General features: G+C 40.2%; 10 protein-coding genes across 13 annotated transcripts; 5 read left to right on the plus strand and 5 right to left on the minus strand.

Moving 5' to 3' along the window:
- Window positions 1-12,615: 12,615 nt before the first annotated feature.
- On the plus strand, window positions 12,616-22,413 carry sigirr (single immunoglobulin and toll-interleukin 1 receptor (TIR) domain). The gene is made up of 10 exons (XM_033634302.2): window positions 12,616-12,887; window positions 14,622-14,885; window positions 15,148-15,355; window positions 15,444-15,571; window positions 17,371-17,541; window positions 17,637-17,780; window positions 18,081-18,183; window positions 18,336-18,486; window positions 20,499-20,676; window positions 22,101-22,413. The coding sequence occupies exons 1-10, from the start codon at window positions 12,818-12,820 to the stop codon at window positions 22,271-22,273; spliced, it is 1,590 nt and encodes a 529-aa protein (XP_033490193.1). The 5' UTR covers window positions 12,616-12,817; the 3' UTR covers window positions 22,274-22,413.
- Window positions 22,414-23,483: 1,070 nt separating this feature from the next.
- Window positions 23,484-44,136, minus strand: pkp3a (plakophilin 3a). Its single transcript, XM_033634286.2, has 13 exons — window positions 43,784-44,136; window positions 36,933-37,024; window positions 35,588-36,333; window positions 34,349-34,472; window positions 32,785-32,989; window positions 30,853-31,027; window positions 29,869-29,986; window positions 29,611-29,775; window positions 29,329-29,511; window positions 29,090-29,243; window positions 27,340-27,535; window positions 27,100-27,187; window positions 23,484-25,115 (listed from the first exon to the last, which is right to left on the minus strand). The coding sequence occupies exons 1-13, from the start codon at window positions 44,004-44,006 to the stop codon at window positions 25,074-25,076; spliced, it is 2,511 nt and encodes an 836-aa protein (XP_033490177.2). The 5' UTR covers window positions 44,007-44,136; the 3' UTR covers window positions 23,484-25,073.
- Window positions 44,137-55,598: 11,462 nt separating this feature from the next.
- On the minus strand, window positions 55,599-71,851 carry LOC117261808 (CD81 antigen-like). Its single transcript, XM_033634322.2, has 8 exons — window positions 71,480-71,851; window positions 69,716-69,830; window positions 61,105-61,202; window positions 60,921-60,995; window positions 60,701-60,814; window positions 60,478-60,576; window positions 57,379-57,462; window positions 55,599-57,269 (listed from the first exon to the last, which is right to left on the minus strand). Exons 1-8 carry the CDS (start codon window positions 71,543-71,545, stop codon window positions 57,204-57,206), a joined length of 717 nt encoding a protein of 238 aa, XP_033490213.1. The 5' UTR covers window positions 71,546-71,851; the 3' UTR covers window positions 55,599-57,203.
- Window positions 71,852-72,351: 500 nt separating this feature from the next.
- Window positions 72,352-91,729, plus strand: kcnc1b (potassium voltage-gated channel, Shaw-related subfamily, member 1b). Of its 4 annotated transcripts, none has more exons than XM_078167840.1 (4): window positions 72,369-74,175; window positions 78,876-79,791; window positions 82,323-82,496; window positions 90,186-91,729. In XM_078167840.1, exons 1-4 carry the CDS (start codon window positions 73,609-73,611, stop codon window positions 90,257-90,259), a joined length of 1,731 nt encoding a protein of 576 aa, XP_078023966.1. In that variant the 5' UTR covers window positions 72,369-73,608; the 3' UTR covers window positions 90,260-91,729. The 4 variants fall into 4 exon arrangements, with proteins under 4 accessions (XP_033490189.1, XP_078023966.1, XP_033490188.1 ...); XM_033634297.2 differs by lacking the exon at window positions 90,186-91,729 and adding an exon at window positions 86,184-87,891 and having other exon boundaries at window positions 72,372-74,175; XM_033634296.2 differs by lacking the exon at window positions 90,186-91,729 and adding an exon at window positions 83,562-85,698 and having other exon boundaries at window positions 72,372-74,175.
- On the minus strand, window positions 85,208-98,918 carry sergef (secretion regulating guanine nucleotide exchange factor). The gene is made up of 11 exons (XM_033635566.2): window positions 98,829-98,918; window positions 98,444-98,582; window positions 96,109-96,261; window positions 95,496-95,590; window positions 95,259-95,319; window positions 95,063-95,176; window positions 94,886-94,948; window positions 94,141-94,299; window positions 93,881-94,047; window positions 91,536-91,572; window positions 85,208-89,046 (listed from the first exon to the last, which is right to left on the minus strand). Exons 1-11 carry the CDS (start codon window positions 98,877-98,879, stop codon window positions 88,799-88,801), a joined length of 1,287 nt encoding a protein of 428 aa, XP_033491457.2. The 5' UTR covers window positions 98,880-98,918; the 3' UTR covers window positions 85,208-88,798.
- A 1,459-nt stretch (window positions 98,919-100,377) lies between these two features.
- Window positions 100,378-107,380, minus strand: tph1a (tryptophan hydroxylase 1 (tryptophan 5-monooxygenase) a). The gene is made up of 11 exons (XM_033634308.2): window positions 107,236-107,380; window positions 104,881-105,018; window positions 104,532-104,715; window positions 104,343-104,443; window positions 104,181-104,248; window positions 103,897-104,093; window positions 103,647-103,782; window positions 103,428-103,554; window positions 103,236-103,331; window positions 101,466-101,599; window positions 100,378-101,345 (listed from the first exon to the last, which is right to left on the minus strand). Exons 1-11 carry the CDS (start codon window positions 107,323-107,325, stop codon window positions 101,171-101,173), a joined length of 1,446 nt encoding a protein of 481 aa, XP_033490199.1. The 5' UTR covers window positions 107,326-107,380; the 3' UTR covers window positions 100,378-101,170.
- Window positions 107,381-120,406: 13,026 nt separating this feature from the next.
- On the minus strand, window positions 120,407-128,097 carry saal1 (serum amyloid A-like 1). Its single transcript, XM_033634309.2, has 13 exons — window positions 127,958-128,097; window positions 127,051-127,250; window positions 126,750-126,851; window positions 125,463-125,546; window positions 125,255-125,334; window positions 125,101-125,160; window positions 124,905-125,020; window positions 124,180-124,351; window positions 123,722-123,804; window positions 123,393-123,578; window positions 122,861-123,018; window positions 122,080-122,172; window positions 120,407-120,787 (listed from the first exon to the last, which is right to left on the minus strand). Exons 1-13 carry the CDS (start codon window positions 127,959-127,961, stop codon window positions 120,710-120,712), a joined length of 1,416 nt encoding a protein of 471 aa, XP_033490200.2. The 5' UTR covers window positions 127,962-128,097; the 3' UTR covers window positions 120,407-120,709.
- Window positions 128,098-135,417: 7,320 nt separating this feature from the next.
- Window positions 135,418-168,306, plus strand: muc5fl (mucin 5f-like). The gene is made up of 44 exons (XM_078167842.1): window positions 135,418-135,550; window positions 135,693-135,948; window positions 136,046-136,160; window positions 136,512-136,602; window positions 136,694-136,821; window positions 136,909-137,125; window positions 137,894-138,019; window positions 138,108-138,222; window positions 138,320-138,470; window positions 138,583-138,696; window positions 138,789-138,858; window positions 138,971-139,108; window positions 140,550-140,714; window positions 140,895-140,989; window positions 141,077-141,203; window positions 141,313-141,568; window positions 145,141-145,193; window positions 145,299-145,402; window positions 145,583-145,734; window positions 145,853-145,991; window positions 146,463-146,573; window positions 146,708-146,887; window positions 147,864-148,103; window positions 148,213-148,369; window positions 149,976-150,104; window positions 158,221-163,689; window positions 163,789-163,958; window positions 164,061-164,235; window positions 164,339-164,586; window positions 164,762-164,948; window positions 165,041-165,251; window positions 165,353-165,528; window positions 165,703-165,772; window positions 165,973-166,073; window positions 166,156-166,187; window positions 166,279-166,456; window positions 166,557-166,661; window positions 166,753-166,793; window positions 166,898-167,020; window positions 167,140-167,238; window positions 167,353-167,481; window positions 167,586-167,625; window positions 167,707-167,830; window positions 167,961-168,306. Exons 1-44 carry the CDS (start codon window positions 135,475-135,477, stop codon window positions 168,169-168,171), a joined length of 11,394 nt encoding a protein of 3,797 aa, XP_078023968.1. The 5' UTR covers window positions 135,418-135,474; the 3' UTR covers window positions 168,172-168,306.
- A 6,048-nt stretch (window positions 168,307-174,354) lies between these two features.
- LOC117262560 (mucin-5B) lies at window positions 174,355-199,034 on the plus strand. Its single transcript, XM_078167843.1, has 47 exons — window positions 174,355-174,444; window positions 174,587-174,842; window positions 174,940-175,054; window positions 175,391-175,481; window positions 175,573-175,700; window positions 175,788-176,004; window positions 176,759-176,884; window positions 176,973-177,087; window positions 177,186-177,336; window positions 177,449-177,562; window positions 177,655-177,724; window positions 177,837-177,974; window positions 180,127-180,291; window positions 181,189-181,283; window positions 181,371-181,497; window positions 181,607-181,862; window positions 182,696-182,748; window positions 182,854-182,957; window positions 183,138-183,289; window positions 183,408-183,546; window positions 183,914-184,024; window positions 184,159-184,338; window positions 185,317-185,556; window positions 185,667-185,823; window positions 187,735-187,863; window positions 190,070-190,144; window positions 190,730-192,329; window positions 192,696-193,445; window positions 193,530-194,198; window positions 194,647-194,683; window positions 194,786-194,960; window positions 195,064-195,311; window positions 195,487-195,673; window positions 195,766-195,976; window positions 196,078-196,253; window positions 196,428-196,497; window positions 196,695-196,795; window positions 196,878-196,909; window positions 197,001-197,178; window positions 197,277-197,381; window positions 197,473-197,513; window positions 197,618-197,740; window positions 197,860-197,958; window positions 198,073-198,201; window positions 198,306-198,345; window positions 198,427-198,550; window positions 198,681-199,034. The coding sequence occupies exons 1-47, from the start codon at window positions 174,369-174,371 to the stop codon at window positions 198,889-198,891; spliced, it is 8,886 nt and encodes a 2,961-aa protein (XP_078023969.1). The 5' UTR covers window positions 174,355-174,368; the 3' UTR covers window positions 198,892-199,034.
- A 12,421-nt stretch (window positions 199,035-211,455) lies between these two features.
- LOC117261776 (uncharacterized) lies at window positions 211,456-250,337 on the plus strand. The gene is made up of 48 exons (XM_078167841.1): window positions 211,456-211,563; window positions 211,739-211,777; window positions 211,870-212,131; window positions 212,215-212,329; window positions 213,150-213,240; window positions 213,319-213,431; window positions 213,515-213,725; window positions 213,822-213,947; window positions 214,560-214,677; window positions 214,767-214,905; window positions 215,020-215,124; window positions 216,382-216,451; window positions 216,569-216,706; window positions 216,791-216,955; window positions 217,039-217,133; window positions 217,248-217,374; window positions 217,466-217,721; window positions 219,142-219,191; window positions 219,303-219,403; window positions 220,241-220,392; window positions 220,487-220,625; window positions 220,707-220,814; window positions 220,912-221,091; window positions 221,176-221,415; window positions 221,531-221,687; window positions 221,869-221,997; window positions 222,213-222,360; window positions 227,313-227,356; window positions 227,481-227,672; window positions 227,811-237,290; window positions 238,179-238,417; window positions 239,367-239,538; window positions 239,684-239,928; window positions 240,036-240,219; window positions 240,380-240,575; window positions 240,673-240,851; window positions 240,957-241,026; window positions 242,206-242,345; window positions 242,433-242,464; window positions 242,553-242,715; window positions 246,045-246,149; window positions 246,648-246,688; window positions 246,904-247,026; window positions 247,739-247,840; window positions 248,224-248,352; window positions 248,865-248,904; window positions 249,124-249,250; window positions 249,389-250,337. The coding sequence occupies exons 1-48, from the start codon at window positions 211,485-211,487 to the stop codon at window positions 249,555-249,557; spliced, it is 15,825 nt and encodes a 5,274-aa protein (XP_078023967.1). The 5' UTR covers window positions 211,456-211,484; the 3' UTR covers window positions 249,558-250,337.
- The last annotated feature ends 1,412 nt before the right edge of the window (window positions 250,338-251,749 follow it).

The following is a 251,749-nucleotide window of genomic DNA, read 5'->3' on the forward strand; positions in this document are numbered from 1 at the left end:
AAATGTCTGCCAATTAGCACATATTCAATAAGATAAAGCATCATGTTATAACAAAAAATAATTGTCTTTAGTAAGTAATCACCTGAGGAGGTTTCATGGTGATATCAGTTAGTTAGAGATTGTATTCACCTGTAGTACCTCCCCTTACATACACACTTTATTTCAGTAATAGCGACATTTATGTCAGTGTTGCTTTAATACCCTCCCTCTAATATTGTTTGATTATGTTTATGATTTAGAATTTGGGGGATTTCATGGCCTGAGGAGGAGTTTACATTCTATAATCACACATAGTGTAGGTGCCAGTTATTGTTATTGTAGTATTTTGTATTAAGTTTCTTTGCATGCCGTATTTGGTCACTTACGAGGATGTGTCACGTGGTGTTGGTGGTACGTCAGCAGCGATAGTAGTAAAATCAGCCATTCTTCACCGGGCGGCTTTTATGAATGAACTGAGAGGGTGAGGGGGGAAGTCTCACTTTTGCTGACCGCTTTGATCGCTTTGATGCCTTTGATCGCTCAACACTAGCAAAAGGAATTGTTTTTAGACTTTGGGAAGTTGTTTCACATTTATTTTATCAGCAATAAATATGTAAAACGCAACATCTTTGGAGCGAAGATTTATTGACATGCCAGCGCGTCCGGCAAGTAAAGTTTTTCCCCTACTTAGCCTCTTGGCGACTATATTTTTGCTTTTGGATAGTCGCTCAACATACATAGTGTCTGCTAAGGGTTAATCTAGTAGTTCTTAATCTTGATATCTTAATTGCCCAAGGATCGATTTATGCAGATAAATCACTTTTTTGAGAGTCTTAATGTTAATTTGCTGCAACTGGCCACCTCACATTGCTTTCTTAAATTATCGTTAGCACATCTAATTGTAATCATATAAATACATTTAACAAATGGTGTACTGCAGTTCTGGCATTGCCGTAAACCAGCAGAAGCTGTTGCTCGACTGCTTTGAGTAGAAAAGTAATGCACTCAAATTTGTTAGGTAATATGGTGAAAGATGCCCCCTTAAGAACAAAGTCAGTTTACTGTAAAATTACAAAATATTTTGATATGATTTTAGCATGTACAGGATGATGGTGCAAACCAACACACTGCTGGGGGAAATAAATTAGTACAGTAACCACTTTTGTTGTTTAAACACAAAAATGAAAATCTTGTAAAGGGCCCTGCCCCGGGCAAGATGCCCCCAAGCTACAAAACAAGCTATCTGACTAAACTAAAATCCCAACCCTGATCCATTAATGGATTATCTAGAAGCCTTTTAGCCTTTCCTTTAGGCTAGTTGTTTTTATTTCATGATGTCTTTCTGCAGCAAGTTCCATATGCTATATACTAGTCTAACTAAATCATATTTTGAGGCAGGGGTCCCTTTGGGTTTGGGAATGTCTTGCCCCAAAAGGTCTAACTATATGTTTTTATTTTATAAGTGAAAAAAATGTTTTCCTTTAAAATAAACTGAATGACTTTCCCCACAGATCCCCCATCATCACATATACAGTACAGGCCAAAAGTTTGGACACACCTTCTCTTTCAACGCATTTTCTTTATTTTCATGACTATTTACATTGTAGATTCTCACTGAAGGCATCAAAACTATGAATGAACACATGTGGAGTTATGTACTTCACAAAAAAAGGTGAAATAACTGAAAACATGTTTTATATTCTAGTTTCTTCAAAATAGCCACCCTTTGCTCTGATTACTGCTTTGCACACTCTTGGCATTCTCTCCATGAGCTTCAAGAGGTAGTCACCTGAAATGGTTTTCCAACAGTCTTGAAGGAGTTCCCAGAGGTGTTTAGCACTTGTTGGCCCCTTTGCCTTCACTCTGCGGTCCAGCTCACCCCAAACCATCTCGATTGGGTTCAGGTCCGGTGACTGTGGAGGCCAGGTCATCTGCTGCAGCACTCCATCACTCTCCTTCTTGGTCAAATAGCCCTTACACAGCCTGGAGGTGTGTTTGGGGTCATTGTCCTGTTGAAAAATAAATGATCGTCCAACTAAACGCAAACCGGATGGGATGGCATGTCGCTGCAGGATGCTGTGGTAGCCATGCTGGTTCAGTGTGCCTTCAATTTTGAATAAATCCCCAACAGTGTCACCAGCAAAACACCCCCACACCATCACACCTCCTCCTCCATGCTTCACAGTGGGAACCAGGCATGTGGAATCCACCCGTTCACCTTTTCTGCGTCTCACAAAGACACGGCGGTTGGAACCAAAGATCTCAAATTTGGACTCATCAGACCAAAGCACAGATTTCCACTGGTCTAATGTCCATTCCTTGTGTTTCTTGGCCCAAACAAATCTCTTCTGCTTGTTGCCTCTCCTTAGCAGTGGTTTCCTAGCAGCTATTTGACCATGAAGGCCTGATTCGCGCAGTCTCCTCTTAACAGTTGTTCTAGAGATGGGTCTGCTGCTAGAACTCTGTGTGGCACACAAGACTTGTTATCCTCCGAATTTAGCGTCTTGGAATCCATCAACAAGAAGCTAGAAGTGCTCGGTATGCTTCACCAGGAGATAAAAGACCTGAAGGTAAGCTTGGAGTTCACTTACCAGCAGATTAGCGACCTGCAGCAAAACAACGCTGAACTCCGCTCCACCTTAGCGGCGGTCACGTCAGATGTAGATCTTCTCAAAAAGGAAAATAAACTCCTTAAGGAAACTGTCCTCGACGTGCAGTCCAGAAGTATGAGAGACAATTTAATCATTTCTGGCATCCCGGAGAGCACACCAGACAACCCAGAAGTCCAGGTAAAAAAGTTCATGGTGACGGCCCTCAAGATCCCGACGGAGACTGTCAACAACATCACCTTTCACCGCGTCCACAGGCTCGGACCCCGAGGAGGCCAGCGTCCTCGTCCGATCATCGCCAAATTCGAACATTATCAGCAGAAAATGCTCGTTAAGAGTAAAGGACGAGAGCTAAAAGGCACTTCGTTCGGTATGAACGATCAGTTCCCCAGGGAAATCAACGAGAGGCGTAAAGTGTTATATCCCATTTTAAAAGAGCACAGGCAGAAGGGAAATAGGACCTTTCTTGTGGTCGACAAATTATACATAGATGGGCAGCTGTTCCGCTCTACCACCACCCCATGGCTCTTCTAAATGAGATAAGTGCCCCTAAAACCACAAAACAAAGTAGAACCATAGCTTAATTGTATCATAAAAGGAATAAAAATAAATAAATAAATAAATAAATAAAAAAAAAGATGCGTGTATACATGTATATATATATTGGGGTTCCACTATTCTTGAAATAAATAAATAAATAAATATATGTATGTATATTTCATTCAAAATGGTACTCTGACACATTTCTCCTGCAACAGATAATTAAGCATTCCTGCGACTGCAATGCAATTAATCATGCGGCCCTGGTATATATGTATGTATGTATATATGCAGATGTATATGTATGTACATGTGGTTGTGTGGATATATATATTATATATATATATATATATATATATATATGTATGTATGTGTATGTGTGTGTATGTATATATGTATGTGTGTATGTGTGTATGTATATATATGTATATATGTGTGTATATATATATATATATATATATATATATATATATGTATATATAATGAATACAACACTGACTTATTGAAAAGGAAAAAAAGGAAGAAAAAAAATCTCACAGGGTGTGAATGTACCCCCCCCCCCCCCCCATCCCTCTCACTCACTCCCCCTCCCTAACCTCACACACAAATACACTCCATGTAACCCCTTTGTTTTTTCAGGTTTGTAAATACCTCAAGGCACAGGCGCTTCTGGTTGTTGAACATGCTTGTATATTCTAATGCTCTGCTCCATAACCCTGCGATGCTTCACCATGACACATCGGTTGACTGTAATACATACACTTAACAATTACATATACTCATGCAAAATCCACGCAGATAGAAACTCACATAGAAACACACACAGATCATTCTCCATACCCACACACAGTATGATAAAACCCCCACTTTGTCAATGTCACACCTAAACTTGGTTTCCTGGAATGTACATGGCATCCGCTCACAGGCGAAAAAAATTAAAGTGATGGACTTTGTCACAAGATTGAAAACAGATATTTTTCTCCTACAAGCAACCCACTTGCTAAAGTCAGAAGAAAAATCTCTTAAAGATCCAAATTTTAATCAAATTTTTTCATCCTGCTATAACAACAGACAAAGAGGTGTCTCTATCATGGTCCACAAGAGACTACCATTTACTTTAAACAGCACGGTAACAGACCCAGAAGGCCGCTACATCATTGTTCAGGCAACAATCTTTAACAAATTATATACAATTGTTAATCTGTATGCCCCTAATAATGATGATCCAGCCTTCTTTCACACAATCTTCTCTTTACTATCTAACCTATCAGACAGCTCGACAACTATAATTGGAGGAGACTTTAACACAGTCCTAAATGCTTCATTAGACCGATCTAGCAACTCAGTACACACAAAGCAATCACAATCGGCTAAGGTAATACAGGAATACATGGATGATTTTGGGCTTGGCGATGGCTGGAGACTCAAATACCCATCGAAGAGGGAATATACTTTCTTCTCTCCTGTGCATCGCTCATTTTCAAGAATTGACTTTTTTCTCTTAAATAACTCCATCTCACAAAAAATTACCACAAAAATACACCCGATCATTATCAGCGACCATGCACCAATATCACTCAATCTGCAAATAGAAACCATCCATAAACGGCCCCCAACATGGCGCTTTAATATCTCTTTACTCAAAGACCCAGACTTTGACAAAATGGTGAGACGGGAGTGGGCAAACTTTCTTGAAGACAATGACTCTCCAACTTTATCTCCATCTTTAATATGGGAAACTGGGAAGGCAGTAATCAGAGGAAAAATTATATCATACTCCTCCTACAAGAAGAAAAAGGAATTGCAAGCAGAAAAAAACATTGAGGAAAAAATTAAACAACTAACACAGGAATATGCAAACAATCCAAGTGATCAAGTATGGACCCAATTACAGTGTACAAAATCGCAACTGGACAATATTCTATCAAAGAAAACTGAATTTATCATACAGCAACTAAGATATAATAATTTTGAACACAGTAACAAATCAGGAAAATTTTTGGCTAATCAGCTCCAATGCAATAAAGAAAAATCTCTGATACCAACAATCCAGGGGCCGTCCGGAAATTATACACAATCTCCTCAGGAGATCAATCAGATTTTCTATTCTTTCTACCATAACTTATATTCAACAGTAAACAATCCAAACCCAGAAGATATTCAGGCTTTTCTCGATAACCTAAATTTACCTCAGTTATCCACGGAACACAGAAATATGTTAGACGCCCCCCTGACTATTAATGACCTGCAGAGCGCATTAGACAAAATGCCAACAGGTAAGGCTCCAGGTCCAGACGGCTTTCCTGCCGAATTTATAAAACATTTCTGGACAATATTAGCACCACTTTTCATCAGGACAGTGACAGAGATCAAAAAGAACGGAGGTATAAGACCTCACATGAATACAGCAGCAATCAAATTATTACTAAAGCCAGACAAAGACCCCACGCTTCCTTCTAGCTACCGTCCTCTATCACTAATTAACAGTGATATCAAAATTATCTCAAAGGCACTTGCTTCTAGACTGGGGAAAATAATCGCATCAATAATTCATAATGATCAAACGGGCTTCATTAATGGCAGACACTCAAGCAATAATGTCAGAAGAGTTCTTAATCTGATAAGTAAAGCACAACGCGTTAATACAAAAGCAATTATTTTGTCACTTGATGCAGAAAAAGCCTTCGACAAGGTCAACTGGTCCTTCCTATTTGCCACCCTGAGTGGATTTGGCTTTGGAGAGTCATTTATCCAGTGGGTATCAGCCTTATACAATTCCCCTAAGGCCACAGTCACCACCAACGGGATCACATCTAAAAGCTTCATTTTGCAGAGAGGAATCAGACAAGGGTGCCCACTCTCGCCTCTACTGTTTGCAATATTCATCGAACCACTGGCTATGGCAGTCCGTCAGAACAGCAAGATCATAGGTATCCATTCCGCCAATTCAGAGCATAAAATTAATCTATATGCCGACGACATTTTACTTTATCTACAAGAACCGAAATCGTCTTTACATGAAGTATTTAATCTCATAACACATTTTTCTAAACTTTCGGACTACTCCATCAACTGGTCCAAATCGACAATAATGCCAATAACGGAGAACTCTTGGAATCCTGCAGACCAAAAATTTTCTCTCCCTGCGGGCAACATAAGATATCTTGGCATAAATATTTCACCCAAACTATCAGACCTGGTCCACCTGAACTTTAGCCTGCTGCTAGATAAGATCCGTGGTGACCTGAAGCGCTGGAATAATCTTCCCATCTCCCTCCTGGGACGAATAGCCACAGTTAAGATGAAAATTCTACCCCAAATTAACTATTTTTTTTCCATGATTCCATTCACACCCACATCAAAATGGTTCCTGTCATTAGATTCTGCAATTATAAAATTCTACTTAAAGAACAAAACAGCTAAAATTAGCCTAAGCACCCTTCAGAAAAACAAATTGGAAGGGGGATTGGACGCTCCAAACTTTAAACATTACTATTTAGCTAACCAGCTACAATACCTATTGAAATGGTTATATCCTAACGAAGACTACAACTCCTGGCTCGAACTAGAACAGGCAGACTGCAACAATATAAAACTCTCTGACCTCCCGTTTATCACCACTACACTCAGACGTCATAACTGTTTTAAGAACCCAATGATTGCTTCCACCTTATCAGCCTGGTGGAAAACACTAGAAATCACAAACTCTCCGATAGAACCTTGCTTGCTCTCTCCAATTTGGCACAACCCGGATTTTGAAATTAACAAAAGACCTCTCCATTTTATCACATGGGAGATGAAGGGAGTAACTCATCTCCATCACCTTTTCCAAGACAATATACTTATGACATACACAAACTTATTTCAAACTTTTGAAATAAGAAATGGCAATTTTCTACAATATTTACAATTGATAAAAACAATCAAGAGGAGAATTCCAGCGCCTCAGGACACTTTGCAGCCACCAGAATTTGCCAAACATATTACAAAGCTTTCTCCGAGTAATAAGAAGAACCTTTCTAAGATTTATAAATTACTGTCAAAGACCAGTTCTATACATTTACCAACTTTAAAATGGGTAAAAGAACTGGGTGTATCACCGGACCCTGACTTCTGGACTCAGATATGCAAAAATACATTTAAGATGACAAGACACACTAATATACAACTTATCCAATTTAAAGTACTCCACAGAATACACATCACCCAACAAAAGATGAATAGAATGGGCTTTAGTCAATCTGACACATGCACTCAGTGTACTCAGAACACTGCAGACACCTACTTTCATGCACTCTGGTTATGTTCACCCGTCCAGCACTTCTGGTCTACAGTCACCCAAAAACTCTCCTCCATTTTGGACTGCAGGATCCCATTATCTCCCAACCTGTGCTTAATTGGTGACCTGATGACAATTGACCTCCCAAACAGCCACTGCAACTCTCTTCTTGTAGCTCTCGCCATCGCCAAGAAAACAATCCTAGTCAACTGGAAAGATAAACAGACCCTCAACATCAACCATTGGCTGAATCTCCTTGTAGAACATATTTCGCTGGAGAAAATATCTGCTGGCCACAGAAACCAATTAACATACTTTACAGAAAAATGGTCACCATTTATTCACTCACTAAACGTGTCTGTATAGTGCCACTCAGCCTGTGAGCATATGCCACCTGTACATATAAATATTACAACTCAAGAAAGACTGTTGTGTAATATGTAACGTGTTTCTGTTAATGATGTAACCCCTAATCCCTCTATCTCTCTCACCACAATACACCACAGCGGTTCATCAGAACTCAAGGTCTTAAGCATGTGTTAGGTGGACCTTCTTCCCCTTGAATCCGGGCCTGCTCCCTGGCTCTGTGGGGGATTGCGGGGCCGGGCGGTTTCCCCTGGGGGCGGGTGCGTCTGGACTGCTCGCCCTGTGTGCCTGGGGGGGGCGGGGTCTCCTCGTGCTCCCTGGGCCTGGGGCGGCGTGGCCGGTCCCCCCTGGGGGGCTGTTTCCGCCCCTGGTGGTGCAGGGTGGGTGGGCTCCTCCCCCCCCCCCCCACCCCCCCCCCCCCTTCGGTCCGCTCCTGCCCTTCCCCCTCCCTCCTCCCTCCCCCCTCTCCCCGTCCCTCCCTGCTCCTCTCTCCCGGCTTTGGGGAGCCGGTCCGGCTTTGGGTCTGTGGCGGTCTGGGGGGGTACTGGCGGGGTTGCGGGTTGGTCTGTGCTTCTGCGCGTCGGGGTTCGGGGGGGCTGGGTGGGGCCCGTCGTCCGTGCACTCTGGTGGTGCGCCTTGTCCTTCTGCTGGGGGCCGATTTGCTGCGGGCGGTGTGGCCCAGGTCGGGACCACTGCGGGGGCCCGACGCTGCAGTTGCCAGGGGGGCGGGGTCAGGTGGGGGCCTGTTGGGTTTCCTTGGGGCCCGCCTGGCCCGCTGTCCATGGGCGCTGGGGGCCTCGCGGCGCCGGGGTCTGGTTGGCGCCACCTCCTGGCCCCTCCCATCCATCCTTCCAGCTCTCGGGCCAGGCCTACACTGGCCTGGCCTCCTAAACCACATTTAGTTCACTCACCACACATTGCACAGTTTTAATGCACCACATACACTCACTCTTCGAGGTGCAGACCACGGATGGATTGGGGGTCCGCGTCGGGCGGTGGGTGGGTGGGCCCTCCTGCCCCGCCTGTCTGGGGTGTGTCTCTGGCTCTCTGGGGGTGCCGGCCTTCGCCGCCCTGGGTCCTTGGGCCTGCGTGGTGTCCTGCGGCCTCTGCGGCTCCCTGGTCTTGGGGTCTGGGCGCTCCTGCGGTCTTGGGGTGCCATACCGCCCCCCTTCCCCCGCAGGGCTGGCCCTGGACCCTGGTGATGGTTTTCATAAACACATTGGGAGGGTTCAAATACACGCGTGCATGTTCGATACTTCAGCTCCATGACGCATCGCAAAGAACCGATGGGATCACTCCAAAGGGGCCCACTTGCTTCTCAAACCTACCACACCGCGCTGGCAACTCTTCTCTGCAATTGGGCTTTCCCTCTCCACCAAGACTCTCACATTTTTGGTGTTCAGTATAGACTTCTCTTTTGTTTTTGTTTTTCAGTACAGTATAGTAGACATGTATATGTTTATTTTCGATAATCTGCATGGAGCACAACCACCTCAAGGCCACAATACATCAGCTACACTGCCTGTTTCTCCCCTGTTTTTTTTTCTTCGTATGTTTGTTTATTTGTTTGTTTTTCCTCCTTCTTCTCCGCATGCACTGTCACTATATAACTCAGGACTTAAGCACCTGCCCCCTCCCCCTTGCTTGTTTCCTTACTTTCCCCCTGACACACTTTGGTGTATCATGGCCCTCTCTGACTCATATTAGGAAGTTTTTCCAATAAAGGCTGATAGGCTAGTCTCCAGGGAGGGTGGGTGACGGTCACAACCACGCATTATGGGTATAAAATACTTGACTGCAAGATTAACAGTGCATCAATCTTCACAAGAAGCTTACACCCTTTAGTGGCGCTAAGCTATGAAGACCAATGCAGACAAGTATAAAAAAAAAAAAAAAAATAGAACTGTGTGTGGCATTCATCTGGTCTCTGATCTGAGCTGCTGTTAACTTGCGATTTCTGAGGCTGGTGACTCGGATGAACTTATCCTCAGAAGCAGAGGTGACTCTTGGTCTTCCTTTCCTGGGTCGGTCCTCATGTGTGCCAGTTTCGTTGTAGCGCTTGATGGTTTTTGCGACTCCACTTGGGGACACATTTAAAGTTTTTGCAATTTTCCGGACTGACTGACCTTCATTTCTTAAAGTAATGATGGCCGCTCATTTTTCTTTAGTTAGCTGATTGGTTCTTGCCATAATATGAATTTTAACAATTGTCCAATAGGGCTGTCGGCTGTGTTTTAACCTGACTTCTGCACAACACAACTGATGGTCCCAACCCCATTGATAAAGCAAGAAATTCCACTAATTAACCCTGATAAGGCACACCTGTGAAGTGGAAACCATTTCAGGTGACTACCTCTTGAAGCTCATCGAGAGAATGCCAAGAGTGTGCAAAGCATTAATCAGAGCAAAGGGTGGCTATTTTGAAGAAACTAGAATATAAAACATGTTTTCAGTTATTTCACCATTTTTTGTTAAGTACATAACTCCACATGTGTTCATTCATAGTTTTGATGCCTTCAGTGAGAATCTACAATGTAAATAGTCATGAAAATAAAGAAAACGCATTGAATGAGAAGGTGTGTCCAAACTTTTGGCCTGTACTGTATGTCAAAACCTTTTATGTGCAACTTAATATAAATACATAGATCACTATTTTCCAGTGACAAAAAAATCAGATCAGTTTAGTCTTAAACAGTTTAGGTAGATTTATCTTTATTTAAACACAGTGTGAAAAGGACTCAGTGTACAGTTGAGAGTATACAAACACAACAGTAAATAAAAACACAATAACAGAAACAGAAAGCCAGGGGGATAACATACTACACAAAGATATTATAAGACCTAGCTACAGATGCCAAGTGTCTTTATGGCCTTTTTGTTGGTCGAATCAAAAAGCAGTTTCATATTGTGTTCAACATCCCTCACAAAAAAAAACAATATAAAGTGGAATAAATTTTAATAATGCAGCAATTCAGATGATATGCCATCACTTACTGCAGCATATCAATTTCATACATGTGCTGAGAGCAGACTTGGTGCCATGTACTTGTTAGGCAGAAGAATTAAGGGGGTGGAGGCACCCTACCTCTTCTTAACCCATATCCCATATGTTTTGAAAGACAGCGATCACGTGACCAATGGGAGTAAACAAGGAAGTAGTCTCAAGCAATCTTGTAGGAAGTAAGGGAGGGTGGATGACTTTCCCTTTGGTTTTTCCCCTGGAGTCACGTGCTCAGAGCCGAGTGAACTTTTAGTCATTTTAAGGTACGTCTTCGCCATGTTTCTCATCCTTAACCTAACCTCAGTGACTTTACTTGCCTGAACCTAAGTTCCGTAACATTACGCTAATTACGTAACTGTACGTTAAGGACGTAACGTCACACGAAGTGCTGTGAATGCATTTTTCCGCAGGATATCATACGGACCGTTTTATGAGAATACTGATTAAAAAGAGGAAATTTAGGATGCAGTATAAGTGTAGTAAGACTATACTACACTGTCCAAGTGTAGAAGTTTTCGTAAAGTGTTAGTGCGTTATAAGTTTATATACAGTTTGCCTAAAAACTCCTATTGTGTGCATTTGTCCCGTGCAGCACTCAATCAGCTGGCTTCCTAATCCATGACAAACCCCTGGTCTAAGATTTTTGTTTCAGCATGCTCTGAAATGGCCAGTTGAGCTGTGAAGTTTCTAAAAAATTATCCTGCAGGGAGTATCCCTCAGATCCACCGCGTTGCAGAAGGTGTAGATTGAAAACTGCGCCCCTTATTGACTCATTATCATCTGTACTTGCAATATTAATGTGTTTTAGAAAGTGAGAAACTTGTGAACATTTGTTAATGTTTCTGAAGCATTTATGGACCTAACTGCAAATAATAAACACCAGTTAATCAGGATATTTAACAACCTGGCAACCCAGATTTTGTAACTGGTTTGTAAGTGATTAAGTAACTATTAATAATGTTTTCTTATTTAACCTTTATTTAACCAGGAAGTCACATTGGGATTGAAAATATCTTTAACAAGAGAAACCAGGCCAAGGTAGCAGCCAATTAAAACACATTAAACTGCAACAAATACAGCATATAATACAAAAATCCACAATAAAACAAGCACATGTCTCTGTCACCACATTCTTTATGATCAGTTGATGTAAGTGTTTCCAATTTTAGATCTTTTTGAAGATGTACCATGCCCATGGTGCATTGTAAGAAAATACAGTTAAACCTAAAAAATTTAAAAGCAACCACCTGGAGGAGTGTAACTGAAACTACCAAAGCTAGCACACAGAAGGGTGCAGAAGTAGGCTAGAAGTTTGCCCAGTATTGCTTTATAAATAAAGATATACCAGTGCTGCTGTCTGGGAGTGGTCAATGATGTCCAACCCATCAAAATATGAAGAATGCAGTGATGAGTAAGGGACTTTGCATTTATAAAAATATAATAAAGCCAACACTACAACTGGAACAACGCACTTACATATTAAAAAAGTATTTTGTATTTATTTTATTATTTCTTTTTTGTAAATTATTATTATTATTATTATTATTATTATTATTATTTTATATTATTTTCTCCTCATTAGTTATTACTATTATAATTTAATCTTGTCTTTACTGCCAATGTACTTGCTCGGAGGTGTTTGTAAAACTTTAAAAACTAATAAATAAATAATTGAAAAATAAATAAATAAAATGAAGCCAATAGTTAGAACTCACACATCCTTTTATAAAGATGTATTTTAGGTATTTCAGTGACTTAAATTTCACTGCGCAGGTGAAAGCCAGAGCAGACGTCACGTGACCCCGGGGAGCCAATGGCCAGCAGAGTTTCCGGTATCTCCAGGTGCAGTTGATGAACCAGAAGGCTGATGTCTGCGTAGTCGCGTCACGGCTCCGGATAATGTAACCAAACTGTAATAAACTAACAGGTTATCTTACAGGAAGTGATGTAGGTAAACAAAAAACAAACAGCAGTAGTAGAAAACAGTCTTCACACGATTTATTTGTCACCTGAGGAAGAGGAGGAAGACGAAGACTGCGGCTCATGGCTCTGATTCTGGTCGCTATCATACTGGTGTTCAGCGGGAAATGGGACAGGACTTTCCTGGCAGACGGTAAGAGACACAAAATAAACTTTATTCACTTAAATTCACTCAGTTATGATACTTTATTTGGAATATTAAAAAAACGTGCTAATAGCTGCAGTGTTCACCTTATTATTTTGGTATATGTATCAGTCGCAGTGAGGTGTAGGGGATGCTGGGTGGGTAAATACAGGTCAATACACATGTGGTCACTAGGTACAGGGTCACTGTCACGCAGTCACATGCTGTTGCCTGGCAACCTGAGGACCAGACCCGGACTTCGGACCCGGATGTGTGCCCCTTTGTTTGATAAATAGTTAAAAAAAACAGAAGAAGAGGAAAGCAAAGTGACGTCAGAGAGGAACCAGAGAATGCAGTCGTGCGGGTTATTTGCTGGCCGCAGCCTCGATGAGCGCATGCGCAAAACATGTTGAAGAACAGGTCCAGATTCAACAGGGCAGAGCTCATTAATTAGATTGTTTGAGATGTGTTTTTAGATTTGTCCTGACACAGGAGCAGTGGGGTGTTGCTGTTTACATTGAACATGTCATCCTCAGACAGAAAAGAAGTGTGTTTTTATCTTTTCATCCATGTCAGCATAACAGCCATTAGCTCAGAGTCAGCCAGGGTGAAAGAGTAAACAGGTTCACCATCATGCACTATTAGACACTCACTCTTTGCCAAAAGCTAAAAACTGAACAAAGTCTTTTTTATACGCAGACAGTGGGCAAAGAAGAAAAGCTGCACACAACATAAAATAGAGATGCACCATTTAGTAGACTATGACTTGGCTTTGACGTGATCGGGGTTAAATACAGTTTCTTCATTTATCAGGCCAAAACAGCACCAGTTTCTTTTCACTGGCCATCACTAAGATAAACAGTTTGACAAGTTATACACTGTCAGTTACACCAAACATCCACTGCTCCCATTATAATTTCACAATAGTTACAAGAGGTGACTGAAAGTGCTTCTATTTTTCAACATAATCCCCCCTCAAGGGCAACACATTCGCTTCAGCAGTGCTGGAGCTCCTTTATCTGGGACCCTGTGACCCATCTTCAACACTCTCCATGTCACGCTTGAATTCTTGCACCCAGTGTTTGACTGTGGCACATGAAGGGGCATTGTCATGTTTAGTATTTAGCATATCTTGGTGGATTTCAGATGGTGAGATGAGATGAAGATATGTGATCACAGCGCGATAATCCAATTTCTCCATCTTCAACAAATCACTGACCACTGTTCACTTCAAGAATCTGCAAAAATAGAACAAAAAGAGTTCAGACATTCATTTTTCATTAATTAATTTTCTGTAACCGCTTATCCTGTTGCGGGTCACAAGGGGGCTGGAGCCTATCTCGGCTGACATTGGGCGAGAGGCGGGATACACCCTGGACAGGTCACCAGACTATCACAGGGCTGACACATACAGACAGACAGACAGAGAGCCAGTCACGTTCACACCTACGGCCAATTTAGGGTCACCGGTTAACCTGCATGTCTTTGGACTGTGGGAGGAAGCCAGAGTACCTGGAGAAAATCCATGCTGACACGGGGAGAACATGCAAACTCTGCACAGAAGGGCTACCCCACCCTGGGTTTAAACCAGAACCCTCTTGCTGTGAGGCGACAGTGCGAGAGCCCTGGTATAGGATCATTACGAGTTAAGAGACTATAATCAGTTTTAGGATGAATAAAGTTGGTTTAATACATCCCTGCTGTAAAGATGACTGTGTAAACTCCCTGTGTCTCTATTTGCAGCTCAGACTTGTGTGGATGGGAGCGAGTTAAAGGAGCAGGTGCTCTATGTGAAGCAGCTTCCATATCGTCTGAACTGCCCTCTGGAGCTCCAGAGCTCCCCTCAGCCCAAACTGACCTGGCAGAGAAACTGCCAGCAGCTGCCCACCCAGGAAAACAAGACCTACCTGGAGTTTAGCAGCCTCAGCTTGGAGGACCAAGGGAATTACACCTGCACGCAGCAGGGCAACAGCACAGCCTCGTTCACTGTGCGTCTCGTAGTTAAAGGTAAGTATTATTTCCGTGTTTAAGTGTAATGAAGTCATCTTAAACCTGATACTGTAATTATGTGTCTGCCTACGGTTAGCTATGATTTGTCCCTGCAGTGCAGTTTGCACGGGGGTTGAACAGCTGCACCTGCAAAGAGGCATTTAGTTTCAGTGTGCCTTCCAGCAGTAGTCTCAGACTGTACCTGGCATTGCGCATGAAGGCGTCTATTGTCTCCAGCTCCTGCAGTGAACACAGATAACAGTGGAATGTCTTTCCACAGAGTCCCTGTGCTCCGGAGCCCCTGAATTTAAACATGATGGGCACCATGATGGAGTCTACGGGATTATGGGATCCACTGTGACACTGAACTGCACTGTTGTCCTCCCCTGGGACCCAACAGACGAGCACTGTGACACCACGCTGCAGTGGAGTAAAGATGGCCAACCTCTCACTAATCAATCATATGGCGTGCAGAACACCTCCTCATGGTGACTTGAAGCTTTTTAGAATATCACTTACATGTACCCGCTTAAAAACATATTTGAGTAAGACGGTGTTTTCTGTTCTGATGATCAGGTCTCCTGCTGCTGGTCAGCTGATGGTAAACAGTCTGCTGGTGATCAACCTCACAGACCTAACACATTTTGGGCCCTACAGCTGCACAGTGAGGAACATTTCATCTGATTTCATCGTGATACATTCAGGTATGACAACTAAAGATACCTACACATATATATACTGGGTTTCTCAGATTCTTCCTGCATGTTGTGTCATATTTCTAAAGAGATCGGCAACCCAAACATGAAAGAGACACGCAAATGTGATCATGTATTATAGAGAAAACTGCTTTTTTTGTCCCCAATCCCAATCCAGATCATTTAGATCAGAGTCTCCACCCGATACTTTACTAAATAAATTAAATAGCTCTGCAGTGTATCAAGGAAAAAATAACCTGCTTCCAAGCCGTTCCTTAATGTTTTTTATTTGTATTTTTTACAAAATAACATGAAGTCTGGTATAGCGAGCCCTCTGTTTAATCTTTTTGGCCTTGTTGCTGAAGGAATTTCTCTTTTGCTTTTAGAGAGTATTCTCCAGTGTTTGTTGCTTTGGTGTAGCCTGTTTCTGAGTTACCTGAATGAACTGTGTTCCATCAAGCCTTTATTTTTGTCATCTGTACACGTTTAGCATGAATTACATTAATGAATTTCTCTTATTGGCTTTGTGCTTGTGGGGCTTGGAGAGTTGAGGACACTTGTTGTGTTGCTGTACATACAAAACACCTGTGTGACAGCTGACGTGAAACAATGAATGGGATCAGGCTCAATCTAACTCAATATAGCCGATCCAGATCAGTTACAAAATGCCTTGACCAGCCCTGGTACTGATCTTAGTGATCGGTTCAGGACATTCCCAGAAAAGAGTGAAAGACAAGACAAGAGGGGACAAGAGGAGGAGCAGTTATAACCTGCATCTATATCAAAAGTCATATCAATCGTAGACATGGTCTGCTCTCTCACACCTGTTAATACCACACACACACAGATACCTCCAGTCTGTATCACTTCACAGTGTCTTGGCAGGTAGCTGGGCTTGGCAGTGTAGGCAGCAGAGGTCCATCTGGTTCACAACATGAATTGATTCTGACTAATGTTACTGAAATGTGTACAGTACTTAAAGAAAAGCAACATAAGCTATTTCTTTCTAAACACATTATACATGTTGGAAAATACTTTCTGGGTCCACAATTTTTTGAGTGCGCCCGAAATTATTGCACGATGACGCACAGGAGCTGTCCTTAACATAACTCCTCCCCTACTATATAAAACTAGGTGTTAGATTGCATAGCATCAGTGTCATTATGTTCACCCCGTGTGTGAGTGGAGAGCTCACTACGTTAAACAAGCTCTCTTAGCTCTTTCAGTCTAATAATTACATGACCAAACACTTTGTTAAATGCCACAATCATATAAACTCATTCAAAACAGCCGTCGCTAATGCACCTTTCAGGCGTTCGGCCCAAATCAGTTTCCCGGGCTGCCTGCTGTGTGCTTTGTGCTAACATTAGCTGCTGAATGAGAGTCAGTTGCTGTGTTGCCGCACTTGCTCTTTAGCTCAGGGTGTGTGTGTGCTGTGTGCCTCTGGGTTAGCTGCTAACCAGAGTCAGTCAATGTGCAGCTCTTCGTTCTTTGTCTAGGTGCCTTCAGCGGACACCCCTCCAGCATCTTAGAGCGGCCAATGCTGCTTTTTAAAACACAATTTTATATTCTTGTCGATTTTTTAATTATTCAAATTTGGCTAAGTGGTTTGTGACACATTTGTCTGTGTTATGACAAACTCAAAACACAAATTTCATTTGTTTTACTCAGACTTTAAGTCCTTTAGTTAGAACAACCCAGTTATACAGACTCACTCTACTGACAGAAACCATATTCCATAAAGTTTGTGACGATCAATTTGAATTACAGTATTGGTTGATTGCTTTTCTTTTTCTTTTTTTCCTCAGAAATAATTGGGTGCCCCCGTGACCTCCCTCGCCCCCCCAACCACACAGCTGCTGTTATCGCAGCCATCGTCCTCCTCCTCCTCCTGGCTGTGGCTGCTGTTGTGTACTCCAGGTGTCACCTCAACATCAAACTCTGGTACAAGAACTCGTACGGAGACTACGAACTCAATGGTGAGGCTTCTGTTGAGGTGCTGTCAGGTTTTTATAATCATGAATAAGACTGTTTTATTAACACCATGGGTGTGTCTGTGTGTCCATGTCTTCAGATGGCAAATTATACGATGCCTACATCTCGTATGTCAACAACGATCATGACAGGAAGTTTGTCAACTTTATTCTCAAACCTCACCTGGAGAGTAAAAATGCATACAAGGTGCACCTCAATGAAAACGACATCCTACCAGGCTCAGGTAAGATTTATTAATAATATTAAATTGAAATTAATATTTAATCCATTGTTTATGCAGTTTTTGATTGTTTTAATCTTCACAATACATCTGTTAGCTGTTATTTCACCCAATTTATACATACTTTATTTAATCAGGAAGTCACACTGAGAACATGATCTAATTTATAAGTGAGACCTACAGAGTAAAAAATAGAAATAAATAATAGTGATAAGAGTTTTAGGGAAAGAGGCTCCTGGGTTACAAATTGTAATGTAAAGCTGGCGGTTTTTAACAATGCACAACGATATTTTGTGTCTCCAGAACCTTCTGCAGAGCTTCTGATGAACATGAGTCGCTCTCGGCGTCTGATCATGTTGCTCTCTTATGCTTACCTTGAGCAGGACTGGTGCTGCAATAACTTCAGGTCAGACGAATTTGATGTAGAAACAAAGTGTGAAACTGAGTGTAAATACTGTGGCATCATCACAATACACCACTTGAGGTCAGTGTTGCTGCTGTACACTGCAGTATCTCCAGTATGTCATATCATGACACACTGTATCTGTGTGTTTTCAGACAGGGCCTTCTGCACTTGTTGGAGTTGAATCAGCAGCCCATCCTCATCATGTTGGAGGGTCAGTCCAAACGCATGAGACCTGAGATCAAGCAGGTGCTCAGTGAGAACCAGCACTGCCTCACCGTGCTCACCTGGAGGCACAACTCTGTGGTAAGATCCACAATAACACCTGTTAGTGCTCTATGAGCAAACAAACGAAATACGATATGACTCCTCATTTTAAACACCATTGTCTCCTCTGACTAAAAACCCTGACGGTAAATTGGATTTAAGCCGAATCACATGGAGTGAATATATCATTATGTAAACTATACATGTACATATGTGCAAAGTATCTTTAACATTTATATCTTGTGTCTGTCTCTGTCTTCGCTGTCCCACTGAGAGTATGTGTTTCCCTTGAAGCCACATTACATATTGACATTATAGTGAAAGAGTTTAGGTTTAAAAAAAGGCATCATAAAATACGGTAGTAGTTTTTTAATCTGTAAGTGTTTAAAGGTAAAGGTATATTATGTAGGATGGTCGGTTACTGTTTTTAAACATACTAGATTCATTCTCGTTAGACATTTTGCCTACCTATAGTTGCTTTTTTTTTTTTTTTTTTTTTTTTTTTTTTTTTTTTTTTTTTTTTTTTTTTTTTGGTGCTGTGTTTCTTAAATGCCAGCTGATTACAGTCTGGCATCTGGTCACTACCTTTTTTTTTTTTAAATCTGATCTCACCTGAGCACTGTGGGGGTACACGCCCATAAACACCCCAAACACAGAACAGAAAAAGAAAATAAAAAAATACATGCAGAGAGCAGAGTCTCTGTAGAGGAACACACCACCACACACTGAGAGTGGATCATAAGTGAGGATGAGAGGGATTACTTTTGTGTGAGTCTATGCATTGTTCTTTTTGTAAGAAAATCCTGTATAATATATCTTTAACACTGCAAAATGTATGACTGTGTGGGTGCTGGGTGTGACATCATCTTTCTCCAAGTGAACCCAGTCCACTGCGAACTTGTGTGAGACATCACAGACAGAAATCTGCCATGTGAAATAATTATTATAATCTAAATAAATCCAAATGTCAGCACTCACAAATATCATATATATCAGTCTTTTAATAACGCGCAGCAGTATCAAACGGACGTGTTTCAGCAGGAAAGCCAAGTGCTGAAACGCGTCCGTTTGTGATACTGCTGTGCGTTATTAAAAGACTGATATATATGATATTTGTGAGTGCTGACATTTGTATTTATTTAGTTTGTGAATTTTGGGTCGGCACCCTGTGATTTTTCAAACGGCGAGTCGAGCACGTCAGTTCTTTTGCTTTTGTAAATAATTATTATCACATGTTGCTGTGACAGAAAAGAAGCAATGCTGATTTTTGTAGCAATGTAAATAGTCTATTTAACTGACAACTACACAACTGTAGAAATTTGTCAGTGTAGAATGGTGTTTCAATGGAATTAAAAAAATGTACATATGAATTCAGATTATAAATGTACAGTTTATATCATATGATGATACATGCATCTTATGCTTACACTTATTCTATTCTTGTTTTATTTTATAGATGTATATATTATAGGGTAGTTTCACACTAACAGCCTTAGCACAGTGACGATATATATTTTATTTTTAACATTTTTAATATCTTAGGAACTACTGTTAAATACTGTAGCATAATGCACATTCTATTTTTATTTTATTTTTATTTTTAATGCACATTTTCATTTCTATTATATTTTATTTTATTGCTTTATATTTACATCCTTCTATTTCCTACTCTTATTCTTATATGGCTCCTGTCCATCTAGCCACACAGATTCTCTATTTACACAGAATTTCATTTCTTTAAACTGGTTTTGCTGAATATTTATTTGTTATGTTAATATTATTATTTTTTACTTAATTCCTTATCTTGTTCTCTGTATCTGTTTTTTAATCTGCTGTTATTTTCTCTATCTTTGTCTGCAAGGTGAGTGTCGTGAAAGATGCCCATAAATAAAATGTATTATTATTATTACTTCTATTCCTTCTTCTATACCTCGATTCTTTACCAGAGTGACTGTGACGAATCACAGTTTCCCCTCGGGGATCAGTGAAGTATTTCTGATTCTGATTCTGATTAACAGCCTGGTGTAATATGTTGTGTTCGGTTTCCACAGACTCCGTCCTCAGTCTTCTGGAAGGAGCTGGCCTTAGTGATGCCTCGCAAAGTCGTCTTCCGCAGCGAGTCTGCAGGCGACCCTCAGACTGTCCTACAAGATGACAAGGACCCCATGCTGACCCTTGAGTCTGACTACCTGGACTGCCGCTCGGACACCGATCCTGCCGGAGATCTGGGTAAGAACAGCTGTCACGGGACTAGAAAAGTCCTCACGCAGTAATGTTTGGTTTACCTGTCACTCTATTTGCACATGCAAGAGATATAAACGCCTGCCTGCCAATGGTTTGGCATTTCTTGTACTTTTTGTGTCATGAGAATTAGAATATAAAAAATTATGGCCTATATGCAAGTCCCGACCTGATAGAGACGCTTTTCTCTTTTCCACCATGCACTGTGCATTATTGAAACTGGCCCAGTTTGACTCAACAAACACAGATTCAGCTTCAGTTAATCTTCAATACCGGGAAATCATTTCACATGCTGAGCTTGCACATATTTTGTCTGTGGTGTTTTGAATAAAGATAGATTTGAGAGGCAAATGAGTGTTCATGTCACAGGAATAGCTCAGCATTTGCTTCCTTGTATAGTTGATACATCTTTTTTTATTCTTCACTGAAACTTGAAGCTGCAGCTGGTTATCTTAGCGTAGCACAAAGACTGGGAACAGGATCTCAATATTCTCCTCAAACTCTCAGCAAGAAAGCAAATAAATATTTCACAAAATGTCACACTGCTCCTTTAATGAGTCCAGCTTTGCATATAGGTGCAACATCTTGTAACTGTAAAAATGTGTTGTAGCCTGAGGCCTGATGAGTGTATGCGCCTCATCAACAAGGCCCAGGACCCCACTGCCATGGTCTCTCACCCCCCCACCCCAGTAGACACTGTATATACGTGTTACATTAACCCACATCTTGAACTGTTATCTCTGCACATGCACTTATTCACTATACTGTGAACCTTTGTACATCCACTGATAAATACTTTTCAGGGCTTCACAATTAATTAAAATATTATCCAAATCGCAATTCGTTTTTTTCTCTCCCTCCCACACACACCCTTTTTATATTACTAATGCCATTGTTTCTTAGTTGCTTACTTATTAATTTATAAATAATGATAATAAATAAAATGATAATAAATAACCCACACAAGAGCTGTCAGGGTTTTTTGTGCCCAACAGTAACAACAGTAACTTGGTTTATCCTCCCGGACTCTCCTTGCCGACCCTTTCTGGAGTTTTCCGATGGTGCCTTGGCACTGCTTTGCTGCCGGCGGACGGGAGGACACTCCCCCTGACTTTATTATTATTAATTATTTTTTAATTATTGGTGGTAACAGGGTAAAGGTAGGATTAGTTTAATATACTTTCTTCCCTTTTTCTTTCTTCCCCCTTCCCCCATCCTTTCACCTGTTAAACCTGTAGAGTATAGACACACACACGCCAGCCAACACAACCTTGTCCCCTTATCCTCTGACAACACTGGCCTGTATTTACTTTTGTAGTCACTGTCCTTGTTTTGTTAGTGTTTTGTATTGTCTTGCAATTAAAAAAAATCACAATGTGGCCAAGTGAAAAATCTTTCTCTTTCTGCTGCAGGGCTTCGCCTCCCTGTGTACAAGGCTCTGGCCTGTAAAGCTCCAGTCCTCCCTCCTGCTCCCATCACCACAGCCGAGCCCAAGCCCTCCGACATCGACGTGTCCGACCTGGGATCACGCAACTACGGAGCTCGCTCAGACTTCTATTGCCTGGTCACAGAGGAGGACATGTGATCCACACTCCCCTCACTTACAGTTAACACTAAGGATATCCTCATAAATATCGCTTCACAGTTATCTGTCTCAATAATATGTTTTTTATAGTGTGTTGTTAAAATCAAATTGTTATCTGTTTCCTCTTACCAAAGACTTGTTTTTAATGTTTTTGTATTTTTTACTGTGGTGTAAAATATTTTATGAGAGAAATTATTTGAAATTTTTATGTCAATCGGAAAAACAGGGACATTTTATTGTCATTTCACAGCCAAGATCAGGGTTCCCACGTGTTTTCATGGAAAAAAAAATTAAAACTTTTCCATGACTTTTCAAGGACATATTAATTTTCTATTCTTGCACTACTTGCCTGGAGTTTTTCAAACAGATTCAAACTCTTTTCATACATGACTTCAGCTAGCGGTCATACAAGAAGGGAGAGACAGAACGTGGGGAGAAAAATGATGAACGTATTTGACTGTAAACAAAAAGTGGTCACATATTGGAGCATGTTAGAGATACATAACATCGTCAGCTCCAGAAAATAAATTTGCTGCTATGTTACATTACATGGACGGTTACTGTAACAGTTTAATCTAAAACGACATGACTTTTCCAGGCCTGGAATATTTGATTGTGAATTCCATGACTTGACCATGGGAACCCTGTAACATCTCTCATGAAGTCCCCAGCAGAGGGCAGAGTGATGTCAGATAATAAGCAGAAGGAATTAAAACATTTGTCACAAGACAGCTGACAGTATGCAGAGGTTTGGGACAGTTGGAGCAAAGACAGCGTCTTAAAGTCAGATTTAAACCCAGAACACTCGTATCTGTTTGCAGAGCAGTCAACTGAAGCATGACAACACTCATGACCGAAGGACTCACAGTTCTTGACATTTCTGTACAGGGGAGGGTTTTGTGTGTGATGTACACACACTCTCATAACAACTCAGCAATCACACTAATAAAGCAGTTTTAACTAAATACCTGGCTGTGTCTCTCTGTAGGGGGTGTTGATATCTGTCCTCATGGAATAATGATTACCAGCAGTGAAACAGGAGCCTAAATAAAGGTGCAGCAGGGAAGGTCGGTATCGTTCCTGTCTGAGCAGGAGAAAATATGTAAACAGGGAGTGGCCAACATTTTACCATGATTGTGTCAGTATAAGACCGTCACAGCAAACGCTGCAGCACACACACACACACGTGAGAAAGGCTTACAACGTGACATTTCACTTCCAAATTTGTCTCTTTATTAACTGAAAAATATCCACATCTGCCTGTACACAACACAACATTACAACATTCAGAAGCCACACAGAAACAGAGGGTCACCGTTTATGACACAGTGCAGAAATAATCCAAAGATTTAATCTGAGTTTTTAACTTTTTCTAAGAATTCGTTCAAGTTACACAAATATAATTAAAATATACTTGATAAGTTTTAATGCGGTCCAAATGTTACAAAAATAATATTTTTTCTTTTAAAATCAAAGTTAAGACTGTATCCTGTTTACCTGTTTCACACTCACATCAACTTAATTAAAATAAACTTTAGGTATAATCAAGGCTATTCAAGAGAAGGCTGAGACATGGGGTCAAACATGGGGGGATTGCACATGCGCAGTGTAACTTGAGCTGCGATGCTGGAGGGTGACAGCAGGGGCGCTAGATAAAAAGCGCAGGATCTGCTCAGGCGATCAAGGAGTGCGCTTGGTGCGGTCTGCTTGGACTTTTGGACGGCAGCTGCCTGAAGTTGTCGGAATTGCATCTCTGTCATGCTCACCCAAAACGCAGGCCACCAGTGACAGTCCAATAATAAGCTGTGAAAATGACATGCATGCACATCCCCTTTATTCCGCGGTCTCACGCCATCTACTGAGCCTTTGAAGAAGTGCAGACCAGATTTTACTGCGCATGTGCAATCCCCCCATGTTTGACCCCGTGTCTCAGCCTTCTCTTGAATAGCCTTGGGTATAATGACAATAAACAGACATTGTAGTACTCCATGTTTGACAAAGTGATTACGAACGCCACACATCAGCATTTTGTATGGCAAGACTGAGATTTCGCAAATGTAAAAAAGCACTTAACTACATAAAAAAGTCAACATCGGAGGCACAATCATTATCCCCACATTTCTCAATCTAATTAAGCACTCCAACTCTCTATAAATCTCCTGTGGTTTACATTCAATTATAACTGTGGGTTATAATTTTAAACTCATTTATCCATCCATCCATCCATCCAAAAACTACAAATATAAAGTACAATATATAAAACATTTGATTTCTGTGTAAAAGAAGAAGCAATATTTACAAAATACCACGTTAGTGCCGCACCCGTTTGCATTCATGCCGTGACTGAGGTGCAGCGGTGTGAAGATAAGGCACAAGCGTCCACCATATTGTCCTTTAACAGTCGTGAACTGTTTCCAAACAGCAGAAACACAAACAGCTGCAGGTTCATCTAAGTACATGTTGCTGTGACAGAAAAGAAATCCCTGATTCCACACTAAGACATACAGTGTTCAAACAAAGAGAATAAATGCTTAAGGTGCACACATTTGTATCAGAGTCCATCAATAGTCTGCCACACCGGATCCACGTTCCTTGAACTGTCCGTCGAGTTTTAAGAATACACAGGAAGTCCTTTTCCATCGGGTAGATCCTCCATCACTTGTGTGTCCATGTTCTCCTCACAAAGTATGGCTGATAAAAACTTAACCTACGTTATCTTTGAATAGTATTAACAGTCTATTTACTCCATATGGGGCTGGTGGAGTACAGGCCGGGAAACTTGTGCTGCGTCGCTCTTGTTTTACATCGTCATGTCTGCAAAATCCGATCTAATGAACCCTTTCTGTAACACAAAGAAACAAACGAGACAGTGTTAGGATGTTGCATGAGCATGAAACAGAAAAAAATGCTGTGTTTATTAATTTAAAGGAGCAGAGTGTAAGATTTAGTGGCATCTAGTGGTGAGGATTGCAGACTGCAACCGGCTGAAACTTTTCCCATGTGCCAAGTGTGAACTCCTGTTTAGAATTCCTTTAGTGTTCATTGTTCAGGAGGTTTTTAATGGGAGCCGAATTATCTGCAGAGGTCTCTTTCTCTCTAAAACAAACAGACCCGGCGATTAAAACCAGAAAAAACACTGAATAAAGCAGCATCAGTTAAAAAATCTGTTTTTCCAATGCTGTTCTGCTGTGGTCAGTGTGAAAATGTGAATGGCCCCATTGAGTGTTTGTTTTGTCTGGTTTGGGCTTCTGTAGAAACATGGCGGTGCAACATGGGGGACTCTGTGAATGAGGGCACGCACCCTATGTAGATATAAACGGCTCATTCTAAGGTAACGAAAACACAATGATGCTCAATTTCAGGAGATCATACACTAAAGAAAACATACTCATTTGATTATTTTCATTTCTGCCAACATTTCCCCCTAAATCCTACATACTGGAACTATTTCTTCAAATGTGAAATACGCTGCGCACCACAGAGGTGCAAACAGCATCCTTGATTTTAATATTTGACCTGGAGTGACATCTGAACTCAACACAATGCATGTCAGAGTTACACAACTCGGTTGTTTAAAGCCGCAGTCAGCGATTCTAATCTGATAAACTTTTTGTGAAATTCAGCGAATATCTCCTGCTCTGTGTGCGCGCTGAGAAAAAATCTGTCTGTCAATGGGAAACAAACAAAGTGGCTCAGACTAAGCCACACAACACTTTTCCAGCCAAAGGAAAAGGCCACGGAAGTATGAAGACAAAGGCAGTGGGAGCTGGAGGGACGGTAAAACTGACAGGAGGAGCGTATTTGTTTGGGTGCTGAGTTAAATTATCAACTATCTCTCCCCAGAATCACTGACTGTAGCTTTAGATATTTTTTACAACATGTGGTGGTGCAGGTATCCAGGGATAAACTTTCAAACTGCATATAAGACAAGCATAAAAGCATTTTTTGTTCTGCTGGGACTTGTTGGTTAGGAAATAAGCTTAACACCGCACCCTTGGGAGGGGCAAGCCGTGATCTGCAGAAGGCAGCAAGCGAACACTACCTGGTCCTGCCCAGAGACGTGGACACGCCTCAGTGTGTGAGTGTGTGTTGAAAGAGCAACAGCGTGAACAGTGAGAGATATATGAGTTTTGAACATGCGCCACCCAACAGACGAGGGAATTGCTGGGAAGAGAGGAATGTCATCCGTCACACACACATGCACATGCACATGCACACACACACACACACACACACACACACACTCACAGACAAATACACAAAATCTCTGTCATTCTCACTCTTTTTCACACTCAGGCACACACACGCAGATATAAGAATGAGGGTGGGGCCCCTTGAGAAGAGGTTTTTCACAGACGCTTGACTTTTGTGCAACAGTCGACAAACAGTCTAACTTGTTCTCCATATTAGAGGTCAGGAGACTCTTAAGAAAGAGATATTGAAAGTGTCATCAAAAAATATGCACAAATTAAGCTGATCTTTTTTTTTACTTTGATGCATCTTTTATATCTTTTTTTTTAACTATAATGCATGAGAAGAAAACCTTAAAGTCCTGTAATAAGAAGTCCTGAAGTGCAGTATAGCTATACATTAATACGAGTTGGTAATGCTTAATGATATTTTTATTTAGCAAGTGTTTCTATAACATTGCTATCTGTGGTTTCAGAAAGTTTTTAAAGAGTTTCAACATGTTTAAATTCTGTTACAGTGTGATTTGATAGTTCAAAATTATAATTTGACCCCTTTAAAGGCATCTAAATGTGATTAACATTTAAAAACTCTGCAGAAACGTGCAATGGATGATTAAAAAAACATTTTTCTCTTACCTGTTTGTAGTTTTTGTGCAGTTTCTTGTACTGGAACATGTTGCTAAGAACCGTGGCTGCTGCTTTGGCTGCTTTCATCTTCCCAGAGCTAGAAAAGAAAGAGGCATCCAAGGTTAACAGTGTTTGAGAAGACAGGTTGTTGACCATTCATCAAATGTCCCGCTAATGTCTCAACCACTAAGTACACATTTAATTATTACACTATGTTTAATCAATGCCATAATACAAACAGTGACTCACCTGCTGTCATGGGAGTTCTTGATGCCAATCAGTTTTGGGATGCCATCAAAGAAGGTGATGTCTCTGGCAGCTAAACTGCTGCTGGTCACCAGGTTATTGAGGACACCACAGATGTTGACCACCACCTCGCTGGATGGCTCCTTCTTGTGTCCATCGTCGGGCAGCTTGGTCACCAGGTTGTTCACCACCTTTGTGGCTGGATGAACCAATAAGTATTGTTAGAATTAATATGTTTAAAACCTAAAAAAGGAAATCTCCCACATATGCTTTGGATTGTCCAGTGAAGGTTGAAAACACAGTATTGTATTAATATCAAAGACAAAATTATTTCAAGGACCCAAAACTATGGATTTTCGGAGACATCAGCTTAATGTTAATGTGAACCAACACAATAAATAAATTTATTTTGTTTGCTGGCACTGCAGTGAAAAAACACATTCTAACTATCTGGAAATCTTAAAATTCACCATCACCAAGACATCGGCCAAATGAGCACTCCAGAAAATATAACCTGTAACCTTTCAGAAAATGTACAGGCCTTTGAAATTAAATGACCCCAAATGTATGACTCTTCCTGGACCAACTCCAACTTTACCGTCTTACTTAACCTCAGTTTAGTTAGTTGATGTGTACGTATGTGGAGATGTATTTAAGTGGAAAAAAAATAATTATTATCAATTAATATGCATTTGTTTCTTTGGTTTGTTTTAGCTTTTTTTCTTTATACCAATGTTTGATTTTGTAAAAAAAAAAACAAAACAAAACTTTTGAATATATTTTTTAATATTAATTATTATACATTTTATTTTTTTGTATTTTACCTCTATGTTGAAGTATGTTTTCCCTTTTCCTCTTTTTTATTTTTTTTAATGCACAAATGGAAAACTTTGTTCCATAAAACAAATGTTCTCCAAAAAAAGAGTTTAAAACCAATTTTCACAAACAGCTAATTCCTCTTAACAATGAGATCCTGCATTAACACACACATTTCTGGCACAGTTCAAACAGTTTGGTTATTTCACAAGAACTTTCTGTATGTTTTTGTTTTGCACTCTTAACAATTAATATTTAATGTTATAGACAGATGATTGATTGATTTCGTTCAGGTTTTGTTTGATTATCTTGGGTATACTGGATGATACTGTTGATACTGGATTTGACTGAGTCTGAGCAGCCTGATCCTTTTTTTTACTTTATTCAAATTACTCTGTCAGAATTTGACTGATGTGAATTTGTGAATCCTTGTTTTTGAATTTGCACTTTAACTTAACATAACCTGAAAGAAGGGGTTCAATTTTCCATCCTTAATCTTGAGCATTCTTTGACCTACCTAGTTCTTGTTTTCATGGACTCTATTTCTGACACTCAGTCCACCTGTGGACATTTCAGTCACTGTACATACTGACATGCACACGTGCACTTTATTGTTGTAAAAAAGAAAGGAATTGAATAAAAATTGAACAAATCATAATAACCCGGAAGAAGATTTCAAAGTGAATTCAAACCACTTAAATTCAGAAAAAATGTTTTTTAAAGTAAAACATTTGAACACTATAAGTTCAGTGATATTTACATTTCAACAGTTACATTGTGATGCAACACTGGTTAGAAATGTTTCTGCTCACAGTTTGTCTCAAATGCGATTTAAAAACACATTTTCATTTAAGTGAATAGGTGACAGGTTTACTCAGTTAACAGGCATTACGTTATTTATACTGAACAAGGATTTTTAAAAAAAATTAGTACTGACCCATGTCATTCTTATCCCTGGAATGGCGGGACAGATTTCGGAGGAGGCCTGTTAGAGAACGCAGCTCCAGGTCATTGTTGGAACGCAGGAGGTCAAGCAGCACTGGCAGCATGCGCTCCTGCTCCAGAGCCACCCGGCTCAGCACAGATGCCCACTGTGGGACAAATATGTTTAAGTATTTGGACAAACCTATAGATTGTTGCATCCGAATGGTTTTTACTGATGAATATGATGCTTACCCTCTTGTCTCCAGCTGTGATGTTCTGCAGCGCTCCAGCAGCTGCCTCACGGGTGGTGGTGTTGATCTCACACTGATGCAGCACACGGTTGTACAGCCCCACTATCTGTGGGTGCCACAGCCACTCCACGCCCTTTGGCACCCGAGCGACCTCGGTGAAGGTGGAGAGATCCTGGTTCTTGCTCTGTCAGTGGAAGAAGTATACAAGAGTACATTGTTAACACGGGCTGAGTCTGGTCCGCACACAGTAAAAGTTGAGGGGGTAAATCTCATGCAAGCGTACATTTTTGGCTTTCCTGCTCTGAGGTGTAAAGCAACCAATGGCGTCGCCTTTCCCTGAGGCCTGATCTCTGGTTGGTCCTTCCAGGCGCATCATAGCAGATGGAGGCATCTCGCTGTAGAGCTGGTAGGAGAGGTTCCTCAAGACACACACTGCATTTTCCACCCCCTACGAATACACACACACAGACACATGAATACACAAGCCTTGAGCTCAGCATAAACAGCAGCTTAAATTCAGATCCTTCTCGTCTGGTCTCACCTTGTCTTCTGCCTTGTTTTCTTCAAGGGAGGCCTTGATGTAGCCCACCAAAGAGTCCACCAGTCCGTGTGTTTCTCTCATCTGCTGACGGGTCTTCTCGTTCACCGAGCTCATATTCCTGAGCACACACAGAACCAACGAGGGGTCAGAGAGATATTTCAGTAAAAATTCAGTCAGGAATCATACATGTGGGCCTATATTAAGCTCATTTTCAGGGTCGCACTTCTATTCTGGGTTTATACTACAACACGTTTACATGCTTTAATGTACAAAAAACTGTCATTAAGCCCCTCTCCCCTAAATAGTAAAGTCTGCTTTGATCGGTCAGTGTTTCCGTGTCTTTCACATGTGCACTCTCAGCGTCTCTACCCCGTTATTGGAGCTAGATATGACTATAACGACACTGTAGCAGCAGTTTCTACCTTTATATAGTATAGTTGTGACATCACAACTTCACGGCGGTCTTAACGGCTTGTTTAAAGGCAGCGTTTTTGAATATTGACTGTGCCTTTCTCTGTCGATTGAGCGTTTTGATACTTGATATAGCTGTTATTGATACCTGCTTTATAATAGAAAAGACATGGAAATCTGGGACCTTTAACCAGACAGTGCAAATATAGATGTCAGCACAGTTTGTAGCACTGTGCTACATGATAATTATCATGCAGGGAGCACAGCAAATATCCCCCCAAATAGCAATTAATTTGCTGATAAAAACTCTCCAGGGTGCACATTAACAGAGCAGAGCCAAAGGCAACTGAAGGCTGGAGTGACGCACGCTTTTGCAAACAACAGTGAAAAGCGATGGGTGTGGTAAAATCCCCAGTGGCTGTGAGCTGCCACGCGAGTTTGAGTCTCCTGCTAGAACAAGTTCCCGAAATGCAAATGTGGTCATGGGAGAAAAGGTTAAACAGGAAGACAAATATTTTTAACGAAGCAGCGTGCTGCAGCCACAGAGAGACGACACAGATAGTAGAGGTGCACCTGAGGCATCCTGTAGTGTTGTAAAAGATGTCTGCCTCAGAGGGCGACTGCTGGATGATCTCAGAGTCTCCACCACCTGACAGAGGGATGAGGATCTTCTCGGTCAGGTCAGGAAGTGTCTCCCTGGCCAGTTTCTCCTTCAGATTGTCTTTGGATGAAAGGTTCCATAGGATACCTGCACACATACACACACCAGGGGAGAGTCAGTGAATCTGACATTTACAGTGTGTTTGATTTTGCATATCCCTGTAGTGTCTTTAATGTTTCATGTCCCAACCTGGGTGTCAGGAATTTTGGACATTTTAACCTCATTCTTGGAGATTTTCATGTTTCCCCAGTTTAGAGAAATATTTTGAAAATAGACAGTGTCGCTTTTTTGCCTAGAATTAGATGAGAAGATTGATACCACTCTCATGTTTGTCCGTTCAGTATGAAACCAGCAGCTTGTTAGCTTAGCTTAGCATAAAGACTGGAAACAGGGAGACAGCTAGCCTGGCTCAGTCTGAAGTCAACAAAAAGTGTCTACCAACACCCCTAAAGCTCACTAATTAACACATTATATCATGTTTGCATAATCTATACAAAAACCAATCGACCAATAACAAGTCTATTTCTTGGCCGGGTGCAGTAACTTCCTGGAGTTTAGGAGGTGCTGGGAGGCGGAGTTGGTACTGCTGGACAGAGACAGGCTAACTGTTTTCCGGGTCCATGTCATTGGTTCGACATCCCATTAGCCCGACTGTCCGTGGTGCTGAACGGCTCGTGGCGGGCGTATGGTGTGCCGCGACCAGCTCTGGGTCAGCTGGGAAAGGCTTGAGGCAGAGCAGGCTCAGGGCTTATGTGTTTGTCACTTTCTTTTTCATTTTAACCCACACCATGATCTTTTCCTGACCTTAACCAAGTGGTTTTTGTGCCTAAACCTAACCAGACCTTAACCACAAACATGCAGATGGTATCAACCTTCTCATTTAACTCTGAGCAAGAAAGCAAATGATTTTCCAAAATGTTGAACTTGGACGATGAATTCTTTTCAAAACCTATGTGAGGAAACTATGGCAGTGAAGCTGACACAGTTGGCATTCACTGTGAGTAAGATAAGACCTCTGTGTCACATCCTAGCAATCCAACCAGAAAAAAATGTGCACACATGCAATTACCCTGTTATTCATCACTCTCCCAACAACAGATACAAATCAAGGTGTAACAGCTCAAAGGAAAGAGTGACAAGGCCATCACTCATAAAAGGGAGCGGCAGATATACTGTAAGTCCACAGGCCCAGACAACTCCCACACATGCCTTCATCCCCCCACCTTCACACACCCTATAGAAAAGTCTGCAGCTCCACCTCCCCCACCTTGTGGGCTCAGACACACTAAGACTATGAAGTTGGAGTCGCAACATCGTTTTCCTTAAATTCCAGTCAGCGTTCATTTTCTTAGAAAGTATGACTGACAGTTTTGCTGATAACACATAATTGTGACACCAGATGAACTTTTAAGAATGTAGTGTGTAATGAGTGCTGAGGGGTGAGAAGACAGAGTAAACTGAAAACACAACTCATTTAAACTTGAACTGTGAATGGCTCACAGACATTAATAAAACAACAAGACTCCACCATGAGAAAGAATCATGTTTCTCACATCTCAGACTGTAATTTAGTTCCAGTAAATGCTCTGTGGATTCCTGTTAGGCTACAGCTTGCCACTGTCCTCCTATTTGTTTCGTGCAGAATAATATCAATTTCAAAGGTTACTGTTTCCTCAAAGAATTTCAAGGGCACCATGGCTTAGATCATGTTGCATCCAAATATTGTGACTGACTAATTTGCACTCATTTCTGCTGGAGGTAAAAGTCCAAAACAAGCAGTCTGAGACCAGCTCTGCTTGTTGTGTCATGTTCTTATTTTAATGAAGCCATCAGGTTTTTCTTACCGGTGATATTTTTGTGGAGCTCTTCGTCTGGCTCCTTAAGTGCCTCGACCAGTTGTGGGATGCCACCCTCCTCGATCAGGGTCACCTTGTTATCCATGTTCTCGTAGATGAGGTTGCGAGTGGCGCCAGTGGCGTAACGTTGCACCTCCTGGTTGTCGCAGTTGAACAGCTTCACCAGCTCACTAATGCCCTTCAGGCGACGCACCTAGAGACAGGGTGGCAGGAAAAAAGCTCTGTTTAGGATATTAATTCGCTTGGAAACTTTATTTTCTCCAGTGATTATGTGATTTATGGTTCTTTGTTAGCTTAGGAACTAAACTTCTTCAGGGATTAACATGACGCACCCATTGCTTTGTGGACTCTTGCCTTGAGTTTGGCATTTTGGACGTTGCCATCTCAAATTTTTGGAGCCAGAAGTGATTACATTTGGATGAGCTTGGGAGGAGCGAGAGGTGGATCTAACTCACAGACTGTGGTGATGCCTTGCAGACAGGCTGTCACTCACAGCGGTCTTGCCCTTAATTATGCATAACTTTAATACCTAATAAAATGTGAATGGTTGAGTTATATAATAATTCAACCCCCATACAGCTGTTATGAATGTGAAATTTGGATAGAGACCGAAACCATTTTGTGCACCAGGCTGTAAACATGTTTATTTCTGCTGTAAATTTTAACATGGGTGTCTATGGGGATTGATTGACTCTTGACACCAGCCTCTAGCGGCCTGCAGTTTTTGGCACTCATGCATTGGCTTCATTTTTCAGCCCTGGAGGTTGCCGCTTGGTCAGTGTCCTTGGGTTGGATCCATTGTGCACTGTTGTCAGCCACAGCATTTTTGTCATATCACTGATAGAAGCTGACATAGAGGCTTTAAAGGAATAGTTCAACCTTTTGGGAAATGCACAATATCACTCTCCTGTCTGTATTTAAATATTAAATGAGGTGCTGAAATGATTTTGTTACCTTGGCACAGAGCCAGACCAGCTGTTTGCCTCCGTTTACAGTCTTTATGGTCAGCTGAGCTAACCGACTGCTGGCTATAACTTCAAATTTACCGTACAAATATGGGAGTGGTATCAATCTTCTCATCTACCTCTGAGCATGAAAACCACTCTGTCTTTTTTCCCAAAATGTCAAACTATTCCTATTAATATAAAATCATCTGGATCTTTTCATAAAGCTCACAGGAGACTGTATCCTCAAAGCTGAAAATAACCTCTACGAGCTAAAAGCACAGGGCCGACTGAGCCATCTGCCACATAAGATAAGAGTTTTAAGCCCTACTGTAAGTCATGCCATTCAACACCTATACAGGGCAAAGTCCAAGTACGTTTAGAGGGATGATAAAAACTGACATCATGTGTAACAACTGGAGCACACCAGAACAGAAGCAAAACTGCGGCTACTTTATGTCACCAGAAATGGAGAAACATCCATCAATGGACGCCTACGCCTGAAGGGAAAACAATTTTCATGACTGAGTGTCTCAATACAGGATTGCACAGACAGAGAGGAAGGACCCAGAGGATTTTAAACCACAAGTTTAATCAGTTTGAAGTACCTCGTTTTTGGCATCGCTGTTGTTGTAACACTCATGTTGAATGTAGGCAGCACCCAGGACCTGCAGGTCATGGTCGGGCTCCCTCAGGTTCTGCACTGCAGTGGGCATGTCCAAGGAGGCGATCCTAGTGAAGGAGTAAACAAACAAATTCAGCCAAAGAATCTAAAACATTTAATTATGTAATCACCCTACTGTTATGTATGGTAGCACAAAATATGTCTCTTGGATGTTTAAATGTGAAGCCACAGTAATTATTCATAGATGATTTGTTTCTTGTCTCCAGGAATTTCAGCTCGTTGAATTTCTTCCAAATCACACAGCGGTCTGCAAATCCGCTCAACTAACCACATGCTGTGGGATGTGTGAAATGCGAGGCCTGAAACTGAGCTGCCACACCCAAAACCAGTCCTGCCACTGCGGAGCCACCTCCCAATCCACAGCTCTTAGGAAATACACAGTTCACATCACACACTCCCTCGCTAAAAGCCCCTGACACATGAAAGTTGTGACTCCATCATGCTGGTGTATCACAATCACTTGAATATCACTGATGTTCAGGAGGAACACGACACTCTGAGTCACCAGTTTTACGAGAGCTGTCATCTCTGTCACTGTGTATTACAGTCTGGTTAGAGGATAAGGCTTGCGTCATTACGTATTTCTCCCATTGTCAGAAAATCCCATGAAAAGACCAACAATTGTGTAAGTCTGTCTTTCAATACTGTCTGACCTCCCTATACTGTGTTACGTTCCCAGCCCCAAGCTCATTTGTTTCGATTAAAGACATAAAGCTTAAAAAGTGGTCACAGATATCACGCTAATTTTTTTTAAAAGGCTCAATGATTTCTTAAACAACTGGGCACTCAAACTGAAGTAAATAAGAACATTTTTTGGGGACTATTTTCAGCAACGGATTAATACAGATTTGGTTTTGTGAGTATATAACAGCAGCAGGACAGTGCATGTGGCATCAACTCAAGATAAAGAGCAGTGACCATGTTCATTGTAACAAACTGACTTGTCACTCAGTGCAAAAGTGTGGCTCACTGATGTGATTTTAGTAGTTTGTGTACAAAGGAGGGTCTTTAGCGCAGAGGATTAACCTACTATCAGGCTTTACATACACGAACAAAACATGTTAGTGGGATCAGTTCATTCTTGGTCCTCTTTCCTGAGGATTTGTTGACAACAGGAAGTCAGTGATGCAAATGAAACATTGTTGTCATGTGAACTTCTTACCCGCTGAGGTTGCCCATGCTGGCTCCCATCTCCATATTCCCGAAGACGTCCACGCCCCTGCCAACACTCTGCATGCTTTTGACAGACATGGCACGGGACAGGGTGTTCTGACGCAACAGGTTCCCCTGGGAACCAGAGGACACTCCGGCTGTGATGAAACCTCTGTCCACCACGTCCATCCCTCCGCGATACATGCTCCCACCTGAGGATACCTGCTGCCCAGACACGGAGCCCATGCTCATCCGGTTTCGGCTTGTAATCCTGTTGATGGTGCGCTGGGCCGGGCCTTTGTAGGAATGCTGCTGGACCATCTCCACCTCTCCCCCTGACATCCCTCCGCCACGGGAGAGAGTGCCACTGAGAGATCTGCGCATTGGAGATGTAAAGGACATGGTGCCTCCTCCTTGCCTCACCTGGCTGGTGTAGCCGTTGATTGCGCTCTGAGCGTACTGGCGGTTTAAGGTGGCGTCACGGTCGGAGACCAAGCTGCCAGCATCGCTGCCGTCCATCGCCCAGGAATTCACCAGCGCTGTGTGCTGCCGCACTGCGCCCTGGGAGAGAACCTCCTGCTCCATTCGGCTGTGTGGCCTGGGGGTTGTATGGTAGCTGCCAATGCGCATGTCTTCTCGGTAATAACTGCTGCCACCACCACTACCACCACCTCCAACACTGATCTTGTGCATCTGGGCCATGTCTGGGCCAGCAGACTGGCAGCTGAAGCCTGACCTATGGGACATGCGTGGACCCTGAGGATGAGGAGAGGAGTGACTGTTACAATCAAAGGTGTGACCACAGTTACTCATCATGCTCCAGAAGTGAACTGTGAATGTGTGGGTGGATTTGTTAAGAGTCACAGTATATCAACAAAAATGGTTTCTAAATTTGATCAGAGGAATGTGACGAACTTTTGGGAAACAAGGGTCAGGCCCTTGACATACTGATTTCCATTCCTCATACTGGGCACAGTAATTTAGGCGCAGAGGTCAGTGTTATTAGTGACTCAAATATAAAATGACTGAAAAGTATGATGAAGCCTAAAATGCAACTTCAGGCCTCTCTAAAAGCTCAGAGCTCAAACATCTGTGGCACAAAGCCAGTGTTGCTGTTGAATTACTGAAATTGAGGAATCTAGAGGGTGGACTTGAAAACCCTGAGCTGATCTCATCACAGCGTACTGTGAAATACCACACATCCTGTGTCCTGGGTGACCCCCTGTGGCACCAGCAGAGGGTCAGACTGGTTTATTAGAACATCCAGTTAAATGAAACATGACATGATCAGTGTAATATTTCCATGATATGTGTGAATACACACTGAAACAGTGAGATACTGCTGCAGTACTTACCAGTGTTTTGGCGCCGGAGTACATATAAGATGATTTAGAGCTGTAGCTTGGGGTATAGGTGCTATATTTCATTGTTGAAGAACCACCGTAGTCTGAAAGGAAGCAGAGACAGAAAATAAGATAAGTGCCACGTAGAAGATCATATTGATACAACTGTAATAAAGTCAAATGTTACAAGAAGAATAAAAACTGGTTTACACCTTTTCTTTGATGCAGTAAACTATTAATTAAAACATACATCTCTTCTATAGTGGAATTAACATTATATTATGCATGCATACTGTTATCATGATGGCCCACCAGAGGACGGAGACAGGAAACAGAATGCTTTTTAATCTATGTAATATTTATTCATTGTGCAAAATAAGAAAAAGCACATTGGCCGATTCTCATAGTTCATTTTAAAGCCGATACTGGCCGATACCAATATTATTGTGCATCCCTATTATATAAATATCATGATGATACTATTTAGTGTGACCACAAGCTCACTTAATAGAGTTTGTTCATGTTCTCACGGCAGAATTTATAAGTGGACCAGACAATGTGCCTGGCGAGAAAGCTGCTCTTGATTGGTCAGAATTTCCATGTGGGAAGAATCCAGGAAGTAAACAAAACGCTGAAGAAGAGTACACTTGCAAGATAAATGTGACACTTTCTAATGTCACAATGGAGGGACAACTACGCAGGTTGATATTAGCGCTGCTCATCATGGACTATATTGCTGTCATTGTTCATTTTAGTCAAACCATACAGTTTGAAAACGAGGCGCGGCTCCAACTAGAAAACAATGTTTTGATGCATTGGATGTGCTGAATGTGCATATTAAGGCAGTACAGGAGGAGGTGCACATTAATAATCCTCCAGGACTGTAACATGCTCATGTTTAACCCAAACAATGTGTCACGTGACTGCAGTTGGTTCAGATCTCACCACAAACAAACTGCACCAGAGTTCATTTGTAACCTGATTGAGACCACCTCTTCAAGAAGGTCTGGGTCTGCTTGTTTTGATGCACACCCGAGTGCGATTGCTGTGTTAACACCTGCCCAAACGAACTGCACTTAGGGGGCAAATGAAGTGAGTTCGATTGAACAGAACCAAACAGGGCAGGTGTGAAAGCACCCTTAGATTTTGGATATTGTAATATCGTAAGCCTTGTCTTTTCCTGGTTTTAAAGGCTGCATTATAGTAGGGTTCTAACTAACGATTATTTATATTATTATCTGTTGATTTTCTCGATTGATCAATTATGTCACAAACCAGCTCAGTAAATGTGACAAGAAGGGAGTCCACACAAATGATTTACTTATAACAAGACAGAATTTATTAAACTAAAATTAACTTAAATAATAAATGGAGTGTGCAGGTCAGCAAAGTCAGTTATGAAAGCCATGCATGGGTGAGTGTGGAGGCGTTGAAGGTGCAAACCAAAAGCAATGATACTCGGTGGATGTCAGCTGAAGGAAGGGAGAGGCCAAGTGAACACATGAGGCAGCTTTTATAGCCTGGAAGCCCAGGTGAGCCTAATCAAGGTAACAATCCTCCCATGTCAGCCAACTGCCTGGTGAGGCTGGCTGGAAAAGTGGGAGGGGCGTCACAATTAGTTTAAAATGTCAGAAACTCCTCTTCTTAAAACAGTATCAACAAGAGGTTTTTTAAGATGACAAAAAAATCATAACAGAATGTATGTGTTGATCTTATAAGAAGCAGCAGTGTCACTGTCAAATACAGGTCCAGGCAGAAACAAGACAAAGACAACTGGAAGCGCTTTCAATGCAAAAAGTGTCGTCTACTTGTGCTTGAAATGTGTTGTCCACAAATCTGCATGTTAAGCTGTTCATCTTTCGTTCTGTGTGCACTTCTGTTAAAAAGTAGTTTCACTTTTTTGCAAGCAAGGAGTTTGTTTTTCCTCAGCTGACAAATCTCTTTTTTGGTTTTATTCTTGTTTCACATTCAGTAGAATGTGGGGACTTTTTTTAATTTTGTAATCTTGTAGAAGCAGAACAAAGTAAGCTATAGTGGCGAAAGGAAAACTTTAAATGGTGTTTGGTGTGTCAACTGATCACTGGGCTCTGCCACAGATAAATAATACAGCATCAAGTCAAGCCCGACCTTTAGTGGTATGACTGCATGTAAGGATACAGTCAAGGAATTGATTAAATTGTTTCTAAATTAAAACACACTTTTCTTTGAGCTATTGTTTTAATTCAGCGTTACCCAATTAAGTTCATCTGAATATAACTGTACAAGACTTCAAAGCACAAAATAAAGTGTCTTTATCGAACACATGGCTCAGTGGAGGTAGATTTAATCACAATTGCAGCTGTTACAAGGTGTTACGCCTCTTTTATTTACAACAATGATTTGCAAGAAAGACAAACATTTTGAATAGCGGGTATCCTGTTGCACTAATGACGGAAGTTTCGATTGCACACACAGTCTATAACAGCAAGACCCGACCGGTCCCAAGGTCTGACGTCTCTGGTTACCCTTCACACAGAGTGAACAGTTCACATCTGACATACTAAGACGCTCTCGGCTCTCTCGGCTCTCTCGGCTCAGAGACAGTGTGAATGCTTTGCTGTAAAACCAGAACGCAGAGTTACCTGACAGGTGAGTAATGAATGTGACAGCAGGCTTGTAAAGTAGCCACCGTTTATCCACTCAAATGTCTGCATCAACTGAAGCAGAAAACCTCCAAAAAGTGTCAAAACTCTCTTTGCAGATGTGTCATTTTGTTCCTATAGTTTCTCATCACCAGGAATCGACTGTACATTCTGTCATTTACTATCAGAAAACTGACACAGACTTTCAGAGAAGCAATTTGTTGTTGCAGGGAGGCAGACTAACACCAAAAAAGACTACAGCCATGCTAGCAGCTTTTAACTAAATGTTGGAGGCCCTTATAAACCAAGCCGATGGTCGGTCGTTGGTCAATTTCATGCTGTCGGTGAGCATCTGTCACCCTAGTTTCTGCGGCGTGTCTCGAACCGTTGGCACTAGTCAAGTCAAACTTTTAATATGAGGAAAGCTCAGTTTTGCAGCAGGTGAGCTCTTTAGCAAAAATGGTTTGTAATCGTTTTATTGTTTGCTAGCGGACAGTAATACCCTTTCTTCCTTTAATATCAGGTTGTGCAAATTGGATAACTAGTGTCATGAATCGGTCCTGCCAGTCTTGCGCATTCCCTTGCTGGTATGGAGATTTATTTCCTCTCATGCAGACATAGAACGTACATGCCAATTGGCCGTTGGCTGTCGTCTTTGCGGTGTGTATAGGTGCAACGTTTTGGCAGAGACACAGGTAACGTGAGGTTATGCAACAGTCTGCCTTTGTTGCCAATACTTCTTTGATGTCAGTTTGGTGTGTCAGGGCCTTAACATCTCTTAGTTTATCTAAGTAGCATTAAAGACAAAGTTGAGTTGAGGCTGATAGGAGTATCTTCAGTTTTGTGGGTAAATGGTGAAATTATTGGACCAAATAAAATGACCTGAGCTGATGATATCACCAGATGAAAAGTTGAGGGATTGCCAAAGTTATTACAAATCATCCTCAAGGGAACGAAAACTAAAATGTCTGCTTCATTGGTGGCAAAAAAACAGGAAAAAAAACGGGGGATCATGAAGACTGCAGCAGTCAGCATCTGGGGACCATAAACAAAATTTCATTGCAATCCATTCAATAGTTGCTGAGGTCATTCAGTATGGATCAAAGTGGCAGATTGATTGACACTGTCGTACATAGAGCCACACAGGCAGCATGACTGAAAAGGTAGCCAGCAGTCAGTGTTTGAAGATCAGTTACATGTTCTGACACAAGGCTCGAGCCGATGATTGGTATAAAATTCAGGCCGCACTGATCATGATTCAAAATTGCTTTTGCCTTGAGGGAACCCAGACACTTAAATAACAAAAATAACACAATAATCTGAGGAAACATTAAAAATCAAAGACAGGTTTATCGGTGCGATTGCACCTATGATTATGTGTGAGCATTCTGTACATGTGCGTCTGCGTGCTGTGGGTTTTACATTTCCCATGTGTAGCAGAGGGGAGGGGCGAGCTGTCGTCACGCTTCATTTCTACAGAGCGCACACACCAAACCAGTTGGTATAGAGATTGACTGACACGTCCCTTGGCCCCAGCCCAACCTCGGCTACGCCCAACACACCTTTGCACCACAGGGAAAACACACCCTGACAACTGAACTTTTTGTTTTCCTCTGTTGTCTTTTGAAAAATTCACTTTGGTCATAAAGTCAATACTTAAACACACACAGTTTTTTTTTCCTTTCTCTCGCCCACTGCTGAGACTTGCCTTCCTGTAAACACCAATAAGCCCATACATGCATAGTTGTTGCAGTATTTAAATACAAAAAAAGGAGGCGTTCCTCGCAGAGTGTTTTCCTCATGTTTGAACACTCGTGCATTCATTATGAGCTCCTTCAAAGCCACAAGCCACTGAAATTGCAGCATTCCCCGTTGTGTCGTTAGGAATCCTTCTCTCCCTCTTGTACAGGTTTGAAAAGACGATGATTATGACATGGCGACATTTTATGACTGCGTGTTTTCCTCCCAGCAAAGCCCAGGGCAAAGGACGGGCAGAGATAACACTGTGAAACATCACGCTCAGCCTAGTTCTGACAGAGCGTTTGACAATTGTAATGGACGTAAAAACAGAAACTGAATCATTTTTCAAACTCGTGTGTCTGTTTGCATCCCTGCAGTTAAAAAAAACACGATCAGCATGTTTTTTCTCTCAAGGCAGGTATGTTAGTGCCTCAGGGAAATGCTCAAACTAGACGAGTGAGAAACAGGTTCTTCTTTACAACCAGAATTTTAAAGGTTATTAGACAAGATCCAACATCATGCTGCTCACTGCAGTTTGGGGGGAACACACTGAATTATGGGACATGAAGGAATGTCCTCATGCATCAAGCAGGTGCACAAGTTTTAGTCAGCAGATTTAAAAAAAAAAATGTGTCTAAGTGTAGCTCAACACCAACTGAGCTCCTTAACCGCATCAAGTCGTCACATAAGTTGTAACAATCGAGTAAACTAATTTACAGCTCTCCTGGAATCCTTTAATTTCTCCTGTGAGAGTCTCACTGCGGCTTACACAACAACCCCATCTTGAGTGACGGTGTCTGAGCGCCAAGACGACTCAAAGAGACACCGACTAAAACTGCGACGTCTTTAAACAGACAACACAACAGCTGGTTCTCACGACACCATCATCTCCCAGGTATCTCATCAGCCCTCTTCTCTTAAAGCTGAGTAAGACCTGAAACTCAGTCTCACAGAGAGAGGCTTTCACCTTGATCTGCTATCAGGGAAGTTCATGAAAGCAGCTCTTGTTTGAGCCTGTTACACATTAACCCTTTCTCATGGGCAGGTAGATGGCATACAGAGCTGCTGCTGTGAGATCACAGCTCAGGCCTTAGGTTCATCTGAACCTGCAGAGCAGCTGAATGGACAAATTCCCCCCATGAGCTGACAAGAAACAAGTTCACAGGAATGCAACAGGGTCACACACACACACACATATATCAGACATACTAATGCACACACACTCTTGAAAGTAAAAGCTTCCTCACTGATCTGAGTCAGGGGGATTATGACATTGGTTCCAGTAAAATAAACTAAAGATAAAGTAACTAACTCTAAACCTGTAATGATTAATCGAATAATTAATCTGTCGGGCAACAACAAATTTATCATCCACTCTTTTGAAACCGAACAAATTGTTGAAGTAAATTTTAAAGCACAACCTCACTGGTTCCAGCCTCTTAAATGTGAATATTTTCTGGTTTTCTTTGTCCTCTGTACACTGGCATAAGGAAATTACAACAGGCCCCAGTTCATGCTAATATGACGGGCCCCCCAAAGCTACCATTTATCATATCCTCTTGCCAAATGATCAAATAGCGATGACACTGGACAACATCAATGTACATATTATCCAGCAATCATCAGAGCATAAAACCCCAAAGAATATAAAAAATTATTCATTCAATTGAAATCTTTGTCAGTTTTGTAAAGTTTGCGTAGTTTAAAGATTGCTACTCACTATTTTACCAAAACTAATAAAATCCCTGACAGAGATGGCCTTGCCTTTTCGACAGAATATACAACAAATGGCACCATTTTTCATTTCACGTGCGGCGTATTTCTGAGGGCCAACACTCCACCCAACATATTGCTGCTCCGCCCCACAGGCCCCAATGCAACTGCACTGTCTATATTTACAGCCCTGCCCCTTATACTAAATATCTTTGGGTTTTAAACTGATTTATCTAATAAAAAAAGATACTGAAGACATCACTATGAGCTCTGGGAACTCTGGAGCAACTGATTATTGGATAAAGTATTCAGTAGATTGATCAAAAAATAAAGTACTTAAAATACTTGTTAGTTCACAATCTTTTAAAATGCATGTGTGGTGTGACTTAAAAACCAAGAGTGAACCTTGGGGAGGGGGGGTTTCTAAAGTTTACAAATGTAAAGAGGAACATAGCAGTTTTGCAATTTGGAATGTCCCATGCAACTGAAAAGCCCAACCCAAATGATTTTATTTCACTTATCTTGGACTGAGGCCAAAGGAAACAAGATTGACTGGTCAGATAAGAGCTTTAATTACTTGTTTAAGTGCTGGGTTATTAGGCCATACACAGCACTGTTGTCAACACCTGTACCTGCACCTGTACCTATGGGGGGCTCTAAGTGGCTGCAGCTTTAGCAGTCACTGACCCCAAATCTTTCTTCAGCTCACTGAACTCCACACGGAAATACTGTCACAAAGAAGAACATAAAGCCGCTGCAGTTCTTTGTGAGTTAAATAGATGTGTTTACCTGACATGGCGTATTGTGTGGCCGATCCATTCTGACGCGGAAGTGTGGACTTCTGCGCCATTCTCATCTGGACCTGCTCCTTGACGCGCCGCGCTCTGGCCATCTCGTCCGACATGGTGCTTCCGTTCCCGAGGTGGATCTCAGACGGGAGTCCATAGGTGGTGACCGTGGTGTTGGGCTGTAAAGCGGTCAGAAACACATTCTCAGAGGCCATGACACTCATAGTGACAAGTTAAAGAAGAGGAGACGCGAGAGAAGCGTCCGAACAGAGTGGTGCGGGCAGGTTGTTTGCGCAGCCGAAAGTATGTGAGGCGCACTGAGAAGCGCACACAGAGCGAGCAGAGCTGCACACCAGCAGGAGGTGGAGCCTCACTGAACCCAGATCAGTACCTGACTCACACATGTGCTCCTCTCCTTATCTGATTCTTTCAGGTTTTGGTGCAGTTGGCTACTTTAACGTTGCGTTACTGCCTCCCTCTGGAGTCACTCATGTCTATTTTTAATATCATATAATTAGTCCAGCTGCTCTCATAAAACCAAATAGCCATTTCTGTCCACCGTACAGTCTCTAATGTACTTTTTACTGGCCTCTACTTGCCCTGTTTTCTCCAGGTGACTCACCGGTGAGCTGCTCCTCTTTACGCACTGCTGCTGTTGCTTTAGTCAAATATTTGTTAGTTAAACCTTTAAAAACCAATTTAGTTTAGTACTTAAGATTTAATCTCCAACAGAGTGCTCAATTAGAGATTGAGATTGAGATTTAGGTTTAACTGGATTTCAAAATGTTTATGAGGTTTTATTTGCTCTGAAAATACCTGAAATCGCATAAATTTAAGTTTAAATCTGTGAAAATCTGAATTAAGTGGATTTTTTTTAAAAGGTTAAAATAAACTTTAATGTATTTTTTAAATTTAATATAACATAATTTAAGATGTAAGGTAAAACCATGACAATTATGTATTATTAACATTAAAATGAAAAAATAAAAAATAAAAAAAATAAATAAAGATCCATGTTGAATCAGAGTTTAACATGAGGTGAGAGTGTGGAGAAACCAGGTCAATTAACTGTCAGTGATTCAGCACTCTCTCACAGCTCTGTGGCCAGTGGAGTCATACCCAAATTAATAACCAGGTTAAATGTGACAGAGCCAATTCATTAACACCATGATGTCACATGTCATGCAGTGTTACTACACTGTTGTTCACAGGATGGAATAAACTACTGCAAGTACTGCAATGACGTTCAATTCTGAGGTACTTTATTTCAGCATTTCCATTTTATTCCTCCACATTTCAGGAGCTAGTGTAGTACAACAGTAGTCTTTAGTTGCTTTTCAAATGCTGATTATTAATACAAAATATAAGTCAACAAACAAATTATGATGTATTATTATAGGAGCTACCCAGAGGTTTATGAAATAGTTGTAATTCATTCCAGTTTTATCAGCTGTAACACTGAATTCACATGATTAAACTTGAATCTAAAATTTTAATAAAATAAAATATGCACAAAAAAATCAAACGGAACAGCAATAAGCAGCAGATAACAGAGGACTTATCTTACAGACTTTAAATAAGCAACTTAAATTAACATTTTATGTCCAAAAAGCAGTAGAAAGAAGCAACATGCTTGTCTAGTCTTACTCCTGTTCTATACTAATCCATCAATACTCAATCACATAAACAGACCAGCCGCTCCAGCGTCCGTCCCCACAACTAAACCACTAATAATCAACAACACTACCCAGACAAGAATGTGAAAAAGAATTTTTTTGTACATCTTTTTAAATTGTCTGATTTTTTTTTTTTTTACTTTGTTTAACTATTACTGTACCTCCTGCCTGTTTGCTTTTAGTGCAAACACAACATTGTTTTTGAATTAAACCAAACCAGATCTGTACTCACTCTTAGCTAAATGCGCTCAAACCTTTAAAGGGTATTAGTTTAAGTGTATTTATGTGTACTTTAGTATATGTGTTGTGGTACATCTCTTGTAGTAGATGTATTGTGGGATATGTTGCGACGAATGTATTGTGGTATGTGGCTTGTGGTTTATGTATGTTATGTATGATTTATGTGCCTTCCATGTTTGCGAGAGTTGAAAATTAGCAATAGCTATAAACTCAGCAACACATCGGTCCCAAACTCTGTATTTGAACTATGCTAGATTGCATGGTCCCTATCAAATAAAATAAGAAAATGAATAAATAAATCTTAATATATAACTCCCCTCTCTGTCCAACAACTGTCTTTTATATTGATTACAAATTATTTATTGCTTTGTACATTGTGCAATTTTAAATGTCACTAGATCTCTTAATTTCAGTGCGTGGGAGAGGAGTGTAAGTGTGTCCCTGATATCCAACATTAGTGATGCTTACACATTAATGCTTTGTTAGTTATAATCCATCAATACACAGTAATGTGTTTTAATCTGAAATGGACCGTTCTGCATTTTGAGTACTCTGACTTTTGATCCTTAAAGAATATTTTGATGCTAATATGTACTTTTAATAGAACTTTTAGTAGAGTATTTTACACTATGGTGTTGGTACTGTAACCCTCTTTTCTTGATTGTATGTGTTCCTCAGTTCTTCCGGGCTGCTGGTAATAAGCGGGCTAAAGCATTTGTTTCCTCCTCTCTGTTTAATTCTTACCAACACGGCAAGATAGTACTAACACATCCCACCTTAGAGGTATAGAAACTTCTCTTCACTGTTAATCACGAGGCACTCACGCTCTCTTACTGTATGTATCACTTGTACCTGTCCCTACAAAACAAGTGCAGGTAGGAACCAATGACCTCATAACCAAGAGCACATGAAAATACAACATACAAAGTACTATAAATGACAATGAAATAATAATTTACCAGTGTCTCAAAAATGCTGAATCTATTTCTGCTCACCATTGTTTGTTAGTTTTGCAACAAACAGTTTTATTTATGGTTTTATTTAACAGATAAATTGCTGTTCCTTTTGAATCTGTAATGATTATGTTAACTCATGTATATCCTTTATACATTATGCCTCAGTGTGCTGCAGTAAAGGCGTTTGGGCTCTGGAGAGCTTTGTCTCTGATGTCTTCACAAATTGGCTTCATATTAAGTTCAGTCTTTATAATGACGTTGAGTTTGAATGGAGGACTGTTGGTGTGCCAGGTGTGGCACAGCCGTACTCTATTATTAAGGTGGCACCACACCTTAGTTTTTATCTGGTTTGTTTTATTTGAGCTTAGCAACAGTGAGTCACTGCAGACAACTTGAAAGCGATATGAAGCATGGGAGTCATACATGATACATGCTGCATGTCTGCACTATACTGTCTACCTGTCTGGATGAAGGCTATACAGTTAGAAAAGTCTCTGTTGGAGCAGAATAGATAAACATCTCTCATTGGATAAACATGTCTGCTCTAATTGCTTTGTTCCCCGACTGCCTTGCTTTGTTTCAGTGCATCTGAGCTGAAAAAGATAAAGCACAGCCTGTCCAAAGGTTATTTAATCAGCCAATCATTTCCCTCGAGGACAGTGGAGGATCTCGTCTCCCTAAAGCAGATCAAGGTTGATGGGTTTACACTGAGTAAGATGCAGAGGGAGATATGTGGAGGCATCCTTCCTCTGCTTATCAGCTCATCATTTACCTGAAAAATCACCTTTCACCTGCACACATATTTGTTCACGCTCAATCACACAAGCTTTACGTCACGGCATGTTTGTACATAGAAACAATCACTCAAAGCTTCAGGCGTTTGATGTCTCAGTGAGGCTGAGACTGTGGCAATGCAAAATTAATTTAACTTCATTATTAAAACAGCAATAAAATAGATTAATCTGTATAAACAGCTCCAAAAAATCACAGATTTTGACTCACCATAACCATTAATGCTTTGTCGATAGTAGATGTTCTCCTCTCAGATGAAGTGTATCTGCTCCTCTAACCAAGTGATCTGATCTGATGGGATGTTAGAAAGTGTTAAAAGTTATAGTCACTGTCACCGCCCTGAAATTATGATTCCATCACCATAGCAGGTGAATGCAGAGCGAACGCAAAACAAAGAGATGAGTCAAGCACAGGGTGTGTGCAGAGGAGGGAGAGTCTGACTGTGTCGGGCACAACCAGTCAGAGATAAAGTTTATCTCTTTCAGTGTGTTTTCACTTTTCCTCTGTAAAACGAATGCTTTTCTGGAACAAAACTGTTCTCAGAAAGGGAGGCACATTTTTTCTGCTTTAAATTTGCACAATACTTTTTATTTAGGGCGTGTGATTCAACATCAGTGGTGTTTTTTGGAAGGATGTCGCAACATTTCATTGATGAGTCATTTAGTCAGAACAGTGGGGCATCATAGCAGCTGTGTCCATGAATTCCCAGCAGAGATCAGAAGTGCAGAGTGACAGACATCAGCCTCAAGGTTGACTCAGGTCAGCCTTGAGTGTGTGTGTGTGTGTGTGTGTGTGTGTGTGTGTGTGTGTGTGCGTCGGAGAAAGTGATTGCATCAGAGAGTGAGAGCGACACCCTTGCTCTGCCTCCTGTCTCATGCGTCAAGAGCCAACTGTCTGTCTGTCTGTGGTAATCCCTGAAACTGCATCAGTGCGAGGACACCCACATGTTAGGAAAACCTACAAATAATAAAATATAGGGAAAAAATAATTAAAAGTGTTCACCCAAAACACATGAAATAGATACAAAGATTTACAGACATTTCAGAAGAAATGAAGCAGCAGGTACGGACACATTATGAGACAATGGGACCAGACATGTAAATGACCCCCTCACGACTGACAGCACACAGGACTGACCATAAAGCATTGTCATTAAACCCAGTAAGGAAATATTTATGTTTTACACGTTATATGGGCTATACACATAGGCAAATAATGACAGAGAGGCCCCCTACCGGCCCCAGGCCAGGCACAACATTCTGTTGTTTCTCCCCACAGAATTCAGGGGTCCACACTGCAAAGAGTGCGCTTTGTATATGAAGTCCTAAAGTCCCTTTTTTGGACTTTTAGGGCTCTGCTACTGACGTGATGACTAAGCCCTTTGACAAGAAATGCATAGGACCCTGGGCCTGGACCAAGTAGGCCCAATGGGTGATACAGCTATGGCTATACATAAACAAGTGTTACTTCCTTTTGTGTGCCAGAAAGAAATCCATAGGTAAATTAATGCACTGTGTTGTTACTTATATTTGGAGTAAGTTATCTCAGTGGAGTCAGTCTGATCTCTAGATAGACTTATTTGGGTTTAAGGTAGTGCTTCATTAAAAGTGCTGTCAAAACCAATAACAGATCTCGAGCATAAAAATCCATCGTATTTGACCATTTTTAACAGCTGTAAATAAAGTAATGCTGCTTTTTCTGTGCCTAATTTCTTGTAAAACTAGAAAAATTCCAGTCTAGATTGTTTTGGTGCAAGTTGCTGAATGATGGAGATATCGGCTGTAGAGATGTCTGCCTTATCTCAAATATAATGGAACTAGATGGCACTCTGTTTGTGGTGCTCAAAGTGTCCAAAAATTAAATTTGAAAAACTCAACAGCAATGTCTCTTTCCAGAAATCATGACCTGGTTACTCAAGATAATCCACAGACCTTGTTGTGAGCGGTTTCATGTAGGAGCTATTTTCTTTCAAATTGTACATCTACTGCTCGCTTACCAAGCACCACTGTGCTAGCTAACGTTACAGCTCAGCTGAGGAGGACGCCATTAATGTTTACATCTTGTGCTGTCACACGCACAAGCCTTCGGACATGAGTAGATATATGCTTCTTTTGAGCTTTGAGCACCACAAGCTGAGTGCTACTGTATCTACTTCTGTTATATTTTTGATTTTGGGGGTGAACTGTCCCTTTAAGTCTGTTTTTGAGCTGTTTAAGAGCCTCTGCACCCTTAGCTCAGATGAGTAATGCAAAATATAAAGAGATACAGTAATCAAGGGAGTTGAAGGTGTGGACAGCTTTTTCCAGGTCAGAGGTTCAAAGAACTGAACAGAGTTTGACTCAGTCTTGTTCAGCAACCTAAATGTATTTGTTTGCGGACATGCAACGATGAAAGAAATACTTAACTTAAGTAAAGGTAGCAATACTGCAGTGTGAAAATACACGCAAAAGTCCTGCAGTCAAAATCTATGTCTATTGACATCAAAATATGCTCAAAGCACCAAAAATAAAAGTACTCATTGTGCTTAATGGCCCATTTCATGATCACATATTGCATTCTAATTATTAATGCACTAATGTGTAAACATCACATTAATGTTGGAGCTGGTAAACATGGACCTGATTTCAATTACTTAATATGTTGCTGGACAGCATGTGAATTTCCCTCTAGGATCAATAAAGTTTTATCTTAATCTATAATAATACATCATAATTCATTAATTAATTTAACTTAATTAACTTCAGTAAATGTACAGTTCACATGTGTGAGTGTTGAATGTCTCTTAACAAGGCCTTATGCTGCTATAACAGCCACCACTCCTCTGGGAAGTCTCTCCACCACATTTCTGAACTTGGCTGCTGGATTTTTATTCAGCCACAAGATCGTTAGTGAGGTCAGGCGCTGAGGTTGGGTGATAAGAGCTGGCTCTCAGGCGACATTCCAGTTTTTCCTCAAGGTGTTGGACGGAGTCGAGGTTGGGACACTGTGTTGGCCAGTCAAGTCCTTTCATATCCGTCTGAGAAAAACACTGTAATGTGGACCTGGCCTTGTTCATGGGGGCACTGTCATGTGGAAACAGGGGAGGGGTTTACCTAAACTGTTGAGTATTAAACATGAATGTCTAAATATCATTGTACACTGTAATGTATGTGTGTGTGATTAAATGAAGTAAAATAATGCAATAGAGCCAAATTTCATTCATATTTCAGATACAGTTTATCAACTCAAATGCACACTTTTTGGTACACCTGGATGTGTACAACGGAGCCAGACTTTGTAAACATATGGGTCCAGGTGTATGCTACTCCCCCAGGGAGGTTTCTTTCCCATTTATAGCAACTATATGCATTTGTCAAGCCACCTGAGATAAAATAATGCTTGAAAATCTGTACACCATTTGATAAAAACAATATCGCTGCCAAGAAAAAAGTCATCCTGTAGAGCATGGGTGTCAAACTCACTTTAGTTCAGGGGCCACATACTGCCCAGTTCAATCTCAAATGGGCAGGACCAGTAAAACCACTGCAGTGTAGCCTATAAATAGCAACCCCATTTTTTAATCATTCTTTTTAGTGTAAAGACATCCATTCATCCATTTACAAAACAAATGAGCAGCCTGTGAAAAGTATGTGCAAATTCCGCAGTATGTCTCAGTTGTTCCACATTCAGTCAGTCTACTACTCACTGTCATTACATGTGCATTTAGTCATGATTTTCCACTAAAGCTGAAACTACTGAAGAAACAGGTGAAGTCATCCCCTGCCTTACAAACCATTTACAGTCTTAAGTCATGTTAGTATCTACTGTGATGGCCTCGGCCATGTTGTATTTTGCTGGCCTCTCTGTGCTCCTCCCTTCCCAGGTTCTCCCTGCCTGTCTCCCTCCCATCTCGTCAGGGGATTCACCTCACCTGTGGCCTTGTCTATAAAGGCATGGCCATTCCAAGATGGCTCTCCCTCTCCTTCCTGGATGGCTGGGGCCTCCAGGCAACCCCAGCATTGTTTGGTTTGGTTTGGGTTGTGTTACGTTGGCTCTTTTGGTTCCTTATGATTACACACATACACCTCATACATCCAACACCTCTCACCACACCACTGATTACTGATCTGCACTTAAATCTTATTCTTTAAATAAATTTTTGGTTAATCTAACTGGTTGCTGTGTGGTTCTCCCTCTTTTGTTGTGCTCTTAAACGAGCTGGGCATAACAAGTGGGGGCTCATCCAATTTTGAACTTGGGAGTGAATCAGAGAATTGTGGCTTTAGGTTGCGCTGTGTGTGGCTGTGGGGAGGTTATGGCTGGAGCAGTTGTGTCCCTCATGTAGGCTGAAGTGGCAGTTCTCTCACAAGGAGGGGTTGCTCTGTTTTTTTTGTTTTGCAGGGCTGTTTGTTGTTTTTGTGTGTTGTCCGTGCGGTTAGTAGCAGTTGTCTCAGGAGCACCCTGGAGTATTGGCTGGGACAAGTTGTCTTCCCCAGTACAGATGGTTTACAGGTGCATAAATACCCACCGCCAGTACGCACATGAAGACTAGGGTGCAGTTAGCTAGTTTGACTTAGGTAGCTAGGAGGGGCGCTCCTTTGTCACTCAGTCTCTCTGTGGCTGTGTACTGTGTGACTTGTTGCTTTCTCTGTGAATGAGGTCTGATGTTTGCATTGGTTGTGATTTAGGTTGACAGTTAACATGGATAGTGAGCACAGTAATACACTAGTTTCTGAGTTCCTCCAGCGACCATCTCGTAGCACTTTAGCTCAGCTTGCCAAATCAGATCTGGTGGACTTGGCAATACATTTGGGTTGGTCTAAGGCCAAGGAGGTGCCAAAAAAGGCTGAGCTACGAGACATTGTTGAGGGGCTGGCTGTGTCTGCCAATCTTTTGGAGGTGGCTCAGGCTCCAGCAGCTCTGGTGGGTCCATGTGTTGGGGATGGGGCTTGGTCATTTGAGCGGTGTCTGCAGCTGGAGAGAGAAAAGGCGAAGCTGGAGAGGGAGAGATTTCAATTTGAGTTGGAGCAGGAGAAGCTGAGGGCTGCTACAGCATTAGAGAAGGAAAGGGTTAAAGTAGAGCGGCTGAGGTTGAAGCTAATGAATGAGAGTGGAGCTACAGGGCTGCATCGTGGCTTCGATGTTGCTGAAGGGTTGCGTTTGTTGCCAAAATTTGACAAAAAAGACCCTGACACATTTTTTGCTTTGTTTGAATGGGTAGCAGGCATTAGGGGCTGGTCAGATGCCCACCAGACTTTAATGCTACAGTGTATTTTCACAGGCAAGGCCCAGAGAGCTTTCTCTGCCCTCAGTTCTGTTGATAGTGCTAGTTATGGTAAAGTCAAAGCTGCAGTCCTTAAAGCATATGAACTGGTGCCAGAAGCTTATAGGCAGAAGTTTAGGAATTGGAAGAGAAGAGACCAGTAAACCCATGTTGAGTTTGTTCAAGACATTTTAACTCATTTCAATCGGTGGTGTTCGGCATCCAGTGTGGAGTCATATGATGATTTGTGTGACTTGATTGTGTTAGAACAGTTTAAAAGTTCATTGCCTGCCCAGTTGGCCACCTATATTACTGAAAAGAAGGTGAAAACAGCAGCCGCAGCAGCAGTATTGGCAGACGAATATGTTTTAACGCATGGCAGGGGCTCACCTGGTGGTCATGGCCAGAGAGAAGGGCAATGGAGGGAGAATTTTAGGCTTGGGCCTAATAGGCCTCCAGTAGCTCATGAAGTTTCTCATGCTGGCAGACATGTCCCAGGGACAGATGGGAAATTTGATCCAGGCAGGATTTGTCATGCCTGTAGGAACAAGGGACACTGGAAAGGGGAATGTCCACTTAGTAAAACTGGTCAAAAATCAGCAGATGCCAGTGTGTATGTGAAGCCAGCTGGCCTGGTGACCTCTGCACTTCACGCTAACATGTCTGAATCTGTTCATCCACCAGGGACTGTGCCACCTAAGCATGTGGATGAATTGTATAAACCTTTTGTATCAGATGGTTTTGTGTCTTTAGATGGACAGCGGAAGGTACCGGTTAAGGTTCTGAGGGACTCAGGAGCTAATCAGTCTTATTTTGGGAAGTGTGTTGCCTTTTTCAGCCCATACAGCTACTAGTGGGAAAGCTCCTGTACTGGGTGTTGGGATGGTTACGCTCTGGGTTCCTGTTCATCGTTTCCATTTTGATTCTGATTTGGTGTGTGGTGAAGTTGATATGGCCATCCGTCCTCAGTTGCCGGTACAAGGGGTTGATGTCATCCTGGGAAACCATTTGGCAGGGTCAAAGATTTGGAAAGAGGGTCCACCAGTTGTGTATGTGGGTTCAGTTCTGCAGGTACCTGAAGAGCCTGAAGGGTGTGCTAAAGAGAGCCCTACAGTGTTTCCATCCTGTGCTGTGACCCGGGCTAGGACTAAAGCTCTATCAGAACAGTCTGAGCTCTCTGGACAGGGTCAGTCTTCTCAGGCAGGTCTCTCTGAGGGACAGGAATCATGTAAGTTTTTTTCCATTCCTTTGTCTGCATTTTCTAGGGAGGAGTGGATTAAGGAGCAGGCTGTGGATCCTACACTGGGGCCTTTATTTGAGATGGTTGGTTCGGAGGGTGATCTCAAGAGTGTCTCTAGTGGTTATTTTCTCAGTGATGGGTTACTGTTGAGGAAGTGGGTTCGTGTGGTGAGTGGGGTACAGGTTGACAGTGTGATACAGGTCGTGGTTCCTTCCAAGTTCAGAGACGTGGTATTAAGCACTTCACATGATGGGGTGGCAGGCCATCTTGGCGTAAAGAAAACGATAAGGTGCTTTGCCATTTTTTCTGGCCTTGATTGAAGATTGATTGTTGTGCTCTTAAACGAGCTGGGCATGTTTAAATTGCTCTTCAAACCTCAGCCTTAACATGTGCATCAACATTAGGTGTGCAAATTCATCTAGAGGGCCGGATTGAACTGGCACCTAAAAAGAGGCAAAAAAATGTCTGTTTCTATTTATAAAAAACAAACACAATCCATTAAGTCTTAAAATGGTGCAGACAAGCATGAAAAAGAAAGAAAGAAAGAAAGAAAGAAAGAAAGAAAGAAAAAACACTTAACAAATAAACACAAAACCCTAAGGCACTCTGAATCAACTCTAGGTCTTCACCTTACTATGTTAAGTTACATAACATAGGTAGGTCAGGAAATTGGTGTAAACAGCATTACTTTTTTTGTTTGTTCTGGCTTTTGCCTTTATTTGATAGGACAGAGAGAGAGGGGTAAGAAGTAAAGGTGGTCCTGCTGACTCAGATTGACAGGCCAACAAAGCAATGTTTACTCAGTTAAGATAGATTTCTTTGAGGAAGTAGCACAGTAGGATAAACAACACGCACATATATTATTATGTGAATAACCCAAAGCTGAAAGAATTTTTAAAAACCTAAAATATTTGCCCCTTTTGGGAAAACAGTCCCAGCTGGAGCCCCAGACACCACCCCACTGCTCCGCCTCTGTCTACATGAATGTTAAAATGTTTAGCTGAAACTTTTCAGAGAGGTGTTGACACAGGTTTATGGTCATTTTGGCAGCTTGCATTGTTTTGTACATTAAAGTGTTACTAAGATTAAGCGAGTAAAAGGAAATGAGGTCTCCTTTCATGTATTGTCTGTCTCTTTTAGGATTCATTTAGGTTTGACTCTTCAAAAAAAACATAAGTCAGCATGTTTGACGTGAGAAAGTAAACCTGTTAGCAGAACAAACACTGAGTGTACTGGGTGTGTCCACTGTCACAGCACCAGAAATACAGGTCAGTTGAGTTTTTAATGTATTCAAATGAGTCGCAGGGGGACAGTATGTGCTGATTGAGCAACAGGGGCGTTGATATCACACCGCCCCCCTGTGGTGACACACGGCAAATACTGTAGGCCTGTGTGAAGGTGTGACAAATAGAGCTATCAGAGGGAAGAAGACAGAGATTGTTGTCGAGATTGAGCAGCTTAAACACTGAGCCAAATCCTACATTTAAACGTCACTGTAAAGAATGTCACTAAAAGATCACAAGACATTTTAATTGAGGAGTTGGATTAGTATGATGGATTTTATTAGACTTGGATCCCTAAATGATGCTGTGAAAAGGCTCCTTACAAGTAGTCACAAGATGAATTTAATGGGATAAAAGTAAGAAATAAGAAAAAACTCACTTCACTCATTAGGATACACAAAGTTTATTTATTTTCCTGACTTCTCTCTATTAGATGCTTCTTTCCCCCCCAGAATACTGTAGTTTAACCTCCTCAAGCCTCTAAAAACTAATCAAGTAAAATAATCTGGGAGGTGAAAACCCCTGATCACAATTTATAGACGTAGAACGAAAAAGAATTTGCTTCATCTTAAAGGGACAGTTCACCACAAAATCAAAACTACATATTTTTCCTCTTACCTGTAGTGCTATTCATTAAACTAGATTGTTTTGGTGTGAGTTGCCGAGTGTTGGAGATATCAGCCGTAGAGATATCGGCCTTCTCTCAAATGTAATGGGACAAGACGGCACTCGGTTTGTGGTGCTCAAAGTGCCAAAAAACACATTTGAAAAACTCAACAGTAATGTCTCTTTCCAGAAATCAAGACCCGGTTACTCAAGATAATCCACAGACCTTGTTGTGAGCAGTTTCATGTAGGAACTATTTTCTCTACCAAACTACACCTGCCAAACATGTGATGTCAACATTAATGGCGTCCTCCTCAGCGGAACTGTAACGTTAGCTAGCTCAGCAGTGCTAGGTGAGCTAGCAGTAGATGCACACTTCCTTCTGTGCGTGAAGAAAAAAAATAGTTCCTACATGAAACTGCTCACATGAAGGTCTGTGGATTATCTTGAGTAACCAGGTCATGATTTTGGTAAAGAGACATTGCTGTTGAGTTTTTCAAAATGTATCTTTTGGCACTTTGAGCACCACAAATCGAGCGCCATCTAGTTCCAGTATATTCGCGAGGAGGCAGACATCTCTACGGCCGATATCTCCAACACTCGGCAACTCACACCAAAACAATCTAGATTAATAAACAGCACTAGAGGTGAGAGGAAAAATATGCATTTTTGATTTTGGGGTGTCCCTTTAAGGAGTCACAAGCAAAATAAAAGGTTGAAAAACACCACATAATAAAAGGAAGGTGACATAATTTATTAGCATTATTAAAACAGATGGAGTAAAAGGTCACAACTGTTCATTTAAGGCCTGGCGATTCACAAGTTATTAAAGAAAAGACAGCATGAAGATGGTTCATTAGGCTCAAAGAAGAGACACACAGTCGACTATTAAAAAAAACACACAGGCCGACTCATCATCCTGATGATCATTAGAGTGAGACAGAACACCACCTCAGACCACTGACACCCTGCTGCTTAAATTATATTATAACACTGTAACACTGCAGTGACACATGCGTCACAAACAACCAGTCAGGGAATACATGCACTCTCCTAACTGTTATTAATATATGACAAGAATATATACAATTTATACATCCATAAAAACAGCATTAAGACCTCAGAGAAATATTTCACAACATACTGTTTGTATAAAAGATTCATATTAAGAGTGATAAATAAAAAAAGTCTGATTGAGAGAAGCTTAATTATTGTGTAAGAGAGATGAGTGCTGATGGATTAGCATTAAAACGAACTTTCTAATCTAAAATCAAACAAGAGATATCCATCTTGTCATGTAATAGTCATAAGGAAGAGGTGCAGATGCATAGAAACACATAATAAAATAATCCCATTAAAGGCTGAGGCTGCTTGTCGGCTGGACTCTTAGTATGCTCCAGGGCTGTTGCGGATCCCGCAGCAGAGCACCATGGTGAAGATCATCTCAAAGATCTAAATGGGGAAAGGGACAGACCGGCTTAATTCAATAAGTTTTATCAGCGCTGATAAAAGCAGTTCAGTTTCAGGGAAACATTCGGCCATGGCTCACTCTGACACTCACCATGATGACAGCAACCACCAAGGCAGCCAGACCAATCAGGTACAGCTTCTCCGAGAACAGCTCGATCAGTTTGTCGTGACAGCTCTGGGAGGGGGCAGAAATAAAGATGATGACCATGCTACTGTGATAAAGGAGAAGTTTTAAGCCCTCACACTGTACACACACTGGGCTGGGTTACATGAAATGGAGAGCTGTGTCTGCTGTCAGAACAAAGTGCTGATTATCAGCGGCTCCTGACCGCACAGTTCTAAATAATTAATTATGTAATATGTTATCTATTAGCAACACAAACACTAGAGAGGACTTGAAAAGGATAAAAGCTTGTGTAAGTAATTTCGGTCAATGTAGCACCAACACAATAGGTGGGTGGAAAACCACCCAAGACAATGTGTTGGTGTTATTTTTTATATTACAGCTGAATTATAAACCCAAAGCAAATATGATACAGCTGTGAAATGTTCTCTTTTTAAACACACATGTCACCATGTGTTACTTATTGTTAATGATGTGATTTTCTTTTTTTTTCTTTTTTTGCAGTTTTGCATGTCATAGCCTACGCCTGACAATACTTTTGTGATGTGAGTTAAAAATTTCAGCGTCTTGTGTCTAACACTGGATCAAAATATTTTAATATGAGTTAATAACCCAACAGTCATGTTAAAAAAAACCAATACTAGCACTGGATAAAATCAGCCCGTTGGTACAAGGTAAAGTTAACACAGCATTAGATCTTGATCCATCCAGTGTGTAGTGAATTTTCTGAGAGATGGATATGGCTAAACCAGTGAATTAAATATCTGGGGCCGGTTGCACAAACACCTTAAGTTAAGATTTTCCTTAAAATCCTTGTTAAGGTTTCTTCAAAATAAAAATGGTTACACAAAACACCCTTAAGTATTCTCCTTAAGGTTTCCTTAAAATGTTCACTTAAGTATTTATGGTTTTCTCCTTGTCCTAAAAAGACCTTAGCAACCAAAGAAAGGTTAAAAAAAAAAGCTTAAGGTACCTCTGACTCTATCTTAACTGCAATATGACAGAGTGGTGATAAACCATATTGATTTTACACTATGGATTTGACTGAATTAATTTTCGTTGCAATATTTCTTCCTAAAATTGTTTTCTGGTATTTGAGGATCAGATTTACTTTGTAGTTTGTATAATCCTTTCCTCCTCTGACCAATATGTTTTTTTTTTGTCTTCTTTTCTTCTGCCCATCTAATTATAAGCTAACTTTATGTGACAATCGCAGGCATCACAAGTGTGAGTCCAAGCAGACAAACAATCTCCATGGAAATCTTTGAAGCTGCAAAATCTCTTTCAGTGCAGTCCGTAATTAAGGAAACCTTTTAAGGGAATCTGTGCAACTGTGTAAGTCTATCAGCTAAGGAGAAATTAAGCCTTAAATGTCATACTAAAGGAAAAATATTACGGTGTTTGTACAACCGGTCCCTGACATACACCACATATAAAATTCTAATATTGCTACAAAGCATTGTACATTTCTACAAATCACGAATATGTTACATTTGTACATTATTTTGCAGCAGATAGGCTGAAACTTTAAGTTTTTCAACAACGCTGTGGTGAAGGTGAGGTTAGGTTTAGGCACAAAGACCACTTAGTTATTGTTAGGAGACTTTCATTTTTTGGCTTAAAACACTCATGTTTGGTGGCACAAAGGCCCCTAGGAAAGCAGAGACTGTTCAGTGAAAAACACCCAGATTTGTTGGCTCAAACACCTGTGGAAAAGCAGCAAAGGGTCGCCAAAAAACAACCAGTGTTGTTGTTTGGTTTCAAACAGTGGTCTGTAGTAGTTGACACAACATTCACCGTCCCCTCCACCCCCTAATGACGAAGTCAGCTTATTCACTGTGTCACTTTATAAACGTTGATATGACACGTATGAAAGGTGTGAATGTGACGTATTCCTGGTTTGCATAAAAACAATGCAATCATTTTTCTTCTGGCAGCTGGGCTGACTAATTTTCACTTCTTCCACCTAAAAACTGGCAAAATTCACTGATGTTACTATTTTGAAGCTACGTAACATCGGGTGGGTAGGAAATTGGCGTACAGTTAACAGCATTACTAATGTTGAAACCTGTTTTTCCTGCTCTCTGCTGAGGTAGAGTTCACAGAATAAATGTAGTTGTTAAATCTGCTACATTTGAATCCATCCCATAATAATCTGGGCTGCTGTAACTGCAAACGAAGGATCCCAAACAATGTCAAGTAAATGAAGTCTTCAATGCTTCAGTGTTAGGCCAACAGAAGAACATTCACTCAATTATATTAGATTTCTTCAGGGAATAGCACAGTAGGATCAACACCAAGAAAATATATTTTCATTTGAATGACACAAAGTTGAAGGTAATTTGAGGCTTTTGAGAAAACATTCTGGAACCCCAGAGATCTACCATCGCTCCACCTCCGCTAATAAACGGTGTTTATTCCTGTCTGTTTCTCAAGGAGGTTAAAAGGAGGAGAAGTCATGGCTTTATATCACTTCATATCCTTGGGGTATAACATTTGCGCAGTATAATCTTATCTGCATCTGCTGAAAGGCTTAATAGCTATCATAGAACATGGGGATGATTGATTCGCTTCACTGAGGCGTCCACAGTCGGCCCTGAGTCAGAATTTATATTGATATATATCAGAGAAATAAAGATATGGGTGAAAATTAACAACTCTGCAATCATTGAGGAGGTCATAAAGATCATAAATGAATGCTTTCTATATGAAAACGTTCTATTGTATATCAGCTGCTATCCAATTGAGGGACCCAAAAAGTTCTGTCAGGTTGAGTGCACCCAAAGAGGCTAAAAAGGGTGCACCCTGAGAGCACCTGAGTGGACATCATGCCTTTATTCCTAGCACAGTCTGCTGTAACCCTCCAACAACAGAGCCCCAGATACATTGTGCATGTGTCATGCACCATAGCTCCCATGGGGTCAGAGAGTGTGTCTTCACTGAATAGCCTTGTCTATTCTGCAGCCACGGAAATATATGTTAAGGATGCCAGACAACTGCCACTGAAAAACATTTCTGTCCCAGGTATTGGGTTAATAAAGAATTTAAGTCAAAATTTGAGTATACCTGAGATTTCAGAAAATCTTCTGGAGACTTTCTGGGACACAAGGTGCCAACGACTTGTTTGAAGAGAGCGGTGTCGTCTCCTTTGCCACAGCAGTCGAGCTGAAGGGGCGGCAAAGAAACAACAGGTCACTCACTCAACAAAACACATGATCAAAATAGATTCATATTACTTGTACACATAACAAAACAACTGTGCAGGGAAGATTTTTACATCATGACGTACCGTAGAGTGGAAAACGTCCAGCACCTTGATGGCAGAGTCTTTACTGGGAGACCCTGAGACGTCCACAGCTTTGATGTACGCGGAGTCGTAGAAGTTGATCAGTTCCTTGGAGATCTGTTTCAGAGATACAACAACAAACAAGAGCAGGTTCACTGGAGCAGAGGTGGAAAATCAATGCAAACGTTAAACACTCAGTGGCAGATGTGTGTGTGTTGCTTACTGTGTCCCTGTTCATGAAACCCCACATCGCTGCAGCCACTTCACAAGCAAAGAGGATCACCAAAAAGAAGAAGAACTAAAGAAAGAAAACAAGGAAAGTTATTCATGTACTCAGACTCAATGCACCTTAATTAAATGTATTAATTTAAATAGAAAAAATAAAAGTAAAAAAGAGAGCGACTCACTGTTCCCAACAGGCACTGAGATTCTTGAATGGCACCGTAACACCCAAGGAAGCCCACGAGCATCATCACAGCCCCGACAGCTATCAGTATGTACACACCTGTAAACACAGAGACAACAGGACTCTGTCATACATGTTCATCATGGCGGTGTTGTGTCCTCAGCACCACTGGGGGGCAGCAGTGTCAGAGCAGTGAGTTGATTGATTGATCCACACATTGTTTGGTAATGGACTTCCTGCATGTTGCTCTTGCCTTCCCTGTAGGATGACATGACATTATTGACATCCTGGAGAAAAACAGCCCCCAGATCCTGAGAGAGAGCTGACTGTGTTCATCTGTCAGGCCAGGAAATGCCTTCCAGGCACCCACAACCCCCCACAAAACCCCCTCTGCGCTGACCCCTGACCCCGAGCATTATCCTTCCCCAGGAAACAGCGGGAACCATGACACACAGACACCCACCCACAAACACACACATCTTTGTGTGATTAAAGTGTTATAAAGAGGAGTCCAAAGGAGCTTCAGCCATGTATTAATGTTTAAAAAAATCTATTTTTGGCCATTATCCACAGTGATGACATTAATACAGTTTCCATGACTGTTGATGGCAAACAGGAGTGTGCAACAGTGAGGTAGTGCTGCTGCAGAAATGAATAGTAATAAAGCTCCAGTTACAGCAGAGTCTGGCTTATGTTAAAACGTTCAGGACGCACAGTGAAGATGAAAAAATATCTATTGTTCTGGCTGTATGGTGAGTTTAATTTAGAGCACAAAGACACACTTGGTGGCACAAGGTCATTCATTACGGACTATTTTCCTGACCACTTTCTCGCCTTTATGCTCTGTCACAGATCGTGTGAAATGATTTAAACAGCTACTGAATGGTGAGTATTTTCATCAGCTGCTGTTTCCCAAGTAAAACTGAACTTTGGAACTGTGCAGCTTGTGTTATGAGGAATACAAATTCCTGTAATCAGATCCATTGTCTTCCCATCAGCGTGACTGCAGGAAGGGTTGGTGCAGTAGAGGTTAGAGGTTGTGTGGCTCCGCTCCAACGGGAATTAATTAAATCAATAACCTGCATGAATAAACTAAGTTTCAGAGGAGCTGCAGTTTGCTTCTGAATAATCTCATGACTTCAGTCTGTCTTCATAACCTCAGCAGATCCACAGTAACCTCTCAACTCTAACAATAAAAGAATCCTTTCAGTAAGTGGTGGAAAATAACCAATACATTTACTCAAGTACAAATTTAAAGTAGTTTAAGGTATTTCCATTTGATTCCACTTTGCATTTCATTTTACTAGTTACTTTTTAGATTTGGTTTTTACATTATGAAACATAAGCTTATGAAACACAACTACAAAATACATTGTTAAAGATTGATGCGTAGGATTGTTTCCTACTTGTGTGACAACTCTGTCTCCTAGAAATCACTTCTGTACATTACTAAACTGCTTTCTTAATCATGCTGTTGTGGCAACATAATCACTGCCTCGTCTATGTTCAGCGATAGGGTTTCTTTCAGGCAACAAGACACTACATTCATGTACCACGTAGACTTCACAAAGTAGGTGGATAATGTGTACAAAGTGCTTTGAAATCAGAACTCAGGGTTTGCCTTTACACTCCTGTAGGTTTAGGCAGCAAAAGCACTTTAGTTAAGGTCAGGGAAAGATCGTGATTTAGGTTAAATGTTAATAAAAATGTTTTAAATAATCATTGCTATAGTAACTACTGTGAATGTTGTATTGAAAGATTATCTATTTTGGCAGAAAACAGTTGAAATATGTTGTCAGTGAAGATTTTGCTTAGTGTCAACATTTTTGTGACTTGCCAGGTACGTTACTAAGCAACAGTTCCTCATATTGTTGGTAGACAACATAATTCTCTTAGCAGCAAGTTTCCCTCAAAACCTATTTGCTGTTTGAAATTAGTTGTATATAAACATAATTTCTGGGAGATAGGGCTGTATGAGCCAAACATTTCCAGTTCCTCTAGAGCGTTGTAAAGTCTAAAAGTCAGAATTTAATGTTTCAGTAAAAAAGATGTATCGATTTCCAAAATTCACAATATGTTCATCAAATAAAAACCTTAAATACCTTTGAGAACAGCATTTTCACCGGGGTCACAAAGAGGGGCACACACTTGCATTAACAGGATGGTCTAACGGCAATCTAATAAATACATTACAATTATTCATTAAAGAAAGTTGATTTAACAGAACAAACACTAACTTGTTAAATTACATGAATTATTTCATTTAAATTGAGGTTTTTATTCAAGGATTTTTAATGATTTGTTAGGATGACAGCCTTATTACATTGTGAAGATAGACATTTGAAAACCTCAGTAGAAGCTTCAACTGTGAAAAAAAAAATGACGTAATGTACAGCCCTATTGGTGCTTTTTTTTTTTACACCACTGCTCTCAGGAAGACAGACTGGGAGTAATCTGTTTTCTCTTCTTACTCACACGAGAACAAAACACACGCAGGCAGGCCACCTCTAATGTGCCCTGACAGAGAGTCTAAAAACGACACACAGATCCCGTACGAGACTCTCACTTGGTTGTGTCTGAAGGTCTCAAACACCTCACAACTGTACCTCACATATCATGCACAACCCTTCCCCATACTTACTTCTACACCCTCCCTTTCTCCATCTGTCTAAACTCAGTACCCTCCTCCTTCGTCACCCCCTCCTCTCTTTCTCTGTCAGGTTTTTGTTGTAGTGAGAAACGGCTACCAGGGCCAGTAACCCGGCAATGCGGCAAAGCAGGCATTATTTCCACTGCCTTCCATTACTATGACAACACCCTTTGAGGTTTGAAGGCTGTTGAGACTTTAAGGGAGACAGGCAATTTTATACCACCGGGGAAGTTCATTTATTTCTTGTCTCCCTGTGTAATCTCCAGAGGGGGAAAAAGAAGGGGGCTAAAAGCCCCATTTGGACTTTTCTCTTCTAGTAACATTAAAAAAAAGACCTGTGAAGTCATGTTCACACTGTCGGCGCATGATACCAATACACTGAGATGAACCCAATCATACAGTGTGTCAAAATGATGAATGATGAGATGAAGATGAATCATTAAAAGGCTCCATATAAACATTTTCTCCTGTCATCTTTTCAACAGACAGAGTGGAAACAAAAGGGGCAGAGCAGACATGCATTGTGTCTCTAACTGCTGACCTCCTCACTGATTATAAAGTTACACCATATGTTTGTAGCTTTAAATGTATTCACAATTCAGAAATGATTAATGTCTATGCGCTGTAAATAGTTGAAGTGGCACTTGGTCTGTAAGCAGTGACAGCAGATTAAAGGAATGTACAAATATTTTTTGGTTTGCTGACTACACACTCAAGAGCTTCCAACTTGTTGTTCAAAGGAATATTTCACGCAACAAATAACCATTCGTGTATCAGCTTCTCAGCCTGTGTTATTTTGATTTCGGGAAGAAAATGTAGTTTTTCTCACACACTTCCACGGTAAACGAAGAATCTTACCTGTGTCCACACCTTTGAATCTGCCCACTCCACTGAATTTGAGACTGATTCGTCTGGCATCGTAACATGAAACAGCGGTTTTCTTGGTTATAACATAAAACAACCAATGAGCGCTACCATGGGACTAATGCCGTTGTCTGGCTGTTGTCAAGTGGTGCACCAGAACCAATAAGGAGTCATAACAACAGTGCTGTTGGGGCTGTTCTTTATTCACGTCTTCTCAGTATTGCCCAACATTGTAGTTTATTTTACTTGTTTTTACAATATTGTCATGGCTACGCATCAGCGTGGACTTAAAATGACATTAGATTCAGGCAACCAGCAGGTCATAGTGATTGGTTGAGGTGTATAAACTCCCCCTCCCCCATGGAAAGCGGTTAAAGTGACCCAATGTCAGACTGAAGATGGAAACGGAGTGTATTTGTAAATGTGATGCATTTTTGCTAAAACTTTAGGCCTGCTATGTAAATCAGTTCAGCATGAACAGTCTCACACACAGACAAGTAGCGCACCTGTTTATGCAGAAGTGTTTTAAATATTATGGTTTAAGCAGAAATGCTTGTGTTTGTGAAATACTGAGCATACGACTGAATAAATGAGATTTGGATTTGGAGAGTTGTGCAGATGTTAAACACAGTCCCCTATCACTTTAATTCATTGAGAATTTTGTCTGTTTTTGGATTCTTCATTCACCTTGGAGGCATGCAAAGAAAAACTATTTTCTTTCCTAATTCAAGGTAACACAGGGCGTGTAACTGATACACAAATGATTATTCAGGGGTTGAAATATTCCTTTAAATAATGTTTTGATTAGTGATCTTCAGAGATGCTGGGAGGCAGATTTTGTTACCCTGGACAGAGCCAAGCTAGCTGTCTCCCCTGTTTCCAGTGTTTATGCTAAGCTAAACCAGGTTATGAACCTTCATATTTACCATACAGACATAATTTCATTTAACTCTTATCAAGAAAACAACTAAGCACATTTTCCCAAACATTCAACTAATCATTCAAATATCAGTTGTGTAACTCTTGAGAAAGACAGTTGATTGTTGAGTCTCATTCCGTGGTTGTCAAATACAGACGCTTACTGAAGGTTCCCAGCAACAACCGGAAGAAGATCAGGGATGCAGCCTTTGTCAATTACGCCCCAAAGCTATGGAACACACTACCGATAGATATCAGGGAGGCTAGCTCGCTACATATTTTTAAAAGAGAGGTAAATACACATCTGTTCACTTTAGCCTTTAACTAGCTCTGACTTCCTGATACAGGTCTGACACTCCTTCTTTTTGCACGTCACGCTGCTGCAACTGTTTTAGAATCTTGCTTGATTTTATGATTTATAGTTTTTACAACTGTGATTTTATGAATCAGTTAATCCATGTTTTAAACTGTTTTAAATGTCCTTTTATATTGAATTGCCTGTTTTATGTGCATTATGTCTATTTTTATGTGACGCACTTAGTGATTTTACTGCCTTTATTGTAAAGCACTTTGTGCTGCATTTCTTGCATGCTATATAAATGAAGTTTAGTATGTCTCCAGAGTTAGACACAACTCCTTTAAAGTAGTTAACCTGTCAGTTAAAGAGTAGTAATCAGTGTTAGTCGACAAGCAGAGAGTAAAAGCAGTTTAATTTTCTGTTAAAGTGGCAGCGAATCAGAGCTACTGGAGCCCCAGTGTACATCTTTGGTTTGATCTTTTATAAACAGCTTTATTACTGAAAAAAAATGGAGCAGACAGTTTTAATAAATGGGACCTTAAAACTCCCAAAGATCTTTGTTTATTGCCATTTTCATGAGGGAGATGTTAGAATTTCCTGTTTAGACAAAGTATCAACACAGCAGGTTTCAGTCGCTGTGAGGCTTCAGAGGAACAGCTTGTCTTTGTGGATAATGATACATATAATTTTATATCAAATCCTCCTTCGCAGCCTGCTTACCCACAATGCAACCTTCTTTCTTTTTTTTTTTTTCAGCTACGAAATAATGCAGAAAAGTTATTCAGGCTCTGCATTATGCATACAGTGTAAAGCAACGGAGACATCTTGTGCTACAAAACCTGTCACACTGACTGTATCTCCTACAGTACGAGAGGCTGGAGCCCTAACGGGACCAGACTTATGACAACTGCCACCAATTATGCCTTCAGGCACTGGTTAGGAGGCAGGAGAATGTGTATTTTCAGACTTACATAAATACCACTTTGGTGTGCCAGTATGCTAAAAACATCCACTCAAAACTCTAATTTGAAGGGTAATGTGCAGATGTACAAGGTTATTTGAATTATGCAAGGGCGTATGTTCAAGGGAGGGTAAATTTAAAAAAAAAAAAAAAAAAAGGCCCTTGATCTTGCCTGGGTGGGCCTCTCTTGCCGCCCTGCCTTTAAAATCACGAGTGTGCCTTCACTCTATAAAAAGCACGGGCTCGCATTCGCTCTGTATACTTACTGAGGGGTAAGTATGGGAGAGCAGCAGGAGCCCAAATGTAAATTAATGGGCTCACTAGAGTTCACGACCACAACAGACTGAGACGACGGACCTTTGAAATGTTTAAATCATATCATGTATTGTAGGTTTTAGAGCCAATCTGTGGATTGCTGCGGGCAGTGAAGGAAACATGATGATGATTTATGACTTTAGCTCATGCAGTGAGCATAACCTGTATCCCTGACTCTGTGCAGTACGTTTACAAAGACAGAGAACATGCTGTACTGCATTAATACAAAAAAATACTTAAAATTCCTGAGGATCGAATACTCTAAAATGGAAGCGACAGAGGCACATGATTGCTTTATTTGTGCACCATGCTCACAGACTGTTTTTAGAGCCCACATATGTCTCAACATCTGTCTGAAACATCTGGTCCCTCTCTTGAAAGACCCTCCAGGCTGGAGTTATAAACATGTATATTTATCCGACTCAGAATTACACCTATAGTATGTGGTCACCAGTGTCATAGTGACAGCTAGAGAGTAAAAACACTGAGGTGTAGACGCCGGCTGTGTCACTCTTAAGTCACGCTGCGGATGTACGCAGGTCCTGTTTCCTGATCTTTCTGTCAGAGGTCACGCAACTCCTACTATTTCTGGATTTTTGTGGGTCCAGCTGAGTGTAAAAGACAGGTACGTCTGTGAATTAGTAATTTTAGTCACTCTGTTAACAGTGAGCTTCCTGTCATGTGGAGGGTGAGCAATAAGGATAGAAATACCAAAGAATCCAAGAGAAAGAACAACTAGTGTCTCACAGAGGACATTCCCTTATGAGGAAATTGGTTGGAGGCATGATGATGATGATGATGATGAAGCAACTAACAGCAGGCTAAATTAAACACACATTATATTGTAGCCCTGAAATAAATACTATAAAATAAATAATAACAATAAACACAAATTCAACCAATCCCTGTAAGATCTGCGCGACCATCAGTTTTGTCCACAAATGTCACCAATTATTGTAGCTTCTCACGAGTTTCACAAATCATAGTAGTCCCCCGCACAACATCACCAAACTCATCTCTCTGTTTGTGGTAAAAATGTAAACCAAGGAGCAAACTGAAATAACACCGACGCAGAAATGCCAAAAACTGCAGTTCTTTGAACGGCCACTTGAGGCTGGCTCCAGAAGTGAGTCAATCCCTGTAGACCCCCATGTTAAAATGTCCAGCTTTACAGCAGAAGTAAACATGCTTGCAGTGGCTAAGGTTCTTTTATTTATTTTTAAAGCCATACTTGGGCTGGCACCACAGTATATTGCTGATCTTCTCTGGTCCTACTCCAACTCCCGACCTCTTAGATCCTCAGAACAATGTCTTTTAACTGTCCCGCAATCGAGGCGGGTGGGTAAGGGAGATTGTGCCTTTGCAGTAGCTGCTCCAAAGCTTTGGAATAGCCTTCTGCTCTCAATCACATCATCCTCCTCCGCTGACACTTTTACAATAAATCTTAAAACATTCATGTTTTCAGTGGCTTTGGTTGTTTGTAGTGGTTTTAATATTGTAGTATTTTCGAATGTTTTTTTTTTACATATGTAATTGTTTGTGTGCCATTCTTTTATTTTGTACAGCAAAAAGAGGTTTTGGTCTCTACAGCTAATTTCCCCCTTCATGACACCTGTCCAGGGGCTAAATTTTTATATAACTCAGACAATTATTATGGGCCTAAAGTCATGCATAATTAAGGGTAGGCTGCTTTGAGTGACAGGCTGTCTGGCGAGTGTCCTCAGTTTCTCAGTCAGATCCACCCTTCACTTCTCCATAGCTCCGCCCTCTTGCCCAAATATGGTCACTTCTGGCTCCAAAAACCAAAATGGCGATGGCCAAAATGCCAAAAGAACACAGCAGTCCATGAGCCAAAGGCTGACGTCACAGTAGCTACGTCTATCATTTTATACAGTCTAGGATGCAGACATGTGCAACATGAATGTCTCACATTTACCAACAAAATTTACTGCGAAAGGCCGCACAAGACAAGTGACTGATGTATTGCACAAAAGCATGGGTTAACTGTTGTGCACCATGTGTAATGCTGTGCTGGAACACAAACAACATCAACTGACCAACACATTTCTAACTTTACCGCAAAACCTCACCCAGAGAAAAGCTGAAACATGTGGATACCGAACAAGACAGATCACTATGACAGAGACAGAGACAGTTACTTCCAGATCTATCGCAAGAGCTGATAGAATCAAAGTGAGTTATATTAAATACAGAAGTTGTGATTTTAGTGTTTTATTGATGAATTATCCAAATAATCCAATTTTTTTTGCTATCTTCAAGAAAAGATAACGCCTAAAAACATTACAACAATTTTTTTTAGAAAAGCTGCTGTCAAATCAGGTATTTTGGGCCACAGCAATCCCAAACAAAGCCTGTGAAATCCTGGAGGGACTGCATATTGTAAGATGTATTTGTACACCCTGTGAGAGCCAAAAATGAGGCCACTGCGCTCAGTGGACATTCAGCATTGAAGCTTGAAATATTAACAGCTTTTCCATGAAAAATGAATTCAATGATGTAATGATGAAAATATGGAAAAAGCATTTTCAAGTCCATCTCAAACTAATGTATGGGGTGATTGTGAAGCTCTGCTGTTGAATACTCACTGATGTAGAAGGTGCCTGGCGCCTGTTGGCCATCAAACTGGAGTATGAGGAGGTTGCTGGTTTGACTGTCCTGGCGGAGCCAAAGGGCCACTCCTAATATCACACCTCCGGCCAGCTGTCCCAAAGAGAAATATGGTTTTAATTATTTCCCTTCATGTTTCTTTACTTTGGTGAAACCTTGGAGAGGATCAGGGCCATTAAAAATGTCTGATAATAAAGAGATGTAAGCTTGAATATTAGAACAAACCTGTAGTTATCCATTTTTAAGACTTTATTTTAAAAAGACCCATCAAGAGAGAGTGCACAAGGCTCGACTCTGCTAAGATCAAAGCAGTGTCCAAACCTTTCTGCTAACGTTTCTGTGTGTTCAGCTCCGCCATGAGGCTGTAAACTGTCCGATGCCCTTTCACAGAAGTAATGAAAGGACATCCTGACACCTCAGTGACCTGCGGCACAGACCACGTCCTCACTCCTTTGTTTAAAGCCAGCTCAAGAGCTTTGTTGTTCAACTTTACCTCTCCTCTTTTCTATATCTAAAAATGCAAAAATATCCTGGTAAAAGTGAAAGCGAAGTAAAAGCTGATGGAGCGTAACTATTGAAGGATCAGTGCATTTTATTTTCACAAGCTGACACTTTTTTTTCGTTATGCCAATGTTTATATGACATGACAGCACTCCATTGTTCTCCAAGAAACAGGAAACTCAATCCTCAATGTGAAAAATAGCAAAACGAGGAAGAGAGGGCTCAGAGTTTTCACAGTGACAGGCACAGCAGCAAAACCAACAGAGGAAACACTCCATCAAGTGTGACGGGTCCAGGATATGGTGAGTTATCTAAAAAAAGACGACTGCTCTGTACAGACAATCCACATGGAAATTAACAAACAAGTAGTGATCAATTCTGACTGTGTAAAGCCACCAGTGAACATCTGCAGGAAGTCTGATGGGATGTAATGATGTGTGAAACGCAGACAGCTGCATTAGTGACTACTGTGGCAAGTCCCTTATGACTGCAATAACTTTTTTGAGAAAACAAGATTGACTCGATTCAGTTTGAAGAGAGAATGAGAACTAATTAACAACAAAATAGCACAAAGGCAGCAAATGCTACAGACTGGTGACCAGGTAGGAACAAAGGAGGGGAAACAGCTTTCCCCTCCCCCAGAAAGTCTATTAGTCTTCCCCAAGCTCCCCTTTTATGGGTGTTTAATCTGAGGGGGACCAGACTCCTTGAAGTGGCAAGAAATCATCCAACACGGAAAGAAAATTTAAATAATTTTCCATCAGAAAACTTCAGAAATCAGGCCTTCCTGTCCGGAGTATCTGCCTATTATAAGCATACATTCAATACAATCAAATGATGGATCTAAAGCTGTAAGAGACATGCTGGAGAGAAAGCAGTATAATCCCAGTGAGAAGACTGAGGAGACAGAAGCCCACCCAGTGTGAAGTGCTCCTCTCAGCCACCTTGCACTGGTGCTCGACCAGGCAGAAAATACATGTTGATGGAGAGCATTTCAGCTCCTGCCTGGACTAAGTATTTGTGAGCTGTGCTTCGTCTCTCAAAGTCAAAGCAGCATAATCACTACAGCAGGGCGGGAAACTCTGCTGTATCTCCTCCAGGATCCCTATTACTTATTAACTTTAAGCCCTGAGCTTCACAGATGTGCAAACGTGCATGCGCATAATCAAACAAGAGAAAGTTTTAACAAAGCAAAAGTAACTCGAACATCAAAGAGTAAAAAAAAACAAACTTCAACTCACCCAGAAAATAAAATTAAAGAAAAATAACATGTATTTAATACACTTCGTGCAGCCCGCCACAGCCATGTTGCCAAGGTTTTCTTTATCAGCTCGTCCTTTTTACCCCCAAATCAGTCACTATGTGAGGTCAGTCTACTGTCCCGGATCACACTGTCTCTGCCAGACTTTATTCAGGCCAGTTGGGGTATAAGCGCCTCTGTGCTGCAAACTCCTCCTTTATAATCAAGAGTGAAAACCGAGACGGAGAACTGCCCCACCACCAAGTGAAGCAGACAGGAGGAAGAGTAGAAGAAGAAGAAGAAGAAGAAGAAGAAGAAGAAGAAGAAGAAGGCTGGGGGAGCTCCCCATCCGCAAGTGCGCACACAGAGAGCTCTACTTTGTTCTTCTGCAAGTTTAAAATTGGGTTATGGTCAGATGAAATGTAGGACAGAAAGTCCCATGTTTTTTTCTAGAGGAAAGGGAGGAGAAAAAAGGAAGGGAAAAAGTGCAATCCCTTGTGTTTTTTTTTTAATTAATGAAACACTTCAGCATCAGCATACACATAGTAATAATGGTGCAGGTTTACATGTGTGACATTGATTGATTTTTTTCTTATTCAAGTTTAATTCATGACAAAATGTGTCAAATGAGCTATGAAAATGTTGGGAAAAAAAATCATCAATCCACACTAAAAAGTAAGCACTTATCCTTTATATCATGGCCCAGTTTTCCATGTAGGCCTGTTTAATCTGTTGACACGTTTTTAAGATCTCGCGTTAATTAACAAACACAAAATGAAAGGGACCAAAGAGGCACCTCTTTGCAGTGAGCAATCGCGCCCTCTACTGGCACATGAAAACACAGGTGGAGGCTAATTATTATTACACACAAGTGCAGCACATAAGACTTGCGCAAAATAAGAAAAAAACCCTCTCAGCTCTTTGTTCTACAAATATCTCCACAGTCAGTGAGGGGACACACACATGCAGCCTGTCAACAACAGTCTGAGTCTCACATCAGTAAATCACGAGGCTATCAGAAGGTAATATGATCAGTCTCTCTTTGATGGCATGGGCGGATCTGCGCGTTCATGGCTCCAGGGTCACTCCTTCTCCAGCCAGCTGTGCATGAAGAGTCCCTCCTGACTGCTGCAGCAGCTGACCGACCATAAACCCTCCAAGTGACAAAATTTGGGCAGCGATGACAATTTCAACAGCTTTAATTAGAGGGCTTGACAGCGGGTTTTAACAGATGCAGGGTCCACTGGGCATGCTCCATGTGATCTGAGAGGAGAGCTGGGCACGGTGTGAATAACAGGCAGTTTGGGCGTTTTTTTGAGAGGAGGTTTGTCACCCTCTCATCTCTCATTTTTCTATTTTGCTTCACCACACAGCACAGAAATAAGAGCATTTTGTGGGTGTTTCTCCTTCTGAGCAATGCGTGAAGGAAAGTTCCCATGCAGGAGAGTATCTCTGCGCTGAGACAAAGAGCTGGTGTACAGCGGCGGTGTGTCGTTACACGCAGAGAGGGAGCGGGCTGAGCGTCGGTGTGAAGGAGGTGAGTCTGTAGGCAGCAACAGAGGAGGGACTGAAAACAGCGCCGAGTCTCCATCAGGAGCTGCCGGACAGGCGCTGTCCGCTCAGCACCACCGCAGTCACCTTGCTGTGAAAGTCATAAACCTGCTCAGGACTGATCCGATCAATCACCGCAACTTGGGGAGTCCAATGAGCTGGATTTGCTCTCCTGGCGGGGGGGAAATTTGTCAGCGTTTGTGTTTTTATCTCGACATCTTGGATTTACAGACGATGTGACGTCCATTCTTAATGTGATGCCATTGGCTGCAATCATTTTGGATTTCGATTCTATACCCTCCAGTGAGTCTGGCAGCTATAAGCGTTTATGATCCTCCAGTTGCATGACAGGTGCTCGTAGGAAACGCAGGGTTTATTTAGAGTGAATGTAGCCTGATGCGTGTCCAACAGCCCCGATTTCTTTCATAGTTGGTGAGAGACGACAGGTTGTTTTGCGCGCTGCTGCCTTTATGTAATTGTTTGCTTCAGTGTGATCAGTGCTGTGCATGGTTGCACAGGGGCGCCTAGACTTACCTTTGCGATGAAGGGAACTTATTGGAGAAATGCCTAAGGGACGCAATGGGCCTGAGCGACGACAAGGATCGCATTGTGATAAACGTGGGAGGGATCAGACATCAGACATACCGCAGCACCCTGCGCACTCTACCTGGCACCCGTTTGTCCTGGTTGGCCGAGCCTGATGCACCCAACCACTTTGACTATGATGCCAAGATCGAGGAATTTTTCTTCGACCGCCACCCTGGCGTGTTTGCACATATCCTTAATTACTACAGGACAGGTAAACTGCACTGCCCGGCTGATGTCTGCGGGCCCCTCTATGAGGAGGAACTGGCCTTCTGGGGCATTGATGAGACAGACGTGGAGCCATGCTGCTGGATGACCTATCGCCAGCACCGGGAGGCAGAGGAGGCCCTTGATAGTTTCGGCGGGGGGGGCCTGTTAGACCTGGGGAGCGATGATGCGGAGCCAGAGCTGGAGCATACTGCCGAGGATGATGTGGATGAAATGACAAGGAGGCTGGCGCAGGCAGACACTCATGATGCCAGGAGTGGAAGCCTGTGGAGCCGATGGCAGAAACATGTTTGGGCTCTGTTTGAGGACCCTTACTCCTCTAAATATGCAAGGGTGAGTTGCTTTTAAGTCTGAGATGTTTGTTCTCCTTAGTGAACTTAAGATCTGAAAACCACATCAGGAGTTATCACAGGCATATCCTGACTTAAAACAACACACAAAATGTTCAACAGCTGCATGCAGGAGCTCAGTTGTGAATGTGTTTGTCCCTTGGTGGTGAAACAAAGATTTATGGCCATGGGAGATTTAAAGAGGCTTTTGATGACCTTGAAATTGCCCTCCCAGGGGTCTCCACAGCAGGGATGTGACTGTCCAGAGAAGGAGGGGTGGAAAAATCAGCCAAAGACCTCATCTGTCAAAATCATTTACATGCAAATCATCACTCCCACCCTCCTCTATCTGGCAGGAGAAGATAAAGAGTGATTGTGGCTCTCGCTGGTCTTTGGATTGATATTTCCAGGGCACAAGAATCCCTGAGCAGCCTGGCTCTGAGTTTAAATAGGTCAGATGCACATTAGGAAAGCAGATCTTTGGCACCACCAGAACTTTAGTGGCAGACTTCCAGACAAAAAATTGGGTTGCTGTTTGAGGTGACATTTTTGGTCATCGTTATGGGCACTTTTCCATCTGGGCGTAAAGCCTCTTGATGGTGACAATGAAATGACATTACACCTTGTGATTTTTTTTGGACCACTGTCCCCTGCAAAGACTGCTGTGCTGCCCGCTGGTTTAACAGCTGTAGCACTGATTGGTCTAATTAGTTACCAGGCCCCATCCAGCAAGTGTAAACTGTATTGACATGTTCTCACTCTTACAGCAAGCATTAGTGGGAATGCTTTAACCAACACACACACAGACTTCTTTCAGATTTCACTTTCTGCACGTAGGGATATTTCCCAAAGCACAGAAATCCTTAGATGTGACCCACATTTAACAGTGAGCAAGACAAAGCAGAGCAAAGATTGACAGAACTCCACCAAGACTGGCAAGAAGATTAATTAGAAGAGATCCTCAGAGTTAATTACAGACTCTATTCACAGTGGATACATCAGTGGAAAACCCTTGTCACTGCGTATCACAGTAGGCCTGGGGTGCACCAGTAACAGTGAGAATCAGCCAATAAGGAACAAACAATCTTCGCCTGTCGCCCTCCCTTTCAGGCCACACTGTTCCCTAACTGCCACAAAGACACAATTTACTGTACGAAGCGGCAAGATCAGAGGCAGCGTTTGTTTAACCGTTTGAGGGGTGGGATGTTCAGAGGGCTGAGCGAGGCAGTGTGTCAGGAGGCATGAAAGTATAACAATGAGGCTTTATCACACTGAAGCGTGCTGGCAGTGATGGTGATGTTTATTTTACAGTTCTCTTGCTCACTGTTGTACACAGGCTGACAAAATGACAAGAGCACTGCAAATTAGAATTATTTTCATTATTGAGATATCGGATTATAATTTTTTAGTTCAAGTTCAAGTTCACTTTTATTTATATAGCACGTTTAAAAGACCTGTCACGGTCAGCCAAAGTGCTTGCTTTTGGATTAACTAAATAATCACGACTTTCTAAAGCCCATGTTGACATATTCAAACACCTTGTTTTGTCTGTCAACAAATCCAAAAACCAAAGAGATGCAGTCTGCAATCATAGAAAACTAAAAAACCCACAGTAATAACTCCATAAAAAATGACCCAAACTGTTTTTGCTGATTAATTTTCTGTTCAAGTAAGTGACTCATTATTTCAGCTCTACTGTCAGTGAACCTAAAATATTAAACATTTGTTCATACTGCATAATTGAGGTGTTGCAGCCCAGTCAACAGAACAAATCATTGGCATTATACGCTTGTGCAAAGCACGGATATGTTACATTTATACAGTTCATACATGTCACATCAATATTTCTAAAGTGACGTAGTTCAGATTACATGTGTATGAGCTGAGTTTCTCATCAGAAAAGGGATGGTGGATGGCGTGACACCTAGGTGAGACGGCTGCCTAGCAGCAAACAGCAGCAGACACTGTTAAAGACCAACAAATAACAAAAGTGGGTATTTTAATGACAACTTGGGACGTTTCCAGCCATATTTGAAATGACAATAGCAGGTATTTTTTAACGAGACATTTCCAGCAGTGTTTGTAGTGACAACAGCAAGTAATTTTATCCGAGGTTGGGACATTTCCAGCTGTGTTTGTAACGAAAAAAGAGTATTATTTAATGAGAGATTGTGACATGTCAAACCCTGTTTGCTGTTTGTGCCGATAAAAGCGGGACATCTCAAAAGCGTTTTTTTTTTTTTTTTTTTTTTTTTTGGGGGGGGGGGAGTGGACCCGCTGTGGCAAAGATATTGCCATTGTACATGGGGTGTCTGCTCTACCCACTGAACTACTGGGTGACCCAAAAATGGGTATTTTGATCAGCAGTCGGGACATTTCCAGCCATGTTTGTAGTGACAAAAGCTGATATTTTTCAACAAGAGGTCGGGACATGTCCAGCTGTGTTTGTAGCAACCAAACCCGGTATTTTAAGTCCAAACACGATGTTTTCCTAACCCTAACCAAGTAGTTTTTGTGCCTAAACCTAACCACATATTAACCACATCGCTGTCACAACATAACATTTTAACGCAAAGAAACACAACATTTCATATCCACTACACACGAAACATACAAATTTTACTTATCTAAAGTTTGCAGAAATGGACAATGCCAACACTCGGGTTAGGTGTTGACAGCTGACTCACAGATGCCCCCAGTGGTGTGTTATCTGTCTTAGGTAATTTCACTAAACTAATTCAGGAATACGCAACATATAAATTTAGATACAGGCAGACATGATGCTCCGAAACAATCAGCAATTAATTAAATCAGAACACATTTGCTGACAATCAGTCTGCGTCTCTTGGGACCCATAATGGTCCGGGGTCCCAGCCCCAGTTGTCCACTTTGCCCAGTTGGTAATTCAGCCTCTGCTGTTTATTCCAATCTGTTGTTATTTAAGGTCGTAGTTTTCAATGTGGTTGAATTGGATTGTATTATATTCTAGGTTGTACTTGTTATTTTGTACAGTACATACTGTAGAGGGGGTGGACAAAACAACAATATTATGCAATCCAATACAACAGCACCACATACACTGTGCTAATGCCTCAAAAACTGACACACAATCTCTCTCACAGTGTACCAACAAAGATGAGCATTATTAGCCTCCCAAAGGTACTTATTGTAGTAATTTTGAGTGTGACTGCATTAATATATCAAGTGTTCTTTTAGTCTTCACTCTATTAGTATTTTAAATATGGACATTGTTTTTATTTTAAAAATAATTTTAAAGAACACAAAGCTATTCACATGCCAGGTTAAAGTCTTAAAATTCAAATGCCATCTTAACCTTCATCATCTTCATAATCTGGTGTGTGTCCTCTTTGCGCAGAGTGAGTTGTCTCTCCGAACAAAGAGGACAGCCCTGCTGACAGCAAGAAGGTTGCCGTGCCGAAGTCTCTGCTAACGCACAGGTTCCCTCCGGACCGCTATAAAAACATAGATGGGAAACAGACATTCATAAGCAACAGTGATTTCCTCAGCACAATGCAATGAATTGCCAGTGATGAGATGCTGTGATGAGGGCCTGTTTTCCATCTTGTGCTGCGTGACAAACTGTGAATGGACCTGACTGACTAAGACGCAGTGTTTCCTTTGCTCAGTGGAATATATGTAAGACGCCCTCGTGCCCAGACATGCCCCACTCCAACTAACCTCCTGGCAGCTACTTAACAACGCTGTGCATTAGTTTAAGCAGCACTACAGAGACTCACTTACTCTTATAAAGACATCGTCATGCATGAACAAACTGCTATTGATCCAATTTTTGTGATTCATAGGATGATTAAGTAGCTATCCACTCTAACTGTCTGAATCTTTGTCCAGCAACTCTGATCTATTGACCTCCAATTCCCATTTAAGATACGGCAGTTTTTCCACTCCAGCTACAGCGTGTATACTCTAAACCAGTATAGCATGATCAGAGCAGGATAACATGAGGACAGCGTTGCAATCAATACCCAGGAGAGAATACTGTATCTGTTCCACCCATGTCGTATGCATCAGGAATATCAGAACCTAAATGTGAAGAAATCTGATCCTCTAATCAATATAGAATGAAGGCTAAAGTACACATTCACCATTAAGGGAAATATAGGTTCCTCATATAAGTCTGTCATCAGCTCAGCGAGCCTCTCAGCTCACTACGATTCCCAAGAGTTGATCATCTGGATAGTATGACCTTGTGTAGGGAAGACCTACTGTACCGTAGTGATAGTGCTGAAGGGAAGAGCCCCCGCTAATTTTAGTCATGTGGGTTAATGTCCCATCTCCTGCTGCTGCTGCTGGCTCTTAGTAATTCTAATGTAGCATGCCCTTGAAAATGCCATGACCTTGAGATACAGTGGAGGGGGGCAGAAGCGAGAGCGGCACGCTTGCATTGATTGTCCCTTTTACTGTGACACTTCTGAATCAAGACACATAGAGTGCAGGGAGAGGGAGGGGGGGAGCGAGAGAGTGTGTCAATGCCACTGTCACTGTCAAACCAGACGGCATTGTCTCTGATAATAGATTGAATTGCATTGTGACATGCTAAGAATGGCTGCTGGGCGTTGAGCTTGATTACATTGCATGAATTACTGTGCTTCTCTTTGTCCTTCTTCCCCCCTCCTCTCTCCCCTCTATTTCTTGTGCTGCACCCTGAATACATTTCCTGCCCAGTGGGTGGCTCTGGCCTCGCTGTTCTTTATTCTGGTGTCCATCACCACCTTCTGTCTGGAGACCCACGAGGCCTTCAACCCCATCATCAACCGTACTGAGGTGGAGGTGGTGGACAACATCACAGTGGAGCACACCTACCAGGAGACTGAGACTGCGCTCTACCTCACCTACATCGAAGGCGTTTGCGTGGTGTGGTTCACTTTTGAATTTCTAATGCGAATAACTTTCTGCCCGAATAAATGTGACTTCATTCGGAATGCCCTGAACATCATCGACTTTGTGGCCATCCTGCCCTTCTACCTAGAGGTCGGCCTAAGCGGGCTCTCCTCCAAGGCAGCTAAGGACGTGCTGGGCTTCCTGAGAGTCGTCCGCTTTGTGCGGATCCTGCGTATCTTCAAGCTGACGCGTCACTTTGTGGGACTGAGGGTGCTGGGTCACACGTTGAGGGCCAGCACCAACGAGTTCCTGCTCCTCATCATCTTCCTTGCCCTCGGTGTCCTCATCTTTGCTACTATGATCTACTACGCTGAACGGATTGGAGCTAACCCCAATGACCCTCGAGCCAGCGAGCACACACACTTCAAGAACATCCCGATTGGATTCTGGTGGGCTGTGGTGACCATGACGACCCTTGGCTATGGAGACATGTACCCGCAGACGACCTCCGGTATGCTGGTCGGAGCCCTGTGCGCTCTGGCAGGTGTGCTGACCATCGCCATGCCCGTCCCTGTGATTGTCAACAACTTTGGAATGTATTACTCTCTGGCCATGGCGAAACAGAAACTACCAAAGAAAAAGAACAGGCATATCCCTCGGGCACCCCAACCAGGTTCTCCAAACTTCTGTAAGTCAAGCATCAGCTCCCAACAGCCGAGCCCCATCCCCAATGACGACGTTTTCGAGATAAAGTTTCAAGGTAAGGAACAAAGATGATGTGTTCTCTGATATACTGTCGTCTCATCACTTCTCTGTCCTCCTGAAGCAGCCACATCGCTACTCAGCGGTTTCATTGTTTGTCTGTTCCCACACTTCAATCAGCTGATGATTCAGGCATGAGATTAAACAAATGAGTTTCCCGCCGAAAACAATCAATAAAATATGTGATGAAGAGCATCTTCTGCTCTGGATAGGAGAATAGAGAGATTGAGGCAGACCGTGAGTAATCTTGATATTGATTTTGCACTTCTTAATGCAGCGGTTCACTCCTCCTCTCTCTTAAGACTAACTGAGAGCCTGTAATCACCATGTATTCCTGATGTTAAAGGTATACTATGCAGGATTGTCCATTAATGTCTGTAAACAGGCTCACCAGCAAAAGTAACAGTAAAGGGCAGCCACAGATTCATTTGTTTGGTGTTTTGCCTCACTTTTTTCTGTTTTTTCAGCACTGTATCTCTTGGATGCCTGCTGCTTTAGGTCTGGAACCTGGTCTCTACCTTTTCACAAAGCCCCAACCTCACCTGAGCGCTGTGGGGGAAAACACTCATGAATGTCCTTAACATTTCTAGTGGCTCATAAGTGATGATTGTTTTTAAGGAAAATCCTGCATAGTATATCTTAAACAACATATAAATAGATGCTGGGCTCAGCTGATTTTCTCCTGAGTTCCTCTGGTGGCATTAATGCAAAGATAATCTGATGTTTGATACAGTTTGTGCTCAATAACATACAGAACAGAGTGCAAAGCAAACATTAGACAGCAGTGATACACTCAGTATTATTATACGAGGTAATCCCTGTGTGTATCCAGGTGGTAGAACGTGAAAACTGAAGATATATTAAAAAATGTGGTGCTTAATTCTGGAAAAAAAAAGAAAAAAAAACCTGCCTATATGAAAGGCAAGGCAAATTTATTTACACAGCACATTTCATACCCAAAGGCAACTCAATGTGCTTTACAGATTACACAGGTAAAAACACAAACAGTCAAAAGCACATAGAATAAAAACAATAAAGGATAACAGAAAAAAGCACACGGAGTAAAACAATAAAAACAACAGAAAAGAAGAACTTTACCCACAAAATGACCATTTGAATGTCAGTTAGTCATGTGGTGCTACCTTGAATTCGTGAAGAAAACTATTTTTATCAAATGCTTCCACAGAAAATGGCAAACATATTGATTTATTGAATGATTGGGGACCATGTTTAACAACAGCAAAACTACACTAAAACACCTGCTTACTGTCTCTCACACAGTTTGTGCAGATCTCATTTATCCAGTTGTACGCTCAGTACTTACCAAACACGCTGTTTCACTATTAAACTTAACAAATTAAAACTGAAATGAAAGTGAAACTTGACTGTGCTCTATTTAAACCAAGCAGCAACTTGCAGGACTGAAAAATGAGGCCAACATGCAAATGCCAAAAACTGATGATGCTTGTTAGTAACAGTTATTACTGATTGATAGCTGATGCAAGATGGATTGGGAGGCTACTGCAAAACAGTATAGTCTCCAACTAAATCTCAGCCTAGATCAATCTGTTGAATATTTACCAAGTGGCAACCTCTAGGGCTGAGAAGTGAAGCCACAATGGAGGTGCCAAAAACTGCAGTTCTTTGAACAGCTGCTTGAGGCTGGTTCCAGGCGCCAGTCAATCCCCAAAGACACTCATGTTACAATGCCAGAATTTACAGTAGAAATAAACATGTTTACAGCCTGCTACAAAAACAGATTCGGTGTCTATGTTTAATTTCGACATTCATGACAACTGTGTGGAGGGTGAATTTTTATATAATGCAGCCATTTTTCATGTAGGCCTACATGTATGCATAATTAAGGGCAGGCCGCTTTGAGTGACAGGCTGTCTGGCAACAGTGTTGTTGGCTTCTCAGTCAGATCCACCCCTCGCTCCTCCACAGAGCCAGCCTCTCACCCACATATGGTGACCTCTGGCTTCAAAAATCCAAGATGGCGATGGCCACAATGCCAGACTTGAGGCTTCAAACCAATGTGTGACATCACGATAGCTATGTCAGTTATTTTTTACAGTCTATGCTTTAAAGCCAGACTCTGATACTCATGGTTTTTAGTGAAGATATATGTGTTATGGAAATACCGAGCACACAACTGGAGAAATGAGACTTGGATTATTCTGTAGAAGTTGTGTAACTGTTTGTAAAAGAATGTTTTGATATAGTTTTACTGTTGTTAAACAAGGTCCCTAGTCAATAAATCAATACATTCGCTGTTTACAGATTTTTCTCCATGAATTTTTGGTAACACAGCATAATTAATTCATAAACAGATGGTCATTTGTGGGTAAAGTATTCCTTTAAAATTAATTCAAACAATGGTGCTTGGATTTGAAAGTGGTCAGCAGTGTTTCAGGTTTCAGCATCTGGCAATTTGTTCCACATTTAAGTTGCACAGAAGCCACTTCATTGCGTTTGAACCTCGTTTCCTTTGTTTGTTTTTTCTTTTCTTCATTGTTTTCTCCCAAGATTCCAAGCTAAACGGTGAGGCAGCTAATGCAGCGCTGGCCAACGAAGATTGCCCTCATATAGACCAGGCCATATCTCCGGAGGAAATCTTCAGCCCCAGCGACAGAGAGCGGCCCTGCTTCCTGGTCACCACTGCTGAACGCCCCAACCACACAGGGGGCAGAGTGAGGAGGGGTACGTACAGTAACAGCCAATCACAGGCCCCTGTAAGACACTGACACCCTGTAGACCGTAGACAGGACACGCTCCTTTTTTCCTTCTCTTTGCTGAGTGTTACGCCTCAGTGTTTCCACAGGCACACACACACACACACATACACACACATACACACACAAACACAACAACAAACCTCTTATTACACACTTTCACAGCAGCTGCTTCTCCTCAATCATCCCTTTTGGAATTGTAAATATATTTCAAGTCACACAAACATCTGTTAAGGCCAAGCACAATCACCACAAATGTCAATAATTGTCCACATCTACATAATATATTTTTTGATACCATGCATAATGTAATACCCCTATTTATTTACCAGTAAGAAAGCTATTTTCGATATGATCTAGAATGTGTTGTCTTACATGCCTAAGAAAGTATTTATGTGCTATGTGTGTACCATGTATGTATATGTGTTTTAATGATAAATACCATGCAGGATCCTGATTTATGAGTACATTGCTCTTGACCATAATGGTGCATGAAGTGTCTTGCTGATGGGTGCTATCAGTATGGTGAAGGAGCACAACACAAATGGAGGAAGGCTAAATATTATTATTAATGTTATTTAGAGCCAAATTATAATTTACTGATTTTTACACTTTAATACCAGGGTTAAAGCCTTTGTGTTTATTTAGTATTTATCCACCAAACATTCCTCTAAGTAAGTCACGTCGGTCTGTGAGTGCAGCCAGCACACTACCAGTAAATGGCCTACAGTATGAAATTCAACCTGTAGCTGAAAACACATTCCCTGCCTGAGGTGCCTACCTTTTCAAGTCTTTTATAGTGTTATACTCCAAACCATTCCAGTACCACCCGGTGCATGCTGTTGTACTCCTGATGCACTCAATGCATGGAGAATAATAATCTGTCTCAAGTCTGTGTTGACCTGTTTCTTTGGAGACAAAAACAAGAAAGCAACAGGTGTAGTATTACCAGTGAGGAAAACAGCCAAAAACAGTCTTGTCATGGATTCAGTGCTGCAGTGTACTCAGAACGTTCTCTGTTTTTCAACTGAAGGTTATGAAAAGCCTTGGAGCCTTAACAGCATGTCTGGCATGAGCGGGGATGCCTCTGGAGTGTCCTCAGTGTCCGCCCTGCCCTGCAGCCCACCTTGTCTAATGCAGCACTCACATTCTCCCATCCCATCCATTATGTAGCATGGTTGAGTAGCAGACACAATGCCATTGGAAGGCCAGTCCACACTCCTCCTTCTTATCTTACCTGTCAAATTTTGCTTTTACACTTGCCTTCACTCTTGCTTTTTTTGGTTTTCTTTCATTTTTCTTTCATTATTTTTCTGGAAAACTGTATCTTAACTGTGTCTAATACTCAAGCTTACCCAAGTGTTCTCCTTGGGTGTGTCATCATATCCTAGACTAGACAACATTGGCACATGCCACTCTGCATGGGTCACCTCAGTTGCAGACAAAGCACTGTTCAGGCTAAACCCACTCTTTCCCTGTGTTTACATCATTGCCTGTTGCTCTGTTGCTTTTGATCTCGCATACTCTTCTGCCAGTAACTTTTATCTCATCTGCTTTTTACAATTTTGTGAAAGAAACTTTCATAAGATGTAACCCCTGCTAATAATATGCTGGACATTAACAATACGTGGCTCTGAAACATATCCAAAAGGTACCATTGCCAGCTGTTAAGGGAACTCCTTTTAAGTGCTTTGTACGTTGCAAAGTAGAGACGTTATCATTCTGAAAGTGCAATCCAGACGAGGCTCAATGTTACCTGAGTGGCCATTAAAAAAAAAAAAAAAAAAAAATGAACGCGATGTTCATGATGTCCAATGCAATATGGAGATGATGACAATTCCTATGATACTAGTGATGAATACATTTTAATGTCAACAGAACTAAAACTGTTTTGTTCATTTGCATGAACTGCATGAGAAATTATGTTCAACAAGAAGCTAACTGTATCGCAGTACCTGTAAGAAAAAAAAGTTTTTTCTTTCAAAAGCTTCTAAAGCTTTGTCATTTTTATGCATTTTGAGACAGCTTTACAAGAGACTCAGTCATAGCAGAGGTTTTTATGTAGCCGCCATTCTTTGCCTTTCCCCAAATTCATATACTTATTTTCTTGTATTCATTTGACTGGGGCCAAATAGCGATTTGACTTGAACGATCTGTCATAAAGCCAACTAATGCTGTTATGAGCATAAATAGTTTTTATACAAATATATTTACTGGTAGTTCTAGTTTTTCAACAGTATCCGTAGTCTGCAGCAACTTCTATTTCTGCTGCTGTGCCTAAATTAAGGCGAGACTCATGAATTATAAAACAAAGGTGCCTTCATACCTGGCGAGGCAAAGTAAAAGCGAGTAATAAATTGACATGATATTACATAAGTGCTCCCAGTGTAGCATCAATACACTTTATAACATGCTCATAACAGTGTAACGAAAGCTTTATTTTATACGGTGCATCTTGTACCTTTTTGCACCACCCTTGTACCCTTAGTCACAGTAAATTGGTTACTATTGTTACACCATCCAACACACACTAGGATTTAAGGATTTAATAGCGGTAAAAATAACAGCTGAAAACACTGACTTTACAGTCCCCATCTCAAGAATTTTTGTATGATAAAGCACAAATTATTAAAGGGGACCAGGCAACTCTACAGAGCCAAAATATATCGAGTTACCAGAGATGTCAGGATGACTTCGGCAGCATGTATGTCTATTGATTTAAAACATCGATACTGTTACTGTTACATGTATTGATGCTGTCCCAATAATTATGCACAATTCTTTCAGGGCACTTTAACAAATTTTATGTTGACCAATCAGAAATGTCAATTTCTAGAGGAAGATATAAGTATAGCAAGTCATCTAAGTTTTGTTTTTATTCTGAATGAGCAGAGTTTTACATTTCGAGTCATGTCTCTTGTGGTAATTTATGGACGTTATATATTTAAGAAAAAAAAAACCTTGTGAAGATTTGATGTGAAGAGATGCAGGTGAATTATATGCTCATGCAATTCAAGTGAAAAAAAAAAAGTACAATACGACACAGCATGGGATGTGGGTCTACTTGGGGAAAGGTAAATGCATGTATTTTCCATTTATGCAACAGAAAAGTATTCAAATAAAAATATGTAAATATAAGTCCTTGCATGAAATAAATTTTATACACAACGAGCGTTTAGACTCCGTTTTTATTCAACAGCACATGCATACATACATCTTTCCTTTCCCACTAGCTCACAGCTAGTGCTTTGAACCGCTGTTTGACCCTCCGTTTACCCGGTCAAAGAGAGCCTTAAAAAAACCCGAGGTGACTGTGAGAGCATGACGCAAAGTATACAAACGCATGACAATGACCGAACTACTGTACATCAACCTGTAAAACGCAGCATGACTGGGCATGTTTATTAACCGACTCAAGAATCTAACCTCTGCACACAGACAGTACATCGTTGTCTGATGCCTTGGCTAAGCATGGGAAACACATGGTAAACCTGTCGTTTACCATGACGAACTAATGGAGCACATTTTCTTTACTCTCCAAGCTAGTGTCATGTCTCATCCGTTGCAGAGATATCCATCATCGCCATCATTTCCACCATTCCACATAATTTGTGTAATAATTTATTTTTGTTATTGTTTTTTTATATGTTTATAGAGACCCAGCGACAGCACCGGAGCAGACAACCAACAGAGTCAGTTTGTGTTATGAACCATGGTGTCCCAACCACTATGTGTATGACCCATAATGGCCCATCACCCACCTGATAGTGCTGTAGCATTGTTGTGTGTATTACTTAGTCTTTTTAAATGGGTGTGACAGTGACAACCTGTACATCACAAACTCAGCATAGATGTAGCACTGAGGAAGTTTTGTTGTCAAGCCTTATGTAGGTCAGTATCTGTGACTGGTTACTGTGTTGTAATTTGTGTGCCTATTTTTGGTGTGTGCCAGTGCTGTAAATACGCTTTTTTTGTGTGCTGAAGTTGTGTGTACCCAATGTTTTTTGAGTGATCATCAAATATCTGTGTGCTTCTTCTGTTGAAAGAAAAAAAAATGTTGCTCCAATTTTAATCACCCTGGCAAAAAAAGAAAAAAGAAAAAACGACAACAAAAAAACAGAAACAATGTCACGTGTCATGTCAGCCAGACTAAACAGTTTGAAAGAAATCGTTTAAACTTTGCACTGTCATCGTCACATCTTTGTAGACTTTTGCACTGTTTTGCACCAGTGAATTTTTAACATTCCTTTGATATGTTTTCAGGCATCAAAGAGATAACATCCACAAAAAAAAGTGTCATACTGAAAAAACAAAACCAAAAAAAAAAAAAAAAAACACCACTCCTACCTTGAATTTATGAGGCATTAAAAATGGCAAAGTCTGCTGCTGAGAATTGGTAAATAATTGTTTGGTTTATCAAAACTTGAAGAGGGATATTCACAAAGGGAAAACAGATATTCAACATGAATTAAATGTTGATATATCGTCATACGTAGCTATGCTTTGATAAACAAAGACAGCTTATGTATAAAATACATTGACTCATATCACAGCTCAAACAGTCATACTTATTCTGTAGTGTCTTTTAATTGACAATCATGTAGAATTGAATTATGATTCTTTTTCTGCACATATGCAAATTGGCGTGTTTGTTAATATGTAATACTAACCAATGCCAAACATTACACACATCACACTGGACAAGTGCCTCTGTTATGCAAATTCTTCTTATCATTCAGGAGTATAGCTTAACCGACATGATAAATTATTTGCACATTTTATTTCACATTAGTCATCAGTCACCAGCCGTTTAAAGCAAGCACCAGTTCAGTATTCAATAAGCACACAGATACAATAAGGACCCCCATAGGGATCAGCTTCTAAAGGCAAGTAATGAGCATACCTAATTAAAAACAGAGAGGAGAGCTACTGGATGCAAAGTACTGCTTCACTGTTGGTGTGGAAAAGTTAGTGGAAAGGGACCAACTTTTTAACAAACAACTGCAAACACACTGCCAACAACCTACTGAGAACTGTATGCAGTCAGGTACAGCAGAACTGAATCTGCCAACAGAGCTGAGCACAAACATGGGGGACAGTGTGCTGGTCATTGGCCGACACGGAATAAAAACAGCAGCTGTTACAAAACGAGACAAAAAACAACTACGAGGCAACTAAAGGTGCCATTTAGTGAGACTTCAGTGTGTGTGTTTTGAACACCGTGCATTTTGTGGTTAGTTATCTCAATAAGGTGTTCAGTGATCATTTTGATTGGTTTGTTGTTTAGGGATTTTTTGTCTTTTTTGACCAATACAGTTCAGGCTTGTACAATAAATAGTGATAAATAAAAAAAACACAGAAATGATCTTTTTTCAACGAGTGTTGATTTATTTTTTCAAACTAATCCAGGTATAAGCACATTAATTTAACTTTTACTAATGCATAATTTCAGTGACACAAATGGGTTTTTATTTAAATTGCATAAATCATAAAGACAAAATAAAAACATTTAAATAAAAAAAAGTGAACAAATTGCATCAATGAGCCATGCTGAGTTTTGCCATTGCCCTTGACCACAACACTGTCTTCAGACCTGCATTTGGTCACCGGTGCTGCACTGCGGCCGCCCACAGCTTATAAATATGTAGGTTGGGTCAAATGCAGGGGGCGAATTTCCCCCAAGAGGGATTAATGAAGTATACAGCATGAAAGAGGTGCAAATGAGACAAACAGAACGCTGACGAATATGACACAGACTGCCAAGAATATAAATAAGTGATGGACAGTTGCCAAAGAAAAAATACTGTACTCTTATGTGTAAGTGGTAAATCATGAGATGACCAAGTATGAAGTGCAGAGATTGATTGTCTCCTGACACCCAAGATCACAGCAATAAACCTGCTGACATGGGAAGATGGAGCTATAGCACCAGTCTAACCTATCCCTCACATGATCCATAGCGGCTACAATCAGGGAGACAAACATGGCAGGTAGACCAGGAGCCATAGGCATGGCCATGTCCTGCAAAGCCATCGGCTCCCAGTCACGTCCATGAAAGTGATGGGCTGGTAAGAGAAATGATGGCCTCTGTCCACATGTAACGTAACTCAGCCTGTGTCCAAACACATAACAGTATTTATGACGAGTGCAGTTTAAAGCCTGATCTTTTTAAAGTGGCCTATTACAAGGTGAAAGTTACTTTATATTCAGAGGCACTTAGAATAATCATAAACACCACTTAGTCAGTCAGAGATATGTTAATTCACAAAATCATTCTGTGTGTCTTGTCTCCGACCCCTTCGTGCTGAATAAATGCTCCTGCTCCGATGATACTGAGTCGTTGCAGAGTTTGAGTCTTGAGTCAGCGGTCGCAGCGCACACTGCCATAGAGTGTCCGGCTCCGCAGCCAATGAGAAGAGGTCTGAGACCCGAAACGAGCTGCGGCTGAAAAACGTCGCTCTGTGAACCGTCTCCACACATCCCATGTTCGTTCCAGCCCCAGGAGAGGAGACAACCCCCTGAAAAGGAGGAGAGGGGTTATGGGTCAGTGGAGCTGACAGGAGAGAGGGACGGGGTTGCAGCACTGTACCATGTAGGCTAAAATTAGTAGCCTGAAGAAAAAAAAGCCTGGGTGCAAAAAAACAGAAGGCATGCGATCACACACACACACACACACACACACACACCCACACACACACACACACACACACTCACGCACACACACGCACACACACACTCTCTCTCTCTCTTTCTGTCCCCAATGCTGACACTCAGCCAGCAATAAAGCCTCCCTGCTCTTCACAGCTGGTGAGCTTGTTGGTGGGTGTGGTCAGGTCTGCATCACCGAGGAGACACGTGCCATGGCAACACAGTTACCTAATAGGCTCCATTGCCATGGCAACAGAAGCGAGCTTGCTTTCTCAAGGGTAACACATCTTCAAGCTTTCCCCATCCTGCAGTTGTGTGTCTTTCATGCAATCTTTTCATTCCTTTCATCGAGGGGTTTCTTTGTTTCCTTTCAGCTCGTCTCTGCAAATCCGTGGCATCAAAGATTTGGATTCGCCAAGTGACACATATGCTTTCGCCAGTTAATAGAGTGGATATCGTGCCAGCAACTTATGCCAGTGTGACACTGTGCCAGATACGGCTTACACGTAACAAACACACATGTTGCTCGGTCCTTAAGATTCTGCATGCGTCTATAACTGCATGAGTCTCCATGTTTGATTAAGGTTATTCAGTAAACATCCTAGTTCTCGTTTATGAGTGAGCTTAATGTGTTGACATGTTTAGTTCATTGGGGAAAAAAAGCCTTGTTTTGGTGCTGTGCTCGATTCATGGACTCACTGACTGGAGTACAGCACATCAGTGTTTCCATGGCAACAAAGTGCCTGCACAATATTCTGCACAACAAAGGGATAAAAAAAATCAAGACACTCAAGCCAAAAGCCATTTCCTTGTAAACAAATCCCGTCATTTGGTTTCTGCATTCGACAGTTTAAAATCTCACACTTAATTAACAAAACCACAGTGTGCAATCTGCAGAACTTACATCACACTATACCAGCGAGATAAAACAGGACCTGATCCAAGGTGTTTGTCCTTATACCTTCCTGTTAAGTTCAAAATGTTCACATTAACAAAAATCTTTCCTCAGATTGGATGAGCTGTGCCCACAGCGTCTTTGGCCTGTCTCCCACGTCTGACCACGACGATGATTTTCATACATGAGGAGCACTTCCTCAGGTGCAAATGGGCAAAGGCTGAGCAGGCAACAGATATCATGAGCAGCATGCAATGCTTTCCGTTCCTTTCCGCCTGACCTACTTCAGCACCAGAAATAGCAGCACTCAGGTCTCTGCTTCCAATCCTGTTTTGCTATTTCATTGCTCCTGCCGCCGCGCTCCAGACAGGAGGAGGAGAAAGAGGAGAGCATGGCAGAGGAGCTGAGGAGCCAGGTGCAGGAGGTTCACATGAGCACGCCATTTACTGGCTCTGCTTTCTCATCACATCACTGAACTTCTGGAAGCACAGAGCAGTGCTTTGTGAGAACAGCCATTATGATGGACACTCAGCGTTAACAGTTTCCTAATTATAATGGCATTTCCAGTTAACTGCTCAAATTGGTCAGAACATTAAAAGTGGATGGCCATTTGCTTGTAGAAATACCAGCGATGTCCAGCATTTCCTCTCTAATGGAACCATGTGCTTGTGTTATACTCTTCATCTGCGGTATCTATATTCATGCCGATGTATAAAAGTGGGTCACTGTTCAAAATTTAATGCAAAAGATTTTACTTCCAAAATGTTTTCTGCAGCTAGGAGACTTTTGGCAAGCCTCGGAAGAATAGAAGCACATTTATTATCTTTGGAAATCTGATGAGGAACCACAAACACATGACCACATATGTCTGTTTGTTTAGTATTATTCAAGGGATGTGTGTAACTGCGTTGCCTATATTCTGTTCTTATGTGGACAAAGGGGAGACTGCTCTGCAAACACTGGAACTGGAAAAACATGCCTGTAAATGTGTGCGGTTAATTCAGCTCTTTTGCAGGCCTGTTCGGGTAATTGCCTCTTTCAATGATACCCATCTATCCATGCTGTAATTACTTCCTGATGCAAAGGCCACAGAGCAATGAGCTGACCTCAGAAATCCTCTGCAGCATTACCAGAAGGATTAATATTTCACACTCATGTTAAACTGTAATGTATTAGATAGTTCCCTTTCTCATTCCTTGATTCAATGTGTATTCCCTATTCTTTTATTTAGTAAGAGCCAGAGTCATGTCAGGCCAAAAGTGGAGTCTCTTGTTTCAGGCACTTTGCACCTACTGAAACCATTACTGTTAAGTTCAAACTATTTCTGCTACCGTTCTTCTTTGATGTATCTTCCAGTGCAGTTGTGCATTATGTTAGATGTTTATGCTTATCTTTTTGCAGCAACATTGCAGAGTTCTGATATAGTTTTTGAAAATAACAGAAGCCAAAAAAAATTACACTCACCTACGATGGCAAGGTTATGCTCAGATCCGCATGCAATCTGTAGAGAAGAAGAGAGAGAAGTGTTTATAATGTGTGTTGAAAGCAGGAAGCCAATTTTAAGACTATAATATGCACAATTTGTTATGCCAACATGGATACTGAGACACCTTGTAACCAAATCTTCTCTGAAAGTGAAATAAAAGTCCATGTGTCAAGATGTAGTCATCCAGCGTTTATTCAAAACTGCATACACAAGTGCACTAAACGCAAATAACATTAGTGATGATTTCGCCCGTAGATGCATTAGACGCTCCACTATAAAGCCCTCGTTCCACAGTGCATCATCAGAGAGTAGAGCAGAAAAACTGCAGAAATGCCAGCTCATTCATAAAAGCTTAAACACACTGCTGCTGGTCTATCTGTAGGAGCAACTGTCTCAGGACAGCCGTGCCTGCCTTTGATGACCGAAGCCTTTTACCAATTCATGGCCTTTTTCCCCCGCAGTCTTCCTCCTTCATGACTGCTACAAGAATTGAGCGAAGAAATTTAAATTCTTACCCTGAAATATACAAACGTCAACACGAGTAAAGGCTTTCTTATATTTGCAATAAAAGTCATTGAATTGTGTTGCTAATAAAGTTTGACCTACCCTGATAAAGCACACAGCTGTGGCAAGCCATGAATAGAAACGCACCCTGACACCTGAACCACTGACAGGTTATAATTTGTTACTCCAGTAATGTTCATAGGCCTCATAAAAATGTGACACTTTAATAAATATTGACTCTTAAGGGGTGTGCAGACAGTGTTAGGAGGAGCCAACATGGTAGGGTGGGCTGAGAGATTAATAATTCCAGCAGCTAATCCATCTTGCCTTTAGCTTCACACACACACAAGGTGACTACGCCTTGATAGACGCGAGTGCTGCAGCAATGATCATGTGTGCAGTGGGAGAGTGATCCAGAGCTTGCCCTTGCCCGTCCCTGACATTCACTTTATTGGCAACGATCTCCTACAATACTGCTGCCATTTAGACCTCAGGTTAACTGCTGCAATCCCTGGACGCTCACAAATAATTGCCCTTATGGGAGAAGAGACCTCTGGCATCACTAAACGTAAGTGGTCCTCTGGCAGTATGTGTGCGCTCTACACGGAAGATATAGTGATGCAAATCATTAAGAAGCTTCTCTTAGAGGGCTTGGCTCTCACTCAGTCACACTGTGTTTCACCTCACACTGAGAAACCCTCAGCGACCTGTTTGGTTTGTGGTTGTCTGCTGCCCCCTGCTTGACTACACAGACATGTTCTGCTAAAACAGGACAACAACGGCCACAGCAGCAGGAATCAATAGAGTAGGTCTTTAAACTTTATCTAAAATGCAGAGTTACATGACTTTAGACTTTGATAAATCTGACGACTTTAGATTTAACTTTAACTTTAGATTAAAAAAAGACTTTCAACTCAACTTGGATTTAAACACCAATGACTTGTGGCTTCACTTGAAAATGAGCCTTTTGACTTGGAAATACTTGATACTTCCCCCCAAGCCCAAAATTTGACAGTATGTTATTTAAAACTATCCAAAAAAAACCAATTAATTTCCCCTCATTTCCTGAACAAATTAACGTTGACCTTAATTTCCTTTAGACATAATACATGACACAACATACATATAATTTTGAACGAAGACTAGTCTTAAAGAAAATGTCTTACAAATTTGGGAAGGGAAAGTTGTAGATATTTTTCTAATATGACTTGAGTTAAAGGTCCAGTGTTACAATTTAGGGGGATATTCTTGCTGAAACTGAATAAAATATAGTAAGTATGTTTTCTTTAGTGTATTATAATCTGAAAATAGGAATCATTGTGTTTGCGTTACTTTAGAATGAGCCACTTATATCTACATAGGGAGCAGGCCCTCGTCCACGGCGATTCAATTCCATGTTGCACTGCCATGTTTCTACAGTAGCCCAAGGCAGACAAACCAAATACTGACCCTAGAAAGGGGCATTTTTCGTTTTGCATCGGCTACTGTAGAAAGCAACCACTCTGCTAAGGATAGCGTCCCAAAAACATTTATTTTATTTTATTCTTTATGTGAAACTGCTTTATTCAGTGTTTTTATTGGTTTAAATCACAAGGTTCTTGATGAAGAATGCATTATGACTAATTTTTGACTCAAAATCTAAAGTTTAGGACTTGGGGTTTGACTCAGGTCTTGAGTGCAAAGACTTCAGACTTACTTGTGACTTGCAAAACAATGACTTGATCCGACCTCTGCTAAAATGCATTATATGTATAAATGTTTATCAGATGCTTTCTGTGTTTTTCAGTCTGTAGAGGTGGCAAACACTGATAAGTCTTACCTGTGTCGCGCCACGGAGGACTTTAACTTCTGCAGGGCAACAAGCTGGCTGGTTTCCACCTTCTGCTGAAGGACCTGTTGACTGCCCCTCTGAGTTCTGACTGGTTGATGTTTGTCGGCCCAGCTGTCCATAATCTTCTCTGCCCCATGTCAACACTCTCCCACTCTCTGGAATGAATGATGACCTTGTTGGCAACTGTCCTTTAAATCCTGTGAAAACCAGTGAGCGTCCAAGAACTAATATGTGTAATTATGTTTCACCTGTTTGAGCAACAGTGTGTGTCCAGCCGCTCCACACGTGGACAACTTTCTCTCCACCCAGCAGTGAGCGCTTTACAAGAGTGGGAGAGGACAGGAAGGGCTCTGTGGCGGTCAGCTGGCCATGCTTGTTGCTTCCCCACAGAAACAAATCGCCGTCTCCTGCACACATGACAGAAGAGACATTATTCTTCATTCAGCAGAGGCAGCAGCAGAAAGGCAGAGCAGTAATTGAGTGTTGCTGGTCAACTAATTACAGGACAGAGGGGAGGCCACAACTCGCCAGTACGACCTGAAAATGTAAATGCTCCCTCTGAGACAGAGCAGTACAAAATGTTTTACATGACTGCTTTTAAATTATAGCCTGTCTTATGTCTGTGAGCAGAAAACCCATTTCCATCTAAACTTGAACTGTCTGTTCGAAAGAAGGTTCCAGCTTTGGAAGCCACTTCCTATTGTAGCTGGTGCAAATATCTTGGTGGAATGCATACATCCAAAATCACGACACAAAATCAAGCTTTTTCTTTTCACCTCTGGCTGTTAAATTAAGTAAATCTGCTGTCTTGTTTGTTGGCGGTGTTAACAATCTTCTGCAAGTTTGGAGCCTACAAACATTCCAACATGTCCATATTGCAATTTTGGAGGCTCGTATGAATGTTTTTCTTAGTCGGAGACACATATTTGTGCTACATAAACCAAATTAGACATCAACACAGCATTGAGATGGTCATATATGCTAGTGTCACACCTGTGAGGCACCCACAGTGTGCTGAGCCTGCAGTCACCATTAGTGCTGTCTTCTGATCCAGACCTGCAACACAGGCACAAGTATCTGGTCACATTCATCAATCATCACTGGCACTGTAAATCACAGAGTGCTTAAAGACTTTCTTTTCTGTAACTACTTCTGTTTCACTTAGCCTACCTGGTACCAAAGAGGGCACTGTAGAGTTGAGGTGTGCAGGAACAGGGTGTGGACTGAGTGCTCTCTTAGCGTGACTGGAAAGACCACTTCCCCACTGATATACACAGCCTGAGTCTGAGAGCAGAACAGCACATTAGGATTTGTGCATTGACTGCTGAATGAAAACACACTGATGATGTTTTTGGTGCAAACTTACCAGTCACAGCCAGTGAATGTCTGAGTCCTGCTGCTACATTCACCACTGACTCCTTCAGACTCTGAGAACAAACAGCACAGTGACATCTGCTTTAAAGAATCAAACTGATCATGAGGTGAAGCTGGTTTGTAGCAGTTTTGATCACCCAGGATTGAGTTGATAAAGATATGGCAAACATTAAAGAGGCTGTATTATGATCCTGGAAGTAAGTTAAATACACACCGCCCATGTGCTCACCTCAACAACCAGCAGATCTGCAGAGTGTTTGATTGTTTGTCCAACACCTAGTTGTCCAAATGAATTGGAGCCACATGCCAGTACTCGACCACAGTCTGTCAGTGTGACATAAAAAGAAAAGAAAGATCTCTAAAATAAAGCTCACTGAAATATATTCAATATTTGGCTGGGTGGAAGGCAGCTTCAGGCTTCATCTGTCATTCCCATTGTTAACATTACTGTGCTATGAATTCTGGGTAACTCCCTCAAAGTCTGCAAGACTGCACGCTTACAGAAGGGGCAAAAACAGTCTGCATGAGAGCCCTCCAGTTGCTGCTGGTTTTAGGACAGGCATGATCACTGAGAATGTGAATCTAAGGCTGCATTTTCATTATGTGTCATCAGAAAATGAAACACAGTTGTAGGATTGCAATATTCAAATCAAATCAAATTTATTAATATAGCACATTTTAAAACAAAAAAACATCCCCCTATCCTATTTACTACTGTATCTCTGCCTAAAAGGAACACTGGGGTATATGCTTAACAGTCTCTCATGAAACTGTCCTAATCCTTCCGAATCTCATGCACATTTATAACAGAGCACCACACCCTGGTGTAAAATGGTTCTCACCAGTGAGAAGAAGAGTAAAGTCCCAACCACAGGCGACTTTAGTGACTCTCTGACTCAGGATGGGGCAGAGTTGAAAAGTTGAGATGTCTGCATTGTGACCAAGTCCCAGCTGGCCTCTGTGATTCTCTCCGCACACAAACACATCTCCATGCCCTGTCCAACACAAAACACAACACAAACATTTGGAAAGCATCAACTGAGTTGGCTTTTCATGTACAAAACATTTAAATTAGATAGTTACTGGAAGCTTGGGAGAAGAGGAAAAAATAACAAAAAGAGACACAACTACACACTGACTCCAACCCATTAATGTATTTAAACAGACACTGAATTAAAAAGTTTTTTTCCTAGTCGCTTTGCACCTTCATGTGATGTGCATATAATTACACTCCTTCTAAGATGAGGAGGGAGAAAAAGATCAAATTTAGTAAAGGCAGTTTCCATCTTGTACTATTTGCTGCACAATCTATTTGTAAATTGTGTGGATGTGAATGTTAAGTTTTTCTTTTGGCTGCTTAGATTTTTCTCAATAATCTTGCTGTATATTTTTGATGTCTGGTACACAGTGGTGTTTTATAATTCTGTGTGGCACTGGATAAATGTTTGGCAAATACAAATGAACAAATAACTCTCTTCAGCCTTCAGCTCCCCTTCTTGTATTCATTCTCTGGTCTATGTGAATTATGTGCTTCAGTTTTGTGTCTTGTGAGTTTGTATGGCCTGTCCTCTCTCTCCAGGTAAGAGGGACAAGCTTCTTGACATCTTCCTGGATGCATCTTTTTCTATGTGTAATTTTGTCATGGACTGTCTATTTAGTGACTGTATTATGTTGGTGTATTCTGTACCAGGCCCACCATCAGGGGGGTCAAAGGGTACACATGACCCCAGACCAAGGCCAAGGGAGGCCCATTTAAAGGTCTATGGTTGGCCCTTAATGGGATAAAGTACAACAACTTACTTACTGACTTAAATCACTGACAATACAAGTTATATGTATTTACATGAAAAATAACTGTAATATATAATTAAAACACATTTGGACGTGCCATCTGACACTCCCATCCCCTGCAGGTATTGTCAAATAGGGCAGTCCATCTGACATAGGTCAGGCGGGCGATGTGTAGAACTAACAAGTGTTGCTATAATGTAAACCTGTGAGGTGGGTTTGCTAAGTCAGAATGCTCCAGTGTTGTGCTAAATTTTGGTGAGGGAAAAAGGAGTATTGCCAGTTTTAGAAATGGTGTATTTAAATGTTTCTGCATACTGTGGTCCCTAAAGAGGCTTTAAGTTTCATAAAATAGGTATGACTGGAAAACTGAGAGTTGACAGTCAAATCGTCCTTTTGGTTTTTAAAGCTCTTAATGACATCGCCCCTTCCTATATAATAGATTCCCTATCACCTTATGTCTCTCCATAAACCCTGAGATCCTCCACAGCTGCGTTCTATCTGTTCCTAATGTCAGTACAAAAACCTTTGAGGATGTTTCTTTAAGCTACTATGCCCCAAAAATATGGAACACCCTGCCTTTAAATATTAGACTTGCTAGCTCAGAGGACAATTGTAAATGACGACTCATCTTTTTAATATAACATATAGCCTTTTTTAATGCTTGATAATTATTGGTTGATAAATTTATTTATTCTTTTCTTTTCTCCTTGAATTAGTGTTGTATAATTGTATGGTTTTATTTCTCTATTTTGCTGAATTGTAAAGTACTTTGTGCTGCATTTTGAGCATGAAAGGTGCTATATAAATAAAGTTCATTCATTCATTCATATACTCTTTATGCTATTTTAATTCTGCACACAATATAACCAATATTCAATAAAAGTAGCCCTCAAAATTGAATCAATAAGTGAAGAAAAAACAAATATTTGTTCACTCCTGATTTGATCTTATGATTTAACACATTGCAGTGATTTCCTCAGTCAATGTTTGATTTGACTTTTCTCTAACCAGTCACTGGAGGACATTTTTTCAAAATAAATAAGAGAACAAGGTCTTAACAGTAGATAAAAGTACAACTAGATACAAAATACATGTGGAAATATGTCCACACAGATCCCTCCCAAATTTCCCTTCCTGAGGTTTCTTGGATTTTTGGGGTGGAGGGAGTTTGTAATTATCCAAAGGGAGGATGCTGAATTTCAGCAGAGACTGATTTGTGTTGTCAATAAATTTGACTTTACCTAACTAAATACAGCCATTAACCTTTTACTGATTTGGCCCACCAGGGGCGCCACATGATCACAGCTTGTTCAGGCTTGGTTCACATTTCTGAACACCTCTCTTCAGCCTCGTGTTTGAAAGGAAAAGGAGCGAACGGTAACCCACCGGTGATAACCACAGAGTGACCCCCGCCGCCGCACACAGCCCGGGCAGTCTTGTCTTGCAGGGCGGTGTTGTCAGTGAGCCGGTGCTCCGACAGGTCCTCCACATGTCCCTGTCCCAGCTGGCCGTAGCTGTTGGCTCCCTGACACGACATCACCCACGTTAATACTGAACAGCACTAACGTTAACATTTATGAGGTAACCGTTGCTTAGTGATACTTGTATGTTGGAGCTAGTTCGCTAACTGTTAAGCTAACGTTAGCAAAAGTGCTAAGCTAACGTCAACATCGAAGTGTCACTCTGCTGCCGGTGAGTGTTTGAGTTAATTAAACTACACAGTTAGATATACACAACTTTAACACATTAACGGTGAAAATAACGAACTTACCCAAGAGTGTAAACAAAACTCCTCCCGCGAGCTCGTTTCTCTGGTTTCCATGAGTAACGTTGCATCATAATTTGCGACACTGTCGTGAAGCCTGCTGCCAACAGGTGTTTGACTGTTGTGGTGAAGAATGGAGTTTCATGACATTTTGTGAGCAGAAAATGAATGTATTATTTATTAATGTTATACTTTAACCGATAACGTCAAGGTGAATTTATGTAGTTCATTTTTATTATATTACCGAAAGTTGCCAGTTTAGTACAGTCACTTATTTTCACCTACTGTTTCTGGTATTTAGCCTTTGTAGTCTAATCTCAATGACATAAATGAGGTTGACAAAATATTAGAGCGTCTCACAGTTCAGCAACACCCTAAACAACCTCTAAAATGACCATCATGTATAAGAAACACCTCTCTGGCTGTTTTTAGAGCAGTTTTAAGGGAGAAAGGTGCTTTCTAGAAGTGTTTTTATATAAGGTAAGTTCCTAAATAGACATTTGATGTGGTTTTCACTGATATTCACACATTCAGTACATTGTTTTACCCTCTTTTTCTTATATTGTCTGGACAAAGCCTCAAAAAACGTAAAATGTTTATTTTTTTGTGATACTGTTAACCACTGTTAATTGTGACTCAGTGAGGCTTCATGATATGGCCCCATTGTGTTTTCCAGCTAATACCTGCCAGTTCTTGTCATCTAGAGCATCCTTTTTCAAGAAAATATTCATATGAATATAGAAAACAACAAAAAACTTTTATTCAAGTGTGTTGAAACTTCTATAACTCAATGACAGAAGCACAGTGATTCTGACTGCTGAGGAAACAACCTCAAAGTATTAGCTTTTGAGTGAGACCATGAATGTGCGTACTGAAATGGAACAAGAACTGCTTTATTTATTGTATTTTATTTTTTCTTTTAATTTGCTTGGATAGGCGTTTTAGATTAATTTAGGTGAATTAAACAGGGCCACTAAGAGATTAATCTTTCTGTTTAGGTTAAGGGGGAATCAAGTTAACACATTAAAACTAGGTAGCTTTGTTATTGATACAACTTTAATTAATTTGACACTCAGGTTTAACCTTTACACCTCGCTCAAACTAACTCATGATGGTGAATAAATCCTATCATCATAAAGGTTAAGACTGATAATCTTCTCTAAGTAGGACATAGAGGACCTTTGACTTGACATTGAGAATTTCTGTTTAGGATGTTATATGCTACATAAAGACTTTACAGGCCCATAGAAGTGGTCACTGATTCAGTGTCCAAGAAACCAACCCCAAAAATGTGAGTCAGTGATACTCTATTTCAAAATTTTGACAGTGATGTGGCCCTCAGGTCAAAGGGATAACTGTTCCTACAATGTTTAATTGAGATTACACAAATTCCAACTTGATCATAACTTTTATCACTTTCAGGGACCTTGCCATCATCATTCTGCACCTCATGATCATCATCAGTGTCACCTTCAGCATCTTTAACCCATAACCAAACCTGCCACCATGAGGACATCAAGAAGTAACCACAGGTAACAAACCATTTGACACACTGTGAAGACACAATATATTTATATATTTTCTCAATAGTTTCAAATACATAGCCTGCTCATGATATCTATATTTCTTTACAGTAGAAAAATAATGTTTTGATTTCAGGAGTACTACAATTATATTCACTTGAAGAGGAGGTATTCAAAATCATCACTGTAAAATAAAATAGATCGGCGTACGTGGGCCACATCTGACGTAATCAGTCATGAAAACATTCTCATAACACCAGGTTTCACTTTCATAATTTCCCTCAACAGAAAACATAAAGGAACATGATACATACACAAAAAGAATACAAACAAGGTACATTTTATACATATCACTGGAGTGAGGAAGATTAAATGTAAGGAAGAAAAAGAAGAATACAAAAAAATTCACATGATAATATACAACAGCAGAGTTAACAATAGGAAGAGGAAACCACATCTGTGTTTGTAACAGCTGGGGAGGTTTTAAAAGGGTACTAAAGTACCATGAAAACATGTTGATTGTTTGCAATACAGAAGCCAGTTGAGCCAAGTACAAGAAGAAAAACAGTGTCTCAAGTTAAACAGCTCTTTGGGTTTGTGCAGTTTACTGATTCCAGTAGCTAAACATACCTAATGCACTTCTGTAAATTGTGTAAGCCATAAACCATGCAGTGGGGACAACAGAACATTTTGCTGAAAGCAGTGCACATTCATTGTACTGACAAAGGGCGATACACGAGCAGTGTCTCTACAGCGGTGCTTGGGGGGTAACACAACAAGCATTGATGGACTGTAGGTGGATAACTTGAACTAGAATGTGGGCAGTCACACACCCAGCTGCTTGTTCAGCCGGATGAGAGCGTCACTGACGATGTCAAGCTCGTGCCGAAGCTCCTCCACCACGCTGTTGATGCTGGGAGTGTCTTTTAGCACATCCACACTCTGGGTGTAAGGGTTGTATCGGACTGTGAAGGGACGCTTGATAGTCTTGGCAAACTCCCTGAAACCATTAATATAATATCATCATTTAATGATCCATTGTACATATTTAGATCATTTTCATTGACCTATGCAAGATCTACCACTATGATTTAATGTTTGACTGAGAAATGGAGCTCACCTCATCTTGACTTTGGCCTCCTCAAAGCTGTCTGACACAAAGTAGACATCCTGAAATGTTGTGATGATGCATTCTTGCTTGGATGTAACTTTGGGGTCAAAAGGCATTATCCTTGCATTGCCAGAGAGTGCATGCTGTGACAAAGGAAGATAATACAGATGTTGCAACCTTTGTTTGTAAAGAGTAGCTCACATTTCAGTCATTTGATTTAACACAAGCCAGTCTGCATCCAGATGTTTCAAACAAAAGAAAGGACCTATCAGAGAAACCATGAACTCTTTTATTAAGAATTATGACCACTGACTGAAGTTATTATGGATTTTTCAAGAACTTTTTCACATATCCACTCAGATGGACAGCATGCATTTGAGTTTTCATCTAAGAAATATAACCCCATGAATAAATCGATATGTCAGAACTATAAATATATATGTATATATATATATTTTTTATTTATTTTATTTTTTTATTATATTTTTTAATGCTGTTAAACTAGTGTGTTCACATATATGGACATATTCTAATAATATTCAATGCAATGCAAAAGTGCTGAACTTTGCTCCTGACTCCTCAGCCTCTCCACTCTGTATTTCTACTCCTCCCTTCCTTATTCTGCTCCTTGTTTTGGACTCCTCAGCCCTCACCCCCACCTCCCTCAGTGGAACTGTATACTTTTTCAACAAACAAAAACATTGTCAAAATTTTGTCGATATCCAATTTAGTAGACAGGTGATAAATTGTAATTTCCTCCCAACATAAAATCATACTTTGAAATTTGAACAGCTGTATTGCTCCTCAGTTGTTACTTGACGTGACCAAAGTTTATTTACCTTCAAGGGTCTCTTGTAGGGGTGTGGGGAAAAGTCCATACAGCATAGTATTTGGATATTTTACATGGCAATGTTGTATTGATACATGAATGCCATGTATTGAGTTTTATATAAATTGTTAATATTGCAAATCAAAAATTGAAACTTTTGGTAGCCTCCTGGAAAAAGAAAATCAATTGCTTTTTTATTCCACAAGAAATATTTTGCTGCAATAAAAATGGATGAAGTGAGATATATGGACTGAAAATTTTATCCTATTTGAGCAAACAGAAGTTGACAGGGTTTTCTTTTGGGGACATAATTTGCAGGGTAATAAATTTCAATATTGCAATATACAGTATGTTATCCCAATACTAAGCATCTCACAAAATATTTAAAATTGCAGTAATGTATCGTGACCTAAGTATTATGATCATATTGTACTGTGAGGCCTCTGATGATTCCCACTCATAGTCTTTTACCAAAGAAGGATTGGCAAGATAATCCTGAGCTGTGGAGCCTTGGTGGCATTCTGTCGGCCATCTTGGTTTTCAGAGATTTGCATTGCAGTTACAACAGCTGGCCAGCGGGTGGCAGTGTGTGGCTTGACGCACTATGGGCTTCTGTATTGACTGATGTGCAATTGTAGCACCAAAACCCCTGCATATACAAGAAAATGCCTTTTGCATAGCTGTCGACTGTAGTAATAACTTTGTGTGAAAGGGTTAACAGTGAAATTCTAAGGGACCCTTTAGGATTAGATGTTTAGATATAGCCAAACCTATATAGTGACTTTTTTTATTTGCTAATTATATTAATCTTAATGTATTTTGCTGGTTAGAGGGAGGGTTTATAGCTAAGATACAGCTGCTCTGGCACTTTTTAACACACTTCATGATAAAAATTTAGGAGTGAAACTGTGTCAACATGTCGACTGTATGTTCCTTTTAAATGTTTTTACCTTAAGCTCACTGATAGATGACAGCAGTCCTGCTCCGTATGCCCGCAGCTTCCCTTCTTGTTTGCATAGGCCAAACTCCACCGTAAAGAAGTAGCACTGCAACACAGGAGTCGATAAGACAGAAATGATTATGACTACTATTCTAGATTTTGAGGAAATAAAATTTGACTTGTCTCAATCAGTGTCACTCACTGTGGCCAGTTTCTGAACGGAGTCATCCGAGGCCCCGAGTGAAGCGAGACCAATCTCCTGAGAAAACTGGGCGAAGCTGGGTTCTGCTAGCAGTGGGACGTGACCCAGCAGCTCATGGCATGTGTCCCTTCATAATGAAAGACAGCACAATATTAGAGACGATAGCTTCATGTAACCATTGGAATCTGTTCTCTAGATACAGCACTGTGTAGTACTCACGGCTCTGGGGTGTATAAGGGGTCGGAGCTGTGCCGCACATACTGGGTACAGTGGAAAACCCGGAAGGCCAAACCAGCAAGGAAGTCACGTGGGGACAGATAACCGGCCACAGGCCTGATGGTGAATCCAGTGCGTTCTGAGAAGACGAGACGTTTGAAACACACATGAGTGACCACATTCACAAAGCTGGAAATATTTATAAAAGTTACAGCTCTTACTTTTGTATATGAGGTAAAAGTTACAAGCCTACCCCTGAGGAAGCGTGACACGTCTTCCAGCTGAGGGATGTTGTCCTCCCGAAATTCACAGTATTTGGACAGCAGTGGCAGGTTCTTCAAGTATTCCCGGCAGGCGTGGGTGGGGTACAGCTTGTTGAGCTCCCTGTACACCACTCCCCAAGTCTTCACTTCCTCCTCTGTGAACTCGATACGAGGAATCGGATCCCCACTGAAACATCATAATAATTCTTTAAATATCAAGTAAAAACTTAACAGACTTCCAAAATAACCATTAAAATATATAAGACAAACTCACTGTTTAAAGGCCATGGCGAGATCAGCAAAGTACTTTCGCCTTTTCCGGTAGACGTTGTCCTTGAAACCCTGATGGAGAGGAACACAGAGAATGAGAATGCTTGAAATTTAAGGAAGTTACATTTTTTTAAGTCAGCCAGTTATCTGATATGTGCCTACATACCGGATGATCCGCATCCAACTCGGAGCCATACATCAGGACACGGTTAGCACACTTGTCCAAGTCTGAAATCTTCTTTGGGAACCAAGGTACATTATACATTTCTGTGAAGAGTCCAAAAAATTAGTTTTTGCTGATAATACGGTCTAATATAATATATTTGTTACGCAGCATCTGCAGGGTTTCATTTACCTTCCTCTTCTAGACAGGAGTTATCTGGAGGCTCCATATCCACCACGTTCACATGCTTTCGAAGCAGCTGGATGATTTCGTTCAGTTGTTCGTGGTTGCTGTCGCAGTCCACAAAAATTTCAAACTCAGAGTTGCGTCTTTTGGATTTTCTGGACTCTATGTGAACAAGGTTGACATGGTTTTCCTGCAAGAAACATGGAGAGTCATTTTTAAGTCATCTACATTTGCTTTAACAGTAGTATGATAAATAAATAAGTTACTGGGAGACATATGTGGTATGAAAATGTTACTCTATAATGTAGACACTGTATTTTAAATATTTAAGGAACAGGAATCATGATAACCTTACCTGGAAGAGTCTGAGCGCCTTCACTAGTCCTCCCACTTCATTCTTCAGGGAGAAGATGATTGTCGCCCTTCCCTTCTCTGAAGTATTCTTCTTTTCAGTGGAATTTTCCTCAATTTTCGTGAAGGTTGATTTGTTTATCTGAAAACCATGATGAAAGATAGTTTTAATTTACCGCAAAATATCATCCTCAACAACCAATAGCAGCTCTCCTCTAATGGTTACATGAAGAAATATTCAACTTTTTAATGCATATTTGATTCACTCCCCCTTTCTTATTAGCGTCAGACCCTAAACGTAAAAACTTAGGAGAATGAGATGGATAGTATTGTGAAAAAAGCACAGTCACATGCCACATTTCTCAGGGAAAGTAATGACGTGACTGCACAACTTCTTATCACTTTAGAGGTTCTATAACCATCCAAAAATGGACATCCTCTCTAACGAACATGCAACACTGTCAAAAATCAGTAAGTTGTAGAGAGTAAGAATCAGAAAACTGCTGCAGACATGTCTAAATATTTCTGTCACCTTGAAAAAGAAACAGTTTTTGTCTTTACATTCATACAGATGAATATAATATATAACTTAATAATATAATTTGTTGCACTGCATCATTTTTTCATGATGTCTGACGTGATTTGGAGCATTTGTAGAATGGTTTTGTTGTTTGGTTCAATGTTTTTATATGTACAAATGTGGAACCGTCTATGTCCTGGAATGCAAGACACATTTAAGAATTTGTTTCTGACAATAAAGTTACATCAAATCAAAATCAAAATGAAACAGGTAAAGCGTTGGATCCATGTGGAGACAGGGCTGAGATTAGTGACCACAGGAGGCTACCCAGCCCCTCTCGTGTGTTTCAGTACCTTGGACAGCGCTCTCACGTTGACGCACGGCTGCACACGCGGAAAATTCATGGTAATCCTGCATCAGATTTTAGAAGCAGGACTGTAACGCGCCAGCAGCACAGAAAAACTAATCTGTTTTGACGGGCTGCGACGTTTTCTCCTTCGCTTTAGTCGTAGCATGCATCTGTGCAACTACATCAAGCTGTAATTTAAACCTTCTCACAGTCTAATTGGTCAAAGTTGTTTGTTGTAGGTTTGTAAATGAGGTCAAAATAATCAATTAATTTCATTTAGTTGCTGCCTACCATATTCCGTCCTTCGAGCATTGTGTAGACAGCGCGGCAGACCAGTTTTCGGTGGACCCTTGTCGGTAGTATCCCTGAAAGCATTAGTGTATGGAGACTGGATCAGGACGCTCCTCGGGGTCAACTCTTTGCGTCTCGGTTTAACGAAGATGAACTTGTCTCTGTCTCAAAGAATCGCCTTACTGCAATCTCATTTAGACAGCGGGGAAGCCTATTATTAGCTCCCTGCATGTTGAGATCTTAGCAGACATTAGGCAGCGTTTAATCGCGGCAGCAGGTTTGAGGCTGCGAAGTGCGGTGATTTTACGCACACGTGTTACTTCATCATATTGTGGTTTCCTCTGTCTTAATGTTGACCTAATTGATGTAAACAGCTTTAGGTATTTTTAATATAGGCTACACGTCAAAAAGTCCACGTGAATATTCTAAATTTTAATCTGCAGTTAAGCCCAATTACAGCTGCTTAACTGAACCATTATTCCTTGTCTTTCGCACCTCTCATTGTGCGACACAACGGATGGTTGTTCCACTTTTATTCCCTTGAGATATAATTCAATTTGTTCAACATTACTGTTATCATAAATCTCCTTAAATCCATAAAGACCCCTGTGTTTAAGATATAGAAAAGTTTGCAGTTTCGACCTGTTCAGTACCATGGTTATTTGTTGGACTTTTTTTGTTTGTCCGCTTTTTGTTGCGCAACCTTTAAATTGAAAGGCATGCATATGATTTATATTGCAATATAATATCTAAATCTATGTAATGTGATCTATTTATTTGAATTTCTACATCCAGCATCGCTTCAGATAAAGTCTCCTTTTTCCATGTGTGCGTAAAGGAGACATCACAGACTCTGCAGGTTAATCGGTTTATCTTTTTTCTCCCCTGGAAATCGGTGAATGGCGTGCAGATTGAGCATTAATGAGTCCTTTATTACAAGAAATTCGGAGGTATCCCCCTTTAACCTTCTTAACCCTTTGACGCAACACACTATGGGCAAACAAAACCGCTTAAATTAATCTGCGCTGACTAGAAAGTCAAGGCTTATTTGGTAAGACGACCCGGAACGATCTCTCCACCACTGTCAAAAAATATCACATGCAAGAAAACCTCTTCACCTTCATGTTTTTTTTTCTCAGCAAAAAAAAAAAAGTCATCAGTGCTGCAGTCAGATGTCTTTTTTCTTTTTAAGCTCTTACCTCATTGTTCAGCAGTTTCTCCTCAAAGCCAATGTTCATGGAGTCAAATGATCTTCCTCTGCGTGGTCCTTCGTTTTTGTTTGAGTACATGTTAAAGTGCTGCTGGTTTATTTGCCCCTCTTTAAATGCAGTTCTTGCAGGTGGGTTTTCTGTCTGCCCCGAGAAGCAGCGCGCTTTGCTATTTAACCGCGGAAAGAAAGAGGAGGGGGCAATAATCTCACCCACGGCAGCAAATGGAAAAAGAGCGGCACGGCTCACGTCATTGGGGAAAAGGGTATCTTTTATTTCACCTAAAGGCCTGAAACAGCTTCAATGAGATCAATCACAAATTCAGATTTTACTGAGATAATAAAATTGGACTGAATTAAATTGAACTGAACTGTTTTCATTATATATTTCAATATGTTTGATTATCAAAAAACTGCAGCATTTGTCATAAAAAAGATAAAAAATCATGACTTATTGATATATTCTGCAATGTTAAACTCATCTGCAAGCATTTAAAACTTAATATGGAAAGTGTGCTATCATATTGACATTGTAGGCTGCCCATTTAATTTGTATGCTGATAATTCACTATGGACTCCTCATGTTGACACAAGCAGTTAATTCTTCTTGTTTGTTGACACCTTGAGACTAAGAGGAGGTCAAGGTTTAAGAGGATTCAAGCGTAGCCCACCTGCCTCCATTGAGCAGTGATCCAAACATGCCCCCCTTTCAAAATCCTCTGCACTGTAAGCACCTCTGGGTTCTCGTGCACATAGCACAAATAACCTGCATGTTTTCCTGTCTTTAACACCATGAGCCTTTTAATAAGATCAAGACAATCAGCGGAGAGAGCTTCGGAGGGCCCCTGCAAGCAGAATCAAAAGAGACCTCATTACTTTAAACAGATAACACCACTGTTCTCTCTATAAGCTTCAGTCACCTTACAAGTAGGACAGGTGAGATGTCTTTGTCTGTCCGCTTGCTCTTTTAGCTCCTGGCAGCTCTAATGCAGTGGTACATGTGGCTGATGCACATGCGGTGTGTCTCAGGTGGTCCTGGCCTGTGTCACCCGTGACATGGCCAGATGCTTTACGCAACACAGGAGGCAGTGAAGGGAACTTCCTCCCCCCTGAAACTGAACCCAGGGCTGCTCTCAGATGTTGTAGCAATATAGCAAGGCCGCGCTTTCATTATGCAGCCATGTTTCAGAATAGTAAAGCACTGCATTATGTGGGCATCCAGTCTGTTCTGGTGCTAGAACAGACAGCGGGCCATTAAAACACATCTGCCACCAGGAGAGCCAGTTGTCTCCAGCAGTAGCTACATGTACCAGTATGCATTGCTCATAAAGTTTACCCCCCCTTCAACATGACCGAAGCATGAGTGAACATGTTTACCCGACTGTTGGCTTAAGCTCTTTATCGCCTCCACCTACAGAAGGCAAACATTTCTGCTTCAATGTGCAAACACAATATGCCATAGCAACAAAACACAGCTAATCAACAATGAATATTTTGTACAGTTGAAAGGTCAAAGGAAACACTGTATGTCTCCATTTTACCTCCACTTGAAGTTAGTAGCCACATTAACACACAATATATAGCCACATAGCTATCTTATAAAAACATGAGCTGGCTTACAGAAACACTCTGAAGTAGTGTCGTCAAAAAATATCAGTGTATTGATACAGATTCTGAATATCTGACGCAATGTCAGCACTCATTGTCCGCAGTATCGACACATCGGTGCTACTTTCTTCTCTCTAGCAGTACAGTGCCCCCCATAGCCCCACCTCCTGTCACTCACTTTCCCTTTAATTCAGTTCAGTTCAAAAGTGGAAAAAAGTCCATTTTATGCCCTTAATATCATTTTTTCCCTGTAGTGTTAAAAATGGTATCGAATATTGATATTTTTAAGGTATTATATCAAAATTAGAAATTCCTATATTGTGACAACACTACAGTAGGCATGGGACGATGTGAAAATTTCATGTCACTTTTAATAATTTTGATTCAAAATATTATCCTGATAATTATCAACATATACTCAAAACTGGCACTAAAGCATACTGTAATTAATTTACCTCACATTTTGTTAGGAAACAAATAGTTTTATTGCAGCACAGAGAGGACACACATATATTTTTTAGTGAAGGCACTGCAGTGAAAAACAAACATGCATCTGAAAAAGCCAGGCTTTTTGATAGAGGTGGGAATCACCAGAGGCTCCACGATACGATATTATCACAATATTTTGTCACGAAACGATATTATTGTGATTTTAAATGTGTTGCGATATGCTCAGTATTGTGATAAAATGTATTGCGATTTATTACCTGTTTTCAACTGCAAATATGTCCCCGAAAGAAAACTTAATTAACATCTGTATCATCTAATAAGATAAAGTTTTCAGTCTGTTCATCTGACTTCAGCCATTTTTGCAGTAAACTGTATCTGGTGGACTGAAAAAGCAACTGATTATATTATTTCAGTAGGCTACCTAAAGTTTGATTTGTATTTGTAACATTAATAATTCATATCATAAAAAATTTGATACATGGCACTGTGTGACGATACGACATTGCCACACAAAAATATCGCAATACCATGCTGCATTAATTTTTACCCCCACCCCTACTTTTTAACCATTTGAAATGGTATCATATCTTTTGATATGACATATGCTGATACATACTTAATGTCTTTTTTATTGTTGGTCGGCCAGCAGTCTCTTTGGGGGCTGCTGGACACGCTAGTCACGATATTCTGATGATGGAAATTCACCATGATTAATTTATTGAGTTTTTTTTTTAATCACAATCCAGGATACAATCATATATCGTCCCATCCCTACTCCGCAGTCAGCCGCTCTCTGGTGTCTGTCAGCATCTTAGTAATTATTTGGGCTGAAACAGTTGGGCGATTAATTGATTAGTTGATACAAATCAAATCAGAAACTTTTTTGATTTTTGCTTAATCATTTAAATTAAAGTAAAAACTACAAACAATATCTGGTTCTCAAATGTAAAGATATTCCACTTTTCTATTTGCTACATAATCGTAAATCAGATTTTTCACTTTTGTCACATATGTAAGGTAGTATAGTGTGTTTCATTACAATTTTTCAGCTTCCATATTAGCAAAGAAGCGTTGATCCTTTGATAAAACAACAGATTTTCTCCACTTGGAAATGATACAAACATCCTTCATCCAGTATCCAAATGTTGGAGGTGAAGAGTCTTTCCATTTACACAGGATGAATGAAAATAATTCTTAATTCCAGCCCCTCATAAATATCACCATGACACTTAATTTATTTGGCACAGATTACAATGAAGCCGAACCTTAAGAGAGACAAGAACACAGCATTGGTATTTTTATAAATATATTATTAAAAACATTTTAAATGGTATAAAACAGCAGAGCTATTGACTGTTAGGGTGATAAAAGACCTTTATTGTAAGAGCAGATTTGAGTAATGTGAGTGAGCTGCTCTCTCTTTCTGTGGCAGCATCTAACAAAATCTACAGTGAAATTCAGCGTAGTAAGTCTTTTTTGTCCTATCTTTTGGTGCTACCTGCTAACTGGACAGCATCAGTTGTAAAAAACCTCTGATTCTTTCTGTCACATTTTCTCCTCTGTGGGTAAAACAAATGTGCCTTGATTCTGACAACATGTTTTATAATGTAAAGCAGCTAATCCACACTGTCCTCTGCCTGTATCGAGTCAACGTGGCTAGTTTACGAGTCTTCTTTCACACAAACTCTCTTTGTAGATCTGCATTCGTCCATTCACACCAAAATACGTCAGTGAACGCCACAAGTGGGCTGCCACTGTCCAAATAATTACAAAGAGCACAGTGGAGCCTCTACACGTGTTAACCCCTGTGAAGGATGCATGGGAAAAGCTTGAAATGTTTTTCATAGAATCGGTATTGTTGCTCGCTTAGTTACCAGAGGAGAGAAAAGGCAGGGGAAAGAACAAAGCCGACTGAATGGTATGGCTGTGGTATTGTTCATGATCCAGTAACGATGATGCCTTTCATCAAGCAGGTTTAAATATACTTACAGATACGTTTTCACAGACACATGCTGCACATGCTCTGGCCACATCTTTGATCTCCTCGTGTCCTGACAGCTTCTGGATCACATCTGCTTTATTTAACGTCAGAGTCAGAGGCTCACAGGTTTACAAATCGTGCATTTGATATTTTCTGCGGCACACTAACTCTGATATTATCCTTGTATTATATTGGAGTATGTTTAAACAGTTAGTACTGATTCTTACTGATGATGTAATGTGGCTTGTTCCATGTCTTCTCTGCCATTCAGAGGGTAATTGACACAGGTGCTTTGAGATACTTTAAGCCATCGAGTACCTTGAGGTCGGAGAGTGCAACATGAATAAGATTAGTCATTGTGGTTTGTTCTCCTAGTGACCCATTGACCCTATGTGGAGAGTGGTCTCTGGATAATTAGCATCAAGGATGAGACAGTGTGAACCGAGGGCGTAGTTTATTCTCACCACCAGTAGTCCATCTAAACTGTGGCAGAAATATTCCTCCACATTTATATCTATAAAGTGTGCAAAACATGCTTTGCATAACACAAATGTTCTTTAGATATTCCTCAAAATACACGCACATGTTCTGTAAACTTTGTACTCATTTTTCTTTAGCTATACCTCCATGACACTATTCATTTCTTTCTTCTCCTGAGGAGCACATCATGCTCCTCTGCAGTCAGACAATGAGAGTACTCAGTATATCCACACATCTCATTACTGAAACCTACTTCGGATGAAAACCAGCCTGTTGAAGGACTGCCAGGCCAACCAGGCAGCCAAACTGTCTTTAACGCTCACAGGAACAAGCAACAGTTATTAATTAATTAATTGATTGCACAGTCTCTTATTTCTGATTACTCTCTGTCGCGTGTCAGACATGTCTGGGTGCGTGAGGGCTTCGCCATGTCTGCCAGTCTGTCCCAGTTCTGTTCACTTCAATCAGAGGGATTTACTCACAGTGTCTGAGCATCAAGCTGCAAGAGATCTCCCTGGCTAATCTCACCCCCTGGTACGAACAAAGTGCCCATCAGAGCATATTAAAGCTGTACCACATCTCACTGGGCATTTGGAAGATAGAGAATACTAAAATACTATGATAATAATTTAAGTAATACTTGTGTTGTCTGTTTGAAGTCACGCCACCGTTAGTTTAGAAATTCAGGACCAAAGTAATATAAATTAATATTGTCAATTTAGCAATTTCTCTTTTATTTTTTTATTTTATTAAGTTAAAAATCTAGAATGGAGGATACTGACTTTCCAACCAACACTGCTCCCAGTGGACCACACATACTAAAACTATGGACAATCAATCATCACTCATGTGCAATGTCTGTATCTGTATATACTAACTGTGACATATCTACACTTGATACAAGCAATAATGTAAATTCTGCCACACAGCCTGTCTATTTATTATTATATCTTGCTTTTACTTCTTACTGCTTACAATCAGTCACTCAGGTGCAATAACAGTAATGTTTACCTGAGCAGTATCTTTACTTCCATCAGTCAGTAATGTGAAATCCGCCAGTCTGCCTCTTTTTGATGCTTCCTTATTATATTGCTCTGTGTTTTTTTTATACTGTGTGGTTATTATACTGCTCTTTGTTTGTTGTACAGTTTACTTATTTTACGCACTGCTTCCTGTTTGCACTGTCCCTTTGTTGCTATAATGCTGTAGATTTCCCTGCTGTGGGGGGATTATTTTATCTTATTTTAAGATTAGAAAAACATAAAAAAAATAGATTAATGAATGAAAATAAAAAAATAACAAGCTATCAATTAAAAATCTTGTATAAAATGAATAAAGTATAAGTATTTTGAAATATGGATAATGCCTAAAGTGAGTTAGCTGTTCACATGCAAAATATTTAAATTAGCCAAAACTAAACTTCTTCTGCTTTCGTGTATCATCAGATGGCCAACTCCATGTCGTGCAACCACGTCCTCATCTCCGGTCCTAAGTCGAAGAGGCCAGATTCTGAGGGTGGGCTGTATAGGGGCAGCCGGTGATTATGTGCTCGGCAGTCTGTTCACACTCGCCACACTCGCATGCCGCACTGTCCAATAGGCCCCACTTCATCAAAGATGACTTGAAGCGGCCGGCCCAGTGCGTAGACGGTTCAGCGAGGTCCATAGATGGTGTGGTAGGTCTTCTCCTTTTACACCGCCACCTGGGTCCTGGATGTGGACCGGTGGATCCGGGAGGGCCCAGTCGTCTAAACTAATATACCATGAAACTATAAATATATAAACACTGACTGAGTCATGCAGATAGACAGACAGACAGATAGATAGAGAGATAGAGAGATCCTTTATTGTCATTGCGTGTCCCAGTTAGCAGGATGTGAATGTGTACACATGCACCAACACACACTCGCATGGGCGTATCACATAATTCTCATGACCACATACACATTCATATTTATATTTCTAAGATATATAACACATCATTAACAACAAGTTATACATAACTTTAAGACATTCTTATCTCATCTGGTTAAAAATAAAAACAGAAAACAGGGCAAATATTCATTTTTCAGCATCAAAACTATGCAAACAGTTCAGTTAACACATTGTAATATTAGGGCTGGGACAATATCAGATTTTCACAATTATTGTGGCCAAAGGACTTATCACGGTAATCTAATTTTTACGATATCTGTAGAAATGCTGTCGATCAAATTCATCTTTAACTTTCTTTATTTTGCATTTTGTCTCTTTTTTGGCAAATAAATTAAACTCAAGATACAAGGAAAGGGAGGTGGAAAGAGGGCGTGTAACCATAACTCTACCAAAGCGTGCAAATAGAGCAAATACACTCTGTGGACAGTGAAAAGGCAACGAGATGGTGTTGGGGGAGGGAGAGAAAATGAGAACAGACAGACACAAAAATTATTTAAGGGGTGCTGAATTATTTACACAATATTATCGGATGTGTATTAATGCTGGTATATTCTGACACCCCTGTGTAACAGTAAAGTGCAAATTAATCTATGGTAGTTAGTTAGACAGCACCTGTTCACTATTAAAAAAAAGGATAAAACACACATCAGTATAGTGGGATCAATTTTTGTCTCAGTGGTTCTACTTGAGTGGGATGTTCAGCCTCCGTTTCCACTCCACACTGGTGTTATTTGAATTTCCAGAGAATCCAAGGTCTTCCAAATGCACTTCATCAATAGAGTTGTAGTCTTTCACCTGATCCTAAACCTTGTTTGCACAACTAACTAATCAGAGCAGTGAATGGTCTGTTTACGCACACTTCCTGTGGCAGCGCTGCCTCTCTTTAATTAGCTCCAATTCTTTTCATTGCAGAACAAACAGCAGCATATGCCACTTGGTGACAGGCGTCAGCGGCACACAAGGACAGGACAGGATAGAGCTGCGCCCGTAAACACCTGCCACACTCAAAGCAGGAACGTGATATGTGATGCGGAAAAAAAATAGATAGAGATTCAAAAAGGGTCACTGAAAGTCATGGTGAAGGCAATCTGGAAAAGCTTTTTATAAATTATGTTAGGTGATCATTTTAAGAGGTATATTAACACTACAGTTATCTCCTAATGGCACACAGTTTCTCCAATACAAGCAGTTTGAAACATTTAAAAACGGCAGTTTAACACAGCAGCTCCAAACCAGTACATGTAATGTAATGTGTACATGTAATTATTTATGCTGTATTTTTTAGATTAAATTTAATCCCTGTTACAAGAGTTTTTCCCTACAATCTCTTTCAAATGTTTAAACAACACTTTTAGGATTCAAGAGTCTTTATTGACACCACCTTGCAGTGTTGGGAAAGTTATTTTTAAAACTTATTTTTTCATTCATTTATTGAGTATATGCCCTAATATGTAGTTATTAATATATTCCATTAGATTACTCAAACTAAGTAATGTATTCAGAATATTTTGGATTGCTTTTGGAATACTTCAAAATATCTTGCTGAGCTCATTTGTCTGAGTTTTATATTTTCATGCCAAAAAACACAAAACAGCGTCCTGGCTGCATCTCCTCTGCCTTTGGCATGTGGCAGGTGCACTGCACACCCTTCTTAAAATATCTGTTTATAGGAAAGTGTGCCTCCTTTGACTTTTACACTGTGTTGTAACAGCAAGCGAGCATCTCTCTTTGTCCACACTGAATCTGTGAAATATGCACAAATCACATCCTTCCTCCAGCCAGCTGCCACCTTATTTAGGTTTTAGGTGCTGTGTAGATAAGTCCTCCTTCCAGCTTTACAAATCAGTTGTTCTTTGTCTAATGCAGAGCTTTCCAAGCGAGAGACAGGAATAATAATAGTAAACACAAGGAGAATAACTCAAATAACATCATAAAATGTCCTAAGTAAAGATAAAATAAAGAAGGCCAAAACTAAAATCAATAAGATAGCAATAAAATAGACAAACAGCTCAGATTAAATCAGGATATGCTTTCCAATAGAAGTACGTTTTTAGGAGAGACTTAAACGAAGCCAGTGACTCAGACAGCCTAATATCCTCGGGCAGGTCGTTCCAGAGCCTCGGGGCCATGATTGCAAAAGCTCTGTCCCCTATGGTCCTCAGCCTGGACTCTGGAACAAGCAGAAGACCTCTGCCCGAGGATCTCAAACTACGCAGAGGTTCATAAGGGACTAACTGGTCTGAAATGTAATCTGGAGCCAGTCCATGAAGAGCCTTAAAAGTAATCCATAAGATTTTAAAGTCAATCCTGAATCAAACAGGGAGCCAATGTAAAGAGGCTGAAACTGGTGTGATGTGGTCGTGCTTCTTGGTTTTGGTTAAAAGCCTCGTGGGTGAGTTCTGAACAATCTGAAGTTGTTGCAAGGTTTTTTGATTAAGAAAGGAATAAAGGCTGTTGCAATAATCAAGACACGGAGAGATAAAAGCATGTGCAACAGTTTGTGTATCTCTAAAAGTTAAAAAAGATCTTAAATGAATAGAATGAATAGAAAGAGGGCATCAGTGCTGCATTGCCCATTGCCAACTCTGACATTCCTATAGAAGACAATCAAACTAACTTTGTCACTGATGCTCACTTGTGTCACATTCAGTTCTAACACAGTGTTAGAGCAAATAAATCACAAACAAATAAAGTAATCTCTTCAAGTAATCTATTTTTAAAGATAGTGACAGCATTCAGAATACCACCACTTTAAACTGTAACTAGTGAAATACGGTGACACGTACTTTGTGTTTTAAATACAATTCTATAAGATACTAGGAGCCAGTGTAGGTTATGTAAAACAGGAGTTATGTGGTCTCTCTTTTGAGTTTTTGTTAAAACCCTGGCAGCAGCATTGTGAATGGTCTGCAGTTTTGCAATGGCGGTTTTAGGTAGGCCAGTGTATAGAGCATTACACTAGTCAAGACGACTGGAAAGCATGGATAAACTTCTCAGCATATTGCCGGCTCAGTGGAGATCGTACCTTAGCTATATTGCGTAAATGATGAAATGCAGTTTTTGTTAACGAATTAAAATGAACTTTAAAATTGAGATCACAATAAAAAAATCACTCTGAGGTCGTGTCTGTGTGACCAGATGGACGTAGACCTACCTCTAGAGCCAGGATTCTTTGTACTGAGAGACACTCCAGAGGATAAAGACACTAAAAACCAGACGTATCTGCTTGGGGTGCTGCTGTTGATTGCAAAAAAAAAAAAGATATGCATATAAGAATAGGTTATTTGGGTGCCTGTGTCTGTGTTGCCTCTGTATATTATATGATCAAGATAGGTTTTAATGCAAAGCTTACATTTGTTATGTGATACACCATATTTGTTTGTTCTCTGACATATGCATGACTACATTTGATTGAATTTGAAGATAGAATCAAGTGCAAAAAATAGCCAACAGAGACATGTATAATGAATATAGCTAGTTATTTTTTATTATTAATTAACTATAGCTAGTTATTTTTATTGCTTTTTTATTTTTTAATTGATTTTAGGATCAATCTGCCAAATGTGCCCCACAGAGGCTGACATTTGGTGATGTCTGACCTTTCCACCGCTGCATAAACAAGGTTGTGTTGGTGACAATGTGCTACTGTCTAGTTTATCATTACAACGTCCTCACAAATAAGCTGGTTGAAGAAGCAAGTGCAAACACCAACGTCACCGCATCACTTTTTGCGAGCAGGAAACGTCAGTGTCTTTGATATCCAGGGATCGTGAAGGGGAAAGTTTCATTGTGATTCTGTTGACAAGAGATAGAAAGCCAGGGGAGCTCAGGAAATGAGCTGAAGGGGGCTTTGATTGCAACCAATAGCATCCTGTGTCCTTATTAGCACGCCTCGGTCACGTGGTTGCAAACAGGTCGGGCCTTGGAATCAAAGGAGAGGGGACGTGACGCTGTGCACGCATTCTCCATCCCTTCATTATCCCCCCTGCTCACCAAGCAACACAACAGGTACTACACCAGTGTCAGGGCCATTTTACACACTCAAGAGGGCTTAAGTTAGATGATCCAGCCTTGACAAAATCCTGGATAGATCAGTCCACGTCTTGGGGCATGACCCATGAATACTTCTTAGTAGAACATGTATCCTTGAGATAACATTCTGCTCCTGTAAAATGACAGACTGTTTTCCATCATTAGAGGGCAGCTCAGTCCCTTTTACTGCCTTTTGATCCCACTTGATCACAGGTTAAAGCCTTTTTGTATTTGTTTATTTCCTCCAAAATCCCCTGATGAATCTCATTTTCAATATCAAAACATCAACTTCCTGTGTATGTTGTGAAAATGAGTGTTACGTTATCCCCAGGTTACATAAGGATTTGTACCAGATGTGAATTTTCACACAAATGTGAGAAAAAATAGAGCAGATTTTACTGTAAGGCAAAATGTCAGGTCATTTAAAAGAACAGTGAGTTGTGTGGGCAGAGGTAAACGGGGAAAAGAAGTACCTGACATCCAGCATCAGCGTCAGACAGACCTGACATGCCTCAGCTCCACTGATGTGTATAAAACACCAGCCACATGTGGAGCGGCATACTGTGGTGTGCGCATGAAGTCAGATCATATCAAGCTGCTGTGAAGACTGGCAGACTGACAATGAAGTTTGGCAGGGCAGCAGGAAACATCTGGGCTTCAGCCTTATCTCTGTGACGTGACACGCCCCGGAGCGAGGCCTGAAGACAGAGCACCCAGTAAAGTGCAAGTCACTGGCCACAAGCAATCTTCAAAGGCCAAGCATGATTACATCTACATCACTCCAGCCATTTACAGCACAAACAGCACATGACTCGCACATGAAGGCACCGGCCACCTATGTGCATCACAAGTCTAGTCAAGGTTCAAATCGTGTCCGCAGATCACAGGATTAAAGACAGGGTTTTTTTTCCCATAGGGTGATCTCTGTCCCTCAGACGCTCTGACCATCTCAGGATTTCCATTAGAAAGAGTGTTCTACATATCAATCCAAGCTTTAATTAAAAAGCTGCTATATTCACAGAGCCTTCGTAAGCTCGCTGGAAATGCGCAGGTTGTCCTGCTCTTCTCCATGAGTGGGCGAAATGCTGCATTTGGAAACCAAATGAGATCATTGTTGCCAGGCTCAAGCCTTTCATCTAATTTTATTGTCGTTACCGAGTGACTGTCACCCTCTGGTAAACACTTGATGTTGTCATCAGCATTAGTACCATTACTCATATGCTTGGAAGGGTGACTCAATGCCCAGTCAATACTGTTTCCTCTTATACTGAAATGTACATTGTCTTCGTATAAAAAACAGGAACAAATAATAGTAAATACTGTGATGGATGCATTTAATGCTTAAATCATTAACACACAAACAGCTTTGCTAATTTTTTGGTGGTAAATGGCTTTAATGCTAAGACTGATACGTTTAGAAAGAGGTTTTATACAGCTAAAAACAATGTACTCATCAAAAATGTATAATTACATAGTATATATTTACATTTAAAAAGCACAATATTGCAGTAAAATCTGCATTGTTTCAGTGTTTTAGTCATTTTTAAATGAAGGAAAAACTGGTTACATGTGCTCTTTTTTGTGTTATAACTACACTAAATGTGCAATATTCACAAACATCCTATGTGTAGTTTTTACCTTGTACACTAATTTATTGTTTATTATTGTGTGGATTGGACGGTTGAATGTATGGAGAATGTGGCTTATAGCTGTCTGCACCTTACAGGACTCCTTATTTCACTGTGTTTCTTAATAATCCAAAAAAACATCCTGATTCTGATGTTATCTTTGGATGCCAGTTTGTAACCTTCGTACAAATTGCTCTGAATTTCAAAGCTGACTTGGATGAGTAAAGTGACATAACAGGCTGATCAGTGATGTGTTTTGTGCCTAGATTTTTAAAATGTTTTTGTCTAAGGCAAAATGTACTTATAATATGCAACACAGATAATACACTCCAGTAGGACTCCACAGAATGAAACTGATGAACGATTTATATTCAAAGTGCAGGACTGAAGTGAAACCTTTTCGACATTGTACATGGGAATGTGTATAAGTGACCATTTTGGCTCAAAGTTATGGAAGTCCTGGGTTGTTCATCTATCTGACTCAGGGTGTCAAACATACAGCCCGGGGGTCAGAACCGGCCCGCCAAAGAGTCCAATCCAGCCCACTGGATGTTTTTTTTTTAACTAATAGTGATGCACTTGTTAAGGTTAAGAGGTGCCAGGTTTCATGAGCAAGTTTAACAGTGAGTAGCTTTCTTCATGTAAAATGCTGCTTCAGAGGCTTTTTCACTCCGACAAGAATAGTTCTTTCCTTTCTTCAGTTTGGTTTGGTGACGTCAGGATTACTACACAGCAGTGGAAATGTATGGAAAAATGTCCACAATATTATCATATGTAACATGATATCAGTATCTAATTTTTCTATAAAATTAATTAGTTATCATCAGTACGGGTATGCTGTGACACCAGCTACTTATTTTTATTTACCTCCTATTTTCCCCAAATTATGTAAAACGTGTCTGGCTGCTTTGTACTAACCCTTTCTAAAATTCTAACAAAAACTTAAATGCTAAAAATGCTTTCTGTCAATGAGGGGATTTCCTGCTGATTGCCTAGATGATGATGATGATGATGATGATGATGATACAGTAAAAGCTTCGAAGCACAAACTCTTAAAGAAATCTTTTTATTAAAAGACTGTAAATTATTTAATACAAAAATATAATTCACAGAACAATAAAAAACATGTTCAAGTGTGGCCCAAAATATGAGAAAAAAGGGAAGGAGAAAAAAAACATACTGTTTTTCTTACACAGTCCGCCACTTGTGATGGTGTGACATCCTTGTCGAGTCTTTCCGATGGAAACCAAATAGCAGGACTTGAAGCAGGATCTTTGGAGGGGAAATGGAGGCTGCTATAAAAAGCAGCGGTGACAGCGTGGATGAGTGCTGAACACTGATCTGCTGGACGCCTCAAACAGGAAACTGTTTTCTCACCACGTCTGCCAGTTGGGGATCAGACTCTGACAGCACGGACTGCAGGTGCTGAAACTACACAAGGGGAAGAAGGGCGGGGTGGAAACATAATGTTTATTTTCCATTGGAGCTGCTGGCAGTCCATCACACGTCTAACGCTGACACTAACTCTAAAATAAATCCTAAACCCTTTCATTAAACAATGGAACGACGGGCAGTGGTTTGCACAGGATTAGGCTATTAAAGAAAAGGCTGGAGAAAATTCAGGGTGTGATTATCTCAATAAATCTATTGTCACTGAGTCTACAATGTTTTTATAAACTTCTGTGATGTTTTAAAGTAGCTTATTTTGTCTAAAAAAATTTAAAAAAAATGCTTAAAACAAAACCTGCAACATTTTAGGAAGCTGTAACCAACCATCTCATATTATATCTCATATTAACCCTATTAACTCTTTGAAAGCTGAGGAAATTGGCTTGATTTGTTTTAAAAACATGGGAAGAGGGCAACGAGCAGCGGAAGAAGAAATGACCCAAAAAAATTGCAAGAAATTAGTAAAAAGAGAACAATGAAAGCAAGAAAATTAGTAGAAAGAAAATAAAACAAACAAGGAAATTACTTGGAAAAAGTGCTTAAAAACGATGATAATTCTATAACATAATTTTAAAATTTAATAATTATAAATATGTTTTTCCCTATCTTTTTTTTTTTATTATTATTTTTTTTTACAATTTGTGGGACGTTGCTTACCAAGTTGCTCATTGCCTTTTTTTCCCATGGTTTTTGAAAGAAATTGCACCAATTTGCTCAGGGTTCAAAGGTTTAAATACTTGAGAAAGGCGTCAGAAAGCAGCGCAAGAAAAGTGATGTTGCTCCAGGTTTCAAAGGGTTAAAGGGATTTAATTATTTGTAGACACACTATTTCTTGTCAACTGACCGGTTTTTAACAGTAATAACAATTAAATGTATAATTTGGTATTAGATTCAAAGGTTAAGCTTTTATGTGGGGACTGTAAGGATTTTACAATGAACTTTAATTTTAAAGCAGCTACAAACTGGTAATGAAATAGTTTCAATTTAATACTAAAGCCCCGATATGACCTACAAAAACAAACCAGACCATCAGTTAAAATATTAGCTATTTTTATGTAGGACTTCTAATGTCTGTCCCTGCGTCTGATTTCTACTGAACGATTCACAGCACTACTGCATTCGTCCACAGAAGCTGCCATCATCAACACAAAATTAAAGTTCCTTCTAGCTGTTTTAAAGTTTAAAAAACAGCAGACTGGATGATTCTAGTTGCTCCATCTTTAAATGTAATACATATCTGAGTATATTTAAACCATTTTGGATAAAACACTTACTGAAGTCTTAAAGCTGGGAACCAAACTTCTAGCAGCAGTGAGACACGTCTTCTCTGTAAGGTAACCTTTCTTCACTAGATCGGCCACTGCGTCCTACAGAGAGCAAAAACCAGAACAATCACTTCAGTGGCCTTTCAAAGTGAAAAGAAAGCTCTGTAAGGCCCTGATAGCACAGAAAACATTTAGCAGCTGGAGACCGCTTTTTGTAATTGTTTTTAATGAGAATAAAGCTTTTCAATCGCTGTTTTTGCGCTCCAGGTGCCTGGCGTATTTGCCAGTGCTCCAAACTTCTTGACTCAAAAAAACTTCAACTCAGAGTCCCAGAGTCATGCTAAAATATGCCTGAAAACGTCCATTATCAAGGCGAAGCTCCTGGACCAACTGGTGGTACTCTCAGCGATCCACCCTCTTTGTTAGGGTCTCATGTACCCACAGATCGACGTTTCTTTGTGCCCTGCAAACTATTTGCTGATAGCCTCTCGCCCTCAACCTGAGCTAGAGCAGGTACCCTCTGCCTGAAAATTTTAGTAACACGCTACTAATTACTGTGGAAAAAAATGGTAAATGGATTACACAGGAAGGTTAGTGTAAGGACGTGATGGGGTGGTTGCCTGGCAACTATAAAAAGGTGCAACAAGCGTTTTCTTTACAAGTGGCATTCACTTACAAAAAAAAGGGCAGTGCGGTGCACCTCGTGTTTTGCAACCTGCAAAATGCTTTCTGTGTGATCGGGGCCTAAACAATCTGATCCTACAGGAAAGCGTTCTTTTGGTTGCATTACTTTGGGAATTTGAATGCAGATGTCAGCTAGAAACTCAGTTGTGATCTCTGCTAGCATCTGGAGCTGTTCATCTTTTGTGTCTTCTTTGCTGGTGCTGTCGTCTTTGCCCTCGCTGTGGTACTGAAGCACCCGCAGAATGGTTCCAATCAGGGGAACACCTGGAAGCAGACAACAAACGTATTTGCACAAAACACATCAAATTATTAATGAGAAATGGGCATATTGACACTAAAATGGGAGACATCCTCATCACCAACTCTGAGCTTATAGTGTCATTATATTTAATTTTTTTTAATTTATTTTTTTAATTTAATTTTATTTAATTTTTTGCATAATGCAACTATATAAAAAAAGCCTCAACTGTCCCCAGTCCTAATCCTTTGGGTCAGCATATAAAAATACTTATATACAATAAAATCGCATCGTTTTGAAATACCAGAAATCATACGGCTAACACTACATTAACATTCAGTGTACATGCATTATAAAAAGGCAGCTCTTAAATCAGATGTCATTCTGTTGCAAAACTAACTTGTGTCACTTTTGCTGCTCCACTGATCCTGGCATCTATAAAGAGCCTGCAGCACAGCAAAGGCCTGAACCAAAATACTCTTCTGCTCCTGCAGGACAACTGGAAGATCTGTTGGCTGGCAGAGGTCCTCGCACAAAACGTCACAGACAAAGTCCCACACTGCTTTCCCGGGTCCATCAGGGGCAGCTGGAAGACACAGTCAAACAACATCTGGCTGCTTCAGTCTTCTATTAGATTTCACTGCGTTAACAACTATGATAAACATCTTTAACTTCTGTAATGATGTGCCAGCAGCTGAACTGAATATAAACTGTGTGGACTGCTCTTACCAAAAGTCTGAATGCCCTCATCTACAGTGGTGAGGAGCTGGAGGGCATGAAGGTAAACCTCTAAGCCATTTGGACTCTCTGATCTGTGAAAGCGATGTAATACTGGTGAATACTGAGGGTCGAATAAATCATCAACATGAGTACCATGTATTTAGTTTGAATTCCACTATATCAGAATAACAATACCAGATTGTTTTACAGATGTCAATAATATCAACAAATATACCAGTGCATTGCATCAACTTAAGATTATAGATATACAAATATGAAAAAGAGTGACTGGAGGATTTTTATTAAGACTAGAGAAAATGTTAATTTAGGTTTTGGCCATAATACACCTGCAGTTTATAATCACTAATCTGTGGATCTGTTGCTTTATATGGAAAACATTTTAATTCCCATTCAAAGTTAATCTTATCATGCAAACATTCTCCTGAATGTCAATTTCAGATTCCCACCTGAGCTGCTTGGCTGCCTCAAGAAGACATGAGGCCACATCCAGACGGCTTTCACCATCCTCTGCCTCCTCTTCCTCCTCACTTGGTTGAGCTGTGATCCAACTCTTCATCAGCTCTTCATCAAGGTCAAACAGTTTGTCCACCAGCTCTCCAGTCTTCTCAAGCAGGTCAGCTGCAACACACACAGGGTATTACTTATAATAACTATTGTAAACAGCAGGTGCCCAGTGGAGTGTTCTTGTAAACAAACAGTTTATGTTTTCATTTAGTTTAACCCACCAAAAAGGCACTGTGTCTGTCCTTAAAGTCTACCAAATGTGTTGAAAGCATTTCCCCAAAATCATTTTCAAAGCTTATTCAATAGTATTTACATTTTTTAATCCAGCATTGTTGACATCCAGTGCTACAGAGGTCAAAGCTCCACAAGGAACCTCTAAGATGACCAGCTTACAGGGACTTTGACTCAGGGTGCCTTTACACCGGTTTGGTACGGTTAAACCAATATCAGGAGTGTTGCCTGTCAAATACAGTGTAATGGGCTGGTGTGAAAGCTGTCAAGTGAACCCTAAAGACCAAACAACTGAAAAGTGACCGTCTGAAAAGCTGGATCTCACCTGGTGCGCAGTGCAGTATTGTTAATGTAAGTCAATTTGGTTTGTCAAACAGATAAACACATAACACGTCACGAGCTAATTAAAAAGAGATAAAGAGTAAAAGCACAGTACTGTTGGTAGAACTGCACATGATGAACAAGAGGTTGGTGCGCACAGACGTCTGCTGTCGCATCCGCTGAAGCCACAGGGAGCAGACATCTTTCTGAGAGACACAGGTCAGCAGCAATCTGCGAACATCATCAGAAAAGATAAATACTTCTCCCTCAGTCTCTCTGTCTTACACATCTGCAGAAAATGCAAACGTCACCTGCTTGTTTCCAGAAGGGTAGGAGGATCTGTATCTCCAAGAAGAAGCAACAGCACCTCACTGTAGGCACACAGGGGGTAGCATTCATTAGAATGAATCACAAGAGTGTAAAACTTTAATTAGAGAACAACAAAAGATGATGACATTTACCCACCCCAAGTCTTCATTTTGGCTAAGAGTCACACAAGTGTCAGGAAAACAAGCAATGTTCCCGAGGATGCCCACACAAATTTCCTAGAGAAGCAAAAATAAAAAAAGACTTGTCATTGAAATTCTCAAAGCCAAGAAATATAGCATAAAAATTGAATAAATAGGATAATGCTATGACACAGAATGTATGAACTGGAGGCGATTTCACTCACGGTGAGACGTGGACAACGAGATTTGGCTATCACACCAAGAAGGATATCTGTAGCTTTAAATTCCTGCAGAAAACCAGCCACATCCTGCACACAGTTGGTAGATAATCAGTAATTAGTAAATGTTTAAACATGAAAACATTCCGTCATTCACTTCTCACTGCAACATGCACTCAGCTGCAGGTTTATTACGCAAACCTAACAATAACTGCCCAGCAATCCAGCAATAAATCCTCCCATCATGAAGGCTATAATGTTTGTTTTCCCTGAAGTCATTGCAGAGAAGTGTTGATTCAACTCAATGGTCATTTTGGAGGGAGGAAGTATTTTGTGGTAATGTTGAGCTATATTGATTAAGGATAGACCAATACATCGGCCGGCCGATATATCGGGCCGATATTTGAGTTTTTTACTTGTATCGGCATCGGCGCGTGGGTTCACAGATTTATTTTTCCCTGGCACTTTTTTTCATTTGAAAGTATGTGGTTAAGTTGAACAAAGCTGTTGAATCCTACTGTGTACAGTAGTTGTTGTTTTATTTATGCTTCAGCTTAAATATTTGTTTATTTTATAAAGACATTACTGGAAGATTTAAGAGCACTGAACTCTTTTTTTTTATTTGAATTGTATAATAATAATAATAATAATATTCTACTTGTTCTACCTCAACTTTCCATCTTGTTTTAGTATTTTTTACTGTTCAGTAAATGTTTCTTATTTTAAACTTGAGACCTGAAATATTTGTTATCATTGGGTCATTTTTTTGATGTAAATTGAGGGAGCAAAAGCAGTATCGGCCCCAAATATCGGCTCAAGAAAATCGGCAGTCCACAATCGGTCATCGGCTAAGGGTGATGGAAAAAAAATCGGTATCGGCCCTAAAAAATCCATATCGGTCTATCCCTAATATTGATTTTACTGAGAGGTGTTGCAGTTATATTGTCCCCACATTTATAACAATGAGGCAGGCAAAACAACAGTAACACCTGCCAGTATAATGCAATAAAGTTTAACTACATCCTCTAATGATCATAAAATTCAGCAGAATACACATTTTAATTTAAGTATTTAACAATCCTTTTTTTTTTTTACAATGCAACTTAAATCCATGTAATACATTTTGATACATGTCTTTTTATATTAGGTTGTAGTTGCTCTTATAAATACAACATAACATAACAGAACACACATTCTCCTTTACCAGGGAAAAGACAGTAGAACAGGGTGGCAAATAAAACCCTGACCAGTCCAAGAATGTAAAGCCTTTGGTGTACTGATAAAGAACTCTACCTTATCCATTGCCATATCCCAGACTCTACATAGATTTTCCTCATCGTCATCAGGGAGCTCCATCTGACCTTCAGAGTCCACCTCTGCATGCTCTTTGACCATCTGAGAGACACAACCAGTTTTACAGACATGAGGAAATGTTAGGTACATTAGAGAGCATGCAGCAGAGAGCGACAGTAAAGATGATCCAATCAGTTGAATAGAAACTGGAAGATTTTTCATTCCAGCTATTGGCTGACTGGGAAAGGCTATTTTTGAAAAGGTCAAGAAAATAAATGCAACTTAATTACAGCCAACCTACATGGATGAGACGAGTCAGGGTACTGAAAAGCCAGTGCTTGCTGTAAACAGTGTCTCCAATGGCGTCCAAATCTCCGTCCTCCTCTCCATCGGCTGCATCTGGGGGTGGTGATGGGTTACGGTCCATTACAGGAGACTGTGTTCCAGCTGGAGATGAGGATCTCTCAGTCTCAACTTCCTCAGCACCATCAACATTACAGTCTGGGAAAAAACAGCGGCATGAACTACAGATACCATGAGTTTTTAGTCATATTGTTTCTACAATAGTTCAGGTGGAATCAGACCATCAGTAAGATGGACTGCTTTATTGGATGTACAGGATTTGGGCATCAATATCATGTTCACTGGACAAGCAAAAACAAAACCAATCTGGTCTGTGTCACGGTTACACTCAGTTGCCAGTTTATAATGTACACATACTTAAAACTAGTGCAGTTTTAGAGCTGTGTTGATTCAACTTCATTGTCATTTTGGAGGCTGTAATGTGTAGTGGGGTTAAATTACATAGCCTTATTTTGAGGAATATTAATATATTGTCCACTGCATTTCCTTTATATCAATATATGTCAACGAAATACGTTGTATTTCTGCGCAATGGCAAACCGGTGTGTCTGGTAAAACGACAAGCTGTATCATGACATGTTACTCTGAATAGGAAGCTTGGCTCTGTTACATACGAGCTAACTTGAAATAAAGACGTCTGTCATTTTAGCATTCGTTAGGCTCCTAATATCTTTAAACATACTCAACTTCAGCTGAATATTAAACACCCTCCGTTAGCTTACAGCAGCGATGTTGTCACCAACTACTTAACATTAGCTAAGTTAGCAGAAGCAAATCCAGTTACTAACGGTGGGTTTTTATCTAGCTGACATACTCTTAAACAGCATTGTTACATGTTGACTCACCCATAGTGACCGCTTTTTACATAAAAAACTACCTGGTAAATGTTAAATGTAATATTATCGCATTTTAACGTTACACTCTCCAGTCGACATTTCAAACAGCCTCCATTTACTACTAGTACCTGGATGCGCATGCGTGAATGTTGTACACACTGCGCGTTCTTCTTCTTGTTGTGGACCAACCTCAAGTCAAAGTGTATGTCGCCACCTGCAGGGCGCAGAGGGAACCACAGGCAAAAAGATGTTAGAGCAGTATCATATAAAAGTTTGGGCACCCATGGACAAAATTTCGTTTACTGTGAATAGTTAATAAGTAGAAGACGAACTGAAAAAAATTAAAAGAAAAAATTTAAGAAAGATGAACAATGATTTTCTGCATTGTAAGCAAGATAGATTTTTTTAAAACAATTTTAGAGTGAAAAAAGGAAAGGAGCATCATGCAAAGGTTTGAGCTCTCAGACAACTTTTTACCAGGGTCTCAGACCTTAATTAGCCTGTTAGAGCTATGGCTAATTCACGATCATCATCAAGAAAGGCCATGTGATGCAAATTTCAAAGCATTATAATTATGCTGACTCCTGACAGCTGTACAAATATGACCTTCATGGGAGAATGATCAGAAAAAAAACCCTTTCCTGCATCCTCGCCAGCCCTTTAAAGTCAAATCTAAATATGAATTAGGGTTTAAAAATAAGTATTTTGATAAGCAGTAAGAGAACTCTTAGCAGCTTTGAAAAATAAAATGGCAACTCGCTACGACTGCAGTGAAATGAATGAATATATAATTTTTTGTCAACTCTGTGGGACATCAACTCGGTCAGATCTTACCTGTGACATCCATTATGTATGCTGCTGGAGAAAAAATTAAATTACCAGGAGGATGGCCCAGGTTTAATAGTGAAGACCTTGATCTTTTAAATATAGCCTATTTTCCAGCTTAATTGAAGGGTAAAAATTAAACCCCCCAAAAATGAGGTTTTGTCCCAGTTCGCAAGAATGAGTGAAAGGTAAATTAAAAACAATATTAATGAACATTTCTTGCAAACAGAAAACAAACTTTTTGTATGATCATGTGTAATTTATTGAAATGATTAGTTAGTTAATCAATCAACTTTGTCAGTCCACAGAAAATTAATCAGCCACATTTGTTTTAAAGCATAACTGTCAGAAATGTATTTGCAGTTTTTCTTAGTGTTCTGTGATGGTAACCTGAATCTCTGTGGGTTTGCGATCTGTAAATGGAAAAACAAGACATTTAAAGATATCACCATGGGCTCTGCTAATTTACAGGTGTTTTCCACAATTATGTGACACTGTCTATGGAAATAATATTAAATAATATTGGACAAAAATGTGAAATAATAAATAAAAAAAAAAGTACTTCAGCATTAGCATCAGCTGCCAATGGCTCTCATACTAATAATGCAGTGTTTGTTTCTTCAACCAAACCTCACAGTGTGTGGTTTCTGTGTGTTGTTACAGCACATACAGTGCTGTCTTTGCTCACTTTCCTGCAAACAGAAAGCTTGCTCTTCTGATAACACCTTAGCCTTTCCTAAGAATTGATGACAGGATATTAATCTTGTTCTGTAGTCAAATAATCCCATTGGATCTAAACCGAATCCTGAACAACAACTATATTGTGTTTTCTGTAATAGAACCTGCATAAAAAGTCATTATACATATATATATATATTTATAATTATGATAAAATATAATGAAGAAGCATCAAAAAGAAGCAGAATACGATAAAGAGACAGACTGAATGGCTGATTTTATATTATTGACTGATGGAAGTATAGATAATGCACAATTTTACAATACTGATATTGCACCGGAGTGATTAATTGTAAGCAGTAACAAGTAAAAGCAAGATATAATAATAAATAGGCTGAGTGCCAGAATTAACATTATTGCACCTGTCAGTGTAGATATATCAATATAAACGGCTCATTCTAAGGTAACAAAAACACAACCATTCACATTTTCAAGTTATTATACACAAAAGAAAACAAACTAATTATATTATATATCATTTCTGCCAATATAACCCCCTGAATATGACACACTGGACTATTCAAACTTGTGCTGCTCTCTGACACACTGCCTTGTTTTTAGCATCATTTCAGTCTATGGAGAATAAGGGCAAGGGTTGGATGTAAATAATATTATGTCAACACGGATTACAAAATCTTGAATAGTCCCACCTCTAATCAAAACTCTTTGAGGCAATTTGGCGGGTGTCCTGGCCTCCCTGAATCAACACTGTATGTGCTGTCAGACAGGAGTAATTATACGCCTTCCTCACCATGCAGCTGTCCCCCTGTGGGAGTGGTCCAAAGCCCTGTTTGCACTTGGAGGAGCTTCCACTGAAAAGTTATTTGAGAACATACAAATAAAACTTTATCATTTTTTCCAAGTTGAAACCACAGATGTGTAAACAGTTTGAATAAGGCTAATCATGTGTGATGGGAAGGAAAGATCAGCCCACCAGATGGAATAATTAATATTGTTTATTTTTGTTGTGAGTAATCTCTTCAAACATCTGTTGACCAATGGCAGTTGGGTATGACTTTGGTGTTTAATTTAAGTAAGTTAAGTTTAAGTTTCTTAACTTGAGGTAATATCGTCGCTCAGTCTCTTAAATAGTTTTCACCCATTAAATGGTGCTTGAACAAATAATTAGTAGGGTTGGAGCAGTGTTCTGTGAAACCATGGGAAGGAAATTGGCACTTATTAGACCATGTACATTTGCTCATCTATAGTACTGAAAAAAAAAATGCAGCCAGACAGAGAATCTCATCTGCAGGTATGCATCTCCTTTGCTCCACCACTGGCTGTCAGACTCTTCACACATACTTCCTTTAAAAGAAATGGTTACAAGTTTCAATTTTAATAAAGTGTTTCTTCAACCAAAAAAAAAACCCTTCAGGTTTCATTCATTTAAGGGTCTTTGAAACTGATAATGATAATATAATGATAATAATAAAAGGGCGTCGGTGGCATAGTGGTAGAGCAGGCAAGGCTGTTGCCGCAAGGAAGATTGTTCCAGAGTCCCGGGGCCCTGACAGCAAACACTCTGTCCCCTTTAGCTGGAAGCTGGGCCTCTGGAACAGACAAAAGGCCTCTGCCCGAGGACCTCAAAGTACGTTCTGGTGTGTATGGTACTAAGAGTTCGGAGATATAGCTGGAAGAGAGACCATGAAGAGCCTTAAAAACATTAAAACATTAAAACATACTGAGAGCCAGTGTAAAGAAGCTAAAACTGGAGTGATGTGATCATGTTTCTTGGTTTTGGTTATCGTACTGTGAAAATCTCATACTGTCGCAACCCTTGTAGCCACAACACAAACTTTTTGTCACAACTTTGCCTGAGACTAGAGTTGTTCTGATACTAATACCAGTATCAGAAATGCCTCTGATACTGTCTAAAATGCTGGTTCAGGTACGGGTGAGTGCACCAATCCAATACCATGTAAGTTATAATTAAACTTTAAAGTAGTTTCACACTTGGATAAAACAGCAGTTTCCCCGAAATCAGTTATTTTCGCCGCTCTGAAACAGCAGCCTACACAACAAGTTGCATTGTGCAGCCACTGGCAACCACTGTTTTAGAGTCAAGTCAGGCAAACTTTATTCATATAGCACATTTCATACAACAAGCATGAGCTCAATGTGCTGAAGATACATCATACATGACAAACATGAAATATCATATAAGATAATAAAGTTTTACATATTTAAAAACAAACAGGACATGATAAAAATACACAAAATAAGAAGTCAATATGTGACGAGGTCAGAGTGAGAATGTGTTGGATCTAAGGGATCTCACTGGTGTGTACTCTGTGAGCATGTCAGCAACATAGGCAGGAGCTAAAGCAATAAATCATTTAAAAACAATAATAAGTATTTTAAAATGAGCTCTTTGTTTAATTGGTAGCCAGTGAAGAGAAGAAAAAATAGGTGCTATGTGATCAGACCTTTTAGTTTTTGTTAAAACTCTGGCTGCTCCATTCTGAATAAGCTGGAGTTTATTTAATGTATGCTTTGTCAGCCCAGCAAAAAGTGCATTACAGTATCCAGCATACTGGAAATAAAAGCATGGCAAAGAAGAATGCATTTTCAGTTAATAGTGTAACATTAGCCGTTAGCAATATGTCAGCAATTTGGTAATTTCTATGGATTCATACTCTGCATGTATTTGTACATGTTTTGCGATGGGTTGAACCTGAGCCATGGCATACAAGAAAGACATTTTGTTTTTGAAGTGGCACCAGATCAGCACTTGGTATTTGCCAAAGAGGAAGTTCGTTCATTGGAATTATTATCAGGAAGGAACAGATGTTATCAGAGCATCTCTTCCAGAGACTTGGAATGTTTGCACTTGGATATGATGGCAAGTGTAGCGTTTAACATGACTCAGGTAGAGGATGACTGTCATTAAGGATGTAGCACAGTCAGTTGCACATCCTGTGCTCTTCATGACGCAGATGTCATTTAGATAATACAGTATATTCATGTCACCATATTAAAGCAAACATTTAGCTAGAAGTTTCATTGTTGGTTTAGAGTTTCCTTCAGTTATTGTCTCTTTCACTGTCAAATAATTTCCGATGTCGTGATACGTCGGAGTAATTTCCTTAGACATCTCATTGTTTCCTTTTCTGACAATTATAAATGGAACACAATTAAGTTTCAGCCCTAATATCTTTCATAATCAATGTTCAATGAATTTTACAGTTCTGGAAAACATTTATTGTTTAATCAATGATCCCACATTTTAGTTCCCTAATGTATACTGTCATGTTAAAGAGATTATCTTACATTGCAGAAATCACTTCATCTTAAACTAATATCATATTCCTGCAGGATTCTTCTAACTTAATAACAGGCAACATTATAACATCTACGTAACACTAAAGCAGAAAATTTGAACACTGCATGAATGACTGCTTTATGATGATTTAATGTAATTTCTGGTTTTACGAAGCAAAAATTAACATTATGAGAAGAAAACCTTATGTATACATTCAGTTTTCACAGATTGCATTGTGTGCATTCCTAAAGCCTAACAAAATAAATAAAAGCATTCCTTTCTTTTGATATTTTGGATAAATGCAGCTACATTAACTATGCCTACCCTATTTAAAGTGTGTTCAAATTTTGTTGCAGTAGCAGAGGTCATTGCCCCGTATTGCGTAAGTCTGCCAGTGAAGCCTTTATACCAGGTAATATTTGTTTAACACATCAGTTGTTTTTTGTACCCTGCAGCATGTGACAGGTCTGACAGCTCGCAGATTTCATTGTAACACCTGCTTCAATGTTTTCTGAGGATCAAGTAGTCTGACTGACGAAGACTGTTGCTCCAAAACCAGTGTAGTAACATGAGATCTGCAAACATGTTAACACTGATACTGTCTTTAAACTGAACTCACAGGGTCGTGTTTTTTTACTAAACCAATACTATAAAGAGCAGTCCTGCTTATTGATTTCAACCACTGCCTACAATGGGCTGACAGACAGAAATAGGGATATCTTTAGCTGTCTTAAGGTAGACTTCGTAGCTAAATCTGTGCAGATAAACACATTTTTATGAGCTCACAGTATACAGCATGGCGATATTGTCAAACCGTACTATGAATGTGATTTGAAAGAAAAGTGATTTCCCTGAAAATAACAAGATCCTTACTGGAAACACTGATTCCTTGTAATTTTGTGGCATTCATTTAACACCGAGGGATATTTAGATTTGGTTATGACGCACCTGCCTATCAAGTGTAAAGCAGATGGCAGATAGGGTGACGCACACTCTGTTTAAAACCAGGAATACTTGCCTCACCCATGGGCCACTTTTATAGGATGACAGGAGGCCAGGAGCCAGTCGCAGCAGCACTGCAGAGTTCAGGTGTATGCAGGGGCATTTCTAAGATTTGAGAACACCTGGGGCTTAACCCTCTGGCACCTTATTTACATTCAAAGTACAAAAAAATTCCCAGTGTGAATCAGTTTATTTTCAGAAAATGTTCAGCTGGCTACCCAGCACCTCATACATGGGCTGGTATTTGAGTATCACAGGCAAGGTTGGAGATTAACTTTTTTGTCCATCTGCCTCTATGGCTGGTCGATTTCAAAATCTTGTAGAGAAGACTCCAGCACACTGTCTAACTTGCAAAAATAATGATTTCAATGCTGCAACGTTTCGAGGACTAGACCTTTATCAGGCAAACAGTTTCGCAACAAAGAGGAGCCGTCTTAAGTAGGGGTGGCTATGCGTTTGCAATTAGTCATATTACCAACGTAACATCAAGATTCAGTAAGTCACCAATCAACATTGTACATAGAAACAGAAGAATAAAGAGGTAAATTTAAAAACAGCTTAGTGACAATCTTAAACATACCCCCCAAAAATTTATATTGGATAGGAATGTTCTTGAGAATAAATGCTGAGGAGAAACACTGATTTGTAACACGAATTCATATTTTACTGGTTTAAGTCACGGGATGCATTGGTTTTGAGAGGAAGTGACCTCTGCCAATAATTCAACTGCAAGTAAAAACCGACCGATTAGTGAATGCTGAAGGAAACCTTACTGTGAGTTCATGTTTGGCACATAGGAGTTTCAGCTGGTTGCTATCTGCAATATTTACCGCCAGATGCCACTAAATCCTACACACTGCTCCTTTAACCCCTCCTTTCAGATCACACTTACTCAAGAGAGCTCTACTTTCTGTGGTGTGGGCAGAGTCTTTATTTATGCCCATCAAAATGTTACATTGTCAAAATTTAATTTTATTTCATTACTATTTTACATTTTTTAATTAGTTGTCATTGGGATAATTATTATGAAAATACGTGCTGTTATCCTTACTGAAAATGAATGCCGTTTTGCATTGTTGACACTGAGGCTGCTCACACGTAATCTGTACGTGCTTAGCCTATGCAGTGTTGTGTGCTCAAGCATACCCCAGCTGACACTTGTCGTGACGAGGTTGGACAGTAAACCAATCATTGAAAAATATTTTTATTTCCTGTATAATCATATCATAACACAGTTCTCATCAAAAAATATCACGGCTGTTAAGTTCTCGTTAACTCAGAAAGTTGAATTTTACTAAAATCTGTCACAGCATGGCATCCTCAACTCTGTAATGCTGATTTATTACAAATTTCATCCAGAAGTAACTACTTATTAAAGAATAAGACTAATATAATAAAAGGAGCACACCGTCAACAAAACTGTTTTATTGCAGCCAATTCCTGTAAGAATAAAATCTTTTAATTGAAATGCATATTTGCTCAATCAAGCCATAAGGAGGATGCAGGAATTATTATATTGGACTTGTCAAAGGCGTCAGACGTCCATTCAGCACATGTTTGCCATGTCGCGGCAATAAATCTTTAGTTGCCACTCAAACAGGAGGCGTGAGCAAAACACATTGTAATCTCAATATAAAGAGCTGTCAAGTACAGTGTGGCCATTACCTGCTTTGGTAACAGCAAGCCCACAGCAGCAACCATGGGGTGGCGAAGGGTTTGGTTCTGTGTCCTTGCATTGTCTGTTGCCAGTGTCATCGATGTTCAAGCCAGACTGGGTAAGACTCAGGTTGTTGTGGATGATGTCTGGACTGATCATTCTTTTTATTTATATATACAAATGAAGCACTGTCTCTGATATCAGTCACTTGGAGCATTTAGTAACTCAAACTGTTTTCTACACTTTAAAATCTTCTCTAGTACGCAACCATGTCAGCAGCATCTGCAGCACATGGGGCAGAGAGCACTTCAAAACGTTCGACGGTGATGTTTACCAGTTCCCTGGTATGTGTGAGTACAACCTGGTCTCCGACTGCCACGAGTCCTACCAAGAGTTCTCTGTGCATCTGAAGAGAAAGGACAATGATGGAAACCCTACAGTCAGCCATGTGGTGGTCACCATCAATGAACTCCTCTTCTACCTCATCAAAGACATGGTCATTGTGAATGACAACCCGTAAGTAAAACATCATATAACACGTGAAAGCAGCTGTACTTCTCTTATTTAATAATGTTTGTGCATCATAATGATACAATAATGTATTTTTCCCCAGTGTCAAACTGCCATACCACAGTGCAGGGGTACAAGTGGAAAGAAATGCTGTGTACTTTAAGCTCCAATCTAAAGTCGGCATCACCGTCATGTGGAACGGAGATGATGCAGTCATGGTATGAAACTCTTGGCAGAAATCTATCTACGCAGCTCTTCTTAAAGTGACTTGCGTGAGGCACATACAGTACAGTTTAAGGAGGTTTTTGAATCTAAGATAGGAACACATGTTTCTGTCTTTAATGTTGAACAGATGAACCTCCCAGAGATGCAGACATGTTTATATATTTCTTGTTGTTAATGGAAGTACATTAGCTCAGTATAAAACCACAATCATAATATATATTCATGTCATTAATGAGGCAGTTACAGTTCATTGGTGTTTTGTTTGCTTTTAAACTTTTATTATGAATATATTTATCGAAATTGTGAAAAAACACTCGTCATAACGTCTTGCTGTCTGATTGTAGGTGGAACTGGATACCGATTATGCAAATCGTACTTGTGGACTTTGTGGAGACTTCAATGGTGTTTCTGTCCAGAATGAGTTCATTCATAAGGGTATATATGATTTTTCTGTTTATGTATTAGTGCAAGTCTACAGTCATCTGCTGTATCTTTGAATTCACACCACAATTACAATCAAATTCAGGTCGCAAAATCAGCCCAATTGAATTTGGCAACCAACACAAAGTCCATCGTCCAAACGATGATTGTGAGGACCCCTACGAAGAGGAGGAAGAATCACCAGAGGCTGCGCTGGATTCATGCAAGGAGTTTGTGAGTTTATTATCCACCTAGTGTCAGCAGAATATACACAGGTAGCATTTGCAGCTGAGTAATCACGTCTCTTTTTTTCACTTCTAGAAAACCACCTGTAGCAAGATGCTGCGTTCAGAGCCCTGGAGCTCCTGCACCAGGCTGATTGACCCTGAACCTTACATCCAGGCCTGTGTGCAGGACATGTGTGGCTGCAGCAACCGTACAAATGACTTCTGTGTCTGCAGCACGCTGTCTGAGTTCTCTCGGCAGTGTTCCCATGCAGGAGAGCAGCCTCCCAACTGGAGGACACCTCAGTTCTGTGGTAACGTTCTTTTCTGCTTCATAATCATCTTTTTATTTTATAAAGTACAGGATGGAGAGAGTACTAAAGCAGTGGACTCATTAAAAGGACATAATTTCAATTGTTCTTTGAAAAAAAGACAAAAATAAAAGACATATAAAGTGGCATACAGAAAAGCCCAATATGTCTATTTTTCTGTCTGACTTAATTCGTAATTAATATGATTTAAATTGTAACAAAAAATACATTAGTGTAGTTACATAACGTAACTCTGCACGCAGAGCTCAGACCATTGCACAGGACCCTAGTCACCCCCTCAACCCATGTTTCACACTGCTTCCTTCTGGACACCGGTACAGGACACTACCCTGGAAAAAAAAAAAATCAGATTCAACAGCAGCTTTGTCCCCAAGGCCATCACAGAACTAAACAAAACTCTAAAACGGCAGTGACGTGTGAATGTGTAAATGTGTCTGTGTTATACTGTATGTGTTTGAGAATCCATGTATGTGTGGCAAATGTATGTTGTGTCTGTGGGGTATGTGTATATGTCGGGTTGGCACTCAAGATGTATGGAAGCGTGAAGAAAATTTTCCTAATAGGACAAATAAACTAATCTAATCTAATCTAATCTAAGTGCAGGTAAAATAAACACAGAAAAAAAATCCTTTACTGTTACACTTAAGGTGAAATATTATTTACGTTACTTCCACTCTTGATAAATTATTGAATAAATTACATAAACTCATGTCTGCCTCAGTAAACTTCAGTTTTACCCTGTGTTCACAGCTAAACAGTGCCCATTCAACATGGTTTATGAGGAGAGCGGTTTCCCTTGCATGGATACATGCTCACTTCTCGACACAAGCTCACTGTGTGAGGACCACAAAATGGATGGCTGCTTTTGTCCCACTGGTTAGTGCTGTTCACGCATTGCACTTTTTATTTAGGATTCTTACAGATTTCATCTTCCTGGTCTGTGAATGATGTGTGTCTTTTTCAGGAACTGTGTTTGATGATATTTCCATGAGAGGGTGCATTGCTCAATCTGAATGTCAGTGCAAGCACAAGAAAATCTACAACGCCGGAGAGGTTTACCGACAGGACAGAGAGGAATGGTGTGTCACATGTTTCATGAACATAATATTTCATCTTGTCTCCTTAATTGTGTTTTTTTTTATTATTTGTTAACTTTATTTATTTGGCTTGTTTCAGTACATGTGTCATGGGTAGATGGGCTTGTAAGAACCTTCAACCACCTGCTACATGTGCAGTTGAAGAGGGTTCACATGTCACTACCTTTGACGGGAAAACCTACAACTTCCATGGAGACTGTTACTACACCCTGGCCAAAGTGGAAAGCAAGGTGAATGAGGCGTAGCTTTGCACAATTAAATGGCAGAAAATATATAATCAGCTGATGTAAAAAGAAATATTATTTATTATTTATTTAACTGCTCTTACTCTGTTTATTTTAGGATAGTGCAAGTCCGAAGTTTACCATCCTGGCTCAGCTGGTGCCATGTGCAAATCAAGAGTTTGACACTTGTCTGAAGAGCATTAAAATCCTGCTGAATAATGACAGAAACAATGTGAGTTAACGTCAGTCAGTGAAGATGACTGTAGTCATTTATAACTTCACACTGATAGCGACACTCAGATGATTGATTCTGTTTTTATTCAGGTGTTAATGTTCACGTCTGACGGCACAGTGAAGCAGAACATGCAGACCATCAGTTTGCCGTACCACTCAAGTGAGTCACACAATTAGAAACATGATGAAACACGTTACTCTCGTCTTTCATTCATGTAATGACATCAGCAAATGATCTGACTGTTATTTTTTGTATTTGTCTTTATCCAAAGGTGACATCAACATATTCCATGCTTCATCCTTTCACATCATGCTCCAGACTCGTTTCGGTCTGCAAATTCAGATCCAGCATGTTCCCATCATGCAAGTCTACATCAGCCTGGAACACAGCTACAAAGCAAAGACACGTGGTAAGTTAATGTCTTCCTAAGATATTTTTTTGGGCATTTTTTAGCCTTTAATGGATAGGACAGACAAGTGTGAAGGGGGAGAGAGAGAGAGGGAGTGACATGCAGCAAAGGGCCACAGGCTGGAGTCGAACCCTGGCTGCTGCGGCAACAGCCTTGTACACGGGGCACCTGCTCTACCACTAAGCCACTGACGCCCCGGTAAGTTAATGTCTTAACATGAAGCATGTGGCATCAGTGAAATCTATGTCAGATACAGTACAGTTACGTAACAAATAAATGAAACACTGACGATACTTGTTGGCCGCGTAGTGCTGAACAGGTGGACGCACATGTATATGATGATAAGAGCTGTACCAAATATCATTTTATTCATATTTAAAGCTTTTATTAAGGTTTTCAAATGAAGCTTTGAATGTTTGTCATCATATTTTATAACATCATCAACTGAAAAAAAAAGTTCTCAAACAAAATCTTCAATTTGAATTAAGTGATTCATCTGATAAAGTAAGTTTGTCTTTTTTTAGTAAATCAAATTTCTTTAATGAATAACTGTACTTCATGGGGCTTTTCAATCGCTTTCTCACGTGCTTTTCTTTTTTGCTGCAGTGAAAATTCTGTTTTTGAAAGTCTTAACACAACTCCAGCAAATATTGATCAAAGCAGAAAATTGAATCAGTTAAAGATATGTTGTGAATTTTGGAAATGATTACATCTATTTTTCAATAAATTTTGACTTTACAATACTCTGGAGTTATTGTAAATATTTAGATCACATGAGTTGAAAACAGTCCTACGCAGCTACTACTTACATCTAATTCTACAAATAATAAAACACTAATAATTAATATGTAGCTGAATCTGCAGAAATATGGGCTTTTAACAAAATGAATAGACATACAAAAAGAAGCTGTGCAGCATTAGAATGTTGATTTAAAATTTGAATGTCAACATTATCAGTATAGCTTCAAAGCTTTATTTGGTGCTGCCCAAATGATTATTTTTGATAATACTTTTTTTAATTGATATTTTTTATTTATTAAACTAATCATTTCACAATAAGAAAAAATCAGTAGCCTATCTGTGGCAGTTACCCCATCATCTTTGTGCAAACAAAAATCATCATAAATAATATAAAAATATGAATAAATGTAATAGGTGGTGGATTTGGCTTCAAATATACATCATCTTCTTCTCTGTACATGAATAAAGCTGTGGAATCTCGTCTATAACACCACACTTAGTACCTTCAATTATCAGTGTATTTATCTGTTTTTCTCATCTTATTAATTCAAACAAATTCCCTAAATTCCTAATCTTATCATCTCATTACAGTAATTAACACCTTCCATTTTCCTATTTGTGGTTTCAGCCTATTGTGTGTTATCTGTGTATAAGTGCTGATAACAAACTAATTTAATTCCAAAACATTTGGTTTCTTCAGGCTTATGTGGGAACTACAACATGGTCCTGTGTGATGAATTGAAAACTCCTCAGGGGATCGTGGAGGGAACAGCAGCAACTTTTATTAACTCCTGGAAGGCTAACCTCATGTGCCAAGACAGACCGGAACGACTTGAGGACCCCTGTTCTCTCAGTGTGGAAAATGGTAAAAAGCACTGGCCTATCATTTTACTGTTTATCTTTGTGTGTGTGTATTTCTTAGATTGATTCTTAGCTTGAAACACGTATTGCTCATATGTAAGTATGTTATGTTGTTGTATGTTGCTCAATTTGACAGTTAAACAGAACTGTAGACATTAAGAATAATAGATTATTGTTTCTCTAGAGTGGTACGCCAGACACTGGTGCGCCTTGCTGCTGAGTCAAGATGGCAACTTTGCGCAGTGCCATTCAGCGGTGAATCCTGAGCTGTACCACAAGGTACTACAAAACCCTCCTGTTTCTCTTTCATTGATTTACATTTTGAGGTGACTGTAATTCTCTAAAAGTGTTTGCTGTGTCCTGCAGCGATGTCTGTATGCTAGCTGTAACTGTGAGAAGAGTGAGGATTGCCTGTGTGCCATCTTCTCCTCCTACGCTCGGGCTTGTGCATCAAAGGGAGTGTTCCTGACAGACTGGAGAGGGAACGTGTGCGGTAAGGTTTTCTCTGATTATGTTGTGATGATTGCTGGAGTTTGATGAACATCATCATCATCAAGTCATAACACTGTTGAGTAACCATCCTCACATTGTTCACAAAACAGATAAATACACAAGGAGCTGCCCAGCATCTCAGATCTTCTCTTACCAGCATCAGAGATGCCAGCTGACTTGCAGATCACTGGGCACAATGCAGCAAAGTTGCACTTCTGACTTCTTGCCTGTGGATGGCTGCTCCTGCGCTGAGGGTCTCTACCTGAACGAAAAGGGTGACTGCGTCCCCAAGGCAAAATGTCCCTGCTACCATAATGAGGCCTACATCAAGTCTGGAAAGTCCATCAACATTAAAGACGAGCACTGGTGAGTCAGCTGTTTGCAATTTTGTGACATTGGACTTCTGTCATCCTAGACTAAGGATTTAACATGATTGTAAGAAGTTCAGCATTTAAAGGTCCATTGTGTAGGATTTAGAGAGATATATTATTAGAAACTGATTATGATAAGTATATTTTCTTTAGTTTGTAATCACCTAAAAGTAAGAATCCTGTTTCTCGTTACCTTAGAGTGAGCTGTTTATATCTACATAGAGATCAGGTCCTCTTCCACGGAGATTGGCATGTTGCACTGCCATGTTTATAAAGTGGTCCAGAATGAAAAACCAAACTCTGGCTCTTTGTGTTTTCGCATTGGCCACCATAGTTAGCAACCCCTCCCCAACAAGCAGCGTCAGGAAAAACACTGATTTTTAATATGAAACTGCTTTATTCAGTGTTTTTAGTGGTTTAAATCACCCGGTCCATTTGTTTTGGAGAGGAGGAGACCTCTGTCGACAATTCGGCTGTATGTCTCAATTTTAAGTTATCAGTGAAAAAAAAGGTTAAAGGGAAATTTCAGTTTATTTCAACCCGTCTCCTATCGTCCTAAATTTGTTTCAAGTGACTAGTGACATAGAAATAATAGTTAGCATGTTAGCCGTTAGCCTAGATACAGCCGTAGCGTCAGACCTGTTAAAACGTAATTGAATGGGCATCCTTTCAAGTGCAAAGTTAGTCCACTTAACAAGCTTTTTCTCCACAAAGACCGCCTCATATCGTTAGGATAAATGTCAGAGAACATATAGAAAACGACATGTAAACATGTAGTCTTACCTTACCGGTGTGGTGCCATGTTTGTTGTTTACCATTTAGCTAAGGCTGCAACTGGTCCCATTCCTTGCAACAGAGGTATTCCTGTTCTGTGGGCATTGGGGCACAGCATTCACAGGTACACCACCAATCTCCAAAGCTAAAGCCTTCCAGCAGCCATTGCCCCAATGCCCACAGAACAGGAATACCTCTGTTGCAAGGAATGGGACCGGTTGCAGCCTTAGCTAAATGGTAAACAACAAACATGCCACCACACCGATAAGGTAAGACAACACATTTACATGTCGTTTTCTATATGTTCTCTGACATTTATCCTAACGATATGAGGCGGTCTTTGTGGAGAAAAAGCTTGTGAAGTGGACTAACTTTGCACTTGAAAGGATGCCCGTTCAATTACGTTTTAACAGGTCTGACACTATGGCTGTATCTAGGCTAACGGCTAACATGCTAACTATTATTTCTATGTCACTAGTGACTTGAAACAAATTTAGGACGATACGAGACAGGTTGAAATAAACCAAAATTTCCCTTTAAGCACACATTAGCAGGTGCTTAAACTGCTGTGCTCAGTGTTTTTACTAGTTTCAGTCACCTGGTTTGTTTGTTTTGGAGAGGAAGAAACCTCTGCGGATAATTCGGCTCCTGGTAAAAACCTCCTGAACAATAAACACTGAAGGAATTCTAATTGGGAGAAGTTTCAGCTGGTTGCAATTTGCCATCCTCACCACTAGATGCCACTAAATCCCCCTAAATCTTACACACTGGACCTTTAAAGGGCCAGTGTGTAAGATTTGGTATGGTTTATTGTCAATCTGAATCTGAATCTGAATATTCTAACCATTAATATGTTTATACAAGTGTATAAGTGTAAAAGTTATAATAGAAGTATTTCTGAATGGGTTTTGTAGTCCCTTAGCAAAGCTAAATTGATAAAAAAACAACAACAACAACAACAAAAGCAAAGATATAATGTATTTTTTAGAGCATTTATTATGCAGAATGCAGATCTCAAAACTCAAAATTAAAACCCAGTACTCTATGGTGCAAAATGTCCCCTGGGATCTATATCAAAAGGTAATTTCCTTCTTTTAGCAAAATCCTAAATGACTGAGTTGTCTTTATGCTCTGCCATTTCTCCTCTAATCATCACGCTGTAACCTGTGACAGGCTGCTATGATACCACAACTATCACACATTCACATATGGAGTTTTTTGTGGAGCCCCTAGCGTCACATAGGTTTACATTACCAAAGGTTTATGACAAACTCTCTTGCCGAAAACCAACTCCCGTGTGCGCACGGCGAGAGAGGAGAGGGAGAGACGCTGTGCTGCTGCCAGAGGAGACACTGAATGAGTTCCCTCTGAGCAGTAAGTCGCTAAAAGAGTCTGAGAAGTCCGGGGCTGTTCATAAGACATTAACTCACTCACTCACAAGTTCTCCAGCAACACATGTTGCACGTGCTACGCTAAATCACGGACGTGAACCAGCTCCTCTTGCTCCGCTGTCTCTGTGCTCGCAGCCATTTTCACACTGAGGCAGGTGCGATGATGTCATCGACGATAGGACGGTAGAGCGCAAATCTCTACCGTGGGCCAAATTTATATCATTTCTACCGTCTACCGCATATACCGTGCAGCCCTAATACAAGTGTATAATCGCTATAAAATAAAATTCGTTTGGTTTTCGTAGCCTTATAATTATGCTTTTATATATATATATAGCAAGGGCCTTGCTTTAGAGAGGTCGCCATCTTGCGCCGCCATGTATGTACGGCAGACCGAGCGGACAATCCAGCCAGCCAGAGAACGCGTTTCGTGTGTATAAATAAACCAACGAAGACAGCGGAAGGAAGGAAGAAGGAGGAGGAAACAGCAGAGTGTGTTAGTAGTTCGTCGATAGAGAGTAGTGAAAAGTTTTTTTAGTTATAAAGTTTGCGAATGGACCACACTTACCACGCAACAGGAGAGAATGAACCCGAACCGTCATCTGCGAGGAAAAGAAGACGCACCTTCACTCCTTGTGATGCACTCTCTGCGGCGCTTTTCCTCCTGATGATATATCTCCCCAACGATGGTAGCCCCAAATCCCATTCTGTGCATTCAGCCTCTCTTCTCGCCCGCTCAGCATCAAACACATGGAGTTCCTCACCTGTATGCTCCGGTTCAAACAGGTATGGCTCTGGATCTGTGTCCACTACAAGAAACTCTTCAAAATCATAAAAATAAATAAATAAAAATCATAGTCCGGAGATATTGCTTGGCTAAATAAACAGCTGAGCTCTGTTTACGCTGTCAGTCAGTGTGTGGGCTGGAGATTGAGCAGAGAGGGGAGGGGGGTCCCCACTTAGTATAGTAAACGAGTATGTGTGTATGAAGTGTGTCTGTTACGCCAGAAGAGTCAGAGTTTGGGGCGGAGTCTTTTACACCCTGGAGTGTTATCAGAGTTTTTGGAGTGCTCAAATAAACTGGCCTTTTTCCCGAACGCTCCTCTGGTCTCCTGCTTGTGAGGGATTCATTACAATATCATAACATGGTTTAGATTCCTAAATAAATATTCACCTCGTCACTAGATAGACCTACTCCTGAAAAACTCGTGCGCAAGGCTTTTTGTCCCTACGAGGCCGACGGGAGGGGTGAGCGAGTGAGCCCTGCAATCTAGAATTTGACCACTGATGTCACTGTTTTCAACCCATTTTACACACTGGCCCTTTAAGATGTAGTTCAACTAAATTTTTAGTTTTCAAGTAATTTTGTGTTCCGTCTAATGTCTTTGTTGTCTGTTTATAGTGTGTGTACTAATGGAATACTTCACTGCCATTCTTGGAGAACCAGCTCATCAAGTATGTTTTTGTTGTGTTTGTTTTACCACAGCACAAGCCCTTTATTGACATTGGCCTTGTTGATAGTTAATATGTATATTAAATAGGTTTCTACCTCTGTTGTAGTGTGCACTTCTCCAAAAGTGTTCTTCAACTGCTCTGCTGTGGCAGAAGGAGAGCTTGGACTGCAGTGTGCTCGAACTTGTTTAAATCTGAACAGCGATGAGTGTGTGAGTTCTCAGTCTCAAATAACTATATCTAATATCTATTTTCTGAATTTAATGGTGGGCAGTATGACACACTGTGGATAGTAACACTAGTGTCCACATTGGTTTGTAGAGTGATTTGAACGGAAACTTTTAACTGTATCACTAATGTTTCCTTGTTTTCTATCACTGTGATCTTCCCAGGACTCCACAGAGTGTGAATCTGGCTGTCGTTGTCCAAATGGCCTCCTTGATGATGGCAAAGGTTCCTGCGTGAAAGAAAATCAATGTCCATGTCAGCACAATGGGCATATTTATGCCTCTGGATCACAAATCTCTAAACAGTGCAACAAGTGGTATGATCGTGTTTTTAATCAGACCTATAATGTAGTATGAAAATAATCATATTTGCCTCTATGTTTTACTTGGTTGCGGTATTCAAAACACATTTGTATTCAACCATTTCTGATCTAGCACCTGCAACAGTGGAAGCTGGGGGTGCACTAAAAAAGACTGTCCAGGAACCTGCACTATGTATGGGAGTGGTCACTACAGTACATTTGATGAGCAGACATATGGGTTTCATGGAGAGTGTGCCTATGTTGCTGTTAAGGTAACAAAGCATGTTAAAATCATTCAAATGACAGGCTGTGTCCAAATCACTCCCTTCTTCTCTCACATTTCAGTCCAAGTCATGTGACTCAAGTCCACACCTCTGCTGTGGAGTAAAATTGGGAGTGATTCCAGACAAAGCCAAAGAGTTATGCTTTAATGTATAATGTTCTAGAAGGTATCATCTCAGAATGTCACAGATATGCCATTTATGAAATTATGGAGTATTGCTAATTTTAACCATCCAAGCTGAAATATTTAGTATGTTTACCGACATTCCCTTTAAGATGACTGCTTGTCTTAATGATGCAGATAACTATATGGTCTCACTCCTCTGGGAATCAAAAACACATTTATTTCATGTTCTAGCTTTTCTTTAACAATCTTTAAGTATTGTGAAGTAGTAAAGGCCAAGCTGAAGGTAGATCTGATCAGAAAGCATGAAAAATGTTGAATGAATCTCTCTTTTTAGAGCAATTGTGGCGATAAAACAGTACAGCAGCACTTTGGAGTTATCACAGAAAATGTACCATGTGGAACTACAGGCACCACATGCTCCAAAACTGTCCGAATCCAACTAGGGGTAAGACCTCATACCAACACCTGATATGTATTTTGTGCCTAAAATATTGAACATACTCAAGTAAATCATGTCACATGTGAAACTGCAGTTTTTACACTACAATAAAAGCAACAAAAATCTCCTTATCATTACAGCAAATGGAAATCAAACTTTCAAAGGGCACATATGAAGAGGTGGAACTGGGACGTGGCACTGAGATTCAGTACCGAATAAGGAAGGTTGGCATGTATTGGGTGATAGAATCTGGCATTGGTCTGGCAGTGATGTGGGATGGCAAAACTACTGTTCGCATCATCCTGGAACCAGAGCACAAAGTGAGTCACCATAATTGTTTTAATGAAGATGACTGAAATATGTCATGGCAAGAGTTTGAGTTAGAGTTTTGATATGAAGTAGGTTACCAATTATTTATTTATTTATTTTTTTAATCTGTAGTCTCACTGTCTTTGCTGATCTTTTCTTACAACATTTATAAAGCTTTAAGACAATAATGGTAATACTGTACAATATATCAAAGGTCCCATACAATCCAAAGTCAGATTCCCATGTGTTTTTTAATATATAGCAAGTTAAGGTGACGTATAAATACTGTGAAAATGTCAAAGAGTTAAATCCACAAAGAAATTCACACTGTCAATATTCAGAATCTGTGCCTTTAAAGGAGCCAACAGGACTCCTGTGAGGTTGTGATGTCACATATATATATATAGACCATTTCAAACTTGAAACATAACATTATAGATGGATCCCTCTGTATTTCCTGTTGGAATGTTTTGCACTGTATGTGAATGACATCAGCTGACAGGAAATAAACATGGACCCAAGCTGCTGCCTAGAAATGTGATTCCAATGAAATGTTGTATAAAGATAGAAAGTGGCACTACAGTAACAAGTCATTCCCTTGGCTGCAACGATAGTGCCAAGAGTGCAGGGCTGTGTTCAGCCCCGACAAAACGTAGCAAAATGTTATTTTTAACTGAAACAGTGGTGCGTTAAACACCCAGTTGTGTTACGTAAGCACACTGCCTTCTAATATGATAGGGTTTAACTCAGTTCCATTCAAAGGCATGGGAAACAGACGTTTACATTGCCAAAGCAAGTGTGAAGTAAAAACAAAAATTGTATGTACAATAAGTAAAGATCTACCAGAGTTGGGTTCATATACACATTCCTGCTGATTGGGTAACACCTCTGACACACCCACCAAATGAGACAAACCTCAAAGCCCATTGCACACCATTTCACACTGTCTCAAGGAAAGTCACCAACTCTTTTTGTTTGACTGTACAGGGACAGGTGTGTGGCCTGTGTGGCAATTTTGATGGTGACGGACAGAACGACTTCACCACCCAGGGTCAGCTGGTCGTGAGCAATCCTTTAGAATTTGCAAACAGCTGGAAAGTGTGGCGTGACTGCCCAGATGTGGATATGAATGCTGACCCCTGTGGAGCAAGACCCAATCGCCATTACTGGGCAAAAACGATGTGCGAGATTATAATGGGAGAAACGTTCCACCAGTGCCACTCTAAGGTAATGACCCATTTCTGATTTATCATTATTTAAAGTTTGATGGTTGAAACATTCTAAACAAACAAAACAAAACATTTTAAAACTGTCATATATCTTGGTAACTCAACAGGTAGATCCCCGTCGATTTTATGACAACTGTGTGACAGACTCATGTGCCTGTGACTCTGGAGGAGACTGCGAGTGTTTCTGTTCTGCAGTTGCAGCTTATGCTCAAGCTTGTAATGAGGCTTCTGTCTGCGTTGCATGGAGAACTCCAGAAATCTGTCGTAAGTAAACAACGATTTTATCCTCAGGTTAAACTGAGTTTTTCCAGCCCTTTCTGGTGCTTAAAACTTGTTTTAGATTCCAACATTTTTATTACCTCAGCATTTAAAGGTTGTTGTAAAATGTAAATAAAAATATGCAAATATTTTTCAACCTATATTCAATTTAAAAGAAGGCAAAGACAAGACATTTAATGCTCAATCTGATTAACGTTATTGTTTTTTTTTGTATATATAAACTAACTCATTATGAGATTGATGACTGCAATATGTTCAGTAAGTGTTTGGGAACTAAGGACACTAATTGTTGAAGTTTTAAAAGTGAAATTCTTTCCCATTGTTACTTGATATATCACTTCAGTTGCTCAACAGTCCGAGATGTCTGTTGTTGTGTTTTGGGCTTCATAATGTGCCACACGTTCAATGAGAGAGTTCTGGACTGCAGGCAGGCCAGTCTGGTACCTGCACTCTTTTACTGCAAAGACACACTGTTGTCACACGTGCAGAATGTGGCTCGGCATTGTCTTGCTGGAATAAGCAGGGACGTTCCTGAAAAAGACGGCTTCTTGGTGGCAGCATATGTTGCTCCAAATCCTGTATGTACCTTTCAGCAGTCATGGTGCCTTCACAGATGTGTAACTTAACACACCCCCATACCATCTCAGATGCTGGCTTTTGAACTTTGCACTGATGACAATCTGGATGGTCCTTTTCCTCTTTAACCCAGAGGACATGATGTATGTGATCTAAAAAACAATTTGAAATGTGGGCTTGTTCGACCACAGCACACTTTTCCACTTTGTCTCAGTCTATCTCAGGTGAGCTCAGGCCCAGAGAAGTCAGCGGCATTTCTGTATGTTGCTGATATATGGCTTTAACTTTGCATGGTGGGGTCTGAACTTGGATTTGTTGATTCAGCAGCCAACTGTCTTTACAGACAACAGTTTTCCAAAGTGTTCCTGAGCCCATGTAGTAATATTCTTTATACAGTCATGTCAGTTTTTAATGGAGTGCAGTCTGAGGGGTCAAAGGTCACGGTCAGCTTTGCCCCTTACATAGAGAGATTTCTCCAGATTCTCTAAATCTTTTGATGACATTATGGATTGTAGATGGTGAAATCCCTTAATTCTTTGCAGTTATGCTTTGAGAGACGTAGTTTGTAGACTGTTGGACTATTTGCCCACCAAGTGGTTAACCTTGTTCCATGCTTGACTGCGTATCCTTTTGAGGATGTCCCTTTTATACCCAATAATAACACTATCACCTGTTAACTGTTGACCTGTTTACCTGCAAAATGAGTATTTCACATTTTCCCCAGTGTTGTTGCCCCTGTCCCAACTTTTTTGCAAGATGTTGTAGATATCAAATGAGTGTATATTTACAAAAAAACACTAAAGGTTATCAGTTTGAACATTAAATATCTAGTCTTTGTTCTGTATTAAACTGAATATACATGGAAAAGAATTTGCAAAGCATTCTTACTGGAATTGTAGTTGTGTAATACAAGATTGTATCAGGTTAAGTTTAAGTTTGAGGTCTCTTTTGCTAAATGACACATCAACACTTCCTGTATTTAAAACATAATATACTTTGTGTCTTTTCTGTCTAGCTGTCTTTTGTGATTACTACAACGGCCCAGGTGAATGCAAGTGGCACTACCATCCTTGCCACAAACCTTGCTACAAGACCTGTTTAAATCCAAGCGGCACTTGTACTGAACCTTTACCCAAACTGGAAGGTAAGAGGTTAACACACGCTCACTATTATTACGTGCACAAAGTATTTCAGTTTTTGCCCTTATTCTGAAAAGGACAACATTCTTACTAAGCTGTTTATATGGCTAATGAAAATCAATATTGCATATGATGATTAATGAGCCCTTACATGTCATTTACCGATACGAAATATAGAACAGTGGAATGCATGGAGCAGGTTGTCATCAGAGCATGTGAGCGGAAGGATTTTGTGTTGAGCGAGGAGCGGCTATTTTTTTTAAAAGGTGGAGCAGAGCCTTAACTCTTGCTCCAATTTTGCTCCAGTCGCTCATGCCCCACCCAGAATGCATCTTTGCACCTGCACACACCCACACTATTTTCTTTCAAAACTATGGAGTTTACTGTGTACTTCAGAAATAAGACTGAGAAGAGAAGCAGCAGTACCTTGGAGAACGGTCCCTAACTGCGAGGAGAGGCGAGAGGGCTTCCCCGGAGGTTGGCCGCTTAACCCGGTCCATCTCCTCCACACTTTGACTTATTTCCACCCTGCCGACAGCGGTACCATGGAGAACGGCCCCTAACTGCAGGGAGAGGGGAGAGGGCTTCCCCGGAGAATCTACCAAGCTCATGTTTTATTTGTGAATAGAAGATTACAGGTTAGGGTAGTACGACGCAGTTTTAAATTTATAATGGAGTGGACCGGACCGGAGCGAAGAATGCACAGAACCAAGTGGAGCAGATGAGCAGCGCAAAGTGACAGGTCTGCGAGCGAGGAGTGGAAATTTTCACCCGGTCCACTCCGCTCACATGTTCTGGTTGTCATTTTGCTTATTTGCATCGAAACAAGTTTAGTTAAGTTTTCTCAGTGGTGGCGGACTTGTTGGACCGTATGAACACAGCCTCCCTCTTTCATTCCTTAAGTTACCTTCTTGTAAAGGTCGGTATTGCGATATTTGCACGTATCCAACAAACTGTTGATAGCCAAGTCTTTCATAATGTTTAAAAGTAGGTGTGTTTCTCCTTCCGACCAGACATGATTGCTTTTCTATTTGGCATGCATTTCTACACCAGCCTTGCAAACTATAACTAGTAGGTATGGCTACAGCTGGAGCAGCTACATGAACCACCCACTAGCTACATGACTCACCCACCTTGTCTACACAATCAGTTCTCTTTGCTTCAGCTCCAGAGGTGGAAGCCCTGATGGTGCCAAGTTAGCATTTAGCTAATCTCTCAAGACAGATTCTGCAATTTACACTGTAGAATCTGTCGGCAGCCCTGTGTGAAAGACGACTAGAGGGGGTGGGGGGGGGGGGGGGGGGGGGGGGCCTTTGAGTCTGAACGATGCTGCGCTTTAGCCAATCACAATGGAGGGGGCGCGGCCGAGACATGCAGGTGTCCCCAGGAAATGTGTACCTACAGAAACAGCAAGCTCCGCGTCCATAGCGACCGCTCCACCCAAAACGGCGTCTCGTCAACGTGACAAATTTTTTTTTTTTCCAGCGGATGTCTGAGTTACAACATGATTTAGCTAACTGGAGTAGTTTCATGTCGTAATCCGACAACAGGAGGCTTTAAACAGATGACGTCCTGATGTTGCTTTGCGAACTGTCACTGTTAGCAGCAGCCACTGATGCTTTCTAGACATCGTGATTTCCCATAACTGAATAAATACCACACATAGCAACACAAAACTGCTTTGCTAGCTCAATCATGTTGTAACTAAGATATCCGCTGGAAAAAATATTTTATTCACGGACCGTTTATTGAGTTATTACCTTATTTTTATACAGTCTATGGTTATTACAGACACCGCTTACGGCTAACGTTAACAGCTAACGGTTAGCCCAGCTAATCTACGATAACCGTGTTAACGTGCACACGGAAATAGTAACGTTTGTTCAATCATTGTGTTTATAGACTTAACAAACATCAGATTAGTCTACACGGTGATATATAGCTCAACTCTGCTGGTTTTCTACCCGAAGTATTTGTAAACAACACGGCGATTCCCTGGGGGCACCGCTGGAAGTGAAGGGTGTGAGGCCCCTGCACTTCCGTTAGTCGAAAAACTCCGGGCTGTGCCTCCAGAGGTAAAGGAAGAAAAAAATTATTTTTTTTTTTTACCGATGGATTTCCAGATTGCCATTTAGCCAACTATGAATCTTTCACAGTGGCCACTCATGGTATTGCAACAAAAAAAATCATGTTCAGGCCAAAAAGCATTTTCCCCATAGACCACCACTGTAAAAGAGACATCTGTAAAACTATTGACAGGACACCTCAAACTGCAAACAAGGTCAATCATGACTCTTTCTATAATGAATTTTTGATCCATGGAGGTCTTACATTTGTAAAAATTTCCTGAAGCCAAGAAAAGCATTTTAAAAATCTGTGACGTCATCACAAAGAAGAATCTATGAGCCAAGCAGAAACTCGTGGGCCAGCAGGAGGAACACTACTGCGCACATTCAGTAGGCCACAAACCATGGAAGCTAGAAACGTTTCCTTTTTTTTTAATGTATGTATCTAGGTAAAAGAGAGGTAGTTAAGGTTAGGTTAAGGATAATTGTAAGGTTTGTATCTTGTTACTCGAAAAGTAAATCATGTCTTCATGTGCTATGGATTATAAAGTTACTTTCTTTCAAACATTTTATTGAGAGTGAAGTCCAGTATGCACAATCCATTAATTAATTTACAAATATAAAGGTTACTAAAATATAAATACAAATATAATATAGACCATCAGTAATTGATATCCATAACTTACACGGACATCAATTTCTATTACGAAACTGACACCATAGTGGAAAAACTAAAGAGAATTAAAAAAAAAAGAAAAGAAATAAATTATATTTATACACTAAAATAAATAAATAAAAAATAGGTGAATAAATCAATAAATTTATTTCCCACACCCCACCTCCCCTACTACACCACCCAGAGGATCTACTTTATAGCAGTAACAGAAACTACCTATAAGCAGAGTTAAGCTCTGCTACTTGGCCTGTCAAGATAGTGAATAAGAGGTTGCCAAATTGCATCAAATAAATTCACCTGATCATTCCTAATATATCTAATCCTCTCCAGCTCAGAGATATTAACAAGATCATTAAGCCACATTTTAACATTTGGACATTCTTTACCCTTCCATAGCATCAGCAAGCATTTCTTGGCAGATATAAGACAATAGCTAATAAATTGTCAATGGGCCGGTGTGAAATTATTTAATCTTTCTAAGGTATTGAAAATAATAGCTTGCGCCTCCAGCTCAATTCTAGAGTCCAGAATATTTGAGATTGTGTCAAGAATGTTGCTCCAATACATATTAATCTTAGGACACATTAAGTAAGAATGTACAAGAGTGGCATCATTAGATTGACTTATCGCAAAAAGAGGAAACAGAGGAGAACCATTTATTAATCTTAGATTTGGAAATATGTAGTCTGTGTACTATTTTAAATTGCATTAAACAGTGTCTGACATTGATAGAACATTGATTAATTTGTTTTAAACTCTGGTTCCATTGCTCCTCTGTAATCTGGATATTTAGATCTTTTTCCCATTTCTCTCTAATGCGAGATGTGTCAACCTTTTCATCCTGTAAAAGCATATATAATGTTGATACCAGACGGGGAGTACATGGTGACATTGTGACAACTGATCTAAAGGTAGAGTCTCTTATAGTGTCATAGGATGGTATATACTTCTGAACATAATCTCTAATCTGAAGATATCTGAAAAAATTGGATTCAGGTAGTTTAAATTTATCAACCAGTTGTTGAAATGAAGCAAAATTCCTATCAATATACAGATCTAGTAATGTTTGGATTCCACACTTTTCCCAAAATTTAAAGGCAACATCCAGAGTGGATGGCGCAAATGAGGGATTTCCATAAATTGGCATCAGAGGAGCCAGAGCGCTGAGACTGAAATGTTTATTTAGTTGCTTCCAAATGCAAATTGATGCAGATATTATTTCGTTGCCCTGATATTTTGATTTGGGAAGTCTGGAAGGTGATAAGAGAATGGCCCCTGGATTATATGGTGAACAGTCTTCTCTTTCTAATAGCAACCATTTATGTGAGGCAGTAGGAAAGTGAAAGTAGTACATCCATACATGGACGTTTATAGCCCAATAGTAACGGTTAAAGTTGGGTAAAGCTAAGCCTCCCGCTGTCTTAGATTTACATAGATGGGTCTTTTGTATTCTGGGACGTTTGTTATTCCAAAGAAATTGGGATATAATGAAATCTAGTTTTGAGAAAAATGCCTTTGTTAAATAAATCGGAAGATTTTGAAATAGGTAAAGCAATTGGGGTAAGCAAACCATTTTAATTGCATTCACTCTGCCTATGAGAGAGAGAGAGAGGCAGAGTCTTCCAGTATTTTATACGTGACTGTAATCGAGAAATGAAAGTAGTAAAATTTTCTTTAAATAAATCGTGGAATTTTCTAGTAACCTGAATACCTAGGTAAGTGAATTTATTAAGAGTCACTTTAAAAGGTAAGGTGTTTAATATATCTAGGTTGTGCAATCTGACAGGCATAAGTTCACTCTTATTCCAGTTAATACGGTATCCAGAAAAATTTCCAAAAATAGTAATGATTTCTAATGCTTGTGGAATGCTCACCTTTGGATTTTTTATGTACAGTAATATATCATCCGCAGCAAGTGCAGCAATAACTAGATCCTCCTCAGGTTTTCGTGTAGTATATAATACATTAAAGAGATGCCTCAAATTAAAAAAAGATTGCAGGTTGGGAATAAATCCAGTCTGTTCAGGATGAATGATTTTGCTGATAACTTTATTCAGTCTCAGGGCCAGAACCTTGGCAAATATGCGCGCATCTAAATTAAGCAAGGATAGCGGACGATACGAACCCACGTCCTGAGGGTCTTTACCCTTCTTAGGAATGACAGTTATAACTGCCTCGCACATAGTTTGTGGAAATTCTTCACTCTCCACTGCATAAGTAATGACTTTATGGAGGTATGGAAGGATAGTTACTGACATTTTTTTGAAAAATTCTGCGGTAAAGCCATCAGGCCCCGGAGCCTTGCCGTTCTTCAATCCTTTAACTGTGAACTGTATTTCTTCTAAGGTAATAGTTTTAGTTAAGAAGTCTATATCTTCTTGGTTAAGGCTTGGAAGGTTACAGCCATTTAAAAAATTCTGAATAGAAATAGGATCCTTTTCAGACCTGGAACGATATAATTCTCTATAAAATTCAAAAATTGATTATTGATTTCTTTACCTGCATAAAGTAGTTTCCCTGTGCTATTTTTAATTCTCTGTATCGTACAGTCACTTTCTATTTTTCTAAGTTGTCTAGACAGCAAGTTATGTACTTTTTCCCCATATTCAAAAAATGTTTCCTTCATATACCACAAAGATTTAGTTATGTTAGAAGTAAAGATTTTGTTATACTCATATTTTAACAACAACATCTTCCTGTATAGTTCTCTGGAAGGATTTTGAGCATTGTTTTTATCCAGTTTTTCGATCTGTTGTTCCAAATTCTGTAGTCTTTCCTTGGATTATCCACCTTATTTTTCACAGAAACACAGAGGCAAAACAGAACGCAGCCAGCTTCCGTTTTTTTTTGCGACACTTCCGGTCCAGCACTCTTACCACTGTGTAAATGGGAATCCCCTTGTTGTTTACCTTGCTGAGTTTAGCTATATATATGTATATATCACATTTTCCACGTCACTATATCACCGTTTAGACTAATCTGATGTTTGTAAAGTCTATAAACACAATGACTGAACAAACAGTATTTTCTCTGTGTGTAATTAATAACATGGTTATCGTAGATTAGCTGGGCTAACCGTTAGCTGTTAGCCATTAGCCGTGTCTGTAATAACTCACTAAACTCACAAAGTGGCCCGTGAAAAAAATATTTTCTCCAGCGGATGTCTTAGTTACAACATGACTGAGCTAACTGGAGTAGTTTCATGTCGTATCCGACAACGGGAGGCTTTTAACGGATGACGATCCTGATGTTAGCTTTGCTGCTAGTGTTAACGTTAGCTGTCCCTGTCAGCTGCAGCCACTGATGCTTTCTAGACATCGTGATTTTCCAAAACTGAATAAATACCACACATAGCAACACAAAAATGCTTTGCTAGCTCAATCATGTTGTAACGGCTGGATGGTTGATGCGTACATGCTGATTCGGGTGCTGTCAGAGCCGATCCACGCATCACTATGGCTTAACGATCAACTCAGTCAATTAAAACAACCCATCCTGTGTTAGGAGTGTATGTCGCTGACAGAAAGAAAGAAAGAAAAGGGAAAAAAAGATAGAAAAGCAGCGTACACCTCACATATTCATTTCTCACAGTTGCGCACACGTGTGGCTGGCATGCAGAAGCACCGTCTGTGTGTCGAGGGTGCGAGCCGCAGCTTCAGCTGCTCAGGTAGAGAGGCTGTGTAGCCCGGTGTGTTTTTTCGCTGATTCGGTTCTGCAGGTTCTCTGCTGGTACACTGGAGACGGGGATCAAGCAGTTTGTCTCACTCGGGATAGATTGTGCTTTTTTGGTTCATAGTTTATGATTGACATGCGATTTATTCACGTTTAGAGGGAATAAATTTCCGTTATAACGGAAACGTGGGCACAGTTATCTAACGTTATACAAAATACACAGACTAACTAACTAACTAACTAACTGATTGACTAACATAAACAACTGAAAATTGAAAAAAAATTAGCTTGCACCGTTAGCTCCGGTAAGGGAAAGCACGAGGGAAAGCGGCTGACCGGAAATCACGCACAAAAAAACGTTGATCACTATTTATTTATTTATTATTATTCCGTGTTTGAAAATAAGGTGGATAAAGTTAATCATTGGTACGTTTGGCCTCATATTTGTTCACTACAACTTCATGTTTCAGAAGGGTTCAGATAACTGTCTTGTTGGTGGGTTGATCTTGTGCTAGCGGTGGGCGTGGTTTGTAGGGGCATGCCACACATGCTACAAATGTAATGTGTTTGCATCTATACATTGTCACAACTGTTGGCAAGTTAGTGTATGTGCAACGTCTCCATGGCAACAAACAGAGCTGACTGTAAACAGACAAGGGGCTGTGTGTTGCAAACTGCGGTAAAAACCCCAGCACAACATGATTTTGCCAAGTAGGACATGCTCCTGGATCAACATCCCACATCATGCTCCTGGACCAACATTGCAATCAACCAATCAGAGCCCTCTGACATCATCAGTGTACTGCTCTTGTGCTTGCTTCAAAATTCCTTTTTGCTTCTTTAGGGCTAAGCTAGTTTTCCAAATTGAAGTTAGTACAATTAAACAAAAGCCTCAGTAACATTGAACAAAAACCTTATAAGCTACTGCAGGATTAGCAAGTTTGCTTGCTAACTAGGTTGGCCATGCTAACACTTGCCAATAGGCTAGAATATTGTTCATTAACATTAAGAGTAAGGATGATGTCATTTTGCAGTTGCATATTCCTGCAATCCTGGATAGATTTGGTTAGCTTTATCCAGGACCACCATCATCATCAAGCTAATTCTGGACAATTTGTTTATCAGTCCTTCCAGCAAAATGCAGAGTTTTTTTGTGATTGTTGCGGGCAAAAATCCTTGATTATGCGGCACGTTTTCTTAAAAAATGCGATGGAATATGCGGGATATTTATGCAATTTTATGCGATGAAATTGCGGGAACTTGCAAAAATTGCGGGAACTTGCAAAAATTGCGGGAACTTGCAAAAACTGCGGTTTGATGAAAAAGAGAAAAAAAAGTGATTCCCCCAACACCCTGTTCTCACTAGGCTACTACCTTAATGTAAAGAGTCATTTCTAATTACTTCCTATGATAAGCAAGCACACTACATCACAGAAAGCGCAGGGAATATTTAAGTTCTCATCTTGTTTTATTTCAGACCATAACAAACACATGGCTCAAACTTATTAACATTGCTGAGCCAAACAAGTTCTGTAGCTTTACAAAAAGAATATGCTACAACTTCTGTAAAAATGAATAAATAAAATATATATTATGTCATGAAGGCTATGGAGAGAGATCCGTTTTTGCGCACCCGCTGGCTAAAATCCAAGCGATGCTTTTCTGTCAAAAAATACTGTATTATGTTTTCTGCTTTGATTTGTACAGGCTGTTACCCTGTATGCCCAGACGATAAGCCCATATTCGATGAGGAGACTGAGTTGTGTGTGGAGGTATGTCCAGGCTGCTTTTACAACGGCACTAGATACAAAGAAGGTGACATAATTTACAATGTGACCGACAACATGGGAAAGTGCTACTATGCAATATGCAAGAATGCAACAGTGATACATGGAGATTACATTTGCACAACAACACCAATACCAACAACTACACCCTCTACTACAACTGAAACACCTACTACAACAACTACACCCACTACTACAACTGAAACACCAACCACAACAACCACACCTACTACTACAACTGAAACACCAACCACAACTACAACGTGTGTTCCAAGGTGTGAGTGGTCAGAGTGGTATAACGTGCATGACCCACGAGAGGACGGCAGTGACTGGGAAACATATGAGAACATCAGGAATCATGGTTTTAAAATATGCCAAGACCCCTGGTACACTGAGTGTAGGGCTGCAGATTATCCTAATACACCCCTCCCTGACTTTGTGGATCAAACCGGACAAGTTGTACAGTGTAAACATGGACATGGTTTGACATGTAAAAAAGAGGACCAGTTACAACCTCCACGAAAGTGTTTCGACTATGAGATCAGAGTATGTTGTGAAGTACCGCCATGTGAAACCACAACAACCCCACCAACTACAACTCCCACTACTACAACTGAAACACCAACTACTACTACTACAACCGAAACACCAACCACAACACCTACACCCACTACTACAACTGAAACACCAACCACAACAACTACACCCACTACTACAACTGAAACACCAACTACAACTACACCCACTACTACAACTGAAACACCAACCACAACAACTACACCCACTACTACAACTGAGACACCAACTACAACAACTACACCCACTACTACAACTGAGACACCAACTACAACAACTACACCCACTACTGCAACTGAAACACCAACTACAACTACACCTACACCCACTACTACAACTGAAACAACAACTACACCCACTACTACAACTGAGACACCAACCACCACTACTACAACTGAGATGCCAACCACAACTACACCCACTACTACAACTGAGACACCAACTACAACTACACCCACTACCACAACTGAAACACCAACCACAACAACTACACCCACCACTACAACAGAGACACCTACTACAACGACTACTACAACTGAAACACCAACTACAACTACACCCACTACTACAACTGAAACACCAACCACAACAACTACACCCACTACTACAACTGAAACACCAACCACCACTACTACAACTGAGACGCCAACCACAACAACTACACCCACTACTACAACTGAGACACCAACTACAACTACACCCACTACCACAACTGAAACACCAACCACAACAACTACACCCACCACTACAACTGAAACACCAACCACAACAACTACACCCACCACTACAACTGAGACACCAACTACAACGACTGCTACAACTGAAACACCAACTACAACCACTATTACAACCAAAACACCAACCACAACAACTACACCTACTACTACAACTGAAACACCAACTACAACGACTACTACAACCGAAACACCAACCACAACAACTTCACCCACTACTACAACTGAAACACCAACCACAACAACTACACCCACCACTACAACAGAGACACCAACTACAACGACTACTACAACTGAAACACCTACCACAACAACTACACCCACTACTACAACTGAAACACCAACCACAACTACTACAACTGAGACACCAACCACCACTACTACAACGGAGACGCCAACCACAACAACTACACCCACTACCACAACTAAAACACCAACCACAACAGCTCCACCCACCACTACAACTGAAACACCAACCACAACAACTACACCCACCACTACAACTGAGACACCAACTACAACGACTACTACAACTGAGACACCAACCACAACTACAACGGAGACACCAACTACAACTACACCCACTACTACAACTGAGACGCCAACCACGACAACTACACCCACTACCACAACTGAAACACCAACCACAACAACTACACCCACCACTACAACTGAGACACCAACTACAACGACTACTACAACTGAAACACCAACCACAACTACAGCGGAGACACCAACTACAACTACACCCACTACTACAACTGAGACGCCAACCACAACAACTACACCCACTACCACAACTGAAACACCAACCACAACAACTACACCCACCACTACAACTGAGACACCAACTACAACGACTACTACAACTGAAACACCAACTACAACTTGTGTTCCAAGGTGTGAGTGGTCAGAGTGGTATAACGTGCATGACCCACGAGAGGACGGCAGTGACTGGGAAACATATGAGAACATCGGGAATCATGGTTTTAAAATATGCCAAGACCCCTGGTACACTGAGTGTAGGGCTGCAGATTATCCTAATAAACGCTTTTCTGACTTTGTGGCTGAAACCAAACAAGTTGTACAGTGTAAAAATGGACATGGTTTGACATGTAAAAAAGAGGACCAGTTACAACCTCCACGAAAGTGTTTCGACTATGAGATCAGAGTATGTTGTGAAGTACCGTGTGGAACCACAACAACCCCATCAACTACAACTCCACCTACTACCACAACAACCCTATCAACTACAACTCCACCTACTACCACAACAACCCCATCAACTACAACTCCCACTACTACAACCCCATCAACTACAACTCCCACTACTACAACTGAAACACCAACTACAACTACTACTACAACCGAAACACCAACCACAACAACTACACCCACTACTACAACTGAAACACCAGCCACAACAACTACACCCACTACTACAACTGAGACACCAACTACAACGACTACTACAACTGAAACACCAACCACAACAACTTCACCCACTACTACAACTGAAACACCAACTACAACTACTACTACAACCGAAACACCAACCACAACAACTACACCCACTACTACAACTGAAACACCAACCACAACAACTACACCCACTACTACAACTGAAACACCAACTACAACTACTACTACAACCAAAACACCAACCACAACAACTACACCCACTACTACAACTGAAACACCAACCACAACAACTACACCCACTACTACAACTGAAACACCAACCACAACAACTACACCCACTACTACAACTGAGACACCAACTACAACGACTACTACAACTGAAACACCAACCACAACAACTTCACCCACTACTACAACTGAAACACCAACCACAACAACTACACCCACCACTACAACAGAGACACCAATTACAACGACTACTACAACTGAAACACAAACTACAACTACTACTACTACAACTGAAACACCAACCACAACAACTACGCCCACTACTACAACTGGGACACCAACTACAACTACTACTACAACCAAAACACCAACCACAACAACTACACCCACCACTACAACTGAAACACCAACCACAACAACTACACCCACCACTACAACTGAGACACCAACTACAATGACTACTACAACTGAAAAACCAACTACAACAACTACACCCACCACTACAACTGAAACACCAACCACAACAACTACACCCACCACTACAACTGAGACACCAACCACAACAACTACACCCACTACTACAACTGAAACACCAACCACAACTACACCCACTACTACAACTAAAACACCAACCACAACAACTACACCCACTACTACAACTGAGACACCAACTACAACGACTACTACAACTGAAACACCAACCACAACAACTTCACCCACTACTACAACTGAAACACCAACCACAACAACTACACCCACTACTACAACTGAGACACCAACTACAACGACTACTACAACCGAAACACCAACCACAACAACTACACCCACTACTACAACTGAGACACCAACTACAACGACTACTACAACTGAAACACCAACCACAACAACTACACCCACTACTACAACTGAAACACCAACCACAACTACACCCACTACTACAACTAAAACACCAACCACAACTATTACAACTGAGACACCAACCACCACTACTACAACTGAGACACCAACCACAACAACTACACCCACCACTACAACAGAGACACCAACTACAATGACTACTACAACTGAAACACCAACCACAACTACACCCACTACTACAACTGAAACACCAACCACAACTACTACAACTGAGACACCAACCACCACTACTTCAACTGAAACACCAACCACAACTACTACAACTGAGACACCAACCACCACTACTACAACTGAGACACCAACCACCACTACTACAATTGAGACACCAACCACAACAACTACACCCACCACTACAACAGAGACACCAACTACAACGACTACTACAACTGAAACACCAACCACAACAACTACACCCATTACTACAACTGAAACACCAACCACAACTACACCCACTACTACAACTGAAACACTAACCACAACTACTACAACTGAGACACCAACCACCACTGCTACAACTGAGACACCAACTACAACAACACCCACTACTACAACTGAAACACCAACCACAACAACTACACCCACTACCACAACTGAAACATCAACCACAACAACTTCTACAACTGAAACACCAACCACAACAACTACTACAACTGAGACGCCAACCACAACTACTACACCCACTACTACAACTGAGACACCAACTACAACAACACCCACTACTACAACTGAAACACCAACCACAACAACTACACCAACTACTACAACTGAGACACCAACCACAACAACTACACCAACTACTACAACTGAGACACCAACCACAACAACTACACCCACTACCACAACTGAAACACCAACCACAACAACTACTACAACTGAAACACCAACCACAACTACTACACCCACTACTACAACTGAAACACCAACCACAACTACTACACCCACTACTACAACTGAGACACCAACTACAACTACACCCACTACCACAACTGAAACGCCAACCACAACTACAACTGAGACACCAACTACATCTACACCCACTACTACAACTGAAACACCAACCACAACAACTACACCCACTACTACAACAGAGACACCAACTACAACGACTACTACAACTGAAACACCAACCACAACAACTTCACCCACTACTACAACTGAAACACCAACCACAACAACTACACCCACCACTACAACAGAGACACCAACTACAACGACTACAGCTGAAACACCAACCACAACAACTACATCCACTACTACAACTGAAACACCAACTACAACTACACCCACTACTACAACTGAAACACCAACCACAACTGCACCCACTACTACAACTGAAACACCAACTACAACAACTACACCTCCTACTACAACTGAAACGCCAACCACAACAACTACACCCACTACTACTACAACTGAAAGGCCAACCACAACAACTACGCCTACCACTACAACTGAAACCCCAACCACTACAGAATGCTTCTGTATATTTAACGGCAAGCATTATAAGCCAGGTAAGAAAAAAATACAATTATTTTGTCTTTGACAGTGACAAGCGATGATTTTTTTTAATGTTTTATCACTGTTTAACTTGTCTTTTTCCTCATCTAAAGGGCATGTAATTTTCGACATGAAACACATAGGATCAGGTATATGTCTCACAATCACATGTTCTGATATTTGTGAGCTTCACAACAAGACTGCACCTTGCCCAACCACGACCCCAGTTACACCCACACCCACAATTCCTAAACCTCCCACCTGCCCCCCATGGGGTGTTGCAGTAAGGATCTTAATATATTTTGCACATTAAAATATATAATTCTGTTTATTCAAAATTCTTGAAAATGCTGATATTTTTCCCCTTTTTTCCTCTTTACATCAGCAAAATGAGACCTTCTTCTTGTGCAACTGCACTATGGCCAGGTGCATTGAGAACAATACAGTTGAAATAATTCCATATGAATGTCCACCTCTTCAGAACATCACTTGTACCAACGGAAACGAGCCAGTTCTTGTGTATGACAAGTGGGGCTGCTGCCAACATTACGCTTGTGACTGTAAGCCATTCTGTATTTAAAGGGATGTATGACATGTTTATTGACTAATATGCTTTTCTTTTAAATCATTCAAGATTTTGAACTTTTCCATGTTTCTCTTCAGGTGTGTGTAAAGGCTGGGGAGATCCTCATTACATCACATTTGATGGACGCTACTACAGTTATCAAGGAAACTGTACTTATGTCTTGATGGAAGAGACTTCACCAAGATTTAACCTGGTCATTTATATTGACAATGTCTATTGTGATCCCACCGAAGATGTGTCATGTCCGCGATCAATAATTATATCATACGAATCGGAAGTAATCACACTTATAAATCATAACCTTCTTGGAGCAGTGGAGTTGGAGGTAAAACAATATATAGTCATATGCAAGTTTTATTGCATATTCATATTCAGAAACTCACCAGACTCACTTCCAGTAGATTACTGTCAATGTATATGGAGTAGCAATGAGGAATCCTTTTGTCATAGAATGTTATATTTGTTCATGTGATATACTGTATTCACGTTTTTCCCTGTAGGCACTGAAAAATGGAGAACGTCTGCAACTACCTTACTATTCAAATCACGGTGTCAAGATCTTGGACACTGGCATGAACTTGGTTTATGAGATTCTTCGCCTAGAAGTGGTCATCACATTTGGAATAACTGGCTTCAGGGTCTACCTTCCAAATAAATACTTTGGTGGTAACACACAGGGCCATTGTGGTAAGAGCATATCTCTCTACAGTGGCCAAATAGGTAAATCACTTGTCTGAGGTAAGAGTGTAATATTAACTGCTTTGTGACTCTACTGTCAGGAACCTGCACTAACGACCAGAGGGATGACTGCAAGTTGCCTGGAGGCCAGCTGGTGGACAATTGTGCTGTGATGGCCGACTACTGGCCTGCAAATCACATTGACCAACCCAACTGCCACGCACCATCCATAGTGCCCACCAGTGTACCTGAACCTCCACCAAACATAACCCCATGCAAGCCAGACTCCTTATGTCCCCTGCTTAGGAGCGGGTAGACACCATAAGTAGTCTACAAGTTTGATATATGGCAGTTAAAACACTTTAACTTTTCATAATTTGATTTTTATCTGTGTTTGTGTTTTACTTTCACAGTCTCTTTGCAGCATGCCATCGTTATGTCTCTCCTGAGAATTTCTACCTAGGCTGTGTTTTTGATAGCTGCCATATGTCCAACCCAGCAGTGGAGTGCACAAGTTTGCAGATGTATGCCGCTGCCTGTGCGCAGGCTGGTGTTTGTCTGCACTGGAGGAACCACACCAAGCTGTGTGGTAAGCAACCCCTTCTATACTTTTACTGTGAATACTGGTATCAGTGAAATCAGGAGACGCACTTTTTTTGCATCTAGCACACATTGAACAGGCTGTTGCATGTTTTATTAGAAACAGTATGGAGGCAGTATGTATTTTAAAATAAACTAATTGAGTTTTTTTCTTCACTAACAGCAAGTGACTGCCCATCAAACAAAGTTTACAAGCCATGTGGTCCTGCAGAACAGCCAACCTGTGAAGACAAGTAAGTTTAATAACAAGTGTGATTTTACAGTTCGTTTTCCCGAGACAAAGATCATAATTGATAGTGGCAATAGCTATTCTTTGGAACAACATAGTAGCACTAAGTAGAGTAGAATACAGTGTATTATATTAAGTATGTTTTAGAGATATGAAAGATGCAGTGCAAACTATGTGTTCTTTCTTGATGATTTAATATTACAGTCCTAATGAACCAACCATGAACTACACGACTGAGGGCTGCTTCTGTCCGGATGGAATGAAGCTCTTCAACAAAGAGTCTGGCATATGTGTTGAAAAGTGTGGTAAGTGTGGGATATATTTTCAAGCCGTGTCATGGAGTAATATGTATATCATATCAATCATGAAGTGCTCATATTCCAACAGGATGTCTTGATCCTGAGGGCATTCCTCGTGAGGTGAGTCTTCTGTTCATGTTCAGTTTAAATCACAACCTGTGTTGTTTACTTGCAAGAGACAGTAAGTCACAACTGTGGTTTATTCTTACAGTTTGATGAAGAGTTTGTGTACAAATGCCAAAACTGCATCTGTAAGGAGTCCACCAAGACTGTCACATGCAAGCCAAAGACGTGCCCAGCACCACCTATAATAAGCTGCACTGAACCTGGGTTTGTCCTTGTCAACCAAACTAATCCATCAGACCCCTGCTGTTCTGCCTTTGTTTGCCGTAAGACCTGTAGCATCAGTGCACATTTGTTCTCCAGAGTTTTTTTTTATATTGCTATACATTGATAATGATCTTTATTGCTCTTTGATCATCTCTACAGAATGTCACAGAGACACTTGCCCACCCATTGAAAAGAAGTGTGAAGTAGGATATGAGATGGAGGACAATGTTCCTGAAGGAAAATGCTGTCCAGAACACACATGTGGTGAGCTCATTAATTCATAGTTTGAATTTGTATAAAGCAAATTATGGTATTGACACTTTTATATAATTCCCATTTTCTTACTCTTTTCTAGTGCCCAAAAGAGTGTGTGTCCACAAAGACATTGAATACAGGGTATGTAAAAATGGAAATATATCATTCATGATTTCTGCTGTACAAGTTCTGAATAGTTAAAAAACACATGTATACAGTAAATATGTTTCCTCTTTAATTGCTAGCCTGGCTCTCCAGTTCCTGCACCTCCATGTCAGGATTGTATCTGTACCAATGAGGTGGACCCCAATACTGGTCTATTTAAAAAACGTTGTGAGTTTCAGACATGCAAGAAAAACTGCGACCTGGTAAGAAAAATTACACCTATTACACTCATACACACAATACAACTTGATTTTCTCAGGATAATTTTTATGTGGAAAATGAACCTGTAAAACTTGACTTGTCAACTTATCGTTTCTTTCAGGGATATGAGTATCAGGAAACTGATTTCGATGAATGCTGTGGGAAATGTGTACAGACACACTGTGTTGCTAGTGTCAATGGTACTGATAAGCTCTTGAAGGTAAGTTGGATCATCTCTTTCGGCTGTGGTCCACATAATAATGGTTAATAGCTGAAAGTACATCATGATTTTAATATCTGCATGTTTGTGTATGTCGGTCTCGCTGTCCTCCAGCCGGGAGATACCTGGTCACCACCTGAGAATAAGTGTCTGCACTACACCTGCATTAAGATCGGAAACACTTTAACAGCATTCAATTCGCACATCGTCTGCCCGCCATTCCATCAGAGCAACTGCCAGCCTGTAAGTATCATTTATGACTTCCAGCAAATTAATTTGGATTGTCTGTGTCTGCGAGAACACATGCTGAAACAGTTTGTGCTGATGTTGTGAATTTTCCTCCGCAGGGCACCATTCAGACATCAGCTAATGGCTGTTGTAAAATCTGTGAGTATGCCATTAACTCTACTTTTGGGTAGAGGGTATACTTAAATGAAAACAAGCTAATTGTGCATCTGTTTTTAAAAGGTGTGGAGAAGGAGAAGGGCTGCAAGCGGGTATCCATGAAAACACACATTAAGCAGGGGCGCTGTCAGTCTTACAATGAGGTGGATCTGCCATATTGTGAAGGAACCTGCAACACTTTCACCATGTAAGGAAGATATTAGTCACATTTCTCCAAATAGTCACAAACCCATGAGGATGAGGAGATGTAAAATTGTTTGGGTGTACTTTGTGCATATTTTGAATGTATTAATCACTCCTGCCTCTGCTTTCTTCAGGTACTCTGAAGCAGCGGCCGCTATGGAGCATTCTTGCTCCTGCTGTAGGGAGACACGCTCCAGCAATCGCACTGTCGACTTGCACTGCCTGAATGGAGATGTGGTTCCCTACATATACATCCACGTGGAGGAATGTGGTTGCAGCCACTCAGACTGCACTAGACCTGCTGCAAAACCTGCTCGCAGGAGGCGAAGTTCCACACTGGTGTAATAAAAACATCTGTCATCACTTTAATGGATGAAGGATATAAAAGTTTCTTCCTATATTTTCTTAACAATTATTACATCTCTTACAAAGCTTTGTATAGAGAATATTAACCTATTAAATCAATCAAATACAAACATGCAACTCAGGTTATGTCTTATCTCTTTTATTTTCTTGTTTGTGACAATGCAACTCTTATTATTTGCTCATGGTTACACAAAAATAAGAATTAAGGTTATTTAAAAACACATTTATTATTGATTTCACACAGACCCAAAATATGAATTTTCACAATGAAAAGAAAGTATAGTATCATTTTGCATCAAATAAAACATGGTGAACTACACTAACTGAAAGTCCAGCCGCCACAGCCTGTGCGACAACATGAGACTGCTGCCCGAGGTGCTAAAATGGAGAGGGGTGGGTTATCCTCTTGCACCAATAATGCCAGCCCTCTGTCTCTGTGTGCATTAATATTGTATTGTTTATTAATGTGGATATAGAGTTGTGAAGGAAGTGGCTTTTAATAGCAAAATGCTTCGGTGGAAATGAGCCCTGCTCTTTGAGGGAGCTCTCAGTAAATCACAGAGGTCATGAGAATTGTACTAATAAACACATACATAATCATAAAAATGTAGTTATATCAACATTATCCAAAAAATGAAGCACATAAGGACGAGGCTGTGGGGGTGGAGGGTGCTCAGGCAGCAAACAGTGTTGGTATGAACGTTCAGCAGTAACAGTGAGCAGTGTCAGGTGATGATTTTTTTTTTTTGAATTCCTCTCAAGTGTGTTTTATGTCGGAAAAATAATTATTCCTCACTGACATACTTGCCCGTATGTGTATATATTCTGTTTAAACTTGTTCCAGATCTTCATTATATGATTTTTGCATTGAATGAAATGTTTGGACCCAACTCTTCATGATTTTTATGGCTACTCCACACCATCAAATGGAAATATTATATTCTTGTGCATCATTTTATACACATTTTCACCAAAATCATACATACATATTCACAGTCCTGTCATTATGCATTTCAAACAGTAGGGGGTGTAATTTCACCCTCTCTGTAAGAACAGCGTTGAGTTCAGGGGTCAACACAAATGACCGGAAGTTCAATTAACGGTCGCTGCTCTGGTCGCAGCCGTTGCTAATGGTAAGCTAAGTCTATGAGTGATGTTTTGGTTGGTTTGTTTATTTTAATGGCTTATTAGGATAAACTAAGGTGATTGTTAATGGTTTTGTTGGTTCCACAGCCCATTGGTTCGACATCCCATTAGTCCGACTGTCCACGGTGCTGAACGGCTCGCGGTGGGCGTATGGTGCGCCGCGACCGGCTTGAGGTGAAGCAGACTCACGGCTTATGTGTTTGTCACTTTCTTTTTCATTTTAACCCACACCATGATCTTTTCCTGACCCTAACCAAGTGGTTTTTGTGCCTAAACCTAACCAGACCTTAACCACAGGGCATCATGATGATTTCGGAACGGACTTCGGAATAATGAGTTTAATATGGTCGAACCAATGGGATGTCGGACCAATGGGCAGTTCCCAACGACAATATGACGCCAGTTTGTAAATTTCATGTATTATCAAATACCTGGCGATCTTTTAGGGTAATTTATCAACACTTAAGCTAACGCTAATGCTAGCACGGCAGCATTCATAACAGAAACATCTGCAGTATAATTTTTCCATTATATCACTAATTTTCATACATACAAAGTGTTTTATTTCTATATGTAACAAGAAAGGAGATATGGCACGTTGAAAACTTTTGCACTGCAGTGGGAGGAAAATATCTTTATTCTGAAAATACTTTTAAGAAAATCATTTTTAGCTAAATAACCAACTTTAGCCTACCTGTTTTTAGAAATATAGTCATTTATCTTTTAGAAAACTGAAGTTAAAGGGATTGTGCACCCAAAAATGAAAATTCAGCCATTATCTACTCACTCATATGCCGAGGGAGGCTCTAGTGAAGTTCTAGAGTCCTCACAACACTTGCGGAGATGCCAGGGGGAGTGGGTAGCAACAAGGCTGACGGCGCCCCAGATTAAAACGTCCAAAAACACATAACTGAAACCGCAAAATGTCTCCATACTGCTTGTCCGTAGTGATCCAAGTGTCCTGAAGCCCCGACATAAAAAGTTGTTTGGAAAAACGTTATTTGAACTCTGTTTTTAGCCTCACTAGCCTGGTTTCCATCAGCCTGTTTAGATGTGCATCTAGAAGTATCGCATCGGAAAATTATGATGGAAACGCCAAAATTCGAATTAAAATCCCCTGATTCATGACTCAGATGTCATTTAGATAATACAGTATATTCATGTCACCATATTAAAGCAAACATTTAGCTAGAAGTTTCATTGTTGGTTTAGAGTTTCCTTCAGCTATTGTCTCTTTCACTGTCAAATAATTTCCGATGTCATGATACGTCGGAGTAATTTCCACTGTATAAGTTTGTGTTTCTAAAATACAAATGGTGAAAAAAAGAAAAATTTAACTCCTTAGACATCTCATTGTTTCCTTTTCTGACATTTACAAATGGAACACAATTAAGTTTCAGCCCTAATATCTTTCATAATCAATGTTGAATGAATTTTACAGTTCTGGAAAACATTTATTGTTTAATCAATGATCCCACATTTTAGTTCCCTAATGTATACTGTCATGTTAAAGAGATTATCTTACATTGCAGAAATCACTTCATCTTAAACTAATATCATATTCCTGCAGGATTCTTCAAACTTAATAACAGGCAACATTATAACATCTACGTAACACTAAAGCAGAAAATTTGAACACTTCATGAATGACTGCTTTATGATGATTTAACGTAATTTCTGGTTTTACGAAGCAAAAATTAACATTATGAGAAGAAAACCTTATGTATACATTCAGTTTTCACAGATTGCATTGTGTGTTTTCTAGGGATGCACCGAATATTCGGTAACCGAATATATTCGGCCGAATATTGCAAAAAAACACACATTCGGTATTTGGTGGAATAAGTTAAAAGCAAGGCCGAATAATAGCCGGTCACGGCGTGCCGTGACCGGCGGAGTAAAATGTCGGCAGTGTGGCGATCCGTCCGTCACAGCAGTCGCATTTGTGACTAAAAATAGTTTTGAGCGAGCAAAATAGGCTTAAATCATTCAGCACGCTGTGCGAGCAGCCTACAGATTTCAACCAGCAACAGAAACGAAAGGCGAATCCCACCGATTGTGGGTTGAACGGGGGTCACAGACACAGACAGTAATGTATTCCTGTCAAATACGGCGGCCATCGGCTTACCGGACAACAGAGAAGTCGGTTCCAATAATATCCTCTTCTTGGTGTCATGACTGCCCAGAAGTACCTGAACAGCTGAGCCAGCCTAACACAGGTATGTGACGTGTCAGAGGAGAAACGAGCCGTTCACATTTCTCTCTTTCTGGCAGTAATGGCCCACAAACCTCACCGCACTTTAGGGACTGTTCATTACTTATGAAGGGACTGTTCTTTACTTGTCAGGGGAGGCGGGTGGCTGGTTGATTTTTATTTTATTTATTTATTTTATTTTGATCCCCCCTATGTTAATCACTTATTGATGCTGTTTTTGAAGTATGAATAAGTCAATAAGTAATTTATTCCATTGAAATATCATTGATGTATTATAGAAAAGTGATTTATCTTTTTATAAATGACAAAAGGCACATCTGCCTCATTTTCGCTGTGGTATCGTGATACTACTCAGAACCATGATATTTTCATTGGTATCGTTCAGTGGGTCCCAATTTTGATACCGTGACAACACTAATCTGGAATTTCTCAATTATGGGATCAATAAAGGTGTATCTTATCTTATGTTATCTTTTCATCTGCAAAAACTAATGAAAAACTAAACAATGATATTCGGTATTCGGTACTCGGTATTCGGCCAAGTGTTTAATAATATTCGGTTTCGGCATCGGCCACAAATTTTCATTTCGGTGCATCCCTAGTGTATTCCTAAAGCCTAACAAAATAAATAAAAGCATTCCTTTCTTTTGATATTTTGGATAAATGCAGCTACATTAACTATGCCTACCCTATTTAAAGTGTGTTCAAATTTTGTTGCAGTAGCAGAGGTCATTGCCCCATATTGCGTAAGTCTGCCAGTGAAGCCTTTATACCAGGTAATATTTGTTTAACACATCAGTTGTTTTGTGTACCCTGCAGCATGTGACAGGTCTGACAGCTCGCAGAGTTCATTGTAACACCTGCTTCAATGTTTTCTGAGGATCAAGTAGTCTGACTGACGAAGACTGTTGCTCCAAAACCAGTGTAGTAACATGAGATCTGCAAACATGTTAACACTGATACTGTCTTTAAACTGAACTCACAGGGTCGTGTTTTTTTACTAAACCAATACTATAAAGAGCAGTCCTGCTTATTGATTTCAACCACTGCCTACAATGGGCTGACAGACAGAAACAGGGATATCTTTAGCTGTCTTAAGGTAGACTTCGTAGCTAAATCTGTGCAGATAAACACATTTTTATGAGCTCACAGTATACAGCATGGCGATATTGTCAAACCGTACTATGAATGTGATTTAAAGGAAAGTGATTTCCCTGAAAATAACAAGATCCTTACTGGAAACACTGATTCCTTGTAATTTTGTGGCATTCATTTAACACCGAGGGATATTTAGATTTGGTTATGACGCACCTGCCTATCAAGTGTAAAGCAGATGGCAGATCTCATACATGGGCTGGTATTTGAATATCACAGGCAAGGTTGGAGATTAACTTTTTTGTCCATCTGCCTCTATGGCTGGTCGATTTCAAAATCTTGTAGAGAAGACTCCAGCACACTGTCTAACTTGCAAAAATAATGATTTCAATGCTGCAGCGTTTTGAGGACTAGACCTTTATCAGGCAAACATTTTCGCAACAAAGAGGAGCCGTCTTAAGTAGGGGTGGCTATGCGTTTGCAATTAGTCATATTACCAACGTAACATCAAGATTCAGTAAGTCACCAATCAACATTGTACATAGAAACAGAAGAATAAAGAGGTAAATTTAAAAACAGCTTAGTGACAATCTTAAACATACCCCCCAAAAATTTATATTGGATAGGAGCGTTCTTGAGAATAAATGCTGAGGAGAAACACTGATTTGTAACACGAATTCATATTTTACTGGTTTAAGTCACGGGATGCATTGGTTTTGAGAGGAAGTGACCTCTGCCAATAATTCGACTGCAAGTAAAAACCGACCGATTAGTGAATGCTGAAGGAAACCTTACTGTGAGTTCATGTTTGGCACATAGGAGTTTCAGCTGGTTGCTATCTGCAATATTTACCGCCAGATGCCACTAAATCCTACACACTGCTCCTTTAACCCCTCCTTTCAGATCACACTTACTCAAGAGAGCTCTACTTTCTGTGGTGTGGGCAGAGTCTTTATTTATGCCCATCAAAATGTTATATTGTCAAAATTTAATTTTATTTCATTACTATTTTACATTTTTTAATTAGTTGTCATTGGGATAATTATTATGAAAATATGCGCTGTTATCCTTACTGAAAATGAATGCCGTTTTGCATTGTTGACGCTGAGGCTGCTCACACGTAATCTGTACGTGCTTGGCCTGTGCAGTGTTGTGTGCTCAAGCATACCCCAGCTGACACTTGTCGTGACGAGGTTGGACAGTAAACCAATCATTGAAAAATATTTTTATTTCCTGTATAATCATATCATAACACAGTTCTCATCAAAAAATATCACAGCTATTAAGTTCTCGTTAACTCAGAAAGTTGAATTTTACTAAAATCTGTCACAGCATGGCATCCTCAACTCTGTAATGCTGATTTATTACAAATTTCATCCAGAAGTAACTACTTATTAAAGAATAAGACTAATATAATAAAAGGAGCACACCGTCAACAAAACTGTTTTATTGCAGCCAATTCCTGTAAGAATAAAATCTTTTAATCGAAGTGCATATTTGTTCAATCAAGCCATAAGGAGGATGCAGGAATTATTATATTGGACTTGTCAAAGGCGTCAGACATCCATTCAGCAAATGTTTGCCATGTCGCGGAGATAAAATCTTTAGTTGACTTGCCACTCAAACAGGAGGCGTGAGTAAAACACATTGTAATCTCAATATAAAGAGCTGTCAAGTGCAGTGTGGCCATTACCTGCTTTGCAAGCCCACAGCAGCAACCATGGGGTGGCGAAGGGTTTGGTTCTGTGTCCTTGCATTGTCTGTTGCCAGTGTCATCGATGTTCAAGCCAGACTGGGTAAGACTCAGGTTGTTGTGGATGATGTCTGGATTGATCATTCTTTTTATTTATATATACAAATGAAGCACTGTCTCTGATATCAGTCACTTGGAGCATTTAGTAACTCAAACTGTTTTCTACACTTTAAAATTTTCTCTAGTACGCAACCATGTCAGCAGCATCTGCAGCACATGGGGCAGAGAGCACTTCAAAACGTTCGACGGTGATGTTTACCAGTTCCCTGGTATGTGTGAGTACAACCTGGTCTCCGACTGCCACGAGTCCTACCAAGAGTTCTCTGTGCATCTGAAGAGAAAGGACAATGATGGAAACCCTACAGTCAGCCATGTGGTGGTCACCATCAATGAACTCCTCTTCTACCTCACCAAAGACATGGTCATTGTGAATGACAACCCGTAAGTAAAACATCATATAACATGTGAAAGCAGCTGTACTTCTCTTATTTAATAATGTTTGTGCATTATAATGATACAATAATGTATTTTTCCCCAGTGTCAAACTGCCATACCACAGTGCAGGGGTACAAGTGGAAAGAAATGCTGTGTACTTTAAGCTCCAATCTAAAGTCGGCATCACCGTCATGTGGAACGGAGATGATGCAGTCATGGTATGAAACTCTTGGCAGAAATCTATCTACGCAGCTCTTCTTAAAGTGACTTGCGTGAGGCACATACAGTACAGTTTAAGGAGGTTTTTGAATCTAAGATAGGAACACATGTTTCTGTCTTTAATGTTGAACAGATGAACCTCCCAGAGATGCAGACATGTTTATATATTTCTTGTTGTTAATGGAAGTACATTAGCTCAGTATAAAACCACAATCATAATATATATTCATGTCATTAATGAGGCAGTTACAGTTCATTCATAAACTTTTATTATTATTACATTTATCGAAATTGTGAAAAAACACTCGTCGTAACGTCTTGCTGTCTGATTGTAGGTGGAACTGGATACCGATTATGCAAATCGTACTTGTGGACTTTGTGGAGACTTCAATGGTGTTTCTGTCCAGAATGAGTTCATTCATAAGGGTATATATGATTTTTCTGTTTATGTATTAGTGCAAGTCTACAGTCATTTGCTGTATCTTTGAATTCACACCACAATTACGATCAAATTCAGGTCGCAAAATCAGCCCAATTGAATTTGGCAACCAACACAAAGTCCATCATCCAAACGATGATTGTGAGGACCCCTACGAAGAGGAGGAAGAATCACCAGAGGCTGCGCTGGATTCATGCAAGGAGTTTGTGAGTTTATTATCCACCTAGTGTCAGCAGAATATACACAGGTAGCATTTGCAACTGAGTAATCGTGTCTCTTTTTTTCACTTCTAGAAAACCACCTGTAGCAAGATGCTGCGTTCAGAGCCCTGGAGCTCCTGCACCAGGCTGATTGACCCTGAACCTTACATCCAGGCCTGTGTGCAGGACATGTGTGGCTGCAGCAACCGTACAAATGACTTCTGTGTCTGCAGCACGCTGTCTGAGTTCTCTCGGCAGTGTTCCCATGCAGGAGGGCAGCCTCCCAACTGGAGGACACCTCAGTTCTGTGGTAACGTTCTTTTCTGCTTCATAATCATCTTTTTGTTTTATAAAGTACAGGGTGGAGAGAGTACTGAAGCAGTGGATTCAATAAAAGGACATAATTTCAATTGTTCTTTGAAGAAAAGACAAAAATAAAAGACATATAAAGTGGCATACAGAAAAGCCCAATATGTCTATTTTTCTGTCTGACTTAAATCGTAATTAATATGATTTAAATTGTAACAAAAAATACATTAGTGTAGTTACATAACGTAACTCTGCACGCAGAGCTCAGACCATTGCACAGGACCCTAGTCACCCCCTCAACCCATGTTTCACACTGCTTCCTTCTGGACACCGGTACAGGACACTACCCTGGAAAAAAAAAAAATCAGATTCAACAACAGCTTTGTCCCCAAGGCCATCACAGAACTAAACAAAACTCTAGAATGGCAGTGACGTGTGAATGTGTAAATGTGTCTGTGTTATACTGTATGTGTTTGAGAATCCATGTGTGTGTGGCAAATGTATGTTGTATCTGTGGGGTATGTGTATATGTCGGGTTGGCACTCAAGATGTATGGAAGCGTGAAGAAAATTTTCCTAATAGGACAAACTAATCTAATCTAAGTGCAGGTAAAATAAACACAGAAAAAAAATCCTTTACTGTTACACTTAAGGTGAAATATCATTTACGTTACTTCCACTCTTGATAAATTGTTGAATAAATTACATAAACTCATGTCTGCCTCAGTAAACTTCAGTTTTACCCTGTGTTCACAGCTAAACAGTGCCCATTCAACATGGTTTATGAGGAGAGCGGTTTCCCTTGCGTGGATACATGCTCACTTCTGGACACAAGCTCACTGTGTGAGGACCACAAAATGGATGGCTGCTTTTGTCCCACTGGTTAGTGCTGTTCACGCATTGCACTTTTTATTTGATATTCTTACAGATTTCATCTTCCTGGTCTGTGAATGATGTGTGTCTTTTTCAGGAACTGTGTTTGATGATATTTCCATGAGAGGGTGCATTGCTCAATCTGAATGTCAGTGCAAGCACAAGAAAATCTACAACGCCGGAGAGGTTTACCGACAGGACAGAGAGGAATGGTGTGTCAAATGTTTCATGAACATAATATTTCATCTTGTCTCCTTAATTGTGTTTTTTTTTTATTATTTGTTAACTTTATTTATTTGGCTTGTTTCAGTACATGTGTCATGGGTAGATGGGCTTGTAAGAACCTTCAACCACCTGCTACATGTGCAGTTGAAGAGGGTTCACATGTCACTACCTTTGACGGGAAAACCTACAACTTCCATGGAGACTGTTACTACACCCTGGCCAAAGTGGAAAGCAAGGTGAATGAGGCGTAGCTTTGTACAATTAAATGGCAGAATATATATAATCAGCTGATGTAAAAAGAAATATTATTTGTTATTTATTTAACTGCTCTTACTCTGTTTATTTTAGCATAGTGCAAGTCCGAAGTTTACCATCCTGGCTCAGCTGGTGCCATGTGCAAATCAAGAGTTTGACACTTGTCTGAAGGGCATTAAAATCCTGCTGAACAATGACAGAAACAATGTGAGTTAACGTCAGTCAGTGAAGATGACTGTAGTCATTTATAACTTCACACTGATAGCGACACTCAGATGATTGATTCTGTTTTTATTCAGGTGTTAATGTTCACGTCTGACGGCACAGTGAAGCAGAACATGCAGACCATCAGTTTGCCGTACCACTCAGGTGAGTCACACAATTAGAAACATGATGAAATACCTTACTCTCGTCTTTCATTCATGAAATGACATCAGCAAATGATCTGACTGTTATTTTTTGTATTTGTCTTTATCTAAAGGTGACATCAACATATTCCATGCTTCATCCTTTCACATCATGCTCCAGACTCGTTTCGGTCTGCAAATTCAGATCCAGCATGTTCCCATCATGCAAGTCTACATCAGCCTGGAACACAGCTACAAAGCAAAGACACGTGGTAAGTTAATGTCTTCCTAAGATATTTTTTTGGGGCATTTTTTAGCCTTTAATGGATAGGACAGACAAGTGTGAAGGGGGAGAGAGAGAGGGAGTGACATGCAGCAAAGGGCCACAGGCTGGAGTCGAACCCGGGCTGCTGTGGCAACAGCCTTGTACACGGGGCGCCTGCTCTACCACTAAGCCACTGACGCCCCGGTAAGTTAATGTCTTAACATGAAGCATGTGGCATCAGTGAAATCTATGTCAGATACAGTACAGTTACTTAACAAATAAATGAAACACTGACAATACTTGTTGGCCGCGTAGTGCTGAACAGGTGGACGCACATGTACAGTCAGGTCCATAATTATTTGGACAATGATACAGTTGTCATCATTTTGGCTCTGTACACCACCACAATGGGTTTTAAATGAAACAATGAATACGTGCTTAAAGTGCAGACTCTCAGCTTTCATTTAAGGCTTTTTTTCAAAAATGTAGTATGAACCGTGTAGGAATGACAAGCATTTCTTCACACAGTCCCCCGACTTTAAGGGCTCATAAGTATTTGGACAAACTAACATAATCATCAATTAAACAGTCAGTTTTAATAAATGGTTGCAAATCCTTTACAGTCAATGACTGCCTGAAGTGTTGGACACATAGGCATCATCAGATGCTGGGTTTCTTCCCTGGTGATGCTCTGCCAGCCCTTTACTGCAGCCGTCTGCACTTCCTGCTTGTGTTTTGGGTGTTTTGCCCTCAGTTTTGGCTTCAGCAAGAGAAACGCATGCTCAATTGGATTCAGGTCAGATGATATGACTTGACCATTGCAGAACATTCCACTTCTTTGTCTTAAAATGTCTTTGGTTGCTTTTGCAATATGCTTCAATTCAATGTCCATCTGCACTGTGAAGCATCGTCTAATGAGTTTTGAATACCTTTAAGCAGGTATTCATTGTTTCATTTAAAACCCATTGTGGTGGTGTACAGAGCCAAAATGATGACAACTGTATCATTGTCCAAATACTTATGGACCTGACTGTATATGATGATAAGAGCTGTACCAAATATCATTTTATTCATATTTAAAGCTTTTATTAAGGTTTTCAAATGAAGCTTTGAATGTTTGTCATCATATTTTATAACATCATCAACTGAAAAAAAAAATTCTCAAACAAAATCTTCAATTTGAATTAAGTGATTCATCTGATAAAGTAAGTTTGTCTTTTTTTAGTAAATCAAATTTCTTTAATGAATAACTGTACTTCATGGGGCTTTTCAATCGCTTTCTGATGTACTTTTCTTTTTTGCTGCAGTGAAAATTCTGTTTTTGAAAGTCTTAACACAACTCCAGCAAATATTGATCAAAGCAGAAAATTGAATCAGTTAAAGATATGTTGTGAATTTTGGAAATGATTACATCTATTTTTCAATAAATTTTGACTTTACAATACTCTGGAGTTATTGTAAATATTTAGATCACATGAGTTGAAAACAGTCCTACGCAGCTACTACTTACATCTAATTCTACAAATAATAAAACACTAATAACTAATATGTAGCTGAATCTGCAGAAATATGGGCTTTTAACAAAATGAATAGACATACAAAAAGAAGCTGTGCAGCATTAGAAAGTTGATTTAAAATTTGAATGTCAACATTATCAGTATAGCTTCAAAGCTTTATTTGGTGCTGCCCAAATGATTATTTTTGATAATACTTTTTTTAATTGATATTTTTTATTTATTAAACTAATCATTTCACAATAAGAAAAAAATCAATATCTGTGGCAGTTACCCCATCATCTTTGTGCAAACCCCAAATCACTCTATTTAAAAAAAAATAATCATAAATAATATAAAAATATGAATACATGTAATAGGTGGTGAATTTGGCTTCAAATATACATCATCTTCTTCTCTCTGTACATGAATAAAGCTGTAGAATCTCGTCTATGACACCACACTTAGTACCTTCAAATATCAGTGTATTTATCTGTTTTTCTCATCTTATTAATTCAAACAAATTCCCTAAATTCCTAATCTTATCATCTCATTACAGTAATTAACACCTTCCATTTTCCTATTTGTGATTTCAGCCTATTGCGTTATCTGTGTATAAGTGCTGATAACAAACTAATTTAATTCCAAAACATTTGGTTTCTTCAGGCTTATGTGGGAACTACAACATGGTCCTGTCTGATGAAATGAAAACTCCTCAGGGGATCGTGGAGGGAACAGCAGCAACTTTTATTAACTCCTGGAAGGCTAACCTCATGTGCCAAGACAGACCGGAACGACTTGAGGACCCCTGTTCTCTCAGTGTGGAAAATGGTAAAAAGCACTGGCCTATTATCGTTCAAAAATTACCACTGCGCTCTGACCTTCCTGGTGCGTAGTCCCAATAAATATCCAGCAAGAACAAAAACAGTTTGAGGATCGCGCACAGATATGTCCGTCAGCAGGTAAAAAGATTTTAATGAGGTCTTTCAAGCATTTTTAAAGGACAAAGCGCTTTCGGCCGTCCGGCCTTCATCAGTGTGAGTTACAGGACTAGTGGTGCATGCACTGATTTAACACCTGCAGTGGAGTCTGCAGATCAGCTGTGTTCAATCAACAATCACCTGCAAAGCACTGGCCTATCATTTTAGAGGCCGTTTATACGTACACAGTGATTTTGATAAACGGAGACATCTTCCTTCGTTTGTGCCTTTCGTTTACACGCAAACGGAGATTTCTCCTCTGAAAACGAGTCTTTCTAAAAACTCCAGCCAGAGTGGAGATTTTGGAAAACTCCGGTTGCGCGTTTGCATGTAAACTGAGATAAACGGAGATAAACGGCAGTCGACGTCACAGTATGGGCCGGAACTTGCGCCTGTGTCAAAAGTGCGACCTATGTTGCTATGGTGACAATGGATACATGGAAGGCTTGAGCTTCTCGTTACACTGCCACCTACAGGTTTGGCATGCTCTTGTGTATATATACACGGGTAAGTGTAAACAAAGATCTTTTTGAAAACAGAGACGGTGAAATGTCCGTTTATGAAAATAGCCGGCCACGTGTAAACGGCCTCTTACTGTTTATCTTTGTGTGTGTGTATTTCTTAGATTGATTCTTAGCTTGAAACACTTGTTGCTCATTTGTAAGTATGTTATGTTGTTGTGTGTTGCTCAATTTGACAGTTAAACAGAACTGTAGACATTAAGAATAATAGATTATTGTTTCTCTAGAGTGGTACGCCAGACACTGGTGTGCCTTGCTGCTGAGTCAAGACGGCAACTTTGCGCAGTGCCATTCAGCGGTGAATCCTGAGCTGTACCACAAGGTACTACAAAACCCTCCTGTTTCTCTTACGTTGATTTACATTTTGATGGGACTGTAATTCTCTAAAAGTGTTTGCTGTGTCCTGCAGCGATGTCTGTATACTAGCTGTAACTGTGAGAAGAGTGAGGATTGCCTGTGTGCCGTCTTCTCCTCCTACGCTCGGGCTTGTGCATCAAAGGGAGTGTTCCTGACAGACTGGAGAGGGAACGTGTGCGGTAAGGTTTTCTCTGATTATGTTGTGATGATTGCTGGAGTTTGATGAACATCATCATCATCAAGTCATAACACTGTTGAGTAACCATCCTCACATTGTTCACAAAACAGATAAATACACAAGGAGCTGCCCAGCATCTCAGATCTTCTCTTACCAGCATCAGAGATGCCAGCTGACTTGCAGATCACTGGACACAATGCAGCAAAGTTGCACTTCTGACTTCTTGCCTGTGGATGGCTGCTCCTGCGCTGAGGGTCTCTACCTGAACGAAAAGGGTGACTGTGTCCCCAAGGCAAAATGTCCCTGCTACCATAATGAGGCCTACATCAAGTCTGGAAAGTCCATCAACATTAAAGACGAGCACTGGTGAGTCAGCTGTTTGCAATTGGTGACATTGGACTTCTGTCATCCTAGACTAAGGATTTAACATGATTGTAAGAAGTTCAGCATTTAAAGGTCCATTGTGTAGGATTTAGAGGGATATATTAGCAGAAATTGATTATGATAAGTATATTTTCTTTAGTTTGTAATCACCTAAAAGTAAGAATCCTGTTTCTCGTTACTTTAGAGTGAGCTGTTTATATCTACATAGAGATCAGGTCCTCTTCCACGGAGACTGGCATGTTGCACTGCCATGTTTCTAAAGTGGTCCAGAATGAAAAACCAAACTCTGGCTCTTTGTGTTTTCGCATTGGCCACCATAGTTAGCAACCCCTCCCCAACAAGCAGCGTCAGGAAAAACACTGATTTTTAATATGAAACTGCTTTATTCAGTGTTTTTAGTGGTTTAAATCACCCGGTCCATTTGTTTTGGAGAGGAGGAGACCTCTGTCGACAATTCGGCTGTATGTCTCAATTTTAAGTTATCAGTGAAAAAAAGGTTAAGCACACATTAGCAGGTGCTTAAACTGCTGTGCTCAGTGTTTTTACTAGTTTCAGTCACCTGGTTTGTTTGTTTTGGAGAGGAAGAGACCTCTGCGGATAATTTGGCTCCTGGTAAAAACCTCCTGAACAATAAACACTGAAGGAATTCTAATTGGGAGAAGTTTCAGCTGGTTGCAATTTGCCATCCTCACCACTAGATGCCACTAAATCCCCCTAAATCTTACACACTGGACCTTTAAGATGTAGTTCAACTAAATTTTTAGTTTTCAAGTACTTTTGTGTTTCCTTCTAATGTCTTTGTTGTCTGTTTATAGTGTGTGTACTAATGGAATACTTCACTGCCATTCTTGGAGAACCAGCTCATCAAGTATGTTTTTGTTGTATTTGTTTTACCACAGCACAAGCGCTTTATTGACATTGGCCTTGTTGATAGTTAATATGTATATTAAATAGGTTTCTACCTCTGTTGTAGTGTGCACTTCTCCAAAAGTATTCTTCAACTGCTCTGCTGTGGCACCAGGAGAGCTTGGACTGCAGTGTGCTCGAACTTGTTTAAATCTGAACAACGATGAGTGTGTGAGTTCTCAGTCTCAAATAACTATATCTAATATCTATTTTCTGAATTTAATGGTGGGCAGTATGACACACTGTGGATAGTAACACTAGTGTCCACATTGGTTTGTAGAGTGGTTTGAACAGAAACTTTTAACTGTATCACTAATGTTTCCTTGTTTTCTATCACTGTGATCTTCCCAGGACTCCACAGAGTGTGAATCTGGCTGTCGTTGTCCAAATGGCCTCCTTGATGATGGCAAAGGTTCCTGCGTGAAAGAAAATCAATGTCCATGTCAGCACAATGGGCATATTTATGCCTCTGGATCACAAATCTCTAAACAGTGCAACAAGTGGTATGATCGTGTTTTTAATCAGACCTATAATGTAATATGAAAATTATCATATTTGCCTCTATGTTTTACTTGGTTGCGGTATTCAAAACACATTTGTATTCAACCATTTCTGATCTAGCACCTGCAACAGTGGAAGCTGGGGGTGCACTAAAAAAGACTGTCCAGGAACCTGCACTATGTATGGGAGTGGTCACTACAGTACATTTGATGAGCAGACATATGGGTTTCATGGAGAGTGTGCCTATGTTGCTGTTAAGGTAACAAAGCATGTTAAAATCATTCAAATGACAGGCTGTGTCCAAATCACTCCCTTCTTCTCTCATATTTCAGTCCAAGTCATGTGACTCAAGTCCACACCTCTGCTGTGGAGTGAAATTGGGAGTGATTCCAGACAAAGCCAAAGAGTTATGCTTTAATGTATAATGTTCTAGAAGGTATCATCTCAGAATGTCACAGATATGCCATTTATGAAATTATGAAGTATTGCTAATTTTAACCATCCAAGCTGAAATATTTAGTATGTTTACCGACATTCCCTTTAAGTATTGTGAAGTAGTAAAGGCCAAGCTGAAGGTAGATCTGATCAGAAAGCATGAAAAATGTTGAATGAATCTCTCTTTTTAGAGCAATTGTGGCGATAAAACAGTACAGCAGCACTTTGGAGTTATCACAGAAAATGTACCATGTGGAACTACAGGCACCACATGCTCCAAAACTGTCCGAATCCAATTAGGGGTAAGACCTCATACCAACACCTGATATGTATTTTGTGCCTAAAGTATTGAACATACTCAAGTAAATCATGTCACATGTGAAACTGCAGTTTTTACACTACAATAAAAGCAACAAAAATCTCCTTATCATTACAGCAAATGGAAATCAAACTTTCAAAGGGCACATATGAAGAGGTGGAACTGGGACGTGGCACTGAGATTCAGTACCGAATAAGGAAGGTTGGCATGTATTGGGTGATAGAATCTGGCATTGGTCTGGCAGTGATGTGGGATGGCAAAACTACTGTTCGCATCATCCTGGAACCAGAGCACAAAGTGAGTCACCATAATTGTTTTAATGAAGATGACTGAAATATGTTATGGCAAGAGTTTGAGTTAGAGTTTTGATATGAAGTAGTTTACCAATTATCATTATTATTTTTTTTAAATCTGTAGTCTCACTGTCTTTGCGGATCATTTTCTTACAACACTTACAAAGCTTTAAGACAATAATGGTAATAATGTACAATATATCAAAGGTCCCATACAGTCCAAAGTCAGATTCCCATGTGTTTTTTAATATATAGGTGACGTATAAATACTGTGAAAATATCAAAGTGTTAAATCCACAAAGAAATTCACACTGTCAATATTCAGAATCTGTGCCTTTAAAGGAGCCAACAGGACTCCTGTGAGGTTGTGATGTCACATATATATATATAGACTATTTCAAACTTGAAACATAACATTATAGATGGATCCCTCTGTATTTCCTGTTGGAATGTTTTGCACTGTATGTGAATGACATCAGCTGACAGGAAATAAACATGGACCCAAGCTGCTGCCTAGAAATGTGATTCCAATGAAATGTTGTATAAGGATAGAAAGTGGCACTACAGTAACAAGTCATTCCCTTGGCTGCAACGATAGTGCCAAGAGTGCAGGGCTGTGTTCAGCCCTGACAAAATGTAGCAAAATGTTATTTTTAACTGAAACAGTGGTACATTAAACACCCAGTTGTGTTACGTAAGCACACTGCCTTCTAATATGATGGGGTTTAACTCAGTTCCATTCACAGGGACTTTATTAGCATGGAAAACAGACGTTTACTTTGCCAAAGCAAGTGTGAAGTAAAAACAAAAATTGTATGTACAATAAGTAAAGATCTACCAGAGTTGGGTTCATATACATATTCCTGCTGATTGGGTAACACCTCTGACACACCCACCAAATGAGACAAACCTCAAAGCCCATTGCACACCATTTCACACTGTCTTAAGGAAAGTCACCAACTCTTTTTGTTTGACTGTACAGGGACAGGTGTGTGGCCTGTGTGGCAATTTTGACGGTGACGGGCAGAACGACTTCACCACCCAGGGTCAGCTGGTCGTGAGCAATCCTTTAGAATTTGCAAACAGCTGGAAAGTGTGGCGTGACTGCCCAGATGTGGATATGAATGCTGACCCCTGTGGAGCAAGACCCAATCGCCATTACTGGGCAAAAACGATGTGCAACATTATAATGGGAGAAACGTTCCACCAGTGCCGCTCTAAGGTAATGACCCATTTCTGATTTATCATTATTTAAAGTATGATGGTTGAAAACATTCTAAACAAACAAAACAAAACATTTTAAAACTGTCATATATCTTGGTAACTCAACAGGTAGATCCCCGTCCATTTTATGACAACTGTGTGACAGACTCGTGTGCCTGTGACTCTGGAGGAGACTGCGAGTGTTTCTGTTCTGCAGTCGCAGCTTATGCTCAAGCTTGTAATGAGGCTTCTGTCTGCGTTGCATGGAGAACTCCAGAAATCTGTCGTAAGTAAACAACGATTTTATCCTCAGGTTAAATTGAGTTTTTCCAGCCCTTTCTGGTGCTTAAAACTTGTTTTAGATTCCAACATTTTTATTACCTCAGCATTTAAAGATTGTTCATACACGCTGTGTATTTTTATTATTTAACATGCGAATGGACACTAAATGTAATGTAAGTTGATGTATATTATACACATTATATGGGCATCAGTGCGTGCTTCATGAGGAGTATATTTTTAAAGACTGCAATAATTTATGTACAGTACATGATCCCTTTAAGTGAGTGAGAACCTCCCAAGTTTACAAAACACTAAACACAGTCCTCAGGCCTAAAGGAAATACAAACCCAATTCCAAAAAACTTGGGACACTGTGTAAAATGTAAATAAAAATATGCAAATATTTTTCAACCTATATTCAATTTAAAAGAAGGCAAGACATTTAATGCTCAATCTAATTAACGTTATTGTTTTGTTTTTTTTTGTATATATAAACTAACTCATTATGAGATTGATGACTGCAATATGGAACTAAGGACACTAATTGTTGAAGTTTTAAAAGTGAAATTCTTTCCCATTGTTACTTGATATATCACTTCAGTTGCTCAACAGTCCGAGATGTCTGTTGTTGTGTTTTGGGCTTCATAATGTGCCACACGTTCAATGAGAGAGTTCTGGACTGCAGGCAGGCCAGTCTGGTACCTGCACTCTTTTACTGCAAAGACACACTGTTGTCACACGTGCAGAATGTGGCTCGGCATTGTCTTGCTGGAATAAGCAGGGACGTTCCTGAAAAAGACGGCTTCTTGGTGGCAGCATATGTTGCTCCAAATCCTGTATGTACCTTTCAGCAGTCATGGTGCCTTCACAGATGTGTAACTTAACACACCCCCATACCATCTCAGATGCTGGCTTTTGAACTTTGCACTGATGACAATCTGGATGGTCCTTTTCCTCTTTAACCCAGAGGACATGATGTATGTGATCTAAAAAACAATTTGAAATGTGGGCTTGTTCGACCACAGCACACTTTTCCACTTTGTCTCAATCTATCTCAGGTGAGCTCAGGCCCAGAGAAGTCAGCTGCATTTCTGTATGTTGCTGATATATGGCTTTAACTTTGCATGGTGGGGTCTGAACTTGGATTTGTTGATTCAGCAGCCAACTGTCTTTACAGACAATAGTTTTCCAAAGTGTTCCTGAGCCCATGTAGTAATATTCTTTATACAGTCATGTCAGTTTTTAATGGAGTGCAGTCTGAGGGGTCAAAGGTCACGGTCAGCTTTGCCCCTTACATAGAGAGATTTCTCCAGATTCTCTAAATCTTTTGATGATATTATGGATTGTAGATAGTGAAATCCCTTAATTCTTTGCAGTTGTGCTTTGAGAGATGTAGTTTGTAGACTGTTGGACTATTTGCCCACACAGTTTTTCACTAAGTGGTTAACCTTGTTCCATGCTTGACTGCGTATCCTTTTGAGGATGTCCCTTTTATACCCAAGAATAACACTATCACCTGTTAACTGTTGACCTGTTTACCTGCAAAATGTGCTAAACAGATATTCTTTTGAGTATTTCACATTTTCCCCAGTGTTGTTGCCCCTGTCCCAACTTTTTTGCAAGATGTTGTAGATATCAAATGAGTGTATATTTACAAAAAAACACTAAAGGTTATCAGTTTGAACATTAAATATCTAGTCTTTGTTCTGTATTAAACTGAATATAGATGGAAAAGAATTTGCAAAACAGTCTGTTTTTTCCTACGTTTTACACGATGTCCCAACTTTATTGGAATTGGAGTTGTGTAATACAAGATTGTATCAGATTAAGTTTAAGTTTGAGGTCTCTTTTTCTAAATGACACATCAACTCTTCCTGTCTTTAAAACATAATATACTTTGTGTCTTTTCTGTCTAGCTGTCTTTTGTGATTACTACAATGGCCCAGGTGAATGCAAGTGGCACTACAATCCTTGCCACAAACCTTGCTACAAGACCTGTTTAAATCCAAACGGCACTTGTACTGAACCTTTACCCAAACTGGAAGGTAAGAGGTTAACGCACGCTCACTGTTATTACATGCACAAAGTATTTCAGTTTTTGCCCTTATTCCGAAAAGGACAACATTCCTACTAAGCTGTTTATATGGCTAATGAAAATCAATATTGCATATGATGATTAACAAACCCAGACGAAATATAGAACAGTGGAATGCATGGAGCAGGTTGTCATTTTGCTTATTTGCATCAAAACAAGTTTAGTTAAGTTTTCTCAGTGGTGGCGGACTTGTTTGACCATATGAACACAGCCTCCCTCTTTCATTCCATAAGTTACCTTCTTGTAAAGGTCGGTATCGCGATATTTGCACGTATCCAACAAACTGTTGATATCCAAGTCTTTCATAATGTTTAAAAGTAGTTGTGTTTCTCCTTCCGACCAGACATGATTGCTTTTCTACTGGCATGCATTTCTACACCAGCCTTGCAAACTGTAACTAGTAGGTATGGCTACAGCTGGAGCAGCTACGTGAACCACCCACTAGCTACATGACTCACCCTCCTTGCCTACACAATCAGTTCTCTTTGCTTCAGCTCCAGAGGTGGAAGCCCTGATGGTGCTAAGTTAGCATTTAGCCAACAATGAGTCTTTCACAGTAGCCACTCATGGTATTGCAACAAACAAAAATCATGTTCAGGCCAAAGTAAACTAGGAATAAATTTTGCGCATTTTGCACGGAAATCTGTGATTTATGTGGCGAAAGTGCAGCGTCTTTGAAAAAATGTGGTCCCTGCATAAATAGGCGGATTTTGGCTGATTATGCGTTGAATTATGCGATCGCATAATCGCGTTTTTCTGTAGGGACTGAAAGTTTATGTCAGCATCAACATAGCGGTGATGGTCCTAGATCAACATTGCGATTTTATTCAGGATGAACATGACAGTGAAGTCCCTGAATCAAACAAATTATGCAGGATAAAGATGATGATGATGATGATGATGGTTCTGGATCAACAAACATATTATCCAGGGTTAACGTGTCAATGATGGTCCTGGATCGACACGAGCACTGCAATCATGCAAAAAAAAAAATGTTGACCAGGCTGTTAAAAAGGAGGGAAAGTATACTTCTCTTCTAAGAGTAAGGATGATGTCCTTTGCAGGTCTTTACTACTGCAAAATGTCATCATCCTTACTCTTAGAGGAGAAGTATACTTGCTGCAGACAACGTGTGCGCGTACGCATGATGGCTGCCATGTGTATTTTGCTGTCACTTGGCGCGTAGGCCGCTCACTTTGATGGGAGGTAATGTGACGCTTTTGTTAGATGCAATATTGACATGAACCCTAGAGGTGCTCGTGTAAAGTAGACCTCTAGAGACCGTGAATGTGAGGTTGGGCCGCACATACCATATCCGATGGCGGCAGAGACGATGCCTTCTCCTCCTCAAGATCTTAAAAGACATACAATTATAATCTCCTCTTCATCGAGAGTATCCATGTTTGTGTATAGCCTACTACATCTGGAAATACAGTGTCACGCCTTCATCGCTTTTCTGTGGTCTGCCCCTAGCAGAGACCACCAGTATCAGGCGTTCTGGCTGCGTCGACAAACGACCGTGCTGCAGCAAGTATACACAGAGGCGCAGCACACTATGTACGCATACGTTTGGTCACGCAGCCAGTAGATTTGTGCCCTTAATGTTAATGAATAATATTTTAGCCTATTGGCAAGCTTACTTGTTAGCATGCTAACTTGCTAACCTTGTAGTAGCTTATAACGGTTTAGTTCAATGTTGCTGAAGATCTTTTTTAATTGTACTAACTTTAATTTGGAAAAGTAGCTTAGCTCTAAAGAAACACAAAGGAATTTTTAAACAAGCACAAGAGCAGCACACTGATGATGTCAGAGGGCTGTGAACGATTGATTGCAACTGGAATGCGATGTGAAATGTTGATCCAGGGGCATGTCCTACTTGGCAAAGTCACATACAAAAAAGTGCAATTAAAAGTCGAAAAATACTATGTAATAATAATCCCACTTTTCTCAATCAAAAAATGCAAAACTCAGAAAAAAGAAGCCAAATTCCAAAAATCCAAGTGGGATATTATATTTACATGTGTGCATGTAAACGTACCCAATGTCTGACTTTACTTCTGATTAATGTGCCCCCCCCCAAAAAAAAAAAACCCAGTAAAGCGATGCTTTTACTTTAAAAAAATACTGTATTATGTTTTCTGCTTTGATTTGTACAGGCTGTTACCCTGTATGCCCAGACGATAAGCCCATATTCGATGAGAAGACTGGGTTGTGTGTGGAGGTATGTCCAGGCTGCTTTTACAACGGCACTAGATACGAAGAAGATGAAGTCATTTACAATGTAACCGACAACATGGGAATGTGCTACTATGCAATATGCAAGAATGCAACAGTGATACATAAAAAGTTCATTTGCACAACTACAACTCCCACTGCTACCACAACAACCCCATCAACTACAACTCCCACTACAACCCCTTCAACTACAACTACCACTACTACCACAACAACCCCATCAACTACAACTCCCACTACTACCACAACAACCCCATCAACTACAACTCCCACTACTACACCCCCATCAACTACAACTCCCACTACTACCACTACAACCCCTTCAACTACAACTCCCACTACTACCACAACAACCCCATCAACGACAACTCCCACTATTACCACAACAACCCCTTCAACTACAACTCCCACTACTACCACAACAACCCCATCAACTACAACTCCCACTACTACCACTACAACCCCTTCAACTACAACTCCCACTACTACCACAACAACCCCATCAACTACAACTCCCACTACTACCACTACAACCCCTTCAACTACAACTCCCACTATTACAACCCCATCAACTACAACTCCTACTACTACTACAACAACCCCATCAACTACAACTCCCACTACTACCACAACAACCCCTTCAACTACAACTCCCACTACTACCACAACAACCCCATCAACTACAACTCCCACTACTACCACAACAACCCCATCAACTACAACTCCCACTACTACAACCCCATCAACTACAACTCCCACTACTACCACAACAACCCCTTCAACTACAACTCCCACTACTACCACAACAACCCCATCAACTACAACTCCCACTACTACCACTACAACCCCTTCAACTACAACTCCCACTACTACCACAACAACCCCATCAACGACAACTCCCACTACTACCACTACAACCCCTTCAACTACAACTCCCACTACTACCACTACAACCCATCCACCTACAACTCCCACTACTATGTGTGTTCCAAGGTGTGAGTGGTCAGAGTGGTATAACGTGCATAACGCACAAAAGGACCGGAATGACTGGGAAACATATGAGAACATCAGGAATCATGGTTTTAAAATATGCCAAGACCCCTGGTACACTGAGTGTAGGGCTAAAGATTATCCTAATAAAAGCTTTTCTGACTTTGTGGCTGAAACCAAACAAGTTGTACATTGTAAACACGGACTTGGTTTGACATGTAAAAAAGAGGACCAGTTACGACCTCCACGAAAGTGTTTTGACTATGAGATCAGAGTATGTTGTAAAGTACCGTGTGGAACCACAACAACCCCATCAACTACAACTCCCACTACTACCACAACAACCCCTTCAACTACCACTCCCACTACTACCACAACAACCCCATCAACTACAACTCCCACTACAACCCCTTCAACTACAACTCCCACTACTACCACAACAACCCCATCAACGACAACTCCCACTACTACCACAACAACCCCATCAACTACAACTCCCACTACTACCACTACAACCCCTTCAACTACAACTCCCACTACTACCACAACAACCCCATCAACAACAACTCCCACTACTACCACTACAACCCCTTCAACTACAACTCCCACTACTACCACAACAACCCCTTCAACTACAACTCCCACTACTACCACAACAACCCCATCAACGACAACTCCCACTACTACCACTACAACCCCTTCAACTACAACTCCCACTACTACCACAACAACCCCATCAACGACAACTCCCACTACTACCACTACAACCCCTTCAACTACAACTCCCACTACTACCACAACAACCCCATCAACTACAACTCCCACTACGACACCCCCATCAACTACAACTCCTACTACTACCACAACAACCCCATCAACTACAACTCCCACTACTCCCACTACAACCCCTTCAACTACAACTCCCTCTACTACCACAACAACCCCATCAACTACAACTCCCACTACTACCACAACAACCCCATCAACTACAACTCCCACTACTACAACCCCATCAACTACAACTCCCACTACTACCACAACAACCCCTTCAACTACAACTCCCACTACTACCACAACAACCCCATCAACTACAACTCCCACTACTACCACTACAACCCCTTCAACTACAACTCCCACTACTACCACAACAACCCCATCAACGACAACTCCCACTACTACCACTACAACCCCTTCAACTACAACTCCCACTACTACCACTACAACCCATCCACCTACAACTCCCACTACTATGTGTGTTCCAAGGTGTGAGTGGTCAGAGTGGTATAACGTGCATAACGCACAAAAGGACCGGAATGACTGGGAAACATATGAGAACATCAGGAATCATGGTTTTAAAATATGCCAAGACCCCTGGTACACTGAGTGTAGGGCTAAAGATTATCCTAATAAAAGCTTTTCTGACTTTGTGGCTGAAACCAAACAAGTTGTACATTGTAAACACGGACTTGGTTTGACATGTAAAAAAGAGGACCAGTTACGACCTCCACGAAAGTGTTTTGACTATGAGATCAGAGTATGTTGTAAAGTACCGTGTGGAACCACAACAACCCCATCAACTACAACTCCCACTACTACCACAACAACCCCTTCAACTACCACTCCCACTACTACCACAACAACCCCATCAACTACAACTCCCACTACAACCCCTTCAACTACAACTCCCACTACTACCACAACAACCCCATCAACGACAACTCCCACTACTACCACAACAACCCCATCAACTACAACTCCCACTACTACCACAACAACCCCATCAACGACAACTCCCACTACTACCACTACAACCCCTTCAACTACAACTCCCACTACTACCACAACAACCCCTTCAACTACAACTCCCACTACTACCACAACAACCCCATCAACGACAACTCCCACTACTACCACTACAACCCCTTCAACTACAACTCCCACTACTACCACAACAACCCCATCAACGACAACTCCCACTACTACCACTACAACCCCTTCAACTACAACTCCCACTACTACCACAACAACCCCATCAACTACAACTCCCACTACGACACCCCCATCAACTACAACTCCTACTACTACCACAACAACCCCATCAACTACAACTCCCACTACTCCCACTACAACCCCTTCAACTACAACTCCCTCTACTACCACAACAACCCCATCAACTACAACTCCCACTACTACCACAACAACCCCATCAACTACAACTCCCACTAATACCACAACAACCCCTTCAACTACAACTCCCTCTACTACCACAACAACCCCATCAACGACAACTCCCACTACTACAACCCCATCAACTACAACTCCCACTACTACCACAACAACCCCATCAACTACAACTCCCACTACTACCACAATAACCCCTTCAACTACAACTCCCACTACTACCACAACAACTCCCACTACTACAACCCCATCAACTACAACTCCCACTACTACCACAACAACTCCCACTACAACTCCCACTACTACAACCCCATCAACTACAACTCCCACTACTACCACAACAACCCCATCAACTACAACTCCCACTACTACCACTACAACCCCTTCAACTACAACTCCCACTACTACCACAACAACCCCATCAACTACAACTCCCACTACTACCACAACAACCCCATCAACTACTACTCCCACTACAACCCCATCAACTACAACTCCCACTACTACCACAACAACCCCATCAACTACAACTCCCACTACTCCCACTACAACCCCATCAACTACAACTCCCACTACTACCACAACAACCCCATCAACTACAACTCCCACTACCACCACAACAACCCCATCAACTACAACTCCCACTACTACCACTACAACCCCTTCAACTACAACTCCCACTACTACCACAACAACCCCATCAACGACAACTCCCACTACTACCACTACAACCCCATCAACTACAACTCCCACTACTACCACAACAACCCCTTCAACTACAACTCCCACTACTACCACTACAACCCCTTCAACTACAACTCCCACTACTACCACAACAACCCCATCAACGACAACTCCCACTACTACCACAACAACCCCATCAACTACAACTCCCACTACTACCACAACAACCCCATCAACGACAACTCCCACTACTACAACTCCATCAACTACAACTCCCAATACTACCAAAACAACCCCATCAACTACACCTACCACTACTACAACCCCATCAACTACAACTCCCACTACAACTGAAACCCCAACCACTACAGAATGCTTCTGTATATTTAACGGCGAGCATTATAAGCCAGGTAAGAAAAAAATACAATTATTTTGTCTTTGACAGTGACAAGCGATGATTTTTTTAAAATATTTTATCATTAATAAGCTCGTCTTTTTCCTCATCTAAAGGGGATGTAATTTTCGACATGAAACACATTGGATCAGGTATATGTCTCACAATGATATGTTCTGATATTTGTGAGCTTCACAACAAGACTGCACTTTGCCCAACCACGACCACAGTTACACCCACACCCACAACTCCTAAACCTCCCACCTGCCCCCAATGGGCTGTTGCAGTAAGGATCTTAATATATTTTGCACATTAAAATATATGATTCTGTTTATTCAAAATTCTTGAAAATGCTGATATTTTCCCCCTTTTTTCCTCTTTACATCAGCAAAATGAGACCTTCTTGTTTTGCAACTGCACCATGGCCAGGTGCATTGAGAACAATACAATTGAAATAATTCCATATGAATGTCCACCTCTTCAGAACATCACTTGTACCAACGGAAACGAGCCAGTTCTTGTGTATGACAACTGGGGCTGCTGCCAACATTATGCTTGTGATTGTAAGCCATTCTGTATTTAAAGGGATGTATGACATGTTTATTGACTAATATGCTTTTCTTTTAAATCATTCAAGATTTTGAATTTTTCCATGTTTCTCTTCAGGCGTGTGTGAAGGCTGGGGAGATCCTCATTACATCACATTTGATGGACGCTACTACAGTTATCAAGGAAACTGTACTTATGTCTTGATGGAAGAGACTTCACCAAGATTTAACCTGGTCATTTATATTGACAATGTCTATTGTGATCCCACCGAAGATGTGTCGTGTCCGCGATCAATAATTATATCATATGAATCGGAAGTAATCACACTTATAAATCATAACCTTCTTGGAGCAGTGGAGTTGGAGGTAAAACAATATATGGTCATATGCAAGTTTTATTGCATATTCATATTCAGAAACTCACCAGACTCACTTCCAGTAGATTACTGTCAATGTATATGGAGTAGCAATGAGGAATCCTTTTGTCATAGAATGTTATATTTGTTCATGTGATATACTGTATTCACATTTTTCCCTGTAGGCAAAGAAAAATGGAGAACGTCTGCAACTACCTTACTATTCAAATCACGGTGTCAAGATCTTGGACACTGGCATGAACTTGGTTTATGAGATTCTTCGCCTAGAAGTGGTCATCACATTTGGAATAACTGGCTTCAGGGTCTACCTTCCAAATAAATACTTTGGTGGTAACACACAGGGCCATTGTGGTAAGAGCATATCTCTCTACAGTGGCCAAATAGGTAAATCACTTGTCTGAGGTAAGAGTGTAATATTAACTGCTTTGTGACTCTACTGTCAGGAACCTGCACTAACGACCAGAGGGATGACTGCAAGTTGCCTGGAGGCCAGCTGGTGGACAATTGTGCTGTGATGGCCGACTACTGGCCTGCAAATCACATTGACCAACCCAACTGCCACGCACCATCCATAGTGCCCACCAGTGTACCTGAACCTACACCAATCAAAACTCCATGCAAGCCAGACTCCTTATGTCCCCTGCTTAAGAGCGGGTAGACACCATAAGTAGTCTACAAGTTTGATATATGGCAGTTAAAACACTTTAACTTTTCATAATTTGATTTTTATCTGTGTTTGTGTTTTACTTTCACAGTCTCTTTGCAGCGTGCCATCGTTATGTCTCTCCTGAGAATGTCTACCTAGGCTGTGTTTTTGATAGCTGCCATATGTCCAACCCAGCAGTGGAGTGCACAAGTTTGCAGACGTATGCTGCTGCCTGTGCTCAGGCTGGTGTTTGTCTGCACTGGAGGAACCACACCAAGCTGTGTGGTAAGCAGCCCCTTCTATACTTTTACTGTGAATACTGGTATCAATGAAATCAGGAGACGCACTTTTTTTGCATCTAGCACACACTGAACAGGCTGTTGCATGTTTTATTAGAAACAGTATGGAGGCAGTACGTATTTTAAAATAAACTAATTGAGTTTTTTTCTTCACTAACAGCAAGTGACTGCCCATCAAACAAAGTTTACAAGCCATGTGGTCCTGCAGAACAGCCAACCTGTGAAGACAAGTAAGTTTAATAACAAGTGTGATTTTACAGTTCGTTTTCCCGAGACAAAGATCATAATTGATAGTGGCAATAGCTATTCTTTGGAACAACATAGTAGCACTAAGTAGAGTAGAATACAGTGTATTATATTAAGTATGTTTTAGAGATATGAAAGACGCAGTGCAAACTATGTGTTCTTTCTTGATTTAATATTACAGTCCTAATGAACCAACCATGAACTACACGACTGAGGGCTGCTTCTGTCCGGATGGAATGAAACTCTTCAACAAAGAGTCTGGCATATGTGTTGATAAGTGTGGTAAGTGTGGGATATATTTTCAAGCCGTGTCATGGAGTAATATGTATATCGTATCAATCATGAAGTGCTCATATTCCAACAGGATGTCTTGATCCTGAGGGCATTCCTCGTGAGGTAAGTCTTCTGTTCATGTTCAGTTTAAATCACAACCTGTGTTGTTTACTTGCAAGAGACAGTAAGTCACAACTGTGGTTTATTCTTACAGTTTGATGAAGAGTTTGTGTACAAATGCCAAAACTGCATCTGTAAGGAGTCCACCAAGACTGTCACATGCAAGCCAAAGACGTGCCCAGCACCACCTATAATAAGCTGCACTGAACCTGGGTTTGTCCTTGTCAACCAAACTAATCCATCAGACCCCTGCTGTTCTGCCTTTGTTTGCCGTAAGACCTGTAGCATCAGTGCACATTTGTTCTCCAGAGTTTTTTTATATTGCTATACATTGATAATGATCTTTATTGCTCTTTGATCATCTCCACAGAATGTCACGGAGACACTTGCCCACCCATTGAAAAGAAGTGTGAAGTAGGATATGAGATGGAGGACAATGTTCCTGAAGGAAAATGCTGTCCAGAACACACATGTGGTGAGCTCATTAATTCATAGTTTGAATTTGTATAAAGCAAATTATGGTATTGACACTTTTATATAATTCCCATTTTCTTACTCTTTTCTAGTGCCCAAAAGAGTGTGTGTCCACAAAGACATTGAATACAGGGTATGTAAAAATGGAAATATATCATTCATGATTTCTGCTGCACAAGTTCTGAATAGTTAAAAAACACATGTATACAGTAAATATGTTTCCTCTTTAATTGCTAGCCTGGCTCTCCAGTTCCTGCACCTCCATGTCAGGATTGTATCTGTACCAATGAGGTGGACCCCAATACTGGTCTATTTAAAAAACGTTGTGAGTTTCAGACATGCAAGAAAAACTGCGACCTGGTAAGAAAAATTACACCTATTACACTCATACACACAATACAACTTGATTTTCTCAGGATAAGTTTTATGTGGAAAATGAACCTGTAAAACTTGACTTGTCAACTTATCGTTTCTTTCAGGGATATGAGTATCAGGAAACTGATTTCGATGAATGCTGTGGGAAATGTGTACAGACACACTGTGTTGCTCGTGTCAATGGTACTGATAAGCTCTTGAAGGTAAGTTGGATCATCTCTTTCGGCTGTGGTCCACATAATAATGGTTAATAGCTGAAAGTACATCATGATTTTAATATCTGCATGTTTGTGTATGTCGGTCTCGCTGTCCTCCAGCCGGGAGATACCTGGTCACCACCTGAGAATAAGTGTCTGCACTACACCTGCATTAAGGTCGGAAACACTTTAACAGCATTCAATTCGCACATCGTCTGCCCGCCATTCCATCAGAGCAACTGCCAGCCTGTAAGTATCATTTATGACTTCCAGCAAATTAATTTGGATTGTCTGTGTCTGCGAGAACACACGCTGAAACAGTTTGTGCTGATGTTGTGAATTTTCCTCCGCAGGGCACCATTCAGACATCAGCTAATGGCTGTTGTAAAATCTGTGAGTATGCCATTAACTCTACTTTTGGGTAGAGGGTATACTTAAATGAAAACAAGCTAACTATGCATCTGTTTTTAAAAGGTGTGGAGAAGGAGAAGGGCTGCAAGCGAGTATCCATGAAAACAACCATTACGCATGGGAGCTGTCAGTCTTACAATGAGGTGGATCTGCCATATTGTGAAGGAACCTGCAACACTTTCACCATGTAAGGAAGATATTAGTCACATTTCTCCAAATAGTCACAAACCCATGAGGATGAGGAGATGTAAAATTGTTTGGGTGTACTTTGTGCATATTTTGAATGTATTAATCACTCCTGCCTCTGCTTTCTTCAGGTACTCGAAAGCAGCGGCCGCTATGGAGCATTCTTGCTCCTGCTGTAGGGAGACACGCTCCAGCAATCGCACTGTCGACTTGCACTGCCTGAATGGAGATGTGGTTCCCTACATATACATCCACGTGGAGGAATGTGGTTGCAGCCACTCAGACTGCACTAGACCTGCTGCAAAACCTGCTCGCAGGAGGCGAAGTTCCACACTGGTGTAATAAAAACATCTGTCATCACTTTAATGGATGAAGGATGTAAAAGTTTCTTCCTATATTGTCTTAACAATTATTACATCTCTTACAAAGCTTTGTATAGAGAATATTAACCTATTAAATCAATCAAATAAAAACATGCAACTCAGGTTATGTCTTATCTCTTTTATTTTCTTGTTTGTGACAAAGCAAATCTTATTATTTGCTCATGGTTACACAAAAATAAGAATTAAGGTTATTTAAAAACACATTTATTATTGATTTCTCACAGACCCAAAATATGAATTTTCACAATGAAAAGAAAGTATAGTATCATTTTGCATCAAATAAAACATGGCGAACTACACTAACTGAAAGTCCAGCCGCCACAGCCTGTGCGACAACATGAGACTGCTGCCCGAGGTGCTAAAATGGAGAGGGGTGGGTTATCCTCTTGCACCAATAATGCCAGCCCTCTGTCTCTGTGTGCATTAATATTGTATTGTTTATTAATGTGGATATAGAGTTGTGAAGGAAGTGGCTTTTAATAGCAAAATGCTTCGGTGGAAATGAGCCCTGCTCTTTGAGGGAGCTCTCAGTAAATCACAGAGGTCATGAGAATTGTACTAATAAACACATACATAATCATAAAAATGTAGTTATATCAACATTATCCAAAAAATGAAGCACATAAGGACAAGGCTGTGGGGGTGGTGGGTGCTCAGGCAGCAAACAGTGTTGGTATGAACGTTCAGCAGTAACAGTGAGCAGTGTCAGGTGATGATTTTTTTTTTTTTTGAATTCCTCTCAAGTGTGTTTTATGTCGGAAAAATAATTATTCCTCACTGACATACTTGCCCGTATGTATATATATTCTGTTTAAACTTGTTCCAGATCTTCATTATATGATTTTTGCATTGAATGAAATGTTTGGACCCAACTCTTCATGATTTTTATGGCTACTCCACACCATCAAATGGAAATATTATATTCTTGTGCATCATTTTATACACATTTTCACCAAAATCATACATACATATTCACAGTCCTGTCATTATGCATTTCAAACAGTAGGGGGTGTAATTTCACCCTCTCTGTAAGAACAGCGTTGAGTTCAGGGGTCAACACAAATGACCGGAAGTTCAATTAACGGTCGCTGCTCTGGTCGCAGCCGTTGCTAATGGTAAGCTAAGTCTATGGCTGTGTCCGAAATCATTCCCTTCTCACTAAATAGTGCACTAAATAGTGTGTTCGCCATTTTGTAGTGCTGTCCGAATGTTTAGTGTAAATTAATATACCCTAGTGGACTCATAGTATCCCACAATGCAGCGCGAAAAGTAGTGTACAACCAAAGAGCATGGATACCAAGAGGCAAAGCTCAATAGAACGCCCCATAGCAACAAATTCCCCCATGGTTTCGTCCTACCGCCGCCATTTTGGACTGTCAACAGACCGCAGCAGACCTGCTTGCATACAAAAACACACAGACAAACTGAAGTATATCGCTATTAATTATGCTTACAGTGCTACTCACCTCGTGATAGCTTGGTCACAGCTGCTTTTTCACATTTTTGTAAAGCAAAATATAGACTTTAAAAAAAAACAAAACGAGGAAAAACGGCCGAGATGGCATCTCTACATATTACATCCACTTATGAGAAGATTAACTTAATTACTCCTTCAAATAAGCCATCATAAGCCAAACTACCAAAAAAATAAATAAAAAATAAAAAAAAAAATCAATATTTTAGGTAGAAACACATTAATGGCGACGGATTTTACCAATTATTTGAGAGGTCTTAAAAGCTTTCTTGTTTTTAGTTACTTTGGAGACACAAGCAAAGAGATATTGTAATTCGACATGAAATAAATTTATGTTAGGTTTAGTCTGAGTGATTCTAGATTTATGAATGTGAAACTTGCCAGTAAGACAGATGACTCTGAGAGCACAGTTAATAGGTTGTACGTCTGTATTACAGCTCAGAAACAAGACCATTTCTTCTGATATTGGTGTCATTGTATTAAATGCTGAGAAAATCAGTAGAGCAGCATCAGTCCAAAATTCTCGAGAAAAGGAACAAGTGTAGAATAGATGAGAAATTGATTTGCTTTCAGCTTTACAGAAAGAGCAAAGTGGAGAGACATCTGCTTTAAATTTATGCAATAGTTCATTACAAGGATAATACCTATGTAAGATCTTCAGATGGACTTCTTTTATTTTGTTTGGTAAAAGGAACTTATGATGGTCTGTCCAAACTTTTTCTGCTGAGATATCAGGAAAAGTTATTTTCCATAATAGAATAGATTTGGGAAAGCAACTCTGAAATGAAGTAAGTGTCTTTCTGGTATGCAGATTGCTACATATACCACCTGAAATATCTTTTCCACCAATGAAAAGCTTGGGGATTTCTGAATTCAAAGAACCATATATTACTGCATTTTTGATAAGGAACAGTAACTTAGGAGATATACTTTTAATAACATTGTTATAATCTTTTCGAGAGATATTAATACCTTTTTTCTGAACAAAGTCTTTATATGTGTGGGGGTTACCTCTATTGCTAAGTACATCTAATACAAAGATTATGTTCCTATCAAACCAGTCTTTCTTGAATATGGATTTGTTTCTGGAAAGTATAGGCCTATGCTGATTGTTCCAAAGTATGCATGAATGTGGAGAGAAATTATGTTTGAAGGCAATCAACCAAGCTTCAAGAGCTTGTTTGTGAAAGTTAGCAAGCTTGAGGGGCAGTTTATCATATTCATAATTAAAAGAGAGTAGAAAACTCAGACCGCCACACATATTAAACAACAAATTAGGAATGTAGAACCACTGACAGTTGTTCTTAGCCAAACACTGCTTAATCCAATTAATCTTAAAAATCCTATTAATAGTATGGAAATCTATTGCATTCAATCCCCCATCAGAGTAGCTCCTGATGCATGTTTTTCTTTTAATATACTCTGTTTTGTTTTTTCATATGAACTTGAAGAGGAGAGAATCGATTGCTGCACATGTCTTCGGGTCAACATAATGAGAGATGGCAGGGTATACTAATCCTGAGATACCTTCAGCCTTTGACAATAGTACACGACCTTGAATAGTGAGGTCTCTTTGCAACCAGGAGTTAAAGATTTTTTTTGCTTTTTCTATTTTGGGTAAAAAATTGTTGGAAATTCTATCAGGGGATGATTTAGTTATTGAGATACCAAGATATTTAACTGATTTTTTAACCTCTATACCACTTATTGATGTCTTATCTGTATCATGTACTGCTAAAATTTCACATTTACTCTGATTAATTGTAAGACCTAAGGCTTTAGAGAAATTCTTTAACGCCTCTAATATGACTGGGACTTGAATATCATTTTTTAAAAAGAGACAAGTGTCATCAGCTAACTGACTAATAATTAAATTATTCTCACCTATTTTTATGCCTTCAATATCAGTGCAGTGTACAGTGTATAAATTGAGAAGTTCAGCAGCAATTAAGAAAAGAAATGGGGATATTGGGCACCCCTGTCTAATGCCTCGTTTAATATCAAAACGTGGTGAAGTCCCATGAGGTAATGAGACACTACTATTAATGTTGTTATATAGAGTGTAAACTATTTTTCTGAAATTTCTCCCAAAGCCAAAATGGAGTAAAGCTTCATTTATGAATGGGTGTTGTGCTTTGTAAAAATCGAAGAAAAGTATAATTGCTTCATTGCTAATAAAGTCAGAATAATCTAGTATGTCTAGGATTAAACGGATGTTATTGCTAATGTGTCTGTCCTTCATAAACCCAGATTGAGAAGGAGAGATAATTTCATCCAAACAGGGTTTTAGTCTTTTGGCATAGAGTGAAGCGAACAGTTTATAATCCGAGTTTAACAAAGAGACTGGGCGCCAATTATCTAAATATAAAGTGTCTTTGTTAGTCTTAGGGATAAGCATAATGAGGCCTTGTTTCATTGATTCGCTTAGCTCTCCACTCTCTATACAAAAAAAGTGAAAAAGCAAGTGGTAGATCTGACTGAGAAGCCGAGGACAGTATCAGCAGATAGCCTGTCACTCAAAACAGCCCTTATTTATGCGTAACTTTAAGCTTTAATAAAATGTAAACAGGTAAGTTATATAAAAATTCAGCCCTCATACAGTTGTCATGAAGGGGGAAATTAGCTAGAGACCTAAACCCTTTTTGTACCAGACTGTTTGAATGTTTATTTCTGTTGTCAAATGGGGAATTTTGACATGGGGGTCTATGGAGAATGATGTGCTCTTGGAGCCAGCCTCAACTGCAACACAGTATCTAATCCTAGTGATTACAGCATTATTTTTTAAATCACCATTTTTTTTTTAAACCAAGTGCTTTTGTTGCCCAAATCTTAGACAAAAATCTGTTTCAACAAAACTTGCATCTACCCATTGTGAACCACGTGAAACTCGTCTTCTTGTCGAAGGTGCAGTGTTGGAGTGAAACTTGATACCTTGGGGGCTGCAGGAGGGTCATGGGGCAGTGGACTGGACATACCACTTGTCAATCACTAGTAGTCACTATGTGGTACAATATTTTATCCCATTGTTGTTCTTTTTAAAGGTTACCTTGTACAAACTGGCAAAGGGACAATCGATGAAAACTAGCTTTTTAAGCTAATTCGAGTGCATTTACATGTGTGGTTTTTTTGTACACAATGTTTATTAATGTGCATTGTCCCTTTCAAATAAACTAAACTAAACTAAACTAAACAATCAGGTAAAGGGGCGGTAGGTTTTCTGAGACGTTTGCTCTCACACAAACTGTGCTTGGCCCGGCATAAAACAAGGTCCGGATTGATTAAATTATTTTTGGAAATACCTAATTTTCTATTTTAGAAAACAGTATTTTAGAACAGTGGTAACAGTCTGGAAACATAAATATTTTTCCATACTTTATTTTTCATTTTCCATACTTTTTAATACCTGGAAATTGATCAAATTTATTTCCATACTTTTCCATACTTGCTTAGGAACCCTGTTGAAATGTTCTGATGTTGCATTTGTGTTTGGGTGGATTTATTGGGCATGCTGTAAAAGAAAAACAGAATAAAGATATTGCACACATTGAATAAAGCTGCTAAAATTTCAAAGCACTGTATACTAGCCTGCAGACATTTTTGTACTTTTAAGTTGTAAAGGCTTCTGACACAAGAAACAGCTTTGTAATCCAGATTGCTCCTCATCTTATCTACCAATGGACAATGGGTGAGACTCACCGAAGGCCCCCAATACAATATTATCGTAGGATTGCTGCAGGGCTGACATTTTTCTGGAATGACAGTTGTGACTTCGTCGAAAAGCCCATGGGATTTTTCCTTTGGATTATTGCAGACAGTCAGCTCTGTGGCAAACAAAAGTACATGATAATTATACATTTTGTTTATATTTAGCCACTTGTAAGCAACTGCCTGTCTTTTAGACACAGAAAAGCTTCAAAATTCATGAGTGGGGTACTTACCAATGTATTTTGTCATACAACAAAATGTGCAGTGTTAACAACAGATCTCATTTCAGGCGTCAAACCAAAAAAACATTTTAAAAAAATCCATAAACTTTGAGATGAGGGAACTGGGACTGCAAAAATGCAAACTTATTACAGGGTTTAAGGGACTCATTCCTGGAGCGCTCTACAGTTAGGTCAAGATACAACATCACTGTGATAACATATATTGCGATATACCGCAATTTATCACCTTTTTTCAACTGCAAATAAAGAAAAAGCTTTGTCAACATTTGTTTTATCCAGTATCATAAAGTTTTTAGTCTGTTCATCTGAGTTCAATCATTTTTATTGCAGCAACGTATATCTAGTGGATTTCTAGTTGACACGACCGAACAAAGGACCTGAACCCAAATGCACGACTCGAGAAGCAAAGTACAAAATCAGAGTTTATTTAACACAAAATGAAAATCACTTTCGAGAGAGGAAAAACCTACAATAAATCTAAGAACAAAAAATGATCTAGGAAATAAACGCTAGACTAAAAAACAAACAGAAAATCACTCTACTGAGGCTGAACAATCAGTATGAAAAAACAAACAGAAAATCACTCTACTGAGGCTGAACAATCACTATGAAAAATCAAACAGAAAATCACTCTACTGAGGCTGAACAATCACTATGAAAAATCAAACAGAAAACAAACATGAACAAAGTATCAAAATAACAAGACCTGACAATGGCAATGGCAAAATGGCATGGATACGACGCTGGTTCTCTGACACGAAGGACAAGACGAACTGGCACAGGACAAAGGGAGACACAGACAAAATATACACACAGGGTAAGGGCACAGGTGGAAACAATCAGGGGCGAGGCAGACAATAGGCTCGTTCGAGATGAACTGCGCCTCGCCTGAAAAGTAGACGAGAGCAGGCGGCTGCAGCGGGGGGCGTTGACAAAAAGCTGCGGTGAAGTCGGACAGTTTCCCGACAGTTTCTAGCAGCCTTCAGTCCGTGCAGGAAGTCACAGACACACTTACATCCTGTCTGGAATGATGTCAATTCATTAAAAAAGTGGTCAGACCTAGGCTGACCAAACGTCCCCTTTTGCCCGGACATGTCCACTTTTCACATCCTGTCCGGGGCGTCCGGGGGGTGTTTATAAATTGATGATAATGTCCGGTTTTCCGTGTGTGTGTGTGTAATCCCCGAGAGGCTGCCTTATCGGCGGATCTCCAACACTCACAACGAGGAAGCAGCAGACACCCGCATTATTCTGAGCTTCCAAGATGCCGAAGCGAAAGTGCAGCTTTACAGATGAATTGCAGAAAAAATTCCCAACTTACTGTCCCGACCCGGTCGGGATATATGGGAGGCTGAGTGCACCGTGTGCAAAGCTGGCACATATGTTTGTGTGTCTAATAGAGGTGCCGGGGACCTCAAAGTTGGATTTTCTAATACAGAAGAGGTATTATTTAGAGCATTATTTCATATTATTTGTCCATTAAGACTTGAAAAGATAGCTATTATTTTACAAGTTGATTTTTCTAATACAGAATAGACATTATTTCTATCATTATTTCATTCCAGAGATTTTACATTTATTTTACATTTAGGCCTATATTTATTTTTGTACAATTGAAACTTGTAAAAAGATTATTATTTTAGGCATAATAAAAGCAAGTTGAGTAACCTCTGAGAAGCCTATCTAAATTTCTGTCTTTGAGAGACATTATTTTGTAATATAACTGAATTTTCTATCCATACATATGAACTTTAAATATATTAAAATTATAAGGCATCTTTGAGTAAACTGCGAGTATCATTTAAGTAGGCTATCGTGACCGGGCGAGTGTCCTCTTTTTTGGAAATCAAAATATGGTCACCCTAGTCAGACCCATATATCAGTTTGTTTTCACCATCAGTCACACAACATGTTTTCTGTTCACAGAATAAACCTTCAGGTCAGACAAATACAATCTTAATCTCTAGAATGCAACAAAAATGAGTAGTTTATCTAAAACGTCATCTTGTTGAGTCGACATCTGAACCAATGAGCTGTTAGATCAGGTGAGAGCCAGGCGGTGCAGTCGGTGGAGAGCAACTGCAGCGCCTGGATCTAAAAACTGCGGCCGCCTCACTCTCGCGGTTTTATCGCGGTCCACTTTTGTAATACGTCAGAGCAAGGATGAAGTCGGACACAAAACTAACCGGCATGCATTGTGCGCCGATCGCCGGTGATCGAATCTGCGCAGGACTGGCTCATCTCGACCGAACCTAATCAGACCAGCGGGAAAACACACAGGGGAAGGAGCAAGTTGCCTGAAACGAGAGGAGAGTTAACTTTCAAAATAAAACAGGAAATCACAAGACAACATAGACACAAGACAAACTGATTAAATGAACTTAACAACGTTTCTTGGTTATGACACCCATTCAAGTTAGCAGAGCGCTAAACCAGAAGTTAGCTGTTTGGGCACTCTTGGCAGAACTCAGCCCCTGTAAGTCTCTAGTGGGCCACACAGTGAAGAGGTAGTGCCGATAATCCCTGGATTATCTGAGTAATTTTATATATGGCAGTTGAACCATTTTTGCTTCATGCACCACTGAGCAGGAATGAATAGGGGCCCCACATCCAACGCTGTATCCAGTTCTCCTGATACACCCATGCCGCCACAGCAGATAAGGAAAAACTACCCCCCGCCAAAAAAAAAAAAAACCTTTAACAGAGAAGAAAATGGTAGAAATCCCAGGAAGAACAGCTGAGGAGGAATCTCTCTCACAGGACAGACAGATGTGCAGTAGATATTGAGTGTAAAAAGTAATTTGCTTGACATTATGTTTCCCTCAAAACATATTTGCTGTTTTAAATCAACTGTATTTGTAGGAGGCAGGGCTGCACAAACACATATGCATATCCATGAACACCCTCAGTTCACCTGAGATTATTATTAGTATTAGGGTTCAGCAAAATTTTGCTGTGTTAAGAACCATGTCAAAGCAAGCCCTTCTGTTTGTTGTGTGTCAAGGCGAGCGTTTCTGTTTGCTATGTGTCAGAGCCAGGCTTTTTGTGTGCATGACAGTATGCAAAGACAACTTTGTATGTGCTGTAACAACACGCGAAAACAGTGTCTACTTTGGCATGTTTTGTGGGAGGGTATTGCTGACAAAACCAACGTGATATTAATCCTGCCACCTCAAGCAGTTTATATTACTTGTAGTGAACAAGTTATAATCATTTGTACAATTGAAAGTACAAGCTTGCAAGAAATGTCCTTTTTTTTTTTTACATATATTAAAATTGGTGAATTTGACTGAGTATATTTGAATTTGAATAGACAGCCAAATGTTTTGGGTCAACATCCATCTGAAAGCCTGGTGGCACAGTTTAGGATGATGTGCCGAATCCAAACTCTTTAGCATAAAATGCCAATAAGAATATTTTATCATTTCAGATTCAATTCAGATTTGTAACAAACCAATGGTCTGGTTTCGACTAGAGTTGTTAGGAATGGCTTGTAAACATTTAACTGACTATACTTAATCTACATAGTTACTGGCTGAATTAGTAACTCTGAGCAGTGACACACATTATTTTACTTCCTGGTTAAAAGTTTATAAAAAAAGACTGCAAAAGCACCAGAAACAATTATAATCTTATAATTGTTGCAAAAGGATGGCTGTTGCAATATTAACTTGTTTTTTGTACTGAGCTGAAGATAGACTGTCAGGATAAGCCCCAAATGTCACAGCATTACAGTATATTATATATAGTATAATATACAGTAAATTCATTTGAATTGTGATGCAGTTGCTTTGGTTAGGAAAAAAGTGGAAAAAAACTACATAGTGAGTAGACTTAAAAAAAAAGTGATTAATCATTTCACCCTCTGATTTACTGATTTATTTTGCGTATTTGATTTGTATGTCTTCTTTAAAAAAGTAAATTCAAATAAACACAAGAAGTTTGTGGTCTAGAGAAAGGATCAGCACTCAGTGAATAACCTCCTAAGCCCTATGATAAGCTATTATAGCGAGGCTTAACTATACAGACCAGTGAGCAGTGATAACTAACATGTCTTTGGGGTTATCGGGTGGGAACCTTCTTTCACCAGCGTTTCGTCTAGTTGGTCCCACGACACCTCCAGGAGGCTAGACAGTGATCTCTGGCGTCCCAGAGACACTCCCCTAATGCCAGGTCTCACTGCTCCCCGCAAGAACCCAATAACCTCCTTTACCTTACTTACGCATGGCTTTCTCAGCCCAAACAGCACTGCCACTTTCAACCAAACCCAGCTCCAGGTAGAAACAATGCTGATACTACCTTTAGTAGCACATTCACCATAATATCAGGAATATATTTTGCACGCTGAAAGAACGAGTGTAACCTACTTGTGCTGTGTATGTATACAGTGTTTGAGCCTGGATTGTCTGGCAGTTGGTCAACTGGCTCCATCCATGAGGAACAAGAGAAGATATAGTCAAAGCTCAGTGACTACTACAAAATAATGTTGAAATAATAGAAGAGTTGATATTGGGAAATTACACATTTTAAGAAGTTATAGATGCTGGCTCAGGCTCTGACAGGTGTGTAGCTGATCATTTGGAACTTACTGCTGTATTAATAAGATGTTGAGGCTCACAGAAGGTTTTGATGTCTGCCTTGTAAGCCTTGTTTGAAAGATGTGATTGACAGTTTGCCTAAGTCTTTTGCAGCGCAGTTCAGTTTTTACCACAGCTACGTACATATGAGAGTATTGACTTTTACCTTGCTTTCCCCTCTTGTACTATGTACTAACTGAGTCATATGTGTACCCAATGCTTTCATTCGCTTAAGCACCACCGTGACAGTTGTAGATAGAATATATAGAACAATATATATAGACGCTTTTAGAAAACATTTTTGAGAAGTTTATGTAGAGTGTGATACTATCTGCAATATTATATCTTACATTCTGTGCAAAGCCATGGTGTAATACAATACAGACAGCTGGGCATCAAAACTACATTAACAACATTTCAGCAGAAATGTAAATCTGACCATAAACGTTTTCACACTGTATGTTTCTCTGTTTCACTAGGTCAGGGAGCCAGGTTATCGCAGTGGTGGGTAACATGACATGACACAGATGGATATCGTTGTGGGCAGCAGGATTTCCCCTGTACCTGACCAGGTGTCTTCATGGTGTAAGTGAGAAGACTGCAGATAAATGCAATAGCTGATAAAGGTAGGTAGGCCACACTAATGATGTCATACTTCTTCCTTTTTAGTTGTCTGTCACCTTATATTAAGGTGATTGTCCCCACTTCAAAACATTCTAACTATCCCTTTAAACTATCGAAATGATTGTTCAGATTTTTTGAAATGGGTTGTATGAGGTTCTTATCCACAGTCAGTGTATCGCCTGCTGTAGGTAATGGTGGAATAAAAAGATCCAAATGCTGTTCTCTCTCAACTCCTCCATTGTCTTGTTTGTGTCTATCCAGCCGGTAGTGATTAGGGTTAGGCTGTTTTTGTAAACAAAATAATGGTAATGATATTTGTTATTGATTAGTAATTGTTTTCCCAAGGTTGTTCCTTCACCTTTAATGGTTTCACAGTTGTACCACAGTTAGTCAACAGAGCAGTTTTCTTTTGTTAGACTGAAAAAGTACACTAAACAAAAATTTAACACTTTTGTTTTTGCTCCTATTTTTCACAGGTTGAAGTTCAAGAGCTAAGACTTTTTATGCACTCAGTAGATATATTTCTCTCAAATTTTGGTTGCAAATTTTTTAAAATTCATGTTGCTGAGTAGCTCTCCTTTTCCAAGTTAATCCATTTACCTGCCAATAGGTACCCCAGAATCCTACACACTGAATCTCTAAGAGGGCTACTGCATGCTGACCTTTCTTCATGTTTTTTATGCTTTTATCAGTCCAGCACATGCCTTAAACAGTTTGAGGATCTGCGCGACTTTTATGCCTTTTTAAAAGAAAGTAGGCCAACCTTTTAATTTCCTCTGATTCTGAATACAGTGTAGGTGAAATGAGAGAATATTTGTACAGCATTCATGTATATTTAAGTTTTGTCAAAAACAATCTGCTAAGATCCACCTGCATGGTGCTAATGTTGTTACAACAGGATATTTACCCATGGTAACAGATATGCTGCTCTGTTAGGAAGAAATGGCACTCGTGCGTAGAGTGTCAGATACATGGCATTCCTGGAATTTAAGCCCATGTTGTGTAGAAAGATGCCTGTCATAAAAACACGCGGACATAGATAAAAGGAATCGATAAGTTCGAAGGCATATGATTCTGATGGATGAGACAATTTGGAGCCAGTTCTCAAATGGAACCGTTCTCAATTCACATCCCTAAATCTCATTGTAAATGAGATCAATATCAAGTCAAGTCAAGTCAAGTCAAAATTTATTTATATAGCACATTTAAAAACAACCTCGGTTGACCAAAGTGCTGTACAGTTCATCCAAAGAATGAATGAATATTTTGTGAAAGCACTAGTAGCACATCCTTCTATATCATCGTAATATCAATATTGAGGTATTTGGTCAAAAATATTGTGATATTTGATTTTCTCCATATCGCCCAGCCGTAATTGCTCTCGCACACCTCAGATATGTATGTACAGTATGTGCAGTACATCAGAATCTGGTCATGCTAGACTGTCATTTTGCATTTTAAAGGTCTATAAGTCTCTGTCTAATATTTGGTTAATATTTAAGCAAGTGAATTATGAATGTACTTAACAGATATGGAGGTACAACCCACAGCTTTAAATGCTATGGATCAGTGAGAAAGGTACACAAAAGAATACCATAAATGAAGCATACAGTGCATCGTATCACCAGCTGAATCTGTGTGTAGATGATGTATTAGTCTTTAATAAAGATCAACATCAAAATGGAGCTGTGGAGAGTGAGAAATAGGATGTTTTGTGACACAGACCTCATGTGAAGATGAAATGTTGTCATAAGCCACCTCTTCATGGGTGTGATCTTAATGGGGACAAAAACCACAATGGTTGACACCCAGAAAGTCTCTTTTACCCCTCCTTAACTGCAAACATCCAATGAACTATATTACATGACATTGTTGGAACTGGACCAGTTTGCCCAGCCATCCCTGTCAGGACAGGGACAACTCACGGATCATGAGAGCAGCCAAGATGCCACTTGAATGGGTTATACCATGGCTCACCCTCTACTTTGGATTATCTGCAGCCAGCACTGGTATGTACACTTAACAAAACACAAAGAGAGCTGCATATATTAAATTCAACAATATTAAGCTGCGCTGTCTATCGAGTACAAAGAATCCCATCCAAGGAAGAAAATTTTATATAATCAAACCTATGTAGTCTGCTTTTATCGGACATTATTAATAGTGTGTCTTTGTTTTTTTCAGTCATGATTCCGACAATGACCCAAGTGTACACAATTAAAGGTATTTTTCTTTTTTAAGATGAAATATAACAAACAAGCCCATGTACAGTTTGAGCTACAATTTAATCTATCTTTTTTTCCTCCACAAAATAGAAGTGAGACCTGCTCACAACGACCAGATCTGCAGTACATGGGGAAACTACCACTTTAAGACTTTCGATGGAGATTTCTTCCAGCTTCCCTCCTCTTGCAACTATATCCTTGCATCCCAGTGTAAGGCAAGCTTTGAAAGTTTCAACATCCAGTTCCAACGGCAGGAGATGGATGGGGTCCCCACCATTAAGAAGGTCACCATGAGACTGGAGGGAGCTGTTGTGGAATTAGACAAGACTTCCATCAAAGTCGATAATGAACTGTGAGTGTGTTTTGATGTTTTGGCTTTTGCTAGTTGTAAAGAAGGTTCTTGTCTTACTGTGATGACTTGGTTGCCCCCTCTAGTGTCACTATACCATTCAGCCAGGGTGGCATTTCAATTGCAAGAACCGTCTCCTACATTAAAATCGACGCAAAGCTCGGTGTGGTCGTCATGTGGAATGAAGATGACGCCCTCTGGGTATGTGTATTATTTATTATGTGCTGTTCTCATACAATGCACTTTGGCAAAATAATATCTGATATTGATTTTTTTGAACTTACTAACTTGCAGTTAAACATTGATCCACTTATTTACATTTAATTCAATTTTACTCAGGGTGACTGCAGGTCTTTAAAAATACTACTTAAATTAATGTCTTAAATTCAATTTTGAATGAATATCAGACCTTTTAAGTAATTAAATTGCCTTAAAACTGAAATTGTGAGGTCTTAGTTGGCACAAACATTTTATCTTATTTCATTTATCTATCTTTTAATTTATATTCATCAAAAGTTGAGTTGAGCTCTTATGTGTGAAAGTCCAAATTTCTGATGTTACAAACCTACCACTTGACCTTATACTGTCTTTTAACTTTATACTTGCACTTACTTGTTGGCAAAATAAGATCAACCCAACTCACTTACTGTTATACTAATAACCATAGTCCTACATAAAATCTACCTCTGCATGGGACTACACAGCTATCTTTATATTTAGTTTATACTTGGTTGCAATGCTTGAACAAGAAAACAATGATTTGTCCAAAAATCAGTCTTAAATTTTGTTAAAAAATGACCTTGACAAGGTCTTAAAGAGCATTAAATTTAAGTGTCTGATACCTGTCGACACCGTGTTACTGCTGTTGAGAGATTAGAGATTTGACCCAGGTGATATAAAGATTAATCCATATGAAATCAAAAGGAAGCAACTTTGAAAAAATGCATAATATTAACTACAGTTAAGAGATTTCATCTTAATTTCTGCATTTATTTTAACCCATGTTTTCACCTGTTTTTAGGTTGAGTTGGATGCAAAATTCAAGAATCAGACCTGTGGCCTGTGTGGTGACTACAATGGAGTCCAGGTTTATGATGAGTTCATCAGGACAGGTAAATAAAAGTAATACATTTTAAAATATTCTGCACAGAATCAGTCTTCACACTCCCTCAAGGCTCATTTTCCTCTAGGAACTGGGGAGTCTTTCACTATTGAATACTATGGGGAGGCCTCGCAAAACGATGGTCCCAATGAAGAGTGTGCAGCAATGTCCTCTTCAGCCACGCAGAGCTGTGCAAATCAAGTATGTGAAAATGGATTTGCTTCAAGTAAACCCATGTATAATGTTAGGTACAATTTGAATATATCATATACTTTGACCCACAGACAGACCTCTGTACAAACTTGCTGTCAGGACCAGCATTTCTCAGCTGTCAAAACCTGATTGATATTGACTCGTTCACCAAAGCCTGTATGAAGGACCTGTGCCGCTCCAACAACAGCACTTCATGCTTGTGTGCAACCATGTCAGAGTACTCCCGTCAGTGTGCTCATGCAGGCGGACAACCACAGCAATGGAAGACCGCACAACTGTGTTGTAAGAACAGCAACTGAACGTTTGAGTTTCAATAATTTTGCTGTATTCATATCAGAGTCACTGTTTTTAAATTGTGTCTTTTTTTGTGTTGAATAGCAACAACATGCCCTTTCAACATGGAGTATAAAGAATGTGGTAGTCCCTGTACTGACACCTGCAGCAACCCCCAGAGAAGCCAAGTGTGTGACGATCACTGCATGGATGGATGTTTCTGTCCATCTGGTAAGTTTCCTGATTGTAAAACCAGCACAGACGACTTTTTGAGTCTGGCAGATGTCAGAGTGTTTATTCTGTTCATACTCATATTCAGACTCTCAAATTATTTTGCTTGTGTTCTTGACTCTTGCCATTGGTGTGCAAAATTAGTTTTCTTGCTGTTGAATTGCCGCCAGTTTGTTTAAACAAACAAAAGCTGAAGTTATAGTTTTGACAGAAGGCTTGTGTTTTGATATTTAGTTGCCTCCAAATACTGAATTAATTACATCATGTTAATATAGTCAGTTATGGCATTTCTCACATTTGTCCTTGTGCCTCAACACTCTTCTTTGTACAGTTTAAATGCAACACTGGACATAGCTTTGGCTGCTATCAGTTAGGTGCACATAAACAGCTGTGTAGCTTACATTCTGCAAATTAATGCGCAAAGTTGTCAGGCAATGGACAATGAAATCTGTGAGGTTTTGGATAGCGATATGTGGATATACTCTGTTAGCTTTGACATCCCTTAAACATATGGTGAAATGACAACAATATAGTTTTTGTTTTGTTAATTCATGTGCACAAATTAATGTGGTTTGAAGACCAGACTAATCACGTCACTATGTTTCTACTAAGGGACTGTCTTTGACGACATTATACAAAATGGCTGTGTTGCTATTGACAAGTGCACCTGTTTACACAATGGCCAGCCCTACCAACCAGGGGAATCGTACACAAGGGCGTGTCAAAAATGGTAACTAATGTCTTCAGTGCAGTGTTCATATCATGTGCATTTACTGTAAGGTGATCTGACCAGCTTAACTGACTGTACTCTGTTGACAGCATGTGTACCCGGGGCCAGTGGCGCTGTGAGGATATAGAATGTCCTGGTATCTGCTCCCTGCTGGGTGGTGCCCACATCTCCACCTATGATGATAAAATGTATACTTTCCATGGAGATTGCTCCTATGTTCTCACCAAGGTGAGGCTCTCAAACTAAAATCAATGAATCCTTTAATTCACAAACAAAATTACAATACATGTAAGTAAGCCAACAATTTGTAATTGAGTGCATTTTTATCTTTTTGACTTTTAGGAAATCAATGGGACGTTCAGTGTCCTAGGTGACCTGGCCAAATGTAAAAATTCAGATAAATCAACGTGCCTGGCTGCAGTCACCCTACTACTGCCTAAACACATGGTAATATTATGGTATATTATGGTTCTCTCATAAAGTGAAAACGTATTTGTAAGTTTTTCTCCTTTCGTATCTGTTGTAAAGGTTTTGACCAGTGATAGTCAAATTGTGGCCTTCAGGCCACATACATCCTACCAAAGTTTCCCGTGCAGCTTGTAGAATATTAATGACTTCAGAAAATGTGACGAGGAAAAAAAATGTGTTCCGGTATTTAGGATATCTAGCGTTTGTTTCTTTCTATATAGAAGCAATCTCAAAAACAAATGCAATGGAAATACGTTGCGTTAAGGTGAATCTGAAACTAATTTCTGTCTTTTATAAATGGAATGTGGCTTGTGCTTTATCTTCGTGTAGGAGAACAAACCATAGATTGTATAATAAAAACAATAGATGTAGCCACTGTGAGTTCAGCATTTTGGCCACTGGTATCTTGGATTTTTGAGCCAGAAATAGCCATATTTGGACAAGAGGATGGAGCTGTAGAGGTGTGAGGGATGGATTTGACTTATTGACTGTGGTAATGCCTCCCGAGCAGCCTGTCACTCAGTCACTCAAAGTGACCCCACACTTATGCTTAACTTTAAGCCTTTATAAAATATATTATAATTATAAAATGGCGAACCCCTGTACAGTTGTCATAAATGGGGAAATTGACCAAAACTTTTTTTTGTACCAGGCTGTAAACATGTTTCTGCAGTACAATTGGGCATTTTAACATGGGGGGGGGCATCAATGGAGATTGACTCACTTTTGGAGCCAGCCTCAACTGGCCATTGGAGGAATTGCAGTTTTTAGCAATTGTGCATTGGCTTAATTTTTTTGCCCCTGAGGTTGCTGCTTGGTACAAGCTCATAGCTCTTAATATTTGGTTTAATTCTTTACAGTGTCTCTCTACACTGATATAGGCTAATATAAGAAAACTTTAATTTTGTAAGAAAGTGAAAATATTAAACAATGATAGGCTAATTAGACCTAAATATTTTTTTATTTATTTATTTTGAAAGTCCAGCCTCCACAGTGTCTGCTTAGAAAAGTTCTGGGTCTTGGACAAATGTAGTTGATCCCACAGATGTCTGCAGGCTGTTAGCATGATGCTGTTTAAATAGATACCCCTGTATATGCTGATCCAAAATAAAACCGTAATAGCTAGGACATTCATTCTTTTTGCAGCAGAAAGGTAAGGTTACTGTCTTTCTATTGCAGACTTTAAGGGGTTAAACCTGACATTTTTAAGATATTGCTATTTTTCCCCCTCTGCAGATGATTGTAGTTGATTCCAGCGGACAGTTTTTGTATAACAAACTGATCACACAGCTGCCTTTTTTCATGGGTAAGTGTTTGGTTCTTTCTGGTGTTCATTCTCTGATGAAATCATAACTTATAATTGAGTTTGCTCAAATTCAAATTCTCTCTTTTTTAAATGTGAAAATGTTTTTCCCCCCTGCAGATGATGTAACAGTCTTCAGGCCATCGACATTCTTTATTGTAATCCACACCAGTTATGGGCTTCATCTCGAGATTCAGCTCTCACCCATTATGCAGATCTACATCAAAGCCAGTGTTTCCAATAAGGGAAAACTCAGGGGTGTGTTTTACTTCTTTTAATTATGGTGTTGATTATCCACCCTTTGCAATTTGTATTCTGTTGAGTAACATTATCATTATCCAGGTCTTTGTGGAGATTTTAATGATGTGGAAGCTGACGACTTCAGAACCACTAATGGATTGATTGAGGGAACGGCTGGGACATTTGTCAACACCTGGAAAGCCAGAGGAAGCTGCCGCGATGTGACAAACGCACTCGGCGACCCCTGCACTTTGAGTATAGACAAGGGTAGGTCACAGACATCACCCTCCATATTTTAATGTTGTTTTTATCAACATTTTAACAATGAAGATGTTGATTTATTTTTGTAGAGAAATATGCTAAACATTGGTGCGGCTTGCTGTCAGACCCAAATGGGATTTTTGCAAAGTGCCATTCTGAAATAAACCCAGAAGACTATCAAACTGTAAGCAGTCATTTCTTTTTGTATGCATTTTTTTTGTATCTGTGTTATTTTACTTTTACTATTTTAGTGCATATTTCAACAATTCAGTTAGCTTGCTGCTGCTTCTCTCCACAGGCTTGTATTTATGACACTTGCGCCTGCGAAAACAGTGTCAAGTGCATGTGTGCTGCCATATCCTCCTACGTCCATGCATGTGCAGCTGAAGGTGTCTTACTGAACGGATGGAGGAGCACTGAATGCCGTAAGTTCAACCCAAATTATCAAGCGTGTAATAATGAAGTCTATATTTATAGTATTTCTAATATTTAAGTGAACTTGTTTCCTTTCAAAAGAGATATTCACAACTGGCTGCCCCCCTACTTTCGTGTATGGCTACCAAATGACAAGCTGTGATCGCACCTGCAAATCTCTCAGTCAGTGGGACTCAACATGCGAGGTTGAGTTTACCCCGCTTGATGGCTGCGGCTGTGGTGAGGGAACTTACCTAAATGAGAAGGGAGACTGTGTGCCAGCCTCACATTGCCACTGTCATGTGGGAGACATGGTGGTACGCCCTGGGCAGGTCATCAGACACCTTGGGCAAACTTGGTGAGGATTTCAATATTTGTCGTAAAATTAAAACAGAATAATGTTTTTATGGTTATTTTTAGGTTACTTTAAGAGAAAGGTGAGAAGACAGAAAGTGGGGGAATGAAATGCATCAAAGGTGTGCGGCAGGAGGCGATCTAGGGATGTTGTGGTTTAGGCTTGGGCAGTATCTATTTTCTCATACCTTCATACTTTCCTGAAATTTCACTCAGGTATACAGTATATGATGGTATTATGTGTGGCGCTGCACCCCCCACTGGCAACTTCCCTATGTTCCACAAGCTCTCCTGGCTTTTTCAGCCTAATAAATAAAGTAAATACACTCACAAAGCATCAAGAAATGTAATGTTCTGATACCTGTTTTCCATATTAAGCAATTAAACAGAGAAACACAACCATACACCTCCTGAAATCAAGTTAACCTCTTTTACCAAAACAAGACTAGCTTAATTGCCTTGTTAATTCATAGTGAAACATGCTTCATTCAAACTCAACAGAAGCAAATAAAACCCACCAAAACCGCCTTTCAATCACCAGTAAGGCTGGGTGATATGGACAAAAATTCGTATCTCGGTATTTACAGGCTGAATGGCGATATGCAATACATATCTCGGTATTTCCTTTGAAATGGGCTGCATGTTTTCAGTTGCAAGTCAAAGCCACATTTGAGATGTCACAAGCACTTTTATCAAAACAGACTGTAATCAAAATAAAATGCAAATAGAAGGAGTTTGCCCTGTTTGAAAATAAACAACTGCTCAACATGCAAATGAAAAATTATATAAAATGAATAGCAGGGCTGTATGTTAACGTTTTTGGACACAAAACTATAACACGAATATAAAAGTATCAAGTAGGCCTAAATCCATTGTAGTTTGGAACAATGACAAATCTTTGTGGGGGAGTTAAAAAGTCGTTTTCCATTGTCTTTCAATAAATCTAGTGCTGGAAAGTGATGTAAGTCTTTTATTTATTCAGGCTATTAATCTTGTTTATGCACATAGCATCAACAGAGAGGCAGAGGGAGGGAAGGGGCGAGAGTCACTTTGTCCGTGTTATAATTGTCTTGTATATGAAATTGTCGCTGCATTTTTTTAAACAGATCTGTCACCTGCATCCAGGCGCTGTCTCCGTGTCACAAAATAGACTACAACTACCAATAAGAATGTTGTCATGTTTGTCAGCTGAGTTGCCCGTTGCACCAGGCTGACCTCTGGTGGCGAATGATGTGCGCCACATACAAAATGATGCAGCCTCTGTATGAGGTTAATAGAAAAAGAGGAGTGTCTGTAGAGCTATAATTGTACTTCTTGTGGCAGTGCTTCTTAACTGTATTAATTAATCAATTTTGTTTTTATTTTCAAGAAATTGAGCAAAAACTAGCAATAATTAACCTCCCTTGTCTTTGTATGTGTTTCAGCTCCTGCCATAGTGGAAAATTAACATGCACAGGAGACCACATAAGTGAATGTAGGTACAAAGCACTCAACTCATCGTAGTATTTCTTCTGTTGCAAAATACAGTATGAGCAACATGAAGCATACAGCAGTGTCCTTCATAACACTTTTTCATTGTCATCAGCATGCACAGAGCCAATGGTTTTCATCAGCTGCTCAAACGCAAAACCAGGTGACAAGGGATCTGAGTGCCAAAAAAGCTGCCAGACACTGGGCACAGAATGTGTAAGATTGAGCCACTGATTCATGACTGTTGTTTAATTCTGTAAACATGTATACTAAAGCAGCAGATGACATGTTAAAGGGATACTTTGCAGATTTTCAACCAGCTTTGTGTCATAAAAGTTTGTGTAGTGTGCAATAAACAATGGTAAACTTCCCTCCCCGCGTCAGCACCCAGATCTCCTAGCTCGAAATGCGTCACCCAGCAGATATTTGCTGGCTCTAGGGCTCTTGCTCAAACTACAGATTGTCCCTCCACATTTTCATAGGCCTACCACCACAGACAAAAAGAGTACAGAAGCAGGTTGAGAGAGATGACCACACCTCTCTCTCTCAAACTCCAACCAACCATTGATCAAACTGTAAAACTAGGCAGCGCTTATCAAATATGAACCAAGATTTTGTTACTGTATTGCCTATTTCTCACCTTTTCAGAAAAATGTTTTAGCTGTAGCTTTGTTTAGCTATTTTGGCTGTAACATGTGAATTTGTTAACCGGAAGTGGGCTGTATGCTGTTTCCTGTATTGTAAAAATGAAGGCTGAAAAAAATGAGATCAAACAGCAAGCCGTTAGCCGTCATATTGTTCCCTGTGTCAAAACAAACAAGCTCACATTTTGTCACCTACCAGTGGAAGCATTTATTGGTGAAGTGTGGTGTAGTTAATTCTGGCTCGAGCAAAGCCAAATGCCACAGCGCTTTTTTCTCTGTTTTCTCTGGTCATGTAGCACCAATTTCAAAAATATTTTGTCTCTTTGCTGCATAGACAGCCCAGCTTTATGAACAGATTATCTGTCCAGCAGTAAAAAAACTTAAAATACATTGTTGTTACACTGTATAGGTCAGTACACAGTGTATGCCAGGCTGTGTATGCCCTGCTGGCCTGCTGTCTGATGGTAAAGGAGGCTGTGTTACGGAGGAGAACTGTCCCTGCCCATTCAACGGAGAATCCTATAATTCTGGACAGACTGTCACTGTGGACTGCAATACCTGGTGAGCCATTTAATTCCTTCCACGCTTGAGTAGAGCTGTGTCTGTAAATCAGCAGGTATATACCTTGACATTACTTTATCTGTTTAAATCATAGCACTTGCAAAAGCGGAAAATGGAATTGTACAGAAAATGAGTGTGATGGGACCTGTACCATATATGGAGAAGGGCATTACATCACCTTTGATAAAAAGAAATTCTCCTTTCACGGGGACTGTGGCTACGTCTTCACTCAGGTATTGCACGGATGTACATTTAGTCTTTGTTTGTGATTTGTCAGAGGTCAGTCTTGTAATAATGACATCAATATCTTGCAGGATTACTGTGGGGACGATATGAATGGCACCTTCAGGGTCCTGACTGAGAGCATCCCATGTGGAACAAGTGAAAGCATCTGCTCCACTGCTATCAAACTCTACTTAGGGGTACATAACACTATTATATGCATTTAAATGTCTTTTAAAAATGCTAAAAAAAAATTGCTTAGCAGAATTAGATATGAGCATGTTTCGTTTCTTTCAGAACAATGAAATTGTTCTGTCAGAGGAACATGTCAGAGTTATCAAGCAAAACAAAGGGGAGGACATACCCCATCACATCCAGACAATGGGCATATATCTTGTCATTGAGGCAAAGAATGGACTTGTTCTCATTTGGAATAAGAAGACGACACTCATGATCAGACTCAAGCCCACATTCAAGGTGGGTGAGGAGATATATAGGCATTCAGATGAATGTTAATAACGTTGCCAATTTACAAATGAACTCACTTTCATTTTTTCTCAGGGAAAAGTCTGTGGTCTTTGTGGTAATTATGATGGGAATGTAAAAAATGATTTCACCACCAGAGACAAACAGATTGTGGTTGAAGCCCTTGAGTTTGGAAACAGCTGGAAAGACTCACCTACCTGCCCTAATGCAAACACACATAGAAATCCCTGCAGTCTATACTCACACAGACAGGCATGGGCATTAAAACACTGCAGTATTATCAACAGTGAAGTGTTTGCCAGTTGCCATTCAAAGGTAAGAATTGCGCCAAGCAACTGACTATCCAATCACATTCTGTATAAGTTAGCAGAATATAAGTCAGCCTCAACTGACATTCACAATGTTTTTTTGTTTGTTTTTTTCCAAAAAGGTGGACCCAAGACATTATTATGATGCCTGTGTGAGAGACACATGTTCCTGCAACACAGGGGGAGATTGTGAATGTTTCTGCTCCTCTGTAGCAGCTTACGCAGCAGCTTGCAATGAAGCTGGAGCCTGTGTAAGATGGAGAACTCCCACAATCTGCCGTGAGTGTTTTATTTGTGTTTCTGTGAGGAAATAAACAAAAGTATGTTATCTGTCAGCATCCCTTTTGTGATTTAATTGTAGAATTTGCAGATAAGCTTGACTTGCATTTTGTCATGAAAAGTTTATGCATGAGTGAGTTATCTTTTCTTGTATCTTCTTATCATTGTTTTCTTTCATTAGCTCTATTCTGTGATTTTTACAACCCTGATGGAGAGTGTGAATGGCACTACGAGCCTTGTGGAAAACCATGCATGAAGACATGTAGGAATCCCTCAGGAGTATGCTACAATCACATTCCAGCATTAGAAGGTACTAATGACGTAAAAGAAATATTGTATAATTTTAAAGGTTATAATTAAAGAGTTGACCATGCATATGTTTTTTGTAAAGCCCATTGGTTAAGCACAACTGACTTTTCATTTACTTTCAGTACTCTGAGATTTTCACATTGTTTTGGCTAGACTTCCAGTCCTCACCTGTTCTGTGCTAGGTTTGCAATTTACGGTAACATTTAATTTTTTAAGGCTGCTATCCAAGCTGCCCGCCCGAAAAATCTTATTTGGAAGAAATTACCATGAAGTGTGTGTCAGAGAAAGAATGTGGCTGCTATCTCGAAGGAACGCATTATGAAGAAGGGGAGCGCATGCCTCGAAAGGAAAACTGTCAAATTTGGTGGGTCTCATTCCTTCTTATTAACGCTGCAGTTGGTGCAAAAGTTGATGAAACCTTTATATACTTTTTACAGTAGCTGGCATAATGAAATTATGTATACTAATAACTAACTGACGTTTAAACCTTAAAGAAATAAATTCCCTTAAAGCATCCATCATACCGAAATTATTCCATAACCAACACTGGTTCCCAGCAAGATTACTCAGAAACTTCCACCCTATATTTGAAAAAGAGCTCTTTCCATATTTATAGTTAAAAGTCATTCATTTCATCCAGCTAGAAAATGATTTATTTTCCTTGATGTCAGCTCGAATGGACAAAAAAGACGCTGCTGCAAAATGGCTGTGGTGTCAATATCACCCACCAGATAAACTAGATAACATGTTGCAACAAATATTATGGTTCAGTAGTAATCTGGGCCCTACTTCAGAAAGCAGGATTGGTGAAAACTCTGAGTATGTTATGCCTGAGATGAGGGACACTCTGACTTTTCCGTTTCATGAAGCCAGTTCAGCGTAAAACTGAGTCGGTTACTATGGCAACATACTCTGTGAAGCAAACCTGCTCGCTGACAGGTTTGTTTCATCTAAGCCTGAGGCTGATCGCCTGCTGAGAGTGTAGCAGGAAGGAGAAACATGACGTTTCCTTTTGTGAATAAAATTGTGGACGTTGGGGTTCAATTTATTCAGGGGCTGTTGCCTAAGGAAGTGGTGATTAGACCCTGCTTGGACATCTTACCGTTCCTGGAGGAATGTCTTTATGAAAGACAATGTTTCACCTCGCACTGTATCATTTATCTAACAATCTGTTCCACCCAGATGTATCAAACATCACACATCTACATTATCATCGGAGCAAATTTTATGCATTGCCCAGCAGCAGTTTTCTTTATGAAATCAGAGACACTGAAACACATCAGCAAGGCAACAGTTTGTCGGGCCGTAAGAAAAGTGACTCTGGCTCTGAAAAGACTTTTGCCCATTTCTGTTGTTTTCCCTGGGCATAAATCAAAAAGGATCATCAAAGGGGAATTCCACAGAACTGCAGGGTTGTAAGAAATTAATATACGTGGATACATTGTGCAATGATTTATGAATATTTTTCATGCATTTAAAGATTCCGCGGTGTAATAGACTCATTTATGGGACTCACATCCCCATCATAGTTCCATCTGAGAATAAAGGAGATCACATGAATAGGACATCATTTCACAGCAATTCAGCAGTTCAGTTAACCTCAGCCTAATATTGCAAGAATGACATACAGTGGTGGAAAAAAAGTTTTCGGACACCCCATGCATTTGTGAAATATTGCATTAAGAATCACTCTTAGGTCTTCAAGTGCAATTTATTTTAGTACAGTCACGGCCAAAATACTAAATAAATCCTAAAAAAGCCATTAAAAACTTAAAATTGATTGGTTCCATAAAAATACATAAGAAATTTTGAGTATTGGGTCATTTTGGTACCAGTGATGAAGGTTGTTCTTTTTATTAAAAGACACAATTTTTGTTGCCAAGCTTCGTGTCTACATAAAGCCAGCACATTTGAAAGTTCTTCAGACACAAAAATGGCTAAAACAAGGAACCTAACGCAGGAAACACGCCTGAAGATAAATATTCTCAGCCAGGAAGGGTACAGCTGCCACCAGATAGCCAGGAAGTGCAGATGCAGTCCTTCAGCAGTTGGATACACTCTGCAGAAATACAGACGAACCAGCAGCTTGGAAGACAAACCGAGATCTGGGCGTCCAAGGGTTTCTTCAGCAAGAAATGGCCGCATCCTGATCCGCATGTGCAGGCAAAACCGCCAAATGACATCACAGGAGCTTCAGCAGCAGTGGTCAAACCAAACTGGTGTCCAGTGTTCCACCCGCACTGTACGTGGCCGACTTTTAGATCATGGCTTAAGGTCCTACAGGGCTATCAAGAAGCCCCTGATCAATGAGAGACAGAGGTTAGCCCGGCATCGTTGGGCCCAGGCACACAAGAACTGGACAGCCAGGAATTGGAAGAAGATTTTGTGGTCAGATGAGTCCAGTTTCCAGCTTTATCTTCCTCCTACTAATGTGAGGGTACGCAGAAGGCCAGGCGAAGCATTATCTCCAGCATGTACAGTACCTACTGTCAAGCATGGTGGAGGCAGTATCATGGTTTGGGGATGCATGAGTGCTGCTGGTGTTGGTCATCTCACTGTCTGTGATGGCACATTGAACTCTACCAAGTATTGTACCATTCTCGAAACCCACATGCTCCCTTCTGCGCGTGCACTGTTCCGTCGAGGTAAAAACTGGATGTTTCAACAAGATAATGCCCCTTGCCACACATCCAAGGCCAGTAGAACTTGGCTGCAGGAGCACAGTATCCAGGTCTTAGAGTGGCCAGCTCAATCCCCGGACATGAACCCCATTGAAAATCTGTGGTGGATTATCAAAAGGTCTGTTTCAAAGCATAAACCAAAGAATTTAGAAGAATTAAAAGCAGTAATTCAAGAAGAATGGGACAAGATTACCCCTCAACAGTGTGAAAAGCTTGTGGGGAACATGCCAGCCAGGATTAGAGCTCTACTACGTGCCAATGGCAGGACTACTAAATATTAATTTGATGATGTGATGGTTTATTTATTTTTTGTTCAGTTTTGAACACATTCTCTGTTATTTGTTGACTTTGATACCGACAATGTTGAGAACTGACATATTGAAACTGTCAAGAATTTAGTTTTGTTAGTTTTTCTTGTAAACAATAAACAAAAAATATAATTTGTATTTGTTTATATCTGTCTAATGCAGCCACACCTTTTGAAACACAAAAAAGATTTTTCCACAAATATTTCTTGATAATATTTGAGATTGTGTAAAATTTTAAGGGTGTCCGAAAACTTTTTTCCACCACTGTAAGTATAAGCAAAATTTTTACTAGTCTGTACAATATTTTGGTGTTTGATTTGGAGTTGCTGCCAAGTGTGTTTGGGCTCCATCAGATTACAGCTGAATAAGAAGATATAGCAAATAAATTATATTAAAATATGTGAACATTGTTAAGATATAAAAATGTTTCTATATTTTCTGTATATTTGACATGCAATAACTCATCAGGTTACATAACATCACTTCACATTACCTATTAACATGTTCTGAAGTCTTATCCCACCTCACGTTGTCCTCATTCGTGGTCATTAAATTGGAATGAAATAAGTGGATCTGCTTTTATCTCCACTTTCTGCCACTGAAAATCATGTCATCTGCACTCCATTGATGATGGCTTTCGGTGCTCACTGTGAATGCACTTCCCTCAGGCTGAATATACTCAGAGTTGATTGAGATACTTCTGATCAGCTGTTCTGGAACCGAAAACTCAAGAGTTTCCCAGCTCAGGCTCAGTCAACTTGGAGATCTAGATTAGGCTCAGAGTATGAGCCTGCTCTCTGAAATAGGGCCTTGTTGATAGAGGATCACCTCAATATAAATAAATAATTTTCAAATAAAAATATCATATTTGTAAATGATGATAGTAATAGTAAGATTATGACCTTCCAAAAAGTATATGGTCCAGTTTGTACACCACTAGAATATAAAAAATTATTGTATCAATATCTAATGTTTGGAAAAAGGATATAGCTAAAAAACCAAGACAGCAATTAGTATGCTGCCCGTAAACTAGAGACCAGTCATGGATGAATGGAGATAAAATTTATAGAAATATATATAAATATAACTTAGTTATATTTAGAACTAACATCATGATAATCCAATTAATACCTTAAATACGTGGGAAGACTCTATTAATAAAATAATTCCATAAAAAATGTGTTTAATATTATCTATAACACTACCCAAGATGTGTCTATACATATAATACAACTACAGTTCTTATATAGTTTTTTACCCACTAAAAACATGCTATCTATTTGGGGCCTAGAACAAAGTTGTTTGTGTAGGTTTTGATGATGAGGACTCAGTCCTGCATCTAATGTGTTATTGTCCTGTTGCCTCATTTTGGAATAAAGTCAAAAGGTGGATAGTGATTTACAATAATAAATATACAATCAAGTTACAAACAGTAATTTTAGGGGACTGAGGTAGCAGCAAATCAGAGATCTGTAACACTGTTATATTGTTTGGCAAAGCTTATAACAAAAGATAACCACATCTTAATATTTAATAATTTAAAACTTATCTCAAATCAAAATGGAATCACAAAGAATACAGTATAGGTGGTAGACGCTTTGTCAATCATGGCTAATCACATTCATTACTTTCATCCCCTTTATACACAGGGCTCGCCCCATCATGTTTGGGAATGTTTGTTACAGTTTTGGAACCCTGTAGAGAGTTTGCCTCAGAGGAATCATACTGTTGTCTAGGACCTGCAGAGCTTCATGTAAGCTCCAGGCCCCCAGAAACCCTTAAAAAGGATAAGCAGGCAAAGTTAATGGTTAGATGGATAGATAATTAATTTTAGGATGAATTCATGTGTCTGGACATATTAATTGTAATGCTGTCTTCATGTGTTTTGTACATAATACTGCACAATTTTATCTATATTAACAATCCATACAGTAATCATATGCAATTAAATAACACTGAACGACCATAGTATGCTTACATTTTTTTTAGGTATCTAAAATCAGTCTAATCCTGTTAGAATCTTCTGCTTCACATAGAGAAATAATTGTTGACAATCTGGGAAAGCAAGTTGAAGAGTTGCTTAACCTTCACATTACAACATAAATGTGATCTTGGTAATTACCCACAAACAAATTAGGACTCTTAAAATGCCAGTCTTTTTTTCTGGGAACATCACCATAAGATTAACTGTAAAAATCTCTATCGCATCATGTTGGTCATCAGAGCATTCCATATGCCTGTATTGTAATTCAAATTGCCCCAACACCAGAATATTACCTTATATGTTCATACATTGTTTAATCTTTGCTTTTTCATTTATTTTTTAGTCACTGTTCATCAACAAAGCGTGAGTGCAGTGATAGCGTCAAAGGTGAGCGTGGCTATGACCATTTCTGTGATTGATCATAACATACAGACTTATTAGAAAGGCAATACTATTAATATACCGAAACAGTAAAATTCATATAAATATTATATAATTATTTATTTTGCAGCTTGCGAGTGTTCATATCATGGACGTATATACAAATATGGAGATACAATCTATGACACAAATGATGGAAATGGAACCTGTATCAGAGCTGTTTGTGGAGAAGGAGGAAATATTACCAGAATCATGGATCCGACTTGCCCTCATACAACCACCTCGGCAACACCTACAACAATCTTTGTTTTTAGCACAAGTGGTAAATATGAGAGACAAAAAAAGTGCATTGGTGTAAAACATTTACAAGCCCATTTTAATGATGTATTTTGACACTTTAAAGACAACTTCCTAGGTTCATCTTCTTTTTCTTTCTTTTTTTTTTTTTTGATAATCACAGAACCACCCACCAGCACAGAAAAACCCATCACCACAGAAAAGCCCAGCACTACTGCTGCAACAACCACAGAAAAACCCACCACCACAGCCACAGAAAAAACAACCACAGCAACCACAGTCACAGAAAAACCCACCACAACAACCACAGCCACAGAAAAACCCACCACAACAGCCACAGAAAAGCCCACCACAATCACACAAAAGCCCAGTACTACTGCTGCAACAACCACAGAAAAACCCACCACAACAACCACAGAGAAACCCACCACAGCAACCACAATAACTAAAAAACCCACCACAACAACCACCAGCACAGAAAAACCCACCACAACAGCCACAGAAAAGCCCAGTACTACTGCTGCAACAACCACAGAAAAACCCACCACCACAACCACAATCACAGAAAAACCCACCACAATCACACAAAAGCCCAGTACTACTGCTGCAACAACCACAGAGAAACCCACCACAACAACCACAGAGAAACCCACCACAGCAACCACAATAACTAAAAAACCCACCACCACAGCCACAGAAAAGCCCAGTACTACTGCTGCAACAACCACAGAAAAATCCACCACAGCAACCACAATCACAGAAAAACCCACCACCACAGTCACAGTAATTTCGAGTACTACTGCAACAACTACAGAAACACCTACCACTGACTGCTATGTTTGTAAGTGGTCAGATTGGAATGATAATAATTACCCCAGCTCTACCCCAGGTGTTGGTGGAGAGTATGAAAGCATTAAAAATATTACTGAACTGGATTTGAATGCTTGCAGTCAACCTCTGGAGATAGAATGTCGAGCAAAGCAGTACCCTGACACACTCCTAAGTGATCTAGGTCAAAATGTAACATGCAGCCCAACAGCTGGACTAATCTGTAATAATAATGAGCAAGGCTTTCCCCCTATATGTTATGACTATGAAATACGAGTGAGATGTTGCATTAACAAGTGTGGGCATACAACTACACCCACAGTGCCAGAAAAAACCACCACAACCACAGAAAAGCCCAGTACTACTGCTGCAACAACCACAGAAAAACCCACCACCACAACCACAGTCACAGCAGAACCCACCACAACAACCAAAATCACAGAAACACCCACCACAACCACAGAAAAGCCCAGTACTACTGCTGCAACAACCACAGAAAAACCAACCACAACAACCACAATAACTAAAAAACCCACCACAACCACAGAAAAGCCCAGTACTACTGCTGCAACAACCACAGAAAAACCCACCACCACAGCCACAGAAAAACCCACCACAACAACCATAATCACTGAAAAACACACCACAACAACCACAATAACTAAAAAACCCACCACAACAACCATAATCACTGAAAAACACACCACAACCACAGAAACATCCACCACAGCCACAGAAAAGCCCAGTACTACTGCTGCAACAACCAAAGAAAAACCCACCACCACAGCCACAGAAAAACCAACCACAGTCACAGAAGAACCCACCACAACAACCATAATCACTGAAAAACCCACCACGCCCACAGAAAAGCCCAGTACTACCGCTGCAACATCCACTGAAAAACCCACCACCACAGCCACAGAAAAACCAACCACAATAACTAAAAAACCCACCACAACAACCACCAGCACAGAAAAACCCACCACAACCACAGAAAAGCCCAGTACTACTGCTGCAACAACTACAGAAAAACCCACCACATCAACCACAATAACTAAAAAACCCACCACAGCAACCACCAGCACAGAAAAGCCCACCACAACAACCACAGCAATTCCGAGTACTATTACAACAACTACAGAAACACCTACCACTGACTGCTATGTTTGTAAGTGGTCAGATTGGAATGATAATAATTACCCCAGCTCTACCCCAGGTGTTGGTGGAGAGTATGAAAGCATTAAAAATATTACTGAACTGGATTTGAATGCTTGCAGTCAACCTCTGGAGATAGAATGTCGAGCAAAGCAGTACCCTGACACACTCCTAAGTGATCTAGGTCAAAATGTAACATGCAGCCCAACAGCTGGACTAATCTGTAATAATAATGAGCAAGGCTTTCCCCCTATATGTTATGACTATGAAATACGAGTGAGATGTTGCATTAACAAGTGTGGGCATACAACTACACCCACAGTGCCAGAAAAAACCACCACAGCCACAGAAAAGCCCAGTACTACTGCTGCAACAACCACAGAAAAACCCACCACCACAACCACAGTCACAGCAGAACCCACCACAACAACCAAAATCACAGAAACACCCACCACAACCACAGAAAAGCCCAGTACTACTGCTGCAACAACCACAGAAAAACCAACCACAACAACCACAATAACTAAAAAACCCACCACAACCACAGAAAAGCCCAGTACTACTGCTGCAACAACCACAGAAAAACCCACCACCACAGCCACAGAAAAACCCACCACAACAACCATAATCACTGAAAAACACACCACAACAACCACAATAACTAAAAAACCCACCACAACCACAGAAAAGCCCAGTACTACTGCTGCAACAACCACAGAAAAACCCACCACCACAGCCACAGAAAAACCCACCACAACAACCATAATCACTGAAAAACACACCACAACAACCATAATCACTGAAAAACACACCACAACCACAGAAACATCCACCACAGCCACAGAAAAGCCCAGTACTACTGCTGCAACAACCAAAGAAAAACCCACCACCACAGCCACAGAAAAACCAACCACAGTCACAGAAGAACCCACCACAACAACCATAATCACTGAAAAACCCACCACGCCCACAGAAAAGCCCAGTACTACCGCTGCAACATCCACTGAAAAACCCACCACCACAGCCACAGAAAAACCAACCACAATAACTAAAAAACCCACCACAACAACCACCAGCACAGAAAAACCCACCACAACCACAGAAAAGCCCAGTACTACTGCTGCAACAACTACAGAAAAACCCACCACATCAACCACAATAACTAAAAAACCCACCACAGCAACCACCAGCACAGAAAAGCCCACCACAACAACCACAGCAATTCCGAGTACTATTACAACAACTACAGAAACACCTACCACTGACTGCTATGTTTGTAAGTGGTCAGATTGGAATGATAATAATTACCCCAGCTCTACCCCAGGTGTTGGTGGAGAGTATGAAAGCATTAAAAATATTACTGAACTGGATTTGAATGCTTGCAGTCAACCTCTGGAGATAGAATGTCGAGCAAAGCAGTACCCTGACACACTCCTAAGTGATCTAGGTCAAAATGTAACATGCAGCCCAACAGCTGGACTAATCTGTAATAATAATGAGCAAGGCTTTCCCCCTATATGTTATGACTATGAAATACGAGTGAGATGTTGCATTAACAAGTGTGGGCATACAACTACACCCACAGTGCCAGAAAAAACCACCACAACAACCACAATCACAGAAAAACCCACCACCACAGCCACAGAAAAGCCCAGTACTACTGCTGCAACAACCACAGAAAAACCCACCACAACAACCAAAATCACAGAAACACCCACCACAGCCACAGAAAAGCCCAGTACTACTGCTGCAACAACCACAGAAAAACCCACCACAACAACCACAATAACTAAAAAACCCACCACAGCCACAGAAAAGCCCAGTACTACTGCTGCAACAACCAAAGAAAAACCCACCACCATAGCCACAGAAAAACCAACCACAGCAACCACAGTCACAGAAGAACCCACCACAACAACCATAATCACTGAAAAACCCACCACGCCCACAGAAAAGCCCAGTACTACCGCTGCAACATCCACTGAAAAACCTACCACCACAGCCACAGAAAAACCAACCACAATAACTAAAAAACCCACAACAACAACCATAATCACTGAAAAACCCACCACAACAACCACAGAAAGGTCCACAACAACAGCAACGACAGAGAAGACAACAACCACTGCAGTTGTCACAAATACAGTAGCTACAACATCAAAATCAACAGGACCCGTAGTTAAGCCTACAACTACAGCTGCCACAGAGAAAACCACAACAGCTACAGAAAAGCCCAGCACCAAAGCTGCTACAACCACTGAAAAACCAACAGTGACAGAAAAGTCAACAACAACAACCACCAGCACAGAAAAACCCACCACAACCACAGAAAAGCCCAGTACTACTGCTGCAACAACTACAGAAAAACCCACCACATCAACCACAATAACTAAAAAGCCCACCACAACAACCACAGCAATTCCGAGTACTATTACAACAACTACAGAAACACCTACCACTGACTGCTATGTTTGTAAGTGGTCAGATTGGAATGATAATAATTACCCCAGCTCTACCCCAGGTGTTGGTGGAGAGTATGAAAGCATTAAAAATATTACTGAACTGGATTTGAATGCTTGCAGTCAACCTCTGGAGATAGAATGTCGAGCAAAGCAGTACCCTGACACACTCCTAAGTGATCTAGGTCAAAATGTAACATGCAGCCCAACAGCTGGACTAATCTGTAATAATAATGAGCAAGGCTTTCCCCCTATATGTTATGACTATGAAATACGAGTGAGATGTTGCATTAACAAGTGTGGGCATACAACTACACCCACAGTGCCAGAAAAAACCACCACAACCACAGAAAAGCCCAGTACTACTGCTGCAACAACCACAGAAAAACCCACCACCACAACCACAGTCACAGCAGAACCCACCACAACAACCAAAATCACAGAAACACCCACCACAACCACAGAAAAGCCCAGTACTACTGCTGCAACAACCACAGAAAAACCAACCACAACAACCACAATAACTAAAAAACCCACCACAACCACAGAAAAGCCCAGTACTACTGCTGCAACAACCACAGAAAAACCCACCACCACAGCCACAGAAAAACCCACCACAACAACCATAATCACTGAAAAACACACCACAACAACCACAATAACTAAAAAACCCACCACAACAACCATAATCACTGAAAAACACACCACAACCACAGAAACATCCACCACAGCCACAGAAAAGCCCAGTACTACTGCTGCAACAACCAAAGAAAAACCCACCACCACAGCCACAGAAAAACCAACCACAGTCACAGAAGAACCCACCACAACAACCATAATCACTGAAAAACCCACCACGCCCACAGAAAAGCCCAGTACTACCGCTGCAACATCCACTGAAAAACCCACCACCACAGCCACAGAAAAACCAACCACAATAACTAAAAAACCCACCACAACAACCACCAGCACAGAAAAACCCACCACAACAACCACAATAACTAAAAAACCCACCACAACAACCACCAGCACAGAAAAACCCACCACAACCACAGAAAAGCCCAGTACTACTGCTGCAACAACTACAGAAAAACCCACCACATCAACCACAATAACTAAAAAACCCACCACAGCAACCACCAGCACAGAAAAGCCCACCACAACAACCACAGCAATTCCGAGTACTATTACAACAACTACAGAAACACCTACCACTGACTGCTATGTTTGTAAGTGGTCAGATTGGAATGATAATAATTACCCCAGCTCTACCCCAGGTGTTGGTGGAGAGTATGAAAGCATTAAAAATATTACTGAACTGGATTTGAATGCTTGCAGTCAACCTCTGGAGATAGAATGTCGAGCAAAGCAGTACCCTGACACACTCCTAAGTGATCTAGGTCAAAATGTAACATGCAGCCCAACAGCTGGACTAATCTGTAATAATAATGAGCAAGGCTTTCCCCCTATATGTTATGACTATGAAATACGAGTGAGATGTTGCATTAACAAGTGTGGGCATACAACTACACCCACAGTGCCAGAAAAAACCACCACAACCACAGAAAAGCCCAGTACTACTGCTGCAACAACCACAGAAAAACCCACCACCACAACCACAGTCACAGCAGAACCCACCACAACAACCAAAATCACAGAAACACCCACCACAACCACAGAAAAGCCCAGTACTACTGCTGCAACAACCACAGAGAAACCCACCACCACAGCCACAGAAAAACCCACCACAACAACCACAATAACTAAAAAACCCACCACAGCAACCACCAGCACAGAAAAACCCACCACAGCCACAGAAAAGCCCAGTACTACTGCTGCAACAACCACAGAAAAACCCACCACAACATCCATAATCACAGAAAAACCCACCACAACCACAGAAAAGCCCAGTACTACTGCTGCAACAACCACAGAGAAACCCACCACAACATCCACAATAACTAAAAAACCCACCACAACAACCACAGCCACAGAAAAACCCACCACAACAACCACAATAACTAAAAAACCCACCACAACAACCATAGTCACTGAAAAACCCACCACAACCACAGAAAAGCCCAGTACTACTGCTGTAACAACCACAGAAAAACCAACCACAACAACCACAATAACTAAAAAACCCACCACAACCACAGAAAAACCCACCACATCAACCACAATAACTAAAAAACCCACCACAGCAACCACCAGCACAGAAAAGCCCACCACAACAACCACAGCAATTCCGAGTACTATTACAACAACTACAGAAACACCTACCACTGACTGCTATGTTTGTAAGTGGTCAGATTGGAATGATAATAATTACCCCAGCTCTACCCCAGGTGTTGGTGGAGAGTATGAAAGCATTAAAAATATTACTGAACTGGATTTGAATGCTTGCAGTCAACCTCTGGAGATAGAATGTCGAGCAAAGCAGTACCCTGACACACTCCTAAGTGATCTAGGTCAAAATGTAACATGCAGCCCAACAGCTGGACTAATCTGTAATAATAATGAGCAAGGCTTTCCCCCTATATGTTATGACTATGAAATACGAGTGAGATGTTGCATTAACAAGTGTGGGCATACAACTACACCCACAGTGCCAGAAAAAACCACCACAACAACCACAATCACAGAAAAACCCACCACCACAGCCACAGAAAAGCCCAGTACTACTGCTGCAACAACCACAGAAAAACCCACCACAACAACCACAGTCACAGCAGAACCCACCACAACAACCAAAATCACAGAAACACCCACCACAACCACAGAAAAGCCCAGTACTACTGCTGCAACAACCACAGAAAAACCAACCACAACAACCACAATAACTAAAAAACCCACCACAACCACAGAAAAGCCCAGTACTACTGCTGCATCAACCACAGAAAAACCCACCACCACAGCCACAGAAAAACCCACCACAACAACCACAATAACTAAAAAACCCACCACAACAACCATAATCACTGAAAAACACACCACAACCACAGAAACACCCACCACAGCCACAGAAAAGCCCAGTACTACTGCTGCAACAACCAAAGAAAAACCCACCACCACAGCCACAGAAAAACCAACCACAGTCACAGAAGAACCCACCACAACAACCATAATCACTGAAAAACCCACCACGCCCACAGAAAAGCCCAGTACTACCGCTGCAACATCCACTGAAAAACCTACCACCACAGCCACAGAAAAACCAACCACAATAACTAAAAATCCCACAACAACAACCATAATCACTGAAAAACCCACCACAACAACCACAGAAAGGTCCACAACAACAGCAACGACAGAGAAGACAACAACCACTGCAGTTGTCACAAATACAGTAGCTACAACATCAAAATCAACAGGACCCGTAGTTAAGCCTACAACTACAGCTGCCACAGAGAAAACCACAACAGCTACAGAAAAGCCCAGCACCAAAGCTGCTACAACCACTGAAAAACCAACAGTGACAGAAAAGTCAACAACAACAACCACCGGCACAGAAAAACCCACCACAACCACAGAAAAGCCCAGTACTACTGCTGCAACAACCACAGAGAAACCCACCACCACAGCCACAGAAAAACCCACCACAACAACCACAATAACTAAAAAACCCACCACAACAACCACCAGCACAGAAAAACCCACCACAGCCACAGAAAAACCCACCACAGCCACAGAAAAGCCCAGTACTACTGCTGCAACAACCACAGAAAAACCCACCACAACATCCATAATCACAGAAAAACCCACCACAACCACAGAAAAGCCCAGTACTACTGCTGCAACAACCACAGAGAAACCCACCACAACAACCACAGCCACAGAAAAACCCACCACAACAACCACAATAACTAAAAAACCCACCACAACAACCACCAGCACAGAAAAACCCACCACAACCACAGAAAAGCCCAGTACTACTGCTGCAACAATCACAGAGAAACCCATCACCACAGCCACAGAAAAACCCACCACAACAACCACAATAACTAAAAAACCCACCACAACAACCACCAGCACAGAAAAACCCACCACAGCCACAGAAAAGCCCAGTACTACTGCTGCAACAACCACAGAAAAACCCACCACAACATCCATAATCACAGAAAAACCCACCACAACCACAGAAAAGCCCAGTACTACTGCTGCAACAACCACAGAAAAACCCACCACAACATCCATAATCACAGAAAAACCCACCACAACCACAGAAAAGCCCAGTACTACTGCTGCAACAACCACAGAGAAACCCACCACAACAACCACAATAACTGAAAAACCCACCACAACAACCACAATAACTAAAAAACCCACCACAACAACCATAGTCACTGAAAAACCCACCACAACAACCACCAGCACAGAAAAACCCACCACAACCACAGAAAAGCCCAGTACTACTGCTGCAACAACCACAGAGAAACCCACCACAACAACCACAATAACTAAAAAACCCACCACAACAACCACAGCCACAGAAAAACCCACCACAACAACCACAATAACTAAAAAACCCACCACAACAACCACCAGCACAGAAAAACCCACCACAACCACAGAAAAGCCCAGTACTACTGCTGCAACAACCACAGAAAAACCCACCACAACATCCATAATCACAGAAAAACCCACCACAACCACAGAAAAGCCCAGTACTACTGCTGCAACAACCACAGAAAAACCCACCACAACATCCATAATCACAGAAAAACCCACCACAACCACAGAAAAGCCCAGTACTACTGCTGCAACAACCACAGAAAAACCCACCACAACATCCATAATCACAGAAAAACCCACCACAACCACAGAAAAGCCCAGTACTACTGCTGCAACAACCACAGAGAAACCCACCACAACAACCACAATAACTGAAAAACCCACCACAACAACCACAGCCACAGAAAAACCCACCACAACAACCACAATAACTAAAAAACCCACCACAACAACCACAATAACTAAAAAACCCACCACAACAACCATAGTCACTGAAAAACCCACCACAACAACCACCAGCACAGAAAAACCCACCACAGCCACAGAAAAGCCCAGTACTACTGCTGCAACAACCACAGAGAAATCCACTGTTGAAACTACTGCTTCACCTTCAACTGTTCAGTCTTCAACACCAGGCAGAACAACTTTATGTCACTGCACGTACATGGATAGTGTTTTTCCTCCTGGTAAGCAATTGGCTATTGCCACCAATTCTTGTTAAGATATAATTATTAATGTTGTGGTCATGATTACAACTGTCATTACAATGCAACCCAGCACATCTGATCACAAAAGGCTGCCTAATCTTTAAAGTGTTTATGCTTTGAGCACTGAGATCTTTTATCATTACATCTGTTGTCATTATCCACATTCATAGTTTGTGCGCATTCCCTCTGGATTATGGTTAAAAAAAACTAACCAAAATGTGGTCAAGTTGTTGTGCGTATCAGCAGTACATGCACCTCATTTTTCTGTTAATGGAATGTTTTTAACATCTGTCAATAGTAGCGACTCTTCCTGTTTGGTCGCCCTTCATGGCGCCTACACAGTGGAGGGATAAGTGGGCACAAATGCATAGTTTGACAGTTGGATCTGTATTAATAAAGGAACTATGTATGATATTCTCGAGTAAATTTAGATTTATGCCTTACATAGACTTTACATTTAATTGTTCATTTATAAAACATCAAATGGTAAAAAGAACTTTGTTTTTTTAAAGCGCCTTTATAGTCTTTTGTCCACTTTTACGCTGCAGGCAGTCATACAGTGGTGGCCAAGGCTACCATACACAGTACCACCTGCATCAGTTAAACATTAACACTCATTCACACTCACTAGGAGCAAATTGAGGTTCAGTATCTTGCCTATGGATACTTCAACATGAATCAAACCATCAAACTCCACATAAGTGATCAATCCGCTGTGTCTCCTGAGCCACGGCAGCCCCATTAATGTACTTAAATTTGTATTCACAAAAGTTGCATTGTAAAGATAACTGTAGCCCTGATACACAATTTGTTTTCTCACATCTTCAGCCATTTTGATCTCACTGCCTTGGTTTCATTCTCATACAGATAGCCGCATATATCATAAGTCTGATGGAGAAGGCTGGTGTTTCACTGCATATTGCAATTTGACATGCGGTGTTGAAAAGTCTCATGGACCATGTGGCTCTACTACTCCACCAACCCCTACCACCATCACAACAAGTTCTAGTACTACAGAACAAATTAGTTCAACAACTGCCCACACAATCCCAGTGTCCACCAGCAAGCCTTTAAAAGACTGTTCATATCTCAAGCCACCTAGAGAGGTATGTAAATTTATTTATGTAAACAAGGAACAAATCATCTTGAAATATATATATATATATATATATATATATATATATATATGTATATATATATATACATTTTTTTTTTTTTTTTTTAAATCTGTCATTATGTACTGCCTCCAAAATTCAAAACTACATATGTTTTTTCTTATACGGCTGGAGCCTATCCCACCTGACATTGGGTGAGAGGCGGGGTACACCCTGGACAGGTCACCAGACTATCACAGAGCTGACACATAGAGACAGACAACCATGCATGCTCACATTCACACCTACGGGCAAATTAAAGTCACCTAACCTGCATGTTTATGACCGTGGGAGAATGCCAGAGAACCCAGAGAAAACCCATGCTGACATGAAGCGAACATGCAAACAACTCCACACAGAAGGGCCCCTGCTGGACAGTGGGTTTGAACCCAGAATCCTCATGCTTTGAGGCAACAGTGCGAACCACTAACCTTGTTTAATTCAGTTTTATTTTTTCTTTTAAGGGTCCCCAGTAGCCTAATCAAACAGAGGCTATTCTTCCTGGAGTCTTTTCACACATCACATTAACAGACAACATAAAAACACATTCAAACACACCATAAGACCAACTCACAATGTACAAATTAACAAAACAAGGTATTATTATATTAACAAAGTAAACAGCTTCATGAATAAAATAGTTTAAATTATGTCACATTGCTGAGTGCCTCGTATGTAGCTAAAGGACATCTACAAATAAATCCAGCATAATTATTAAAGAATTTCAACCCATTATTGGTATTGATAATAACACGTGTGCGTGTCGCTTATTTCATAACCATTGATCTATGTAAAATAATCTTGTTTTGTGAATTATATAAATGTGTGCTGTGTGCAACCAAAATGCAATACTTAATTTACTGATATTAGATTACTAACAGTACTACCTTGTCCTTTACAGCACGGTGATACCTGGAGGTCAAGCAACTGCACCACAGCAACATGTGAGAATGGAAAAGTAATAACAGAACATGTGCCATGTAAAGAATCGACCATGCCCGTATGTGAAAATAGGCACCAACCAGTCAGGGTTTACGATGAAGGAGGCTGCTGTTTCCACTATGAATGCAGATGTAAGTTTAAATTTAAGCCTTTTAAAATTTAAAATGTCAAATTCAAATTCACATCTTTAAACTGCTACACTACAAAACAAACCTGCAATATATACAGCTGTTCTTTGATTTGACACTCGATAAAATCTCAAAATAATATTTGCAGGTATTTGCGGCGGCTGGGGAGATCCTCATTATTTGTCATTTGATGGCCAGTATTACAGCTTCCAGAAAAACTGCACATATGTACTGGTCAAAGAGATCATTCCTCGGCACAATTTTAAGATTCTTATCAACAACGAAAACTGTGACGCCTCTGGAACTGTGACCTGTGCTAAATCCTTGATCGTGTATTACAAAAACCATGAAGTTATTCTTACACAGGATAGAATATTCGGGACCGTGAACATGGTGAATTTTGCCTTAACGAAGTTTCTTTACTAATTATTTTACTTGAATATACAGTGATAATGATGATGAAAAAATGTTTCACCTAACTAATGTTGCAATCTTTTCAGGTGTTTATTAACGGCACACAGGTAATCCCAACCTACACCAATGATGACTTCATCATAACAAGTACAGGAATTGAGCTACGTTTGAGAATCCCGGAAATTGAAGCAATTGTGCAGTTCAAAGGGCTTTTATTCTCTGTGGAATTGCCGTTTTCCCTTTTCCACAACAACACAGAGGGACAGTGTGGTAAGCAGTTAGAATCAACTGGTTGGACAGAAAATGATGGGCTGTGTGACGTTCACAGATGGAAACACAAAGTAGTGCTAGATTTAATATTAAAGTGTCAATGGATGTACCTAATGTGGTAACACATGGGTTGTAATCTGTTAATATTTACTTTCACAAGGTACCTGTGACAATAAGAGAAAAAATGACTGCAGATTACCAAACGGCCAGATAGATCCCTCATGCTCTCATATGGGAAAGTGGCAAGTACCAGATAAGGATAAGCCATATTGTGAGAAACCACCTTCTCCAACACCGATACCTACACCTACACCCCGACCCTGCAAAGCTGCTAACTGTGAAATTTTGTTGAGCGAGTAAGAATTTACGGAAAAAATGTTATCACAATATATCAGTTTATATTGGAGTATCACTCTGATTAACATCCTACTTTCTTTTTATTTGTACACTAAGTGTGTTTAAGGAATGCCACAAAAAAGTCCATCCACAGCCGTTTTATGAAGCCTGCAGATTTGATGTTTGCCACATGCAAAATTCCACCTTCGGTTGTTCCAGTATGGAGGCATACGCCTTGCAGTGTGCTGAATCATCTGTCTGCATAACCTGGAGGAATGCTACAAACGGAGAGTGCGGTAAGAGGGTTTAGTTGTAGTAGAAAGCTAACATTGTTATTTTGAGATGTCCCGATTATCTTTTTTCATTATAGCGATTTTTAAATCTATTTTCTCTTGTTGTAGAATATAAATGTCCAGAAAATAAAGTCTACAAGACTTGTCAGCGAAATATTGAACGAACTTGCAACGCAAGGTAATCCTTCAGTTCTGTTACAAATATCATGACTCAAATGTTTTGAGCAGTTTATAATTTAACAAGACTCGTGACTCTTTCACACATTGTTTGGTCCTGACTCTTGGACTTTTCACTTTAATGCCAAACAAAATTAGAGCTTTGAAACCCTCCCCGAACCATGGTTAGAGCCAAGCAGCTGAACTTTGATCCAACAAAAAGAGGTGGTCTTGATCAGCATCAGCAATTGGTTTGTTTTTGGTGTGAAAATATTTTTGGATGGTTCAGACTACAGGAAGTTTTAGCAGAGTACTATTAAGTTGCAGGTTTAAGTTTTAGGACTGGTGTAGTGTGTGTGTGTGTGTGTGTGTGTGTGTGTGTGTGTGCGTGTGTGCGTGTGTGGTTTAGCAACAGAGAGAGTGACGATGTCTACGCTCATCATACATAGGTGTTAGCGATCAGAGCAGAGGAGAAATTAGCAGTAAAGTTGTCAAGTTGTAGTAAATGTACAGCGTAGGTTTCAGTTTGTTCATGAACTACACAACATAATAAAATGAGCCACTGTGGCATATGGAGAGGAGTAGACAACTTTATAAAGAGTCAGTTGAAAAATATCTCACAAAAACTCAGACACGTTTTAGTTATTTTCCAAGAGGATAAGAGAGAGGATATAAAACGACAGGAGAGCCCGTCTACAAACCAATCAATGTCAAGTATATGGGAACACGGCTTATGTAGGTGATGAAGCTTGGACATAGGTATGTCATGTATAGTTATTAAGTGTGCTTACATAATTGCAATATGAAACCAAAACTAACCAGTTAAAATGTATAAAAATGGAACAAAAATGCAAAACTGGTTTGGAATTTCAGGTGTGAAAAGGCCCCAAGAGTCATGAAAGTTTGTACCAAATGGCACTGTAATCCACCAAATAGTTTTGAGACAATCCACTTAAAACAGCAAATATCAACTGTTTTGTGGATTCATCCTCTGAGGACCATGAATACCTGTACAAATTTCATGGCAATCAAACAAATAGTTGTTGAAATGTTTCAGTCTGGACCAACAGTGCTATTTCTAGAGCCATGCTGCTACTGGGCAAACCCCCCCCCAAAACAATCGATACTTTGTGTTTTCACTGCATTATACATTAATAATTCTCTCTGAAATAATTTCATCATCAATTGTCTCCATATTTAGATACAATGAGCGGTACGCACAACAATGCCTAGAAAAAAATGGTGACCAAAACGAAGCTTGCAATGGCCTCACGGAGGGATGTTACTGCCCAGAGGGGATGATTCTTTTCAGTCCAAAGTCTGACCATTGCGTCTCCACCTGTAAGAGCTTTTTCTGATGTAAAGAAATATCTTATTCTTTGTGAATGACTTAATGTTCAAATAAACTAATTGTTTTTATTGTTTTAGGTTGCACCGGACCTGATGGACAACCTAAACAGGTAAATGCTACAATACATGACTAGTTAACATTATTCACAAAGAATTTGTTGCTGTTACGACACAAACTTTGTTCCATCTCTCAAACAGCCTGGTGAGACTTGGCGGAGTGGCTGTCAGCAGTGTGTTTGTGATGAGGACACTGTTCAGTGTAAGCCTGTCACATGCCCCACTCAAAAACCAGTAACCTGTACTGAGGAGGGTGAGGTGCTGGTGAATCGCACAGTGGACTGCTGTGAGAGAATGACCTGTGGTGAGTGATTCCAAGTGCCACATCTGCTGACAAAATGTGTTACTCTAATCTTTAAAAAAACAACAACGATGATTTAAATACCAGTTTTCCTCAGCTTTTGAAAAAAGTTGGATAATATCTTCCTTCCTTGTTTGTGTAATATCAAAATTAAGAGAAAATACACTCAGATGCCGCCAGTTTAGTAGGTCCTCCTTGCTTAAATGCCCAACATTCCTAAAAGAAATGCTAAAAAACTTAAGGGAGATTGTAATCTTCAGTTTTTGTTGAAACTATTTTGGAGAGGTGTTGTTTTCAACACTTTATTTGGATGGTCCATCAACAGATAGCTTATAGAGTGTATTTGTAACATTTACAGCTCATTAGTTGAGATTCAGCAGTTTAAACGTTCAACTTTATTTTGTAGATCAGGGTTCATAGATTTGCAGAAAGGTTTTGAAATTGGCAAAACAGTTTTCCAGGCCTGGAAATAACAGAATGTTTTGAAATGTTTTCAATGTTGTCTGTTTTTTAAAAATATGTTCATAAAAATTCTAAAACATTTTTAACATTTCACAAAATACGTAATACTCTATAATCTACTGCCGCACTGTTTGACTTTTGAAACGTCATTAGTATCACATGATTCACATAGACCAGACCAGCGTTGTCATCTGGTGTTCCATTTGGTGGAAAGAATCAAGCTGTCACATGAGGAGAAAAACAAGAAAATGCCAAAAAGCTGTAGCCAGTTAAACAAGGCTTTCACACTGAGATTTAAGACTATGCGAATATTCACTGAGTGTGATAAATCACTAAATGATGCTGGTGACAGTTACTACTGACAGACAGCTAACGTTAGCCTGAATGGGAGGCTGCAGCAGTACAGTCATTCAGTATAGCAGCATCAAACTGTCGTCTCCAACTAAATCTCAGCCAATAGATCAAAAAATTGGCTTTTAAGAGGTTGATTATTTACAGACAACACACAGCCCAACAATACCTGGTGATTCAGTCCATTTATATTTTTGGATTGAATCATAGGTATTGTGATCCAGATATCTTTACATGAAATATCCACCCTCTGTTTTGGGTCAGTGATCCACTGAGATGGGGGAGGACTGGAGGGACATGACTGTGATTAGCATTATTTTATTAAGGCACACATAGGCTCAGGTTCAGGCAAGGTCACAAAACAATCAGTAGAAGTGTCCGTAAAAAGAACTTGTTTAACAAGTAAGAAATACATAATAACTTGTCATGATTACAATCCCAATACATATCAAATTACATTGACATCGACAACATCTTTGGTTTTCTGTAGGGATGTACCGTATATTCGGTAACCGAATATACTCGGCCGAATATTGCAAAAAAAAAAAACAACACATTTGGTATTCGGTGGAATAAGTGAAAAGCAAGGCCGAATAATAGTGGCGTGTTTGATGACGCAATCAAACAGCGTGTGGTGACGGACAGAGTAAAATGTCGGCAGTGTGGTGATATTTCAAAGTGTTGGAGAGTGATAGAAGAAAAGTGGTTTGCAAAGAATGTAATACTGAACTATCTAGAGTAGTGTTGCAGGGTATACTGGTACCAACGGTAGACCGCGGTACTAAAACACCACCGTACATATGATAGCCTACCATAATGTTGGAGTACCGTAGTACTATGGTACCTCAGGTACCACTACTGTGGGAAGTTCAAAGTCCAGTCGCAAGAGGCTGAGTGTCCATGCGCCGTCCAATAACGGCACTCGATACGCCGCTGTGGCCATAGTCTCCGTGGCGCAAGATAACGGCTTACCAGCGACGGAGAAGGCTCCAGGTCTAATAATTTCCTCTTCTTGTTGTCATGGCTGCCCAAAAGTACCTGAATATCCGTGCCGTGGCGGCACACAGGTATGTGTCGTGTCAGAGGAGAAACGAGCCGTTCACAAATCTTTCTTTGTGGCAGGTAATGGCCCACAAACCTCATCGCACTTTAGGGACTGTTCTTTATTTATCAGAGGAGGAGAGTGGCTGGTTGATTTTAATCACTTATTGATGCTGTTTTTGAAGTATGAATAAGTCAATAAATAATTTATTCCATTGAAATATCATTTTTGTATTAGGCCTATAGAAAAGTGATTTATCTTTTTATAAATGACAAAAGCCACATTTGCCTATTTTTTGCTGTGGTATCGTGATACTACTCAGAACCATGATACTTTCACTGGTATCATACTGTGGGTCCCAATTTTGGTACCGTGACAACACTAATCTGGAGGAGGTTCATCTGCAAAAACTAATGAAAAACTATACAACGGCATTCTGGATATGGTATTCGGCCAAGCGTTTAATTTTATTCGGCTTCGGCCACAAATTTTCATTTCGGTGCATCCCTAGTTTCCTGTCCCCCAAAAATTGGCATGGTCTTGACATCTTGCAACGTGATCATATGTGCGGGTCTGGTCTACTGGAAGTTGGCACATGCAGCTGCAGAGGTGGAAATGGCTTACAAGCATGTAAAGTTAGCAAGCGCTAGCAGTTGGCTTTTCCGTAAATGCCTACAAAGTGCATTTTTAATAATCTATGGCTGTATTACTATATAAGCCTTCCCATTTTTGCCTAGATAAAGTCATTGAAATAGCTGAAAATATTATAGAAAAGTTTGGAAAAGTTTTGTAAATTTATTGGTAAAAATGTGTGGGAACCTTGGTCAATGTTTAACATATTATCTATAGAATATATGTGGCGATTCATTAATGTACCTTCGTATTCTCAGAGTAATTTAGTTGAACTTGACTCAACCTATGCAGCTTTGGTTGAGTAATGGTTCAAGCTGAACAAAATTTTTATGAGAATATATAGGTATGTTCGATTGGCACATGTACTCTATAGCTAAAAATGTTTAACATCTGCAAGCAAAGTATAACAGTTGCATCTCAACTAAAAAGCTGTTGAAATGTTACAAATACTCTATAAACCATCTGTAGGCGCGCCATTCAAATAAAGTGTTTCCTTAATGGGTGTTTTTGTCATTCAACCTACTGAGAGTGATATAAACAGTCTATATCTGAAATTACTGGATAAGAAAGCACTTTGAATATGTCAGTAAATCAGTTAAAAATAGTGTTTATTCAGTTACTTAATAATTATTGTAAGTTATGTAACAATTAATCTCCTGTTTTTCAGGAAAACCTCTCATAATTTCAGTTATTTTGGGACAGCAGTCTGCATTATAAAACATACATCAGGATGGAAGCAGTTTCATTTCATCATTTCAAAATGTTTGTTACTGTTCTGGTTATCTTGGTGTAATTTTCTGTTCTACTCACAAACCCTTCAAATGTCTTACCTTACAACCAACAGAATGTGATAGGAGCCGCTGTTTGTTGCCACAACAGAAGTGCAAACCAGGATTTCAGTTGGAGATCCACATCTCAAATGACACTTGCTGTCCATCTTCCCGGTGTGGTAAGCTGTGGATATAAGTTTCAGTTCCATTTACTGTTAGTTTGTGAAAGACTTAAAGGTCCAGTGTGGAGGATTTAGCGTAATATATTAGCAGAAATTAAGTATTATGTAAAAAGTATGCTTTAATTAATTAATTAATTAATTTTACTGGTTTAAATTGCTGGGTCTGTTAATTTTGGGGAGGAAGACACCTTTGCGGAAAATTCGACTCCCTCCTGAAAGTCTGGATCAGAACTAGGGTGAGCACACATTAGTAAGCACTAGGCTAGCAGCCTGTCTGGGATGAGCTGAACAGCGTCAGAGAAACACTGATTCGTAACATGAAACCACTTTATTCCATGTTTTTTTTTCCCCCAGTTTTAATCAGAGACCTGTTTCAGCTGGTTGCAATCTGTAATCCTCACCACTAGATGCCACTAAATCCATCTAAATCTTACACACTGCTCCTTTAAAACAAAACTCAGCCTTCAAGGTAATTTATTAACATTTTTTTTCTAGTACCCAAGGGTGTCTGTGTCTTCAATGATACTGAGTACAAGGTAAGGAATAATACACTGTATGTATTTTTAAGATATATACCTGACTGTTCAAGTGCTACTAAAACTCTGTTGTCTTTAAATTTAGTACACTATAAATTAAGTATAATCTAAATAGTATTTAAGTTCATTATAGCTCACCATTCTTCTGCATTTACATTTGTTTTGCTGATCTTTATATAAAATATGGCTCAAATTTTACGTTTTATCGTTTGCAGCCCGGTATGAACTTCTCCAAAAGCCTATGTGAAACATGCTACTGTACTGAAAATGAGGATCCCAGCAGCAAGTTGAACGCCCAACAATGTTTTGTGGCGCAGTGTGTAGAATATTGCACAGAGGTACGTTTGCATGTCTTTTAAAAGCATTGCAGTTTTGATGATTTCAAGCCAGTCAAGGTATATATTTTACACAAAAACTTTTAACGTGACACTGCATGCAGAATCTAGGGTCACTCACTGAAATGCTTCACTTTCAGAATTTTATAAGAAGTGTTCTGCTCATCTGTGTAACAGTCGCTGTTGCAGAATTTATTATTGATGATAGGTTTGAAGATGTCAGTGTTGGGAATGCAGTCAGGTGATGACTCATGATACCATTGCTTAAAAAAAACAAAAAAATACAATAATTACTTTTTTCACTTATCCATGTTGCATCTAGTATCTACTCATGCAAAAGTTTTCGTTTTACTTATTCAGGGTTTCAGACATTTGTGTCTGAGATTTCTGCAGCCAACCAAAAACAATGAAGGTGAATGTAAATTGAGTTTGTGGTGTTTCTATTGAAGAAATTGTCCACTGTTGATGGTCTAAACTGCAGGAATCTCAGGGATGGATATCTCAAACCTTTGCACATCCAAATGGCTAGAAACCACTTTGGGATAAGTAGGAGAAAGGGTTTTTTTGTACTTTAGATGACACTGCCCTTATGAGAGAAAGCAATATGTAAATTCTACTAATTATGTATATATATATATATATATATATATATATATATATCTTTAATTAATTTAGGTTGCAGGACCATATTGATATGTGCTTTTCTTTTCAACAGGGCTATGTGTATGAAAACATACCTGAACACTGTTGTGGAAAATGTAAGAAGACGAGCTGTGTCATGCAGCACTCAAGCTTCCCTTCTCCGATAGTTATTAAAGTAAGTACAGCGTAATGGAAACACATGGGAGTGTGAAGCAACATCCTATTCTGTGAACGAGTACCAGGATTATGTGAGGTCAAGGTTAAGAGTGATGAAATGTAGGGTGGAAGCATCAAAGCTTGATAAATGAACAAATACCAATGCTGGCTCACACCCAAATGTGACCAGCCAACCTTTCAGTAAAGGTGGCAGTGATGGGTGCTGTAAGAATCACCTGTTATAAACCTTAGGGTTGAGTGGTAGACAACGTCCAGTGATTTTAGTGTAGTGTAGTGTAGTCAGCTGCTTTTCTGAATATAACATCCTCATAATCCAAAACAGACAAATTGAATAGTCTGTTTTGTTCATGTTTACTAATCGACCTCTTTTATACCTGACAGCCTTCTGAGTCTTGGTCACCACCAGATGACAACTGTACCAACTATGAATGCCACAAGGTGAAGGATGACTTCATAACCACGGAAAGACAAGAAATATGTCCTCCATTTGATCCAAAGAACTGTGTTCCTGTGAGTGTGATCTCATCTCTTTCCTGGTAGCTAGCATTTTTGCTAATAACTGAACTGATGCTGGCTTATCTTACAGTGCACTTTTTATCCAATCTGTACGATATGAGGTCAGTTCTACTGTTTCTGCCAATGCATTGTACAGCATGCGCATAACATTCCTCATATTAGGCTTTTGATTCAGGCCTTGTCTACACATATACAGACATTTGTGAAAACATACATTACACTATTTATACACACAAACAGAGTTTTAGATCATTAAAACTGAGATTTTTTTTAAGCACACCTTTCCAATTTTTAGTTTTATTTTTTTGCCTTTCCTCTTTTAACCACCCTCACATGGCTCCTTTACATTTGCATACATACTCATAAACACACACACACAGGAACCCAACACCACAGACTGCTCTGCACTGCAAAAGTACCAGTAATATAAGTGACTCAAGTGTAACTCGATATCCATTACTGTCGTCTCTCTGCATATTTTACAATCCATATTGTCTTTATCACAGGGAACTGAACAAACGGACAAGAATGGTTGTTGCAAAACTTGTAAGTATGAGTCCTTAAAATGTATTCAGATTACACAATTTCACTGTCATCCTCTGTTACTCTTAACTTGCCTGCTGTTGAGAAATGTAGGGATGCAGCTAAAATCTATTATTTTGATTAATTACATCTGGTTGATCAAAACCTATATTGCTGCATAAAAACAGAGCCAAAACTTGTACTGTTGGAGCAAGATGAAAAAGTTATTCCTGTCATTCACAGGTACTTCTGTCAAAGCCCCCTGTGAATTGACCAGGAACACCACCTACCTGCAGGCAAATAACTGCAGGTCAGCTGAGAAAGTGGAAATCACAGCCTGTGCAGGATCCTGCGGAGCGTCCTCATCAATGTGAGATTTGTGACAAACCAATTTCTCAATCATGCCAAAACCACCTGTTCAGTTTTCATGTGAAGTCATAAGATAATCGTTAACGTTGAACAACAGGTGACTGACACCGATCCTGTCCGAAACTGTCTCTTCTCACAGGTACTCTGCGGAGTCCAACCGTATGATGCATTCATGCTCCTGCTGTCGAGAGATGGCCACTAGTAAGAGGGAAGTGGAGCTGACCTGCAGTGACGGCAGCAAGATAAAGCACTCCTACGTTTCAGTTGACAAGTGTGGTTGCCAAATCACTGAATGTGTGAATGAGTAAACATTTTGCTTGACAACACTGAACTTAATTAAAGGGAAAATCTAACTAATATACTTTTATTAACTCTAACAATTCCTCTCCAAAAACTATTAGAGTCAAGACTCAATATGTAAAGAAGACACACACCTCTCTGTTTCCAGCAGTCCCCAAAAAGGGCAAATAAGTTAAACCTTTTAAACAGCAGACATGTTGTGGTCTGAAATTTCTACACCTCTGGAAACTGTCTACTTGTGCTCTTAAACTTGTCATCACTTTCTCATTTATTGTCAGGGCAGCAGGTCCACATAGTGCCCTGTGATGACAGCACATATTAGTGTCCTGGTGTCTCTTTTAGCTTTTGAAGAGGATGTTCCTTTATACAAACTGTATGATGGGATGTTTTCAGTCTTAGAGGGGGTTTCTCTTCAGTTTCTGCAAATGACTTGACAGATAGGACACAGTGGCCTCAAATATAACAATACATCAGAGTCATTTTTTCAGTCTCTTGGGCAAAGGATTACGTTTGCGGGGGAATGGAAAGATTAATAACATGGATTTGAATTTTAAATGAGTGTTGGTCATTATTTCTAACAGCACCATCCACACAGGTGATCTCACAAATACTCAAACTTCTGCAGATCTGTCATTAAAACTCTCAAGTTTACTGACAATCGTATATCCTTGTTCTCGTTTTTATTTCTCAGCTGTTTTTTATGTGGCTTTGTCTTGAGGTATTTGCATGATGCACTGTCGGTAGCAAGGAGAATCTCTGTTTCAAATAAAAAATATATTGCACAATCATTCATAGTTTTATATATATTATTTCATCTATTATTTAATACGCATTACTTTTGATTATTTGATATGTAGACATTTACAGTTGGCACCTACAAACACATACATTGAGTCCACTTTCAGTAATGAATCAACTCAAATTTTTTTTTTTGCAATTGAGACTTTACCCCAATAAACAGAAGATAAAGTAAAACTTTATATTTACAAATGTCTCTCGTCTTAGACACAGATACACAATTGAAACCTGAAGAGCATCAGTTGTTGCTAACACATTGTTTTGTTTTGGTTGGATTAACAAGGTTCTGTTTTACCCTCTAAGGCAGCATTTGGTATTGGATTAATCTGAATAAGTTCATTTTTATTTAGGAATACACATCTTGTGAGTCTAATATAAACTACAATAAAGACACAGCAAGGCCTAGATTTTGAGACAGGGTCCCTCCACAGGACAAGGCCAGAAGATCAGGTAATGAATGATCAGTGATAGAAAGTAAGTTAACTGTGTGAATTTACTCAAATACCGTGCTTAAATACAGTTTAAAGGTGTTTGTACTTTTTCCATTTTCTTTTTTTCCCCACTTTATTTATTGATTTTCCATTTTTGCAAACAAACATACATAAACATAAAACACCCCCATCCCCCCACCCTCGATAACACAAGATCCTTGGTACATAAAATGATATTCTTCATAATAGTAATAATAACAATAATAATAATAGTATATGTGCATATACATACTTACATACTGACATACAGTACATTTCCATGAACTTCAATATGCACACACACATACATACATATATTCCTAAATCAACGTTTAAATCACAAGTATATAGTTCGGTCATTCTCCTTTTCTCTTTCCCTACTTCACAACAATAATACTCCAGCTGTGCAACAAATTATTGACCATCTTGGGATTGTGATGGTAGTGGCATCAGTCCTTGTCCAACTCAAGGCATTTGCACATTTACATTGTTCATAAAGATTAAGAAAGAAGACCACATTTTGTAAAAATCCTTAATTTTTCCTCTTGCCATGTAAGTCAGTTTTTCCAGTGCCAAGTTTGATGACATCTCTGTAATCCATTGAGTAGCAGTGGGTCTCTGTGTCTCCTTCCATTTTAAAGCAATCATACGTTTGGCTTGTAACAGACAGAAATTAATTAGCTTAGGTTCCTTTACAGTTGCTGGGAAATCCTCAGGGTATATGTGCAACAAACATGGCTTGGCTTCAATAGGAATAACACTTCCTGTCAGCTTGGAGATTAGTTCAAGAACCTCTCTCCAGAATATCTGCACCTTTCGACAGCTCCACATACAATATAACAGGGTACCAACTTCTTCAGTACATTTGATGCAACAGTCAGGTATATTGGGATTAAAATGGTGTAGTTTGACAGGTGTGATATAGGTCCTGA

This window comes from Epinephelus lanceolatus, chromosome 5 (assembly GCF_041903045.1).
Source record: "Epinephelus lanceolatus isolate andai-2023 chromosome 5, ASM4190304v1, whole genome shotgun sequence".
In the NCBI taxonomy this organism is placed as follows: domain Eukaryota; kingdom Metazoa; phylum Chordata; class Actinopteri; order Perciformes; family Serranidae; genus Epinephelus; species Epinephelus lanceolatus.

Coding starts and splice junctions, on each gene's coding strand:
- saal1 (XM_033634309.2), bottom strand. Junction 126,852..127,050: donor CCCTGACTCGTCTCATCCAT/GTAGGTTGGCTG, acceptor TGTGTCTCTCAG/ATGGTCAAAGAGCATGCAGA. Junction 125,335..125,462: donor CTCGTTGTCCACGTCTCACC/GTGAGTGAAATC, acceptor TTGCTTCTCTAG/GAAATTTGTGTGGGCATCCT.
- pkp3a (XM_033634286.2), bottom strand. CDS start 44,006: ATGAGTGTCATGGCCTCTGAGAATGTGTTTCTGACCGCTTTACAGCCC. Junction 34,473..35,587: donor AGCATGGGCAACCTCAGCGG/GTAAGAAGTTCA, acceptor CTCCTTCACTAG/GATCGCCTCCTTGGACATGC. Junction 27,188..27,339: donor AAGAACTCCCATGACAGCAG/GTGAGTCACTGT, acceptor TTTCTTTTCTAG/CTCTGGGAAGATGAAAGCAG.
- tph1a (XM_033634308.2), bottom strand. CDS start 107,325: ATGTACTCAAACAAAAACGAAGGACCACGCAGAGGAAGATCATTTGAC. Junction 103,783..103,896: donor CGTGTCACGCTTCCTCAGGG/GTAGGCTTGTAA, acceptor TCGTCTTCTCAG/AACGCACTGGATTCACCATC. Junction 101,600..103,235: donor CATCTATCAGTGAGCTTAAG/GTAAAAACATTT, acceptor CCTTTGTCACAG/CATGCACTCTCTGGCAATGC.
- sigirr (XM_033634302.2), top strand. CDS start 12,818: ATGGCTCTGATTCTGGTCGCTATCATACTGGTGTTCAGCGGGAAATGG. Junction 12,888..14,621: donor CAGGACTTTCCTGGCAGACG/GTAAGAGACACA, acceptor CTCTATTTGCAG/CTCAGACTTGTGTGGATGGG. Junction 18,487..20,498: donor CCTGGAGGCACAACTCTGTG/GTAAGATCCACA, acceptor CGGTTTCCACAG/ACTCCGTCCTCAGTCTTCTG.
- muc5fl (XM_078167842.1), top strand. CDS start 135,475: ATGGGGTGGCGAAGGGTTTGGTTCTGTGTCCTTGCATTGTCTGTTGCC. Junction 164,949..165,040: donor TAACACACAGGGCCATTGTG/GTAAGAGCATAT, acceptor CTCTACTGTCAG/GAACCTGCACTAACGACCAG. Junction 167,831..167,960: donor ACCTGCAACACTTTCACCAT/GTAAGGAAGATA, acceptor TGCTTTCTTCAG/GTACTCTGAAGCAGCGGCCG.
- sergef (XM_033635566.2), bottom strand. CDS start 98,879: ATGGAAACCAGAGAAACGAGCTCGCGGGAGGAGTTTTGTTTACACTCT. Junction 98,583..98,828: donor AGTTTTGTTTACACTCTTGG/GTAAGTTCGTTA, acceptor ATGTCGTGTCAG/GGAGCCAACAGCTACGGCCA. Junction 94,300..94,885: donor ACACTGTGGGTGCCTCACAG/GTGTGACACTAG, acceptor TCATGTGTGCAG/GAGACGGCGATTTGTTTCTG.
- kcnc1b (XM_033634296.2), top strand. CDS start 73,609: ATGGGCCTGAGCGACGACAAGGATCGCATTGTGATAAACGTGGGAGGG. Junction 79,792..82,322: donor TTTCGAGATAAAGTTTCAAG/GTAAGGAACAAA, acceptor TTTTCTCCCAAG/ATTCCAAGCTAAACGGTGAG. Junction 82,497..83,561: donor AGGGGGCAGAGTGAGGAGGG/GTACGTACAGTA, acceptor TTTCAACTGAAG/GTTATGAAAAGCCTTGGAGC.
- LOC117262560 (XM_078167843.1), top strand. CDS start 174,369: ATGGGGTGGCGAAGGGTTTGGTTCTGTGTCCTTGCATTGTCTGTTGCC. Junction 181,498..181,606: donor CTGGAGAGGGAACGTGTGCG/GTAAGGTTTTCT, acceptor TTCACAAAACAG/ATAAATACACAAGGAGCTGC. Junction 182,958..183,137: donor ATCTGAACAACGATGAGTGT/GTGAGTTCTCAG, acceptor TGATCTTCCCAG/GACTCCACAGAGTGTGAATC.
- LOC117261808 (XM_033634322.2), bottom strand. CDS start 71,545: ATGGCTGTGGCGGGCTGCACGAAGTGTATTAAATACATGTTATTTTTC. Junction 60,996..61,104: donor CTCAGTGCCTGTTGGGAACA/GTGAGTCGCTCT, acceptor TTCTTTCTTTAG/TTCTTCTTCTTTTTGGTGAT. Junction 60,815..60,920: donor GTTTCATGAACAGGGACACA/GTAAGCAACACA, acceptor TCTCTGAAACAG/ATCTCCAAGGAACTGATCAA.
- LOC117261776 (XM_078167841.1), top strand. CDS start 211,485: ATGAGAGCAGCCAAGATGCCACTTGAATGGGTTATACCATGGCTCACC. Junction 216,956..217,038: donor CACTTTGAGTATAGACAAGG/GTAGGTCACAGA, acceptor TTATTTTTGTAG/AGAAATATGCTAAACATTGG. Junction 227,357..227,480: donor GTGCAGTGATAGCGTCAAAG/GTGAGCGTGGCT, acceptor TTTATTTTGCAG/CTTGCGAGTGTTCATATCAT.